The sequence below is a fragment of the Podarcis melisellensis genome (genome assembly GCF_964234715.1).
Source record: "Podarcis melisellensis genome assembly, chromosome: 2".
Classification (NCBI taxonomy): domain Eukaryota; kingdom Metazoa; phylum Chordata; class Lepidosauria; order Squamata; family Lacertidae; genus Podarcis; species Podarcis melisellensis.
Window position 1 is genome coordinate 14,178,964 of NC_138529.1, and position 274,807 is coordinate 14,453,770.

The window sequence follows — 274,807 nt, forward strand, 5'->3', positions numbered from 1 at the left end:
GTCCAGCTGTCCTTCGTCAACAACAAATTGTTGCCGTTTTTTGTGTTGAATATATGCTATATGGTAATTTATGGACCTAACAGGTATCTAAAGCCATCTGCACATGTTGCCATGCAACCAGTCCATACAGAATGTAGGCACCCTATATATACAAAGGAGCAAACCAGTGATATTTTAGGGAGCAGGCTAGCAGGCGGGGCCCATTACTTACATCATAGGAGCCTACGCAACACAAAACACGGCTCCTGTGTGCAGGTTTAATTGTTTTTTATCTTATACAGTGGTACCTCGGGTTAAGTGTTAAGTTGTGGGTGAACGTATCAGACAACACATCGATTCTTCATACAGATCTTGTTTATTCACAGGCCATAACAGAACTGAACTGAAGGGTTCAGCCAACCTGCTTACAGTGGTACCTCGGGTTAAGTACTTAATTCGTTCTAGAGGTCCGTTCTTAACCTGAAACTGTTCTTAAGCTGAAGACCACTTTAGCTAATGGGGCCTCCCGCTGCCGCTGCCGCTGCCGCACGATTTCTGTTCTCATCCTGAAGCAAAGTTCTTAACCCGAGGTACTATTTATGGGTTAGCAGAGTCTGTAACCTGAAGTGTCTGTAACCCGAGGTACCACTGTACTTTTGTAAACCAAGAATTTTTTTAAATAAAAATACATTTAAAAAGAGAGAGAGAGAGAGAGGAGAGAGAGAGAGAGAGAGAGAGAGAGAGAGAGAGAGAGAGAGAGAGAGAGAGAGAGAGAGGTTGAGATTCATGGTGGATAAGGTGGTACTTAAGGTTGTGCCTTACTCCCAGTATCAGAGGTGATATGCTTCTCAATCCCAGTTAGGAACATAGGAAGCTGCTGTCAGACAATTGGTTCATCTGAGTATAATAATAATAATAATAATAATAATAATAATAATAATAATAACAACAACAACAACAACAACAACAACAACAACAATTTATTATTTATACCCCACCCTCTGGCTGGGTTTCCCCAGTCGCTCTGGGCGGCTCCCAACAGAATGTTAGTAATAATAAAGTGACAAAACATCAAACATTAAAAACTTCCCTAAACAGGGCTATCTACACTGACTGGCAAGGTTTCAGGCAGGAGTCTCTCCCAGTTCTGGGTCTGAACGTCTTCCTTCCAGGCAAGATGCACTACCAATGAGCTACAGCCTTCCCCCAGTTGCCGCAGAGCACAAACAGAGAGGGTGCCTATTGTATTCAGGTCCTGATGGTGAGCTTCCTGTAGCCATCTGGTTGGCCACTGGTGAAACAGGATACAGACCTAGATGATGAACTTTTGGCCTGATCCGTGCAGGACTCTTCTCACGTTCTTCGGGGAGGGACATGTTATTTTTGCAGTTTGGCAGACCCTATGCAGCCTGCCCTGAGTATACGGCATACTGTATTTTTCGCTCTATAAGACGCACCAGACCACAAGATGCACCTAGTTTTTGGAGGAGGAAAAAAAGAAAAATAATATTCTGAATCTCGGAAGCCAGAACAGCAAGAGGGATCGCTGCGCAGTGAAAGAAGCGATCCCTCTTGCTGTTCTGGCTTCTGGGATAGCTGCGCAGCCTGCATTCGCTCCATAAGACACACATACTTTTTAGGAAGGAAAAAGTTAGTCTTATAGAGCAAAAAATACGATAATTGCCGTGGATTGCCAAATGGCTTTGCAAGCTAGCATACCCAAGAGCCTGCAGTTTAGAGCCTGCACTGTAGAAATCTGCCTGGCATTTTAACAATTGCCCCCACTGTCCTCTTCTGCTTCCTCTGGGACTTGCCATTCCTGCTGAAAAACCGGCAGTTTCAATCATTCTTAGCATATGATTTTACATGCTCACCAAGCGACTAATTGTCCTGCCCTGGAGAGCCATATATCACCCCAGGAGCAGCCTTTGGCACAGTGTCTGGATTCCCTTGGAAATAGGAGGGAAATGTAGGGAATGGGATGTTTTTAACTCCCAAGTACTTTAGACAGCCTGGTTTAGACTTAATGTAAACCTAACTCTAGTCCCTGTAAGGGACGCAGGTGGCGCTGTGGGTTAAACCACAGAGCCTAGGACTTGCCGATCAGAAGGTCGGCGGTTCAAATCCCCGCGACGGAGTAAGCTCCCGTTGCTCAGTCCCTGCTCCTGCCCATCTAGCAGTTCAAAAGCACCTCAAAGTGCAAGTAGATAAATAGGTACCACTCCGGCGGGAAGGTAAATGGCGTTTTTGTGCGCTGCTGGTTCACCAGAAGCGGCTTTGTCATGCTGGATACATGTCCCAGAAGCTGTCTGCGGACAAACACCGGCTCCCTCGGTCAATAAAGCGAGATGAGTGCCGCAACCCCAGAGTCGGTCACGACTGGACCTAATAGTCAGGGGTCCCTTTACCTTTACCTAACTCCCACAATTGCTTGCTGTGCCAGAGCTCAGCACCAGAATTTTTGAAATAATAATTCAGGGAAACGGTTCAGGTGTCACTGAACCTTTTCTTTCATCATGAGCCTTCGGAGCCTGCCTCTACACAGCAGGAACTGGGACGCGGGGCTTGATAGTACAGGCTTGAGGTTCAGCACCTCTCTTTAAAGGGATTAAATCACTGGCCTGAACTGACTCAGCCTTTCTAAGGAAGACAGACACCGTTGCTAACAGCAGTTGTCCAGTGTAAAATGCAGCCTCCTTTCCAGTGAGACGCAGGAGATGAAAGCGCACTATTAAGCACCGAAATTCAATTGCTTTTGATTTCGGTATAATTCAGAAGGAAAACACGAGCTTCCAATTTGTTTGAATCCATTTATTTAGAGAGTTATCCAAATTCTGCCTTTCAGCTGAAGCTGTGACGTAATGGTTGGGATGCGAGTTGTAGTTCACAACAGCTGGAGGGCACAAAATTACAGAAGGCCGCTTTAGTTTCTCCCCTGCATTAAAATGGTACGAGGGGACGGTGAGTGGCGGACCTCGGAGTCTCAAATTTCAGCATCGCCCCGTGCGATGCCAAAATTTGGTGCACACACACACACACACACACCAGCTCTCTCACTCCATTCTAAGTAACAGTTGTGGTATCACCTGCAGCGCCCTTAAGGCTCTGGGCCCAGTGCAACCAAACTGGTCACGCTCCCCTAAATCAGCCTCTAGGACTGTAAACACCAAGCCCACAATCCAGCGCTGAGTTCCGTCATGGTGTGCCAAATCCGTTGATTTAAATTCACTTAAATGCGAAAATGTGAAAATATTAGTTTTCTGGCATGTACCCAATTCATTTTGAATCGGTTTCATGTACATTACTTAGCAATACGATTGCCACCAAGAGTTGGAAGAGACCCTGAGAATCATCTAGTCTGACTCCCTGCAATGCAGAAATATGCAGCTGTCCCATCTTGAGGATTGAACCTGCAACCTTGGTGTCACCATGCTGCAACCAACTGAGCTATCCAGTGCTCTTTAGAGCCCCTTTAAGCTGCATACATCCTCCCTCAAAGAGAGTGTAACCCCTGTCTAGAGACAGTGCAAATACCCTTGTTCTCAAACCTGGGATCCACTTACCCATAGAGTCTCTGCCGGATTCAGCTTCAAGTCTATTGACCCTCATCCACTCCATGGCCACATCCAGGCACTGGTTCAATTCATGTACAGCCTCTCCTACTAAGCTGCAAGGAAAGCCACCCACTGATGGATATCAACTCTGCATAAGTTATGCTTTTGTTAGAAGTAGTGAGGCAGTATCAAAGAGCGGAGGTCTCCAACCAGGGTTTTCTTACATAAAGTTTTGCAACTCTCTAATGCCTGGAGAAGAGGAGGTTAAGGGGTGATATGATAGCCATGTTCAAATATATAAAAGGATGTCACATAGAGGAGGGAGAAAGGTTGTTTTCTGCTGCTCCAGAGAAGCGGACACGGAGCAATGGATCCAAACTACAAGAAAGAAGATTCCACCTAAACATTAGGAAGAACTTCCTGACAGTAAGAGCTGTTCGACAGTGGAATTTGCTGCCAAGGAGTGTGGTGGAGTCTCCTTCTTTGGAGGTCTTTAAGCAGAGGCTTGACAACCATATGTCAGGAGTGCTCTGATGGTGTTTCCTGCTTGGCAGGGGGTTGGACTCGATGGCCCTTGTGGTCTCTTCCAACTCTATGATTCTATGATTCTAATTCTGTAATTCTGAATTAGAGATCTCACTTTATACCACACAGTCAGAAACTGTTTTAACTGCTATAACAAGGGTGTCCTTGGATCTTAAATCGAGGCTCATACAACCAAAAGTAATATTTAGAATATAAGGGACCCTATTACGTTTGTTTAAAAAAGGGCTATCTATGGTATTTAACTGTTGGAGATGCAATAGGGATAATGCTTCTGTAAAACATATGTTTCTTCATTGTCCTATATTGAGAATTTTTTTGAAACCATCAACAGAATCAGGGCCATCTTAAGTATATCCGGCGCCACCCCCCTTTCCCAGAGTTGTCGACCTTTTTTTAGGGCTGGAGGAGGTGGACAGTAGCTCAGCTGGCCACTTCGTGCCACGGTGGCCATGGCAGGCAACACACTGAGTGAGCGAGCGTCGGCTCAGTTTTTTCCCTTTTAGCCTTCTGGCGCCCCGCAGAATTCGGCTTCTGCAGGCTAAAAGAGAAAAAACCAAGCCGACACTTGGCAGGAGTGGCGGATTCAGCACACTCGTTCGGTGTTCCCTGGACTCTCACCTGGCGCCCTCCAGAACATGGCGCCCCGGCACCCCGCACCACTAGCCTCTATGGGTAAGACGGGCCTGAACAGAACTGTACAGGACAACCTTACAGTTACAGAGCAAAATATCCTCTTGAATTATATACCCAGCACATGGAACCTTACGAAAGGACAATATAAATGGACTCTCCATTTATATCTACCACAGCAAAAAGACTGATACTTATGAACTGGAAAAATAAAAACACGGTTCCTTTCTATGATTGGATTGAAGATTTATATAAACTCACAACGTATGAACAACTTGCATATAAACGCAGACTTGCCATGGACAAATTCAATGATATTTGGAATCCATTCTTACAAATACTGTAATAGGTTAAAACCTGGTGAAGTACAATAACAACCTTGTAAAATGAGGAGTTTTGGGGTCCCGCCTTTATTTCCCCTTCTACACAGGTTCTGTTTCTGTTTCTCTTTTTTTATTTACGTCTCACCATGTTTAGTGCACATATAATTATGTACTTTTTGAACTTTAATTGTTGTTGTTGTTTAGTCGTTTAGTCGTTTAGTCGTGTCCGACTCTTCGTGACCCCATGGACCAGAGAACGCCAGGCACCTCTGTCCTCCACTGCCTCCCGCAGTTTGGTCAAACTCATGCTGGTAACCTCGAAAACACTATCCAACCATCTCGTCCTCTGTCGCCCCCTTCTCCTTGTGCCCTCCATCTTTCCCAACATCAGGGTTTAAAAAAATTGGGTTAAAAAAAAGAGAAAAAGATTTGCAATGCAAACTAAGGATAACCAGGATCTCCTATCATTCTGCGAGCAGCACACCTATCAACATCCTGCGACACGATTGGCCTACAGTATAACAATCCCAACCAGGACTGGCAGCTCAGGGCATAAGATGCCACTGACCTGGAATGGCTGTTCGACTGGATTATAAACCAGTTTGGACTGTCAACTGGCAGGAGCCCTATTTAATGTTTAATGGGTCGCTGCCAGGGAAGCGACTCCCTTAGGACAAGCAGGGGCGCTGCCCCACCAGTTTCTGCCCTCAAGCCAGTCTGCACCTGCCTGCCTTTTTCCTTGTAACCAATCACAGGGTGGTGTAACTCTGCCTGCCATTGGCTCTGGTTTCACCACCTGTGCGTCTGCCTGCCTCCTGCCCTACCAGTCTTGACGGGCACCAACCGGTGCCAGATTTACATATAATCTAAACAAGCTATAGCTTAGGGCCTCACTCTTGACTATATGGAACTGGCGGAAATGACTGGCAGAATCCAAGACCAGGGAGAAGAGTCGGTGGAAGAAGATTGGAAGAAATTTAAAGACTACTTACATAAATACAGCAAAATTAATGAATGTTAGAATGATGTTGGAATGAAGTTAAGTGGTTTTAGCAGCAATGTTATAAAGGAGTATGTAAAAATGGATTGTTATTAGGTGAGAATGCAAAGTTATAATACATCAAGGTAAAGGATTAAGATAAAAACAAGGAGGGAAAGGATTTGCTGAATTAACTAACTGAACTGGAATACAAAAAAAGGGAGGTGTGAGGAGGTCAGGGAAACAAGCAAATGAAAGACAAGACATGAAAAGATTGATTTGTTTTTAACTGTTTTTTATTTTTCTGTACTTTGTATTTTTTATTTTTCTTCTTCTTTTTCTTATTTTGTAACCTTTTTTGATACTTTAATAAATATCTTTTAGGGCCTCACTCTCTTGGGGGCCCCCAAAAAAATTAAAGGGAAGAAAAACAACTGGATGCACATTTTCAAAATACTGTATGTGCAATCTCTCTCTCTCTCTCTCTCTCTCTTTCCCCCCCTTCAAATCACATTTTTTACAAATCAGTTTCATTTGTTGAGACATTGGGAAGAAAAGTTGGGAAAGAGGTGGAGGGGGGAAAGGTGAGTGGGGTCAGGTGGCAATGTTTAGATTTGGGTTAAAGAGTAGGGGGTAGGTTGTAGAGAGTTGCCTATATGTGGTCATATAGGTGTTTGTTTGGGGTATTTTGGGCGATCTGGCATTTAGCCGGTTGGTCCTAGGTCTCAGCTGGCGTGGAGGGCCATGTTCAGGGACAGGCCATCCTGTCTGTCGTTTGTGAGACGGTGTAATGCATCTTTGTGACGCCAGTGTTGGGTATCGGGTTCATAAGCAATGTTGCCAATGTTATTAGCAACATCATTGGTGTGTTGGGGTGGGGATGTGGGTGTTGGTACGCTCTGGTGCCACCATCGTGCTGGTTGGGTGTCAAATTCTCTTGATCTCTGAACGCATAACCCAGAGGTTTTCAACCTTTTTGGGTCCATGGCTCCCTTGACCAACTACATTCTCTTTGCAGCACCCCTGTGGGGCTCAGGAGCCCAGTTGTGTCACCCCTTGCCTGCAGAGCTAACAGCCCCTCACCCCTTTTTCAAACCCTTGTGGAGGGTTCCTTCAGCCTCCTCTATTCTCCCCTCTTTTTGGGAGTCCTCTGGGCAGCTGCAGCTGGCGTCCCCTGGGCAGCTGCAGCTGGCGTCCCTGGTCTCTGAGCTGCCCCCCAAAGAGATGCCTCCTCCCACTGCCCCACAGGGGCCTAGGAAGCACCCCCTGGCCAGCCCCAGAGGCACCATTCGCCTGGGAAGATTGTAGCCAGGACTGCCGCAACACACAGCTGTGTGAGAGGCAGAGATGCGAGAGGGCATCAGAGGAGGGAGGGAAGGAAAGGGGGACAGAGGCCAGTGTTGCCCGCGGCACCTCTGACCATCATTCAGGGCACTCCAGGGTGCGACAGCACACTGGTTGAAAACCACTGGCGTAACCACTGGCTTCCGTTGCTTAATTTTCCAATAGGGCTGAAGTCTGCCCCTTCTTCTTCTGCCCTAGCCTGATCACCAAACAACAATCATAAAGAAGAGGAGGAGTTTGGATTTGATATCCCGCTTTATCACTACCCGAAGGAGTCTCTTTTTTTTTAAAGCATTTATTAATTTTCCAATAAAAACATCTAATTAACATCAAATCAAATCCAATTAAAAACCCAATTGTCTTCCAAATTGTGATAAATTTGGTTTTGGCTTCCCACAGTCTGAATTCCGAAGCGCTTTCAAACATCCTAGTCCTGCCTCTCATCATCATCAATGTTTTTCATAATTCCATGTCCGATTTTTCCCTCCACACTTTGACTCTGGTTCTGCGATCCTCAATCATGTCAGAAAACAGATATTTCCCACCCCCATGGAGTGCAGATTTGTCCGTGTATTGTACTCTTTCAGCTGTTTATGTTTTTTTCATCGCACCGCTTCTTTAATTGCATCCAAATCCAGAGTTCTGTCCAGCTCTTTGAAAGTTGTTATTTTGGCAGCTCCCAAATCGTTAATCCTTCCTGTTTAGATGTTATCAAAGAAACAGGGAGAAACTTCCTTCTGCAACTCCTTTCTGATTTATTCTTAAGCAGACTGTTTGCAATGTAGCCATATTTCAGACAGTTAGCAATTAGCCTTTGGAATCCGAAGGAGTCTCAAAGCGGCTAATATTCTCCTTTCCCTTCTTCCCCCACAACAAACACTCTGTGAGGTGAGTGGGGCTGAGAGACTTCAGAGAAGTGTGACTAGCCCAAGGTCACCCAGCAGCTGCATGTGGAGGAGCGGGGAAGCGAACCCGGCTCCCCAGATTACGAGACTACCGCTCTTAACCACTACACCACACTGGCTGTCCTCAGTTACACTTCTGAAAGTGTGCTTTGTGAAATGTTTTGGGGTGGAAGGAGTGTCTTTCTAGTATGGGGAAGATGGCAAAGATATTTAACTGGGGGGGGGGGGAGAAAAGACATGAAAAGATGGTCAAGCAAGGGTTAACAATTCATTTTTTAAAAAAAATAATTCTTGGGCATATACAGTGGTACCTCAGGTTACATACGCTTCAGGTTAGAGACTCTGCTAACCCAGAAATAGTACAGTGGTACCTTGGGTTAAGAACTTAATTCCTTCAGGAGGTCCGTTCTTAACCTGAAACTGTTTTTAACCTGAAGCACCACTTTAGCTAATGGGGCCTCCTGCTGCCGCTATGTGATTTCTGTTCTCATCCTGAAGCAAAGTTCTTAACCTGAGGTACTATTTCTGGGTTAGCGGAGTCTGTAACCTGAATCGTATGTAACCTGAAGTGTATGTAACCCAAGGTACCACTGTACCTCGGGTTAAGAACATTGCTTCAGGATGAGAACAGAAATCGTGCTTTGGCGGCAGCAGGAGGCCCCATTAGCTAAAGTGGTGCTTCAGGTTAAGAACAGTTTCAAGTTAAGAACAGACCTCCAGAATGAATTAAGTTCTTAACCTGAGGTACCACTATATGAGAGTGCAAATCAGCAGTGCTTTATTTTCAGAGGGCTTGTTGTGGAAGAGTACAGTATGTTTGGACACCTTTGGACTTTGTGTTGGAACATGAGATCCTGGTAGTTACGCAATGCATTTTCCTTTGTTATATTAATTAGTTTCGCCTTTTATTCTTCCACAGACCCACCCACTTTTATATCTTTCCCCCAGAGGCATATCTAGGGTTCCTTGTGCAAGGAGTTGCATTGGCGCCCGCTCCCCCTCCAGACAAAAAGCACTTTACTGCATACTTTTGGGAGGTTAAGTGAGGAGGACAGGAAGCTTCTACTGAGTTTGATCTCGCTGCAACAGTGGCTTCTATACAGTCATACACTCCATAGTGATTTTTTCACCAGCACCTTAGGCCTGCGCCCTTGGGAGGGGCTGGTTTCCCCAACCTCTGGGTTTTGTTGTTGTTGTTTAGTCGTTTAGTAGTGTCCGACTTCATGACCCCCTGGACCAGAGCATGCCAGGCACTCCTGTCTTCCACTGCCTCCTGCAGTTTGGTCAAACTCATGCTGGTAGCTTCAAGAACACTGTTCAACCATCTCGTCCTCTGTCGTCCCCTTCTCCTTGTGCCCTCCATCTTTCCCAACATCAGGGTCTTTTCCAGGGAGTCTTCTCTTCTCATGAGGTGGCCAAAGTACTGAAGTCTCAGCTCCAGGATCTGTCCTTCCAGGGAGCACTCAGGGCTGAATTCCTTCAGAATGGAGAGGTTTGATCTTCTTGCAGTCCATGGGACTCTCAAGAGTCTCCTCCAGCACCAGAATTCAAAATCATCAATTCTTCGGCGATCAGCCTTCTTTATGGTCCAGCTCTCACTTCCATACATCACTACTGGAAAACCATGGCTTTAACTATACGGACCTTTGTTGGTGAGGTGATGTCTCTGCTTTTTAAGATGCTGTCTAGGTTTGTCATTGCTTTTCTCCCAAGAAGCAGGCGTCTTTTAATTCTGTGGCTTCTGTCACCATCTGCAGTGATCTTGGAGCCCAAGAAAGTAAAATCTCTCACTGCCTCCACATCTTCCCCTTCTATTTGCCAGGAGGTGATGGGCCCGGTGGCCATGATCTTGGTTTTTTTGATGTTGAGCTTCAGACCACATTTTGCACTCTCCTCTTTCACCCTCATTAAAAGGTTCTTTAATTCCTCCTCACTTTCTGCCATCAAGGTTGTGTCATCTGCATGGGTACACCTCCGCTTTTCCCTCTCTCCATCCATCTGCCTCCCCCCACATTTTCCTCTCTTCCAGCTGCTGTAGATTTGGCTGTGGCCTTGAATACTGGCCTCCTTCACAAAAGACTTTGGGAGTGAAAAGGAAAACAGGAAAACACTCTGTGCGTCTGTGAGTACCTCTGCTGCTGTTCCACTGTCCTTTTGCATTGTTTTGACGGGGACTGGATCCCACACTTAGCATGGGGAGATTACTGCACAGGCAATCCAAAAGCAATTAAGAAGGAAGCCAGCTATCCCAGGTCCTAGAATCTAAATCAGTCTTCAGATTTTGAAGCTGCAATTTATAATAATAATAATAATAATAATTATTATTATTATTATTACAGTGGTAACTCGGGTTACATACGCTTCAGGTTACATACGCTTCAGGTTGCAGACTCTGATAACCCAGAAATAGTACCTCGGGTTAAGAACTTTGCTTCAGGATGAGAACAGAAATCGTGCTGCAGCGGCGTGGCGGCAGCGGGAGGCCCCATTAGCTAAAGTGGTGCTTCAGGTTAAGAACAGTTTCGGGTTAAGAACAGACCTCCGGAACAAATTAAGTACTTAACCCGAGGTACTACTGTATTATTATATGCAAAACTCTGGCCAGTTCGCAACTGATGAAAGCTGGCCATCTTTGGGGTGAAAGGAATTAGCGCTTTCTCCTCTTAAACTAAGGTGGTAAAAGCTTTTGCTTGCAATAGCAGCATGCAATGATCTCTGGCTTAATCAGGAAACCCCCCCAAAAGGAACATAGGAAGAGGCTTTATATAAAGTCGGACCGCAAACTTGGTATTGTTGACACTAACTTGCAGCAGAGGAACCTGCATTATTCTGAGTTAGACCAATGTCCCATTCAGCTCCGCACAGTACTGTCCACAACTACCAAGGCCTTCAGGCAGGGGTCTATAACCTACCCAGACCCTGAGATCATCTTCTGAGGCCCTTCTTTGTGTGCCTCCTCCTTGAGAGGTCCGGAGGGTGGCCACATGAGAACAGGGCCTTCTCTGCAGCTGCTCCCCATCTCCCCAGGGAAGTTCGCCTGGTGCCTTCATTATACACCTTTAGGCACCAAGCAAAAACATTCCCTTTTTACCAGGCCTTTGGTTGACCTGATTGACATTCTATACCCTTTTAAAATGTGGCTCTTTTTTGGGGGGGGGGTGTTATTGGGTTATTGTTCTTTCTTTGATTTTATATATTGTGATCTTTTCTGTCAACTACCCTGAGACCTTCAGGTATAGTTAAAGTCAGGGGTCAGCAAACTTTTTCAGCAGGGGGCTGGTCCACTCTCCCTCAGACCTTGTGGGGAGCCAGAATATTTTTTTTAGGGGGGGAGAACGAATTCCTATGCCCCACAAATAACCCAGAGGTGCATTTTAAATAAAAGCACACATTCTACTCATGTAAAAACACCAGGCAGGCCCCACAAATAACCCAGAGATGTACCGTATTTTTTGCTCCATAAGGCACACCTGACCATAAGGCGCACCTAGTTTTTAGAGGGGGAAATCAAGAAAAAAATTATTATTCTCCCCCCCCCCCCCGAGCGAAGCCAGCTCCTGCAGGCTTTTCTACGAGGAGGGAGAAGGGACTGAATGGCCACGTCAGTCCCTTCTCCCTCCTGGGGAAAAGCCCGCAAGAGCCACGCGGAGCTTGTGTGTGGCTCTTGGGGGCTTTTCCTGCCTGCCTCCCCCCTGCATTCGCTCCATAAGACGCATACACATTTCCCCTTACTTCTTAGGAGGGAAAAGGTGTGTCTTATCGAGCAAAAAATACGGTATTTTAAATGAAAGGTCACATTCTAATCATGTAAAAACCACGCCTTAGTTTGCCTACCCATGGTTAACGTCATCCATATTGGTGGCCAAATTCTGTCATTTAACTATGTGCTTGGTTTGTGAAGAAACACCTCCTTTTCCTGCCTGTCCTGAATCTCCCAACATTCACCTTCAGAACATGTCCCTGAGCCCTAGAATGATGAAAAAGTAAAATTTCTCCCTATCCACTGCTCTGTACACCCAGTGCATAGTTTTAGACCAGCCTTTCTCAGCCTTGGGTTCCTAGATTGTTGCTGGACTACAACTCCCATCGTCCATAGGCGGCAGGGACAATAGTCGTGGATGATGGGATTGGTAGTCCAGCAACAACTGGGACCCCAAGGGGAAAGAGTAAAGACCCTGCTGAACAAATGTCCCCTGTTCTCCCCACAAGGGTGTGCGCTGCGCATATATGTGTCAAGGGGTGGGGGGAAAGGACAACATCTCTTTCCACCTAGCGCAAACAATTAAATAGCTTGTGCCAGTCCCAGCAGCCAGAAACATGTTGCTCACAGCCAAATGCAATTTTCCATGCCATCTCCTGCATGACAAGAAAGGGAGTAATTAGCAGAGGGCAGCTTTCTGTTCCACCTCCCCCCATCTAGATGAGGACTTCGGAAGCTGGCGCTCAAAAGGAAAAGCCCAGACGTTGCTTTTCCTCTTTTCTGTTCAGCTGCACTGGAGACAGAGCACTCTGACCTCTTCCCATTGATCGGCCTCACACAGGCCTCATCATCTGGCTAATTAAAGGGGAGTGGAGGCAGGATAGCACCACGTGGCAAGGCTCTCCTGCAGTAATAGACCAGGCATTTCCCGGTGACAAAGCAGGCAAGGCTGGAGGTTGCTTTTCTTCCTTTTTTTTAGCTGCCTGCCCTGGTGGTTAGCAGCTTCCCAAGCGAGCGGCTTCCCACGCAGGAAGAGGTTGTGTTTTTTCATTTTTAAGATCTGCGCAAAGCATCCAATCCTTTTAGCAGAGAGAAGAAAAAAGACCTCTCTTTGAAGCAATGCAAGCGTATGCATCTCCGTGGCTGGCTCTTGGGCAGGGGGGGGTTGCATATACACCAATGACGCCAGAGGCAAAGAACAGCAGCAACAGGGCGTTTGGTTGCATGCAGGTTCTACGTAGGGAGAAGGGAAAAGCGAATTCAACATTCTGCACCAACACGAACCAAATCTGCATCAACCAGACAATAGCGGCAGTGGTACAGGGGGGAGCAACTAAATTAAAGGACGAGGCAGCTAGAACCGCTTCTGGCATGAGCCATGACTTTAGGAACTTGTGCCTGAGCTTGCTTTTCCCTCCCTCCTATTCCCCTTTTCCTCCTGCGTCATGGCTTTTTAGATTATAAAGCCAGAGGACAAGGTCGGTCTCAGGACTGATTTCCGTAAGCTTTTTTGGCTAAAGGGTGGTGTCAGTCCTGTAAATAACATGCTAGAAAGTCTGATTGCATGCATAAGAAGATGCCTCCTGTCATGGCAGACTACAGTGGTACCTCGGGTTAAGTACCATATTTTTCGCTCCATAAGGCGTACCTACTTTTTTTTGGGGGGGGGGATTAAAGAAAAAAATATATGCGGCTCTTGGGGGCTTTTGCAGGAGGTGGGGGAAGTGAGAGAGCCTTGCAAAAGCCAGGGATAGCCGCGTGAAGCCTCCCCAGGGCAGCAGGATGAAGGCGCCCCGCTGCCCTGCGGAGGCTTCCCGGGCTACCCCAGAGCTGCTCGACCCAAAGAGCCTTTCTGCTGCTCCCCGACCTTCTCTTTGGGGAAAGCCACCGCCAGCCCCAAAGAGCAGGTCGGGGAGCAGCTGCTCCCAGAGCTTGTCGGGGCTGGTTGGGGAAGCCTGGGTTTCCCTGCCCCCCCCCCAGCCCCAGGGACCACACATTTGCTCCATAAGATGCAGACATTTCCCTTAAGAGGGGGAAAGTGTGTCTTATGGAGCGAAAAATACGGTACTTAATTCGTTCCGGAGGTCTGTTTTTAACCTGAAACTGTTCTTAACCTGAAGCACCGCTTTAGCTAATGGGACCTCCCGCTGCTGCCGCGTCGCCAGAGCACAATTTCTGTTCTCATCCTGAAGCAAAGTTCTTAACCCGAGGTACTATTTCTGGGTTAGTGGAGTCTGTAACCTGAAGCATCTGTAACCTGAAGTGTAGGTAACCCGAGGTACCACTCTATTTGTTTTTCAGGCTGGTGTATCTCAGGCTTTTACACCACTCGCAACCCGATCATTTTTTTAACTGAGAATGCCAGGGGTTGAATGTTCCACCTTTGGCAATCCAAGCAAGTGCAGGTGTTTTATTTATAGTTTACAGAAAGGATAAAAGATCTATGTGTGTAAAGGAGGCCGACAAAACTGTGAACGGAGAGGTTCAAGAACTTTCTTGCACTCCCACTGATTATACAAGAGCCCAGGATTATGCCAGTCAAGTTGATTTGCAACAGGTTCAAGAACAGAGAAACAGAAATGCTTCTTCACAGGCCACATAATAAACTTGTGGAACTGGTTATTGTTGAGAAGTGGTGGTGACCATTAATGTAGGGATGGTTCCGAAAAAGCAGTAGGGAGATTCATGAAAGATTAGGCTATGCACACTAATGGGCCATGGTATTTGTTGTTTAGTCGTGTCCGATTCTTCGTGACGCCCTGGACCAGAGCACTGGTAGCTTCGAGAACACTGTCCAACCATCTCATCCTCTGTCGTCCCCTTCTCCTTGTGCCCTCCATCTTTCCCAACATCAGGATCTTTCCCAGGGAGTCTTCTCTTCTCATGAGGTGGCCAAAGTACTGGAGCCTCAGCTTCAGGATCTGTCCTTCCAGGGAGCACTCAGGGCTGAATTCCTTCAGAATGGATAGGTTTGATCTTCTTGCAGTCCATGGGACTCTCAAGAGTCTCCTCCAGCACCAGAATTCAAAAGCATCAATTCTTCGGCGATCAGCCTTCTTTATGGTCCAGCTCTGACTTCCATACTGGAACCAAATCCTGGGAACACTCCAATGGGAGAGGACTGTTGCCCCCAACCCCTGGTCTTCTGCTTTTCAGAGGCATCCTTAAGTTTGTTTGTTTGTGCTTCCTTCTTTTAGAGTGGTGCTTTTAGTGTTTGACTGGGTAGTTGCAACATTGCATTTACATATTCCTTGTTAGTAGCATTGAAGTTCAGAGGAAACATGAGATACAGATGTTCTAAATCAGGCTCCCCCAACCTGGTGCTTTCCATCTGTTTTAAACCATTACTCCTGTCTGCCCCAGCCAGTGCTGTGCAGCTTGGAAAACTTAGATATACAGAAACGAAACATCTGGAGGACACCACACTGGGGAAGGCCGCTTTAAATGAACAAAACCACTTTGTATAAATGGTCCCAACGTGCTTACGTTAGCTAGTTGTGCTTAATGTATTCTGCTTCTACTGCTCATGGGGAGGAATAAAGAGGAAAAGCATAGCCCTGAAAGCTCAGAGTACTGGAAATACTCTTAAACCTCTCCTTTGAGATTTCCACAAATATTAGCCACACGGGTTCAGGTCTGTCTTTTCAGGCTTAAGGGCTTTAGCGTCGCCGTGTAAAATATACTTAGAAGGCAGCTCCAATCCTACGCATATTTACTTTGAAGCAAGAGTACTTTTGTTTCAGTACTGATGCTTTAAAGCAGACTGTAAATTGCAAATGATAAAACCTGCCCAGGGGTGTTCATAATTCCATCTAGAAATAGCCCCGATAGAATCCAGCTATGCATGCCCCTATGCCGGCCTAAGCAAAGACCCAGTTATTGCAGTGATGTCTCATTGCAGCCACAAGGGGGCACTCTGAAACAGGCCCATTGCAAATGTACTGTAGGCCCTACCTGCTCAGGAGCATGTAAAAGAGTAAAGGGACCCCTGACCATTAGGTCCAGTCGTGACCGACTCTGGGGTTGTGGCGCTCATCTTGCTTTATTGGCTGAAGGAGCCGGTGTACAGCTTCTGGGTCATGTGGCCAGCATGACTAAGCCGCTTCTGGCGAACCAGAGCAGCGCACGGAAATGCCGTTTACCTTCCCGCCAGAGTGGTACCTATTTATCTACTTGCACTATGATGTGCTTTTGAACTGCTAGGTTGGCATGAGCAGGGACCGAGCTCACCTTCTGATCGGCAAGTCCTAGGTTCTGTGGTTTAACCCACAGCTCCACCCACGTCCCATGAGCAAGTTATGATAAAGACCTCAACCACACAAGCAATGGTTTTTTGTTTTTAAAATGGTGACCAGAGGCAATCTGCAACCTGCGCTCTCACTCCCGCCAGCAGATTGAAATGGAGCAGTAAGATGGTGAAATTGCCAATAGAGCGATTACATATCCCAAGGGCTTCATCTGAATTAATAACACATTACTTGCACACCACAGCAATCATGACTTCTATTCTTTCCAGTGCAACAAAGCTTATTAATAAATTTAAACATCTTTAAAGTGAGCTCCTGGCACTACCAAGATGCAGGGTTACCAGCCTTCAAGACAAGATGAATTGGCATCTGTCTTGTCTCAGTAGACAATAGAGTGCACCTTTGGGTGTGAAGCCAAGCTACAGGAAGGCTGATACAGGAGAGACATGTTTTGTTGCAGTTGGGGCAAGATGAAGGCATCAACGAGGTTAAAAAGCTGCAAGCAAGCACTAAACCCATAGTTTGATCTTTTAGAATAAAAAATAATAATTATTATCTTCTCTTTAGCATCCTTCCTTCTTTTCCTTCCTCTTTTAAAAAGCTGTATAAACCACTTATTGGCTGGATCATTGGTGTAAGTTAACTTGAGTGTTTTAGGTTTTTATTAAAAGAGGCAGCCAGGGAAAAGGGTGGAGCAAGGGCTGGAAGATACATGGAGATTGCTGGGCAATGTGGTTCTCCATTCTTGCTACTGAAGTGTTGCAAGAACCTTTTGATGCTTGAACATTTGATAGTATCCCACTTGATTTTTCTGGAACGCAGTAGCTGCTCTGCAAAGTACAGCTCCTTTCCGATACGGTATCATTAGCTGGGGTTTAAGAATAAAAAATGTTATGGTGGGGAGGGAGGGCAAGACCAGATGGAAAAGTCTCAGTGCACACATACTACTGTAGCATAGAAACTGCAGCAAGCTTATGTACAGGGCTGTAGCGCACCATGTATTTTTAGAGGAACAGCCTTCCATTAACATTAAGGATAACATGAGATCCTACTTAAATTACATCCAACATACTCTGTCTTAAGAATGTAGGAGGCTTGTTACCACTGATCTTAGGTCTGAAAGAAGTGTCTCAAAACCAACATGTGTCCTACAAGTTTGTAACGTGCGAGGGACGTTAGGGAGCACTTAAAGGCACACGCAACCTACTCTCAGCCCGTTGAGATTTCTTATATATACTTGGTAGACTTGATGCTGCTTGCAACAGGCAAAATATGCTAGCTCTTCTATTTGTAGTGAGGCCAGTAATTCTTTTTTGACTGACTAGGCTTACTATATATCTAATCAAGTTGTAAATTCAAGTATGTGAGGAGTTACACTTTCCCCTTCATCTGGCCAGATCATCTACCACCTACTAGATGCCAAGGCAAGCAGAAGCCTACTAAGGATATCTGGATTTTTCTGCAGCTACTGATCACAAGCTAAGTGCACATCCAATAAAGTTGTACCACTCAGGATAAATGGGATAGAATAAAGTCCGTCGCATATTCTGGTTTCATTTTGGAAGCTGCAATGAATTATCCATCATGTTTATCTAGTAATAAAGACATTCAGAAAACAGCTGAGATTGAAGAGGCAATTTAGGCCTGGTCTCCAGGGAATTTGAGCTTGCAGATGAGTAACTGGCTGCATGCCAGCACATTAATCTTAGGAATGAGGAGGTCTACTGTTGGGGAGATGGCAAGCAGCAGTTAAGGGGCAGAGAGAGTCAGCAAGCTACAGCAGAAGTGCTATTACCTCCCACGTCACCACTTGCAACGTGACATGCCACTTCTAAGATCTCACCAGAAGTTTTATTGAAAACTTTAAATACTTTGCAGACACGTTACACGACTTCCCAGTTGGGAACCTGGACAATATGAACCAATGGAGAGTTTGATGCAGAACAATTTCCCCCTCAGCCACAGACTCATTAGTGCTCTTCAGCCAGCTTCTCAGCCTTTGCCACAGCTTCCTCAATAGGCCCCACCAAGTAGAAAGCCTGCTCAGGGAGGTGGTCATACTCTCCTGCAAAGGAAAAGAGATGCAGCAAGTCAGACAATGAAATGTTCAGGAAAAGCAGCAGATTGGCAAATTTGTTTCTGGGCAGCATAAAGTGCTGACATGCAGATCTGCCCAGTTCCCTTTTTTGGGTTTCCTTCCATGCTACGGAGGATAGAAGTGGTAAATCAGTATGAACTCGCAGGAGCCACCTGCAAGCCCATTGTAGAGGGCAATTCATGATTACCCCAACTACCATAAATTGGGTGCAAGTGCAAACTGCTGACATTGTATAGCTGAAGTTGTGGAATGCTCTCCCCAGGGATTATACCTTCATTATACACCCTTAGAAACGAGGTAAAAATGTTCCCCTTCAAACAGGCTGATTGATCTCTTATACCCTTTAAATGTGTTTGTGGGAAAGGGAAGGATTGTTTCATTCTTGCTTTTATTATGTACTTTTGTGTTTATTCTGTGAACTGCCCCAAGATCTTCGGACGAAGAGCGGTATACAAATTTAATAAATAAAATACCAGGATAACCTCTTACCTGCCAGGATTGCTTGGAAGCCCTTGATGGTTTCCTTTAGGGGTACCAGCTTGCCTGCATGGCCAGTGAAAACTTCAGCAACCTGGAAGGGCTGGGACAGAAACCTCTGAATTTTACGGGCACGAGCCACGGTAAGCTTATCCTCTTCAGACAACTCATCCATACCCAAAATAGCAATGATGTCCTGGAGGGACTTGTAGTCCTAGAAAGAACACAGGCATGTGACCAAAAGGCACCCTGAAGGAGAACAGGCCATGCACAAAATCTACATTCTGCCTTTTGAACAGCCATTGGTACTACCAGTGAGGGTAAAGTTTATTGGCATAAACTTCTGCAGAGATTATTTTTTGCACATGAGATATTAAGTAATTGTGTGTCTAATCCACCCTCCTCACCTGCAAAATCTTTTGCACCCCACGGGCCACATCATAATGCTCCTGCCCCACGATATTGGGATCCATGATACGAGAGGTGGAATCGAGAGGGTCCACAGCTGGGTAAATGCCCAATTCAGCAATGGCGCGAGACAACACGGTGGTGGCATCCAAGTGGGCAAATGTAGTCGCAGGGGCTGGATCAGTTAAGTCATCAGCTGGTACGTAAATCGCCTGTGAAGAGAGAAGACTTACTATAGTGCCATATTGCATATGCAAGCACTGCTCTGTCTCCTTTCTTTTAGCAAATGTTTTGTGCCACTGGGGAAGTGGTAATTCTGTATTGATCTGTTTTGGATGTTGTATGTGATGCCAATAAAAGGTTTGATGATGATGACTTTAAATGTTAACCATCTGAAGGAAGAAAAACAGCTGTGTTGGATCAAGGGGGAGAGCATATGGATGAAGTTTGTTATTAAACAAAGCACACAGTGAACTTCGTGGGCAGTTCTGCCATCCTGAGAGAGGGACTTGTTTTAACAGTTGTTACCTGCACAGATGTGATAGATCCCTTGCGAGTTGTTGTGATTCTCTCTTGCATGGTACCCATATCAGTTGCTAGAGTAGGCTGGTACCCCACAGCTGAGGGAATTCTGCCCAGCAAGGCAGACACCTGGAAGAGAAGAAATGTGCAGTAATTGAACAGCAGTGTGGCTGACAAATATAAGATCTTCTGGTAAAGGTAAAGGGACCCCTGACCATTAGGTCCAGTTGTGACCGACTCTGGGGTTGCGGCGCTCATCTCGCTTTATTGGCCAAGGGAGCCGGCGTACAGCTTCTGGGTCATGTGGCCAGCATGACTAAGCCACTTCTGGCGAACCAGTGTAGCGCACGGAAATGCCGTTTACCTTCACGCTGGAGCGGTACCTATTTGTCTACTTGCACTTTGAGGTGCTTTTGAACTGCTAGGTTGGCAGGAGCAGGGACAAAGCAACAGGAGCTCACCCCGTCGCGGGTATTCGAACCGCTGACCTTCTGATCGGCAAGTACTAGGCTCTGTGGACTATTTACACACCTGATTTTTACACACGACTGGCAAGAGCTGTAATTGGTTTTTCAAGCAGGCAGGAAACGAGTATGGCAAAAAACAGAGGTCCTAACAGGAAGAAGGCACCGAGAACTAGAAATTTCTGCCTTCAAGGGATAGGGGATCCTAAATACACCTGGAGACATCCAACACTCAGGACAGAAACTCACATTTTTTAAAGACTGAGGCCTTCTCACTAGCAAGCTTAATTGAAGCTTCTGATGGAAGGTGACCTAGGACATCCAGCCTTACCTCAGATCCAGCTTGTGTGAAACGGAAAATGTTGTCAATGAAGAGCAGTACATCTTGACCTTCCTGGTCCCTGAAATATTCAGCCACGGTCAATCCAGTTAAAGCAACCCTGGCACGAGCACCAGGTGGCTCATTCATCTGTCCGTAAACAAGTGCGACCTGAAGGATAGGAGGAAATTCATTATGGGCTGTAAAGTTTCTATGCCCCTCATCAGCCCCTCCCAGGTCACACCAAGGTAACTTCAAATGACATATGAAAGTATTACCTCCAAAGGCAGGCCCTCACTACTACAAATGTCAACAAGAAAGCCTCTTTAGCGGTGTACTTCAGTAACTCTGTTAGCTTCCTATGAGCATTTGGCGCCAGGTCCAGACTAGATATTCAGAATTCTATAGTCTAGTCTCTAACACAGCAACCAATTTCTGGTGAAAGCTACAAAATCCCCTTTCCAGATGGCAGATAAAGTCAACCAATACTGAATTCTTCGGGCCTAGATTAGTCCCTTCCCAGCTGCATAGCCTGAATAGCTTGCTCACCTTGGATGTGGTATCCTTCAAGTTGATGACTCCAGATTCAATCATTTCATGGTACAAGTCATTGCCTTCACGAGTCCTTTCCCCAACACCAGCAAACACTGAGTAGCCACCATGGGCTTTGGCAACGTTGTTGATAAGCTCCATGATCAGTACTGTCTTGCCGACACCAGCACCACCGAACAGCCCTGGGAAAGAAAGTCAGTTTAGTATTCAGCCTTTGATTGTGCACCCTCTATCATTCTCCTCCTTTTCCTTCTCAGAAATAAAAGTGGCTTCAGCAATCTCAGAAGAACGAAAGTCATAAATTTACTCATCAGTGAAGGAAACAAAGCCGTTGTCAGGATTTTAGGTTCTAACTGCCTAATGGAAGAGGAACACAAATTGTTGGGGCAGGAAACCTGGGCATTCAAGGCACTGACCACCCTATCCCAGATAGAACCTATTCCACATGGGTCCTCTGGTAGCTTACCAATTTTACCACCTTTGGCATATGGTGCAAGGAGATCTACAACTTTAATGCCAGTCACAAGGATTTCTTGCTCAACACTCATCTCAACAAACTCTGGTGCTTCAGCATGAATAGCAGCAAGTCTGGGGAAAAAACAAAAAAACAGTTGGCCACACATTATGAAAAATTGTGCTCTTATATTGGGTATTCACAAAGTGTTCACCAATAATTCTTCAACCCAACCCCCAGTTTGGTATTCACACACTGTGCCTGCTTTAGGCCAAGAAGTCTGCAACACCATAATTTCATTTGTGTTTTAATCATAGAAAAACTGCACGTGTCTAGTTTTAGTTCAGTAAGAGTTGGAGCAGAAAAAGTAGGATTTGAAATCTATACACTAGGTTCCATAAGAAAAATGCAGTATCTAAAATATGTATTTTGAACAAAACTTTTTTTATTTTAGATTAAATTTATTTTCATTTTCTAGCATGGGGTGCTAAAACTAATGTGTCATCAATCGTAATATGCTATACAGGAACTGCTCCACAGCTGTATAGTTAGCATGCTGCTATTAATATGGTTTATAATTTAGCAGTGCATTGCTTAGCTTTAGGCTAGCTCTTAATGGCCAGAAAATGCTTGTCCAGAACTTCTAAGAACTGTGAGATTAAAGAATGATCATGAAAGAAATAACTGCTGGCATGGCTTCTGCCATAAAATTCTCCAGACCCTCATAAACTGTAGGGGTGCTCTGCTATCTAAGCTCAACAGTTGAACATGAAGACAGCAAGAGTTCTATTAAATTGAAAATACACTAATTAACATGTTTTTGCTACCAGCCTATGAATGGTTGCCTATCATTTAACCCTCAGATTCACACTTACTGTTTGGTTGTTATTGGACCTCTTTCATCAATTGGCTCTCCAATCACATTCATGATTCTGCCAAGGGTCTCAGGTCCTACAGGAATTCTGATGGGTGCACCAGAGTCCAAAACTTTTTGGCCTCTCACCAAGCCTTCAGTACCATCCATAGCAATGGTACGAACCGTATTCTCACCTACAATGGAGAACAAACTTTGTAAGTTGCATTTCTCTCTAAGCCCGATGAGTGCAAACACATTTCAATATTTAGAGGGGGAAAATACTCCGTGTCAATCCTCTGTGGTAAATTGCTAAAGGAAGCTTTACTTCTGTTTGAGAATGACATAAACATTGGGCATGGAAACAATGTACCTTCCATTTAACATACACAGAGAAGAGAGCTAAAATTCAGTACATTGCGTTAACAGTCTTATGACTGAAAAAACACTTCAGTAAAGATGTATTTCAAGATTAGAACATTAAAGCTCATTACAATCAGATATCAAGGTCAAGATGGAAAGGCAAGGGATCTCTTGTGTTTGAGAATTTTAAATAGGAAATCTGCTCCTTATTGTGTTGGGCCATAAAATGCCAGTGCTCTCAGAAACGCCTACATTCTCCTGGGTTGGCGACTGGTAAGTAAAATTGGGGACGCAGGTGGCGCTGTGGGTTAAAGCCTCAGCGCCTAGGACTTGCTGATCGAAAGGTCGGCGGTTGGAATCCCTGCGGCGGGGTGCGCTCCCGCTGCTCGGTCCCAGCGCCTGCCAACCTAGCAGTTCGAAAGCACCTCCGGGTGCAAGTAGATAAATAGGGACCGCTTACCAGCGGGAAGGTAAACGGCGTTTCCGTGTGCGGCTCTGGCTCGCCAGATGCAGCTTTGTCACGCTGGCCACGTGACCCGGAAGTGTCTCCGGACAGCGCTGGCCCCTTGGCCTCTTGAGTGAGATGGGCGCACAACCCCAGAGTCTGTCAAGACTGGCCCGTACGGGCAGGGGTACCTTTACCTTTTAAGTAAAATTGGGCCACAACACTGACCAATGCCACCAGTCAACACGACCCTGGGTCCAGTTACCTTCTGGTTAGCAGTGGATTTAAGATTCCTTCTCAGATCATAAATATGGCTTCAGCAAGCTCAGAAGAACGAAAGTCATTTTACTGATCATCAAGGAAGGAAGAGTTAAAACATGACTAGAGAAAAGCCAAGGAATACAAATGGTGCTTACCTAAGTGCTGTGCTACCTCCAACACCAGCCGTGTATCTCTGCCTTGCACCTCGAGTGCATTGAGGATCGGTGGCAGGGCATCATCGAACTGGACATCCACCACAGCACCAATGACTGCCACAATGCGCCCAGTGGCCACTCCAGCTTTAGCTGCAGGAGCTGCCTGTGCAGCATAGTTCCGGCCTAGAGGACAACCATGGCAGACATGAGGATTAAGTGGTTATCACAGAGTATTTCCCCACCCCCAAGGCTGCAAAGGAAGCAAATGTGACAGGAGTTAGCTCAAGACTCCCACCCTTTTGGCCTGGAGAACCCGCTGAATCAAGGAGAACTTCAGGCTGTGACCTTGTAACCCTCATTCCCAACTCCTTGAGGTTACCAATGTGAGACTAAGTTGAGAACAAACTGCTCCCAAGCACAAAACATGGATCCCTTTATACACCCATAAGCCAGTTTCCAGCTACAGAGATCCTCCACTCCAGCAATATATGCCTTTTCTACTTGTCTCCCTGTGCACTGCAGACACTCTGCAAGGAAGCTCTCTATGCTGGCCTAGTTGAGTCCAGCACTGGCAACCCAGACCCACCTCCCTCACTACTCCAGGAGCAAACCCCCACCCCCACTTTCTGGCATAACCTTCCCTTAAAGCAGCGGTTCTCAACCTGTGGGTCCCCATATGTTGTTGGACTACAACTCCCATCATCCCTGAGCTCTGGCCTTGCTAGCTAGGGGTGATGGGAGTTGTAGTTCAACATCATCGGGTTACCCACAGGTTGAGAAAGGCTGCCTTAAAGGCCAGGCCCCTTCATACCGGCCACCTTGTCGAAGGTGAAAACAGAGGCTAGTCTCGCGTGCTTTGGAAACTCTTGCACACCAAGGACCAGCCCTTTACCACCGCCACTGCGGAAGCCTTTTCCCATCGCCATCTTCTTCATCGGCTCCCCTGCAACAACCTCCGCTGTTAAAACAGGCCACCTTCGCTTTCCAGTTCCAAAAAAAACCCGATCCTCCCGTCGCGTGAAAGGGCAGCCTTGCGCTCTCACGTCCACGGGGCTTTCGCGTGCACGCTTCCCCAATCGAAGCGCTAGGATTCCTACGTTAGAAATGCCTCCGAACAATTGCTGGGAGCGGGGGACCCGTGTCCTGCATGGGGGGGGGGGCAGATGCGCGTCGTCCCTCCCGCCCCAGATGGGAAATGAACCCGTAATAAAGAAGTATAACATTTTAGGTAGCAGGTAAAAAAGGATTTGAACAGAAACACTGTGGGTGTTAAGACCGGGAAGTCAAAATGCTGAGGGAATATTGCGAATTGAATTTGTTAAATTGTATGAAAATCAATTAAAAATTACGACAAAAAAGGAACGCGACCGTGGGCTAAGTGGGGCTCTTATGTTTTCCCTCCCTAATAATAATAATAATAATAATAATAATAATAATAATTATTATTATTATTTTATATTTAGACCCCGACCATCTAGCTGGGTTTCCCCAGCCACTTTGGATGGCTTACAGCACACACATATATATTATACATTATATATATAGATAGATAGATAAGAACATAATAAAAAGCCTGACTGCAAAGATTTGACTTAAGCCAGCAGAAAAGGCCCTGCAGCCTGAAAGGCAGCTCCTCCCGCCGCAGAGGAGCAGATTCGGCATAAGGATTTGCTGGGCCCACGCCGTCCTGGCAGCGCTTCACACCCGCCACTAGGCCCCAAGGTGACCCCGCCCTCGGGCGCCTTCCCTCGCCCTCCGCTCACTCACGGGCCTCGGTGGCAGCTGAGGCGACCCCGCCGCGCAGCTTCAGCAGGTCCTGGAGCGGGCTCGGCGCGCTCCGCACGCCCCGACGCAGCAGGGAGGCGGCCGAAGAGGCGCAGCAGCGACCCGCGAAACCCAACATGGCGGCCACCGGCTGACTGAAAGAGCAACCGCCGCCGACAGCCACAGTCAGCTCCGGCTGAAGGGTGGGATGGCGCCGTCCGAGTCGGCTATTGGCCGGGGAGTGTTCGGCTCCCTGAAGCTTATTGGGTCAGCTGCCTTGTCACTCACCCGCTGGAGCAATCGCTGGGTGGGAAGGGCTAAGCGAGAGGGGAGGTGCTATGGGGGATGTGCCCAGTTAGTAAGTAGCCTATTGGGCCAGGGATCTGCTCTTTATCACTATAGCTCTCCGCTACAGGCTAGAGCCGACGCCTTTCAAGGAAACCCGGCTTGATCATTGTTCGGAATTGTAGAAGTTCCCGCCCTTACGGATATGATTAGTCAAAATAAGGGGAGGCGGGTTTAACTTTTAAGCGTATACCGAAGAGACTGGGTTGAGCACGTGTCTCAGATTTGTCCTTGCTTTAAACTGGAAGTTTTCAACATTTTATTAGGTCGAAGGGACGTCTGGAGGGCCACCAGTAATAGTGAACCAGTAATTTCAGATTCCAGTTAAGTTTGACATAAATGCACGTGTATCTGCAAAAAAGGCTGTGATTCTATTTGAACACACTGATTTGTAACTGGAACTGATTTGTAACTGGAACACTGATTTGAATGCGCGTAAGGGACGCGCGTGGCACTGTGGTCTAAACCACAGAGCCTAGGGCTTGCCAATCGGGAAGGTCGGCGGTTCAAATTCCCACAATGGGGTGAGCTCCCGTTCGGTCCCAGCTCCTGCAGTTCTAACAGTTCAAAAGCACATCGAAGTGCAAGTAGATAAATAGGTACCATTCCGGCGGGAAGGTAAACGGTGTTTCTGTGCACTGCTTTGGTTTCGCCAGAAGCGGCTTAGTAATGCTGGCCACATGACCCGGAAGCTGTCTGTGGACAAACGCCGGTTCCCTCGGCCAGTAGAGCGAGATGAATGCCGCAACCCCAGAGTCGTCCGCAACTGGACCTAACGGTCAGGGGTACCTTTACCTTTTTAAGGCTGCACATGTGTATTTCCAGGTTGATTTGCCTAAGATTGTCTGCTACATTTGTACTGCATCCTTCCTCCAAGCGTGTTAGGCTGCCACAGATCAATTTCCTTTCTTTCATTTTATTTGCACAGCAAGCCGCTAAAGGCAAACTAGGCTGAGATGATGATTGGTGAACTTACTAGCTGAATGTTGGACTTTGAATCTAGATTTCTCCTGCCCGAGTCCATACTGGTAGATACTTTCCCAACCTTTTCAGTGTATGGTATCTGAAAAGTATTGTGTAGCATATACTATGACAGAGGCAGAGATTTGGGTTTTCTAATTTTAATTCTCAGACTATTATACATTTGCGTTACACTGGAAAAACAAATACAAGTAATTGAAGATCCTTATTTTTAGAAATGCAAGTGCCTGACTTCCAAACTCTACTGAGAAATAGCAACTGTGGGGTTGATGAGGACTAGATTGGCAAGTTAAAGACAGCCCTTTGAACAGGTCTTTCGGACTTAGCTCTTCTTTGCAACCAGGACTCACAAGGAAAAAAATGAGTCTGCAGCCCTCTACTGCCCTAACCGACATGTACAAAACAGGGAGACTTATAATCTTATTCAATTATCCTAAAGTCAGAGGAGGGTCAAGGAGAAGGAGTGGTTTATCAGGATGAAAGGCACCCATTTTGCCAAGATAAGTAACCCCAGCTCTGGCAGATTTCCATTAACAAAAGACTCTACAGTTAATAAATAAAGGCATCTGGTCATGGAGAGAACCAAGCTGGGAGTTATCATCTGTCCTATAGTAGGGAAATGCTCACAAAAAAATACACACTATTTTCTCCCATGAAGAGGCACACCTTCTAAGCTTGTAGAGCTAAGTCTAACAGAAAAGGGGGCTGAAGGAAGAATCCTGGTTTCCTTTTCTGCTGTGAGAGGCTGGGTTCCACGTAAACTGGTGTACTGAACCCAGGAGTCAGGGCTGGTTCTGTCTTGGCCCTGGAGATACTTGGAAATTAATAAATTAGAACAGGGCACCTGGATATCAAGACTCCCAGATTTTCTGGGAGAAAATATGTATCTGGTGCTTTTGGACAGAAAGCCAGATGCTCATGTTGCCTCTCAATAATGTCAGGTCTACAGTCTCATGGAGATCAGAGTGCCAGGGTATCCTTGATGAGGCGCCGCATGGTTGTAGTGACAGAGGTTCCAAGTGAGTCAGTGATCTGGTAAGCAATCTTGTACAGGTAGGGCTGGACATCCCGCAGCCCCGTATCAAAGACATTGTCCACCTCGGACTGGGTGGGCATCTTGGGCAGGTACTCATGTCGGTTCATCACTTCTACAATGTTGATGATCTTCTCACAGAGCTTCTCACCAACCTTCTCACGACAGATCTGCCGCTCCTGCTCATTAGCCAGGCTCACCACGTTCACTTTGACCGTCCACACTTCCCATGGGATACACTCGTCAGAGAATGGCCACCGTGATTTCTTCTTTTGGTAGAACTCCAGCGAGATCTGGCCCATGCCATCATTGCCCGAGTTCCGCAGTGCATCCTGGGAATACAGAACCACCAATGGACATTTTACAATGCTGATTCCCGAAGACCTTCACAACAGATAGAAATCACTGCTCCCTGCACCAAGAATCATGCTGTGCCTCCACATTCAAGGTGGATAGACAGTTGTATGACCAAAATTTCATATGATCCGAAAGCTTTTCAGAACTCTGAAGATCAAGCACGTTTTCTTGACTCCCAAGACTGAGGATTGCTCAAGGCATTATTTGCTAAAAGGAGTTAATTCTGGTTCCAGTCATCAATTGGCTGGATGGTTTTACACTATACAAGACCCTGTATTTCTACATTCATTCCAGTTCTTTGCCTTCAGCCCTACATGGGAATTGTCATTCACTGTGCCTGGTATCCATTTTACTTTCTCATATATTACCAAATTTCAAATTTAAACATCCTACTGATAAGTTACAGAATGCAAATTTTAAAATATGTCTTCCAAATTGTGTACATTAATTGATAGTATGTGGGAGCTGTATGATAGAAATCTAACCCAATTCCACTGAACAGTTGAGCAAAACAATGTGCTTATAAAACTGGAGACTGAAGTCTTTGGTGTCCTAAATCCCCTTATTTAAAAAGGTCACAACTATCACCCAGCCATGCTGTACAAAACACTTGTTAAGATATGTGGAGAAGGATTCCATGCAGACCTGGGGACAACTGCAATAAAGACTTGCTGGACACAGAAAAGGAATGGAGCTATTGAGCAGGTTTATATGGGACGAGGTGATTCTGCAAACTATCCAGTAGCAGGCTATTTAGGGAAATGAGCCTGGAAAGAACCTGGTCACCAGTGAAGGTGGCAAAGGACTAGTGTCACATGTTCCATTCTCTTGGTCACTGCCCAAACCTTGGTGGCTCAATTGCATTTTGGAAAAATTGAAGTTTTTGAACTGTCTTCATGGGCAGTCTCATGTACTTAAAAATAAACAGTGAGTAATAGCAAGCATTACCTTGAATTCCCCAACAGCTTTTCTCAATGCCCGGTCAAGCTCATCGGAAGTAACTCTAACATAGGTAAAATCAATGAAGTCACAGTCAACATCTTGTGTGCCGACTGTCCCAATGGAGTAGGTCCCTTCCTTCTTGTAGTGGAACTTTCCTGTGCTGCGATGGAGCAATATGGTGTGCAAAACAGCAAGCATCGCTTCTTCAATCTGGCGTCCCTCCACTGATATCTCCAGTACCTCTGAACGGCAGTTCATCCTGGCTTTTGCAAAGGAAAATAGATAAGCTGCCCTCCCATTAACAAAGCAGTGCAACCAAAACAGAGAATGGCAATATTTATGGAGGGTCGGAATACCCAACAGCAAAGTGTCGAGCTATGAAAGTGAACTGAGCTGGTTTTAAATGAAAATAACAAGCCTGGGATAAAACAATTGTGCAAATGGGAGAAGAGGGGGATTTTTGTGGTGAAGGAGAATAAAAACACTTGATTCGTTTTCTTCCTTTGCAAGGAAATCAAATTATCAGTGTAACACAAAGAACAAAATGGCAACACAGATTTGTTTTGTCTTCTTTCTTCCACATCAACAATGGAATTCCAACTCCAAACTCTCTTTCCCTCAGAGAATTATGGACACTGTAGTTTACCCCTCACAATGTTACAGTCCCCAGAAATCTTTGACCAAATTACAATGCCCAGAATTCTTTTGAGGGGGGAAACGTGCTTCAAGTGTGACTTAAAGGTAGACCTTAATGTCAAATACTGTAGCAGCTGACTTCAAGCAAGTGTCCAGATTGCCCTCTAGTGGTTTCATGTGTGGCTTCAGTTTGGAAATGCCCCTGAATAAGCTGAAATTCATTGCAGAGATTCCTTGGTGATCATTTAGCAATACTTCTGCTAGTAAGCTTAGATTACTTTTGTTAACAATTCAGAGGTTTTATTATAATGAGAAACAGCATTGCAAAATAGCTTATTTAACTTCATCCCTTTAATCCATGCTTCATATATTTTAATCTGATTTTAAAAATATCAGAAAAGACACAGATATAGCCAGGCTGTAGGCTTGCTATCTGTTCCTGGTTTAATATTAAAATTGAGTGTTGCTAAATAAGAAACCATTGCTTGAGTCCCAGAAGGCGTGGGAGAAATACCCTGGACTTTTGCTCAACATTTCTAAATTCATACAAAAACCTAAGTAGAATTAAAAGAAGCACAGATTAATCCTGTGAAACTAGCTTGTGCACACCATCCTCCCTGAACTAGCCTGAACACTCATGTGAACAGTTGCCCAGGGAAGGCGTCTTGTAGGAAGGTGTTCCCTAGGATAAACAGATAACAGAACTTTTGTATTTTTTAGAGATGTGCAGAAGAGGGAATTTTGGAAAGTTCAGAAGTTCTTACCTTCACAGCACTGCCTGTGCAATGTTGCATGCAACCCTGTGTAACTAATTTATGTAACAATGCATTTTAAGGTAAAGGTAAAGGTACCCCTGCCCGTACGGGCCAGTCTTGACAGACTCTGGGGTTGTGCGCCCATCTCACTTAAGAGGCCAGGGGCCAGCGCTGTCCGGAGACACTTCCGGGTCACGTGGCCAGCGTGACATCGCTGCTCTGGCGAGCCAGAGCCGCACACGGAAACGCCGTTTACCTTCCCGCTGGTAAGCGGTCCCTATTTATCTACTTGCACCCAGAGGTGCTTTCGAACTGCTAGGTTGGCAGGCGCTGGGACCGAGCAGCGGGAGCGCACCCCGCCGCAGGGATTCGAACCGCCGACCTTTCGATCGGCAAGTCCTAGGCGCTGAGGCTTTAACCCACAGCGCCACCTGCATTTTAGGAATGACCATTTTTCTATAGGATATACAGGAGCAGCAAATGTTCCATTACGGAAAATGTTTCACGCTACGTCGCTGCCTGAGCCCTTTAAAAGCAGCCAATCAAGCAGAAGCTCTGCCTATCATTTCATCTGCATGCCAGGAAAAAAATAATGTGCTTATCTTTCGCAGGTCAGCAGATCAAGTAAAGTACACTCTCTAGGTTGTGATCTGAAAACTTGAGAAGCTATACTGAGCTACTTGGCAAGATTGTTATAAAAACAAATAACATAGTGCATGATTAAAGCAAGGTTGTCAGAGTAAGTGGGAAACCAGGATTCAAATCTCTGCTCAGTCATTAAGCTCACTGGGTGACTTTAGGGCAATCACTACCTCTCAGCCTAACTTACCTCACTAGTTGTATAGATAAAATGGCAGAGGAGAACCACGTACACCCTGAGAAACTCAGAGGAAAGGTAGGATATAAATGTAATTAATAGTAATTGTGAGTTCTTAACAGATGCCATTTAAGTACAGTGCCAGATTACTCAGTAGGCATGTGCTTAGGGCACAAGCAACACAGCCCTCCACCCAAAAAAACCCCACGTAGGCATTTTTGAAAGAATATGATTTTTTAAACCCTTAAATCTGCCATTATGGGGGAAATCAGAGTTTTGTTAGACTTCCTTACTTTCCCCCTATTTTTCTGTTCCCTTTTTATTACTGATCTAAACCAGGGGGCGTCCTAAACATATATTTAAATAAATACGAGGAAATTAGATCCTTTTATTGTTGCACATGCACGTTGCAGCAATTTACAAAGACACGTAATCTAGTCTCTTAGAAACTTGCTATAACATGAAAGAATAGTAGGTGTAAATAATTATAGTAATAATTATAAATAGCTGAATGTAGGCAGAATGTAGGTGATGGTCACTGGGCCCATCACCTCCTGGCAAATAGAAGGGGAAGAAATGGAGGCAGTGAGAGATTTTACTTTCTTGGGCTCCATGATCACTGCAGATGGTGACAGCAGTAACGAAATTAAAAGACACCTGCTTCTTGGAAGAAAAGCAATGACAAACCTAGACAGCACTTAAAAAGCAGAGACATCACCTTGCCAACAAAGGTCCGTATATTTAAAGCTATGGTTTTTCCAGTGGTGATGTATGGAAGTGAGAGCTGGACCATGAAGAAGGCTGATCGCCGAAGAATGGATGCTTTTGAATTACGGTGCTGGAGGAGACTCTTGAGAGTCCCATGGACTGCAAGAAGATCAAACCTCTCCATTCTTAAGGAAATCAGCCCTGAGTGCTCACTGGAAGGACAGATTGTGAAGCTGAGGCTCCAATACTTTGGCCACCTCATGAGAAGAGAAGACTCCCTGGAAAAGACCCTGATGTTGGGAAAGATGGAGGGCACAAGGAGAAGGGGTTGACAGAGGACGAGATGGCTGGACAGTGTTCTCGAAGCTACCAGCATGAGTTTGACCAAACTGCGAGAGGCAGTGGAAGACAGGAGTGCCTGGCGCGCACTGGTCCATGGGGTCACGAAGAGTCGGACACAACTAAACAACAACAGTACAGAGTGAGTCTTTTAAAAGATGTGTACTCTGTATCCACTCTTTTAAAGGACTCACCCTGTATATTAATAGTGAAATACAATTAAGAAGAAGTATATTAATAGTGAAATAATTATTAAGCTCTAACTTAAAATGAGTTTTTTATTCATAACAAACTTAATAATGCAAACACATTGGCATTTGGCAATAACAAAAGTTCCTTTAGAAAAGCAATTTACAAAGACACATAATCTAGTCTCTTAGACGCTTGCTATAACCTGAAATAATAAGAGGTGTAAATATATGATGCAAACTGCTAATAATTATAAATAGCAGAATGTAGGCACCCTATCCCCTTCATGGATCACTGCCTTGCCATGGTGAAGGGGATTGAATAACTCAGAGAAGCTATGAACTATGCTGTGCAGGGCACCCAAGATGGACAGGTCATAGTGGAGAGTTTTGACCAAACGTGATCCAACTGGAGCAGGAACCGGCAAGCCACTCCAGTATCCCTGCCAAGAAAACTGCATGGACAAAGACAACAGGCATATAAAAGTTACTACGCTGGAAGATGAGCCCCTCAGGTCAGAAGGCATCCAAAGCTCTGGTTTTCCCAGTAGTGATGTATGGAAGTGAGAGCTGGACCATAAAGGAGGCTGATCGCTGAAGAATTGATGCTTTTGAATTATGGTGCTGGAGGAGACTCTTGAGAGTCTCATGGACTGCAAGAAGATCAAACCTCTCCATTCTGAAGGAAATCAGCCCTGAGTGCTCACTGGAAGGACAGATCCTGAAGCTGAGGCTCCAAGACTTTGGCCACCTCAAGAGAAGAGTAGACTCCCTGGAAAAGACCCTGATGTTGGGAAAGATGGAGGGCACAAGGAGAAGGGGGCGATAGAGGATGAGATTGTTGGACAGTGTTCTCGAAGCAGACAGCATGAGTTTGACCAAACTGCGGGAGGCAGTGGAAGACAGAAGTGCCTGGCGTGCTCTGGTCCAGGGGGTCACGAAGAGTCGGACACGACTGAACAACAACACCTCGGGTTACATACGCTTCAGGTTACAGACTCCGCTAACCCAGAAATAGTGCTTCAGGTTAAGAACTTTGCTTCAGGATAAAAACAGAAATCGTGCTCCGGCGGCAGCAGGAGGTCCCATTAGCTAAACTGGTGCTTCAGGTTAAGAACAGTTTCAGGTTAAGAATGGACCGGAGCGAATTAAGTACTTAACCAGAGGTACCACTGTAATTATCAAACCAGTGATATTTTGGAAACGTACATCCAGTTTTTCCCCCCTCTTTAATTTTTTTCGGGCAAGAGAGTGAGTGAGGCAATCTATAGCTTGTTTAGCTTATACGTAAATCCGGCGCTGCTCTCCCCTTACCAGTTTTGTGGCTTATCAAGGCGCCATCAAAGGCCACGAATCCACTGGCGCGAGCGGGTGGCGACGGTTGGTTACCGAGGCAACCAGCAGGCCGAGGGGCCGCGCGCCGCTCAAGGCACGGAAAGAGGGAGGCGAGCTGTCCCCCAACCCCCCTTCGAGAACTGGAGACTCACCTGTCAACCGCTGATGCTTCCCAGGCCGAACAACTTAACCCTCGGACCAGCCCAACTAAAGGTGAATGGGAAGGGGGGGAGACCTATAGCCTCTTAAGGCAAGCCGATGCTATTCTTCCTGCCGCATCCTCTGAGATGTATGTAACGATAGAGGGGTTGTTACGTAACCGATGCAACTCGTTTTAGGCGTGGCTTCACTCCTTTCTCTCTTCTAAGGGTTTGGGAATGCAAGCTTCCCCCCCCCGCGCAGTCGTTCGTGGTACGTTCCAACAAAACAAAACGACGCGCATCGAGAATGGAACGTCATAAGGGCGCCACTTCCTGGTCCTGCAATATAAACCGAGCTCTGTGTTGCCACCTATAGTTCCGGCGATGGGATCGTGCTGTCATTTGAAAGCTTTGGGGTTTAAAAAAATATCCACTTATCCATACATTAAAAATACCTAAAGTTTTTTTTTTTCCAAAATCCGTATAAGGACCGAGCTCTGTATTGCCACCTATAGTTCCGGCGATGGGATCGTGCTGTCATTTGAAAGCTTTGGGGCTTAAAAAAATACCCACTTATGTATACATTAAAAATACCTAAAGTCCCCCCCCCCAAAAAAAAATCCGTATAAGGGCAATGCCTTTATTAGGCCAACTATTAAATAAAAATGCAAACAAAAGAGCGTGCAAGCTTTCAAGTTTTCCAGAATCCATCAAGCTAGATGGTAACAATCCAACGGAGGGCGGGCTTCTATACAAAGTTCAATACAAAGACATACCACCAACGTTGCCCGCAGGCTTACATTCCAGTAGATTTATGCTCTTGAGGATCAGGACATTGGGGGTGGGAGGTTTCCAGTGATGAACCACACTTTGGGGTGCAGCCCACACTGGAAACCGCTTTTGCTTATGAGGCATCACTGTGCTGGTACTTTTCTCAAACGCCATTGTCACGCGTGGGGCATGATGTATGATACCACGCTGTATCTCCCTTGTTTATAACGCCGGTCCGTTCCACGTGCAATTGTAAAGCGGAATAAAAAATGGGAAAGTCTTAGTTCACTGCACTGTCTTTATGACGCAGTGTGAGAAGTGAATCTTGCTTGCAAGGTCACTTAAAAAAAACCCCAAACCACTTGCGTGCCCATGTCCACACACAAGTCATTGGTCAGAATTCTCTCTCCACTAACATGCACAGGAGAGGGGGGAAAGAGGCTGAATCCGAAGAAATGGTTATGGGGAGGGAAGAGACTCTTACACACATCCTATCATCCTTGCTGGAGGGGGTGACACTCTGCCACAACACACACAACCTGCGTTGTTTCTAGCAATATAAACCCTTTCCTTTCTCCACCCCCAGTCGCCAGTTAGTGGCTACTAGACCTCTCATAATTCTAGACCTCTCTAGTACTTTGTTGTTGTTTAGTCGTTTAGTCGTGTCCGACTCTTCGTGACCCCATGGACCAGAGAACGCCAGGCACCTCTATCCTCCACTGCCTCCCGCAGTTTGGTCAAATCTCTAGTACTAGACCTCTCATGATTCTTTTAAATGGACTGTAAGAAGATCAAACCTCTCCATTCTTAAGGAAATCAGCCCTGAGTGCTCACTGGAAGGACAGATCGTGAAGCTGAGGCTCCAATACTTTGGCCACCTCATGAGAAGAGAAGACTCCCTGGAAAAGACCCTGATGTTGGGAAAGATGGAGGCCACAAGGAGAAGGGGACGACAGAGGACGAGATGGTTGGACAGTGTTCTCGAAGCTACCAGCATGAGTTTGACCAAACTGCGGGAGGCAGTGGAAGACAGAAGTGCCTGGCGTTCTCTGGTCCATGGGGTCACGAAGAGTCAGAAACGACTAAACAACAACAACAGACCTCTCTCTCCCAGTTCAAGTTTTCTGCAGGGTCCCCCAGAAACAGCTGGGAATCGGGCAGGGCGGAGGGAAGCCCACCACCCTGCGAAGAACCTGTGGGGAGGGGGCGTGAAAAAGGCAGGCCTGGCGCCACAAGAACAGTACAAGTCCGCCTTACGTACTCAAACTTAACGGGGTCTTTGCCGCGGCGGAACGTTGCCACCTGTCGCTCGCCTGCTCAGCCGGACACTTCCGGTCACTGGAACGGAGGCGGAAGCTGAAAGCGCACGCACGCGCTTCCGCCTCCGAAGAACGCGCAGGCTCAGCAAAGGGCGCGTAGCGTCACCGGAAGAGGCGGGGCAGAGAGAGGAAAAGAAGGAGGAGAGAGAGAGAGAGAGAGGCGTTTGAGCGGGAATTCTGAACTGCTTCCTCCGAGCTGTAGGTTCTGGGCGGGAGTGGAATATTATTTCTGACTTCGTTCTCTGACTTGGGAGGGTCTGAGGGCTTTCGAAGTGCAGCATGAAGTCTGGATCGGGGAAGGAATGGTCTTTAGGGTAAGGTTGCCAGATTTATTTCAATGAATCCCAGGACACAAGCAATCATTTTTTTTTTTAAAGAAAAACAGTTATTACAAAAATACAATTAAGAAGTATATTAATAGTGAAATAATTATTAAGCTCTAACTTAAAATGATTTTTATTCATAACAAACATAATAATGCAAACACTTTTTGCATTTGGCAATAATAAAAAATCCTTTAGAAACGCAATTTACAAAGACACATAATCTAGTCTCTTAGAAACTTGCCATAACATGAAATAATAATAGGTGTAAATATATGATGCAAATCTTCTGTAGTCTCCTCTGTAACAGAGGAGACCACAGAAGAGAAGATTTGCATCATATATTTGCACCTATTATAATTTCTGGGTGCCGGCCTTTCTTGGAGCGCTAGCCGTGCTTCCCCCCTCCCTCCCTATTTTCACTGCAACCCCTTACAGTCTTACTCGGGAGTAAGCATTAGCAGAACCCCTTCCTCCTGCTGCTGCCCTGCCCGTCTGTCTGGCCGTCTCCGCAGGCATCGTCCAGCGGCTGCCCATCCATGCCATGGCACATCCAGTCAGTGGGTCCAGGGCAGAGAGGGCAGCGAGCGAGCAGGAGGAGGCACGCTTGGGCCGGATCAGCTCGTCTGCTACTTGCCTCTTGTCCACAATGGCCAGCGATGAGCTGGCTAACAAGCTAAGTTGCCACTTGCAAGTTGAGGAACACAGTGGCAAAGCCGCAGTCGCCCAAGCACCACCCAAAGGCTGAGTCGGAGCCCAAGCCGATGGCCTTGGGCAGCGGTGCTGACAGTGAGCTGAGCGCCACATTGCAGTGGCACACCAAGCTCAATAACCTCATGTGGCTTTTGCCCGGTGGTGGCGCCCAACACCATGTCTTCAGCCGCTACTCCGAGTCCCCATATGATGTCTCTTGTGCGCAACACATCATATAGGGACTTCCAGCAAGGCAAAATGGCGGGCATCAAGGTAGCGGGCAGCTCCTGAAGCTAGCCAGAGCCAACTGCGCTACCAGGCGGGCTCCGGGCTGCTGAGACTGCTGCTGCTGCTGCCACATTTCCCGGGGACATTAGATGAAATCTAGGGACATTCCAGGGATGGAATTTGTCCTGGGACAAATTTGCAAATCCGGGGACTGTCCCCAGGAAACGGGGACGTCTAGTAACCCTACTTTAGGGTGGAGAGACGGTCACTGGTAAGGATATAAAAAAGCACCATTTTCTGTTCTGAGCTTTGTTAGTTGCATGCAGTCACTAGAACGCGCCACAACATCATCCAAGTGACCTCAGGGAGCATTTCAATTTCAAATATTCTGATAATTTCTACTTTCAGTTAAGTATTTTGATTTTTGTTAAATTTACTTGATGGGAGGCAGTCCACCCATGGTTGGAAGAGACCAGTTCTATTTTTTCAAGTAAACGAGGTACCAGAATTCACCCTGAACACACCTCCCTTGTTTTCTCATAATGGCAATGGTGCCCACATGAATGGTGGTGCCAGAACTGAGTTCTGGTGATTTTCCGCCAGAAAAAATAAGCCTCGGCCCAGTATACCTGAAGGAGCGTCCCCACCCCCATTGTTCAGCCTGGACACTACGCTCTAAACATTCCACTCCTCTGTGAGACGCAATGGTCCCAAAAGTACAAAAATATTGCAGTTTTCCAAGAGCATTTTGTGAGCATCATTGATGGGTTGGAGAGATCACTCAAAGGAAATGGCAACATAAGGAAACAGGCCTTCCAGCTACATTCTGCTGCCACCAAAGCTCAATTCATCATTGCTCTAATAGTCAAGTATTCTGCCTTGGAACCTGTGGCAAATGCTCTGTAGTTCTAAAATCCTGCACCTGCTCCATTGTTCAGAGCACGTCAAACTGATCCTTAGACCAATAACAACTCGCCGCAGTGATGCAGAGCAAGTTGCTACAGAGCTCATAGAGGATGTCTACAAGATTGCTGAGGAAGTTGGAGTGGAATTGGTGGTGTCAAGATTTGTTGGAAGACAGCAACATGGCTCCAGCATCCAGCGCTTTAGAGTACTGGAAGAGATTTCTAGTAATTCCTTACTTGAACTCTTTAGTGTCTTTGTTAGAGCAACGTTTCTCAGAAGAGCATTCACCTGCCTTTTATATTTTGGCTCTACACTGCCTTATTTTGGAGATGAGCGTTCAAGATGAAAGCCAAGCAGTTCTCAAGTTTTTATAAGTTGCAAGACTTTGACTCCAAAGCTGAACTATGGTACTCCGTGTGACAGGAGAAGAAACTCAGCAAAGAGCAATTAAAAGAGCTGAACATAGCAGACCTAGGAAAAGAGGCGGGAATCTTTTACTCTACAACAAAAAAAGGCGCTGCTCATCTCTTGCTCAGCCACGCACCGCCTGTACCGTAGAGCTGCCGTTCAGTACCTTGCAGAGAGTAAAGACCTGGCTAAGGTCAACGATGACAGGGGAGCATCTTAATGGGTTATGCTTTCTGAGTGTACACAAAAAAACTGAATTGGAAAAAAAGGAATTTGAGAGAAAAGGTTTTCAGGAAATCTGATAAAAATTCTTTCAGTTTACACTTGTTTTAAATAAGATGAAAAAAGGCATGCTCTTTGTAGTTTTGCAAAATATGCTCATTAACTACACGAAAGGTTCTCCCTGATGTTAATTTTTTATTTAACTTCCTGGTTTTCAAACGACTGAAAATTTTGACAGATTTTTCTGAGCACTTGGGGTCAAAGGCAAGTAATTTAGAACAACTGTTGTTGAGACATTTCATTCCGAATCTGCTAGACAGAGCCAGACAGAGGTTGATGACAAGAGGGTGTTCTCCACCCCCCACCCCCGCCAACATAAATCCTGGCTACGCCCATGCATCCTCTGACCTCTAGCTTCTGGGGAGGAGTAGAGTATTATCTCTAACTTCATTCTCTGATTTGGAGGGTCTGAGGACTTTTGAAGTGCGGCATTAAGATCAGAGAAGGAATGATTTTTAGTGTGAAAAGAAGTTCACTGGTAAGGATGTAAAAAGGCATCTGTTCTGACCTGTGTTAGTTGCATGCAGAGGCTGTTTACATTCTGCTTCAGTTCAGTTTCCAATCGAAAAACCCCAACGTTATTTGTTTAGCTGTCCACTTTATGTAATTAATTGTATAATGCCACACAGCATTCATTTAAAAGCAAAGGGAAACTCCAATGCAAGTGGCGGGGGGGGGGGAGAGAAATCAGTTGCATATCATTTGCAGACTATAAACAACAATGAATACAGATTCTGTTTGCTGGATTAATTTCTGTTCCAGACATGGGTTGAACTGGCAATTTCCTCTCCTGTTTCGTTTTGAATTCTCCTATGTCTCTAGTCACTGGCAGCCAAACTTGTGAACTGTTAACCATGACTGTAAAACAGTGGTGTCCAAACTTTTTTCAAAGGGCCAGATTTGATGAAGTGAGGGGCCGTGGTGTTGTTGTTGTTTAGTCATTTAGTCATGTCCGACTCTTCGTGACCCCATGGACCAGAGCACGCCAGGCACTTCTGTCTTCCACTGCCTCCCGCAGTTTGGTCAAACTCATGCTGGTAGCTTCGAGATCACTGTCCAACCATCTCGTCCTCTGTCGTCCCCTTCTCCTTGTGCCCTCCATCTTTCCCAACATCAGGGTCTTTTCCAGGGAGTCCTCTCTTCTCATGAGGTGGCCAAAGTATTGGAGCCTCAGCTTCACGATCTGTCCTTCCAGAGGGGCCGTGAGGGCCGACCAAAGAGCCAACCAAAGTTGTTGAGCTTTTAGGATTGAAGTTGTGGAGGTTTTTTTAGGATTTTACCCCAGGAAATAAACTGCCACAGGGGCTGGATTAAACCAACCAGCAGGCCAGATTAGGCCCCCAAAACGGACTTTGGACATGCCTTCTGTAAAGTATGGGGACATTTTACTTATGCAGTAGGGGGGGAAATAGCATGGCTTGCATTTTGAGTGCAGCTACTTCTATGCTGTGCTCAATACAGAGGCATTACAAGACAGGTGACCTCTTTTGCATACATACAAACTCCTCAAAACAGGGCTATAGACAGAAGAACAAAAATTAATGGCGAGGGCTAGTTAGCCTACTCACCTTGAATTTGTAAGCCCACCATCACCTGGGTCCATAAAAAAGCAATGTCAATTAGCCCAAAATACTGGGACACGGGTGGCGCTGTGGGTTAAACCACAGAGCCTAGGACTTGCCGATCAGAACGTCGGTGGTTCAAATCCCCGCGACGGGGTGAGCTCCCGTTGCTCGGTCCCTGCTCCTGCCAACCTAGCAGTTCGAAAGCACGTCAAAGAGCAAGTAGATAAATAGGTACCGCTCCGGCGGGAAGGTGAACAGCGTTTCCGTGCGCTGCTCTGGTTCACCAGATGCGACTTAGTCATGCTGGCCACATGACCCGGAAGCTGTACGCCGGCTCCCTCAGCCAATAAAGCGAGATGAATGCCGCAACCCCAGAGTCGGTCACGACTGGACCTAGTGGTCAGGGGTCCCTTTATCTTTAAGGAAAAGTGGAACTTTCTGGGATCAAGTCAGAAACTGGGATGGCATCTGTAAATGCTGTTCCTGGAAAGTAGGGACACTTGGAGGGTCTGCCCCATGTGGCAATGTGGGGCCGTAAATCTGCATGGGCAGTGTGCCCCCCAACCTCCAGAGGAGTAACGGGAAGAGCCCTCAAATACTTGTCATCAAAACCCCAGAGTCAGTCACGACTGAACCTAATGGTCAGGGGTCCCTTTACCTTTACCAGTAGGCTTTGATACTAATCAATGAATTTGATTTTAACTCTGGGGTCTCCGCTCTAGAGTGTATAGAACAAGAATGACTCTGAGCTTGTGCAGAGTAACAGCCTTTCGCTCATTATGGATCAGCTTCAGCCAGCCTTGTGTCTGGCTTCAGGAGAAGCTTTTCTAGGCCACATGGTGTTACTCTTACTGCTTCTTCCATAAAAAAAAAATGGGGGTATTGCCCCAACATTTGAAATAAATTCTGAGAATTTTAACTCATTTCTAGTCTGAATCTGTACTTGTTGACATCCCCGAGCGCAGGGTGAACCAAATACTATGTATTATTGTTGTTTGGGTCTAGCAAAGCATCCTAGGAAAATGGGAAAATTATTAGTAATCTTGGAGATTGGAGGGTTTTAAATTACTATTACATACATTAATTCAACAGTGCCACACAAGTTGCATTTCCCTTCACCTCAGCCTGACCCAACTTGATTTGTAATGGCCTCTGTGATAATAAGGCCATTTACAACTCAATGCTTTTATTCAGAGGCATGCATGTGCATAAAGTGAAGAACCAATTTAGTGAATCCGGCCTGACGGATGGGCCTTACTGTCTCCCAATTGCTTTCAGCAGCTGTCTGATTACCTTGCCGGATCAATGTTCCTGACATGGACCGTGCAAGCTTTTTGAAAATGTGCTTGTGACAGGAATCCTTTAAAACAGAACTTGCCCATTGCACCTGCCCAAAAGCCAGGCCCAGCGACTAGGCTCCATGCCAAGCTTAGAGAATAGTCCCTTGCGTAATGGAGTGCTACATTCTCTGGTTAATCTGCCTCTGGTCCAAGAGTGAACAGAAAGATCAGCAATGGCTAGAGAAAAACACAAGGTGCAAAATGTTCCCTCTTTATTAAACCACTGTGATCTGCTGTAATAAGCAGAGCAAAATAAGCTGGGATTTCCAATTTAGAACTAGTTATGACCATAAATTAGAGGTGGTGATGGTAAGGTAAAAAGCACACTTGGATAAAGGCACTTGTGTAGACAGGGGCACCCAGCAACTGAAGCCAGAAAAGTGTTTTCTGTTGTGAGTGGCCTAAACATGAAACACCCAGAGTGTTATGTACTGAAGTTCTCACCCTGGGCCAGCAGGGGGATACTGTAGATAGTTTTCACTCAGGTCCACATATGGAAATAAGGGATTGAAAGTGACGTTCAGTGATTGGATAGTTGCAGAAAGTGGTTACTGTTGCGTTGTAGTGGAGCTGTATATAAGCAGGTTGGCTGAACCCTTCAGTTCTGTTCTGGCCTGTGAATAAACAAGAGCTGTTTGAAGAATCGCTGTGTCGTCTGATATGTTCACCCACAACTTAACACAGAGGTTCGGATGCTCAGGCCTTTATGCATTCTTCAGCTGCATTATTACAAGCAGCAGAGCTGGTGCTGGTCTTTGAATTTAGCATTCCCAAGAACCCAAGGGACCCTTTTTATTATTTAGAAAGGAAACCCCAGCCCTTAAGTAGAGTTGCCTTGTTTTCGCATGAGAGTTGTGTAAGCTTGCATAAGAACAAAGCTCATTGAACTCGGGACTTGCTTCTGAGCAAATATACAAAGATTTTAATTGTTTGGCCATTTAGACATCTTGCAAGAGGTCCTCATGGATAGACGACTTACTTCTTTTAGAAAACAGAGCAAAGTCTGTGTTACTAATGACTTCACTTAACATGATCCTCCTCCTGGGAAATATGTTCCCGCATATTAAGAGATCATAAGGCATGCTTTCTGTCTGGTTTAATATTTGCCTCTCTTTATGTGTGGCGCTGTGGGTTAAACCACAGAGCCTAGGACTTGCTGATCAGAAGGTCGCCGGTTCGAATCCCTGCGACGGGGTGAGCTCCCGTTGCTCGGTCCTACTCCTGCCAACCTAGCAGTTCGAAAGCACGTCAAAGTGCAAGTAGATAAATAGGTACCACTCCGGCGGGAAGGTAAATGGCGTTTCTGTGTGCTGCTCTGGTTCGCCAGAAGCGGCTTAGTCATGCTGGCCACATGACCCGGAAGCTATACGCCGGCTCCCTTGGCCAGTAAAACGAGATGAGCGCCGCAACCCCAGAGTCTGTCACGACTGGACCTAATGGTCAGGGGTCCCTTTACCTTTATGTGCACAAAACTGAACACACACGTCTCTGCAAACTGTCTCTCTTGTACCCCCCCAGCAATCAGGGACAGTGGAGGCAGTAAACATTTTCTGACCCAAATCTGTCCCAAGTGTCTGTCCCAAGTGTTTCGCTCTTTATGAAAAATAACCTTGCCCAAAGAATCCTAGGATATGTGGTGAGAGTGCAGAAAATCCTACGTTCAGATATTCCCATCCCCAGTCCAAGAACTGCAATTTCTAGGGTTCCTAAGGCCGAGGGAGTCACCGTTAAAGGTCTGTAGTGCGACCTTTTTTTCTGTCCCTGCGGTTTTATTCTTCCAGCCCATCAAGCATCTTTTCTGCCCTTCCACCCTTTGTAAAGGTTTTTTTACGTTCTTGGCTGGCTTGTTTGGGAACAAAGAGCTTCCCCTCCCTGCTGCCCCTCTTAAAAATAACCTATGAGGCTCTCTGCTTTTGTCCCATTACATAATCTAGGCAAGAACACACTCCATCGGCCATGGAGATCTCCCCTACACACAGACAACGCATTTTCAGAGATAATTCATGGTGTCCCAGTGACATCAGCTGAGAAACTAGGAAGTGGAGAGGTGGAGGGGGGATTAATTAACTCACGATCCATTATGTCACCTTTGGAAGAAGAGTAGCTGCTTTTCAGCTGATGTCAAAGGTGGAATGATGGGTCACAAGTTAACAAGTGCCCTCCACCTCCTAGACACAGGTGTTTAGGCAAGCGCCCTGTTGATCACAGCCTGAACCTGACCAGGGTTCAGAGAGGGGTGCGTTTAAGTGTGAGCGAGCTAACTGCATCTCATGTGTCTTGTCTGTGGTCCAAAATGACTTTGTGTCTGGACATTTATGGTATGGGTTACTCGCCTGTTCTTTTTACAGTCAAGGGCACTGCTAAATGCGGATCTTGTGACTATTTCATTGGCCTGGCCTGCCTGCCAAGTCCTTCCCCAAGAAACCCACAGCGTGGAGAAGTGTCTTCTCACCCTGAATGCCTTTCCCATTACGCCCGGCTCTAGGGCTTTTCCATGGAGCTGTTTTCCCTCTCCTAAGCAGGTGACTTAGCACATGGGAGGCTTCTAAGGTTGGGGATTTAAAATAGAAAACCGATGCAGTTTTTGCACGGGAAAGGCAGGGATCCAAATGAGCACTTCACAGAACTACAATTCCCAGAGTGGTTTAACAATCAGTCCTTCCTGGGAATTGTAGTTCTGTGAGGGAATTCTCAGCCCTCTTAACAAACCACCGTTCCCAATATTATTTGAGGGAAGCCATGGCTATTTAAAGTTGCACGATACTGCCTTCAATGTATAGTGCATTTGGCTGCACACCCAACTTACATTTAAAGCACATTACTTCCCGCAAAGAATCTGGGAACCATTAGTTGTTGAGGGTGCTGGGAATTGTAGCTCTGTGAGGGGGTAAAGTACAGTTTCCAGATTCTTTGGTGGAAGTCACATGCTTTAAACAGTTGGCGGGTAGGCAGCTTAGGAAGGTGCAAACTTTAGAAAAGTAAAAGCGAGAGGTGCTGAGGGTTTCCTTATACAGTGGTACCTTGGGTTAAGAACTTAATTCGTTCTGGAGGTCCGTTCTTAAACTGAAACTGTTCTTTTTTTATATATATAAGATATTTATTGAAGTTTCAAAAATTATATAAAAACAAAACAATACAAACAAACACAAAACAAAAACAAGTATAATTTCAATCCCTTATTTTCTTATACCTTACCTTCCCTTTCTGTATTCCAATTTCTAGTTATTAATTCAGCAAATCCTCTCCCTTATTTTTCATTTAATTTTTAGCCTTTCTTTTCTTTTTACTTAATCATTACAGCTGAAAACCACTTAATTTCTAAACCAATGTCATTCTAACATTCATTAATTTTGCAGTGTTTCCTAAGATAATCCTTAAATTTCTTCCAATCTTCTTCCGCCGTCTCTCTTCCCTGGTCTCGGATTCTGCCAGTCATTTTTGCCAGTCCCATATAGTCTATCACCTTCATCTGCCATTCTAACCTGAAACTGTTCTTAACCTGAGGTACCACTTTAGCTAATAGGGCTTCCCGCTGCCACTGTGCCGCTGAAACACGATTTCTGTTCTCATCCTGAAGCAAAATTCTTAACCTGAAGCACTATTTCTGGATTAGCGGAGTCTGTAACCTGAAGCATCTGTAACCTGAAGCATCTGTAACCCAAGGTACCACTGTACTATATAACCCCAGATCTGTGTGACCATGACCTCAATCTTACACCTGCTTACTTGGGGCGTAAGCCCTAATGAAGACAGCGGGACAGAGTCCTGAAGAAACATACACCTGACGGCATTGTAACTTTGGGTTTATTCAGTAGTGGGGGAGAAACACAACATGTTCAGGACAAATTAAGGAAACCGAAACAAAAAAAACCCCAGTACTGAACTATGGCCTCTCTTGCAGTCTGCAGCAACCAAGCTGTGTGCTTTTGTATTCCAAAGGTTCCAGCAGGAGCCCGTGGTCTTTCTTTAAAGGAGCCAGCATTCTTGCATGCCTCACCTCTGTCCCTGCGACAGCAGCCTGCACATGTTCACATACATTTAGCAGGCAAGTTCTTTTTCTGGTCTGGAGACATGCAACAGGAAAAGCTGAACATCTTTAGTTTGTCAGACTTATCTTGAAGGAGCAGTAGCGAAGGGCAGTTAAAAAAAGGTGGCAACTCCCTTTTCAGAACCCCTTTGCTGCCCCGTCCTGATACCAGGATGCCGTGCCAGTGAGCTGTGACAGCAGAGACGTGTCTGTTCGGATGTTTCCATGCATCCGGGCTGTGTGCCAGAACAGTGCCGAGGGAACGTCCCCCTGTCTCACGTGCGCCAAAGTTGCCTCGGGCTCCCCAGCTCAGGTAACATGTAATTACGGATAAATATCGGTGCGTTGCCAAGGAATAGGGTGTGCGAATGTCTCTTGAGCAGGATGTGAATGCCAGGCCTACATGTGGCAGCCAGGATGGGCTCCTGCTTGAGCTCCTGAGATCGGCCTGTTTTGTGGGCAAATTGCAAAACAATCCCTTTCCCCTCAGGTCAGGCGGAGGTCAAGAGGGAAAGGCTGGTTGGGCAAGGATGAGCTGGGGGGGGCGGCACCCATGCGGTGGATTTTGGAGTGGCTCCCGATTCCCGATTACAGGGATGGAGGAGCATTGTTGGCGCATGGCAGAAAGAAGCCCTGAACGGAAAAGAATAAATGAACTAGCTGAAGCAGATGGCTGCTGAGCATGATTACAAGAACTCAGCAGGATCTGACCCTGGCAGATCATAAATAATGGGTGTTTGCTTACTCAGTGGTGCAAGTAGGGGGTTGCAGGTTGTGGTGATCTCACAGGGTCCCCAGAGAACGGACCTCCAGAACGAATTAAGTACTTAACCCGAGGTACCACTGTATTATAGAAGGGACCACCAGGGTCATCTAATGCAACCCCTGCAATTCAGGAATCATCTGCCCAATTTGGGGCTCGAACCCAGAACCCTGTGATTAAGATCCTCATGCTCTACCGACTGAGCCACCCCAGCTGTCTAGAAGTCCTTGACAGCTTGCACCTCCCTGAATTTGCCTAATTTCCTTTTGAAACAGCCCAAGTTGACAGCCATCACTATCTCTTGTGGGAGCGAATTTCTAGAACGAAAGTTCCACCTCCTGCCTGCATCTTCCAACATTCAGCTTCTTGGATGACCTCTGTTTCTAATAATATGGAGAGGTAGGAAAATGTCTGTCCACTTTCATCATCATTATCATCATTTATTATTTATACCCTGCCCATCTGGCTGGGTTTCCCTAGTCACTCTGGGCGGCTTCCAACAAAACACTAAAATACAATAACCTGTTAAACATTAAAAGCTTCCCTAAACAGATGTCTTCTAAAAGTCTGGTAGTTATTTTTCTCTTTGACATCTGGTGGGAGGGCGTTCCACAGGGCGGGTGCCACTACCGAGAAGGCCCTCTGCCTGGTTCCCTGTAACTTGGCTTCTCGCAGTGAGGGAACCGCCAGAAGGCCCTCGGCGCTGGACCTCAGTGTCTGGGCAGAACGATGGAAGTAGAGGTGGGGCTTTCTGTCACCCCAGAGCTGTGCAGTCGGAAAAGCCACATCAGCTAAGCGCCCTACCACCCAAGTGCTAGAGACACAGACGCATCCTTCAAGGCCAGGAACCCACAGCCATGTTCCTGCAAGGCTGCAGGCAGTCTAGAGACAGCTGTGAAATCCTCATTGGTGAAATACTCATCCCTACGAAAAGGGCTCTGCCACTGTTGTGACATAAATTAGCTCCATCACAGCCTCCTTTCTTTTCTCACCTAGGAGACGGCTGTGTTGCTTAGATACCTCCTGGGCTGCTTTGGGATGCATTCTGCTGTGCCCTAGAGGGCTTTTCTCCCCCCCTTTTTTTACTTAAGGGAGCTGGATTCCATGACTGTGTAATGTGCAGGGGAAAACTATTTGTTTAAACCTACTGTAGAAGTGGGTTTTAATTCCTGGGAGGCAGGTGCCTCCAAAACCAAGTCTGCTTACTGAATAGCTAAAGCTTTGTTATTATATTTAAGTGTACTGAAAGCCAAGCGAATTTTGACATCTAGATCAGGCACAGGCAAACTCGTCCCCCCCAGCTGTTTTAGCACTACAACTCCCATCATCCCTGGCTAACACGACCAGTGGTCAGGGATGATGGGAGTTGTAGTCCCAAAACAGCTGGATGGACGAGTTCTTCCTATGCCTGATCTAGATGCTGAGTGGCAAGAAGACACGGAGAGTAGCCAAATCGCCAAACTTTTGTATTTTTCCTTTTCTTGTTCTGATAAATAATTAGCCAAACTTTCAGGATGAAAGTCCATCACTCTTTAAAGAGCACTGTGCTCTCCCAGGATCAGACAATGGGCTCAGCAGTTAAATTTGGGTACCATAATAATCCTTATGGGAAATTATTATTCCGTTTTGACCTGGGAGAAATGGAGGACACCATTATTCTGCCCGCCCCGCCCCCCCTGTATAAGATATTGTGATAGGAATTTTGAGGTCTTAGATATATGTTAAATGTTCATAAGTGTACCAACCAAGCACATACAGTACATAGATCAGTACAGGAAGACCGATCTGGAACCATTTTGATTCCTAAACTGACCAAATGTTATCTCTGCAAGGTCAAGTGGGAAACCTCCTCATTGTCTCTTTCCTCAAATCCTGTCTTAAGGACACATTTAAGATATGAATAGGGTGTGAGCCTCTGACCTGGCCCAGGAACTAAGTATTTATCACTACAAAAGACTGGCCAGGCTACCCAGGAAATCCAATCAAGTAACCTGTCAGACAGGAGATAAACAACAACAGGAGAAAAACAATATTCAAATTTCTGTTTTAGACTGCCTTTTCTGTGATGTAGGTGTGATGTTTCTAGGGGTGGTCTTGATCTACAGGGTGGCAATTTCAAAAGTCTTTATAAGGTCTTGCATACCATTTTTCTGGGTCCTCCTCCTTTCCTGCATGTGAGGGGAGCACCCTGTTGCAACAGATCAATAAAGATCAAGCTTACTAGCTGCTTTGCTTCTCAACATTCTCTGGTTGGCCTCTGTTATCTTCTCCTACCAATAGGGAACCTATGTAAGGACTCTATATGGGCTCTTGGATACCCCATAAGGGAAAAGGGCAATTTTTGTTAACAACAGTACAAATAAGGAGATCCCTATTCACACACCCCTGCCCTATTCAGTTCTAATGTGCCTAAAATGACAACTTTGTCTACAGAGTTGAAATTTATCTGTGTATGTAACAATACTGTTGAGTACATACTGTACAGTATCTGGTATTCAAGTAGTCTTTGTAATGAATTGATATACTGCATGGGTGCTGGATATAATTGAAACGATAGTTGTGTATATGATATTGAGATAATCCTTATGGATTTGCTTGGGCACCTATAATAAATTGCAAGGTTCATCTCCCTGCTGATTTGGGAGTAAACCCCATTGAATTCAAGGGGGCTTATCTTCAAGTAAACATGTTCTATTCTAAGCATGTTTCCCAGAAAGGAAGTCTAACTGAGTTCAATGGGACTTAAGCAGACATGCTTAGGATCAGGCAGTTAAATTGCTCAGTTGGGTAGATCATGGTGCTGATAACACCAAGGTTGCAGGTTTGATGCTTGTAATGGACAGAGCTGTGTATTCATTCCTGCACTGCGGAAGTTGGAATAGATGATCCTCAGGATCCCTTCCAACGCTACAATTCTATGATCCCTATGTAAGGTAAAGGTAAAGGGACCCCTGACCATTAGGTCCAGTCGTGGCCGACTCTGGGGTTGCAGTGCTCATCTCGCTTTATTGGCCAAGGGAGCCGGCGTACAGCTTCCGGGTCATGTGGCCAGCATGACTAAGCCGCTTCTGGCAAACCAGAGCAGCGCACGGAAATGCCGTTTACCTTCCCGCCGGAGCGATACCTATTTATCTACTTGCACTTTGATGTGCTTTCGAACTGCTACATTGGCAGGAGCTGGGACCGAGCAACAGGAGCTCACCCCGTCGTGGGGATTCGAACCGCTGACCTTCTGATCGGCAAGCCCTAGGCTCTGTGGTTTAACCCACAGCGCCACCCGCGTCCCATATGATCCCTATGTAGATCTGTGAAATTCACTATTCAGCTGCAGACTGCTACAATACGCAGCTAAGCATTAAGCACCATGTTCAGGTGAAATGCAATCTAAGGGCTCATCCAGAATCACATTTTATGCAGCGTAAGTTGAAAGCAATGAGAGTGTTACAAAGGGGAGCATTTGTGTCCTCTAATGAGCATGCCAGCCCAATTCAGAGGGGAAGTTCCTTTGTTATCTTGACTGCTGTTGAACAATGTGGGGGTCAGCATCCTTGCAAATCATCCAAGAGACCTAGCGGCAAATCCAGACCGACCTCCTGCCACCCCATGCTCCTCTGCCTTGTCCTTCCTGTGCTTCCTTCCTGACAACGAAGAGGGAGGGAATGTTTGTGGCCAGCATTCGTCCATCAGGGGGAGCCAGCACTTTTGAAAGGCAGCCTCTTCTCCGCAGTTGGCAAGCAAGGGGAGAAAAACACATCTGAGTTGGCTGATGGCATCTGATTAGCTTCTCCAGGCTCTCCTGTTTTGTCATGCCAGTAGGGGGTGTTCTGCTTTGCCTGCCAGGCCTCCCACCCACATGGTCTTTGCCCAGTCAGATTCAGATCATTTGTTACGAGCCTGCGTTCGGTAACCACAACTCCAGCTGGAATCCGACAGCGATACTTTTTCTCCTGAGAAATCAGAAGTTTATTTTTATACGAACTTGAAAAAGACTTCGGGGCTGGATTCAACCATACGGTTGCACTTGCGGGGACCAGCACCACAAATCCTGCTAGTGAAACCCAGCATCACAAATCCCGCTAAACTTGGGCTTTTCATCTTCTCACCTACCGTGCCCCCCCAATTGTCTCTGGGAGAACCTCATAGAACAGCATTCAGCGAGAGGAGAGGGGAGATTGTTCCGCCTGGCAAGCAGAAATGCTTGTGCAGATAATAATAATAATTTATTATTTGTAATCCGCCCATCTGACTGGGTTGCCCAGCCACTCTAGGCGGCTGCCAATATATGTAAAAACATAATCAAACAGTAAAGTAAAGGTAAAGGAACCCCTGGCAGTTAAGTCCAGTCGCTGGCGACTCTGGGGTTGCGGCGCTCATCTCGCTTTACTGGCCAAGGGAGCCGGCTTTTGTCCGCAGACTAAGCTGCTTCTGGCGAACCAGAGCAGCGCACGGATATGCCGTTTACCTTCCCACCGGAGTGGTACCTATTTATCTACTTGCACTTTGATGTGTTTTCGAACTGCTAGGTTGGCAGGAGCAGGGACCGAGCAACAGGAGCTCACCCCGTCGCGGGGATTTGAACCTCCAACCTTCTGACCAGCAAGCCCAAGAGGCTCTGTGGTTTAGACCACAGCGCCACCCACGTTCCTAATCAAACAGTAAGCATTTGTATAATAATGCAGTGGTACCTTGGGTTACAAACACTTCGGGTTACAGACTCTGCTAACCCAGAAGTAGTACCTCGGGTTAAGAACTTTGCTCCAGGATGAGAACAGAAATCGTGCACCAGCGACACGGCAGCAGCAGGAGGCCCCATTAGCTAAAGTGGTGCTTCAGGTTAAGAAGGGTTTCAGGTTAAGAATGGACCTCCGGAATGAATTAAATTCGTAACCAGAGGTATCACTGTAGACAAATCCAGTCTTCACCACCAGATGCTCCTTTGTGTTTTTATGACCAGAGAATTATTCCTCTTTTGTCAACAGTGGAGGCACTTTCATTACAATGTTAGATTCACACCGTCTCCCCCTGGAAACCTGGAAAAATGCCTGCTTGTTTTTTGCAGTTCTGGCATATGTTCTCAGGTAGAAAATACAATGATTTCAGCGCAACACTGAATTCCACCCCGGTGTCGAAATGGACTTCCCCCAGTGTATGCGTTTTAATAATTGCATGTATTAAATAGTCCCATGGTTTTGATATAATTACTATTTACATATAGGATAGAGGTTTCTCACCTGTGCTCAATGGCAGGGGCTCCCAAACTGCTCCACAGACCCTTAGTGGTCCACAGTCTTCATTCAAGTGGTCCATGGTGTGTCTATGCAGCAGCATAGTGCATTAAATATTTGTATTGATGTTTAATTGCATTGCTTCTTTTATTTCTTATATTGTATGTTCTTTTTGTTGTCTTTTGCACTGTAGTCTATGGAATCCAAACTATCACACTAAAATGCAAATAAAAGAAGCAATTAAAAAAATCTAGCATGGCATATTACTGTTGCTACTACAGGCAGAAAAATCTTCCTGTGGTCCACAAGGATCTTCAGCAATTTTCAAAGGGTCAGTGAGCGGGTGGCAGGGCAGCACTGCTCTAGGGCCAATGTATTTCAGATTCATGTACAACTTAAGAAGGAAGGTGCAACCTCACTTGCCCAGTATCACTGCCCATTCCAAATACACGCCCTAAGCTGAAGCTGTTGTTTGTCTCAAAATTATATATGCCTTATTTGATATGTGGGCAGAAAGATCAGAAAGACAGCCAGGTTGAATGTGGAAGCGGCTGGTTTGATACACCCTGTGGGCATTCCGGATTATAAATAGCCATGGCGAGATTGGGAATCTAGATTTCAGACATGTGCCAGAGGATGGGTTTCACTTGCTCTCTGCCAGAGAATCAATGAGTGAGAAAAATGTGGCCAGGGCTGGCGCCTGGTCTCATCAGAGGGATGGGGCCAGCATTTTCAACCTCTTAAATGGAGGAATCACTAATAACATTTTAGCTTCATTCATTGGCCTCTCCATCCAACCCAGAGGCTTTCCTAATACTGCCCTAGTTCCCTGAGAACAAGGTGACAGCTCTGGTCACATAGTGGCTGACAAGAAAGAGGTGGCTGCTGGTTTTAGCGATACAGGAGATAGAGGTCTGAGGCCAAGCCTGGTGGCTCAGCGTAGGCAGGTCTTCCGCTTCACAACACATCCATGTCTTCTTGCTTCTCTCCAATAATTTAAATATTTTTAAATAATTTAAATAATTTTTAATAATTTTAAAAGCCGTTCTAGGAAATGCATTTCAAAATTTGCATCAAACTTGGACTCTTGTAATAATCCAGTGCTTCCAATAAGCATCATTGGGGGGGGGCATGTCCCAGAGCCACAGGGAAAGCACACTATTCCGACCAGCTGAGGGCAGACTTTCTCTCCCTTTGGCATGATATGGGCAGTGCCCCTTGCTGCATGTACAGTACAGTCAGTGGGCAGTGGAGCAGGGGAAGGCGGAGGAAAGAGGGAACATTGCCACTTCCAGAGTTCTATGGCACTTGCATAGGAATCGCCGTGTTCACGTGTGCATGCTAGATATTTTGCCATTTTCGCCACGGGGCACAAAAGTGCTCTCTTCACAGGGCGCCATCGACGGAATCCTGTTACGGCATCTTTCCAGGGATGCTTCCCCCCTGGCTTCTGCTGACTCAGGTGGGATTGGCTTTGCATCTGACAGTATAGTTTGCATGGGATTACAGCTGTTACCACCTCTGCGCATAGCTCGGCACCCTGCCTGGCAGGGAAAGCTACACCATGATTGATTAGCGTGTCGGGCCCAAAATAATAACCTGCTGATTGCATCACTTCTGAACATGAGGTGTTTGTCATGCCACCTTTAGTAGGTCACCTTCAATCCTGGGCGGGGAGCAAGTGTGGCTTGGGATCTATAGAGAGATTTCACCCCATATCTCAGAAGCAGGAATTGGAGGCAGCAATAACCCTCCTCCTTTTTCTGAAGGACCAACATCTATTGTTTTAAAAACATGGAGGGAAATGGTGGTTCTTTAATCTCTTCGGGAAGAATGGTTGAAAGGCCATAATTTGATGAGGATCGAAACAAACCAGTTGGAAAGGTGGTGGTTTTTCTACGTTTCAAATAGGGATGTTGCGTCAATCATTTCCCAGTACAGTGGTACCTCGGGTTACAGACGCTTCAGGTTACAGACTCCGCTAACCTAGAAATAGTACCTCGGGTTAAGTACTTTGCTTCAGGATGAGAACAGAAATCACATGGCGGCAGTGGGAGGCCCCATTAGCTAAAGTGGTACCTCAGGTTAGGAACAGTTTCAGGTTAAGAACGGACCTCCAGAATGAATTAAGTTCTTAACCCGAGGTACCACCTTGGTTTACAACCATCCATTCCGGAGGTCCGTTTGTAAACCAAAACAGGTTGTAACCCAAGGCACGCTTTCGCCAATGGGGCCTTCCAAAAAAAATTGTTTGTAATAAAAAATAGGGGGCTTATAATCCAAAAAAAGGTTGCAAACCAGAACACGCACTTCTGGGTTTGTCGTGTTTGTAATCCAAAACACATGCAAACCAAGATGTATGCAAACCAAGGTACCACTGTATCATGTTTTGAACTGCAGGAGTTTTTCTTTTCATATCTATTCCAGTTCTTGTGAGAACAAGTGGGAACCCCCACCTTCTGACAGGATTGGTCTTCTTCAGGGTATCATTCCTTCCCATCCTTTCCTTTTGATTTTTGTTTTCCAACTAGCACCCAACATCCTGCAGAATGGAGGCGAGCAATTGGTTTAAACCACAGAGCCTAGGGCTTGCCGATCAGAAGGTTGGTGGTTTGAATCCCCGCAATGGGGTGAGCTCGGTCCCAGCTCCTGCCAACCTAGCAATTTGAAAGCACGTCAAAGTGCAAGTAGATAAATAGGTACCACTCCGGCGGGAAGGTAAACGGTGTTTCCGTGTGCTGCTCTGGTTCACCAGAAGTGGCTTAGTCATGCTGGCCACATGACCCGGAAGCTGTACGCCGGCTCCCTCAGCCAGTAAAGTGAGATGAGCGCCGCAACCCCAGAGTCGTCTGCGACGGGACCTAATGGTCAGGGGTCCCTTTACATTAAAGGGGGGGGGGGAAATGAGGTCCCAGGCAATTGCCAAGTGCTCCACTTGACATCGATACCAAGAAAGGTGTGCTGGTCCGGGGGGGGAGGTTACCGTGGGGCGAGATCCGGGACCTGAGTTGAGGGTCGGCAGACAGTCCTCCACGGGCGAAGCGGGGTCCACAGCGGGAAGCCGGGCAAGGACAGGAACTCTGGGGGAAACAGGACTGGATGCTGGCCAAAACAGCTCATCAACGACGTTGCTCCTGCAACCTGGGACCGGGCTGACTGGCCTTTATCTTCTCTGAGGCCAGGAGACCCGCCTCTCCTGGCCTTAAGAGAGCACTCCTCCTGGGAGAAACCAGTTCCCTTCGCCTCTCTGCCCTGAGCCTCTGCAGTTCAGGAGAGGCTGAAGGGTTACTGGGCCCAGGGGGAGACTCACCTGTAGGCACTGAGTCCTCAACCACCTCTGGAGCCAGAGTGGATTCACCTGATGCCTGCTCCTGAGGATCCAGCACAGGTGCAGGCGCTTCAGAATCAAGGCCCTGCCCCAGTTCAGCCGGCCCTGGAGGCGGGGACTCCTGTGCAGGCTGGGATTCCTCTGGTTCAGCCTCTGATTCGGATTCCCAGGCCATCACAAAAGGTATTAAACAGTTGGTGTGCTGGTCCCGAGGGTTAACCGTGCAGCGAGGTCCAAGTCCAGTCCGAGATTGAGGGTGCGGTTTGGAGGCTGTCCATCAAAGCTGAAGCTGGGTCCAAGGCAGGGAGTCGGGTGAGGTCAGGAACTCTGGCAGAACAGGGTTCAGGCAGGAACAGGCTACCAACAATGTTGCTCCTGCAACCTGGGACTGGGGCTGGCTGGCTTTTATCTGCCCCGAGGCATAGGGCGGCCCCAGTCCGCAGGTGACTCGCCTCTTCTGGCCTCTCCTGCGAGAACATAGTTCCCTCTGCCTCTCTGCCCTGAGCCTCTGCAGCTCAGGAGAGGCTGGAGGGTTACTGGACCCAGAGGCAACCTCAGCTTCCCCTGATGGAGCTGAGAGTGGAGCACCTGCAGGTAATGGGTCCTCCATCCCCTCAGGAGCCAGAGCAGACTCAGCTGGTGCCTGCACCTGAGGATCCAGCACGGGTGAGGACCCTTCAGGCTGCAGCTCCAGCCCTGGCTCAGCTGGTTCTGGAGGTGGGGACTCCTGTGCAGGCTGGGATTCCTCAGGTTCAGCCTCCGAGTCCGAGTCCCAGGCCATCACAGTTGGTCAGTGAGCACTTAGAAAAGGATGCTGTGATTATGAAGAGACAGCATGGGTTTCTTAGAAACGTGCCATATATATTTTTTAATATAGAGTTACAAGTTTGGGGAATGTTCTGGATGTAATGTATCTTGATTTCAGTAAGGCTTTCAACAAAGTCCCCTGTGATATTCTTGCAGAGAAGTGGGTAAAATATGGGCTAGGCAATGTTGCTGTTAGGTGGATTAGTAGCAAAGAATGCTCACCAATGTTTCCTTGTCCTCCTGGGAAAAAGTGACAAGTTGGGTGCCACAAGGTTCTGCCCTGAGCCCAGTGTGTTGTTCAACATCTCTATAAAAATGTGGATGAAGGAATAGAGGGGCTGCTAATCAAATTGGCAGATGGCACCAAACTGGAAGGGGTAGCTAATACCTCAGAAGATAGCATCAGGCTTCAAGAATCGCTTAACAGATTGGAGAACTGGGCCAAAACTAATAAAATACATTTCAGTAGGGATGAATGTAAGGTTCTGCACTTTGGCAGGAATAACCAGATGTGCAAATATAGGATGGGGGACACTGACCTTGCCCGTAAGGTAAAGGTAAAGGGACCCCTGACCATTAGGTCCAGTCATGGCCGACTCTGGGGTTGCAGCGCTCATCTCGATTTATTGGCTGAGGGAGCCGGCGTACAGCTTCTGGGTCATGTGGCCAGCAGGACTAAGCCACTTCTGGCGAACCAGAGCAGCTCATGGAAACGCTGTTTACCTTCCTGCTGGAGTGGTACCTATTTATCTACTTGCACTTTGATGTGCTTTCGAACTGCTAGGTTGGCAGGAGCAGGGACCGAGCAACGGGAGCTCACTCTGTCGTGGGGATTCGAACCGCCGACCTTCTGATCGGCAAGTCCTGGGCTCTGTGGTTTAACCCACAGCGCCACCCGCAACCCTTGAGCTTGCCAGTAGTACATGTGAAAAGGATCCAGGGGTCTCCTTAGACTATAAGCTTAACAGTGTGACGCAGCAGCAAAAAAGCTAATGCAATTCTAGGCAGCATCAACAGAACTGCAGTACCACTCTGTTCTTCCTTCTAGTCTTCTCTATTCTTCCAGCTGGAGTACAGTGCCTGGTCCTGGGCACCGCAGTTTAAGAAAGGGTATTGATGAGCTAGAACATGTGCAAAGGTCTGGAAACCGAGCCTTATGAGGAACAGTTGAGGGAGTTAGGTATATTTATCCTGAAGAGGAGAAGACAGAAAGGTAATTTGATAGCCATCTTCAAATATCTGAAGGGCTGTCACATGGAAGATGGAGCAAGCTTGATTTCGGCTGCTCCAGAGCGTAGGACCTGAACCAATGGATTCAAATGTCAAGAGAAGAGATTCCAACTAAACATTAAGAACTTTCTGATGGTAAGAGCTGTTCGGCAGTGCAACAAGCTACCTCAGAAGGTGGCGGACTTTCCTTCATTGGAGGTTTTTAAACAGAACCTTCATTGGAGCTTTTTAAACACAAGGTGGGCATTTGTCTGGGATGCTTTAGCTGTGATTCCTGCATTACAGAGGGGTGGATTAGATGATCCTTGGGATCTCTTCCAACTCTACAATTCTAAGAGTCCGTAGCAATTTAGCATGCTCAGGCATCATTGGGCAGTTTCTGGAGGGGTTGTTCCACTCAATTTTTTTAATAACCTTGAGTTTACCCCCCCAAGCATGCTGATACATTCCTCTTAGTGACCCTATTTTGGTTCCATACCTCTTGAAAGTCATCACCCGACTGTTCGTCATTTACAGCTAATGGGAGTGACAAGTAAGACGATGTTGAAGTGTGTTCCACATCCCTCTTCAATGGAATGTTCCTGCTCAGGGAGCCCATCAGCCAGCCGTGCCCTATTCTCAAATACTCCATTTCTAACCCCCTTCAATTTCTACTTTTCAGCTGACATTTAATATTCAATGGCTAGAGGGTGTGCTCAGTCCAACTCTTCTTAAGAAAGATATGCGTTGCGCTTTTCACTTGTGACAAATAGCAAACTCAGGTTTCCTCCTTGCCAATATACGTTCCCAATTAACTAGGCAGCAGATTCCCCTCTGAAAATGTATTTCACTTAAGACAAACACAGAATTGCAGGCAACATCTTTAAGAAGACATCTCCTCTCTCTTAGAGGATGCAATGCCTCTTTTAAAAACGATGCCTGCTATGATATGCGTGCACCCTCCAATAAAAAAGGATGTGTATGTTTTATGGGTGGCGCTGTGGGTTAAACCACAGAGCTTAGGGCTTGCTGATCAGAAGGCCGGCGGTTCAAATACCCGCGAAGGGGTGAGCTCCCGTTGCTCGGTCTCTGCTCCTGCCAACCTAGCAGTTCGAAACCACATCAAAGTGCAAGTAGATAAATAGGTACCGCTGCGGCGGGAAGGTAAACGGCGTTTCCATGCGTTGCTCTGGTTCGCCAGAAGCGGCTTAGTCATGCTGGCCACATGACCCGGAAGCTGGACGCCGGCTCCCTCAGGCAATAAAGCGAGATGAGCGCTGCAACCCCAGAGTCGGCCACGACTGGACCTAATGGTCAGGGGTCCCTTTACCTTTACCTTATGTTTTGCTTCAGAACTATGGTTTTGCCCACATGCAAATATTGTGCAATTATAATCAATAGATTCTTATCAGCTAAAGCTCATACAATGAATTGACTAAGGTGTCCCCAACTGGGTGACTGCCATAGGAAATAGCCACCCACCCCCATCCTTCTTGCTTCTCATCGGCAAGGGTGTCCATCCTGAAATCAAGGTTACCTCTGACTTTGGAGATGTCTGACCCTGATATATGGCCCAACTGAGCCAAGCGTCTGGGGCTGTTGCAATTAAGGCATATTTTTAAACCTGAGTGCGATGTCAGACAGGTCCCCGGGTCATTTGAGTACTGCAGTAGCGGTGACTGCCGTAGTAAACTCCTGCGAGTGATTTATGCAGGAGGAGGAGCAGGGGCTGGGCTCATTTTTGTCACCCTTTGGCGAGCACGGAAAGATTGCTGGGAGGGTTAGTTTCCACCATAGAGCCTCTGTCCTCAGGTTCCTCCTGGCAGGCATGAGCAGGCTAGGCCAGGTTCCCCCTCTCCCTTTTCTTGATAAGTTGGCAATTCTAGTCACTGAACTACAGTTCCCAGGCTTCTCTGGGTAGAGGACTTGGCTGTGTTAAGCCATATCAAACAACAACAACAATTTATTATTTGTACCCTGCCCATCTGGCTGGGTTTCCCCAGCCACTCTGGGTGGCTTCCACAAAAACCAAAAATACACTAAGATGTCACACATTAAAAACTTCCCTGAACAGAGCTGCCTTCAGATGTCTTCTGAATGTCAGTTAGTTGTTTTTCTCTTTGACATCTGATGGGAGAGTGTTCCACAGGGCGGGTGCCGCTACCGAGAAGGCCCTCTGCTTGGTTCCCTGTAACTTGGCTTCTCGCAATGAGGGAACTGACAGAAGGCCCTCAGCGCTGGACCTCAGCATCTGGGCAGAACGATGGGGGTGGAGACGCTCCTTCAGGCTGAGGCCGTTTAGGGTTTTAAAGGTCAACACCAACACTTTGAATTGTGCTTGGAAACGTACTGGGAGCCAATGTAAGTCTTTCAATGTGGTCTCGGCGGCTGCCCCCAGTCACCAGTCTAGCTGCCGCATTCTGGATTAGTTGTAGTTTCCACGTCACCTGCAAAGGTAGCTCCACATAGAGTGCATTGCAGTAGTCCAAGCGGGAGATAACCAGAGCATGCACTACTCTGGCGAGACAGTCTGCGGGCAGATAGGGTCTCAGCCTGCGTACCAGATGGAGCTGGTAGACAGCTGCCCTGGAAACAGAACTGACCTGCACCTCCATGTGCAGCTGTGAGTCCAAAATGACTCCCAGGTTGTACACCTGGTCCTTCAGGGGCACAGTTACCCCATTCAGGACCAGGGAGTCCTCCACACGTGGCTGCCCCCGTCCCCCAAAAATAGTACTTGTCAGGATTCAACCTCAATCCATTAGCCATCCCTAAGTGAATAACTCAGACATTTTGAGCCTCCCCCTCTTTGTTGTGGTCCCACAAACGTTAAGCCCTTAACGCAACTTGAGCCTATGGATGTTTATGGAGAACTCAGTCATGCTGAGTTCAGTGGAGCTTATTTCCTAAGCAGGTTTGTGCCAGTAAATCCCATCCCTTTCAATGTGATAGTTAAGCATGTGCTTTCAATCTCCTCCACTGATGCCTGCATCCCTTGAAATTGCTTGACAGGCTGAGTTGCGTCCATATTTCACTGATGATTCTTAGTCTGTTCTGATTAACAGAGCGTCCTTCTGAGATTTCCTCCACAAGAACCTAAGAGCTCAACTAGAAGTGGAACGACAGACCCACAAATCAGAATCTCTTGCGGTTGTGGTTCCTTAAACTCCCACCGAGGCGTGTGAGTTTGTGGGTTTGACTAGCGTAGTAGTATGGGAGGAAGAAGTAGTTAATATTTCCCTCCTTTCTCATTTATTCAATCTCAGTTGCATCCCTTCCCCAGCTTCTGTTCAGTCCACCAAGGAAAAAGAATGGTTGTGTTCTGCCCTCTGCTCTCTTGAATGGGTAATTGTAGATTTGAGAATTTGGAGATTCACATTGAACAAGGGGAAAGGAGGAGACTATGAAATACTCTTCCTATTGCAACACTCCATTCTTAAGGAAATCAGCCCTGAGTGCCCACTGGAAGGACAGATCCTGGAGCTGAGGCTCCAATATTTTGGCCACCTCATGAGAAGACTCGACTCCCTGGAAAAGACCCTGATGTTGGGAAAGATGAAGGGCACAAGGAGAAGGGGACGACAGAGGACGAGATGGTTGGACAGTGTTCTCGAAGCTACCAGCATGAGTTTGACCAAACTGTGGGAGGCAGTGGAAGACAGGAGTGCCTGACGTGCTCTGGTCCATGGGGTCACGAAGAGTCGGACACGACTAAACAACAACATTGCAACACAGCCCCTGACCAAATTAGCAGCCCCATATGGCTACCCTGAAGTGAAATGAAAACGAAGTATCGTAGTCATAGATCTCCCACATTACGTCTTCTTTAACCTTGTTTTCAGGACATCATCATCAGAAGTACTGCAAAATGACAATATCTGCAAACCAAGATTTTTCAACAGTCTAGATGAGCTTCCTAGTGTTGTAAACAATATCTGCCTTATTTTCTCTTATGGGGTATCCAAAAGCTGTATAGAGTCCTTAAGTGAGTTCCCTATTGGTAGGAGAAAACAACAGAGGCCAACCACAGTATATTGAGAAGCAAAGCAGCTAGTAAGCCTGATCTTTATTAAAACTGTTGCAACAGGGTGCTCCCCACACACGCAGAAGACAGAGGGAAGACCCAGAACAAAGGTGTGCCAGCCCTTATACAGACTTTTGAAATTGCCCACCCTCAAACTCAAGACTACCGCCAGAAACATCATACATACATCACAGAAGGGGTGTAGCCCAGGACCCCCCCATTACATCATAAATACATCACAGAAAGAGGTGGTCTCCAGCAGAAATACATCACAGGGGGGCGGTCTAAAACAGAATCCTGAGTGTGTTATTTATCTCCCGTCTGCCAGGTTACCTAATTGCATTATCTGGGTTTTGGCCACTCTTTTGTTAAAATAACTACTTAATTCCTGAATCCAGGTCACAGGTTCACCCTATTCATATCTTAAATGTGCCCTTAAGGTAGGATTTGTGAGCACAGAGACAATGGGGAGTTTTTTTCATTTCCTCCCTCCTTGCAGAGAAACATTTGGTCAGTTTGGCAGAGTCAAAATGGTTTCAGGACTGTCTTCCTGTACTGTTTCAGACGTGTGGTTTATATATTTATGTACGTGTTTGCTTTGTACATTTAATTTATATATTTGAGAGCTTAAATTCTTATAACACTAGTTTCTCTGCCATTTAGAGAAACCAGAAAAAACAACAGAAAAATATACATACAACGTGCTTCCTAATAGTCTCTCATCCAGGGGATTCTTGTGTCAGAATCTGCTTAGTTTGGGTATTGAAGCTGGATCTGCTGTTTCCTAGCTTTTCACCAGCTTCTGCAGAGTTATGCTCTGCATCTAGTTGAGATCTAGTCCATCAAAAGTCATGTTTGGAAGCCCAATATACCTGAAGGAGCATCTCCACCCCCATCGTTCTGCCCAAACACTGAGGTCCAGCACCGAGGGCCTTCTGGCAGTTCCTTCATTGCGAGAAGCAAAGCTACAGGGAACCAGGCAGAGGGCCTTCTTGGTAGTGGCGCCCACCCTGTGGAATGCCCTCCCATCAGATGTCAAAGAGATAAACAACTACCTGACATTCAGAAGACATCTGAAGGCAGCTCTGTTCAGGGAAGTTTTTAATGTGTGGCATACTAGTGTATTTTTGGTCTTTGTTGGAAGCTGCCCAGAGTGGCTGGGGAAACCCAGCCAGATGGGCAGGGTATAAATAAAAAATTACAGCGGTACCTCGGGTTACATACGCTTCAGGTTACATATGCTTCAGGTTACATATTACAGATTCCACTAACCCAGAAATAGTACCTTGGGTTAAGAACTTTGCTTCAGGATGAGAACAGAAATCGTGCTCCTGTGGCGCAGTGGCAGCAGGAGGCCCCATTAGCTAAAGTGGTGCTTCAGGTTAAGAACAGTTTCAGGTTAAGAACGGACCTCCAGAACGAATCAAGTACTTAACCCGAGGTACCACTGTATTATTATTATTATTATTATTATTATTATTATTATTATTATTCAGTTTTTGGTCCTCGCTCCATCTGCTGTCAAAGGCTAAGGTCAGAACCAGGAGGCTGTGTGAATTTCAGTTGCAGCTACCCTGGAAGCAAAGAAGCCAACTGAGGCTCCTCTCCAAGGTTACTCATCAATGTCATCATCACTCCTGCCGATAAATTTAGCCTTGACTTGCTTATAAATTAATATAAGCTGCAGCTGTAGGAGGGGCAGAGACAGTCTCGGAGGCTTGTTTCTCCGGAGTGTAAGAAGAGGAAGACGTGCCCTTTCCCTGCACATGCTGTCCTAGTGAAAACTGCTACTCCCAGCTGCTTCTAGACCATCGCCAAAAAGGCTGGGATTACAAGGAGATTTGATCAACATCGTACAAACGAGGTTGATCCAATCACCTGCCTAAAAGAGCATCTTGCAGAAAGAGGTCTTTATGTGCCGTGGCTTCATTCAGGTGGACTGGTTGCGTAGGTACCAACTGTCTCTGTTTACCAGGAACAGTGCCTGTTTCCTGGCCTTTGTCCCTTGAGGTATGTCTCTAGTTGCTGTATTTCTGCCTTTTCGGACTGCCTTGCTGAAAGGATTTTTCCTCACTCGCTGGCATTCCCCATGACTGGGTACATGTTGTCACTAGTTCACGTGCATAAATGTGCCTGCCAGTTGTGTTGTGGCACATTCAGGAGTGTGGGGAACCTTCAGCAGAGTCTTCTACAGAGAGTCTTTATGCCGTGCAGCCCCATACCCTCTCAATAGATAGATAAATATTTATGCAGATGCCGTATTTTTCACTCTGTAAGACGCACTTTTCCCCTCCTAAAAAGTAAGGGGAAATGTGTGTGCGTCTTATGGAGCGAATGCAGGCGGGAAGCTCTGCTCAGCGCTCCCTTTAAAGAGCCGCGTGGAGCGTGTGTGCAGCTCTTGGGGGCTTTTCCCAGAGGAGGGAGAAGGGCTGCCCTTCTTCCTCGGGGAAAAGCCCCCAAGAGCCTCACACATGCTCTGTGCGCTCTTTAAAGGGAGCGCGGCTCTTGGGCGCAGCGATCTCGCTTGTTGTCCTGGCTTATGGGATAGCCGCGCACAGCCTCTTCCGGGCAGGGGGAGCCTTCATCCTGGCTTAGCCTGCCCAGAAGAGGCTTCACGCGGCTATCCCAGAAGCCAGAACAGCAAGAGGCTATCCCAGAAGCCAGATCCCTCTTGCTGTTCTAGCTTCTGCAATTCAAAATATTTTTTCTCTTGTTTTCCTCCTCCAAAAACTAGGTGCGTCTTATAGAGCGAAAAATACGGCATTCTAAATTGTTGTTTCCTTTGGAACACTGCTACTAAGGCACACTAAGCAAGAGTTGTTGGTGATGGAGCGGAGAACTAGCCAAGGGAGGTAGCCTCCAGAATGGGACTAAGGTGCAGGAAGCAGTGGAGAATCACTAAATACCTACTAGAAGGAGCCACCAGCATCCTGTTCTCACACTGACCAACCAGATGCCTGTGAAAAGCCCGCAAGCGGGATTTGAACACAAGAGCTTTCTCCCCTCTTGTGGTTTCTAGCAACTTGTCAAGAGTCCAGGTTCCCAGCTTGATAACGCAGTAAGTGTAGGTGATTAAAAAAGACTTATTGCAAAAACAAACTGATAGCTCTGGATGGCTCTAACAAAGCCTCTGGCATCATTACTCAAGATGACCCTTCTGAAGACTCCTTCTGTCGGTGACACAAGATATTGAACTTACGACCCTGGTGTCTCTTGTTTTGCTTCCAATCTAGCAGCCCTCCCATTCACCAACTCTTTGGACTTGGTGGAGTGGCTCAACCTCTTCCTGTGCTGAGAGACTCTCTCCCCCCCACCAATTTTTTTTATTGATTTTCCAAATTTATAACAAATATAACACACAAAGAAAAAGGCACTACAGTACTAAAATAAAGAAAAAGAAATACAGACAAACATATAACCACATATTTACTTCTAAGGTCGAATTTAGTTATCATTGTTACCTGACTTCTTCGAATCCCCCCTAACTGAATTTCATTGAATCCCCTTGTAACAGTTTTCCAATATCCTCTTTCTAATAAGTTTAACTCCTTCCAATTACTATCTTCCAATCTTTTCATAGATCTAAATCCATGATGTTTTACAAATTAATCTTACTCTAATCCAAAGCCGATTTAATACTTTCAAGTAGCTTCTACTTATCTAATATTACAATATTTTGCTAAATCTGGTCAACAACAAATTTGTTGTCTGCGTTTTTTCAGTTGATTTAGGATGAATCTGATGCGCTGAATCAAAAAATCACACATTGGTTTTGCTCAATCAGGTCAGGTTTTTGAGCTATGGCCACATATCATTTTTTTACGTTTTTGTTCACATGTACGCTTGTGTGGAGCATTTTAGAAGAAGTTGGTGGGGGTAAAATTCCATGTCGAATAATTGTTTTGATTGGAAATGATTATTTTAATGACAAGAAGTATTCAGGTCCGATAGTTCTGGGTGGTTATGTCGAAAAGGGATCAGTTTGAAGTCATAAAACCTCAAAATCTTCCATAAATTGGTGCGGCTGGGAACAACAGAAAGAACCGGAACAGCCTCAAGTATCCTGATCTTCAATCATCACGTCGTCCTGTAGCTCATTGTGATGAAATTCCAGTGCTTATCTTCAGAGAACTTCCTGACATTAGTGACGAAGATGCCTCCAATGTTGAAGGACATGAAGAAGAAGAAGTGGTTCTTGAAGATGATGCTCCACATCCATTTTCCCAGAAGGAGTTGAATGATCTAGTTCGCGACCTCAGCTTGTCAAAGGACTCTGCCGAACTGTTGTCATCCAGATTGAAGGGGAAAAACCTCCTCTCTGACAGTGCTCACATCAGCTTCTTCCGCAACAGGCATCAAGAGTACCTCCGTTTCTATTCATGGAAAAACACACTGATTCCTAGACAGTCCGTGGGCTGGATTTAGAAGGCAATTGGGCCGGATCCGGCCCCCGGGCCTTAGTTTGCCTACCCATGTCCTGCTCCCACAATCCTGACGATTGCTGGCAGCAGGTTTTCTTCCTTTCTTCCTGAGATCTTTTTCTTCTTCTTCTGGATCTGCACAAAGTACCCCTGCTCTCCAAACATCTGGTTCCCACGTACCCATCCTGGAAGTATCTTGAAAGCCACGCACCACTCTATAAATATAATGAGATTTTCCATGGAACATCTTGACCTGTCAGATCTGCTGATGGCAGGGTTGCAGGCGCTGTATTGCTTGCACCCGGAACCAGTTTTTAATCAACTGCAGATGTCATGGAGTGAATATGAAGTGCCCAGAAGCAGAATGCTTATGACTCGCAATAGAGAATGTAATAGAAGATCCTAAATAAAGGGAAAGAGGAATAACTTTTAGGCTGTTGTAGCAAAAAGGAAAGAAAGAAATCAAAGAGACTTACCTTGCACCATCCCAAAAGTGGCCCACCAGTATAGTTGGACTCCAACTCCCATCAGTTCCAGTCAGCATCACCAACGGTCAGGGATGATGGGAGTTGTAGTCCAACAACACCAGGAAGGAAGCAGGTTCTCCACCCTTGCTTTATTATGAATTGTGCATTTGTCACAGACATTGTTTCATTGCATTTCATGGTCATTTTGCCCTATTTTCTTTCTGTGTATGTACCTATATATCAGGATGCGGGTGGCGCTGTGGGTTAAACCACAGAGCCTAGGACTTGCCGATCAGAAGGTCGGCGGTTCGAATCCCCGCAAAGGGGTGAGCTCCCGTTGCTCGGTCCCTGCTCCTGCCAACCTAGCAGTTCGAAAGCACGTCAAAGTGCAAGTAGATAAATAGGTACCGCTCCGGCAGAAAGGTAAACAGTGTTTCCGTGCGCTGCTCTGGTTCGCCAGAAGCGGCTTAGTCATACTGGCCACATGACGCGGAAGCTGTACACCGGCTCCCTTGGCCTGTAAAGTGAGATGAGCGCCGCAACCCCAGAGTTGGTCACGACTGGACCTAATGGTCAGGGGTCCCTTTACCTTTTACCTATATATCAATATGCCTGCCAGCTGAGAATAGCCAGGTTAATGTTGTAAACTTCCCAGGACGCTCTTTGGAATCTTTTAAGTTAAATGAAATATAAATAAGCAAAACACTTAATGTAGCTGATGGAGTGCCCTCTAGCTCTCAAAAGCAGGTGCCACAATAAATCTGTTAGTCTTTAAGGAGCCGCAAGACTTCTCAAGCTCTTGTGTGTGTTTTTTTGCAAGGTTTTTTTTATTGCTAATGTAGAGTTGGTTGGACAGTGTCCTTGAAGCTACCAGCATGAGTCTGACCAAACTGCGGGAGGCAGTGGAAGACAGGAGTGCCTGGCGTGCTTTGGTCCAGGGGGTCACGAAGAGTCGAACACGACTAAACAGCTAAACAACAATGTAGAGTCAAAAGTACAAACACAATCGCAAAATGTGGGAGCTGTGCGAAAGTTGTAAATTCAAGATAATACATAGCAGATAATCTGTTTCAAAGAAAATTAAAACAGCAAAACACATCATGAGAGCCAAATTTTGCGATTTGGCATGGGAAGAGAGTTTTGCATATCTGAACTTGACACATAAGAAAGAAAATTACACCAAACAACACAGAAATGTTCCAGGCCTTCCCTTTTTGAGCAATTTTCTCTGCAATAGCCAGAGTCTGTATATGACTTTTAACTGTTTTTAATGGGTTAAACCACAGAGCCTAGGACTTGCCAATCAGAAGGTCGGTGGTTCGAATCCCTACGACAGGGTGAGCTCCCGTTGCTCAGTCCCAGCTCCTGCCAACCTAGCAGTTCGAAATCACGTCAAAGTGCAAGTAGATAAATAGGTACCACTCCGGCGGGAAGGTAAACAGCAGTTCCATGCACTGCTCTGGTTCGCTAGAAGCGGCTTAGTCATGCTGGCCACATGACCTGGAAGCTGTACATCGACTCCCTCGGCCAGTAAAGCGAGATGAGCGCCGCAACCTCAGAGTCGGTCACGACTGGACCTAATGGTCAGGGGTCCCTTTACCTTTAAGATGTCTGGTAGATTAGTTTCCATTGTTTGCAGTCTATGACAAAACTGCACACAATTGCATTTGGATGTTGCTTTTATATTTTGCAGTTGCCTGTTTTAGATGTATGACTCACCTGTGGTGTTGTTAAAACAAAAAAAATTCCTTCCAGTAGCACCTTAAAGACCAACTAAGTTACTTCTTGGTATGAGCTTTCGTGTGCATGCACACTTCTTCAGATACACAACTGTGGTGTTGTTGTTGTTGTTTTAATGGAGCTTTCATTCAGGATACCAAAAAGTTGCTAAGGAATACTTTTTGGACAAAGGCGGGTTGGACGTCGGGCTGAAGTTATTTCACACAGGGATACGGCAGAGCTTTGTGCTAAGTCATTTGTCGTGGGGGAGCCTGCGCCTTGAATTTTCACATGCATTTCCCCCGAGCACAGATATGATGTGGAGGGCATGGAATCTTACTTAACTGCCTTTTTCGCCGCAGTGCGCACGCGCGCGCGCACAGACGCACACTGCAACCCAACAAAGGGGCCCATGTTCTGGCCCAGCCAGCCGGGGGTGGATTGTATAACAAGGCAAAAGCACAAAAGGAGACTGATGCGCCGGGAACTCTGACAGCGCCCTTGCAAGGAGGCCCTTGTCTTCGGAGTGACCAAGGATTTCCTAAACCCACACGGCCAAAAACGTGTGGCATCTAGGCCTGGAAAAAAAGAACAGCCTGGGATTCCATCCCTGCCTTTACGTCAGATTCCCTTTTACTATTGTACGGCTCTGGAAATTAGCGATCAATACGGAACAGAAAGGCCGTTGTTCCAGAGAGGGCGGGGAGCCAGCTGTTTATCTCGGGCCATGTCAATGCCCCTCTTGTTAGCATAGCTGTTGCCAGTCCCCCCCCCCCGGGCCCCCGCCCTTACTCTCAAGAACCACATGCAAGGCAGAAGACAAAGAACGGCCAAGTTTCTGCTGGTGGCAGGGAATATTTCCTCTAGAGATTATGGAACTAGAACCGACAAAGCTGGCTGAAGCCGGGTCGACTGGTGGCAAGCGTAGCTGCAGCTAGAACAACAGATGGATAAGAGGGGCTCAGGAAATAGAGCGCTGGGTGGGCCAGGAGATGGGGTCTGACCCTTCCCCAGCAGTGGGTAAGGAGGAAGAGCAAGCATACAGTGGTACCTCGGTTTACCTAAAGCCCTAAACGGCCTCGGCCCAGTATACCTGAAGGAGCATCTCCACCCCCATCATTCTGCCCGGATGCTGAGGTCCAGTGCTGAGGGCCTTCTGGCGGTTCCCTCACTGCAAGAAGCCAAGTTACAGGGAACCAGGCAGAGGGCCTTCTCGGTAGTGGCGCCCACCCTGTGGAATGCCCTCCCATCAGATGTCAAAGAGATAAACAACTACCTGACATTCAGAAGACATCTGAAGGCAGCCGTGTTCAGGGAAGTTTTTAATGTGTGACATTTTGATGTATTTTTAATCTTGGTAGAAGCCGCCCAGAGTGGCTGGGGAAACCCAGCCAGATGGGCGGGGTACGAATATTTATTATTATTATTATTATTATTATTATTATTATTATTATTATTAACAAACAGTCAAACAGTCCTGTTAATGAACTATTCAGTTTATGAACTCCACAAAACCAGAAGCAGTGTTCCAGTTTGTGAACTTTACCTTGGTCTACAAACGGAATCCGAACCGTGGAAGGGCACTGGCGGCAGGAGGCCTCATTAGGGAAAGCGCTCCTCGGTTTAAGAATGGATTTTGTTTAAGAACGGACTTCTGGAATGAATTAAGTTCGTAAACCGAGGTACCACTGTATTGAGTTGGGCTCCAGATTACCTGATGCACAGAGAAAAGGGCCCGGTCTGCATCCTTCATTAAGGATCACCCTAGTGGTTGCAATAGTCAGAGGCTGAGGATGCCACAGGAGGCACCCAAATCTGAATGGATGTGAGCGAAAACCTATCAGCAAGATATGGTGTCACAGCAGGAGATGAAGCAATCATTATTGTTCAGAGTGGGGGAAAACAAGGACCAATTGGAACCCAAGAAGATCCATCACCCATAGAGAGAGACTGAGTGTTAGGGATCGTGTGTATAGATAAGGTTGCTGCTAAGAGCAGCTGCAGACACTCAGTGCAGTTTAGCATTCATTTATGCTTAGACCTCATTAAGCTCTGTATATAGTTGTATAGTAGTTGTAGATAGAATAAAGAAGATATTCTACAGAGCTGCTCTCCGAGTCATTTATATACTCTGCTAGACTCTGCTATACTCTGCTGTGCGACGACTGTCTTCTTGTGGGAGTGAATCCGGTGCTCACAACTCTAAGCTGTGAGTCAAGAGCACTTTGACCTGTTCCTGTCCAGAAGGTGGTCTCTGGAAGTGCTACCCAGCTCGCCTAGCCCAGTCGGGCTGAAGTGCATGAGTCCAGTTGGTGGTATTGGCTCAAGGGCGATGCTGACACAGGCCACCACCACCAGAGGTTTGGGCTGGATGACCCAATCTTATGGTAGTGTGGCTGGGCTACATGTTACACACTTTGATGTTAAAGTCATTCAATCCATTACCAGGCTATTGTTTGGGGGCAGGTACTGATCTCAGGCAAAGCAATGTCTGGTGTAGGTCCAGACAGGGCTCAGGCTGTGCTATAGGAGAGCAGAACTCTGAGACTGCTTCAGCAAGCATCACATTGAGACCGGATCTAATAGAGCAGAAGCAAGTACATCTTCACTCTCTGCTGAACATCACTTTTCAGTTCCAGCATCCTAGCCCAGTCCATTAGTCTTCTATTCTGGCAGAGCAGGGAAGACTCTGGTTTCAGCCTCTGTGATGGAGTCTGAGGATAGCAACACAGGATCCTCAGGCCAGAGGGGGCACTTGTATTACAAACTCCACCAGTGTGGTGTAGTGGTTAAGAGCAGTAGACTCATAATCTGGTGAACCGGGTTCGATTCCCCGCTCCTCCACATGCAGCTGCTGAGCTACCTTGGGCTAGTCACACTTCTCTGAAGTCTCTCAGCCTCACTCACCTCACAGAGTGTTTGTTGTGGGGGAGGAAGGGAAAGGAGAATGTTAGCTGCTTTGAGACTCCTTCGGGTAGTGATAAAGCGGGATATCAAATCCAAACTCCTCCTCTTCTTCTTCTTCTTCTTCTTCTTCTTCTTCTTCTTCTTCTTCTTCTGGGGTTGGTCCTGCATGTGTTCTTCCACTTCTGCTTCAGGGTCCTCATCCTCATCCCCTGAAGACGAGGAATCTGGCTCCAGGCATCATGCAGACACAATACTTAGCATAATTCATAATGCTTAATGTAATACATAACCATGATTTGTTTTCCTCGACCATGGTTAAGCCTCCATTCAACTTTGAATACCTAAACCATGATTTAGACCAGGGGTTCAGAAACCTGGGTCTCCAGTTGTTTTTGGACTACAGCTCCCATCATCCCTGACCACTACTCCTGGTAGCTAGAGATGATTGGAGTTGTAGTCCAAAAACAGCTGGAGACCCAAGTTTGGGAACCCCTGACCGTAAAACCAGGATATGAAACCATGAGCTGTGGTTGGTTTGCAAACCATTACATCTCTATGAGCAAACAAATCTACACTGAGCAAACAAGTTTCTCCACCTCTCTAACTTCTGAGAGCCAGTGTGGTGTAGTGGTTAAGAGCGGTAGCCTCGTAATCTGGGGAACCGGGTTCGCTTCCCCGCTCCTCCACATGCAGCTGCTGGATGACCTTGGGCCAGTCACACTTCTCTGAAGTCTCTCAGCCCCACTCCCCTCACAGAGTGTTGTGGGGGAGGAAGGGAAAGGAGAATGTTAGCCGCTTTGAGACTCCTTCGGGTAGTGATAAAGTGGGAGATCAAATCCAAACTCCTCCTCCCCGTAGGCAAGGACCCAAACCAATGGCTTCAAGTTACGAGAAAGGAGATTCCACCTAAACATCAGGAAGATCTTTCTGACAGCAAGAGCTGTTCAACAGTAGATCAGACTTCCATGAGAGGTGGTAGACTCTCCTTCCATAGAGGTTTTTAAGCAGAGATTGGATGGTCTAGTTGAGATTCCTGCATTGCAGGGATTTGAACTAGTTGTCCCTCGGGGTGGGGGGTGGGGTCCCTTCCAACTCTACATTTCCATGATTCTATGAAATTCTGGGACGCGGGTGGTGCTATGGGTTAAACCACAGAGCCTAGGACTTGCCGATCAGAAGGTTGGCGGTTCGAATCCCCGTGACGGGGTGAGCTCCCGTTACTCGGTCCCTGCTCCTGCCAACCTAGCAGTTTGAAAGCACATCAAAGTGCAAGTAGATAAATAGGTACCACTCTGGCGGGAAGGTAAATGGTGTTTCCATGCGCTGCTCTGGTTCGCCAGAAGCGGCTTAGTCATGCTGGCCACATGACCCGGAAGCTGTACGCCGGCTCCCTCAGCCAATAAAGCGAGATGAGCGCCGCAACCGCAGAGTCGGCCACGACTGGTCCTAATGGTCAGGGGTCCCTTTACCTTTATGAAATTCTGAGGGTGAATGGAGCTGCCATGGAGCTACCCTGACCTCCTCCTGCTGGAGGGGAGCCCCCTCTCAGAGGGTCAGGGGGAGGGAAGGGAAACAGTTGCCTGAGCATGCTCTGAGTGGGAATGGGATTTATTCTGCCACAGATGTTCTCATTAAGATCAGGTTTCCTCCAAGTACAGTATGTACAGTCTTTGCCGGTCACACCCTTCACGGAAAAGTGTTTTGGCACGACCAGGGCTCATATTTCATTATCTCCCCCTCCCGCCCCGCTTGGAGAGGGCGCACGGTCGGGAGAGGGGCAGCCCATCTCACTGCCAGGGCCTCAAATTCGCAGAAAAATGCAGGCATGCCCTCTCCGAGAATCTGGACTCCCCACTCTGCTTTAACTGGAAGGAAGACAATAAGATTGCCAAAAGCCTATAGAATTTGAATCCGCAGCACAGCACTGGTGAGAGTAGAGAAAGAGGCGGGTGGGTTGGGGGGGGGGAAATCCTATTTTGGGATGTGTTAACTTAACAGGAGCATTGTGCCCAAGTCATGAGATGCAGCAGCAGTTCCGCTTGGCTCCGGATTCCTCATACTTTGGCTACTGAGTGGCATGCAGTCGATACCCCTGTATTGGGGTGGAAATAAAGGGGAGTGGTCCCGAGTGGTCCTCCCTACCAATGTTTCAAGGCTTCATGCACACCATACATTCAAAGTACCATATTTCTCGCTCTATAAGACGCACCAGACCACAAACCGCACCTAATTTTTGGAGGAGGAAAACAAGAAAAAAAATATTCTGAATCTCAGAAGCCAGAAGAGCAAGAGGGGTCGCTGCGCAGTGAAAGCAGCAATCCCTCTTGCTGTTCTGGCTTCTGGGATAGCTGCGCAGCCTGCATTAGCTCCATAAGACGCACACATATTTCCCCTTTTTAGGAGGGAAAAAGTGAGTCTTATAGAGCAAAAAATACGGTACTTTTAAGTTACATCTCACTCCCAAAAAAATAATCATGAGAACTGCAGTTTACCACATACAGAGCTACAGTTCCTAGCACCTTTAAAAGATTTGCAGTGGTACCTCGGGTTACATACGCTTCAGGATACATACGCTTCAGGTTACAGACTCTGGTAACCCAGAAATAGCACTTCAGGTTAAGAACTTGCTTCAGGATGAGAACAGAAATTGGGCTCTGGTGGCAGCAGGAGTCGCCATTAGCTAAAGTGGTGCTTCAGTTTAAGAACAGTTTCAGGTTAAGAACGGACCTCCGGAACGAATTAAGTACTTAACCCGAGGTACCACTGTACAGTTCCCAGGATTCTTTTGCGTGGGGAATGTGCTTTAAATGTACAGTGGTACCTCGGGTTACATACGCTTCAGGTTACAGATTCCGCTAACCCAGAAATAGTGCTTCAGGTTAAGAACTTTGCTTCAGGATGAGAACAGAAATCGTGTGGCAGCGGCACAGCAGCAACGGGATGCACCATTAGCTAAAGTGGTGCTTCAGGTTAGGAACAGTTTCAGGTTAAGAACGGACCTCCGGAACGAATTAAGTACGTAACCAGAGGTACCACTGTACTTCAAACATTTGGTGTGTACACAGCCTCACCATTTGCAAAGGACACAGAAGTTTGCTTTCTAGGGGCTTCCCTCTGTAGCCAGGCCAGGGATTGACAGATCTGTCAGTGCTGGTTCTCTCAGTTTCTCATTTTTCCAATCTTAAATTCAGCTAATAAGCGCACTTTTGGTTTCGACTAACGCACACATTTTTGGAAACTGCTTCCCTCTACACAATGCATTTCTGGATGTTATTTGCACTAAATATATGTGTCCCTAAGCACATATGCATCCTTTGAGTGCCTTGTTTTGGTTGGAGAACGACATTCGCAGTGCGAATTTCGAAGGGTCAAAGGGTACTTTCTGATTCAAAGGTGAACAAAATCGATTTCCTCCCCCATCCCTGAGCCAGGAGCAGGTTTCTGCCTCCCAAGTCTGCCGTCAAAACAGAGGAGAGATGCCATTGTGTCTGGTTTTTGGCAAGAACTTGCCTTACCCATGTAGACCCAGCCTTTCTGGCTGCATGAGCTCTGTGCGTGCATCTCAATTTATGGCCCTTCCCGCCCACGCATTGTTCCACCAAGCCCTCAATGCTGCCACTGTGCAGGGAGCAGATACCCACGACCGGCCAGCATGCAAAATGCTCCCCCCCAAGTCCCCTTCCTGCCTCGCCCGCTGTGAATTGAGATGGAACGGAACATTCCACACCCACAAAGCTGAACACCCTATATTATTCAGGGTCCCGTCTCAGAACACACACACACGTCCTGAAAGGAACTGGTTCGATTCCTTGCCAGCAGAGGGACGCAGCCACTCCTGTCTTTTCCTGGTCCTAATCTGCCTCCATCGTAATGCTTCTCATGCTCTTGATGCAGTTGAGATCCTTGGAAACAACAACAACAACAATAATTTATTATTTGTACCCCGCCCATCTGGCTGGGTTTCCCCAGCCACTCTGGGTGGCTACCACAAATACACTAATAGGTCATACATTAAAAACTTCCCTGAACACGGCTGCCTTAAGATGTCTTCTGAATGTCAGGTAGTTGCTTATCAACTGATGGGAGGGCGTTCCACAGGGCGGGTGCCACTACCAAGAAGGCCCTCTGCCTAGTTCCTTGTAGCTTTGCTTCTCGCAATGAGGGACCCGCCGGAAGGCCCTCGGCGCTGGACCTCAGCGTCCAGGCAGAACGATGGGGGTGGAGACGCTCCTTCAGGTATACTAGGCTGAGGCCGTTTAGGGCTTTAAAGGTCAGCACCAACACTTTGAATTGTGCTCGGAAACGTACTGGGAGCCAATGTAGGTTTTTCAAGACCGGTGTTATGTGGTCTCGGTGGCCGCCCCCAGTCACCAGTCTAGCTGCTGCATTCTGGATTAGTTGTAGTTTCCGGGTCACCTTCAAAGGTAGCCCCACACAGAGCACATTGCAGTAGTCCAAGCGGGAGATAACTAGAGCATGCACCACTCTGGCGAGACAGTCCGCGGGCAGGTAGGGTCTCAGCCCGCGTACCAGGTGGAGCTGGTCCATATACCATTGTGATGTGCTCACCTCAGACCGCACCCCCTTGATTTACAGTAGGGCCTTTAGGGCAGTTCTGGTGCTGCTGTCATACAACCAGGGGAGCCATCTAGGGAGGGCTGTGGGGTCCGAGGGCCCCCAAAAATTTTCAAGGAGGGGGAGCTGCCCCTATACATTCCATTGCAGCCATGCGTGCATGCCGAACAATGGGTTTGCCGCACTTGCACGCTCTGTGAGTGACGTCAGCAAGGGGCACGGGAGTGCAGGTGATGTCGTGTGGCACCAACCCCCTCAATCACATGTGCAAGACAGTGCGCTTGCAAACAACTATGCGCACTGGTCTTTTAAGGATCTTTGTACATGCAGGCGGGAATGCTGATCAAGCCAGGTTCCCCAGATCTGTGTACAGTGGTACCTCGGGTTACATACGCTTCAGGTTACAGACTCCGCTAAGCCAGAAATAATACCTTGGGTTAAGAACTTTGTTTCAGGATGAGAACAGAAATCGCGTGGCGGCGGTGCGGCAGCAACGGGAGGCCCCATTAGCTAAAGTGGTACCTCAAGTTAAGAACAGTTTCAGGTTAAGAACGGACCTCCAGAACGAATTAAGTACTTAACCCGAGGTACCTTTGTACGTCTTCCCTTGTCTGGTGCTGCCTCCATTCCCACTCTTGTCTCCCAGATCAGTTATGGATCATAAACCCCACATCAGTAGAAAAAGGGCCCTGTTCTCTTGTACCATGCACATTGATGGTGGTATATAAACTCAAAGACAGTGGGGCATATCTGGTGCACTTGCTGCTGTTGTTGGCTCATAAGGTGTGCTGCAGCTAGTATTTAAATTCATTTAAATTCTTCTTCAGCAGAGACGACAGATCCTTAATGACCAGAAAACCAGGGCTGGCATCTGCCACAGAGTTCTCTTTCCACCTACGGATCGTAAAGACCTCGGCATTCCTCCCTGATCTTGCTTGCTGATCTTCTTTGTTAGATTCTGATTAGGTCCTTCTGTAACATTGGTTTAGGGAAGCAAGCTAGTTAGGGGTGCTGAAAGCAGATAGGAGACCCCTATCTGGCCCCCTGAGTGGTTGAACAATCACTCCCTCTTCCCAAGGAACTGTGGGAATGGTAGTTCTGTGAGGGGAACAGAGGTTGTTATGTACCATATATAAAAATAAATTCTGGCAATATGCAAAATAGCAGAGTAGCTTACAACTAGGAAGCTACTGGTAAATAACTCTTCTTGGTGGTTGATAGTTTCTTTGTAAAGATCTTTATTTTAGATGAATTAATCTCAGAATTGTCTCTGACTTAGCCCATTGCCAGCATGCAGCTCCCTTCAATAAACACACAAGACGTAACCGGCTGTACGTTTGAAAAAATAATATATACTATTCGTTGTATTGAATTGTAGATTTCAACAGAAGGAGCTCATAAAGTTCAACGAAAAAAGTAGAAGACCCAGTGGATCAGTTCATTCTCTAATCAGTTTATGCCTAAGGTCCATATACTGTATGTGAAAGTGTCTATTCCACCTGTCTGTTCATAGAGTCCAACAATCCACATGAAAGGTTGTTGCAGATCCACTGAATCCATAGCTACTGCTATGCTATAAGATCCACTGTCCTGTGATATCATATATGAGTTTGCACTACTGATGAAGCCCAGGACGGCGAAACAAGGCTAATATTCCGGAAATCCTTGTCTTAGTCTCTGTGAAAGGATTCTGTGGAACTGCAACAACCTTTTGTGTGGATTGTTGGACTCTATGTAAGAATGCAATAGTACCTCTGTCAAAGGTACTATTTCATGGAAACACGAACCAACCTCCGGAGCTGTAAACCTCTAGTCTCCACAATTCAAAGTGTTGGTGCTGACCTTTAAAGCCCAAAACATCCTTGGCCCTGTATACCTAAAGGAGCATCTCCACTCCCATCATTCAGCCCAGACACTGGTCTTCCAAAGGCCTTCTGGCGGTTCCCTCACTGCAAGAAGTGAGGTTACAGGGAACAAGGCAAAGGGCCTTCTTAGTAGTGGCGCCAACCCTGTGGAATGCCCTCCCATCAGATGTCAAGGAGATAAATAACTACAACCTTTAGAAGACATCTGAAGGCAGCCCTGTATCGGGAAGTTTTTGTGTTTAATGTTCTATTATGTTTTTGTATATGCTGGAAGCCTCCCAGAGTGGCTGGGGCAATCCAAGCAGATGGGCGGGGTAAAAATAATAACATTAGTATTACTATTAAAGATTGCCACTGGATTTTTACTTTTTGGGTTGGGTATCCCCAGCTGCACTCCACAATGGTGTAGTGTTTCATCATGGAGGCACCATGATTGGCAGTGCTACATCTGTTGAGCATCTGCCTGTCTCCTTGAGTTACTTTTGTAAAAAAAAGAAAGAAAACAACTAATAAGTTTAATAAATATATAAAAACTCTTGCTTTTTTAAACAGATGATCTAATGAGGCACAGTGACCACTGTATTACTAAGAATAATATCTGTGCTGGTTATGTGTAGGTGTGAGACAGGCACACACACATTCTTTCAGCATGGGCATCATGCCAACGGGTCACCACACTGTACAAGTAGTTCCATGCCATGGCTTCAAGGCAGGGGACCCGCTGAGAAGCTTAAGGTATATCACTGCAGCAGGGTGTTTTGCTGCGGGTTCCTCTCATTGGCTACATCCGACCGCCGGCCCATCACTCCTGATTTTCAAGATAACCGAGATGTTTCGCATAGGCAGCCCGCCTATTAACTGGCTCTGGCCAGAGGAGCTGCCGCCTCGTCTGGCATTGATCCTTGGAGGAAAGTTTTGTGTTGGCTCTTGGGTGACGGATTGAACTTCATGTTCTCCTGGCTCATCATAACTTTAAAGGGCAACTTGGGATTCGAAAGTAGCCTCAAAGATTTGGAGGCCCATGTTTTTCTCCAAGGGCAGTGCCAACAGAATTGAAAGAACATGGACGTGATTTGGGCCCTCCCCAGCTCAGACCAATAGCTATAATTGTTGGCCAGTGTGGCTCAGAGACCTGGGTTGAAATCCACATACTATGTCCCACTTTTCCTTAGGACATCCTATTTTCATTGGAGAAATGTTGGAGGGTATGTCAGCAGGTTCTTCTTATGTTCTTATCTACAACACAAAATTATATTGGTTTCATATTTATAATAATAATAATAATAATAATAATAATAATAATTTATACCTCCCATCTGGCTGGGCTCCCCCAGCCACTCTGCGTGGCTTCCCAAAAAATATTAAAATATAGTAATGCATCAGACATGAAAAGCTTCCCCAAACAGGGCTGCCTTCAGATGTCTTCTAAAAGTCTGGTAGTTGTTGTTCTCTGACATTTGGTGAGAGGGTGTTCCCACAGGGCGGGTGCCACTACCAATAAGGCCCTCTGCCTGGTTCCCTGTAACTTGGCTTCTCGCAGTGTGGGAGTGAATTGTTCTGACAGCAATGAAACCTGCTATTTATTCATTGGAGGTTTTGAAGCCAGTTGCCATAGATGCTTTAGTTGAAATTCTTGCATTGCAAGGGTTGGACTAGATCACCCTTGGGGTCCCTTCCAACTCTATGATTCTACAATTTGTAGTTTGGTGCAGTGGTGTAGCGGGGGTTGCCAGCGCCCAGGGCTGCGTGGAGGGAGGGAAACGGACAGAGTTCACATGTGCATTTAACTGCCTAACAATGTCCGCGTCACCCAGAAGATCACAGCGACAATGATAAGAAAAGAAGAGTCATTTCGTTGTCTGGAGAGGTCACTTCCTGGTTTGCATGGAGGAACCGTTTTCAACGGAGCCCAACGATGGAAGCGCACAGTTATATTGAGAGAGCACTGGGTGTTCAAATTTTGCGCCCCAACGGGGTGAGCTCCTGTTGCTCGGTCCCTGCTCCTGCCAACCTAGCAGTTCAAAAGCACATCAAAGTGCAAATAGATAAATAGGTACTGCTCCGGCGGGAAGGTATTTAAACGGTGTTTCCGTGCGCTGCTCTGGTTCGCCGGAAGTGGCTTAGTCATGCTGGCCACATGACCCGGAAGCTGTACACCGGCTCCCTTGGCCAATAAAGTGAGATGAGCACCGCAACCCCAGAGTCGGTCACCACTGGACCTAATGGTCAGGGGTCCTTTAACAACTTGGCACCCGGAGCAACTGCCCCTGTGGCCCCCTGCACGCTGCGCCATTGGGGTTACAGGTTCTGCCCCTCTGATCTCTGGACTGAAATATTCACATTGCTATTCTTCCAGCCCCCAGTGCTCTGCGCAAAGCAACCCTTCCCATAGCTGATTCAGTCTCTCCCTCGTGGATTGCATAGGATATAGCTGGTGAGTCACATATTCCTCAGGAGGAGACGGGACTCTCTTTGCTTCCTCTCTGTATTTAAACACCATTCTTTCAGCGACCTGATGAAACCCTTACGCAAAGGAGAGTGCTACTACAGGCAGGGACACTGGGCAGCCTTTGATTTGCTGCCAGGTAGAGAATTATTTCAGCCAGTGGGGGAGAGCAGGGAGATCATGATTCCCGGCCTATTTTGGGGAGAACAAATCAACAGCACAACAGGTGGTGAGCCTTACAGCTGCTGCCTGGAGGATATTACTTACTGTTCAAGGGCATCAGAGTTTCCACATGGGCTCACCGTCCTGTGATCCCACCCACCTCTTGGCACTGAGCTACTGTCCCATCGTAAAGCCACTCCCCGCACCCAGATCTCTGTGAGCCTCAATTCCCATGGAAGAGCATGCATGGCAAAAGATTCGGCTAGGTACCTGGTCAAGCTCTGCAAGAGATGCTTCTCTCTTTCATGTCCATCTTGAAGGAGGTACTCTGTGCTGAAATGTTATTAATGCCGCAGCAAGGATCCTTCTATTTGGAGAAAAGTATGTGTGTTACTGGGACGAGGGTGGCACTGTGGGTTAAACCACAGAGCCTAGGACTTGCCAATCAGAAGGTCAGTGGTTCGAATCCCGCGATGGAGTAAGCTCCCATTGCTCAGTCCCTGCTCCTGCCAACCTAGCAGTTCGAAAACACGTCAAAGTGCAAGTAGATAAACAGGTACCACTCCGGCGGGAAGGTAAACGTCACTCATTGGCTAAAAAAGCTGAAAGGTGGAAGGAGGCATCTTGCCATTTCTAGTGCTTTGGCTTCTCGCAGCGAGGAAACTGCCGGAAGGCCCTCAGCACTGGACCTCAAGGTTGCAGGTTCAGTCCCTGTATGGGACAGCTGCACTGCAGGGGGTTGGACCAGATGATTCACAGGGGGATTCCAACTCTACAATTCTATGATTCTAAGACATAAAACACACTGATTTCAGGATCATTTGATGCAATCCCTTTGACACTTTGTAAGGAATAATTTTGAAACAAGTCAAAACAACCCTTCCTTCCTTCCTTCCTTCCTTCCTTCCTTCCTTCCTTCCTTCCTTCCTTCCTTCCTTCCTTCCTTCCTTCTTGTTTAAGCAAAGGAATTTCTACCTTATGGTCAAACTGAACTAGGTATACATGCTGATTTTAAATTGTTTATATATATGCTCCACTTTTCCCTCAAGAGTTTTTGCCTAGTTCAAATCTTCCTGTCAGGGCAAATGGCTGGAACAGGTCAGCAGTAACTCACAGGGTGTTAGGTAAGGTTAACTCTTTATTCAAAGAAACAAAACGGCTCAGGCCTATTGAGCACAGCACCTCCTCCTAGATCTTGCCCCAATTAGGCCATTCTCCTCTTCTGGGTCTGCAGCAGACTGTTAATCGAAAACGCTTTCTTGCATAAATTTCTGGGCAGGTGGAAATTTGATAAGAAAAATAAGCTGGCACGTTAAAAAATATAAAGAGATCCTAGAATTCTCTGAGCATCTGCTTTTGTTCTTAAGTTGTCCTTAATATCTGAAGCTGCCAGATGGGCGTGGGTAGCAGGAAGCAGCAAGTTCTGATTATTGCTACTCTGTGCTGTGCTAATATTGTTTTCTGTTGTATAAGTCTTAATTTAAGATTCAGTCAATACCTTAGATACAGTGGTACCTCGGTTTACGAACAGCCCTGTTTGCAAACTATTCGGTTTATGAACTCTGCAAAACCGGAACTAGTGTCCCGGTTTGCGAACTTTACTTTGGTCTAATAACGGAATCCGAACGGTGGAAGGGCACCGGTGGTGAGAGGCCTCATTACGGAAAGCGCACCTCAGTTTAAGAACGGTTTCAGTTTAAGAACAGACTTCCGGAACGGATTAAGTTTGTAAACCGAGGTACCACTGTACTTGGAATCTATTGGGCTCCTTTACAGTTGTATAAAAAAGGACTAGCTAAGATAACTCTGTGTTGGAGATGTGGCAGGGACATGTGGCTTCCCTGAAACATATGTTTGTATAGTGTTCTACACTTAACCAAATTCTGGGAGATAATGCTGGGCTGTGCAACTATGACTGCAGAAAAAGTCAAATCTTTCAGAGGAGTGTATTCTTTTGAACTATATACCTATTGTGTGGAAATTCACAATGGGGCAACCAGAATTGATTCCACGTGCCCTAATGGTGGCCAAGAGAGACTGATGAACTGGAAGAATTAAACATATGATCCCCTTTAATCAATGGGCCGACAAGATGACAACTTATGAACCGAGTGCTTAGAGGTGTAGACTTTGTTTGGATAAAGATGACAATGTTTGGAATGAGTTTGTGCCGAATGTAGTAGGCTATTAACATCTACATACGCATTAGGAAACACTATATCAATTTACAGTGGTACCTCGGGTTAAGAACTTAATCCGGTCTGACGGTCCGTTCTTAACCTGAAACTGTTCTTAACCTGAAGCACCACTTTAGCTAATGGGGCCTCCCGCTGCTGCCGTGCCACGATTTCTGTTCTCATCCTGAAGCAAAGTTCTTAACCCGAGGTACTATTTCTGGGTTTCTGTAACCTGAACCGTCTGTAACCCGAGGTACCACTGTATTTAAGAATTTATGGGAGTATATTACATTGCATTTTTGCATATTGTTTCTCTCTCTCTTCCTTATATACATATTTGTTCACCTCCCATATTTTTTTCTCTGTATCACGTTATTTCTTGATAATTATTATTTTTTCCATTAAAATATTAATTATAAAAAAATTCTCTGTGTTATGCTAATGCTTTCCGAAGCCAGATCCCTCTTTGCAGGCTGGGTCCTGGGCATGGGTTCACCATTGGTGTGGTGCAGAACAGCTGTTTAGATGCATCTTGCAGGCTAAACATTCCAGTTGGTGGAACACAGGCCTTGCCTAAAGGGAAGGGGACCCTACGGTGTATGATCTGTTGCTATCAACGGGCTGATGGGAGGTGGGGTGTGGGAGCCCCCACTGAGCTGACAAATGCCAGGCTTATCTCTGCCACCCAAATAGCCCCTTCTTAATCCGCACCACAGGTGGTGCCGAGTGGGGCTTGGCAGGGAACACTGGGCAAGCCACATCAGTGCCAGGCCTTGAACCCCACCCGTGAAATAGGAGGGGCAGGCTTGGAGGAGACACTTGGAAGGGTGGTTCCTCAGAACTACTCTGAGAATGCAATGGCATCCCTACACAGAAATCATTCTGCCTTAGAAACAGCCTGCAGTCGAGATTGTATGGCCAAATAATAATAGAAATAATACAGTGGAAACCTGGTTCTCGAACACCTTGGTACTTGAACATTTCAGCTCCTGAACGCTGAAAACCTGGAACAAAATAAAAAAAATTCCTTAGAGCACCTTAGAGACCAACTAAGTTAGTTATTAAGGGACGCGGGTGGCGCTGTGGGTTAAACCACAGAGCCTAGAACTTGCCATCAGAAGGTCGGCGGTTTGAATCCCTACGACGGAATGAGCTCCCGTTGTTCTGTCCGTGCTCCTGCCAACCTAGCAGTTCGAAAGCCCGTCAAAGTGCAAGTAGATAAATAGGTACTGCTCCAGTGGGAAAGTAAACGGCGTTTCCGTGCTCTGGTTCGCCAAAAGCGGCTTAGTCATGCTGGCCACATGACCTGGAAGCTGTATGTCGGCTCCCTCGGCCAATAAAGCGAGATGAGTGCCGCAACTCCAGAGTCGGCCACAACTGGACCTAATGGTCAGGGGTCCCTTTACCTTAATTACAGTATTAGTATGAGCTTTCGTGTGCATGCACACTTCTTCAGAATGCACACAAAAGCTCATACCAATAACTAACTTAGTTGGTCTCTAAGGTGCTACTGGAAGGAATTTTATTATTTTGTTTCGGCTATGGCAGACCAACACAGCTACCTACCTGTAACGAAAACCTGGAAGTGTGTGTTCCGGTTTTCCAATGCTTTTTGGAAGCTGAACATTCAATGTGGTTGTCGGCTATTGTTTCCAGGGCACCTGCGACAATCAGAAGACGCACCTTGGTTTTCAAATGTTTTGGAAGTTGAACGGACTTCCGGAATGGATTACGTTCGAGAACCAAGGTACCACTGTAGTTTTATTATGTATACTCTGCATATCCACCACTCTTTGCGGCTTCCAGCACAAATAAAAACAGGATCAAAAACGTCAAACATTCATAACCTCCTGATACAGAGCTGCCCTCAGATAACTTCTAAAAGTGAAATAATTGTTTATCTGTTTGACATCTGACGGGAGGGCATTCGATAATAAAGGCACCACTGCCGAGAAGGCCCTCTGCCTGGTTTCCTGTAACCTCACTTCTCACAGTGAGGGAACCGCCAGAAGACCCTCGGAGCTGGACCTCTGTGTCCTGGCAGAACGATGGGGGTGGAGACACTCCTTTAGGTATACTGGGCTGAGGCCGTTTAGTGCTTTAAAGGTCAGCACCACTTTGAATTGTGCTCGGAAACATACTGGGAGCCAGTGAAGATCCTTTAGGGCTTGCTTACATGTGAGGTAATTTGAGGTGAATATCTACACATGGATTGCTTCCCAGCTGCACACAGTTGATGGCATTATTATTATTTATTAAAATTGTAGGGGTCATCTTGTGGTGTTTGAAACTGCCCTCTGGCCGGAATGAAAACTGGTGGATAAGGGGCCTGTCTTCTGTGGCAGCTTGTGGTTGCATCCTGCAATATTTAACCAGGGAATGCAGAAAACTGTCATATCCAAATAGGGCATGAATATCTCTCTCTCCCTTTCTCTCAAATGTTTCTTTCAAGAGAACTTATCCGTGAGGAGTGAATTTCCAGGTCACAGATCTCCTGGCCCCATTCTCTTCTTACAGTATACGCAATGTTGTCTCCCATTTTCAGCACTGTTTCTACTTCAGGACAGAAAGCTTGTCAAATACCAATGGCTCCCATTAGACAGTGGAACTTTGCGTTTCAATTCACAGGATAGATACATGAACAATATGGAATAAATTCCCTCTGTGCTTTTTGATTGCCTTTTCAAGCTGGAACGTGTGCAGAGGAGGGCAACTAAGATGATCAAAGGCCTGGAAACCAAGCCGTATGAGGGAGCTGGGTATCTTTATCCTGGAAAAGAGGAGACTGAGAGGAGACATGATAGCAATCTTCAAAATATCTCAAGGGCTGCCACGTGGAAGATGGCGGAAGCTTGTTTTCTCCTGCTCTGGAGGGTAGGAATCAAACCAATGGCTTCAAGTTACAAGAAAGGAGATACTGACTCAACATCAGGAAGAACTTTCTGACAGCAAGAGCTGTTTGACAGTGGAACGGATTCCCTTGTGGGGGCTTTTAAGCAGAGATTGGGAGGCCATCTGTCATGGATGTTTGGATGCCAGGGATTGGAGAAGATGACTTGTCCCTTCCAACTCTCCGATTCTATGATTTTCAAAACCTCTTAAGCAGAATGTGTACAGTGTTACTTCTCAGAGTGATCAAAGTTTGCTTGCTTAAGGGTGGAGATATCAACCACCTCAAAGTTGGCAAGTTCTATCATTTTATCAGATTTGTGCAAAAAGAGCGAATAACCCTTTTTAAAGTAATGCTATTTATATTTTCATTAAGAGCAGCTGCTTAGGCTGAAGACAGCGAGAGATTCCTGCTTAGGAGAGTGAACGCACCTGGCATTTTTACTGCTGGTACACTGACTTTGGGGTCATAGCTCAGGGATAGGGGCACATAGGTTTACATACCGTATTTTTCGCTCTATAGGATGCACCCGACCATAGGATGTACCTTGTTTTAGAGGGGGAGAACAAGAAAAAAAAAATCTCCCCCTCTCTGCTCAGCGCCCCGTCAGCGAAGCAGCAGGAGAAATGGAGCCCCTTCCATTTCTCCTCCCGCTTGGCTGAAGGGGCACTGCATAGCTCTCCCTCTCTGCTGAAGCCGGGAGAGTCTTGCTCTCCCGGCTTCAGCAAAAGGAACCCGAAGCCTCCGGAGGCTTCAGGCAACATCCCTGAAGCTTTCGGAGTGCAGCGTGAGTTCCCGCAGCACGAGAGTCTTGCTCTGCCAGCTTCAGCGAAAGGAACCTGAAGCCTGTGGAGCAAAGTGAGAACTTGCGCTGCGCTCTGCAGGCTTCAGACGGCTATCCCTGAAGCCTGGAGAGCGAGAGAGGTCAGTGCACATGACCCTTCTCGCCCTCCAGGCTTCAGCGAAAGCAACACGAAGCCTCCGGAGCGCGGAGGGAGCGCGCCCCCTGCGCTTCGGAGGCTTCGCATTGCTATCGCAAGGAGCCTGCATTCGCTCCATAGGACGCACACACATTTCCTCTTAATTTTTGGAGGGGAAAAAGTGCGTCCTATAGAGCGAAAAATATAGTACATTAAATCTCCAGGTTCGATCCCAGTCATCTTCTCCAAGAGAGAGCTGGGAGAGAAGCTGCAGAGCTGTTGGGCTAAGTGGACAATGGTCTAAACGCTTTGTGAAAAGCAGCAGCTTATGTTTCACAAAACCTGTTTGACCAGGAAAGATGGCGACACAAAAGTACCCACATGTCACAGGGAGGCAGTGCCTGACTCCCGCTTTAACCTTTCAAGTTAAGGTAAGCTAGGAAAGGAAACCCAGAAAGAGACTGTCACATTTTAAAAGGAAACTCCCGTATCAGACAGCTCGGTTTACACTGGCACGCACGTCTCACGATCAAGCAAAGAAACAAAGTCGGATTAGAAGTACATCTACTCAGGGTTTTTTTTTTAATTCAATATATTAAATATATATTAATAATTGGAAAAAAGTCACATACTGGAAATTGGAAAGGAGGGATAGACAAATATAAATGTCAAAAAAAAAAAAGTTTGGCAGACTTTACAATACAAAGTTATATACACAGAAAGGCAGAAGGTGTCCTGCAAGTTTAGGGCGAAGCATATTTCTCAGCGGCTCATACAGAAGAGCCCTCCCCCCACACACTTTCCCTCCTCTGCCATTCATTCAATCATCCATTCATCTGTATTTACAAAGCCAACGTGCCCATCCTCTTATATACAACTTTTACACACACAAAAAAGAACACAAAAACACCATCCGACAAAACTTGGCCGCCCCTGACGAAGCAGCAGGTGGGAAGAACAAGCTATCTGAGGGATATGTGCTTACTTACGGCAAAACTGCGCCGCCACTTCCCCCAAGTTGCACCGAGTTCAAGATTGCAAGCAGCTTTTACGGAAGGGAGTTGGAAAAACTAAAAAGAAAAAACCTCATCCAGTTCCCATACTTGAGAGGGAATTCTTCGCCAGGGCCAGGAACGTGGATAAAGTAAGAGAAGGCAATTCTTTTGTTTGAAAATCCCTAACCAGCCTTTGACTATTGAAAAACAAACGAAAAACACAAAACACCAACATATTCCACATGTATTACACAAAGCTGATCTGTGCAACTGTATGGAATTTAGGCGTCGCATTGCACGTGTGGAGCCGTTGGCAAGTTACATGGGAAAGGCAGCATTATTTAGGGATATTTTGCATGTAACCCTAGAAGGCACACCGGGATATTTCCCCCCCCCCACTCCCCACAAGGTAAAAAAAAGAAGAACACAAACTCCAAAAAAAGTTGTCCGAAGTTCAGAGAGAGGAAGAGGAAGAAGAGCGAAGGAGAGCAATGTCCCACTAAACTCCAAGATCAAAAAGGGTGGACGAAAGGAGAAAGGGGGGTGTGGGGACATGATAACGCTAGTGGCCTTCATCTTCCAACCACTAGGCTTAAAAATTTTAAACATCCTCTGTAATGTCTCTGGGGGAGAAAAATGTCCCTGGAAACTCCCCTCCAGGTGAGGGGGTGGCAAGGAACTCCCCTCTGCCAGTTTCTGTCCATCTGCCACCCCCACAAAATATATATATATAAAGCCACCCTCCCCCCAAACAGGAAGAACCACTGATTCACGGCAACTTCCTTCTTTTGGAGTCTTCAGAAAGGCAGCGTGTCCATGAATATTTTGTCCACAATGGGCGGCGGGGGGACCAGATCCTCAAGCTTCAGGTAGAAGATGCGCTGGAGCCCTTGAGTGCAAAGGGTGCGGAGTTCGGGGAGCTTGCCCAGCAGCTTGGAGAGGCAGTTCGGGTGAAGCTGCTCGTTGGTGGTGGAAGTCACGTGGTCTTTAAGGCAGCTGACAATGCGGTTCTGGAGGTCTTCAACCTTCTTTGGCTCTTTTAACCCATGGCGGTCTGGTTTGGAGACGGTGGAGAGGAGGAGGAGATGGCAGCAGCAAGAAAAGAACAGGGAAGGAGTTGTTAAACACGAGAGCGAACCAAGCACTTCTCCTGGTATGCCCCGCAGAGGACCTTAAAGAACCATAGTTTAGAGGTCCCAGGCCCTAAGGAAGTCAGACTATCCTCCACCAGGGCCAGGGCCTTCTCAGTGATGGCTCCGACCTGGTGGAATGCTCTGTCCCATGAGACCAGGGCCCTGCAGGATTCAACTTCCTTCCGCAGGGCCTGTAAGACAGAGCTATTCCGCCTGGCTTTCAATTTGAACTTAGCCTGGTCTTTCATTCCCCTTCCTTCCCTCCCTCTCCCCTTTTTATGAAGATGACCCGCTCTGGGATCCTACAGCTAGTTCTCCCCTGGTCTCCTTGCCGGCCCAAATAGGACTAATTTAGACAGCTAGCCCTGGTGATCACCTAACGTTTATTGGATGGATTTCCCCCCTAAATTGATTTTTGAATTCTGAATTTATTGCTATTCACATTTTATACTGCATTTTATGCTTTTTTGTTGCACCAATTAAGTGTTTTAAATTTGTTGTTAGCTGCCCTGAGCCCAGTTTTCTGAACCAGGAAGGGTGGGGTGTATATAAAAAAATATTATTATTTATTATTCTCCCTGATGCAGTCGGACATATTGGGCTCCCCAGGGTCCAATGTGTATCTCACGGTTTTCCATGCTACCCAGGTGCCAGGGACATGGCGTGGGGAGGACCGGGGGAGTCTGTCCCCGGGTGCCGATTTTTGAAAGGGCGCAAGGGGGCACAACCGGGCGCCCCCACGACAGGCTCCCTCCCTCGCCAAGCCACGCCTAGGCTGGGCCATCAGGACTGGAGCGGCAGTGCCTTCCAGATATTGCTGGATCCCCCCTCCCAGAGCAAGTAAAGGTAAAGGGACCCCTGACCATTAGGTCCAGTCGTGGCCGACTCTGGGGTTGCGGCACTCATCTCGCTTTATAGGTCAAGGGAGCCGGCGTACAGCTTCTGGGTCATGTGGCCAGCATGACTAAGCCACTTCTGGAGAACCAGAGCAGCGCACAGAAACGCCGTTTACCTTCCCGCCGGAGCGGTACCTATTTATCTACTTGCACTTTGACGTGCTTTCGAACTGCTAGATTGGCAGGAGCTGGAACCGAGCAACGGGAGCTCACCCCATCGCAGGGATTCAAACCGCCGACCTTCTGATCGGCAAGTCCTAGGCTCTGTGGTTTAATCCACAACGCCACCTGCGTCCCTCCCAGAGCAAGATCTGATCTATCCCTTTCTCTGAAGGCACCTAGAGATTTCACAAACTGATTGGGAGCCTTAAGCACCTCCCTTCCAGAGATCCGGTGCTTCCTCGATCCTGCGCTTTCCGCAGCCTTACCCGTGCACCCCGGAAAATCACCCCAGTGATGTGGGCGCCGGGCCTACCTGTGATGATGACAAGCGCCGCGAGGCAGGAGAAGGAGGGCACATCGATGTTCATGCGGTGGAGGTTCTGGGAGAACTCGATGATGGAGTCGATCCACTCTCCAAAGCCTCGGACACACTGCATCCGATGGAGCACCACCCCGTTGCAGAATATCAGCTTGCCTTCTTCTGGCTTGGACCTGCAAGAGAGAGAGCACGGTTTGAGTTGAAACTTGGACAGTGTGTTTTGGCCCCTAGAGAGAAGGGCACAGAGCCAGTGGGGCAAGCCATTGGGAGTTTGCTGGGCAATGTTGGCTTGGACTGGGCAGTTGGAGCTCATCCCAAACGCTGCTGCTTCACTGGAACTTGGAATCCCAGGGTCACAGAATTTGTTCCAGACAGAGGTATTGAGCCGAGGAGCCTCCTGAACTGGCTGTGAAAGCCATGTCCACTCCCACTGGGCTCTCCCACACACACACAAAAACAGCACCTGTGGTCTTCTCTCTCCCACCATTCCCTTGTCCCAGCAGGACACACGGAAGCCCTTTCCTTCCAGAGTAAGGAAGGAGAGACTGTAAACAAAGGCTTCCTTTGCTCACAGCGTCCCCTATCAAATGTCTTAAAAGGTAAAGGGACCCCTGACCATTAGGTCCAGTCGTGGCTGACTCTGGGGTTGCGGCGCTCATCTCGCTTTATTGGCTGAGGGAGCTGGCATAAAGCTTCCGGGTCATGTGCCCAGCATGTCTAAGCCGCTTCTGGCGAACCAGAGCAGCGCATGGAAACGCCATTTACCTTCCCGCCAGAGTGGTACCTATTTATCCACTTGCACTTTGTGCTTTCAAACTGCTAGGTTGGCAGGAGCAGGGACCGAGCAACGGGAGCTCACCCTGTCGCGGGGATTCGAACCGCCGACCTTCTGATCGGCAAGTCCTAGGCTCTGTGGTTTAACCCACAGCGCCACCCGCGTTCCTATCAGATGTATAAAGGGCCCATAATGCAATAATGTTCAATTCAAGGGCCCTGGGTCTATATATGGAGGATTCTCTTCTCCTCTTGCATCTGTTTGTTTTATTTTGCCATACTGCCACCGTCCCTGCAACCCAATACGAGGTGACCTACTGAGCTTGCCCCAAATTTAGAGGCTAAGCGGATCACTGTGGGTTTCGTACGGCAGCCCTGCTGCTGCACATTTACCTGTACGCTAGCCGGAGAATGAAGAGCTCCAAAAAAGCAGATTCCAGAAGCAGGTCTTGATCCTCTTTCGGAAGCTCTAGGAAGCCCTGGACCTTTTCCGCCCATTTCCGGATGACGTCCATCGAGCCTGTCAACAGGTCGTAGAACTGCTGCACATCAACACAGTCCTCCTTCTCAAACTGGTAGGAGACAGATTCCTGGAACTGGGGAGGGGAGGAAACAAGCAAAGAGGTTGGAAAACAGACACAAACCAGCTCATGGCCCCCGCCTCTGATAACACACTCATTTTATTTTGGGAGGGGGTGGAGAGACAGGCAGGAGTGTAGACACTACCACCAGCACAATGACATTCTCCTTGCTAGCGCTGATAGAAAGGAATCAAGACTGATGTACTCAAGACTCATGGCCAAATAATGTATCTCAAGCCAGAGATTACTAATAATGGCATAGGAGGGCTGAAAATAATGCAAATGTATTTCACATCTAGCAACCACTGCGGCCCTCGGGTTTCAGATACCACATGGGTAGGCGAGTCGAAAAAGCCCGGGACACAGATTTTCATGGACCTCCCATTGCTATGGTGGCTCATTTACTGGAAGCAATGCATTTAGTGTTAACTTTGAAAGTGTATACTCGTTTCTGACCAAACTAGGCCGTCCTAGAGCAAAATATACACCAGTAGGCTTAGTTTGGTCAGAACTGAGTATAGTGATACCTCTGGTTACGTACTTAATTTGTTCCGGAGGTCCGTTCTTAACCTGAAACTGTTCTTAACCTGAAGCACCACTTTAGCGAATGGGGCCTCCCGCTGCTGCCGCACCGTCGGAGCACGATTTTTGTTCTCATCCTGAAGCAAAGTTCTTAACCCGAGGTACTATTTCTGGGTTAGCGGAGTCTGTAACCTGAAGCGTATGTAACCTGAGGTACCACTGTATACACTTCCAGAGTTAACATGAAATACATTACTTCTGGTAAGGTAAAGGTAAAAGGCAAAGGACCCCAGGACGGTTAAGTCCAGTCAAAGGAGACTATGGGGTTGCGGCACTCATCTCACTTTCCGGCGTTTGTCCACAGACAGCTTTCCGGGTCATGTGCCAGCATGACTAAACCGTTTCTGGTGCAACAGAACACTGTGACAGAAGCCAGAGCGCACGGAAACACCATTTACCTCCCTGCCACAGCGGTACCTATTTATCTACTTGCACTGATGTGCTTTTGAACTTCTAGGTTGGCAGGAGCTGGGACACAGCAACGGGAGCTCACTCCGTTGCGGGGATTCGAACCCAAGAGGCTCAGTGGTTTAGACCACAGCGCCACCCCCCCCCATAACAGCTAGAGGGTTGTGAAAGCTTGTGTCCTGGGCTTTTTAGACTCCTCGACTCACATTCTAGGGACGCGGGTGGCGCTGTTTGTTAAACCACAGAGCCTAGGACTTGCTGATCAGAAGGTCGGCGGTTCGAATCCCCAGGACGGGGTGAGCTCCCGTTGCTCGATCCCAGCTCCTGCCAACCTAGCAGTTCGAAAGCACGTCAAAGTGCAAGTAGATAAATATGTACTGCTCTTGCGGGAAGATAAATGGCGTTTCCGTGCGCTGTTGTGGTTCGCCAGAAGCGGCTTAGTCATGCTGGCCACATGACCCAGAAGCTGTACACCGGCTCCCTCGGCCAATAAAGCGAGACGAGCACCGCAACCCCAGTTGGCCACAACTGGACCTAATGGTCGGGGTCCCTTTACCGTTTACCTTTACCCACATTCTATCTGAAACCAAAGGGGTGGATTGTTTGCTAGGTGTGATTTCCCCCCTCCCCCCAGCTGTCCTAGCCCACTATAGTGTATTCTCTGCTCAAGAGGCATTCAAGTGTCTAGGCAGCTGATTTGGGGCTGGAAGGTATATCCAAAACCAAAAAAAACCCCACCCCTTCAGCTCAGGCAAGTTCCACTAACAGGACCTGCGGCATCTGTTGGGAAGGGCTTTGCCCTGCTGAACTGCCTAGCCCTTTGCTCCAAGTCATTCCATGGCATGTTAGACTACCTAGGCACTTAAAATGGCACCATTATTTCAGGGCATTTCAGCCTGCCACGGGACCATTTGGGGCATCCCACAAGGAACAAAGTACAAATGTGTTTTGTTTATCTGCCTGGCACCTTCTCTCCCCACCCACCCCAAGTCAGCCACGAGTGCCACAGGCTGTAGGAACACAGATTAGTAAGTACCTTGGAATAATCAAGCTTTGTTGCGCTGGGTATGGAATCTATGTGCGCTCTCACAAGAGAGGAGATGAGGCTGACCGGAGAAGTATCTTGAGTTTGCTTGGGTTTGGAGGGCAAACGACCACGCCGGCCTTTCAAGCTGTCCGTCCGCACCACTGAGGGAAGGAGGAAGTGAAAAAAGACACACATTCAGAGAGGTTGGGAGCAGAGACGTGCGGGAACTATCAACAGGACTAACTGTGGGGCTTAGGAAGGTTTTAATCGCAGGATGGAATTTGGATCCCGGCCAAAGTGGAGCAGGCATTGGTCTAATTGCCGTATGCTAGGTACATTTCACAAGATGGCGTGTTGGGGTTTAGCCACACCGGTATTCTGTACAGTGGTACCTCTGGTTATGAACTTAATTCGTTCCGGAGGTCTGTTCATAACCTGAAACCGTTCTTAACCTGAGGGACCACTTTAGCTAATGGAGCCTCCCACTGCTGCATGATTTCTGTTCTCATCCTGAGGTAAAGTTCTTAACCCGAGGTACTACTTCTGGGTTAGCGGAGTCTGTAACCCGAAATGTTTGTAACCCGAGGTACCACTGTATTTCACAACTGCACAACAGAAGTGTGGAATGCGATACAGTAGTACCTCTGGCTAAGAACTTAATTCATTCCGGAGGTGTGTTCTTAACCTGAAACTGTTCTTAACCTGAAGCACCACTTTAGCTAATGGGGCCTCCCACTGCTGCCACCCAATTTCTGTTCTCATCCTGAAGCAAAGTTCTTAACCTGACGTACTATTTCTGGGTTAGCGGAGTCTGTAACCTGAAGTGTCTGTAACCCGAGGTACCACTGTAATTGTATTAAGTGGGTGATCTCTCTTGATGCTACTGAACTACAGCTCCCATCACCTCTGACCACTGGCCAAGCTGGCTGGGGGCTGATGGGAGTTGGAGTCCCACAGCATCTGGAGGGCTGCAGGTTCCACAAGCCTGTTTGACATCTCAAGTGCTGGTCTTGGCCAGTCAAAGGAAGCTTGCGACAAGAGTTGCTTCTCCTCCCCTCATGCTAAATCATTTACATGTCCTCTCTCATTGGCTCTTTGCTCTGAATAATTCTGCTCCTGACCCCACACTTAAAAAGCCCCAAACCCCTTTATGTAGATCTCGCTGGGCAGAGCGAGGCAATGACACCAGCAGACTGTTGTTATCTGGTACACCCAGCCAAAATATGGCACAGATCACATCAGCACAGAACCTAATCACCCCTTAATCCTTCTGACAATTCACTGCTAAAGAGCAGATTTTCCTGACTGCTTCAATGGACGTTGATGACTGTAAAATGAGATTTAAATCTGCGAGTGATTGCGAAGACCAAACGCATTAAGGTGCTTGCCTTGGGCAAATAACACAGGCCACAAGCCGATTAAACCCCTGATCTTATTAACACTTTAACCTGCGCATCAAACTCAACAAACAGGGACGTCTCTTACCTTCTTTGACCATTCCCACGGCAAGGCACTTCTGGAAACGACAAAACTGGCACCGGTTTCTCCTCCGCTTGTCCACAGGGCAGTCTTTATTGGCCAAGCAGATGTATTTGGCGTTCTTCTGTACAGTGCGCTACGGGAGACAGAAGAGCAGCGGGGACATTTAGGACTCATCACACGCATGCGCAAAAACACACGGGGCATCTCCAAGCTTGGTGTCGAGGAAGACAAAAGGCCCGTTTATTTATCGCAGTGTTCCTACAACCCTGCCGTTTCCAGTTTCACAAAAATACGACAGAAATCGTATGCCAGCTGAGGGCGGCCGCACCTTCCAGACACAGCTGTGCCTTCACATTTCCGCATCTTGAAAGACCTACATTGGCTCCCAGTACATTTCTGAGCACAATTCAAAGTGTTGCTGCTGACATTTAAAGCCCTAAACGGCCTCGGCCCAGTATATCTGAAGGAGCGTCTCCACCCCCATCGTTCTGCCCGGACACTGAGGTCCAGCACCGAGGGCCTTCTGGCGGTTCCCTCATTGCGAGAAGCAAAGCTACAGGGAACCAGGCAGAGGGCCTTCTCGGTAGTGGCGCCCGCCTGTGGAACGCCCTCCCACCAGATGTCAAAGAGATAAACAACTACCTGACATTCAGAAGTCATCTTAAGGCAGCCCTGTTCAGGGAAGTTTTTCATGTGTGATATTTTAGTGTATTTTTGGTTTCTGTGGAAGCTGCCCAGAGAGGCTGGGGAAACCCAGCCAGATGGGCGGGGTACAAATAATAAATAATAAAATTATTATTACTGTTACTGTTACCATAATGCCACAGAAATGGGGTGATGAAAGATGAAAATGGCACTGAGAAGGTCTGACGTCAGTGAAACCGAAGCGTCCCTCTCTCCAAGATCTGCAATTGGCTCACCTCAACCACTAAAAGTCTGAAAGGCCTTTGTGTGGTATACATAAGATCTGGGTCTTTATGCATTCATGCAACTGGAGAACAGTTTAATGCAATATGCATTAAAAAGGGGGCAGGTCTGAGCAGCCGTATCCCTTACCTTTCCTGCCCCGACCTGGCCACAGTGATCCATGCGACTGTCACCTCCAGGCTTGACTACTGTAATTCGCTCTACGCGGGGCTGCCCTTGAAGCTGTCCCAGAAACTCCAGAGGGTGCAGAATGCTGCAGCGAGGCTCCTCACGGGGTCTCTGCCATGGGAGCATATTCACCCAGTGCTTTTCAAGCTGCACTAGTTCCCAGTAGAGTACAGGGTCAGATTTAAGGTGCTGGTTTTGACCTTTAAAGCCCTTCACGGCCTAGTACCTACGGGACCGCCTCTCCCGGTATGCCCCACGGAGAGCCTCAAGGTCCATTAATAGCAACACCCTAGTGGTCCCAGGCCCTAAGGAAGTTAGATTAGCTTCAACCAGAGCCAGGGCCTTTTCAGCACTGGCTCCGGCCTGGTGGAACGCTCTGCCTCATGAGACCAGGGCCCTGCAGGATCTGATTTCTTTCCGCAGGGCCTGTAAGACAGAGTTGTTCCACCTGGCCTTTGGCTTGGAGCCAATTTGATTCCCTCCCCCTCTTTCTTTTTTCTTTCTCCTCCTGTGATGAGGCTGCATTTTAATATTTTAATGTTTCAGTATTTTAATGTTGTATTTTAATCTTGTTTTTAAGTTGTAATCATTCAACTTGTTTTTATTATTGCTTGTTAGCCGCCCTGAGGCCGCCCTTGGCTGGGGAGGGTGGGGTATAAATAAATAAATAAATAAATAAATAAATAAATAAATAAATAAATAAATAAATAAAATAATAATAATAATTGAAGCTCTCGGTCGTGGGACAAGTTAGAAAGTCACACATCCCAAATGGGGCCGTTCAAAATGCAAATCAAACAACTCTGGGTAGAAATCTGAGCATTTTGAAGCAGCTGAATGTTGGGTCTGCTGCACGCCCAGCCAAAAATTATATAAATCTTGTAAGTAAACAAGCATTTACTATGCCGCCGCCACCTCCTCCTCCCGGCTATTTTACAGGCATAAAGTACCTGAATTACAAGCAACGTGTCACATGGCTGCTTCAAAGCGACAGAGACAACATGGAGCCCTGCCATTCAGGTTTGGCCAAGAGAATTAGCTCAGAAAGTTTCAGGATTCAAAATGTCCCCAGCCAGCCACCCACAGCTTTGCAGATTCGGAGATCTGGCCGTTTGACAATTGGCATGAGGCCGTGTCTACCCACAAACAAGTTGGTATCACAGCTATTCCGTCGCTTTGGGTGCAATGGGGAGGCAAGTTAAGAATCTCATAGGGAATTTCTTCCTCCCCACTGCCCAGTAAGGACATTGTGATCAGCAAATGGAACTTGGTTAAGTTTTGCCACGGCCAGATGATGATCAGCTTGTGGTAACATGGAGACGGGCTTTATCCTTGTGGCACCAGTGTTGCGGAATACCCTCCTTGCCGAGATATGAGAGACCCCATCAGTATTGGCGTTCCGACGGATCCTGCAGACCCATTTGCTCAGGGACACATTTCCCTGAACTTGACCTTATTGTTTCAGCTGTGTTTTGATTATCATGCTTTTTAACTGCCTTGATTTATTGTACATTTTAATGACAGATGCTGCAATGCTCTGTGTAATTTAATTATGCATAGATTTTGTAACGGATTCCAGAGTTGTAAAACGACTCGGAAGCCATTTTGGCATATAAGGGTTAAACAAACAAACAAAATGACTTTGCAGCATTTTCGGGTCCCGTGGAAGGAGCCATGAGACTTGAAGTGGTGCTAAGCAAAACAGATTTGTAGTACAGATATATCCTTAGACACATCTGCTGCTTTTAAGTACCTAGACTTACAGGAGGGTGTTCAGACACTGCTTCTCTTGTAGAAAATGTCAGGATCAATAATAATAAATCATCATCATCATCACCATCATCATCAATATTATTTATACCCCACCCATCTGGCCGGGTTTCCCCAGCCACTCTGGGCAGCCTCCAACAAAATATTAAAATACAGTGGTCTGTTTAAAAAGCTTCCCTAAACAGGGCTGCCTTCGGATGTCTTCTAAAAGTCTGGTAGTTGTTGTTCTCTTTGACATCTGGTGGAAGGGTGTTCCACAGCGCGGGTGCCACTACCGAGAAGGCCCTCTGCCTAGTTCCCTGTAACTTGGCTTCTCGCAGTGAGGGAACCGCCAGAAGGCCCTCTGGGTTTGGTTTGCAAGATCTGCTTGTGTTCACTAACTCCCTCCCTACTCCTCTGTCATTGAAGTTTTGTGTCCTGAAGTTTATCACCTCCAAACTTATAAATGTTATAAAACTACAGCAGAAGTGGGAACTTTAGGAAATGGTTGTGCTGTTAGTAGACCAGCCTTCTCCTGGCCACAGGCACTTACTCTAGAGTTAATACAGTTAATCCAATTAAATTGTTTTCATTAATTTGTTGCTGCTTGGTCTACGCTACTGTGTTTGATTAATTTGTTCTTGTTGTTTAGCGATCGCAGTGTTTGTTGTTAGAGCATGGTGCTGATAACGCCAAGGCTGCAGGTTCGAACCCTGTATGGGACAGCTACGTAGCAGGGGGTCAGACTTGATGTTCCTCAGGGTCCCTTCCAACTCTATGGTTCTATTATAAGCAGAATACATATATTAAATCAATTTAACTCGACCCCAGAGAGAAGATTTGCAGGGAGGAGGAAGTTCTCAGAATTCCCCTGCTGAATTCTCAGAACTGGAATCAGGGTGGGTCTATCTTGGCCAGGAGATCAATACTGAGGGCTTCATACATAGAGGCTGCTTGGCTACTTAAGCATCTCCACAAACTTTCAGCTAAAAGCCAGGGCCTAGTCCAGGGACAAGTAGCATATGGCCTTCAAGATATTGTTGGACTACAACTCCCATCATTCCTTTGACCATTGAGCCAGGCTGGCTGGGGCCGATCAAAGTTGGAGTCCCACAACCTCTGGAGGGCCACAGGACCCCTCCCACCCATGCCTGCTCTGGTCTATTGACTTGTGGAGATGTGTGCAGGCTGTTGCTTGCAGCAGAAAGGAATTCTGCACTCCAGGAAACAACCCCATTCCTAGCTGTTGTGGGTTTAATTGTGGAAAGTTACTAGATGGAACAAATGCGAACTTTTCAGAGAGACGGAGGGCTTCCTAAAGGTCCCTTAGCCTGCAGAAAGCTCATCTCCAACCTTCCAAAAATGCTCTTGCCACCTACCCCTGTGAGGGGACAGAGAGCTCTCACAAAGACCTCCTTTATTTGGAGAGGCCAGGGAAAGGTCCGATGACTCATCCCTGTAGCAGTCAACAGAAGAGGCTTCCTCCCTCTCTCTCCTCCTCCTCCAAAAAGTCCCGGCATGCTTTGCATTGCCTCTAGAGACACATGGAGGACTGGAATGCCTTTCCTAGCGGCATCCAGCACATAGAAGCATGCCCCATACATTTAAAGCACATGACTCTCCCTTTTTTAAAAGAAAAAGCATCATGGGAACTATAGTTTACTCTTTCATAGAGCTATTCCCAGCACCCTTCGCAAGCTACAATTCCCAGAATCCTTTGGGGAGGGATAGTACAGTGCATTAAACATAGATATAGCTTGAAAAACACCACCACCAGCACATGAGAATGTTCTCAGTTTTGAGGGCGAGCCAGAAAGCTGTTCTTCTTACCTTGAAAAACCCCTTGCAGCCTTCGCAGGTCCGGACACCATAGTGTTGGCACGAGGCGTTGTCTCCGCACACGGCACAGCGCCCCTCGTTGGACCCCGGGCTGCGCGCCTTGCTTGGCGAGAGCGAACTGTCCATTAAGCCGGAGCCGTCCAGGACCGGCGAGGCCTGGCTGAGCGGCAAAGGGGAAAAGCTGACCGACGAGGAAGGTTGTGGGAGAGAGAAGACGTCTCCGTCCACCAAGTGCTGGTGGGTGGGCGGCTGCATCTTCAGGGGGCTCTGCGGAGGGACCCCGGGGCTGTGAGCCGAGGGGCCGAAGGAGAAGTAGGAGGGCTGGGCGGAACTACTTTTGGGAGGCTCCGTTGCCGCCGACGCCCAAGGCCTCATGCCCTCGTAGGCGTGCGTGGGGGAATAGGCCCCAAAGGAGTTCTCCCAAGATGGCCCCTGGGAAGTCTGGTAGCTTGGCGTGGAAGGCGAAGGGACAGAGCAGGGGCTGCCGTAATAGTCCGAGCCGCTGGAGGACATCGTCTCGTCCAGCTGGCTGCTGAAGGAGCCGGGGTAGCAGCCGTACACTTGGAAATCCTCCAGCTTGAAGGAGGCGGCTGTGGGGTTGGCGGCTGGGATCTGGTAGAGGAAAGCGTCGAATTCACCGGTGTAATTGTCCATGAAGGTGCTGAAGCTGGGCAGAGAGGTGGCGGCGGCAGTGATCTCTGTGTTAACCAGGTCCATGGTGGGTTTGCCAAGCTCGGGGGTCAAGAGGTCCGCTGGGTAGCGCTCACAGGGGCCTCCGCTCTGAAGCAAGGTCCCATATTGGGTTTGGATACAGGGCATCTCTAGAAGGAAAGGGAAGGGGAGAGGGAAAAGAGAAGAGAGTCGGCTGTCAGTTATGGGATAGTCGGTCGTACAATATCCTCTGAGAGGGAGCAGCTGGCCCATTAGGGAAACTGGGGCACTGCCCCACCAATCTCAGTGTAACCTCGGCCAGCCCGTTGCCTTATGCACAGCCCAGGTGAGTGGTATTGCCTGTTGTCGTCTTCCTCTTTAATTTCAGTGTTGCCCCCTTGTAGGATGGGGGCAAAATTGGTTAGCTCTGCCTCTCATTAGCCCTGTCTGCACCTGCTGTTCGACTCTCTAGCTCCACCTGCTGTTGGCCTCCCTACCTCCCACCCAACCAGTCTCAAAGGGCACCAGCCAACAGCTGGCAGGGTGGGTGTTCCTAGTCTAGAGACACATCCATTAGCTGGTTAACATGAGAGGTCAGTGGCTAAATGGCTGCTATGAAAGCGGAAGGGGAAAAGGGAGCCCCACCTAACAGAGGTTGCTGCTGGCGAGCGCCCTTACAAACAGAGCTGACCCAAGACGTTTTTGCTACCTGAAGCAAGGGACAAGATGCCACCCCCTGTCCCCAACACCAGGGGGCTGCTAACAGGACCAGCAGCTGAATCCTGCATCCTGACAATATAGGTGAAGCATCTGAGGGTAGCAGGAGGGTTGCTGGGGGTGTCACACGACACACAAGAGCCTTGTTCTCCAACACCTTGCTGCTGCCCCCAGTGATTGCTGACTTGTTATGCCCAATGGTAGGGCCTGCCCTGCCCTGCTCATCTCATCAAAATCTTGGCCCCCATTCATGCAAACAGTTTCTTCAGTTTCCCATACATGTAGGCATGCCAGCCTATTTCATTCATGCAAAGGAGTCCTCTGCTCAAAGGAGGCCTTTACAGATTTGTGGGGCACCTTTTGTTCATGGGAGGAAGGAAATTTGTAGGAAATTTTATCCTGTATTTTCATCTTGTGAACCATTCTGGGATCTTCGGATGAAGGGCGATATACAAATTTAATAAACAAATCAGCAGGAAACAGAGCCAAGCACAAACTCTGGGCATTCCTAGAGATACCCATCTCCTTGGGGCACTAACAGCACTTTGGGTTAAATGAAAACACCTCCATTTGCCTTTGTAAAATGCACGGCGCCAGCATTTTACCGGATGCCACTGTCGACTAGAGGCAGATGCAACATGCAGCCAACTATCCAACTTAAAAGAGAACTGCCAGGGATTGCTCTTTTGCAACATCTAGTCTCTGACACCCCTGGCTAACAGCAAGAACAAGGTCTGTAGATCTAGCTGGTTATGGGGCACTGTGCATGGCGATGGTCATTTTTGTTGAAAAGGCACCATTATTTTTAAAGGATTTATTTCCTAGCCGTCTGAGCCGATATCCAACAGGTGCATGATCACTGGGTGGAAAGACACAATAGGAAAGACCCTCCTGTTGTCTGCATCATGACTGTTGTGCGTGGGCGATGTTTATTGTTCCTTGCCTAATAGGAGGCATGCAGCTGGGTGAGCTCATTTCCACTCTTATTCTTCCACCTCGCACAAATTTGCTGGGAACCCGCTGTGGGCACAAGCCTTAGGCAACAGTTTCCTTGGTAATGCGGAGAATGCAACCGACAGCACAACTGGGCAACCAACCAACACAAGATCCTTTTAACTTTGAAGCTGAGACGATGATCCTGGCTTGTGCCAACAGAGGATGAGCTTCAAAGGCAAGGAGGAAAGCAAAAATCACATTGCCCCACCTCCAGCAAAACCACCCCCAAAGAGCCAGCTTATATAGGACCCACAAGGCATGTCTAGTAGCATGTAGGAACAAACACAGGCTCCTTCAGGGAATGGGTATGCTTGTTCACACTATTTACTTCCTTGAGGAGGGCCATGTGGACTGCCTGAAGCTGGCTCACCAGTGCAGGCATTTGGATGGGGATGATAAAATTGTAGAGTCAGAAGGGACCCTGGGGTCATCTAGTCCAACCCGCTGCAATGCAGGAACCTCAGTTTAAGTATCCATGACAGATGGCCATCCAACCTCTGCTTAAAAGCCTCCAAGGAAGGAGACCCCACAACCCCCTGAGGGAGAACGTTCCACAGATGGATGAGTGAGGGGAGAGAGGGGATGAAATATAAATAAATAGGAGGAGGCATGGGGAAATAGATGTCTTCCCATTTGGGCATCACTCCTGCTGGTTGAGGACAAAATGGAGATGCCAAAAGGCATTTGTGCAAGGAGCCATGTTCTGGAAGTGAAGGGACAGCAAAGGAGCATGGGGAGAACTTTTAAGAACTTTTTATTCCAAACACAAAAGGTAGTTATCCAAATGGGTTTGAACCAAGGCTGGGGAAACTGTGGCCCTACAGATCTTGCTGGAGCACAACTCCCATAATCCAGGAATTACTGGGCCAGGGCTGGTGGGAGAGTCTAACAACACTGGGAGGGACACAGAGCCCACAGCTTTGGTTTTAAACAGGCAAGACCACCAAGGTACTGAGGCTGGACTCAAGTCCTTGACTGATGCTGTTTAGAGATTCCGCAATGCTTGGGACTTCCCAAGTCCACCTCCAGACCTTCAGCTTTTCCTTTCGTCCTAATCTTCCCCGAATTTGGATATCTCAATATTCCCACAATCCAAAGTGTGGAACGTAACAACAGTGTGGACTTAAGTGCCCTCGGATATTAGGCCGTTTCTTTCCTATCAAGAAAAGAGCTGGGCTTGGAAACTATAATCCATAGTCAGACATCACTAACAGTAAGTAGTTCACGTGCATTTTTCTTTTCACTTCCTGCCCCCTTAAAGATGGACAGCACACCTACAAAACTGGGAGGGAAATGCTGTTGTTTTGCAAAACTTACTTATTTCGTAAGATTTACGTCTGGCTGATTCTAGGAGGGGGAAAAGCTTGAGAGACATTATTGCTCCATGCATCTCTCATGCACGTAATGAAGAGGTAGATTGTAAAAAAAGAAAGAAAAAAAGGATTATCTGTTGAGTCACACCTTTGCCTGATCACTGCTCACATTGACCTTAAAAAAGTGCTTCTTCTAAAGGGCTGTTCTTATCTCTTGAGGCTCAAGCTGGGCAGCAATTTAAGCGCTGGCACAGAGAAGATACAATAAATCAGGGTGCCTTTACCCCCAAGAGGCACCCTCATGCTGAAAGTACGCTCTGTGGGGGTTTGACAGCAAATGTCCCCCTGCCCTGTGGAAGAGGAGACGTAACAGGAGTTTTTGGCACAGGCAAAAACCAAGACAGTAAGCAAGTTGCGGCAAGTTGATAATGTCATTCATATCGCAGACCTTTAAAGGTTAGATTCTGTTTGGTGAAGGAGCTTCTGCTTTAATGGGCAGTAAAGGATCACGGAATGCAGATATACGCAGAGTTCCAAGGACAAGGTTAAGGAGCTCTCCTTGGTGGGAAACAAACTCCTCCTTGGTTGCAGTGGTACGGGGACAACTGCGGCTACGGACCGGTCAGAACCACAATCTCTCAGTTAAGCTGCTGTTCATTCAGCTGGCCTCTGGAAAAGAAGGTTCTCCCACCGAACTGAACCAGGATGCCCTCCCTCCTTGCCCAGTTTAGAAAGAGTGCCAGGTAGCACGCGCCACATCCCTGTGGCAGAGCAGAAACCACGTGGGCAGAGGAAGCTGATGGAATGGCAGGTGCTTCGGCTGTAGCGAGGACAGGATTCATTTCAGTTACCTGAATGGGCACCCAAATGTTGACCTTCGCAACACACTTCCTTCCAGGGCAGGAAGTGGCAGAAGCAGCCCCCAGGGTTTCTAACAGTTTGCCACTCCAGTGGCATCTGCAAGGGAGTTGCCATCACCCGTGTTAGAAATTCAGATCTATAAACTAGGCTCTCTTAATCCAAGATTACAGCCACCAAAGCAGAATGTCTAGTTGCCATTTTGGGGCAAGACAGCTCTAAAGTCTTATTTTTCAAACGATGGACTGACCATGATGGATTGTCAGCTAAACATCTGGCTAGATCAGAAGACAACCTTGAGATAGCTGAAGAACTTTTGAGAACATAAAGAAGGAAAGTCACTTGATCCAGGGACAGCCCATATATATATTGGCCTATTCTGACCTCTTTTTCTGAATGGTGACACAGACCATTCATAATATAAGAATATTCTCCGTAACTGTGAGCAAGGCAGTGGGGTGGGGTAACTGAAGACAAGCCACAGCGTTTAACTACAACTTTGTTCACTACTCCAGCTCAGGCTGCATAGAAAAAGCATTTCGGCTCCTGAAATTCATTCCGATTGCGCAGATAAAATATAACTGATAGAAATCTACAGGATGTGGTATTAGTGTGTAAAAACAGTCAAGATCCAGTGATCCCCAGGCACGAACCTCCAGATGGTGCAGAAGTCAGGTGCCATTATGGCATCCGGGCATCTTCAATTGGTTGCAAGTGGCCGTTAGCCAGGTGCAAAATGCGCCTGGCTAATTTCGAACACTGATCAGGGCCAAAGGTTCCATTTGCCCAACGAGTGGGTGGGCTAGCCCCAATCGATTGCTTTCTAAAAAAGAACCTTCTCTGCATGATACCAGTGTGCTGCCACACTCCCAGCTTCCTTGCTGCCACATAGGCTCGTTATTCTGCTGCCCTAAAAATAGAACCCTGGTACTTAATTGTTAAAGCTTGTTAGGATTTACAGTGCTCTAACACAGCAACAGATGCTACCCTGGGCTCTTCCTTGTGACATAGTATTTATTAGCTCTCTTCCCCCCCAGAGGAAGGCCTGACGTCTGCAAATGCAAGAGGGCCATCTCCCTTGGTAGTACAAATCGAGATAGTTCCATTACATTCGCTGGAGATCAAATCTCAGGGATTGCGGCTGGGATGGCAGAGCACAAGATGACAGCCAATACCATTGGGGCTTCTCAAACAAGGGGGCCTCTTAGGAAAAGGAGGAACAGGGAAAGAAGGCTGCAAGGTGAGAGCATCAGTCGAATGGTGTGACAGATAATGCTAACTTTCTATTGATATTTCTGTCTATAGACTGAAGGAGTCCCATGGAGGAGGGATAGGCAATGTGGTCCCCTCCTAATGTTGCTGGACTCCAATTCCCATCATGCCTGGCCCTTGCCTATGCTGGCTGCTGGCTGGGGCTGATGTTGCTGGTGTCTAACATCACCAAGAAATTAGTACACCTTGGCTACCCCAGGTCCAGAGGTTGATCTACTCAGGTGAGACAAGCAGCCGTCACAGGTCCAGGAAAAGGGAACGCATCATTGACAATGCTCTGAAAACACACTAAATTTGGACAATTCAGGAAATACTCCCTGCAACTCCTGCCCTGCCCCATAGACTCTAAAGGAATCTCACAGCTCTACACTTGCCTTCTGTAGAGATTCCATACATTTGCTTACCATCTTCTCTGTATGAAGAGCTTTCGAAAGGTAGCACAGGAGATTTTCTGGATGCAAACAGGGCTGCTAGCTTGTGCAATGAGTTCTGTCCCCTTTATTCGCTGTAGCAGCCCTTCCAACCAGCCACCATAGCCATACCTTCCAACAGTATTGGTGTATAAATACGGAGCAGCTGACATGCTCAATGTTAGTGTACGGTTTTTGCTCAAGGCAGAAAATCAGGTTAGCAAGGGCTTTCCTGGCCCTGTGGCATGCAAAACATGCCGGCAATACCACACCCACAGTTCATCCCCTTTATGATTGTTACCAGCAAGACACGGGTTTTAACAGCGACAACTATTCTCACAACCTTGTTTATGTCAGGGCAGATTGCTCTCCTGCTGCCAAGACGTAGGGCTAAATTCAGCTAAGTTGCACTCAGAGCAGACCTATTTAAATGAATGTGCATGGCTGCATTTGGCTCAATAATTTCAAGGGTTCTACTTTTATGTTTCTTAACCCAAGGTACTATTTCTGGGTTAGTGGAGTCTGTAACCTGAAGCGTCTGTAACCTGAAGCGTATGTAACCCGAGGTACCACTGTATGGGAAAACCGGCCATTTGTGTGTTGCACTAAGGGGCTCTCAGCATCCAATGTGGGCTCTGTAAGTTGCACATTTGCCTCCAACAGAGGCTCCAAATGCCAGGAGCTCGCTTTGCCTGTGTGCAACGGCACCCTGTGTACTGCTTCTCGCACACAGCCCTCCCCAGCCATCCAAGAACAGTTAATGGGTGCAGTCTTTCCATAACAACGCATTCACCTCTCCAGCTCAGCCAGCCCTTTCCACAGCGTTGATGTCTTCCCAAACACAAATGGCTTCCGTGGCACATCACAAACAAGCAACGGAGGCACGGCTACCTCTTGTACATTCGTGGGCTTGTTTGCTTTTTTTAAAATTTTTGCAGATGGACATAACTTGGTACAAGTTGGCCTCTTTTGCATTTCACAGCTTGGGCATTCAGGTGCCGTGCCTCCACATTCCTTGCTTCAGAGAAAGACAGACACCAGGAAGCATAAACTACCTTGAAGCACATCTGGATAAATCTCATTAGTCTCAGTGGAGTTATTCCAGAGTTAGCCTGAGGATTAATACCTTTTAAAAAAAACTACATTGGTGTAATTGTTCTGGGTTAGACAGGTCATTGCTCAAGCCCAGCAAACTTTCCCCAACAGTGGTCAGAAAATCTGAATGCTCACAGCATTGGCTATGCTGGCTAGTGTATGGAGGGGGCGAAAGATTTCATACCCCTAGTTTAGAGAAATCAACTGGGCACTAACAATATGACCTACTAGCTCCTTGCTTAAAATACTCCCTGCGTTTACAGACCAGACTGCTCAAGAGCACCCCCTGCCGGAAAGCCAAAACAGTAAGGCTAGATCGCTGTCTCTGCACACGATTGTTGTCGTTTAGTCGTCTTAGTCGTGTTCGACTCTCCGTGACCAGAGAGAGCATGCCTTGGAAACTCTCACTTTCTTCTAAAAGCTTCTCCTTTTTTATGTCCATGGAGTTTTCTTGGCAAAATACTGGAGTGGGTTGCCAGTTCCTTCTCCACTGCACATGATTATGTTGGTGCAAATTAACCATGGAAGGGTTCCTAACTTCAGAACCGAAAACAGTAGCTGCTGGTGCTCATGCACGTTTTAAAGCTAAGATGGCTTACAGATATCAAGGGGGCTTGGAACAACGAGTGCAATTTTTACTGTCGGTTTGGAACATATGGGTGAGGTTATCGTCCCACTCTAGGGAAGAAACCCCCACTGTTTATTGGCCAAGACGTTCCAGGGATAACTGCTGGAAATCATTGCTTGTGCTCAAGCCCACCTGAAGGTTGATTCCATCCCAGATGTACAACTATCGAGTGGTATTATAGATGGTGGCCACACCCTCCCCTCCCCATGCCTTTAACAGCTATGCAGAAGGCAGAAATCAAACAGGTGAAGCTTCATACAGTTACATGGATGGCATGATGAGGAAAGCTACGCCTGGAAGACTTCTGAACAAGTCGACATGGCAATCAACTCTGTACTCCATGCTGTCAACAAGACACACACACACAAGCTTCCAATAATTAGAAACCAGACACAAAGTTACTGAGCTGTCAACATCAGATTTCAAGAAGCCCAGATCAGCCACCTGGGATTTTTCCTAGTTCTGATTGTCCCTTGCTTTAGCCTGCCAACAGCAATTTCTCCTAATGGAGGGTATCTGGATGTGATGTAATGAAAGTAGCAGGTCCCTTTTGTAACTGGGGCTACACGCATCTTTACCACTGAATCCAAAGGGACTTCTTTTTTCTTTTTTTAGTAAACCACATTCTTTGTTATTTTAACTCCCGTAAAACAAAACAGACCAAGTAGACATCTTCGGGATGGCATCCTCGCTATTGAACACCACTTCCACAGGAACAGCTCATATTAAACTATGATGAAATCCCCCCCATTTTATAATCGCAGCTGATAGACTCAACTGATTCACGCACCTAGGTTTTTCACCTTACGTGCAGAAAGTTGATGTGGCCCGGAAAAGAAGGTGCCAGTGATGAATTTGGAACCGTGACAAAAAATGAAACCCGCAGTGATCAGCCTTTGAAGTCTAGCGCACCAACTTAGAAACAGGAGGAGACCCTGGTAGCTGTGAAAAAAACAGGCTGCCAGGTGCTTGAATTTGATGCTGCACCTGTTGCTCAAAACATGCCAGGAACTGCAAGCCCCTGAGAAGCCACATGAAAGAGGCCATGGCGGAGAAGCCCTCCCTGATTTACGCTCCACACCACCTGTGCCGACAGCAAGCTGCTTTGCAAATCAAAACTTACTATTATTATTATTGATAGAAGAGTATCTCTTTTTGAGAAGGAGGGGGAAGAAATTAGACGGATAAGAGGGTGCTTCAAAATCTTCCCTCTGCACACTTTGCATGCAAACAGGTCCCCCCCCCCTTTTCCATCTTGAAGAGGGATTTCTGTGTTCAGGAAACAAGGACAGGACCAGCAATTGGCTTTACAAAAAAATTCTCCAACCCGATTAGGATCAAATGTCCCCGGGGACACTCTGCAAAGGCTTTACCTCACGCAGACAAGAATCTGGCATAAAGAGCTCTTCCTTGGTGGCCTCAGAATAAGGAAATAAACTTGAAGTCATGGAGAAACCTGTATGGGGGGGGGGGCAGGGCACATTCAGCCTGATAAAGGAAACTTCTGCCTCACTGGAGAGCTGCAGGTGTCTAACAAATCAGTGGCAACCGCAACAAAGATGGAACTCCTTATTTATTTCCCCCTCTCCAAAATACGGAGTATTACAAAAACCAAACCATGTTACCAGCCTTGCAAGGGAGGTTTGCAAGGGAACAGTCTTCATTATTCAGAGCCCACTGAGGCTGGGTGCACATTGTATTTTTGGCTATCAAACGCCCACCAGGTTGCCTTCCAGTAATGCAAACTTGTTTTCCTTCCAAATCAGACGCCATTAAACTTTTGCCCCAGAAGATCCTTCTCCCCCCCCCCGTCAGATTACACGGCTGTCACAATCAAGGTTTAAATATACATATATAAAAGCAAAACCCACCGCTTAAAACTCACCAGCACACACCTGCCAAAACTCCCACAAGCTCAGGTTACTGCAACTTCATCCTTTAAAATGCAAATATGGGCTCCCTGAACGCTTGAAACAAGTGCATCATTATAGTTTCCTTAGCCCAAACCCAGTCCACCCCTCCAACCCTGCAAATCCAATCCCCTTGCACTTTTCCAGTACAAAAAATCCAACATCTCCTTCAATACATACTAGGGGGGGGGGGACATGCCCCAATACATCATTTCACACCTTCCTCATTGGATCATATATATTTTTGCAGTTTTATTGAAATTCAGAAACAATTCTCCTGCGTTTATTTCATTTCAATATTTGCTTGCATCACTTTTATCCCACTCAGTTAACAACGACCTCTGAGTCAATTATGCCTAGGAGACATATGCGGGACAGCTTTCAGAAGCTGCCAACGTAACGTCAGGTTTAATGTTTGCTCTATGAAAACGAGCAGCCCTGCAGATCCTGGTAACGCGCTGACTCCACCTTAGAGCAACTTTTCGAAGGCTGCAAGCCTAGACACACCTACTTAGGAGCCAATCATGAGAAACTCCGTGGGGTTTAAATCTAAGGACCGAGTTCTGTTCACCCCCTAAGATGCACCAAGATAAACGAATTAGATCTGCAAGGGTCCGCTGCACCTCAAATCCTGGATTTAGAATGCATGCATTAAGCAGTATCTAGCCTCCCTTTCCTTCCCATTTTGCAGGAAAAAAACTTTCCGGAGTAGAAGCTTCCCCAGCCCAAAAGATATAACCGCCCCCGCCCCGATCTCTTGCACAGCCAACTTTTCACCGTGCAAGAGCACCCCGGGCACAAAGCGACGCGCTGTAATCCGTGCACTACAAAGTTCTTTTTCCGCCTTCCAAAGCAAAACGCATCCCGCATCTCTCCCCATGCAACCCCCCCCTTACATCTGCCAAAAAGTCGACCCTCGGGCGCGCATCTTAAGCACTTTCTGGGAGAAAAAAGAAGGGGGGGAAAGCAAGAGTTTTAAGAAAATCCACGTACCCAAGTCAGCTCAGAGATCGTTTCGCTGCAGTTCCTTCCACTTTTTGGGTTCTCTTTTCGAAATGGGTTCTTTTTGGTGGTGGGGGAGCCTTCCCCCCCCTCCCAAAAAATAAAAATAAAAAAGTCAAGCTTGCAGCGATTGCCTTCCTCCTGGTCCGCGGCAGCCCAGAGATGCGCGCGAGAGAGAGATCTGCACGCCGTCTAGACGCCGAGTAAGCCACTGGGGCTCACCAGCCCGTGGCCAGGAGATTCTCTTAAGCTCTCTGTGACGCACAGGCGGAGGGGTGGGCAGGGAAGGAGGGGGGATCCTCTGACGCACGCGCCGGGCTGCAGGCTTCACCATACAAGGCAAAAAGGGGCGGAATGTTCCGGCGCCCGCGGAGCGAGGGGAGGGGTTGGAATGTCTGCGCGGGTGACGCACGCGGGGTTCCATTGACGCACGCCTTGGAATTGTTTGATCTAAAAATAGAACGAGCTGCCCCCGGCTAAAAATAGAGCCCTTTCCCTAAGCCGGGGAGACGAGAGAAAGTGTCATAGGAAAAACCAAAAGGGGGAACGGGAGGATCCAGGGAACGGAAATGAAGGGGCGACGGCAAAATAATAATAATAATAAAAGATGCAAGAGGCGAGCGCGGTCTTGCAAAGCGAGCTCCTAGCAGCGCTCGGAAGCGCGGCTTAGGCAGCTCTCGCAGCGCTGCAGACACGCCGGCAACCCCCCAGCCGGGCGGTGGTTGCAGCCCTCCCTCCTTCCGTCCCTCCCTGCCCGCCACGAGGTTCTCAGGACAACCCCAAACTCCGCTCGCGTCTGTGCTTCCAGGGCCCTCCCCTCCTATAGTCGCCCGAAGCAGGGCTCCTCCCCTTTCCTGGGAGCAGGGGCCGGCGGAACGCCCCGAGACTTGATTCAGAAGATGCCCACCGGAGAGGGAGCGGAACGGTGCCAAGCGGCACGCGGGGGGCGGGCAATGCTTTCTGCTCAGATCATTGCAAAAGCCACGACGCCACCACCATGAATACAAAGAGCTGCTGCCCCCCCCCTCTCATGAGTATTTGGGGATAATGCGAGCTTTACAAACATGCGGGATTTGGGTTGCAACATTTTGAGCGTTGTTTTGTTTGCAAGAGTCGTCCACTCCCTTCTTCAATAACAGCGCAGGGTGAATTCAGACGAGACCCCCCCCCCCCACACACACATTTTCTTGGCCTGGAGATGGGAAAACAGGATTTCTGCATCCCCCGCTGCTGTGAAAGGCACAGGGGCAAAAGCCACTACAGAGAAATAAACAAAAGTTGCAATCCTATGATGAGAGTCAATTTCAGTGAGGGCATGACTTTCGCTTTTCTAACCCCATTTAACCAAGGCTGGGATGTTTTCCAGGTTTTTGCCTTCTTGCAATGCAATTAATTGGCCCCTGCGGCATGGTTTTAAAAGGCACATGACGGAGCTGAAGCTAAGCAGGTCTGGCTACTGTATTGATGAGAGCTAGCCTGGGAACCTAAGGCCTTAAGTCCCTATGGGGGTTAGCTTGGTTATAAAATTAAACAATTACATAAGTAGAATTTTTAAAATATTTCCCCCCCCCCCATGCTTTGAAAATGCACTACCACTAAGCCTACAACCCGATTGAAGAAATGTTAAAAATCAAGAGTTTCAATTCATTTAACCGAGAATAATATTCATATCTGTCAATAAAACAACTTTTCTAAAAAATATTATGCACCCATATCAACTATATACTGTGTTTTTAGATGATGCACACATCCTTTGTCCTACGTGTCCTCACTTCTCTCCCATACAACCCAACTAGGGGCAGGATATTTGTTAATTATTCACGAATGTTCACTACTACCAGCAGCACTAAGAAGTTAGAAACAATTAAAAAAAAAACCAAGAAAACCATACTCTGCACATTTGTAACACTGGTGCTGGGGAAAAAAAGCTGCAGCGAATCTGAAGCTTGAAGCTCACTAGATCTCCAAAGTGGATAATAAATTAGGCTAGGGAAATGAGTGTAAAGATGAGGGCAGAGCCCTGCCAGTTTGCATCAAACATTTGCCCTTTATCACCATCTCTAGTTGGCTGGCTCTGTTTTGGGAAAGAGCCTGGTGGAAACCCCTCTCCCCCCCCCCCGCCCTGCGCATGTTTTGCTCAATCAAACAAGGGAAACTAGAGACAAGGGTGACTCAGGAGTCCAGAAAACTAGGTCAAGCTTTCTGCACGTGCCCCAGTGCACCTGTTGCTGGCTGGGTGGCTTTCCTTGCATGCCCCAACCATAAATAATTTTTTAAAGAAGTACAGTGGTACCTCGGGTTACATACGCTTCAGGTTACAGACTCCGCTGACCCAGAAATAGTACCTCGGGTTAAGAACTTCAGGATGAGAACAGAAATCGTGCTTTGGCGGCAGCGGGAGGCCCCATTAGCTAAAGTGGTGCTTCAGGTTAAGAACAGTTTCAGGTTAAGAACGGACCTCCGGAACGAATTAAGTACTTAACCCGAGGTACCACTGTATTTCTTAAAGCCTGGAACTTTGCCACAAACAAGGTGCTGGCAGTCATCTCTGCCTCCACAACCTCAGAGAAGCCTCTTTCTCTTTTCCTTCCCAGCCAGCTTTCTAAGCCCACTTCCAAATTCTGATTTTGCTCTCTGCAATTTTGTTTACAAGACCTTAACAGCCCGCCAGTCCGTCCCCCCCCCCCCAGCTTTTAAGGCAAGTTCTGGTAAAACTCTGGAAAAATGGTTCACATCTCCACAAGCTAAACTTAACACAATAAAACCTAAATATATTCTATATGAACATCAGTAATATCAGATAAAACGCAACAATGAAAAATTTTGCTCTGAGCGGGAGTGAGAAGAGGCGGTAACAGCTTTTGTTAAATAAAGATGTTGTCTGTTCCAGTCTAAAAAAAAATTTGGGTAAAAAAATCAATGTTTATTTTTTGCAAGAACCTTACGGAAACTGCTTTGGGAGGTCTGCCTGAAAAGCGCAAAACAAACAAATATTCAAAAACCTTAGCCTCCACCATCACATCCTCCTCAAATCAAAAGAGTCAAAGTACCCATTAGGTGCTACTGCCCGTCCTAAATTGTCCACAAAAATTTCCAGGCTATAGTTCAGGTAAGATAACCTGGGAGACAAGTCATTGGAGCAAGCATGCCTTTAATCTACACTTTCTCTTTTCTTTACTTTTCATAGTTTGCATAGTCTGTTCTATTGGGGTGTGATAACCAAGAGTCATAAGAGGAAGCCAACAAACATGTGTGAAGACTTTTCAGGGTTTGGCTCTAGTGGGATTAAGAGATTTCATTCAGGATCATTCACTGAGTCCTGGATTTTGGAATGAACAGGCAGCACAAGAAATCAGAGGGTACTACAATTAACTCTGACTAGCTGAAAAGCATATTATCATCAGTGCGGGATCTTGCAGTCCTTTGCCAGTAAGAGAAAAATATTTGGGCTGATTTGCCTCTATGGCTCCCCACTACTTAAGTCCCAAATGAGGGTTCTCAATCTGTACCCACTTTCTTTGACCTACCACAGCTGTGCTAAAGCTCCATAATGATGATGATGATGACAACAAAAATAATTTTATTATTTATACCCCACTCATCTGACTGGGTTGCTTCAGCCACTCTGGGCAGCTTCCAACATATATAAAAACATAACACATTATTACAGTGGTACCCCAGGTTACATACGCTTTAGGTTACATACGCTTCAGGTTACAGACTCCGCTAACCCAAAAATAGTGCTTCAGGTTAAGAACTTTGCTTCAGGATGAGAACAGAAATCGTGCTTTGGCGGCAGCAGGAGGCCCCATTAGCTAAAGTGGTGCTTCAGGTTAAGAACAGTTTCAGGTTAAGAACGGGCCTCCAGAACGAATTAAGTACTTAACCCGAGGTACCACTGTATTATTATTATTATTATTATTATTATTATTATTATTATTATTATTATTAAAAACTTCCCTAAACAGCTGCCTCCAGATGTCTTTTAAAGTTACTTATCTCCTTGGCTTGGGGGTTGGATAACTCCATAACCTCCAACATTTATCCGGTGAAAATAGGGGCACCCTAAGGAAAAGCGGGACATTCCAGGATGAAATCAGGAACCGGGGCAGCTTCTGTAAATCCGGGGCTGTCCCTTGAAAATAGGGACACTTGGAAGGTCTGCCACTTTAGCTAATAATCATGACCAACTTGCGTTCATTAACTTCAATGGGTCTGCTCTGAGTAGGCTTTCACGGAATACAACCTCTCTGCTTTGTCAGAATGCAGAAGCTGCTGTGGACTAGATTCCTGGGCTTAAATTTACTTGTTGTTTAGTCGTGTCCGACTCTTCATGACCCCCTGGACCAGAGCACGCCAGGCACTCCTGTCTTCCACTGCCTCCCGCAGTTTACTCAAACTCATGCTGGTAGCTTCGAGAACACTGTCCAACCATCTCGTCCTCTGTCGTCCCCTTCTCCTTGTGCCCTCCATCTTTCCCAACATCAGGGTCTTTTCCAGGGAGTCATCTCTCCTCATGAGGTGGCCAAAGTATTGGAGCCTCAGCTTCACGATCTGTCCTTCCAGTGAGCACTCAGGGCTGATTTCCTTCAGAATGGAGAGGTTTGATCTTCTTGCAGTCCATGGGACTCTCAAGAGTCTCCTCCAACCCCATAATTCAAAAGCATCTATTCTTCGGCGATCAGCCTTCTTTATGGTCCAGCTCTCACTTCCATATTTATTTCCAAATTTACTTGAGAATAGTACAAGTTCAGGAAGGGTTAAGTGAGTAGCCCAGGGCATGGCAGTATCTCTGCTGCAGGGCTCTTGCGAAGCTAAAATGTTATTCTGAGTTGCTTATTAACAAGGAAATGAAGACGGGTGGGGAGAAAGATCACTTCACAGTGTGCCAGGCATTACTTGGTAAAGCTGCAGTGGCTATACAGAACCTCCATGTTTAGAGCAAGTTAGGCTGCTGAACAACAGCTGCTGGGGAGCAGAAGCGGGAAAGGTCTATTGCCTACAGGCTTCGTTCGGTGAACTTCCCAAAAGGCATGCAACTACCGGCCACTGCACATGGGATGCGGGTGGCGCTGTGGGTTAAACCACAGAGCCTAGGACTTGCCGATCAGAAGGTCGGCGGTTTGAATCCCCACGACGGGGTGAGCTCCCATTGCTCGGTCCCTGCTCCTGCCAACCTAGCAGTTCGAAAGCACGTCAAAGTGCAAGTAGATAAATAGGTACCGCTCTGGCGGGAAGGTAAATGGTGTTTCCGTGCGCTGCTCTGGTTCGCCAGAAGCGGCTTAGTCATGCTGGCCACATGACCTGGAAGCTGTCTGCGGACAAATGCCGGCTCCCTCAGCCAGTAAAGCGAGATGAGTGTGCAACTCCAGAGTCATCCGCGACTGGACTTAACGGTCAGGGGTCCCTTTACCTTTACAGGTCCCTACTCATATGGCCAATGCAAAGGCTGTAGTGCTAACATCATCATCATTATTATTAAAATTTGTACATCACCCAATACCCGCAGGTCTCAGGGCAGCTCACAAGATAAAATCACAATATAAAAACATAAATAGCAAAAGTAAAAACAACCCAATAATCCCCTCCCCAGCACATTTTCAAAGGGCAAGAGATGTCCATCAGCCCAAGGCCTGGTTAAAGAGGAACATTTTTGCCTGGCACCTAAAGGTGTATAATGAAGGTGCCAGCCAAACCTCCCTGGGGAGAGCATTCCACAAACGGGGAGCCACTGCAGATAAGGCCCCGTTCTTGTGTTGCTACCCTCAGGACCCCTGCTGAACTCAGCGTGGAGTAAACATGCATGTAAGATCAGGCTGTGTGTATGTGTTTATAAAGCTTTGCCTTAAAGATCCTTGCCCCAGCGGTCAAACCCCAAAGGCCGCAGCCACTTTGCCGGGAGTTTAGTGTCACAAAAACAAAGTCAGCCCAGGGCGGAAGGAGTTTTTCCTCTGCCTGGTCTACTCCCCCCCCCCCCGCTCCCCATTTTCCAACTTGGCGATACATCAGGCTGCAACCTCCAAGTGGAATTTTGTAGGCCAAGCATAAAAGACGCCGATAACTCGGCAGCCGGAAAGATTGATGTATTTTCCTATTGTTAAAAATATTTTTAGCCTCGGCAGCCTCTGGGTTTGCTTAAAGGCCTCACGCCTGTTAAGACCGACTGCGTAACAAGATGCGTTTTTCTTGCATGTTTGAGCTGAAGACTTGGCCGGAAACCCAGAGCAGCTGCTGAGGAGAGGAATGTCATTGTCAATTGGTTGGTTACCCCAGCACTCTCGAATGCTGGGTTTTTTTGCGGGGTGGGGGGAACAAACCCTAAAATTTCAGGAATTAAAACCAACGGTGCCTTGTTGGTTTGTTTTTTAAAATGTTGGGTTGGTAAATAGATGATAGAGGGAGACTACTAAAATCCAAGTCACAGAATCCTGGCGCTACTGGAAATCTGAAGATGACTTAGCTTAGGGATGCGAACCTGACATCCCCCAGCTGTTGTTGGTACCAACTCTCATCAACCTCGGCCAGGGACGACCGAGTCCAGCAACATCTGGAGTACCATGCCTTCTCCACCTCTGATCTAGCCAATCCTCTGTCATAGAATCATAGAGTTGGAAGAGACCACAAGGGCCATCGAGTCCAACCCCCTGCCAAGCAGGAAACACCATCAGAGCACTCCTGACATATGGTTGTCAAGCCTCTGTTTAAAGACCTCCAAAGAAGGAGACTCCACCACACTCCTTGGCAGCAAATTCCACTGTCGAACAGCTCTTACTGTCAGGAAGCTCTTCCTAATGTTTAGGTGGAATCTTCTTTCTTGTAGTTTGGATCCATTGCTCCGTGTCTGCTTCTCTGGAGCAGCAGAAAACAACCTTTCTCCCTCCTCTATGTAACATCCTTTTATATATTTTATATATTTGAACATGGCTATCATATCACCCCTTAACCTCCTCTTCTCCAGGCTAAACATGCCCAGCTCCCTTAGCCGTTCTTCATTAGGCATTGTTTCCAGGCCTTTGACCATTTTGGTTGCCCTCCTCTGGACATGTTCCAGTTTGTCAGTGTCCTTCTTGAACTGTGGTGCCCAGAACTGGACACAGTAGGGGCTCAATTTCTCAATTTCCTCAGAGGGGCTCAATTTCTCTGTATCAGGTTCCCCACAGAACACTGTGTTTTCAATATTTTTTGGGGGGAAGAATCATGAATCCAGGACTGGACTCTGAGCATAAAAAGAGCTTAGCCCCCCCCCAAACCCTCTTCTTAGATCAGCCACTGATTTCCTTGGCCTAGCTCCCCTCACAAGTTTTTCGCAAGGATAAAAAATAGAATAACCTCCTCTATGGCATCTTGAGCTCTTTGGGAGAATGAGAGAATCCCAATGTGACCAATGAATTTGGAAATGATTGAGAAGGAATTTTAAAAAATAAAATAAAACATTCTACATATACACTCCAATAAATCATATTTTTATTTTTTTCGACTTCCCATCTTGTTTTCCATGAATCCCCCCCCCCCCCGTTTTCTATCTCTTATGTCCTAACAATATTACAATAAGTCCTAATTCTTTCTTTACTCGTTATTCAAATCCTTCCCGCAAATTCATCAAACTGTAACATTTCTTTAAATAGTCCGAAATCATTCTGTTGCTTTCAGCTGGCCAGTAAAAATGTACGGTAGTTGACGGCTACTCTAGAAGAAGAGGAGAAAATGAGAGGAGCACCCCCCAAAAAGGCAAAAACCAGACTGCTAGGCAGGGGACCTCAGAGTTTAAAAAGCTATTCGAAAGGCATGTATATGTAGACGACAACAGACGACAACCAGTCCTCACATTAATTCAATGGAAAGTTCCACTCTGAAACAATTTAAGGGCACTTCGAAGTGGTTTGAGGTCTGCAGCCGTACTGAAGTCTCAGAGCGAGGCAAGCCCTTCTCTTGAAAGCATGGAAATGTGGCTTGCCAGTGGGGGTGGAGACCAGGGGAAAACCTACTCAGATCTCTCTGTGCTTCTAGCAAAGCCTTTGTGCCTCTCCTACACTCAAAATAATCTCTAAAACCATCAAGCAAGGAACCTGCTATGTACACATGGAAAACGCTGCACACTGGGTTTCCACTCTTGAACAAACGCGTTAAAACAGTAAATATGTAATTCGAAATTCAGAAGGCAGATTGGTTTTTATCATCCGATCTGGTCTAGAAGTCAGAATCATCTAGGTAGAAAGCCTGAATTAATCAAGTACGTTTGGCATATATAAAGCAATGTTGCAGGGCGGAACAAACTGATTTTCAGGATTCCAGGCACCCCATTCCCGTTCTCTGCCACTACCCATCCAGTTTTCAGCTTTCCCCAGCAGTCAATCAGTATTCCATGTGACTGGCTCTCTTTGGTTGCTCTGAGCTTTTTAAAGATTCCCCCACCCTCCCAAATATTTCTTGTACTTTTGCAAATCTATTGGGTTTCCCCAAAGCTTGCTGGTACCTTACGCAGGTGTCGGTTACATAAGAATCAGCACTCTGAGAGTGGATATCACTATTGAAGAGGACAAAATTCTGTTTATATCATTATTAATATATATAAAGGGAGAAACACCATCCCTGGCTCAATAATTTAAAAAGACACTGGAGAGAAGGAGGAAGAAGTCTTTGTATTCACGACCGCCCCCCCACTACAAGATCAGTGCACAACTTGATCACTGCTGGATACTAAGTCAAAGATCAGGAACGCTTAGCCCTACAGATCTTGCTAGATTAAAGGTAAAGGTAAAGGTAAAGGGACCCCTGACTATTAGGTCCAGTCGTGACCAACTCTGGGGTTGCCTCTGGGGTTGCGGCGCTCATCTTGCTTTATTGGCCGAGGGAGCTTCCGGGTCATGTGGCCAGCATGACTAAGCCACTTCTGGCAAACCAGACCAACACGGAAACACCGTTTACCTTCCCGCCGGAGTGGTACCTATTTATCTACTTGCACTTTGACGTGCTTTCGAACTGCTAGGTGGGCAGGAGCAGAGACCAAGCAACGGGAGCTCACCCCGTCGCAGGGATTCGAACCGCCGACCTTCTGATCGGCAAGTCCTAGGCTCTGTGGTTTAACCCACAGCGCCACCCGCGTCTTGCTGGATTACAACGCCCATAATCTCTCGTACCAATTGATTTGAAAAATAGTTCAGTTCCAAACTCATGCTATTAACAGGGGAGGGGGGAAAACCAACCCAAACTCTTGTTGTTATGGTTCTAGTGCAACAAAACAAGACTTTTTATTTATTTTTTACCCATCAGACAAGCAGCCAGCCCTACATCCGCTGCCAAGTTGGACCCTGCTTTAACACCCAGCAACACCATGTACCGCCAGCTGCATCTAAGTCATCCCATAGAGAAGATAGATTAACTACACAAACTGTTCCGGCACAGTCTGGTTCTAAAGAAAAGATGGCTTGCGAGCCTGGTACTCGGGGTATGTTCCCAAGGCAACCCTTGCGTTTCAGAGTGTTCCCAACTTACGCGTCAGACTTCAGAGCTTGGAACTGGATGCCAGGAAGGGTAGCAAGCCGCTTGCTGAGTTATTAAAAGTGTTTCCGTACCAGATGTCTTTTCTCGGCGGCGTCTCAGTGTTCTTCCACCAATCTCTCACTTACACACACCCTTTAGAGACTTTGGAGTACCATTGTCCAAAAGGAGGCGGGGAGGGGAAAACAATGTGGCAGTCGCAGGGCCTTTTCGCAGTGGCCCCCAAATCCTTGTATGAACTCCCATACGAAGAATACAGAGAGGCATCAAACCGTGCGACAACATTATAGAAAACTTCATAAATGTTTCCCCTTGTGAGGCAGGATTTGGGTCGATTCATAAGTCTGCCAAATGGATCTTTTACAATATGGACTGGTTGTTTATGTCCTCATCTGGCAAATATTTTTTTTTGCAGAGGATCACTGTGAATGGGTAGTCAAAGGCTGGGTGAATTCTCATTACCACCACCACTGTCTCGCCTGTTTCCCTCTCTGCCATTGATGGGATGTGCTACTTGTTCCATCCCCCCCCCCCCGCCCCCGCCGCCGAGACACAGCAGATGAAGAAACAGTCAGAAGGAAGTCAGATCCAAGAACCTTTGGTGCTGCCACAAAGGACTCTGGGCATTGCCACCCTTTGTGCAACAAAGCCAGGCAGCATTCAAAATCTGCCAGCTGCCCACACTCTGAGATGGAGATGCGCTGTGCAGTTCCTGGATTCCAACACACAAAAAGCTACTCTGTCCCCAGGCAGAACAAGGTCCCTGGCATTCTGTTCTGCCCAGTGGCATCTCATTTTACAGAAAGCCTGACTAGGCGCGATCCGATATTGCGCATTGTGCTTCGGGACTGAAGAGAACAGCTGGAAAGTGGGAGATTGTGCCCCCTCCCCGCAGCCCAGGTGCAAACCGGATTAACGAAAGGTACAAAGTCCTCCTAGCCTGCTAACTGAGTGTTCTAGACAAGAATGTTGCAAGAGGCTCCGAGTTCCTGGCTGGTGTTGCAGGATATTCGAGAGGGTACAGAAACTTCTAAGGAGGGAAACATTCCCAGGATTGTAGGTGGTGCCTCTCTCTGATGAAGACCTCAAAGCTGGGTAACTAAACAAGCTGAGGCCCTAGACCAGCGGTTCTCAACCTGTGGGTCCCCAGATGTTGTTGGACTACAACTCCCATCATCCCTGAGCTTCGGCCTTGCTAGCTAGGGGTGATGGGAGTTGTAGTTCAACAACATCTGGGGACCCACAGGTTGAGAAAGGCTGACGTAGGCCTTTTACCTCCTCAAGACAGGAGTAGCAGGCAGATTTGAAGATACAAAAGTCCTGTGGGCAAGGTGTGTCACAGGAACACCACAAGGACTCGGGACAGCCTGGGTCGGAATCCCATTCAGCAACAAAGTGGATTTCACAATCTCGGGTCAATCATGGTCTTTCAGCTTGGTCTACTTTGCAAAGCTGGTTTTTAGGATGCAACAAGTACAGTGGTACCTCAGGTTACATACGCTTCAGGTTACATACGCTTCAGGTTACAGACTCTGCTAACCCAGAAATAGTGTTTTAGGTTAAGAACTTTGCTTCAGGATGAGAACATAAATTGTGCTCTGGTGGCGCGGCAGCAGCGGGAGGCCCCATTAGCTAAAGTGGTGCTTCAGGTTAAGAACAGTTTCAGGTTAAGTACGGACCTCCGGAACGAATTAAGTACTTAACCTGAGGTACCACTGTACATCCTTCATTTGCCACCCCAAGGCCCTTGGAAGAAAGTTGGGATACAAATGCGATAAATAAATGAATGCTGGCAAGTTAAGCAAAATAGCTGAATCTTAGATTTTAGGCTCATGTTATCTGAGTAGGAATTTACCTGTATCCTGGTTTTTTACAGATGTCACCCAGCGCTTCTCCTTTCTAGGTTAGTACACATTTGTGACGTGCTTAGTTTCAGCAATTGTGCTTTATCTAACGTTCTCTCTCTGATCAGTCGCTGGGCCTGTGTATCTGTTAGATTCAATCCAGGCCAGTGAATCTTGAATCGCCCAGCCCACCGCTTCCACTGATTCATGACTAAACTCTGGTAAAGTCTCTCCAGGAAGCAAAATTATTTTGACTTTGGCGGTTCTGTGCTCACAGGGAAACTTTGTGGCGGAGTCAGAACTGAAGTCAGTATGTAAAGCTCATCATTGAAGGAGAGGCGTCTCTTAAACCTGTCTGGGGAGAAGCAGGAGATCGCTCTCTCCGCTTCTACAGAAGGAAAAACTAAAGAAGAGAGGCCTTCTCCAAAGCGTCCTGACCCCAAATGACTTCTTTATTGTTCAGGAAGTTCCCTTCCCTTAGGCAATGTACACCTGCGGCACATGTATCCAGGGAGTCCTGCCGTAAGCATTTTGATTGGCAGAAAGTAAATGTATCTTTCCTGGCACAGGAACACAGGTAGAGGACAAAGTGTACGAACATGTCAAACTGGGTTTTGGAGAGAACTTCCAAGAAAAGCAACACCGTTAAGAGGAAGAGTCCGGATTTGCAATAAAGGCTGTCTTGTGTTTAGGAAACCATACATCCTTCGCCGTAATTGTACCCATCCCCTCTCACATAATCAGGGCGGCTAAACTGTTGATCTTTCCTATTTGCTCAGGTCTGCTTGAAGGGTGGGTGGGGGGAATAGTCTCATAGTCTAATGTTGATATCTAGATTGTTGGTGGACTCCAACTCCAATCAGCCCTGGCCAGATGGTCAGGGATAATGGGAATTGTAGTCCAACAACATTTGGAGAGCTGCAAGTTCTTCATCCCTCCTTTAAGCGGGTGGCGCTGTGGGTTAAACCACAGAGTTTAGGACTTGCCGATCAGAAGGTCGGCGGTTCGAATCCCCACGACGGGGTGAGTTCCCGTTGCTCGGTCCCTGCTCCTGCCAACCTAGCAGTTCAAAAGCACATCAAAGTGCAAGTAGATAAATAGGCACCACTCTGGTGGGAAGGTAAAGGGCATTTCCGTGCACTGCTCTGGTTCACCAGAGGCGGCTTAGTCATGCTGGCCACATGACCCGGAAGCTGTACGCCGGCTCCCTCGACCAGTAAAGCGAGATGAGAACCGCAACCCCAGAGTCGGTCACGACTGGACCTAATGGTCAGGGGTCCCTTTATCTCAGATCAGGGCAACCAGCACCAATGACCCAAACTAACATCCTTGCTCCTTGGGCATCCCTTGGCAGAGTGGAGAATGGGCCCTTTAATACCACTGTGCTGGATAAAAAAACCAGTTAGCATAATTATTTATTCCAGGGTAAATACCGTATTTTTTGCTCTATAAGACTCACTTTTTCCATCCTAAAAAGTAAGGGGAAATGTGTGTGCGTCTTATGGAGCGAATGCAGGCTGCGCAGCTATCCCAGAAGCCAAAAGCCAGATGCTTTCGCTGCACAGCAATCCCTCTTGCTGTTCTGGCTGCTGGGATTCAGAATATTTTTTTCCTTGTTTTCCTCCTCCAAAAACTAGGTGCGTCTTGTGGTCTGGTGCGTCTTATAGAACGAAAAATACGGTAGTTCTCCTGCACACTCCCCACAGCTCATTTTAATTGGCTGAACTGTTTAAGGCAGTTTCTATTTGCAAAAAACACCCGTGACTCACAACCAAACAAAAAAGTAAAAATGGAGCTCGATAAAATCGTGGATGGAACCATCAGCTCCTTTCCAGGCAAAAACTCAGCCCTTCTATCTAAAGAGCATCGGTCTTATTACACTCAGAAGGCTTGTAGCCACAATTAGTTCCTGGGTTCCCCCCCGGCAAAAGGAATCCTTGCTTCGAAGTGTGACTCACCCGTAACAGAAAGTTCCATAGGTTAGGTTATTTGCTGTCTGAAAGGAGTGTTGCCTTTGATCGCACGGGAGCCGGACTGGTGTTCCTTGCTGTCGTCCTACGCTCTCTCCCTCTTTCATCTGAAGCAAAGCTGCAGGTGTAGCGAACACCTTGGCCAAGAGGAGCCATCTGGCAGGCGGCCAGCGGTGGCGGTGGAGGGCAGCAGCCCGCAGCTGGTTTCAATCATCAGGGGCCGGGCCGGGAACTGCTTAGCAGGGTTTGGCAGTCAGAGCGCTGAATGCACGCATGTTTGTGTTTCAGAGGAAGCCAAGCCCACAGCGGCGTCAGAGAAAGCGTAAGGGGTGTCCCACCCACCGCTGGACGTCAGCAGCTGGACAGGCAGCGGCCCGCGTCAGCAGGTCTTGGAAGAACACGCCAAGAGCCATATATAGGTCATGTGGGGAATCCCTTCTAAACCAGGAATCTTTCCCTTCCCCTCCCTAGTTGACCTCCTAAAAACGTCACTTTCTAGCCAAAGCTGGGGGAAAGCATTTAGGAGTCCCAGAATGGCTGGCTGGTGCCGGAATAAAAAAAACACACACACACAAAAACCCTGATGCAATTGAGCAGGCTGGTGACTGTTTTAGCACAGTTATGAAAGAGCTTGTTTCGCCAGGACTGAAGGCCAAACGTTGCAGCGTTTTCAGCGTCCATCAAAAGTGCTGCTGGTCTCAAACTGACCAAACTCAAATCACATTAAAAGTCTGAATTCCAAGTATATACATGCACAATTAAGGCACACTCCCAGACCCCGATTTGATCCCAGAATATCCCACTTTTCCTTAGGACGTCCCTATTTTCATCAGAGGGCATGGAATTATGCAACCCCCAAGACAAGGAGATAAGGAACTGTACAACCTTTAGAAGAAATCTGAAGGCAGCCCTGCACAGGGAAGTTTGTTTAATGTTTTATTATGCTTTTATGTATGTTGGAAGATGCCCAGAGTGGCTGGGGCAACCCAGTCAGATAGGTTGGGTATAAATAATAAAATCACTATTATCATCATCGTTATTATTATTACTATGGAACAGGTCATCCCTATTTTCATGGGAGAAATGTTGAACATCATCAACAATGGGAGGTGATCTGAAACAATGCTACTTGAGTCAGTTACCCAGAGGTGCCAAATCAATCATGAGGCCCAAATTCCTATTTGGAGTTGTGCAAGCAGAATTGCCATGCGCACAATGTCTCCCTTTGTTGAACAGAGCAGGGAGGCTGCTCTGCCGTATGCCAACACCTTTCATTGCTATCTGCACCGAAACACCAAATGTAGGGCTGCCATACCTCTGGAATTTCCTGGACATATATGGGAAAAGCTCAACAACTTTGCCCAAAAAAGATCTCAACAACTTTTGCACCCGGATTTTCACTTTTTGAAATATGGCAACCCTAACCAAATGGAAAGACAGTGCTCCATCGCAACCCAGGAGGAGGTCAGGTACTACCAGACATTCAAGATGCAGGGCAGGGGACCTCCTAAGTACCGTATTTTTTGCTCTATAAGACTCACTTTTCCCCTTCTAAAAAGTAAGGGGAAATGTGTGTGCGTCTTATGGAGCGAATGCAGGCTGCACAGCTATCCCAGAAGCCAGAACAGCAAGAGGGCTCGCTGCTTTCATTGCGCAGTGATCCCTCTTGTTCTTCTGGCTTCTGAGATTCAGAATATTTTTTTTCTTGTTTTCCTCCTCCAAAAGCTAGGTGCAACTTATGGTCTGGTGTGTCTTATAGAGCGAAAAATACGGTAACTGAAGTTCCATTTTCATGACCTGCGGGCAAGGATCAAACACCAATTGGACTACAACCCCCATCATCCCCAACCATGGGCCATCCTGGCTGGAGCTGATGGGAACTGGAGTTTAGCAACATCGATAAGCCCACAGACCTGCTATCCCTGGCCTACCAAAAGGAAGCATGCAACAGGAACAGCCAGACACAGAGTGGGCAGTGGGGCAGCCAGATCAAGGTATTTTACACAAGTCCAATATTAAATTGTAAGCCTTTAAATCAGCAAAAGCTATTTTGAAATTCGCTGCTTGAAAGGTGGGAATCTGGTTAACCCAGCTCTATCGGTGTATAAAGCAAAAACAATGGCCCAGATTCTATATGGTGCAGAGGTTTGGGGTACCTCAAAGATCTCTGGTTCAGAACCCCCACAGAATTATTTTTTAAGAGTTCTTTTAGGTTTACCCAAAGACGTGCAATCTGCCATGGCCAGGTTGGAAACTCGCATGTTGAGCATAGAGAGCCAAACAGATAAAATAATCCTCTGCTATTGGTTTAGAATTCAACAGATGGACAACACTAGGCTACCAAAAAAAGCCTGATTGAGCTCTCGAATGGATTACCCCTTAAAAACTGGGTAAATCACGGTGCCCAACTGATGGGCAAATATGACTGAGATCACAAGTCACCCAAAGGGGTGTGTGCCCATCTGACATCCAGGAAAGTCTGCAGTGCAGTCACAAAGGAGAAGCACATCACTAACAACACTTGCTCTGAGCCAAGTCACTATCCTATCCAGACAAAAGGTGTGCTCTCTAGGCCTTTGTCAGTGCTTCAGCGAGTTTCAAAAGGTGAGAGGCGTGCGAGAGAGGAAAAGAAAGAGAAAGAGGAAGGGAGAAAAACACAGAGAGGAATCTCATAACTTTCTGAAGCCCATATCTAGGGCAGTGTGTACTTGCAACAAGTGGCAAGAGGCAGTATTTGGGTTACCGGTATTTATTTCTTAAACTTACGCCCCACCTTGGATAAAAATATCCAAGGCAGCTAGAAGTTAACCAGTTAACAAAGTGAGTTCAGACAGCATTTCCACAGGAAGGAGCTACACTAAACACTAAATGCCCATTGCCCAACACACACACACATACACACATATGACCGTGCTCATGCAATTTCTGGCTTAACTTCGCATCAGCAAGTACTAGGGGCTTGGTTTGTTTTTTAATAACTAAATTTATTCTATGAGAAAAACCACATTTCGTGCTTAGCCAGCGTGATTACAGATACGCAAACACATACAGTCCATCTTAATTCTCAAGGAAATCTATATGACGGAGGAAAAAAATATAGCACGAAATGGTTTATCCTGCTGGGGACAACCACATTTTTTAAAAAAATATTTTTTTTGAAGCATTGTCAAGGCTTTGTTAGGCTGTCCATGTAGCAACCAGCACTGAGGCTCTAGCAAGAGGAAGAAGCAACAGAAAAAAATATTTCATTTGCCAGCCAAGCAAATATTTCTCCCCCCCCCCCCCACTGCAACATATACAGTGATGTTCAAAGGCTTCAATCCTAAACATGAATGCTTTGGCATATATGCTACTGAACTCAGTGGGACCTACCTTCAAGTAAACATACTGAAGATTATAGTGTTAGGTTCGCTCCTATGCATAACGTATTTTTCGCTCTATAACACGCACCCGACCATAACACGCACATAGTTTTTAGAGGAGGAAAATCCGCAGGCATGCCACCCGTAGGCATTCCCTCCATAACACACACAGACATTTTCCCTTACTTTTTAGGAGGAAAAAAGTGAGTGTTATGGTGCAAAAAATACGGGTATGTATTTGAGAGTGACCACTCCTCTGTGAAGCAGCACGTTCACCAACACAAAATCTGTAGTAGCCCAGGAAATTTCCATTATGCAAACAAAATTAGCATCTTCATTTCACTCCAAACACAAGTCTAGACACCCACACTACTATCCAGTGGAATACAGGGTATGCAGGCCACTCCGACATATATGCCGAGCTCCAGAAGAGGGGCTGTGTTTTGTTATGCCAAGGTGGGATACAGAGTGCCAAAGTGCATGAAGGAGATCTACACTGACTGAAAGCATCTCAATTTGCAATTCAGCTCACTTACTGGAATGGGAGGGGATACATTCCCCCCCTTAATTGGAACAATCTTGTAGAAAGGCAAGACCAGAACTAGCCTGGCCTTTGACAACTCCAAAGAGAAAGAAAAATGATACAGAAGTGGTCAGGTGGTCAGAACCCTTCTAATATCCCATATATTGTTATTCAAGTGAGAATGGTTGGGCTCTTAGCTGCCAACTTTTCCCTTTTCTCGCGAGGAATTCTATTCGGAATAAGGGAATTTCCCTTAAAAAAAGGGAAACGTTGACAGCTATGGTTGGGTTGCCCTACAATAATACCTGCTGACTGTAGGAAAGAATGGCAGCTTTATGCAGGAGATCTCTCAGTAGAACCCAGATCAACTAAACCAGTCCTTATGTAGGTTTTCTAAAACGCCATTGCAGGTACCTAGGAGCAGTGGCATAGCGTGGGTTGTCAGCACCCGGGGCAAGGCAAGGAATTTGCGCCCCCTAACCTGTGGATTTGCGCCCCCTAACCCTAACCTCCAGATGTTGCGCCCGGTGCGGCCGCCCCCCCCTGCACCCCCCACGCTACGCCACTGCCTAGGAGTAAAACCCACAGAAAACAGTGGGATTTACTTCTATGTAGCCAGGCATCGCTTTGCCTTCCCAGCAGGGCTGCCACCCATAGGTGTAGCCAGGATTTATGTTGGGGGGCAGGATTTATGTTGGGGGAGCCGAACCAAGCTACCTGCGAGGCAATCGCTCAGTTAGTTAAGTATTTTATGTATCTACTTGATTTAGGGGAGGGGCAGCTGTCGTCCCCCCGCCTCTCTAGATACGCCCATGGTGCCAACTTGAACAAAATATTGAGTGGGGGGGGCAGGTGAGTCCTGCCCCACATAATCGATCACAAGGGACTACTTTAATGTCAATGCCCATCAACTTTTTGGGGAGGTGGCCCCCTCAAATATTTTATTGCGGGGAGGGCCGAAGGGATCTCCTCCCCTAGGAGTTGGTTCCTATGCTTCCGAGAGAGAAAGGAAAACCGATCTTCCCCACCACCGACGCGCCTCTTCCCCACATCTCACCTGGCTGTCGCTGGCGGTCCTCCATTGGCACCCCTGCTTCCCCCGCTCTCCGCGCTTTTCCCCAGGCGGGCAGTCCGGTGTTGGGATCTGGGCCGCGGCCTCCGGAGCCATGCCGAGCCCCCAGTCCGCCCCCCACCCACGCGATGGGTCCCTGACCCCCTTCTTCTCCGCCGCCGCCGCCGCCTCCCGCCCCCTGCGCGCTCGCCCCGGCTGCTCGCTCTCCATCCGTGCGCCGCTTGACTTTCTGCAAACCCCGCCTCCCCGCCCCGGCTTGGAAGGAGCCTCCGTGACGTCAAGGCCGGGCTCCGTTGACGTCGTCGGAATCCCAGCCATCAATGGGGCTAAAAATAGACGCCTCCGAACCCAAAATACTACACGCCCAAGGACGCGCGAGGCTCCCCCGCACTGCGCGGCGTTGCTACGGAGAGGGTGGGGCTGCCCGGGGCTGCCCGGGGAGGGGAGCAGCGCCGTGGCCTTTGTCCCCAGTGGGAAAAGAGGGGCAGGGAACGCAGCCTTGCGACGCCGCCGCCCCGCCTGTGTGATAGGAATTTTATGGCCTTAGATACAGTGGTACCTCGGGTTACATACGCTTCAGGTTACAGACTCCACTAACCCAGAAATAGTGCTTCAGGTTAAGAACTTTGCTTCAGGATGAGAACAGAAATGGTGCTCCGGCGGCGCGGCGGCAGCAGGAGGCTCCATTAGCTAAAGTGGTGCTTCAGGTTAAGCACAGTTTCAGGTTAAGAACGGACCTCCAGAACGAATTAAGTACTTAACCCGAGGTACCACTGTACAGTTCCCAGGATTCTTTTGCACATCGTACATACATCGGCACAGGAAGACCGACCTGGAACCATTTTGATTCCTAAACTGAGCAAATGTTTTCTCTGCAAGGTCAAAGTGGGAAACCTCTCCATTGTCTCTTTCATTCACAAATCCTGTCTTAAGGGTATGTCTGTTTGAATAGGGTGTGAGCCTGTGACATGGCAACCCAATCAAGTAACCTGCCAGACAGGAGATAAACAACGACAGGAGAAAAACAACATTCAACATTTCTGTTTTAGACCTCCTTTTTTGTGATATAGGTATGATGTATCTGAGGGGTGGTCTTAGGTTACACCCCTTCTGTGCTGTATGTATGATGTTTCTGCGGGTGGTCTTGATCTACAGGGTGGCAATTTCGAAAGTCCATATAAGGCCTTGCGCACCATTATTCTGGGTTCCTCCTCCCTCCTTTGTGTGGTGAGTGAGGACCCTGTTGCAACAGATCAATAAAGATCAAGCTTACTAGCTGCTTTGCTTCTCAATATTCTCTGGTTGGCCTCTGTTATCTTCTCCTACCAATAGGGAACCTATGTAAGGACTCTATATGGGCTCTTGGATACCCCATAAGGGAAAAGGGCAATTTTTGCTTACAACACCTGCAACGTCAGTGCACCGGTGCAAGTATGCCGTGAGGCCCCGGTAGGGTTGCCACCTTTGTTCATGCAAAATACAGGACAGGGACGATTTAAAAATAAATAAATCTGATGCCAAAGTGACTTCAGAGCAATCCATTGCAGGCATAGGCGAGCTGGGGGTGGGTGGGTGGGGGGTGCAGAGGGGGCAGCTGCCCCCTCCATCAAGTAAATAAAGAAATAAAAATACTAAACTAACTGACCAGCTGCGTCGCAGATAACTCAGTTCTGCCTCCTCCTAACATAAAGTCTGGAAAGCAATGACAAACCTAGACAGCATCTTAAAAAGCAGACATCACCTTGCCAACAAAGGTCCGTATAGTTGAATCTATGGTTTTCCCAGCAGTGATGTATGGAAGTGAGAGCTGGACCATAAAGAAGGCTGATCGCCGAAGAATTGATGCTTTTGAGTTATGGTGCTGGAGGAGACTCTTGAGAGTCCCATGGACTGCAAGCAGATCAAACCTATCCATTCTTAAGGAAATCAGCCCTGAGTGCTCACTGGAAGGACAGATCCTGAAGCTGAGGCTCCAATACTTTGGCCACCTCATGAGAAGAGAAGACTCCCTGGAAAAGACCCTGATGTTGGGAAAGATGGAGGGCACAAGGAGAAGGGGACGTCAGAGGACGAGATGGTTGGGCAGTGTTCTCGAAGCTACCAGCATGAGTTTGACCAAACTGCAGGAGGCAGTGGAAGACAGAAGTGCCTGGCGTGCTCTGGACCAGGGGGTCACGAAGAGTCGGACGCGACTAAACAACAACAACATGCCCATAATTGCAGCCTAACAAAATGGCCCCTCTGGAATTTGTCACACAAACATACACATGAATTTATAAAGCTGTCTGTCCTTGGCTACCCAGAGCTTAAATACATGACTTTTCAGACACGCATTTGGAGAGGGTCCCTAACTTGGCAGACAGACAGACAGACAGACAGACAGAAGGAAGACCTGGGATATGTAAAACAATACTATCAATACAGGAGGCAGCATTTTGCATTGAAATAGGAGACAATCACAGGTGGCCACGCTACGCGCGGGGGCAAAGCAAGCACTCCAGTTTATGGGAGGGGGGAAAAACCTCAACCCCAAAAAGAAAGCCCCCCCCTCCATTCAGCTACCGTCACGCCTCCTCCTTGTTGCACTTTTAAAAAACCAGGAGCCGTCATCAAATGCATGGGGGCGGAATGAGCTCTTGGCAATTTGGCACTGGACAAAAATCCCTTCCTGAATTTCTCAGGGCGGTTTTTAATAGAAAGCGGGGGCAGCCCCACTCGACGCTGGCTTGCCAATGAACGTGTGTAGGAGGAGGACGCGGATCGCACTGCGCGGCCGCAGCCCTCCTCCGCCGGAAGCAACGCGCGCTTGGGGGAGCGGAGCAGCGGAGAGCCGGGTGGGATTTGCTTCGGAGCGAATGCGCAATGGAAACCAGCAAGGAGGTTGCGCCCGGCTGCAGCCCGGTCCTGACTCTGTGTACCTGGAAGTCAGGTGTCCCCCCCCCCCAATTGAGTGCAACGGGGCTTCCTCGTGAGTAAGTACGCCTAAGGTTGGATTTAGCCCTGTAGAACTTTACTGGACCCGACGGTTTCATAGTAAATGTAGTAGGAGCTTGTTGCAAGGCGGTCGGCTTTTCCTTGGGAGTAGAGTTTATCAAACTGGGGGCAGAAGCTTTACTGTCGAGTAAAATATACAGAAGAGGAGCGGCTTGTTGGGTGGGACAATTCCCTAAAACTATCTGCATGCACACGAAAGCTCATACCAGTAACAAACTTAGCTGGTCTCTAAGGTGCTACTGGAAGGATTTTTTTTATTTTGTTCCTGAAATGAAAGCTATTCCCCTCCCTTATTTTTTTTTATCCCCCTCCCTCCCACTCCTTTTGGGCAGCTGCCAAACAGAAGAGAAAGGTCAGCAGCCACCTTTCCAATGCCCCACCTTTCCAATGTCGTGAGTTTCCGCCTTTGCAACGATTTCCCGAATCCTGGCTCGCCTCCAAATGTCTGACCGGTTCCGGTTTTGTAAAGATGCCATTGTCACGCATGGGGCTAAACGCGGTTCACGTGCCGCCCTTCGAAAGGCGGCTATCCAGGGCGCTCATTTCAATGATGTGTCTCTTCCCTTTTCAGTCCCTCATTAAAAACCACCCATTCACTTAAGAAAAGGGGGGGAAGCCCAAATGTCTCATTGAACAGGCGCAAGTGTAGCTAGCTACAGTGGTACCTCGGGATGCGAACGGGATCCGTTCCGGAGCCCCGTCGCGTTTTGCCGCTTCTGCGCATGCGTGTGACGCCATTTTGAGCGTCTGCGCATGCACGAGCGGCGAAACCCAGAAGTAATGCGCTCCGTTACTTCCGGGTTGCTGCAGAGCACAACTTGAATGCGCTCAACCCGGAGCACATTCAACCCGAGGTATGACTGTAGTGTCATTTTTCTAAAAAAAAAAAGGTGCTGGAACTCACCATGAACTTCTCCCTTGTTCTCTTAGAATGGCGATGGTGCCCACTTGAGAGGTGCTGTGGGATCTTCAGCTTCCAAAAATCATTTGGAAACTGGAACACTCGCTTCTGGGTTTCGATCGTTCGGGAGCCCATTTGTTTGGAAGCCAAGGTCCAATTGTATATAATATGTATGTGTATAATATTTGTGCTCTGGCAGTACATAGGCTAAAACACCATACAATCATACCTTGGGTTACAGATGCTTCAGGTTGCGATTTTTGGGTTATGGACCGCCGAAACCTGGAAGTACCAGAACGGGTTACTTCTGGGTTTCAGCAGCCACGCATGTGCAGAAGCGCTAAATTGCGCTTTGCGCAGACGCAGATGCGTCATTGTGGGTTGCGAATGCTGTGGGGTGCGAACATGCCTCCTGCACGGATCATGTTCACAAACCCATGCATCCACTGTATATCCACACACATATAATGAACTCCCCCAAAAATGGACAATAAGGGAGAATTAAGACAAGCTGTTCAAAGGATATTAAGCAGTTTGCCTCACTCAGCAGGAAGCAATAAAACAGGCTGAGATTGCAAGGAGGAAGGTTTTTCTTAACACTGGAAGAGGCCTTTGCTGAATAGGGCCGACCTTTGAGTAAACATTACAAAAGGGTCTTAGCTGATAGGAAGCGTTCTGAGGATCGCCGTTTTTCATCCTACTTTCAGCTAAGTGCCAAAGAGAAGCGGCTTAGCAGTGCTGAAGGACGCCAGCGTAGAAGCAGTCTTAACTTCAGGTAAGTGTGCAGGATTGCAGCCACATCAGAGCTTATTGAAACTCGCTTCTTGGGATGGCACTGTACAAAATTCGCACCTGTACAAATTTGCACCCAGATTGCCTCTTGGGACATGCCTGCCTGGTGCTTGTCTGGTTTGTTTTCACAAACAAACTAGAAGCAAAACTGGTTTTATTTTTGAGTAAGCAAGCTTCTCTATTGTGAGATTCTGGGCACTTTGCCTAGGGTCCATGTTTACTTTTGGAATGTGGCACAGCAGAGACTCTCATGTCTTTAGGATATATGGTTTATTTACACATATATACAAGCTGAGTCTACGATGGAAGGGTTCACAGCATCAACACCCTGAAAGGGTCTTGTTTCTCCTATAGCCGCAGCCTTGGATTCAAACAGAAATCAAGCATGGCTCTGCCTGTCTTCTTCCGGCTTGCGGCTTTACATCTGGCCCACACATAGGCGCCGAATCCATGGGGCTTGAGGGGGCCCGAGCCCCCTCAAAAATTCGTTTGGGGGGGCTCCGCCCCCCAATAATCTCCGGCGCCCCTCCAGCAGAGCTCCATCGCCGCCCCTCCCCCAGCCCAAAATGCACAGGGAGGGGCGGGCTGCATGCCTCCTGCCCTCCCTCCCGAGCAAAAGCTCCACCCAATTTCCTTTGGAGCTGATTAATAGGCGCAGCACGCTCTCCCCTATTCGCTCACGAGGAGGCGGCGCCACTTTATTTGCATATTCATGAGCTTATTTATTATTCATGAGCTTTCCCGGGCCCCCCCAATATTTTTTATAAGTCCGCGTCCCTGGGCCCACATCACTGCCAACTCGCCGCCTAGGCTTTATCCTTCTAACTCTGAGGTCTAGCACAGAGCCCCCTCTCCTTTGTTCTCTTAATGGCCCATCACCCAGGCGATCGCCTTGACACAGGAAGCTAAAAAGGTAAAGGTAAAGGGACCCCTGACCATTAGGTCCAGTTGCGGACGACTCTGGGGTTGCGGCGCTCATCTCGCTTTATTGGCTGAGGGAGCCAGCGTACAGCTTCCGGGTCATGTGGCCAGCATGACTAAGCCGCTTCTGGCGAACCAGAGCAGTGCACAGAAACGCCTTTTACTTTCCCGCCAGAGCGGTACCTATTTATCTACTTGACGTGCTTTTGAACTGCTAGGTTGGCAGGAGCAAGGACCGAGCAACGGGAGCTCACCCCGTCGTGGGCATTCAAACCGCCAACCTTCTGATTGGCAAGTCCTAGGCTCTGTGGTTGAAGATCTATGGATGGATCTATAGATCTATAACCATTTGTTAAATACAGTGGTACCTTGGGGTAAGTATTTAATTCGTTCCGGAGGTCCGTTCTTAACATGAAAGTGTTCTTAACCTGAAGCACCACTTTAGCTAATGGGACCTCCTGCTGCTGCTGCGCTGTCGGAGCACGATTTCTGTTCTCATCCTGAAGCAAAGTTCTTAACCCGAGGTACTATTTCTGGGTTGGCGGAGTCTGTAACCTGAAGCGTATGTAACCTGAGGTACCACTGTAGTTATAGAAAAGGCAGCCTGTGGCACCCCTGGGAATCCCCGGTGATTTTCCTTCTGAATTGTTGTTGCAGGACAATTAAGTTTTTCTGGGTCGGCTTTAACAAAACCGGCGCTTCAGATTTAAAACCATGAAAGGCACGCGTTTGCGGAGAGCTTTGTAATAACACTTCTTCACAAAATGCAGCGCTTTTGAGTTGTTCCGTGTGCTTGCTGGGGAGAAATGACTGGTGGGAAGGAGACACCTCCAAACCACATACTTGCTAAGTATGACGCAATATGTTACCTATAGTTGCGTGGTTCCATTTTTCTGCAGCCCCTGAGGTTGCAATCTGAAGTGGAAGATTGGCACAGGAAGAGGGAGAGGAGCTTCTAAACCCTTACCTCCCAGCCTGGGTTCCCACCACCACTGAAAATCGCACATGCCCACAGACGTCTTCTCCTCACTGTGGAAAAGACGTGTGTACCTATGTATGTTTCCTACCACAGCGGGGCTCAAAGCAGCTCGGAGGCTGGCGGTTTTAGGCAGGAAAGAACAGCTCCAGGGGAAAGGGTTAAGAAACCCCTCTCCCCTAAGGGAAGGGCCATGGCTGAGTCACAGGGGAAGGGGCAGCACAACTGCTTTCCCATACACAAGGTTCCAGATTTGGTATTTCCAGGTGGGGCTAGGAGAGACCGCTGCCCAAAAGCTTGGAGAGTCACCACTAGCTATTGCATAAAAAGGTAAAGGGACCCCTGACCATTAGGTCCAGTCGTGACCGACTCTGGGGTTACGGCACTCATCTCGCTTTATTGGCCGAGGGAGCTGGCGTACAGCTTCCGGGTCATGTGGCCAGCATGACTAAGCTGCTTCTGGTGAACCAGAGCAGCGCACGGAAACGCCATTTACCTTCCCGCTGGAGCTGTACCTATTTATCTACTTGCACTTTGACGTGCTTTCGAACTGCTAGGTTTCCAGGAGTAGGCACCAAGCAACCGGAGTTCACCCCATCGCGGGGATTCAAACCACCAAAGTTTCCGGCTGCAGAAGTTTCCATCTTAGTCCTTTGGATGTGTTAGGTATACAGCCGTCTGTACCTCGGAAGTTGGAACGCCTTCGGCTCAAACGTTTTTGGCTCCCGAACACCACAAACCCGGAAGCGACTGTTCTGGTTTGCAAACATTCTTTGGACCCGAACGTCCGGCGCAGCTTCCGATTGGCTGCAGGAGTTTCCTGCAGCCAATTGAAAGCTGCGCCTTGGTTTCTGAACACTTTGGAAGTCAAAATTTGGACTTCTGGAACAGATTCCGTTCGACTTCCAAGGTATGACTACTTTCCCACCCATTTTTTAAAAATTGCTTTTCAACATTTATCACAAGAGTAATACGCAACAAAGAAAAAAGAAACAAACCACACATTAATAAACTAAACATACAAAAAAGCAAAAAAAATTAAAAATTATCTCTTCAAATATCCAACTTCCCTTACATTGAAAACTGACTTTCTCGAATTCCCTCTAACTGAATTTCATTATATTGCCTTTATAACAGTTCTCCAAGTTCATATTTCTAATAATATTCTTTCATTTACTAACCTCTCTTCCTTTATTAATATTCTAATCCTTAATATTTACTACCACGTATCCTTATTCTACCCCTAAGCCTATTTGTTACTTCCAAGAATTTTCTATTTATCTTATATTACAATATTTAGCTAAATATTCTTTGAATTTCTTCCAATCCTCTTGTGTCTCCGCTTCTTTCTGGTTGTGGATTCTTCCATTCAGGTCAGCCAGCTGCAAGGTACGACTGTACTTTAGCATGGGCGTAGCCAGGATTTTTGTTGGGGACGGGACAGGACTGATGTGATTGGTCAGTTAAGTATTTCTATTGTTTTACTTGATCTAGGAGGGAGCAGCTCTCCCCCCCCCCCGCGCTACACCCATGTACTTGAGCCTATTGAAGTCATAGAATTATAGACTTGTAGGGTTGAAAGGGACAACGAGGGTCATCTTGTCCACCCCCCTGCAAAGCAGGACTTGAATATTTAAGAGTCTCGTGCTCTATCGACAGAGCTGGTAAATCATTGTACCTAAGTGTATTTCATGCTGCACATTACTTCTGAGCCTGACATATATCCTGCCCATTGAGGATATTTACAGGGCTCTTCTCCCCCCTCCCCCACGCCGGAACTCACTGGAACTCAGTTCCAGCACCTCTTATTTTCTAGAAAAAAATAGCACTGGGTTTTGCATATCCTTTTGTGTGCTGATTGCACATGATTTGTTTGATTTCTGTTAGGGAGAAGGAACCAAGAACAATGGAAGGAAACGATGACCTTTGCAGTTCTCTTTGCAGCCTTAATGGGGGGGGGGAGAGAGAAAGCTGTGATGTTCAGGATGCCAAATCTTAGCCCCCACTGCAGTCTGCACATGAGGAGATAATAATAATAATAATAATAATAATAATAATAATAATAATAATAATAATAATAATAATTTATATCCCGCCCTCCCCAGCCGAAGCCGGGCTCAGAGCGGCTAACAACAGTAAAAATAACACCGTTTACAAAAAATCACAATCAGTTAATTGAAATACATTCTAAAATCAATTCATTCTGATGCAAGCTCATCAGACCGCCAATACACAGGAAAGTCCCAAATACACGCACACACACACACACACACACACACACAACCTTTCACCTTGGGTTAGGGGCAGCATGGCAGGAGATGGGTTGCATTTATTTGTTTGTTAAATTTCTATGCCACCCTTCATCCGAGGATCACAGGGCGGTTTTCAATATAAAAAGACAAAGATCATAGAATTGGAACAGACCCCAAGGGCCATCGAGTGCCCCCCCCGCAAAGCAGGAATTGTTTGCCCACAATGATCCTGAGATTTAAGAGTCTCGTGCTTTGCCGACTGAGCTATCCATTTTTGCGCATAGAAACAAACAAAAACGATACTCTTCCTCCTCCCCCCGCAGTCCAGTTTAAAAGGCTGTAGATGGAACGTTTAGCCAAAGGCCAGGGAGAAGAGGAATGTTTTTGCCCGGCACCTAAATATATATAATTATGTAATAATAACAATTTATTATTTATACCCCACCCATCTAGCTGGGTTTCCCCAGCCACTCTGGGCAGCTTCCAACAAAATATTAACAATACAATAAAACACCAGACATTAAAAACTTCCCTAAACAGGACTGCCTTCAGATGTCTTTTAAAAGTCAGATAGTTGTTTATTTCCTTGACATCTGATGGGAGGGCGCTCCACAGGGCGGGCACCACCACCGAGAAGGCCCTCTGCCTGGTTCCCTGTAACCTTGCAGTGAGGGAACTGCCAGAAGGAGCTGGACCTCAGTGTCTGGGCTGAATGATGGGGGTGGAGACACTCCTCCAGGTATACTGGGCCGAGGCCGTTTAGGGCCTGTGCCAAGACTTGCTGTTCCTCTTGTGACACAGATTTCTCCTTTTCCTGCAGCAGAACCCCCTCAGTGCATCCTCAAAATCTGCTCCAGGGGATTGGGGTACCCTCCAGAGCAGATTGAGGGTTGGAAGGGCAGAGGAATGAGACCTGCGGGTATCAGGCGGTACAGGGGTCCCTCTGTTTACGTACTTAATTCGTTCCGGAGGTCCGTTCTTAACCTGGAACTGTTCTTAACCTGAAGCACCACTTTAGCTAATGGGGCCTCCCACTGCTGCCACGCGATTTCTGTTCTCATCCTGAAGCAAAGTACTTAACCCGAGGTACTATTTCTGGGTTAGCGGAGTTTGTAACCGGAAACGTATGGAACCTGAGGTACCACTGTATATGATTCCTGCATCCCAGTAAAACCTGATAGCAGATTGGCAGGTAATGAAGAAGAAGAAGAAGAAGAAGAAGAAGGAAGAAGAAGAGGAGGAGTAGTAGTTTGGATTTGATATCCCGCCTTTCACTCCCTTTAAGGAGTCTCAAAGCGGCTAACATTCTCCTTTCCCTTCCTTCCCCACAACAAACACTCTGTGAGGTGAGTGGGGCTGAGAGACTTCAGAGAAGTGTGACTGGCCCAGGGTCACCCAGCAGCTGCGTGTGGAGGAGCGGAGACGCGAACCTGGTTCCCCAGATTACGAGTACACCGCTCTTAACCACTACATCACACTGGCTCTCGCTGTTGTGGATTGGGCTGAAAAGAAAGCCTGCCTTGTCCTGCATTTTGTTCTAACAGAGGCTGCCCAGAAGCCCATGGGAAACCCGTACGGAGGACATGAGCACAGCCGCACTCTTGTGAATCTAGCAACTGGTCTTCAGAGGCATGTCTTCCATCTCCAGCACTGAAGGCAGAAAATAGCCACTGTAAGTATGCCGGGAGCGGAAGAGCTGCAGCAAACATTGCCTCCACCCGCTATCTAGAAGAAATCCCAGTGTGATTCAAGAATCAGCTTATCAAAATGTTCAGGTGGTAATGCCCATTTGGGGTGGTTCTCTGCTCCAGTGTGCTAACCCCAGACTCTCCACGTGTCCCTATTTTCCAGGGACAGTCCTGGGTTTGTAGAAGCCATCTCCTTTTCTGATTTGATTTTGGAATGTGCCACTTTTCCTTAGGGCATCCCTATTTTCACTGGGGAAATGTTGGAAGGTACAGTAAAAGGTGGTGCTGTGGGTTAAACCAGAGTGTAGGATTTGCCGATCAGAAGGTAGGCGGTTTGAATCCCCGCAACGGGGTGAGCTCCTGTTGCTTGGTCCCTGCTCCTGCCAACCTAGCAGTTCTAAAGCACGTCAAAGTGCAAGTAGATAAATAGGTACCGCTCTGGCGGGAAGGTAAACAGTGTTTCTGTGCGCTGCTCTGGTTCGCCAGAAGCGGCTTAGTCATGCTGGCCACATGACCTGGAAGCTGTATGCCGGCTCCATCGGCCAATAAAGTGAGATGAGTGCTGCAACCCCAGAGTTGGCCACGACTGGACCTAATGGTCAGGGGTCCCTTTACCCTTACCTTACAGTAAAAGGTAAAGGTACCCCTGACCATTAGGTCCAGCTAAACAAGCTATGGCTTAGGGCCCCACTCTCTTGGGACCCTCCCAATAATTGAAAAGAAAAATAATAACTGGATGTACATTTCCAAAATATAGGATAAAAAAACCCAAACAAAAAAAACCTACATACAGCAACAGTGTTTTGTGTTGTGTAGGCTTTTATGATGTAAGTAATGGCCCCCGCCTGCTAGCCCGCTCCCTAAAATATCACTGATTTGCTAATTTCTATATATAGGGTGCCTACATTCTGCATGTGCAAATGGCTTTAGATACCTATTAAAAAAGGTAAAGGTAAAGGACCCCTGGCAGCTGAGTCCAATCACGAACGACTCTGGGGTTGCAGCGCTCATCTTGCTTTAGAGGCTGAGGGAGCCGACGTTTGTCCACTCCGCAGACAGCTTTTCCGCTACTCTGAAAATTTATTATTCCAAAAACGAAACCTTCATCTGGTTGTAAATATTAAGATTATACCAGCAAGAATGAGTCTTTTTGTTTTAAAAAATAAATAAAAATGATCTAAATAAAGTCTTACTGACTAGTGATTTAAATCGTGATTTAAACCGATTTGATTTGAATCAAAAATCCACCTGGTCTGAAGTCATTTCTTTGCAGGATTTTTGGGGCCCAGGCTTTAGTTGGAATGCTGTGGAGTTGTAAAGGTGAAGAAGTAGGAAATAAGAACTGGAACACAAAGAAAATAAATGATCACTGTGTGTTTCAGGGATAGGTATTGCATATGCAATATTGAACCAGGGTTATCTTTCTCTAGCTTCAGCAAGGCTGTGCTGCACTGCCCTCGTGTGGTGAGAGCTTTAATTAAACCTGAGTAGGATTTCTAGATGCAGTTCTGTATTATCTGACAGCTACTGCAGAATGAGGAACTCTGTTAGGACCACAGTACTGTATCACAATTATTCCCCCTGCCAATTATATTTTATTATGTTTCAAAATTTTTAGCATATATAATCAAAACACAATTATGTATTTTTCTCTTGTTTTCATTGACTTCCATGGGAGCGGGCGTACAGCTTCCGGGTCACGTGGCCAGCATGACTAAGCCGCTTCTGGAGAACCAGAGCAGCACACGGAAACGCCGTTTACCTTCCCGCTGGAGTGGTACCTATTTATCTACTTGCAGTTTGACATGCTTTCGAACTGCTAAGTTGGCAGGAGCAGGGACTGAGCAATTGGAGCTCACCCCGACCTTCTGATCGGCAAGTCCTAGGCTCTGTGGTTTAACCCACAGCGCCACCTGCGTCAGTAGTACATGCAAAAAGGATCTAGGTGGGCTCAGCATAAAATATAGCTAATGCTATTCTAGGATGCAGCAACAGAAGTATAGTGTTCAGATCAAGGGAATTCAAAGTCCTGCTCTATTCTGCTTTGGTCAGATCACCCCTGGAGTACTGTGTCCAGTTCTGGGCAGCACAATTTAAAAAGGATATTGATAAGCTGGAACTGGGACGCAGGTGGCGCTGTGGTCTAAACCACTGAGGCCGCAACCCCAGAGTCAGCCACGACTGGACCTAATGGTCAGGGGTCCCTTTACCCTTTACCTACAACTAATATATAAACTGATCTTCCCAAACTCAGGGCAGTTTAGAGTTAGATATAACACTTTATCCGGGTGGCGCTGTGAGAATGTCAACAAAATAAACAACTATCTAACTTTTAGAAGACATCTGAAGGCAGCCCTGTTTAGGGAAGTTTTTAATATTTGATGTTTTATTGTGGTTTTAATATTCTGTCGAGAGCCACCCCGAGTGGCTGGGGAAACCCAGCCAGATGGGTGGGGTAGAAATAATCAATTATTATAATTATATTGTACATGCCAGCAGATCAGCATGAATCCAGGAAATGTACTTACGCATTGTCAGCAGAACTGAGATGGAGAGATAGGCACTTACAGGCACTTCTGGTGGCCTTGGTCAGTGGAAGCAAGTGGAGATTAGTTTTGGTACCAGGGAAAGAGTTATCACTGCATCTGCAATCTCTTTGATGGGTGCGGGGCAAAGACAGAATAATAGTAGTAGTAGTAGTAATAATAATAATAATAATAATAATAATAATAATAATAATTTATTTATACTCCGCCCATCTGGCTGAGTTTCCCCAGCCACTCTGGGCGGCTCCCAATCTAGTGTTAAAAACAATACAGCATTAAATATTAAAAAATTCCCTAAACAGGGCTGCCTTCAGATGTCTCTTAAAAATAAGATAGCTGCTTATTTCCTTCACATCTGAAGGGAGGGCGTTCCACAGGGCGGGTGCCACTACCGAGAAGGCCCTCTGCCTGGTTCCCTGTAACCTCACTTCTCGCAATGAGGGAACTGCCAGAAGGTCCTTGGAGCTGGACCTCAGTGTCCGGGCAGAACGATGGGGGTGGAGATGCTCCTTCAGGTATACTGGGCCTAGGCCGTTTAGGGCTTTAAAGGTCAACACCAACACTTTGAAGTTTGCTCGGAAACGTACTGGGAGCCAATGCAAATCTCTCAGGACCGGTGTTATGTGGTCCCAGCGGCCGCCCCCAGTCACCAGTCTAGCTGCCGCATTCTGGATTAATTGCAGTTTCCGGGTCACCTTCAAAGGTAGCCTCACGTAGAGCGCATTACAGTAGTCCAAGTGGGAGATAACTAGAAGACCTTACCTGGCAGACCTTGGTCAACTACACAATCTTTGCCACTCGGCTTGCCCAAGGCTTGGAGGAGGCGGCAGCTCTGGCACCAGGCAGATGGCACTCAGAAGCCTTGTTTATTGCCGCATTGGAGAATCTGACTCATCAGAGACCTTGGAAGCCCAGCTGGTCCCAGATGACGACGAGGCAAACTGGTGAGAATCCATGTTGCGGATGGACTAGCAAACTTTCCCAGCTCTTGATCCTTCTAACTGGGAGTTTGCCTTGCACCATTTTAAATAAATTCATTCAACCTGAGACCAAGTCCCTTTGAATGGCATAATCCTCTTGGCTGTGGCCCTTCTTGGCTCTGGCAGGTCGTTGGGTAATTATGTCCAGTTGTGGAAAAACGTGGTTTTGTTCTTTCTGTTGTTGAATATTTTCTGTAATCTTGCGTCAATAAAAAAGTTGTGGGGTTTTGCTTACAAACAGGATTACTCTTATCCATCTTCTCTCTGTTGTTGTTGTTATTGTTGTTGTTTTTTGTCTATGCAAAAAATCAGTACAATGGTACATCGGAAGTCGAACAGAATCTGTTCTGGAAGTTCCTTCGACTTCCAAAACGTTGGAAAGCCACGTCAGATGTTCGGGTTCCAAAGAACGTTTGCAAACCAGAACACTCACTTCTAGGTTTGCAGCGTTCAGGAGCCAAAACGTTGGACTCGCAAGGCGTTCTGCATCCAAGGTTCAACTGTAATTATCTTTCTAGCATCACTGCTGCATTTGTCACTTTGACCAGCAGATGGTGCCAGAGAAGAACTGTTTGTTATATTGTCTAAGGCAGGGGTCCTTTTTCAGCAGGGGGCCGGTCCACCGTCCCTCAGACCTTGTGGGGGGGCCGGACTATATTTTTTGGGGGGAAATGAACGAATTCCTATGCCCCACAAATATCCCAGAGATGCATTTTAAATAAAAGCACACGTTCTACTCATGTAAAAACACCAGGCAGGCCCCACAAATAACCCGGAGATGCATTTAAAGAAAAGGGCACATTCTACTCATGTAAAAACGCGCTGATTCCCAGACTGTCCGTGGGCTGGATTTAGTAGGCAATTGGGCCAGATCCGGCCCCTGAGCCTTAGGTTGCCTACCCCTGGTCTAAGGCACCTTTTACTGCTTTGTGTGTATTGGATAACTGTTGACTTGAGTATGGTTCCAAAGATTGCAATAGTTTGAATATTTGGCACGTTTTGTGTGTGTGTTTTGTACCACTTCATGCCAATGTTGCCAGTGAAAGAAGAGTGTCTTGTCTTTGGGCACGAGTAACATTTGAACGATGAAGCCGGCACAAAAACACACGAATATTGATGTTGAGAATGGGGCAACTATTTGTCTGCCCTTAGATGAAAAATGTGGGTTACCTCCACTGAGTCCTACTCAAAGCAGACCCCCCCAACCCGAAATGCATGAACCTAAGTTAATCATGCCCATTATCTTCAACTGGTCTACTCTGAGTAGGATCAGCATTGGCAACAGCCCTGCGCTATGCATCTTGCACATGGAATCATAGAATGGTAGATTTGGAAGAGACCCTGAGGTTCGTTCTAGTCCAACGCCCTGCAGTGCAGGAATATGCAGATGTCTCACTTGGGAATCAAACCTACAACATTGGCTTTATTAGCAGCAGGCTATTGCGAGTGACGATGTGGTCGAAACCACTGAGTCTCTTGGGCTTCCCGATCCGAAGGTCGGTGGTTTGAATCCTCCCAACGGAGTGAGCTTCCGTTACTCTGTCTCAGCTCCTGCCAATCTAGCAGTTCGAAAGCACACCAGTGCAAGTAGATAAATAGCTACCACTGCGACAGGAAGGTAAATGGCGTTTCCATGCGCTCTGGTTTCTGTCACGGTGTTCCACTGTGCCAGAAGCGGTTTAGTCATGCTGGCCACATGATCTGGGAAAGCTGTGGACAAACGCTGGCTCCCTCGGCCTGAAAGCGAGATGAGTGGCATAACCCACAGTCGCCTTTGACTGGACTTAACTGCTCGGTGGGCCTTTACCTTTACCTCCCCCCCCACCAATTGAGCTGTCTAGGCAGTGCCCCATCCACACTCAGCCATAGCATTAGGTATCCTGAGAACCAGAACTTTCACGAGACAAAAACAAAACAAGTGGCTATCTCTCATGGTTGCAGAGAAATAAGAAGGTAGTGTGAAGGGATACAGAGAGGGGTAACAGGATGTATCTTGTCTGGGGTTTCTGTGTTCACTCTTTACAGTTCCTGGTTGATTTCTCATTCACTAGTCCTGATGGCCCAATCCTTTTGCTTGTTTTCTTCCTTCCTTCCACTTCTGGTCCCAGCTCCTGCCAACCTAGCAGTTCGAAAGCACGTCAAAGTGCAAGTAGATAAATAGGTACCACTCCAGCGGGAAGGTAAATGGCGTTTCCGTGCGCTGCTCTGGTTCGCCAGAAGCGGCTTAGTCATGCTGGCCACATGACCCGGAAGCTGTATCCCGGCTCACTCGGCCAATAAAGTGAGATGAGCGCTGCAACCCCAGAGTCGTCTGTGACTGGACCTAATGGTCAGGGGTCCCTTTACCTTTATCGTCAAGGAAGACATCGGATCAGGTAGAACTACCCATCCTGACTAGTAGCCAATGGTAGCCTCTTCCTCCATGAAATTGTCTAATCCTGTTTTAAAGCTCCCAGGTGACCTGGGTTCTTCCAGATGACCTGTTGCTCAGTCACCCAACCTCATTTGTCTGCAGGGTGATTGAACTATGTTTGTTATTTAATGAACATTTGTTCTGTTTTGTGGTTGTTTTTTGTTTTGTTTTTGCCAATTAATTTTTATTAGTTTTCCAAATTTTTAACAAATGAACAACAAATTTAACACAGATTTAAAAACTGACTTTTCGTCCTCCTCCCCACTTTCAAGGTGCTTCTATCCCCTCCCTCCTTTGCTGCTTACAGTAAAATACTTTTTCTTAATTTCTAATACTTTCCCACCCACAATGAACATTTGGTATAATGTGTTCGGGGAGAGATGTGGCTTTGCTTCCAAGCCAGCACAACCCCACATTTCCCAGTATGTTTCTACGTCACTTTCCTTTATCGGAAAAAGTCTGATCTTTCGTGCGAAGCGAGCTTTGTTGCGCAAAACCTCCCAAATATTCTATAATAACGTCATGTCACAAATGTGCTGGTGTGGGATTGGATCCCACCTGAAAACTGTTACAGACTGTGAAATAAACTTGGAGTCGAGAGTGGATTTCAGGCTCTTTATTCAGCTCATAGTGGTGAAGAGGAATGGGAGTTCCCCCAGAATGTCTGCTTTATATACATTATTTACACAATGGGCCCCACGTGATTGGCTTATTCCGGGATTCACCTGTAGGCCAATCAGGTTGCAGATTCACTTCCACCTGGAGCTGGATTGGGTGGCTACTGCGGACCAATCAGACTACTGCATTCTGGATCCTATTGTTCTAGGACCAATCAGACTGCTGTATTCTGAATCCTATTGTTTTAGGACCAATCAGACTGCTGTATTCTGAATTCTATTGTTCTAGGACCAATCAGACTGCTGCATTTTGGATCCTATTCAACTCAGTACATAGCCGACTGGAAGCACTTTTTTTTTGCGATGGAAAAACGAGAGCATGTGTTCCCCAGACACAGAGGCAGGGAAGGGAAGAGAAATGGTTCACATTCAGCCCAAGATGTTCTTTAAACACAGCCTAGAATGGTCCCTCATTCTGCCACCGGAAAAGCTGGGGAGGGAGTTTCCAAGCAGGAATTCCACAAGATCCCACAGGAAAACAGGCAGGAAAAGAAGCTGGATGAACCTAGAGTGCACCAAAAAAAAAAAAAAAAGGCCCGGACATGTGTCCCTTTGCAGCATTCGGAATAATAGGCTCAAGATGAGGCTTTGTTCTCTCTCTCTCTCTCTCTCTCTCTCTCTCTCTCTCTCTCTCTCTCTCTCTCTCTCTCTCTTCCCCCCCCCCCCAAGTCTGCCTGTTGCATTTGTTTCATTGCTGAATTTCATGCCAAAGGCACTCCGCTAGCGTGGAAGGGACAGCAGTCTAGGAGGTTATTCAGAGTCCATGGCCAAAACTGAGTTAACGTAGCTCACTTGACTGTAGCTGCACTTTGAAGCGGGGGAAACTGACAATGCCTAATCTGCTGGCTTTCCCCACCCCACCCCCATTTTTATTTTATTTTTTAAAAATCAAGTTTCTAGGCGGCATCGTTAGAGGAAGAGCTTGTGGGAACACATTGGTGGAGTTCAATAATAATTGCTCATTGCTGTTCAGCATGGAGCTGTGTTATCAAGCCTGCTTTGTCTTATTAGTTTATTAAATTTCTACACAGCCCTTCAACCAAGGATCACAGGGCAGTTTACAATATAAAAGCACAAAACATAGTAACAAACAAAGAGCCAGTGTGGTGTAGTGGTTAGGAGCAGTGGATTTGTAATCTGGTGAACCGGGTTCGCTTTCCCACTTCTCCACATGCAGCTGCTGGCCAGCATGACTAAGCCACTTCTGGCGAACCAGAGCAGCGCATGGAAACGCTGTTTACCTTCCCGCTGAAGCGGTACCTATTTATCTACTTGCACTGGTGTGCTTTTGAACTGCTATGTTGGCAGGAGCAGGGACTGAGCAACGGGAGCTCACCCCGTCGTGGGGATTCGAACCGCAGACCTTCTGATCAGCAAGTCCTAGGCTCTGTGGCTTTAACCCACAGCACCACCTGCTGTTCCTTTGAGCTGTAAAAGCCAACCCCAATTTTGCAGGGCAGCTTCCTGTTTCCTCCTGTGTTTCCAGGACATGCAAAAATTCAGCATGCCTCATTGTCGTGTTTTTATGCTGGAAAAAGCTGGACGTTGCGTTTCTACTTATGCAGGTGTTAAAGCAGGGGTAGGTAACCTAAGGCCTGTGGGCTGGATGTGGTCCAATCACCTTCTCAATCTGGCCCACGGACAGTCCAGCAATCAGTGTGTTTTTACACAAGTAGAATATGTGCTTTTAATTAAAATGCATCTCTGGGTTATTTGTGGGGCATAGGAATTTGTTCATTTCCCCCCAAAAAACATAGTCCAGGCCACCACATGGTCTGAGGGACGGTGGACCGGCCCACGGCTGAAAAAGGTTGCTGACCTGTGTGTTAAAGGGACCTGTCAATCACAGGAGGTTGATCTCAGGTGTTAGGGAGCCTTGATTTCTAGATCAGCATTTTCGTCTCCTGAGTTTGAGTGGAAGGCCTAGAAGGAAAAGCTTCCTTGCAACTAACGATATACGATATCTTTATTGTCATTGTCGCATGCAGAACAATGAAATTGAAAAACTACATAAAACATTCAAAAACCCCTAAAAACTCTGAAACCCCATTTTAAAATACATATACTATAGAGACCCCTTATGCTGCGTTTAGAACCAGAATTGCATTTGTGTAGAAACTGTTTCTCAGGCGGCTAGTCCTGGCCTTTATAAACGTATACCTTCTTCCAGAAGGCAGAAGCTGAAAGAGATCATTTCCGCGGTGCGTACTCTCCTGCGCTATCTCTGCCGCTTTCTTATGGCACCTGGCAGCATAGATTTGATCCAAGGTGGGAAGAATGCATCCAATTATTCTCTCTGCAGTCTTTACAACCCTGGGCAGCATTGTTTTTTCCCTGGCTGTGCAGCTCCCAAACCACACACACAGACCATAAGTTAGTACGCTCTCCACAATGCAATGGTAAAATGCCATCAACATGTCCTTTGAGAGATTGTTTTTCTGGAGGATTCTCAGAAAATATAACCTCTGCTGTGCTCTCTTCATCAGGTCTTTGCTGTTTTCTCCCCAGGTTAGGTCATCTCTCAACTCCATTCCCAGAAATCGAAACACTGAGACCTGTTCCATGCACTTCCCCTCAAGAATAAGTGGCTGAATATTCAATTTACATTTCCTAAAGTCCACAATGATCTCTTTTGTTTACTTTAAGTTAAGGAATAAGTTGTTCTTCCTGCACCACTCCTCCAACTCTCCCAACCCCTCCTCTCCAGACTTTCTCAGCGCTTCATTGCTGCCCTCCAGTTAAATCTCCAGGCATGCCCAGGGCACTGGGCGTGGGATGCTCCCTGGTGCTAAATCCAGTTGCCTCCATGTCTCGCATGCCATTGCAAACCAAGCAGAAGGTGCTTGGCTGTCTGGGGCCCACTGGCCTGTCAAAATGGGTTTGCGTCTCAGGACCGCTGCGCCTGCGTTGGCAAAGCTGAGAGCCTCTGGAATGCAACTGTTGTTTCTGCCTTGGCTGGCTGTCGGAACGCCAGGTGGGAAATGCGCACCCAGAGACGCTGATGCGCACGGATCTCTGCACACGTCCACAGACATGCACAAAGGCCCTGCCAGTCAGAAGCAGGCAGAATTGCATTCAGAGGAGAAGCACTTATAACCACTGGAGTTGTCTTTGCATCGATGACTGCTTAGGTAAAGGTAAAGGGACTCCTGACCATTAGGTCCAGTCGTGGGCGACTCTGGGGTTGCAGCGCTCATCCCTCTTTATTGGCCGAGGAAGCCGGCGTACAGCTTCCAGGTCATGCGGCCAGCATGACTAAGCCACTTCTGGTGAACCAGAGCAGCGCATGGAAACGCCGTTTATCTATCCGCCGGAGTGGTACCTATTTATCTACTTGCACTTTGACGGGCTTTCGAACTGCTAGGTTGGCAGGAGCAGGGACCAAGCAACGGGAGCTCACCCCATCATAGGGATTTGAACCACTGACCTTCTGATCAGCAAGTCCTAGGCTCTGTGGTTTAACCCACAGCGCCACCCACGTCCGATGACTGCTTAGATGACTGCTAAACATAGGAATACAGTGCTACCTTGGTTCTCAAACGTAATCCGTTCTGGAAGTCCGTTCCAAAACCAAAGTGTTCCAAAACCAAGGTGTGTTTTCCCATGGAAAGTAATGCAAAATGGATTAATCCGTTCCAGACTTTTAAAAACCCCTAAAACAGCAATTTAACATGAATTTTACTATCAAGTGAGACCATTGATCCATAAAATGAAAACAATGTACTTCAGTCACACAATCAATCAATCAATCAATCAATCAATCAATCAGTAACTGAACTGGGTTCCACACTGCCACAAAAACAAAACAAAAAAGAGCCGCAAAAACGCAAAAGAAATAGCAAAAACAGACAGACCTCAGCATAACACTCAAAACAGAGCACGTTTGGCTTCCAAAAAAAGTTTGCAAACCGGAACACTTACTTCCAGGTTTGCAGTGTTTGGGTTCCAAGTTGTTTGAGTACCAAGGCGTTTGAAAACCAAGGTACCACTGTATAAGAAGAAGCTATTTACTAACCAACAAAGTGAAACTGGCATGGGCACAAATGGGCCCCATTATGGTTCCCCTTTATCACATACACAGCCCAACAAGACGACAACAAGAACCCGCCAACAGTATACAAATCCATCTGGATAACCTGATCTATAAACACATACATACCCCACTCACACACGAAAACAAATTTCACTACAGCCCATCGAAGACAACCAACCACACCCTAGGCATATATATTCTAACTTTGCAAAAGGGGAAGCTACAAAGCAGGGGTCAGCAAACTTTTTCAGCAGGGGGCCAGTCCACTGTCCCTCAGACCTTGTGGGGTGGCCAGACTATATTTTGGAAAAAAACAACCCAAAACAAATTCCTTTGCTCCACAAATAACCCAGAGATGCATTTAAAAGAAAAGGACACATTCTACTCATGTAAAAACACGCTGATTACCAGACCGTCTGCGGGCCGGATTGAGAAGGTGATTGGGCCGGATCCGGCCCCCGGGCCTTAGTTTGCCTACCCATGGTTTATACGAATGTCAGCTACTGTTTTCAGAACCTGCCTGGGCTTCCTCTCTGAACGAGATGTTGCCTGGCTGTGTCGGAAGGGGGCGCTCTTGCTACACAAGCCAAGGTCACAGGGGTTTTGCCCAGACAAGCAGGAATGTGCTGTGCATTCCGCATGCCCATTTTATATTTAAAATCATTGGAGTTGCATTAAAAGGTATGTCAACAAAGCATTAAGAGAGGGGCTCTTTGGAAGAGTGAAGAAGAGGGTGGGAGCATCTGAAGGAAATCCCTACCCAGATTTTGGAAAACCTCCAACCTGAGCAATCTTGAGTTCTGGTAAAGAATGGCAGACAGCCTTGGTGTGTGATCAATCACATAACCTAAAGGAAGCCAAGGAACAAAGCGCAACACACTAACTTTTTTGTGATTTGGGTCGGCTTTATTTCTTACACGAATGAAACAGGACACAACCAGCCCATCCCTCCAGTTGTACCAAGGTATTTGGCTGCAATAAACATGCAGTGATTGGCCATTTTGCTTTCTGCATTTTTTAAAAAAATTATGCTTTTCAGGTTTATACGTTCCATTAATTCTACAATCATTTTAACATTTCAAAGCTTGACTTCCTTCCCCCTCTTTCTGTGGTTCCTTAAATTTATTTCTAATATCTTCTGCATATCCAAATTAATTTAATTTGCTCATTTGTTCAGCTGCTTTAAATGTGTACTCTTATAAAACTGCAGGTTATTACAGCAATCCTGCCAATGTTCTTATCTGTTTGCAATTTATCTGTAAATATTTAGTAAGCCATTTCCACTCTGTTATAAAAGTTTGTCTGGATTCCTTATTCTTCCAGTAAGTTTCGCCATTTCTGCATATTCCATAAGTTTTTGTATCCTTTCTTCCTTTGCTGGGACATCTGCTTCTTTCCATTTTGGGGCGAGTAACATTCTTGCCGCTCTAGTAGCATACATGAATAAGTTTCTATGCTGTAGTTCTGTCCCTATAATTCTCAAAAAAAAAACAACTTTTGGTTTTTTGGTGTTTTTTTTTACTAAAGCTATTTTAAACATCCTTTTCAATTCATTATATATCATCTCCCAGTAAGTTTTAACCTTACTACAAGACCCCCACATATGGTGAAAAGAACTTCCTTCCTCTTTACATTTCTAACACTTACTTGATTTAGATTTATACATTTTTGATGGTGTTAGATACCATCGATAGAACATTTTCATACAATTTTCTCTTAGACCATAATATGCTGTGCTTTCTGCATTTCTTTCTTATCCTTGCATCTCCGCTCTTTGCTGTGTGAGGCTTATTCATTCTTATGTTGGTTTCTTAATGAAAATGCAATGAAAAATCTACATTTTCCCAAAAGGGAAGTGCCCACATCCCATGCCTTCTTTCTTTTTGCCTTCTCAGGTTGTTCTTTGTTCATCTCTACTGTTCGCTGATTTACTCAGGTGTAAGTCAGGTATAAGTCAATGTTGTGTCATCTGCATATCTGAGGAAATATCAACAACCTCAGATATGCAGATGACACAACCTTGATGGCAGAAAGTGAGGAGGAATTAAAGAATCTTTTAATGAGGGTGAAAGAGGAGAGTGCAAAATATGGTCTGAAGCTCAACATCAAAAAAACAAAGATCATGGCCACTGGTCCCATCACCTCCCGGCAAATAGAAGGGGAAGAAATGGAGGCAGTGAGAGATTTTACTTTCTTGGGCTCCATGATCACTGCAGATGGTGACAGCAGCCACAAAATTAAAAGACGCCTGCTTCTTGGGAGAAAAGCAATGACAAACCTAGACAGCATCTTCAAAAGCAGAGACATAACCTTGCCAACAAAGGTCCGTATAGTTAAAGCTATGGTTTTCCCAGTAGTGATGTATAGAAGTGAGAGCTGGACCATCAAGAAGGCTGATCGCCGAAGAATTGATGCTTTTGAATTATGGTGCTGGAGGAGACTCTTGAGAGTCTGGACTGCAAGAAGATCAAACCTACCCATTCTTAAGGAAATCAGCCATGAGTGCACACCGGAAGAACAGATCCTGAAGCTGAGACTCCAGTACTTTGGCCACCTCATGAGAAGAGAAGACTCCCTGGAAAAGACCCTGATGTTGGGAAAGATGGAGGGCACAGGGAGAAGGGGATGACAGAGGATGAGATGGTTGGACAGTGTTCTCAAAGCTACCAACAAGAGTTTGACCAAACTGCGGGAGGCAGTGGAAGACAGGAGTGCCTGGCGTGCTCTGGTCCATGGGGTCACGAAGAGTCGGACACGACTAAACGACTAAACAACAACAAAGTCAGGAAAGTGGGGCATTGTTTCTTTAACTTGGGGAGCTCCTTGGCAGGCCTTAAGCCACCTGTGCTCTCCTCCCTTTTACTTTTCCGTTATGCCAACGAAAAAACGACTCAGTCGTGATCAACGTGCCACGAGGTGTGGGGGAAATGAAGGCAGCGGAAAGATACTGGCGATGTCCCTCAGTTTGCTTCCCCCTCCGACGGCTTCTAGAGATCGCAGCCGAGGTCACGACAACTTCCCCTCCACGCCGACCGCCATTTTCTTTGGCGTCATCGTGGTTTCCCATCTCCGCCTCTACTTCCTCGACAGTCCATATATGTTGCTTTTCTCCTCAGCCCGGCCTCTTGTGGCTTGCGTTGAGGGAAGTCTCTTTCCTCACAGACGCGGTTTGCTAAAACGAGTAGGTGTTTGCCTCCTGGAAATGTGATGGTGCGGTTAACCATTGAAAGATTGTAATTTTTTTTGTGAGGGGAGGCTGGTGGGCTAGGTCAAGGGGGGGATTCCCTTTGGTGCAACCTGAGGAGGGGGTGTCATCTCCCAGTGGTGGGCAGGACCTGAGAGCACCCCCTCTGTCCTCTTCTATTCTAGGCGAGCGAAGACACATAATCAGGGTTCAAGGACATATTCCAGGTAGGCAAAGGCACTCAGGGTGGGTTGGGTATGGAGCTGGGCTGGTGAGGAGTACATACCCTCCAGCATTTCTCTGATGAAAATAGGGATGCCCTACTTAACGACAATAACACTATTATTATTTAACTCTGGGTTGCCCCAGCCACTCTGGGTGGCTTCCAACTTATATATAAAAACATAATAAAACATTAAAAACTTCCCTATACAGGACTGCCTTCAGATGTCTAAAGGTTGAAGAGTTACTCATCTCCTTGGCTTGGGGTTCACATAACCCCATACCCTCCAACGCTTCCCTAATAATAATAATTTATTATTTATACCCCACCCATCTGGCTGGGTTTCCCCAGCCACTCTGAGCGGCTATAACAACAACAACAACAACAACAACAACAATAATAATAATAATAATACCAAACATTAAAAACCAAAAAACGGCCCAACAGGGCTGCCAGATAGTTGTTTATTTACTTGACATCTGATGGGAGGGCATTCCACAGGGCGGGCGCCACCACCAAGAAGGCCCTCTTCCTGGTTCCCTGTAACTTCGCTTTTCGCAATGAGGGAACCACCAGGAGGCCCTCAGAGATGCTCCTTCAGGTATACTGGGCTGAGGTCATTTAGGACTTTAAAGGTCAGCACCAACACTTTGAATATAGGGACGGCCTAAGGAGAAGCAGGACATTCCGGGATTGGATTCTGTAAACCCGGGACTGTCCCTGGAAAATAAGGACACTTGAAAGGTGTGGCAGTGTGGTTGCCTAAGGAGAGGGGGTGCAGCCTGGAAAGTGTCCTGAGGGCCAGATAGACAGGCTTGGAGGGCTGTCTCTGGCCCCTAGATGCCTGAGGCCCCAAACTCTTGGAATACAGGATGTTGCAGCTACCTTCTTGCGGGAATTTGTGTGTCTGTCTGTCTGTCTGTCTGTCTGTCTGGTACAGTGTGCGCTGTTGCTGCAGCAACTACGCCAGGAAAGGCTGCCCCTGACAGAAAATCCCTTTTCCCCACCCAGCTTTTTAAAAGACAGCAAAGGTCTTTTGTCATTTGCCCTTTAGGACTTCTGTGGAGACGCTCTCTTCGCACCCTCATTTTTGCTCTGGATTTTATCGTTCAACCGATTTCCTTTGTCGGCTCCACATCCCAATTTTATGATAGGTATCTTGGCTGGCTAAAGCCAAGCCCCCACTATGTTTGTTTATTGGTTTGGCGAAGAGCTTTTTCCGACTGCTTAAGAAAAGAGGAGGGGAACGGGAGGGGCCTTGCCTGGATGCAGGGCTTGTAACCCAAATACGGAATGACAACACGCAGGCCAGAAGAACGGCAGAAGATCTGTCAGGAGCAGATGCGTCTTTTCCTCATTCCCTCGGTCAGGCAGCGTCTTGTCCTTGCACATTTTCTAACTATATCGCGTGGTTCGCATTAGTCATTTGGTGTTGCCCACCTACACTTGGCAACGCTCCCCAAAAAGCCAAATGACGGAGGTTTTAATATTTAGTCCGCCGGAACTGCCACAAATAAACCTGCACAGAGTAGCTCTGCTGGTAGGCGTGTTCTCGATGTTTCTGCACTTCCTAGGCAAAGCACTTAGACAGAGTGAAAGGAGATTTCTTCCCTCTTTTCCCCACCTTCCTTGCAAACAAGCAGCAGCAGCAGCAATGCTAGCAGGCTTGTGCATTCTGGGCATCATAAATGAAGGGGAAGGGTTCAGCTCAGTGGCAGAACATCTCTTTTGCATGCAGAAGGTGAGGGGTTCAACCCCCAGGATTTCCAGTTAGGGGAAGGGGAGACCCAGGTCTGAAATCCTGCAGCACCTCTGCCAGTCGGTTTTGACAATACTAAGGATTCAGAGCTGATGAAGCGGCTGGGCCAAAGCCGAAAGGTCGCTCAGTTGCGGATATGCCTGGAAGCGAAAGGAAAGTCCAATGCTGTAAAGAAAAATATTGCATAGGAACCTGGAATGTTAGAACCATGAACCTGGGTAAGTTGGATGTGGTCAAAAATGAGATGGCAAGAATAAATATTGACATCCTGGGCATCAGTGAACTAAAATGGATGGGAATGGGCGAATTCAGTTCGGATGACCATCATATCTACTACTGTGGGCAAGAATCCTGTAAAAGAAATGGAGTGGCCCTCATAGTCAACAAAAGAGTGGCGAAAGCTGTACTGGGATGCAATCTGAAAAATGATAGAATGATCTTGATACGAATCCAAGGCAGACCTTCTAACATCACAGTAATCCAAGTTTATGCACCAATTACTGGTGCTGAAGAAACTGAAATTGACCAATTCTATGAAGACCTACAACACCTTATAGAAGTGATACCAATGAAGGATGTTCTTCTCATTATAGGGGATTGAACACAGGAGGGCCTGGCGTGCTCTGGTCCATGGGGTCACGAAGAGTTGGACACGACTAAACGACTAAACAATAACAAAGGATGCGGGTGGTGCTGTGGTCTAAACCAGTGAGCCTCTTGGGCTTGCCGATTGGGAAGTCGGCGGTTTGAATTCGCGCAACGGGGTGAGCTCCCGTTGCTCTGCCCCAGCTTCAGTCAAAGGCGACTATAGGGTTGCGGCACTCGCCTCGCTTTTCAAGCTGAGGGAGCCAGCGTTTGTCCACTGACAGCTTTCCAGGTCATGTGGCCAGCAGGACTAAACCGCTTCTGGCGCAATGGTACACTGTGACGGAAGCCAGAACGCACGGAAACACTGTTTACCTTCCTGCCGCAGTGGTACCTATTTATCTACTTGCTCTGGCCTGCTTTTGAACGGCTAGGTTGGCAGGAGCTGGGACAGAGCAATGAGAGCTCACCCCATCACGGGGATTTGAACCGCCGACCTTCTGATCGGCAAGCCCACGATGCTCAGTGGTTTAGACCACAGCGCCACCCGCATCCCCTTCATAAAGTGAGAAGTGACCTGGCATAGGGACATCTAGTTCAACCCCCTGCAATGCAGAAATATTTTGCCCAATGTGGGGTTCAAACCCAGGACCCAGAGATTAATAATCTCCTGCTCTACCCAGGGAGCTACCTGTGCTGACACCATCTTGCAGTTTCCACCAACTGGTGGAGAAAGAGTCATTGAAATATTATTATTACAGTATTATTAATAACAAGAACAACAGCAATAATAATATTTATACCCGGCATTTGGGTAGCTTCCAACACATATTGTTGTTGTTGTTTAGTCGTTTAGTCGTGTCCGACTCTTCGTGACCCCATGGACCGGTGTGCGCCAGGCACTTCTGTCTTCCACTGCCTCCCGCAGTTTGGTCAAACTCATGCTGGCAGCTTCGAGAACACTATCCAACCATCTCGTCCTCTGTCGTCCCCTTCTCCTTGTGCCCTCCATCTTTTCCAACATCAGGGTCTTTTCCAGGGAGTCTTCTCTTCTCATGAGATGGCCAAAGTATTGGAGCCTCAGCTTCACGATCTGACCTTCCAGTGAGCACTCAGGGCTGATTTCCTTCAGAATGGATAGGTTTGATCTTCTTGCAGTCCATGGGACTCTCAAGAGTCTCCTCCAGCACCATCATTCAAAAGCATCAATTCTTTGGTGATCAGCCTTCTTTATGGTCCAGCTCTCACTTCCATACATCACTACTGGGAAAACCATAGCTTTTACTATACGGACCTTTGTTGGCAAGGTTTTCATTGCTTTTCTCCCAAGAAGCAGGCGTTTTTTTTAATTTCGTGACTGCTGCCACCATCTGCAGTGCTCATGGAGCCCAAGAAAGTAAAATCTCTCACTGCCTCCATTTCTTCCCCTTCTATTTGCTAGGAGGTGATGGGACCAGTAGCCATGATCTTGGTTTTTTTGATGTTGAGCTTCAGACCATATTTTGCGCTCTCCTCTTTCGCCCTCAATAAAAGGTTCTTTAATTCCTCCTCACTTTCTGCCATCAAGGTTGTGTCATCTGCATATCTGAGGTTGTTGATATTTCCTCCGGCAATCTTAATTCCGGCTAGGGATTCATCCAGCCCAGCCTTTCGCATGATGAATTCTGCATATAAGTTACAAATAAAAGCATAATAAAACATCAAACGTTGAAAACATCTTCAGATGTCTTCTAAAAGTTGTGTTGTTCTTTATCTCCTTGACATCTGAATGGTCTGGTCCTCCCAGTTTAGAGGCCTAAACCAGCCTACTCTTGCATCTGCTTTTGGAAACAGAGCAGTGGCGTAGCATGGGGGGTGCAGGGGGGCCCGGCCGCACCGGGCGCAACACCTGGGGGTTAGGGGGCGCAAATCCACAGGTTAGGGGGCGCAAATCCACGGGTTAGGGGGCACAAATTACTTGCCTTGCCCCGGGTGCTGACAACCCACACTACGCCACTGAAACAGAGACAAAGGTTAAGGGAAGCAGACCCCCTGTCTGCTACTTGGTTCCCAAAACGAAAGGTCAAGGATGATGTTTTCTCATACTCTCAGCAATTCTATATAATTCCTGTTGCGAAGCAAGAAGAAAAATGAGAAGTAAAGCAAAAGAGGTTTTTTGTGTGGTCAGCCTGACGCCTCTACCAAGCCCAGTTGTTATCTGTGGTGGGAACGTTTGTGAGGACGTCTGCAAAAAAGTCCAAAAAGTCACACCACACAGGCCCTTGAACCATTAGAGCAGGGCAGGGGGAACCTCTGGGTCTCTCTGGATCGTACCTTCTGCATGGCCAATGGGCAAGGTTGATGGGAGCCAGATTTCAACTACATTGGTACCTTGGTTCTCAAACTGAATCTGTTCTGGAAGTCTGTTCCAAAACCAAAGCGTTCCAAAACCAAGGTGCGCTTTCCCATATAAAGTACAGAGTACCTCGGGTTACATACGCTTCAGGTTACATACACTTTAGGTTACAGACTCCACTAACCCAGAAATAGTACCTCAGGTTAAGAACTTTGCTTCAGGGTGAGAACAGAAATTGTGCTCCGGCGGCATGGCAGCAGCAGGAGGCCCCATTAGCTAAAGTGGTGCTTCAGGTTAAGCACAGTTTCAGGTTAAGAACGGACCTCCGGAACAAATTAAGTACTTAACCTGAGGTACCACTGTAATGCAAAATGGATTCATCCGTTCCAGTCTTTTAAAAACAACTCCTAAAACAGCAATTTAACATTAATTTTACTATCTAACGAGACCACTGATCCATAAAATGAAATCAGTAAACAATGTACTGCAGTCGCACATCAGTCAATCAGTAGCTGAACTGGGTTCCACACAAAACAGAAAGAGCCACAAAAACAAAAAATAAATAGCAAAAACAGACAGACCTCGGGCGTAACACTCAAAACGGAAGTGTGGCACTCAAATCGTCAGCGTAACACTCCAAACAGAGCACATTCTGCTTCTGAAAAATGTTTGCAAACTGGGTTCCAAGGTGTTTGAGAACCAAGGTACCACCGTATTCCAAGAGAGCCACAGGTTCTCTCCACCTCTCCGTTAGAGAACATTGAAGGGGTCAACTGTAGCATGGCGAGAACCGTAAAGCAAATGCAATAACCTGTTGGGAAACTGTTCGTGCAGCTACTCACACAGAGTCAATTAAGGTTTGGCAGACAGCCAGAAGGCAATCTGAAGGAGTTAGTCTGCCTGGTGATATCAGAGGCATGGAGACAGCTCCCTGATTGGTCAAGCTCTTTCAAGGGAGTAATAATTAATGGCCTACTAACTGGAATATGTTAGTTCAGTGTTCAGAGGTTCAGAGTTCTGTGTGTCAGTGTAGGAGTTGTGAGTCGTGTCAGAGAGAGCTAGCAAAAGATCCGTGTTCTGTTCCTGTAAATAGTCCACTGTATATAATAAACACCTAACTACAAGTTCCTGGTTCCTGCTTCGTCTATCCTGTCTGCAGCCAAGTCGCCAATTGCTTCCGTGGATTCTGCGTATACTCTGCTAGGTCTGGCTAAGGTCCTGCAACTAGTCGGAAAGTTGCGAAACACCAATAGGTTTTACCAATATAACCTGCCTTGGAAAACGAAATAGGAGGAATGCAGAGAGCTGGTGCCCTCCTTGCGATGGTGATTTTCTGTAGGGCCGCAGCAAAGGATGAACGGGTTAGATCCCTCTCCCCACACGCTGCGGCCCCAGTCGGGAGATCAACGTGGCAGCTCTTTGAATTTTTAAAAATAAGCATGTTAATTGCTTTCGCACAATTAAAAGAACCTGTTAGATGAGCCTCAGCAAGGTGTGGAACAGATTTCAGGTTGCGCCAAGGACAGCTAGGATAACAAAACATTAAGAGCTTTTATGAGATTCTAAAATTTAACAATGCACTCCAATCCCTTTCCAGCACAGAACCCTCCACTTATGGGATAGTAGCAACTGTTCTCAGGCTGGGAATAGAACAACCTTGCAGGAACTTGCAGTGCAGGAAGTGCAGAAATGGCACACTTTCCTGGTGAAATAAACTACAGAGTCTCAGGATGTGGTCTAAATGTAGGTGCTGCAGCCACCAGGCAGACGACCAACAGGTGCAGGGAATCCCATGGATTGTCACTTTGAGTCCCGTGATGAAGGAAAGGCAGGATGTGAAAGTAGTAATGATTTTTACATAATGAATGAAAACTTAATAATGGCTGTCAATAGCAGATTGGCTGTTTGGGATGTGTGGTATAATTGATTAAACTAAAAATATTTATTAAAGGTTAAGGCAAAAGGCTAGCCAGACAGAAGGTTTATGTTTGAATTCTGAAGTGTAGGATGTTATACTTTACCGGGAGCAATTTAAGAAAATATTGATATATTTTATTTACATGATGTTTATTTTGCAATGGATCAGTTTTTATGATGTGTCCTACATTGTAAAGATGTATTGAATGTTATTTATATATCTTTGTCAATGCATTTTGCTTTCAAGTGCAATCAATAGATGTAAAGCCCCTTTAAAATGTGTTTTGTTTTGGGGGGGCTATTGAGTTGTTTTTGTTTTAATAATAATAATAATAATAATAATAATAATAATAATAATAATTTTTATTTATACCCTGCCCTCCCCAGCCAGAGCCGGGCTCAGGGTGGCTAACACCAGTAAAATTACAGTAAAATCATAACAGGAAAAGAACCAATTTAAAATACAGGTTAAAATGCAATTTAAAATGCAGCCTCATTTTAAAAGTAGCCCATAGATCAAAACCATAAGGGGAGGGAAAACATAAGGGTCAGACTGAGTCCAAATCAAAGGCCAGGCGGAACAGCTCTGTCTTGCAGGCCCTGTGGAAAGATGTCAAGTCCCATAGGGCCCTAGTCTCTTGTGACAGAGCGTTCCACCAAGTCGGGGCCAGGACTAAAAAGGCCCTGGCCCTAGTTGAGACCAACCTAACCACCTTGCGACCTGGGACCTCCAAAAATGTTGTCATTTGTGGACCTTAAGGTCCTCCGCGGCGCATACCAAAAGAGGCGGTCCTGTAGGTACATGTTTTGTGGTTTTATATCTTTGATTTTATTCTGCGAACCGCCCTGAGACCCCCCGGGTATAGGGCAGTATATGAATTCAATAAGTACTGTATTTTTCGCTCTATAGGACACACCAGAGAATAAGACACACCTAGTTTTGGTGGGAGGAAAACAAGAAAAAACAAAAAAACATTTTGAATCCCAGAAGCCAGAACTGCAAGAGGGATCTGGCTTCTGGGATACTGTGTGGCTGTTCTGGCTTCTGGGATAACAGTGCCAGGCCTCTTCAGGACAGCAGGATGAAGGCTCCCCCTGCCTGGAAGAGGCTAAGGCAGAAGTCAGGACAGGCGCCTCGCTGAAGGGGCGCTGCGCAGTTCTCCCTCTTTGCGCAGCACCTCTCCCTTGCAGGAGAGACGCTGTGCAGAGAGGGAGAACTGCGCAGCGCCCCTTCAAGCGAAGCTGGAGAAGGAACAGAAGGAGACCCTTCTGTTCCTCCTCCGGCTTCCAGGACAGGTGCCTCGCTGAAGCTTTCCGCTGCTCCCCGCAGCTTGTGGGGCTGGCGGTGGGGAAAGCTGAGCCTCCCTCACCGCCAGCCCTGGGGAGAAGTGGGAAGGATGCACGCAGCCTTTCCGCTGTTCCCCGCGCTTGTGGGGCTGGCGAGGGAAGCCCGGGTCTCCGCCCCCCCCCAGCCCCAGGGACCACACATTCGCTCCATAAGACGCACATTTCCCCTTAGATTTTAAGAGGGGGAAGTGCGTCTTATGGAGCGAAAAATACGGTAAATAAATAACACACATGCCTCAACTGCAGAATTCTAGCCGGTGAAAGCTCTGCTGGCATGGAGATGGCCCTGAGGTTTCACTCGCAGAATTCCAGCCTGTTGGGCTGCTGTTAGAAGAAGAGATGCTTTGCCAGAGGAGACAAAGTTGGCACTCCTTCTGCCTCAGTCCTTGCATGGTCACCCTGCTTGCTGCTCACGTTATTTCCTCTTTGCTTAGGTTACAGGAGTCGTGCTGCAGGAATATCATTGAACTGCCAGGGTCCAGGTACTATGACAACCAGGGCCAGGTGAGCATTGAGATAACAGCAACACCTGCTTGTTCCTAATGGCATGACTCTTATTTATAGAGCCAGCCCCTTGCCTCTCCAAACTCCGCCGGCTTCAGATTGTGTGATTACCCAGCAACAATTAAGGCCTGCATCCTGACCTGCTCTTCACCCTCGCAGCAACCCACCTGCTATGTAAGCTCATCAACCGAGAACCAGCCCTAGCCTCAGGCAATAACACCACCCGTGGCTGTGACAGGTGGCCAAAAGACTCGGGTGCTGCCTACGAAAGTCAGGCAGTTTCTTGTTGTGTTCCAGGTGCTCAGGAAGATGTCTTATATCACATCAGGCCCTAGCTCAGTAGTTGTCTGCAATGATTGACAGTAGCTCTCCAGGGGTTCAGGCAGAAGTCTTCTGAAGCCAGGGACGCAGGCAGCACTGTGGCCTAAACCACTGAGCCTCTTGGGCTTGCCGATCAGAAGGTCGGTGTTTCGAATCTCCGCGGCGGGGTGAGCGCCCGTTGCTCTGTCCCAGCTCCTGCCAACCTAGCAATTTGAAAACACGCCAGTGCAAGTAGATAAATAGGTACCACTCCTGCGGGAAGGTAAATAGCGTTTCCATGCGCTCTAGCTTCTGTCACGGTGCTCTGTTGCGCCGGAAGTGGTTTAGTCATGCTGGCCACATGACCCAGAAAGCTTTTCTGTGGACAAACGCCGGCTCCCTCGGCTTGAAGCGAGATGAGCACCACAACAAAGTTGCCTTTGACTAGACTTAACCGTCCAGGAGTCCTTTATCTTTTTTTCTTTTTTTTAACCTGTAGACACCAGGAATTGAACTTTGGCCTTTTTGCATGCAAAGCATGCACTATACCCATGTACGACAGCCCTTCCCTCTTGTTTTAAATGCTAAATGGAAAGTACCCATTCATTTGCATGCTAAATGGAAGGCAACCCATTCATTTGCATGGGAGGGAACGTTGGGGCAAATGTGTTGCTTCTCCTGCTCACAGGGCACTGTAATGAGAGAAACTTTGTCCAGGGATCTGAAGCCACAATCTCAGGGTTTTTTGCAGACTCATTTCTGTATTCAGGACCCAGGGTGGATCTACTATGTAAATCAGTTGGTTCAAGCAAGGTGCTGATAATACCAAGGTTGCAGGTTTGAACCCCATATGAGACAGCTGCATACTCCTGCATTCTTCTTCTTTGGCAATCACTTGTAGCCAAGTATGATTGTATTACATCAGGGGTCAGCAAACTTCTTCAGCAGGGTCCACTGTCCCTCAGACCTTGTGGGGGGCTGGACTATATTTTGGGGACAAAATTGAACAAATTCCTATGCGCCACAAATAACCCAGAGAGGCATTTAAAATAAAAGCACACATTCTACTCATGTAAAATCACCAGGCAAGCCCCACAAATAATCCAGAGATGCATTTTAAATAACAGGGCACATTCTACTCAATTAATAACACGTTGAATCCCAGACCGTCCGTGGGCCAGATTTAGAAGGTGATTGGGCCAGATCCGACCCCTGGGCCTTAGTTTGCCTACCCATGTCTTACATAAACACGGTTTTAAAGTGAGTCCGTAAGTGACTGTGGAGGCCAATTCTGGATCCACATGTCCTTCCACAGTGGGGACATAGGTTTCCAGGCAGGAGTTGATCACACTGAGGGTTTGCCAAACGTGCCTTCCTCTTAGCACGTTTCCCCCTTTCATCCTGAGTTCGAGCGTCTTCAAAACCCATGACACCTTTGGTAAAGGCTGTTCTCCAACTGGAGCGCTCGTAGGCCAGTGTTTCCCAGTTATCAGTGTTTATACTAATTTTTTTGTTGTTTGGTCGTTTAGTCGTGTCCGACTCTTCGTGACCCCATGAACCAGAGCACGCCAGGCACTCCTGGTAGCTTCGAGAACACTGTCCAACCACCTTGTCCTCTGTCGTCCCCTTCTCCTTGTGCCCTCCATCTTTCCCAACATCAGGGTCTTTTCCAGGGAGTCTTCTCTTCTCATGAGGTGGCCAAAGTATTGGAGCTTCAGCTTCAGGATCTGTCCTTCCAGTGAGCAATCAGAGCTGATTTCCTTCAGAATGGATCAGTTTGATCTTCTTGCAGTCCATGGGACTCTCAAGAGTCTCCTCCAACACCATACTTTTTAAAGTACATTTTTAAAGTATAAACTAAACTATTGGACAGGTGCATATTTCTACATTCTTCTTCTTTGGCGATCGCTCATAGCCGAGTAAGATTGTCTTCCATAAACACGGTTTTAACTGTGAGTTTGTAAGTGACTGTGGAGGCCAATTCTGGATGCACACATCCTTCCACAGTGGGGAACATTGGTTTCCGGAGTTGGACGAGATGATTCTCAAGGTCCCTTCCAACTATATAATTCTATAATGAAGCTTAAGCTTCCATACCCTCCAACATTTCTCCTATCAAAAAAGGATGTCCAGTCCTATTTTTCTAGAAAAGGAGGTGCCAGAACACAACCGTGAACCTCCCTTGTTCTCTTATAATGGCAATGGTGCCAGAATTGAGTCCCGGTGAGTTCCAGTTGAAAAAAAGCCCCATGGATGTCCTATTCCATACCTTCCGACATTTCTCTGATGAAAACAAGGACTTCCTAAGGAAAAGCAGGGCATTATGGGATCAAATCAGAAACCAGGACAGCTCCAGGACTGTCCCTGGAAAAAAGGGACATTTGAAAGCTTTGAGCCTCTGGGCCTCTAATCCTGGAAGGACCCCAGAAACAACTTTAGTTCCCATTGCTTAAAATTGAGGGGCTCTAGTAGACCCAATTTGAGTCACGTGACTCAAGTTGATGAATTCTTTGTTGTACAGTGGTACCTCAGGTTACATACGCTTCAGGTTACAGACTCCGCTAACCCAGAAATAGTACCTCGGGTTAAGAACTTTGCTTCAGGATGAGAACAGAAATTGCGCGGCGGCAGCAGCGGGAGGCCCCATTAGCTAAAGTGGTGCTTCAGGTTAAGAACAGTTTCAGGTTAAGAAAGCACCTCCGGAATGAATTAAGTTCTTAACCCGAGGTACCACTGTATATATTTCAACAATCCCAAAGTCTGAGAGCCAGTGGCACAGATGGTGTAAAGTTGCAGCGATCTGTCAGGGAACAACTCCGTGGAAGAAGATAACAGGAGTAACCCAGGCCTTGCTTGTTGCTGGTTGCAAAGGGGACCCCAATGCAGTTGAAGCTTCAGGAGCGCCCCCAAATGTAGGGCTGCCACTGTCTTGGATTTCATTCTAGCCAAGTGAATGGGATGTGTCCCCTGAAAAGGGTGAAATAGCAGGAGAAATTGTCAGGATTGATTTGAAAAACTTGTAGCACTCAAAGCTGGATCACGTACCCCAGATATTAATGCCATGGTTAAATGTTCTTTGACTTTAAGGTGGTTTCTTTCCAATGTAGCTCATTCTCCATTCAGCTGTGACCAATGACCAAGTAATCAGGGAATATCTATACAGCTGAATTTTGCAATTCAATGCTATTTAGAAATAGCCCTGGTCTTTTTATGCAGCATCCCAGAAGGGTTTTAGGATCCACAGCATTGGTGTAGAGTCCACTGGCGGTGACTGCTCTTCAATTCCCCACCCCGGGTTGGAAAGGGCTCTTTAAATTTCCCACAATGCCCCAGAGCAATGCTACGTCAGAGGCATTGTGGGAAATTAAAACAGTGGCTTCCAGGTAGAACTGCTTTCACTGGGCTTCTGTTGCTGCCTTTTAGCAACAGAGCTCATCCACAAAGGAGGAGGATTGGCTGTCCATAGGCAGAGAGAGGACATTGCATGCATCCAATTTCTAAAGGACAATCCTTGGTTCAAAGGACTGGCTGGTACAGGTTTCTGATTTAAAGATGAAGATGGCAGAGGAATGCAGAGCAGGATCCTTGATGTTCCCCACCAACACCCCATACCCTGGGTTGCAGTCTTCCCTAATATGGTGAGAAATATTGCATTTCTACTTACAGTACTTATTTCTAATGCTAATTATTTCTAGATGTGCAAGGTTTTTGGTTATGTGTAAAGGTTGCCCCTCCAGATGGTAGTTTGCAGAGGGGACCTCCTCAAAACTGAGGCTCTGGTTTTATTTATTTTTAGGGGGGCGGAGTATTTCTGTAGCTGTATTTTGAAGCTGGGGACTAATTGGAGTTAGGTTTCCCAGATGATCAGGAAAAAACAAAGGCTGCTCCGTGTACCTTTAATACAGCATGAAGTGCAGAAATCAGCCTTTTACTGCTTTTCCACAGCAGAAGCAGTAATGATTAGCACCTGCTAAGGTCTTTGACATAAAAAAAGAAGATTGATTCACCTGCTGATTTCTGCCTATGTTCAGCTGGTCACTAAAGGCAGAGCAACAAGGGCCTGAAGAAAAGTTGGCAGCCAATACAGTGGTACCCTGGTTCTCAAACGCCTTGGTACGCAAACAAATTGGAACCCAAACACTGCAAACCCGGAAGTCAGTGTTCCGGTTTGCGAACTTTTTTCGGAAGCCAAACGTGCTCCGTTTTGAGTGCCACCCTTCCGTTTTGAGTGTTACGCTGAGGTCTGTCTGTTTTTGCTATTTATTTTGCGTTTTCGTTTTTGCGGCTCTTTCTGTTTTGTTTTTGTGACTGTGTAGGGACGCAGGTGGCGCTGTGGGTTAAAGCCTCAGCGCCTAGGACTTGCTGATCGAAAGGTTGGCGGTTCGAATCCCTGCGGCGGGGTGCGCTCCCGCTGCTCGGTCCCAGCGCCTGCCAACCTAGCAGTTCGAAAGCACCTCCGGGTGCAAGTAGATAAATAGGGACCGCTTACCAGCGGGAAGGTAAACGGCGTTTCCGTGTGCGGCTCTGGCTTGCCAGATGCAGCTTTGTCACGCTGGCCACGTGACCCGGAAGTGTCTCCGGACAGCGCTGGCCCCTGGCCTCTTAAGTGAGATGGGTGCACAACCCCAGAGTCTGTCAAGACTGGCCCGTACGGGCAGGGGTACCTTTACCTTTACCTTTAGAGCCCAGTGATTGATTGTGTGACTGCAGTACATTGTTTACCGCTTTCATTTTATGGATCAATGGTCTCGTTAGGTAGCAAAAATCATGTTACATTGCTGTTTTAGGGGTTGTTTTTAAAAGTCTGGAACGGATTAATCCATTTTGCATTACTTTCTATGGGAAAGCACGCCTTGGTTTTGGAACGCTTTGGTTTTGGAACGGACTTCCGGAACAGATTAAGTTTGAGAACCAAGGTACCACTGTAATTGAGATAGAAGGGGTTAGTTTCAGATTCTCCCCCCTGCATTGAAAGGGATTTGCAGTAGTGGGCATAAAAACCTGGGATTCTGGGTGTTTATTCCCAGATGTACGGTGATTGTTAGTGCCAAGGGTTTTTGCCGAGAGCTCCCCACCCACCCAGCTAAATGTGTGTGTTTTTCTCTGAACAAGTGGAACAGTTGGTCTCAACCTGCCAGGTGACAGATGGTGAGTGTGTCTGTGTGCTTTCATTCAAGTAAGCCTGGCCCAGGATCAAGCATAAGCCTTAGCAGCCCCCACACCCCTCCGAAACACAGCCAATTAGTTAGTTCGCTGGGTGCCCTTGGCAGAAGGATGAATATGGGGGGGCACTGGGAGGGAAGAAAAGGTCCTGCCTATTTGCAGCTTCGAAGGGGGGCAAATCAGGATGTTAAGAGGTCAACAATATCATACCCTCCAACTTTTCTCCGATGAAAATAGGTACGTCCTATTCAGCGATGATGATGGTAATAATTTTGCTGTTTATACCCCGCCACTCTGACTGGGTTGTCCTAGCCACTCTGGGTGGTTTCCAACATACAGTGGCACCTCGGGTTACATACGCTTCAGGTTACATACACTTCAGGTTACAGACTCCGCTAACCCAGAAATATTACCTCAGGTTAAGAACTTTGCTTCAAGATGAGAACAGAAATCATGCAGGGGCAGCGCAGCGACAGCAGGAGGCCCCATTAGCTAAAGTGGTGCTTCAGGTTAAGACCAGTTTCAGGTTAAGTACAGACCTCCGGAACGAATTAAGTACTTAACCTGAGGTACCACTGTATATAAAAACACAATAAAAACTTTTCAAAAACTTCCCCATGCAGGGCTGTCTTCAGATGGCTCAGGAGCTGGACAACTCCATACCCTCCAGTGTTTTCCCAATGGAAATAGGGACATCCTAAAGAAAAGTGGGACATTCTGGGATCAAATCAGAATCCAAGGTGGCTTCTGTCAATCTGTCCCTGGAAAATAGGGACACTTGGAGGGTCTGCAATATCCCCAACCCCATGTTACTCACTCTTGCACAAGGAAGGCTGGAAGTTCTTCCCTTCCACCTAGACTCCAGAAACACCTCACAGGTGTAGTTTTAGCCACCCACCCACCATGGATCCCAAACTGGAATGAAGCATGGGATGGAGAATGACCTAGAAGACATTGCCAGGGGATTGGCAAGCCTGGGTGGGGTTAAGGCAGAGGGCCTTCTCGGTAGAAGAAGAGGAGTTTGGATTTGATATCCCGCTTTATCACTACCCAAAGGAATCTCAAAGCGGCTAACAATCTCATTTCCCTTCCTCCCCCACAACAAACACTCTGTGAGGTGAGTGAGGCTGAGAGACTTCAGAGAAGTGCGACTGGCCCAAGGTCACCCAGCAGCTGCATGTGGAGGAGCGGGGAATCGAACCCGGTTCACCAGATTACGAGTCCACAGCTCTTAACCACTACACCACGCTGGCGCCTGCCCTGTGGAACGCCCTCCCCACCAGTTGTCAAACAGAGAAACAACTCTTTGACTTTTAGGAGACAGCTGGTCAGTCTTGTTCAGGGAAGTTTTTAATGGTTGAGGTTTTATTGTGCTTTTAATGTTTAATATTTTCTTGGGAGCCGCCCAGAGTGGCAGCAACTCAGGTGGGCGGCTAACGACAGCAAGAAGTAGCCTTTGCATTTGGAATACTAGACAATGTCTTAATACAATCTAGGTTAGGGTTGTCAATTTTAGAAGTGCAGAACATGTTGGTTCTCCAGTTGTTGCTTATCTTGGAGCATGGCCCATGCTAGCTGACGACTGAACACTGGGAAGGCCACAGGTTCCCCATTCCTGGTCTGTGCTGCCTGGGTCTCAGGTGGACCTACAGGTTTTCAGACAGGAGTCTTTCAAAGCCTGATCAGGAGCTACCAAGCAGCTGAACTTGGGGTGATTGCTATGCAGAGCAGATGCTAGGCTGCTGGGCCACGTAAAGGTAAAGGGACCCCTGACCATTCGGTCCATTCGTGACCGACTCTGGGGTTGCGGTGCTCATCTCGCTTTACTGGCCGAGGGAGCCAGCGTACAGCTTCTGGGTCATGTGGCCAGCATGACTAAGCCGCTTCTGGTGAACCAGAGCAGTGCACGGAAACACCGTTTACCTTCCCGCCAGAGCGGTACCTATTTATCTACTTACCCTTTGACGTGCTTTCGAACTGCTAGGTTGGCAGGAGCAGGGACCGAGCAATGGGAGCTCACCCCGTCGCGGGGATTCGAACCGCCGACCTTCTGATCGGCAAGTCCTAGGCTCTGTGGTTTAACCCGCAGCGCTGAAAGCTCGGAGTCGCATTTGCCAAGATACTGTGCCGTTCTAGCCCAAGGCTAGATAGCACCAGTCCCCTCTCTACCTCTGGGAATGCCCCTCTCGAGAGAGATCATTTTTGCTCTGCTGAGGGACATTATTTGAAAATGGTTCTCTGCTATCGTTGGTGTCTGTAATCCTAACTGCACTAAACTCAGGAGTAGCCTTGTTGAACACAGTTGGGAATACTTTCCCATAGGCACACATAGGAGTTGCATTGTTAATTTGTTTAAAAGAGCCACTGTGGAACTTTGTACTAATTCTGCATGAAATTCTTTGGCTAAGGCAAATTCACCCTAAAATGAACTCTTAAGCATTTCTAAATAAAGTTTTATTGCTGTCATTTAGCAGAATTAGTGTAGCTGATGTGGAAAGTTTCCTTTCCCCCTTTGACTCTCTGCATTTTTTGTCACGAGCTCCCAAAGTCGTGTTTTATGTGGTTTTTGCCCTTTTCTGCGTGCTGTCTTGAACAGATGGGTGGACAGGGCCAAAAAAACTGGCAATAAGCACTTCTGAGGTTATATAAACACACTCAAATAATCATTTTGCCGTTGGTGCTCTGGAAGTATTGGAGAAGCAATCTTATAATCAGAGACTCTTCCCTTTTCATCTAGAGCCATTTTATCACATTTGTATCCTATGTGGCCCAAGCTGAGTTATATCACTTTCTTATAACCCTTAGGCAGGGTATTTAATTGACTACACTGAGACTCCATATTTGTTATGGAACTTGAGTAGACATTTGGCCAAGTGTCTAGGCAGTGATGGGACCCAATCCTGTTTAACGGTGGCCTCTTTCTCACCACACATTTAAAGCACTGCACCACTTTCGTCCTAGCTTTCCCCCAAAGAATCCTGGGAGCTATAGTTTAAGGGTGCTGTGAGTTCTGGGAGACCCATATTCCCCTCAGAGCTACAATTCTCATAGTGGTTTAATCACCAATTCCTCTTCACCAGGAACTCTTGAAATGGGATCTCTGTGAGGGCAATAGGAGCCTCCTAACAATTCTCAGCACCCTTAAACTACAATTCCCATAATTATTTGGGGGATGCCATAAGTGGCATCATAGTGCTTTAAATGTATCATGTGAATGGTTCCAGCCTCAGTTGGTTTCAGGTCTGGGTAGGCCAAGAAATTGTGGCTCCAGAGCAGCCTTCACCAGCCAGTGCCCTAGAATCATAGAGTTGGAAGAGACCACAAGGGCCATCGAGTCCAACCCCCTGCCAAGCAGGAAACACCATCGGAGCACTCCTGACATATGGTTGTCCATCCTCTGCTTAAAGACCTCCAAAGAAGGAGACTCCACCACACTCCTTGGCAGCAAATTCCACTGTCGAACAGCTCTTACTGTCAGGAAGTTCTTCCTAATGTTTAGGTGGAATCTTCTTTCTTGTAGTTTGGGTCCATTGCTCTGTGTCCGCTTCTCTGGAGCAGCAGAAAACAACCTTTCTCCCTCCTCTATGTGACATACTCTTATATATTTGAACATGGCTATCATATCACCCCTTAACCTCCTCTTCTCCAGGCTAAACATGCCCAGCTCCCTTAGCCGTTCCTCATAAGTACCCTACAGGTACCTGGGACTGTAACTCCCATCAGCTCCACTGTCTGGAGCTGATGGAGGTTGTGGTTGAAAACATCCAGCAGGAAACCATGTTGGTGAAGGCTCATACTGATCTACCCAGGCTTGCACCAGAGATGGAAAGCCTTTGGTCCTCCTGATGTCGCTAAACTGCAATTCCCATCATCCCTGACACTGACTAGGCTGCTGGGAGTTGTAATCCAACAGCATCTGGACACAAGTCCCCTCGTCCTGGGCTTGGAGCTTGGCCTTTTAATTGATAGTTACAAAAGTGTGAAAGAGCCTGCAAATAAATAATAATAATAATAATAATAATAATAATAATAATTAATAATAATAATGGTACCCTGTCCATCTGATTGACTTGCCCCAGCCACTCTGGGTGGCTCCCAAGATATATAAAAACATAATAAAACATTAAACAAACTTCCTAATACAGGGCTGCCTTCAGATGTCTTCTAAAAGTCAGATAGTTGTTTATTTCCTTGATATCTGACGGGAGGGTGTTCCACAGGGCGGGCGCCACTACCGAGAAGGCCCTCTGTCTGGTTCCCTGTAACCTCAGTTCTTGCAGTGACGCAACTGCCAGGAAGCCCCTGGAGCTGGACCTCAGTGTCCAGGCTGAATGATGGGGGTGGAGACACTCCTTCAGGTATACTGGGCCGAGGCCGTTTAGGGCTTTAAAGGTCAGCACCAACACTTTGGCTCCCAGTACATTTCCAAGCACAATTCAATGTAGGTGTTATATGGTCTCGGCAGCCACTCCCAGTCACCAGTCTAGCTGCCTCATTCTGGATTAATTGCAGTTTCCGAGTCACCTTCAAAGGTAGCCCCACATAGAGCGCATTGCAGTAGTCCAAGCGGGAGATAACCAGAGCATGCACCACTCTGGCGAGACAGTGTGTGGGCAGGTAGGGTCTCAGCCTGCGTACCAGATGGAGCTGGCAGACAGCCGCCCTGGACACAGATTTGACCTGCGCCTCCATGGACAGCTGTGAGTCCAAAATGACACAGGGGCACAGTTACCCCATTCAGGACCAGGGAGTACCCCCCCCCAACAGTACTTCTGTCTTGTCAGGATTTAACCCAAATCCATTAACCTGCATCCATCCTTCAACCGCCTCCAGACACTCACATAGAAACCCCTTTTTCTCTCTTCCCCACAGCTTCCAGGGACAAGGCAATCTTTTTCAAGTTGAGCACACTTCAGAGTAATTGTCTAAAGCTCTAAAACTGCTTAGGACATACTTTGGAGACCATTACCTTCCTATGTGTTGCGCGACCTGACAAGCATTTCAAAAGGTCACCTCCAGGCTTGACTACTGTAATTCGATCTATGCGGGGCTGCCCTTGAAGCTGTCCCAGAAACTCCAGCGGGTGCAGAATGCTGCAGCGAGGCTCCTCATGGGGTCTCTGCCATGGGAGCATATTCACCCAGTGCTTTACCAGTTGCACTGGCTCCCAGTGGAGTACAGGGTCAGATTTAAGGTGCTGGTTTTGACCTTTAAAGCCCTTCACGGCCTAGGACACTCATACCTACGGGACCGCCTCTCCTGGTATGCCCCACGGAGGACCTTACGGTCCATAAATAGCAACACCCTAGAGGTCCCTGGCCCTAAGGAAGTTAGATTGGCCTCAACCAGAGCCAGGGCCTTTTTAACACTGGCTCCGGCCTGGTGGAACGCTCTGTCTCATGAGACCAGGGCCCTGGAGGATCTGATTTCTTTCCGCAGGGCCTGTAAGACAGAGTTGTTCCGCCTGGCCTTTGGCTTGGAGCCAATTTGATTCCCTCCCCTTTTTTCTTTTCCTTTCTCCTCCTGTGATGAGGCTGCATTTTAACATTTTAATATTTTACTGTTTCAATGTTGTATTTTAATCTTTTTAAGTTGTATTCATTCAACTTGTTTTTATTATTGCTTGTTAGCCGCCCTGAGGCCGCCCTTGGTTGGGGAGGGCGGGGTATAAATAAAAATTATTATTATTAAAAGCCGGTCAAGAAACCGGCTGCAGCCTTATAACTCTGTAGAAGAAGCTAGCCGAAGGGGAAGGGTGATTAATGCTTCCATAGAGAGGCCACATAGCACCTGCTCTTTCCAAAGTTAAACAAGAGTTGCCTCTGATCTGGGTTTATTTTGGGCCAGGCAGGACAGTTCCCTATGCAATTAAGGGTGACCGCAAGGGACAGGAACGGAACAAGGCAGCTGGGGCACACCCTGCCTCAGAACACGGAACAAACCAAACCCCGCAGGGGAAGCAAAAGTTTGGACTCAGCAGTACTGAGGAAATGCTGAATTACTGGCTTGGGTGGGCCTCCAGCACCCAGCTGGGATGGCTCAAAAGCTCGGACAGCAGGAGAAAAGATCCATCTGCTTCTCCCACCCCTTGACGCCCAACTGCGCTTGGCTGTTGTCAAAAGTTTGACAAGCACTGCTCAGGTTTGGGGAGCAGCAACTGTTTGCTGTTTTGGCCATCCATGAAATTTGAAGATCTGTCTGGAAAACATACTGTATTTTTCGCTCCATAAGGCGCACCTATATTCGGGAGGAGGAAAGCAAGAAAAAATTATTCTGAATCCCAGAAGCCAGAACAGCAAGAGGGATCTGGCTTCTGGGATAACAGCGCACAGCCTCTCCTGGGCGCATCACTGAAGGGGCGCTGCACAGTTCTCCCTCTCTGTGCAGGGCCTCTCCTTCGCAGGAGCGGCGTGTGCAGAGAGGGAGAGCTGCACAGTGCCCCTTCAGTGAAGCGGGAGAAGGAACAGAAGGGGCTCCGTTCCTCCTCCCGCTTCGCTGAAGCGGGGCTGCGCAGCTCTACCTCTCTGCCAAGTGCCATTCGCTCCATAAGGCGCACTCACATTTCCCCTTACTTTTTTGGAGGAAAAAAGTGCATCTTATGGAGCAAAAAATACGGTTAAGTTTCTCAGGGAAGCTAGTTCAGACAGACCACGGAGAACTTGGTGCAAAATGAGACTCGCCACCACAACTTGATTGCAAAAAGTCTTTACTATGTTTTATCAAAAGAGAACAAGCAAAACACCTGAAACCATGGGTGCATGTTTGTAAAAAAGAGCCCACTCCCCTTTACTTGGGTCACTTTTTTTTTGCAAGTATTGGGTGTACTCAGTAACAGCAACCGCCTGTCGTAGCTTAAAGGTTTGGCATCTCTTTTTGAGATACAAATATGCAACTTTGCCTGTTCTTGACGCCGTGTCACCCGCTTCCCCCTTCCTGCAGCTACTTCCTCAGATAAGGTTGAGCTAGAGTTTCAAAAAAAAGAAGAAAGTTCCCTTTTTGATTGCTTTCATAACCAGAACATTGCTTTGAATGAGAAGTAAAGCTTTTACGGGAATAATGCCACCCTGTTAAGACATTCACTCAGCCTGGCTTTCATTTCTCAGGGACCCTGCAAGCTGTAGTTCAGGCCAAGCAACAGGAATCCTCTTAAAGGCTCTGAGGAGATGGAGCCTAAAACCGAAACAAACTCCAAACTGGGGTTCCTCAGCGGACGTTTCGCTCTTATTTCCTGGTAGCTAGAGAAAGCCTTTAACGTGGCTGACAGGGAGAACACAAAACAACGAATGTAGTAGCCCTTTGCCGTAGTAGCCCTTCGCCTCCTTTAAATAGCCACTGTAGAAAATATCGAGACAAAAAGTATAAAAGCATCAACTTTGTTTTTTTTAAAGTACTGGAGGAGGAATCCGGCCTCTGGAGGTGACGAGACAGGCAGGATGTGGCCGGTGGAAGAGGCCTCCTCTGAGATTAAAGAGAGAGATCAGCAGCTCAAAAGAAAAACCACAATTGCACAGAACCCCGGGGTGGGAAGAGGGATTCCCATACGCTGCTGCCAGATTTTTGATATTAGAAAAGTCACTGCAGTACGTGACAATATATTTGCTGCCACAGATGGTTGGGGGGGCTACTAGGGCCTACCTAATTTAATTTGGTAGTTCTCCAACACTGACAGATATCACAGGCATGTGGAGACTTAATGCTGAAAGACCCTGGGCCCAAGTTCTTCCCTTGTTCAAGGTCTGCCACCAAACACCACATACTGCAGCTTTTTTTAAAGCCCCTCCCCACCAAAAGCCGTTTTCCCCCCAGGTCTGGGCTCTCCTCTAACTCTTTTATATATACCTCAAATGCTACTTCATGCCCTAGGGTCAACATGCTGTTTCTGCTAATACATCTTCCAGGTCCTAAATCAAAGCCCACAGTCTGCAGGCCACCCTGAACTCTCAATAAGTTGTTGTGTCGTCTCCCCCCCACCTTTAATCCTTGGCTGGTTGGGAGCTGGAAGGAGCACTCCATTTCCCAGTTCTCCCCCCCCTTCCAGGAATCACGGGTTTTCTCAAATTTGTGCCTCCTGCTGTTCTTGGACTCCAGTTCCCATTATCCGTAGCTAGCAGGACGATGGGATTTGTAGTCCCCAAAAGAACTAGAGACCCAAGTTTGGGAAACCTGACCTAACCCTTTCAATATAGCAAGGAACAAACTGAGTAGCATTCACAGATTCGGTTGACCCTGCTCCGTGGAAGAATCTAACTCTGAAAAAAAAAATCCCACAATCCTTCCACGGAACAAAGAATACCAGATCACTCGTGCTTCTTTGGCTTGACAATTTGTCGCGTTTCCTTCCGAGCTAATTCCCCCCCATTGCTTCTTTCCTCGAGGTTCGTGACCAGATCTGTCCGACGATCTGGATCCCGAGAAGCACAGCCCTAACACCTGCTGGCGCTCGGGATCTTATCGGAAGCCTCGAATCCACCGAGAACCAACCCGGTGGGCTGCTTGAATCCACTCTGCTGGCCGAATAAATAAATAAATAAATTAGCCAGCTTTATAAAAGCTGAGACTGCCGGCCACCCCTCCCCACCCCACAAAAAAAAATGCCCTTGTGCGCTACTATCTCCTTTTACAACTGGCTTTCTTCTTCCTCCAGGGAACGGTTCAGCCCAGGGATGAATTTGAGCAGTCTCTTGCGGAAGCTCCCCGGTTTGCTCTTCCTGGGCCTTGGGGCGGCTGCGGAGTTCTTTTGGTCGCATGATCTGTCCCAGAACCGCGCAACTCCATTGCTGCTGTGACTGCTGCTTGTGCATTTGACGCTGGCGCTGCGGGTGAGCGTTGGGCGCGGGCGCGAGGGCTGGGCGGCTGCGGGGACAATGTCCAGGGAGTCGGCAGAGTCAAAGAAGCAGGTCTGGTACACAGAATCCTCGCTCTCGTCCGTGGCGGTGCTGACGCAGCCCACGCTGCTGTAGGTGCTCCCCGATCCTGGCAACAGCACCCCAAAAGGGGCAGCAGGGCCTCCGGCCAGCCTAGTTCCGTACAGGCAGGATCGCACAGATTCCAGGGTGTCATAGATGCTGGGGTCTTTAACCACGATCCCTAGCAGGGAAGAAGGGTTCCAGTTAATAATAATAATAATTTATTTATACCCCACCCATCTGGCTGGGCTTCCCCGGCCACTCAGGGCAGCTTCCAACAAAGTATTAAAATACAGTAGTGCATCAAACATTAAAAGCTTCCCTAAACAGGGCTGCCTTCAGATGTCTTCTAAAAGTCAGATAGTTGTTTATTTCCTTGACATCTGACGGGAGGGCATTCCACAGGGTGGGTGCCACTACCAAGAAGGCCCTCTGCCTGGTTCCCTGTAACTTGGCTTCTCGCAGCGAGGGAACCACCAGAAGGTCCTCGGTGCTGGACCTCAGTGTCAGGGCAGAACGATGGGGTTGGAGACGCTCCTTCAAGTATACTGGGCCGAGGCCGTTTAAGGCTTTAAAGTCAGCACCAACACTTTGAATTGTGCTTGGAAACATACTGGGAGCCAATGTAGGTCTTTCAGGACCGGTGTTATGTGGTCTTGGCGGCCGCTCCCAGTCACCAGTCTAGCTGCCGCAATCTGGATTAGTTGTAGTTTCTGGATCACCTTTAAAGGTAGCCCCACGTACAGCACCTTGCAGTAGTCCAAGCAAGAGATAACTAGAGCATGCACCACTCTGGCGAGAGAGTCTGTGGGCAGATAGGGTCTTGGTCGGCATACTAGATGGAGCTGGTAAACAGCTGCCCTGGACATAGAATTAACCTGTGCCTCCACGGACAGCTGTGAGTCCAAAATGACTCCCAGGCTGCGCACCTGGTCCTTCAGGGGCACAGTTACCCCATTCAGGACCAGAGAGTTCTCCACACCTGCCCACTTCCTGTCCCCCACAAAAGAGTACTTCTGCCTTGTCAGGATTCAAGCTCAATCTGTTAGCCACCATCCATCCTCCAACCGCCTCCAGACACAGTTAGGGCAGATCACAGAGTTGGAAGGGACTATGGCAATGCAGGAGTCTCAGCTGAAGCAGCCATGACAGATGTGCATCACAGTCAAAGAACTTTTTCAAAGCCCAGTCCATTCAAAAGCCACTAACGAGAGCATGGGAGAAAGTACCGTATTTTTCACTCTATAGGACGCACTTTCCCCCCTCCAAAAATTAAGGGGAAATGTGTGTGCGTCCTATGGAGCGAATGCAGGCTCCTTGGCTTCAGCGATAGCAACGCGAAGCCTCCGAAGCGCAAAGGCTGTGCTCCCTCCGCACTCCGGAGGCTTCACGTTGCTTTTGCCGGAGCCTGGAGGGCGAGAGGGGCCGGTGCGCACTTTTTGTGTGCACTCAAAACAGCCATTTCTCCTCCTTGCAGATGTGAAATGGTTTAGCTCAGGGTTTCCCAATCTTGGGTCTCCAGCTGCTTTTGGACTACTGTTCCCATCATCCCTGACCACTGGCCCTGCTAGCTAGGGATGATGGGAGTTGTAGTCCAAAAAACAGCTGGAGACCCAAGATTGGGAAACTCTGGTTTAGATCAGCCTTGACCTGGCACCTTTCAGGTGCTGTTGGGACTCACTGCAGCCAGCATCACCAACGGTCCAGGGTGATGGGAGTTGTAGCACAACATCTGGAGGGTACCAGAAAAGGGACGACTGGCCCAGGAGACCTGTAAATGTATCTCTGTCACTCACCACGGACCAAGCGCTGCTCCTGCACCATCAGCGACCGATACTCCCCCCATTTTTCATAGAGGGTTTGCTGCAATGGAGAGAGAGGCCAGCATTCATTTGTGCTTCAAAATCTGCTTGATTAATCTTGCCTAAAAGTGGTTCTTTGGGTCTGATTCTTGCTCATTTAATTTGCAGGTATACATAGGCTACAGAGCTTCACCCCCACTTTGAGGATGAGGAAGGCATGGCTGGATCCATCTATCCAGCCACAAAGGCCCAGCGACCCATTTTTTGAGAAGACACTGGAAAATACTAATTCGCAGCCGGGTACCACGCTGGCCCGGCATTGTATGTAAGAGGTCCAGCTGGCTGCTGTTAAAAGGAAAAGCCATCAAGGTGCCTCTCAGTACCAAACTACAGCTCCTTGCTATGTTAGGCCTGGGTGATATATCGCCCGGGACCGGTAATGAGGGACAGACCACGATGGTGGTTTCTCTAGGCAGTATATCGCTAATAAAACCACCAGCGTTGCCAGTTCCCTCCAGCATGCTGAGGGAGAAATAAGCTAGACGCATGGGTAGGCAAACTAAGGCCTGGGGGCTGGATCCGGCCCAAAATGCCTTCTAAATCTGGCCTGCAGACGGGCCAGCGTGTTTTTACGTGAGTAGAACGTGTGCTTTTATTTAAAATGCATCTCTGGGTTATTTGTGGGGCATAGGAATTGGTTCATGGCCCCCCACAAGGTCTGAGGGACCGGCCCCCTGCTGAAAAAGTTTGCTGACCCCTGAGCTAGAGGGACACAGGAGCTGCAGCGGTTTTGCCAGCGCTATACTGAGTGAAACCGCCATCGCAGTCTGCCCCTTATACCAGTGCAGAGGGAGAAACAAGACACAATACAGCTTGTTCCTCCCTCAACTGCTTGGCTGCCCTTGCCTCAGCTGAGCTGTTTTACGGAGCCTCTGTCCTGCCAGCGATGGGATGGGGGCTCCGTTAAACAGCTCCTGCTTGGCTGTGAGGTGAGTCGCGGCTGGTGGCTTTGTGCTTCCCAGCTGAAGAAGTCTAAGGGAGCCCCCACCTCGCCTCTGGCTTGCGCAAGACGGGCGGCTCCCTTAGACTTGTTCTGCTGGGGACAGCGGTAGCCAAAACACACAGAGCCTGGGTCACGCTCCATGCGTTTGACTGCCCTTGCCCGAGCGGGCACGCTGCCACTTTCCTCGTGGGGTGGTTGTTCATCCTGGAGGAAAGACGCAGCCCACCCTCAGTTGCTTTCACCCAGAGGGTGGGCTCTGTCTTTCCTCCTGCGGTGAACGACAGGAGGAAAGATGTAGCCCACCTTGCTAGGTGACAGCAGCCAGCCCCTTACTAGGAAACCAGAATGTGAGCCAACAAGGGAACAGTTTTCCTGTCGCCTTAAAAGAGACTAAGATGAGTACAGTGGTACCTCTGGTTACGAACTTAATTCGTTCCAGAGGTCCGTTCTTAACCTGAGGTACCACTTTAGCTAATGGGGCCTCCCGCTGCCGCCGCACAATTTCTGTTCTCATCCTGAGGTAAAGTTCTTAACCCGAGGTACTACTTCCGGGTTAGCGGAGTCTGTAACCTGAAGCGTTTGTAAACCAAGGTACCACTGTACTACATTTTTCTAAAAACTTGCAAACTTTATCCTAGTCAAACCATTCAGCTGCATGCACTCCCTGTATTTTCACTATTTTGTTTTGTATTGTGTTGTACAAGTCAGGTGTTTGCATTGATTGACTTATTTCAATAAAAACAAGCTCATCTCCAGTTCTGACACTTCTTCATTTGTTTTGCTGTGTGTTCTTCACGGAAATGTCATGCGATGGCCTGGGAATCTTGATTCAGTGGCTGAAGCTGAGGAATCCCAGCCTGCACAGGAGTCCCTGCCTCCAGAACCAGCTGAGCCGGGGCTGGGGCTTGAGCCTGAAGGGCCCTCACCTGTGCTGGATCCTCAGGTGCAGGCACCAGCTGAGTCTGCTCTGGCTCCTGAGGGGATGGAGGACCCACTGCCTGCAGGTTCTCCACTCTCGGCCCCATCAGGGGAAGCTGAGGTTGCCTCTGGGTCCGGTAACCCTCCAGCCTCTCCTGAGCTGCAGAGGCTCAGGGCAGAGAGGCAGAGGGAACTAAGTTCCCGCAGGAGGTGTGCTCGTCTCCAGGCCATGAGAGGCGAGTCACCTGTGGACCGGGGCTGCCCTATGCCTCGGGGCAGATAAAAGCCAGCCAGCCCCAGTCGCAGGTTGCGGGAGCAACATTGTTGGTAGCCTGTTCCTGCCTGCACCCTGTCCTGCTCTTCTGCCAGAATTCCTGACCTCACCCGGCTCCCTGCCTTGGACGCAGCTTCAGCTTTGACGGACTGCCTCCATACCGCACCCTTGACCTCAGATTGGACTCGGACCACGCCGCACGGTAACCCCCCGGGACCAGCACACGTCACTCACCTTGAGGTACTGCAAACGGGCTTCCAGCTCTGCCCTGCGGATGGAAGTGCCGTACAAGGTCTCTAACCTGGACAGGACAAGAATCTGATTAGTGGCGGCTGGTTAGGGACAGTTTTGCCACCCCTGTGGACAAGCAATGCCTTCTGGGTCGGCTGGCCCTTCCCCCCAAATAATCTCCCACACACTCACCTGAGCACGTTCCCAGACGCTTTGATGATCTCCACAATCTCACGGTGTCGGATCCCCTCCACATTGAGCCCGTTCACGCCTGTGATCGTATCCCCTGCGTTAACAAAAAGCCAGAGAGGCCGCTGTCATTTCCAAAGCCTGCAAAGGGAAGGACAAGAGACCCCTGGCTCCCTTTGGCATTAGAGGATCTGGGCTGGGCTGTACGTGCTAACTGCTAGCACTTTTTGCAAAGCTAAGCAGGGTCTGGTCTGGTTACAAACTGGATGGGGGACCACGTGTTGAGATTCCTGCATTGCAGGGGGATGGACGACCCACGGGAGTCTATTGGAACTCTGTGATTATAAATCCCATCAGCTGTAGCCTGCATGGCCAGCAAGCAAAGATGATGGGAGCTGTAGTCCAATAGCATCTAGCGATCACCCCGTTGGTTACTGCTGTGCTAGTGCACCAAGACAGGAAACTCAGTGATGTAAACAGAAGCTTGTGACCTGTAGAAGTTATGCAAATGGGCACCATTGCTTCTCTTGCTTAATTTGTTCTGCTCTACTAAGTCATGGGCCAAGGAGCCCTGTTAAAGAGAAGAGACGCCTAAGCCAAGACAATGGGGGAGATACTGCAATTTCTGCAGCTTCAGATTTCACCAGGTATTGCTCACATACCGTGTTTTTCTGTGTATAAGATGCCCCCTATTTTGGGGGAGTAAAAATTTAGAAAATGGGAAATGCCCAGAGTTGCTGAGATTTTTCTTTTAGGGGGGATTGCGGAAAACCGCTCACCCGCCTGACCTAGGCTGCCACTCGCACGCGTCTTCACAAAGGTCAGCAATCCACTGTCACCTCACGCGCCCAGATGCTGCACTGACAGCCAATCAAGCCCAGCCCTTGCTGTAGCCACCAATAACACACCCAATCACCGCAGAGTCCCAGAAGCAACATATAACATGTCCCCCAGATGCACTATCCGTGTATAAGACAAGCCCCAAATTTTAACATGATAGTTTAAAAAAACCTCGTCTTTAACACGGAAAAAATACGGTACTTTCACGCATCATGCTGCCGTCTTCAGGGCTACAGAAATGCCACCTTCTTAAAATAATAATCGGAGGACAGATTCTTAATTTGGTAGCTGCTCCCCTTGCTTGGTCCCTGCTCCTGCCAACCTAGCAGTCTGAAAACACACCAGTGCAAGTAGATAAATAGGTACCGCTCCAGCGGGAAGGTAAACGGCATTTTCGTGCACTGCTCTGGTTCGCCAGAAGCGGCTTAGTCATGCTGGCCACATGACCCGGAAGCTGTATGCCGGCTCCCTCGGTCAATAAGGCAAGATGAGCGCCACAACCCCAGAGTTGGTCACGACTGGACCTAATGGCCAGGGGTCCCCTTTACCTTTAATCTATCGCATTCAGCAGCACTTTTGTGGAAGGTCGTACACACACAGAACCCTGGATCTATGTATGTGCCCTTTGAAAATCATCTGCAGTGCAGAGAAGGGTAAAAGACACCCTCGGAGTTAACGGGAAGGAAGGAGAGGGAAGAATGCTAGCACAGCTCAGCCCTGCGAAGCACCTGAGCTTACCACTCCACCTGCTGCCAACGTGACCCTGCGAACACAACATCAGCTCTCTGGGGAGCAGAGTAGCTGGGCTCATTATAGAGAGGAAAGTCACATGTGTTGTCCTTGGCTGTGCCTCCCTCTTCAGCCTGCTGTCTTATGGGGCTGCCGACGGCTTTGAACCTGCCCCTGCAAGAAGCGAATCAGCGCGCCTTCGACAGAAATGCAGAGCGTGGGGAGAAAAGGCAAATCACAAGGGCCCTCCAGAACCTGAAACCAGGCACAGCCCTTGACCCACCAGCCAGCGTTCCCCAAACTTGGGTCTCCCAGCTGTTTTTGGACTACAACTCCCATCATCCCTAGCTAGCAGGAACAGTGCTCAGGGATGATGGGAGTTGTAGTCCAAAAACAGCTGGAGACCCAAGTTTGGGAAACCCTGCATTAGGACTTCTGCAGCGTATCTAGAACTGCCAAAACTTCTGAAATTTGGGGGAGGGGGGAAAACATGCTCCACAAAAAAAGTGAAATATCTGGGGGTGAATTTAACATCTAAGAATATGAATCTGTTTAAGGACAATTATGAGAAATGTTGGTTGGAAGTGAAGAAAGATCTTGACATTTGGTCTAGACTAAGACTCTCCTTGTTAGGCCGAATTGCTGTTATTAAGATGAACGTATTGCCGAGATTGTTGTTTTTGTTCCAGACACTACAAATTTTGGACAAGATGGACTGTTTCAAGAAGTGGCAGAAAGATATATCTAAATTTGTCTGGCAGGGCAAAAAACCCAGAATAAAATTTAAGATTTTAACTGATTCAAAGGATAGAGGGGGCTTTGCTCTGCCGGACTTAAGACTTTACTATGAGGCAGCAGCATTCTGCTGGCTGAAACAATGGCTACTTCTTGAGAATACAGATGTCTTGGATTTGGAGGGATATGATAACAACTTCGGCTGGCATGCATATTTGTGGTATGACAAGGTAAAGGTTCATAGAGGCTTTAAAAACCACATTGTCAGGAAGGCACTATATAACGTGTGGATTCGCTATAAGGATTTGTTGGAAAATAAAACCCCCAGGTGGTTGTCACCCATGGAAGCCAAGGCGGTAAAAAAACTTAATATGGAATCAGATTGGCCAAAATATTATGAAATTATAGAATACGATGGTGAAAAGCCTAAATTACAGAGCTTTGAGAAATTAAAATCTAAAGTTCGAGACTGGTTACATTATCATCAGATTAATGAGACATTTAAGCAAGACAGGAGACTAGGATTTCAGAAGGAGAGGTCAAAGTTAGAAACAGAGCTATTGGAATCCAATACTAAGAATTTGTCTAAAATGTATAATTTGTTGCTGAAATGGAACACTCAAGATGAAACAGTAAAGTCAGCAATGATTAAGTGGGCACAGGATATCGGACATGATATTATGTTTGCAGACTGGGAACAGTTATGGACCACAGGCATCAAATTTACGGCATGTAGTGCCTTAAAAGAGAACATAATGAAAATGATCTATAGGTGGTACATGACCCCAGTCAAGTTAGCAAAGATATATCATCTGCCCAATAACAAGTGCTGGAAGTGTAATGAATGTGAAGGAACTTTTTATCATCTTTGGTGGACCTGTCCAAGAATTAAGGCCTACTGGGAAATGATCTATAATGAAATTAAGAAGGTCCTAAAGTGGACATTTGTAAAGAAGCCGGAGGCCTTTCTCCTGGGCATGGTCGATCAAACGATTCCAAAGAAAGATAGAACTTTTTTCATGTATGCAACCACGGCAGCAAGAATTCTTCTAGCAAAGTATTGGAAGACTCAAGAGTTACCTACTCTGGAAGAATGGCAGATCAAGGTGATTGAATATATGGGACTAGCAGAGATGACTGGCAGAATCCGCGACCAGAGGAGAGAGACGGTGGAAGAGGACTGGAAAAAATTTAAAGTGTATCTTAAGAATTTTTGTAAAATTTTGGAATGAGAAGATGTCAAGGGCCATGAAATTAGAGAATTTATAGCTGTTAAAATCTAAACTTAAGAGAATTTAAAGAAAGTTGTGTTTTTTAAAATTGAAAGAAGGATTGCTTAAAGCTAATTTAAAAAATAAGGGTGCAGTGATGGGAAGGTTTGGGGAAGTCATGTATGTTTGTTTTGTATGTTTTTCTTTTTCTTTTTCTATTTTGTCGTCTATTCTGTTTTTTATACTGTTTAAAATGAATAAAAATTTTAAAAAAAAAGAGAATAGGAAAAAAAAAAAAAAAAAGGAAAACATGCTCCACCCCACATAAAGGAGCTATGGAATATGCATTGAGATTTCCAGTGGACGCCAGGTCTCTTGCCTTCTATTTATTTCTCAAGAAGCTACCTAGACCAGGGGTCAGCAACCTTTTTCAGCAGGGGGTCGGTCCACCGTCCCTCAGACCATGTGGGGGGGCCGGACTATATTTTGGAAAAAAAAATGAACAAATTCCTATGCCCCACAAATAACCCAGAGATGCATTTTAACCAAAATACTAATAAATAATAATAATAATAATAATAATAATAATAATAATAATAATAATAATAATAATTTATTTATACCCCGCCCATCTGGCTGAGTTTCCCCAGCCACTCTGGGCGGCTCCCAATCAAGTGTTAAAAACAGTACAGCATTAAATATTAAAAACTTCCTTGATTCATGTAAAAACACACTGATTCCTGGACCGTCCGCGGGCTGGATAGAGAAGGCGATTGGGCTGCATCCGGCCCCCGGGCCTTAGGTTGCCTACCCCTGACCTAGACACATTGACTTTTGATCAAACACCACACAGATAAGAGTTTTATTTGCTTAGTTCTCCAGCCCGCCACGCTTGAAAGCAAGTCAGTTTTTACAAGGGTGAAAACTCACAAGTAGTCCATTAGGTTCAAGACGCTAAAGCGTGACATCTCTTACCTGGTTTCAAGCCAGCTACCTGGGCCGGGCTATCATCATGCACACGGCATACGAAGGTGAACATCTCCACCCGTTTTGTGTTCTGGTGGTGGAGCCCGTAGGTCTGAAAGGAGCAGAGGAAACAAGAGTTGGTTGGTTTTTAAAATGAGGTCAGACCGCAGCCACCCAAATAATGTGCAAGTTCCACCGTAGCTTAACTGTTAGAGATGCAATAGGGATAATGCTTCTCTAAAACGTACCGTATTTTTCGCTCTATAGGACGCACTTTTCCCCCTCTAAAAATTAAGGGGAAATGTGTGTGCGTCTTATGGAGCGAATGCAGGCTTCTTGGCTTCAGCAATAGCAACGCAAAGCCTCCGAAGCGCAGAGGGAGCGCTCCCTCCTCGCTCTGGAGGCTTCAGGTTCTTTTTGCTGAAGCCGGGAGAGCAAGACTCTCCCGGCTTCAGCAGAGAGGGAGAGCTGCGCAGCGCCCCTTCAGCCAAGCGGGAGGAGAAATGGAAGGGGCTCCGTTTCTCTTGCCACTTTGCTGAAGGGGTGCAAACAATAAGACAAAACCTCCCCTTGCCAGCGTTAGAAAGTCAGATATATAAGCTAGGCACTAAATGTTTTCTTGAACCAACGTTGCAGTTACCAAAAAAGGAATTCCCAGTTGCCATTCTAGGGACATGGGTGGCGCTGTGGGTTAAACCACAGAGCCTAGGACTTGCCGATCAGAAAGTCAGTGGTTCGAATCCCCGCGACGGGGTGAGCTCCCGTTGCTCGGTCCCTGCTCCTGCCAACCTAGCAGTTCGAAAGGGCAAGTAGATAAATAGGTACCGCTCTGGCGGGAAGGTAAACGGCATTTCCGTGCGCTGCTCTGGTTTGCCAGAAGCGGCTTAGTCATGCTGGCCACATGACCTGGAAGCTGTACACCGGCTCCCTCGGCCAATAAAGCGAGATGAGCGCCGCAACCCCAGAGTCGGCCACGACTGGACCTAATGGTCAGGGGTCCCTTTACCTTTACCTTAGTTGCCATTTGGGTGTGTATTTCCCCACCCCCTCAAGAACCTTTATTGAACTAAGAGAACTGAAAGTTGTATTTTTCAATTAACCTTTTGGTTTCTTAAATCTGTTCTGATTATGCAAATAAAAAAATCAGAATTCTACAGGATGTGTTGTTAGTGTGTGTAAACGGTCCAGATCCAAGGATCCTCATCAGGCATGCACCTCCAGATGTTGGAGACATCAGGTACCATCCTGGCTCCCGGGCATCTTCACATGGTTGCAAGTGACCGATAGCCTAGCACCTGGTGAATTTCGAACGCTGCACCCACTCCTCCCCAAAATTGGCACTACTACCGTATTCCGGCTTCCCCCGCCCCAGCCCCACGGCTAAAAACAAAGCCGTGCGCAGCCTCTCCCGGCTGGAGAGGTTGCCCATGGCTAAAGAGGAAGCTAAGACAGTCAGCAGGATGGATCCCGCTCACTGTCTTGGCTTCTTTGCTCTTTGGGGCTGGGGGGGTATTTCCCCCCCTTTATTTCCCCCCCTTAAAACTAGGTGCGCCCTATGGTCCGGTGCGCCCTATGGAGCGAAAAATACGGTATTTCCCAAGTGGGAAGAGATGGATTTTGGAAACTGAGAGCGTGATGAAATGCCCGATTCAAAGACCCCCCCCCCAACCAAATAACTGAGTTTCAAGATGGAAATTGCCCTTTTGCTACTTGAGATTCAACAGCTTAAAAAACTTCAGATCCAGAAATGTCTTTTTTTAGGTGCTCAATGCTCATGGGTTGCAACCCACAACACACCTGAACCCTTGCTGAATTCTGGACTCACTGGGTTAAGAGCCAGAATGGAAGGGATTCCCTCTGAACTCACCTGAATCTCAAAGCCAAAGGCCTGAGCCTCTTCCTTCTCCAGTGTGATCACCTTTCTGGAATGAACAAGAGGAAAGGGGTCAGTTGCTGAGATTTCCCAGGGGACGCCAAGAGACCATCTTTTCCATAGCTGTGTGCGATTTGTCTTCATTTGCCTGGCTGCATGTGCTGAGCACACTTCCTCCCCAAACAACACCCCCCCCCCACCATGGCTAAGTTACAGAAGCTTCCTTTGCTTGCAGGCTCACCGATTGCTCTCCAAAGAGACTCTTTCGAAAGCCTTCAAAATAGGGGCCAGTGGGAGGGAGGGGGGAAAACAAAACAAAAAAGCCAATACACTACACAGCATGGTTTACCAAACTAGGGTCTCCAGCGGTTTCTAGACTACAAATCCCACCATCCTTGACCTCTGATTCTGCTGGCTAGGGATGATAGGAGTTGTAGTCCCACAACAGCTGGAGATCCAAGTTTGGGAAATCCTGATCTATGGTCAAGCAGCTGGTCCAAGTTTTTGCCTTGCACTAGGACATCTTCTGATGTCTTGCACTCCCTCCCTCCCCCCAGTTTTAAGCCGACAAAACAAACAGGAGGGGAGTGGGCTTCTGTATAATCCAGCTTTGACAAATCCAGGCAGCGGCTCAGAGTGGGCAGAGTTGACTGTGGGTGGGTGTAGACACAGGAATCAAAACAGAAACCTAAGTACAGAAGGGGCAGGTGAACTAAACTGTAATGGCAAATTGGGATACCTAATGAACAGGTAAACCAGGGGTGGAGAATGTGTGGCTGTCCAGAGTTTGAGGAACTGCTTACTGAATTTTAATTCCATGCAACTCATTGAAAAATGGTGCTGTATGAGTTTTTGCAGGAGCCACACTTCTGGGTCCCCATGAGTATTGTTAGTTCCCAAAGCAGCGGCCGTTCTCAATTTTTGTGCCCATCTAGGAGTTTCTCATTTAATATTTGGTTATGATTTAAAAAACAAAAAGTAACTTGACGTTTCAAATCATGGGTATTTTTGGCTTACAGAGGTTTAATACAAGAGTAGAGTAACAGGAGAATACAGTCGTACCTTGGTTGACAAACGCCTTGTGAGTTGAACGTTTTGCTCCCGAACGCCACAAACCCGGAAGTGAGTGTTCCGGTTTGCGAACGTTCTTTGGAACCCGAACATCCCACGTGGGTTCTGATTAGCTGCAGGAAGCTTCTGCAACCAATCAGAAGCCACACCTTGGTTTTCGTCCATTTTTGGAAGTCAAATGGACTTCTGGAACGGATTCAGTTTGTGAACCGTGGTACAACTGAACATCTATTAACAGAATACGTTCTGAGCGAGAGTCACTGGTGATATTTATTAAACTGCACGAATAAAGATTTTAAAAGATGTCAAAGTTGTGCAATCCTTTTCAAGGTCCAGCAGAAAAGTTGCCAAATACAATACAGTACAATCCTAATTAAATAATAACATTTGGGCTGACTTCCCATTGGTGAGCCAAACTGAGAAAATTATTCACACTTATGTTGTAAACTGCTCTGTTCGGATGAAGAGGCTAGGATGCTTTCAGAAGTGATACCAAGAAGCAGCGTTTTCCAATCTTGGGTCTTCAGTTGTTTTTGGACTACAATTCCCATCATCCCTAGCTTGCAAGACCAGTGGTCAGGGATGATGGGAACGGTAGTCCAAAAACAGCTGGAGACCCAAGTTTGGAAAACGCTGCCAAGAAGGGTATTTGACTTCCATGATCTGTGGATCAAGTGAAAGGGGTTGACAATTACCAGACGTCCTCAACTTGAAAACAATTTTAGCTGCAGCTTAAAGGGAAGGAAGATGGAACCTTTGGGCTGCTCTTGGATTCCTGAACCATGTACAGACGCAGAAAGGCAGCCTATTTGTTGCATGCACTCGTTTCACACAACGTGCCGCCTCGTCGACTTGCCCTGAAGCGTCTTCCTTGCTCAGGTGTGCAACAGACAAGAGTCTTCTTCCTCCTGACAAGATGGTTTAACGAGACGGATTCAGCCTATTCTAAGGCAGCTGGACCCAGTCCGCTTACACCTGATTACTCAAATTTTCTTTTCCCCTCATTAACAAATTAAATCAGCACCCAACCAGCTCCAGAAATAAACACACTGGAAGGTATTTCTTTACACTTCTGCATGTTACCTTCTGTGAACCAACATTCTCCCTCTTATGTGAAAGCTGCTGTTCCATGCAGAGGTGTAGCAAGCCCAGGTGATACCCGGTGCGGAAATTTTTTTGTCATCCCCCTCCACATTGACAGCTCGGGGTAGGCTTGGGAGTCGCGGGCAGGTGCCAAATGTCCCCTCCCCTCAGCGATGACACCTGGGGTGATCTGCCCCCCTTCTTACGCCTCTGCGCCCCCACGACTCCCAAGTACCCTGAGCCATTGAGGGAAGGGGGAGAAGCTATGCCGCTTCGCTGGGGTGCTGGCAAAGCTGTACATCTCGTCCTCTCGGGAGCCACGGCTCCCGTCCGTCCCCCTTCCATAGCTGTCAACCTTCCCTTTTTTTACAGGAAATTCCCTTATTCCAGCACCGTTTCCTGCTGCTATCCCGGATTGTTAGATATCCCGTAGACTGTCCCTGGGACAGATGAGGCTGCTGATCCCTTTTTTCCGAGGCTTTTGTTGTTGTTTAGTCGTTTAGCCATGTCCGACTCTTCGTGACCCCATGGACCAGAGCACACAAGGCACTCCTTTCTTCCACTGCCTCCCGCAGTGTGGTCAAACTCTTGCTGGTAGCTTTGAGAACACTGTCCAACCATCTCGTCCTCTGTCGTCCCCTTCTCCTTGTGCCCTTCATCTTTCCCAACATCAGGGTCTTTTCCAGGGAGTTTTCTCTTCTCATGAGGTGGCCAAAGTATTGGAGCCTCAGCTTCAGGATCTGTCCTTCCAGTGAGCACTCAGGGCTGATTTCCTTCAGAATGGATCGGTTTGATCTTCTTGCTGTCCATGGGACTCTCAAGAGTCTCCTCCAGCACCAGAATTCAAAAGCATCAATTCTTCGGTGATCAGCCTTCTTTATGGTCCAGCTCTCACTTCCATACATCACTACTGGGAAAACCATAGCTTTAACTATATAGACGTTTGTTGGCAAGGTGATGTCTCTGCTTTTTAAGATGCTGTCCAGGTTTGTCATTGCTTTTCTCCCAAGAAGCAGGTGTCTTTTGATTTTGTGGCTGCTGTCACCATCTGCTGATCCCTTAATTTCAAATCTGAAAGTTGACAGCTATGCCCCCTTCCTGGCTCGCCGTAAGCGGCTCCTGCCGGTAGCGGAGGGATCCCTCTGCCGTCCATACGGAGCTAGTGGCAAACCGCTATGCACAGTGCATACGCGTGACACAGTGCATGCGTTGTACATAGTGGTTTGCTGCCAATGCCGCCTGAGCGCCGTTTGGACAGTGGCAGGATCCTCCGCTCACAGCTGCAGCCGCAAATGGGAGGATCCTCCTTATGTGGCCGCGGCGGCGCGATGGCTGCTTGGGCTGCCGTGCCCGGGGTGGCGGGGCGAGCACCCCGCAGGATGTGTTCTTGTCACACACACCCCAGACATGGCACCCGGGGCGCACTGCCCCTCCCTCACGACGCCACTGGTTCCACGAGAACTTCAAGGTGACACAAAAGCATTTTGAAAATGGCAAGTGAATAAATTTTGTTAAAGAAGGGCAGGGGAAGCACTCTGTCAGTTTCATATCCTCACCTCTACACTTTAAAAGTAAAGGTAAAGGTACCCCTGACCATTAGGTCCAGTCGTGGATGACTCTGGGGTTGCGGCGCTCATCTCGCTTTATTGGCCAAGGGAGCCGGCGTATAGCTTCTGGGTCATGTGGCCAGCATGACTAAGCCACTTCTGGCGAACCAGAACTTTCAAAGTAGCCTTCCACAAACTTGTGTCCCCCCAAAAGGTGTCCGGCTAGAACCCCGTCAGCATCATCAGGCAAAATGACCAATGGTCACAGATGATGGGACTCGGGGAAGTCTGCTTTAAGGTATGATCGCAAAGGAGTTTAGGTAGCGATTACACTTGCCACACGCCCATACAGCCTCCACCAGCCCCCAAACTTGAACAGGAAGTGGTGCTTTTGTTGATGTGTAACATTCCTAATTAATGTCTGAACCTTCCGCCCTGAGGCAACAAAACTCAGCTAAATCGTTAACAGAAAAGGAGGCCTTCCAAACCACGCTCTCATCCCGAGAGGAGTCTAATGAACAGATTGCCAAACCGAGCTAGATCAGACTATGCACCCCAGACCACAAAGTACCAAACACAAAAGGATTCTTACACTGTAATTCTCATCGGGGAACCAAGCCAGCCAGAAGACAACTAAACCAGTGTTTCCCAAACTTGGGTTTCCAGTTGTTTTTCAACTACAACTCCCATGATCCTTTGCTAGCAAGACAAGTGGTCAGGGATGATGGGAACTGTAGTCCAAGAGCAGCTGGAGACCCAAATTTGGTAAACACTTAACTAAATCAAAGAAAGGGGATACTGAGTGGGGTTTTGTGGTGTGTGTGTCTCCCTCCAAGTGGTTACTTTTGGTGTGCCCAACCCTACATTTTTTGAACTGGGATCAAGCTAAAGCGCTCCAAGCTCTGTTTCGGAAAGAGGGTAATATTACCAACAAAGGTAAGCTTTCTGCTTAGATTTCACTATCCTGGTGCCCTCCAGATGTTCTGGACTCCAACTCCCATGAGTCCCAGCTGGCGTGGACCATAATCAGGAATAATGGAAGCTGTAGTTCACAACTTCTGGTCAGCCCCATCCAAAATCTGCTCCAGGACAGCTAAGAACAAACGATTTTGTGGGGTGCATGAATTGAAGACTGGCCTGGGTCATAGACTGTGTAGCAAAGACTGGGCACAAATCATCACTAAGAGCTGAAAATCCTTTTGAGAGGGGGGCTTCTTCCCAAGGACTAAACTGTCAAAGTGGGCCTGTCAATTAATGCAGCTCTCAAGCCTGCCTTCCAAATGGGAACCTGCAGCAGCAGTTAGTAAAACTGTATTTGTTTACATTTTAGAGAATTGGGGCAGGGGGAGCGGGAATGGAAGGACCTAAAGCAGGCACCCACAAATTTGCCCCTCCAGATGTTTTGGGACTACAACTCCCATGATCCCTAGCTAACAGGACCAGTGGCCAGGGATGGTGGGAATTGTAGTCCCAAAACATCTGGAGGGCTGAGTTTGGGGATGCCTGACCTAGAGGGACACACAAAACCTTTGGGCATCACATTAGGGGATGCACAGGAGCTGTTGTTGTTGTTTTTTAAAAAAAGAGTTATTTCATTTTTTAAAATCACAAATGGAGGGGGTGGATCTTGGGAGCCACAAAAACTTTTGACGGAAGGCGGGGCGGGGGGTGGGGGACACAGGTTGGCCACCCTGCACTACAGCCACTAGCAGTTTGGACTGCATTCAGGATCTTAGAACCACAGGATTTTAGAGCTGGAAGAGACCACAGTGGTCATCTAGTCCAACCCCTGCAGCGATCTTTTTACCCAAAACGAACCCACAACCCTGAGATCAAGAGTCTCCTGCTCTACCAACTGAGCTCTTGGGGAGTTTGCAGGGGTCAGCAAACTTTTTCAGCAGGGGGCTGGTCCACTGTCCCTCACACCTTGTGAGGGGCCGTATTATATTTGTTTTTTTGGGGGGGAAATGAATAAATTCCTATGTCCTACAAATAACCCAGAGATGTATTTTAAATAAACGCACACATTCTACTCATGTAAAAACACCAGGCAGGCCCCACAATAACCCAGAGATGCAAATAACCCAGAGAGACCTACATTGGTCCCCAGTACGTTTCCGAGCACAATTCAAGGTGTTGGTGCTGACCTTTAAAGCCCTCTGTCCAGTATATCTGAAGGAGCGTCTCCACCCCAATCGTTCTACCCGGACACTGAGGTCCAGCGCCAAGGGCCTTCTGGCAGTTCCCTCACTGTGAGAAGCCAAGTTACAGGGAACCAGGCAGAGGGCCTTCTCGGTACTGGCGCCCCCCCTGTGGAACGCCCTCCCACCAGATGTCAAAGAGAACAACAACTACCAGACTTTTAGAAGACATCTGAAGGCAGCCCCGTTTAGCGAAGCTTTTAATGTTTGATGCATTACTGTATTTAAATATTTTGTTGGAAGCTGCCCAGAGTGGCCGGGGAAGCCCAGCCAGATGGGTGGGGTATAAATTAATAATAATAATAATAATAATAATAGGACACATTCTACTCATGTAAAAACATGTTGATTCCCAGACTATCTGTGGTCCGGATTTAGAAGGTGATTGGGCTGGATCCGGCCCCCAGGCCTTAGTTTGCTTACCCATTGTTCAGATGAAGCAGGAGTCTGTTAAAAATGATGACACAGGAGTCTACTTATTATGAGTAGTTTATCTTGGGACTGAGAGGGACGGACAGAGAACGGAATTCCACCCAGAGCCCTAAGCTCAGAGCAACCCCAGGCGCCCGCAGAGGACCTCAGAGGACCAGGCGCTCGCAGATTAAAGCAGATGTCACTCTCAAGGCTACCCTGCAGGGAAAGCCAAACGCCTTGCCTATGTTTTGGGAATTAACCCCTGTTCCTGTCAAGCGCACCCCAGGGGTGGGGAGAATGTCAAACACTCCCCAGATGATCCGCCTCCTTTTAGAAATCAGTCAAGCCATTGTCGCTATTGTGAAAGAGCAGCTCATTCAGAGGCAGGGATGAAGGCCCTGTCATTAAAGCCCCTCCCCGAAGGCCATTCATACCCCCAGAGACCATCCGCTGAGCTGGGAATACCCTAGAGGGTGGCAGCACATGTGGCAGCAGCTGTGATCCGGGATTAAGGAGCCGCAGCGGAAAAAATGAACTAGAGAGCGCGGGGAGGCAGGGAAGGGAGAAGACGACCGTCTGGACGCACCATTGTGATCGAATGTGCTTTCTGTTGAGTCCACGGGGCAATCACAAATACCGCTAGGCTACATGCTTAGTCTGACTTAAGAGATACACACAGAGAGAGAGAGATAAGAGTAAGCAGAAAACCAGCAAACAAAATTTGCTGATTCCGCTTAAATTCTTCTAGAGGAAAGGAACAAAGGAACCTACCTGTGCTGCTCGGGTGACTGGCTGAGAGATCGCCATTTGAATCCGGAGCCCTGAGGAAGAGATGGCAAGAGGAATACAAAGACCGCAATTAGTCAAGGCATGCCTCAAAGTATGTCCCCCCCCCCCTCTCACACACACAAACACAAAAGCTACAACACCCAAGATTGGATAAGGTAGAGAGCTGGACCAGGAGAACTATTTCACGGTTTCAAAGCCAGGGAAAAGCCACAGAGGAACAGGTCCTGAATGACATCTGTTTGCACATGATCACGATTTTATTATTTTTACTCTGCCCGTCTGACTGGGTTGCTCCAGCCACTCTGGGCAGCTTCCAGCATATAAACAAGAAACATAATAAAACATCAAACACTAAAAACTCCCCTAGTTGCCAGATCTAGTCGCCACCCCTTTCTATGGCTTTGAAGCACACTACATAACCATGTACAGTGGTACCTCGGGTTAAGTACTTAATTCGTTCCGGAGGTCCGTTCTTAACCCGAAACTGTTCTTAACCTGAAGCACCACTTTAGCTAATGGGACCTCCTGCTGCGCCGCTGGAGCACGGTTTCTGAGTCTGTAACCTGAAGCGTATGTAACCTGAAGCGTATGTAACCCGAGGTGCCACTGTAAAAAGGAATCTGCCCACTCCAGGTGGTGTTGGACTACAACTCCCATCAGCCCCGATTATTAGCCACACTGGCTGGGACGGATGGGAGTTGGTGTCCATCAAAAGATGAGCCTATTGCTAGAGCTTTAGCATAAACCAGATTATTTAAGGGGGCTTTTCTTGGAACAGCCCTGGTTCAAATGTTTCAGATACTTGGCCCGGGACTTCAACTGCAAACAGAGGGTCTTAACACCCACCACCAATCCCGGTGTTCAAGCATGCAAGCTCCAAGTCACGTCCTGAACATTGCAGGCTTTTAAAGCCAAATGGCTCGATGCCATGGGGGGAAGCGAGAAGTCCTTGAGAGAGAAAGCCTGTTTTATGCAAAAAGCCCCATTATTTGGAAAAATGAAATCAATTGTCCGGCCCATCCCAAACAGACCCTCTCATTGTTGGGTGTTTGAGCAGAGCGGGCCCACCCAGTGCATGCTGGGAGCTGGGGAGAGGGCCAAAGAAGCACATCTATTTGCATAAATAGATCCCACTACCCACTCAGAGGTGGGCGGCAGATCCACATTCCGGTTCCCATTGAGCATTCGGAACGTAAGACTTCTTGGCAAAGCCGCCCGGCAGCAGTTGGACGGAGCGACAATGCGCCATCTCTTGTGAAGTTTTCCAAGTTGCGCGAGCATGCAAACATATGCGTCTTTGGGGCGTGTTTTTTTCCGGCTGAACTCCACATTGTTGCCGGGAGCAGCCAAGAGGCAGAGGCAGCAGGTTTCTATTAAAGAGCCACACATGCAATGGGGATCGTGTTTGAACGTAAACAGCTGCTCTCGCATGGGATGCAAACATTTCCGCACGCCAGCCAGAGCCTGCGTGTAAGCACAAAATGTGTCTCTCTCTAAGCCGCTGTTTTACACCAGCCTAAAATGACCTCCTGCCAACCTAGCAGTTCGAAAGCACATCAAAGTGCAAGTAGATAAAGAGGTACTGCTCTGGCGGGAAGGTAAACAGCATTTCCATGCGCTGCTCTGGTTTGCCAGAAGCAGCTTGGTCATGCTGGCCACATGACCCGGAAGCTGTACGCTGGCTCCCTCGGCCAATAAAGCGAGATGAGCGCCGCAACCCCAGAGTCGGCCATGACTGGACCTAATGGTCAGGGGTCCCTTTACCTTTAAAATGACCTCAAGGCTTAGATCACGGCCTGTTGGCTCAAAGATCCTCCCAATAGTTTTGCAAGCCTATCCAATGTGAGCTCGTTGGAGCTGCTTCAGGTTTTGGGAAGAGCGTGCCACTGTTTCGCAGCAGAGATGAGGATTTAGCTCTCTGTTCCGGAAAAGGTCTAGGCCCACTTATTGGGCCAGAAAAAGCTGCTTCGAGTTTGGATACAATACAAGTGACTCGCCCATTAATGAAGTGAAGGACTCAAATCAAAGGAGGCAGAGGGTGAGAACTGGACACTTATAGCCTAAGTCAGGGGTCTGTCAACTTTTTCAGCAGGGGGCCGGTCCACTGTCCCTCAGACCTTGTGGGGGGCCGGACTATATTTTGAAAGAAAGAAAGAAAAAGATCGAATTCCTATGTCCCACAAAGAACCCAGAGATGCATTTTGAATAAAAGGACACATTCTACTCATGTAAAAACACGCTGATTCCTGGACCGTCCGCGGGCTGGATTTAGAAGGCAATTGGGCCTTCCCATGGCCTAACCACCAAGTTACATACACTTAAACCCATTTATTCTGATGGGCATCAACACGCCTAACTGCGGTGCTGGATTGAGGCCTGTAGTTGCAGAAGATCAATTCCCAAGGTATTCTTGAATCCACTTGCAGAAGCAGATTGCCAGGGAAGGAGAAATCCCAGTTGCCTGGTGCCCTAAGAAACCTACACACCCAAAGCTCACACTCCTGGGATCGTTTTAGAGAAGGGGTCCTCCAACATTTCTCTGATGAAAATAGGGACTAAGGAAAAGCAGAACATTTTGGGATCAAATCAGAAACCAGGACGGCTTCTTTAAATCTGGGATCATCCCTGGAAAATAGGGGCACTTGGAGGGTCTGTTATAACTGCAATCACTTTTAAAGATTTCTGTGCGATTTTATGCGCGTTTCACTTACCAAGCAAAACCAAACGGTATTAATTTAACCAAAGTCTCTTTCAAATTCCCTGGTCGCGTTACAACTTTTAAGCGCCCCTCATTTCTGGAAGGTTGAAAAATTCAACACGCCTTATTGAGCAAGCACCAATACGGCTGCAGCGTTCTGTACAAAGGCTAAGAGTCATATTCATCGCTATATCCACTTTGGCCGCAGGCCTCACCCATCATTGGCATGCAACGCCCCCCATCTCAGAATTAATGTGGCCCCTCTGGGTGAAAAAGAGCCACTCCCTCTGTTTTTAGAGCTCTGCTCCAGACTGATCCAGAAAAGTCAACTGGATCCAGTTTTAGTCTTCTGAATGCTTCCTCTCTTCGCACAGCCGGTCGAGTTAACTGCTCGCACGCTTTGCGGGGGGAGTCCAGCTCAGTTGAGTCTGACTGAAAACCGCGTGGTTTGGTTTCTGGGTGTGGGCCGCCGCCACGTACCGCTAGCTGAGCAGAGAACAAGCCAATTTTGCTGCTTTGCAACTGCAGCCAACTGACCAGATACCGTATTTTTGGCTCTATAAGATGCACTTTCCCCCTCCTAAAAAGTAAGGGGAAATGTGTGTGCGTCTTATGGAGCGAATGCAGGTGGGAGGCTGCGCCTGGCTATCCCATAAGCTGCGCTGTGATCCTGCTGGCTGTCCTGGCTTCTGGGATTCAGAATATTTTTTTTCTTGTTTTCCTCTTCCAAAAACTAGGTGCGTCTTATGGTCTGGTGCGTCTTATAGAGCGAAAAATACGGTAGTTGTGGCAAAGGGGAGAAAGGAAAAACCTGGGAGATGCTCTTGGGAGAAAGACAACTGTCTGGTTCTCTGTAACCTCACTTTTCGCAATGAGGGAACCGCCAGAAGGCCCTCAGATCCGGGCAGAACGATGGGGGTGGAGACACTCCTTCAGGTATACTGGACCGAAGCCGTTTAGGGCTTTAAAAAGAATAAGCAAACAGAAGGAGGAGGAGGAGGAGGAGGAGGAGGAGGAGGCGGCAGCACTGATAGAAGCTGCTCCAAATGGCAACCAGCTGAGAGAAAGAGGATGCGGAAAAAGCCCAATTATTCCCTTTCAAGCCTGCCTCCAACGCGGCAAGCCATCCCTCTACTCTGGTCCCCGGGAGCCCAAAGATGCAAAAAAAAAAGAAATAAGCCGTCTTGGACCTGCAGAGACTGCTGTCTCCACCAGTAATTAAAGACAGACCCCGGTTCAAACATGTGCTTCCAATATCCAGCTGGAGGCGGAGGCGGCAAAAAAAGGAGATACATCTTTTGGGTTGAGGAGGGTGCAAGCTGGCAGAGTCAGAGCTGGGTGCAAGGAGGAATCACCCTTTAGATATGGGGAGGGGTGTGGGGAGGTTGAAGGCTCCCTCCCCCTGCCACCAGGCTCCCTCAGATTGGTGGCACAACGCGAGGCACAACAGTCAAAACGCATGCAAATAATTCCACGCAGCCGTTTTGAAAGTGAAATGAGCTTCTCCTGCACAATATCTTTGTGCTCTGGCTCCTCCCCATCAATGGGGCGGACGGCTCCATAAACAAACAGGCCTTTTCATCTCCTGACCGAGAGAGCGGCGGTTTCCTGCCGTGAGGCGCAGGGTGTTTTTAATTCGTATTTTTGCCTTTTCCAGGGTCACAGTTTTACAGAGATCAGAGGCGGCAGACAGATGAGAGGCTGCGCAAGAGCAGGGCAAACAAGGAGAAAAGAGATCGGGCAGTCTGAAGGGAGGACCCAGATGGCACCCCACCCCTGCTGGGACACCCCGGGGGAGGCACCTGAATCAGGGGACTTCACTCTGGGAAAGGGGTATAGGTCAGCAGTAGCAGAATTCGGGCTCTCAATTTTCAGCCCCAATTTGGCGCACATGCTCCCCAGTAGGGCTGGGCGATATATTGATACAGTAATACAGTGGTACCTGGGGTTACATACGCTTCAGGTTACAGACTCTGCTAACCCAGAAATAGTACCTCGGCTTAAGAACTTTGCTTCAGGATGAGAACAGAAATCGTGCGGCAGCGGGAGGCCCCATTAGCTAAAGTGGTGCTTCAGGTTAAGAACGGACCTCCGGAACAAATTAAGTACGTAACCAGAGGTACCACTGTGCCTTGGTTCTCAAACTTAATCCATCCCAGAAGTCAGTTCCAAAACCAAGGCATTCCAAAACCAAGGAGCGCTTTCCCACAGAAAGTACTGCAAAACGGATTAATCCGTTCCAGACTTTTAAAAACAACCCCTAAAACAGGAATTTAACATGCTTTTTACTATCTAACGAGACCACTGGTCCATAAAATGAAAACGCTAAACAGTGTACTTCAGTCACACAGTCAATCAACCAGTAGCTGAACTGGGTTCCACAAAGTCACAAGAACAAAACAAGAAAGAGCCACGAAAACAAAAACAGAGCGAACTCAGCGTAACACTCAAAACTGAAGTGTGGCACTCAAATTGGAAGCGTAACACTCAAAACAAAGCACGTTCGGCTTCCGATAAAAGTCCGCAAACCAGGACACTTACTTCCGGGTTTGCAGTGTTTGGGTTCCAAGTTGTTTGAGTACCAAGGTGTTTGAGGAACAAGGTATCACTGTATATTGGAGAATCACAGACTTGCCGAGTTGGAAGGGGCCACGGGGATCAACTAATCGAAACCTGGCAATGCAGGAATCTTTTGCCTAGGCTGGATCTAGACACACCAAGAAGCGTTCCAGTTAAACGCATTGCAAACTTTGAGAAATCAGGTTGGCAAGAATGAATCTCCACAGCGCCATCTGTTGTCACATTGTTAGAATGCATAAACAATGCATAAAGGTAAAGGGACCCTTGACCATTAGGTCCAGTCGTGGCCGACTCTGGGGTTGCGGAGCTCATCTCGCTTTATTGGCCGAGGGAGCCGGCGTACAGCTTCCAGGTCATGTGGCCAGCATGACTAAGCCACTTCTGGCGAACCAGAGCAGCGCACGGAAACGCCATTTACCTTCCGACCGGAGCGATACCTATTTATCTACTTGCACTTTGACGTGCTTTCAAATTGCTAGGTTGGCAGGATCAGGGTCCGAGCAACGGGAGCTCACCCTGTTGCGGGGATTCGAACCACCGACTTTCTGATTGGCAAGTCCTAGGCTCTGTGGTTTAACCCATGGCGCCACAAACAATGCATATAAAGTGCTTTCTTCTTTGCCAATGTAGCCGAGTCCCCAGTGTGAGATTCAAACTCACAACCCTGAGGTTAAGAGTCTCATGCTGTAGTGACTGAGCTATCGCTCAAAGCAGTTTGAAATCGTGATACAGGTTCCATAGTTTCTGTCCCAAAGACATATCGTGAATCGTGATGTACATGCGCGTGCTATGTAACGACAACGGACACCCCTGTTTCCATCAGAGAAACGTTGGAGAGTATGGCAAATTGTGTGTGAGGGAGAATGCCTGGGCTCACAACCCATGTGGAAGCGTTCTTGCCTCTCAGTCCCCAAATGTGTTACAGGCAAACAGCAGTGGTTGGGTGATGAGTAAACTGAGATTTGCGCTGAACCTTTACCAAAGCCATACCATCCAAGGCTCAGCACTGAGAAAGATGATGGGGGGAGTTTTGCCCTGTCACCGGTTGCACCCTGGTGTCTGCCATGAATTTTAAAAATTGGCATTTTCCAGCCTACCCAAAGGATCCGTGTTCAAGCAGCGATGTAGACAATTCCTGACGCACAGCAACTTGTTAAACAGGGCAGTTTTAAGCTGGAACTCCTATGAAACAGCTTCCCTTGCATCCGACTGTGACACTTTACATCCATTGCAAATTCAGTGAGAGAGAGAACAGGGAGCAAAAGCTGGGGAGAGGCACTGAAGGGTACACTGGTACCTCGGTTTTCAAACAGTTTAGTTCACGAACAACTTGGAACCCGAACACTGCAAAACTGGAAGAAGGTGTCCCCCTGTGTTTCCTGTTGCGCTGTTAATTTGCATCCCCCCATTGTAATTCAAGCCTTGCGTTTCCGATTGCAGTGTTCTGAGGTGATATCTGGAGCTTATATTTGGTGCTTTTGTTTTTGCTATTTATTTTGCGTTTTTTGTTTTGAGGCTTTTTCAGTTAATTTGTTTTTGTGACGGTGTGGATCCCAGTTCAGCTACTGATTGATTGATTGATTGTGTGACTGCAGAAATGGATAAAAGCCCCCCATCCCAACAACGACTATCATCAGTGCAGGTAAGAAAATTTTTTGATTCTAATTTTTATCATCTACAATACTGTTTTATTCATTTTATAGTACAGTAACATGGATTGTTGCTTTCCTTTTATGGATCAATGGTCTCGTTAGATAGAAAAATTCATGTTAAATTGCTGTTTTAGGGGCTGTTTTTAAAAGTCTGGAACGGATGAATCCATTTTGCATTACTTTCTAAGGGAAAGCACACCTTGGTTTTGGAACGCTTTGGTTTTAGAATGGACTTAAGTTTGAGAACCAAAGCACCACTGTACTGGCCCTCCAGATGTTTTGGGACTACAATTCCCATCATCCCTGACCACTGGTCCTTTTAGCTAGGGATGATGGGAGTTGTAGTCCCAAAACATATGGAGGGTTAAATTTGGCCATGCCTAGCCTAACCCGACCAACCTCACAGGGCTGTTGTGATGATAAATTAAGTGAAGATGTTGAAGAAATAATTATTTCTGTTGCCCTCAGTTCCTTGACAGAAAGGATAGTGGAATGGAATGATTGATTGAATCAGGGGCAGTCAACCTTTTTATACCTACCGCCCACTAATGCATCTTTCTTGATGGTAAAATTTCCTTACCTCCCACCAGTCTTGTGCCATAGAACCCCCTACCACCCACCTAGAACTCTGAAACTCCCACTAGTGGGCAATAGGGACCAGGTTGACAACCCCTGGATTGAATGAATGAAAGACATCTGAAGGCAGCCCTGTTTAGGGAAGTTTTTGATGTTTAATGCTGTATTGTGTTTTTAATATTCGGTTGGGAGCTGCCCAGAGTGGCTGTGGAAACCCAGCCAGATGGGTGGGGTATAAATACTGTCATTTGTTGTTGTTGTTTAGTCGTTTAGTCGTGTCCGACTCTTCGTGACTCCATGGACCAGAGCACGCCAGGCCCTCCTGTCTTCCACTGCCTCCCACAGTTTGGTCAAACTCATGCTGGTAGCTTCTCATGAGGTGGCCAAAGTATTGGAGCCTCAGCTTCAGGACCTGTCCTTCCAGTGAGCACTCAGGGCTGATTTCCTTCAGAATGGAGAGGTTTGATCTTCTTGCAGTCCATGGGACTCTCAAAAGTCTCCTCCAGCACCATAATTCAAAAGCATCCATTCTTCGGCGATCAGCCTTCTTCATGGTCCAGCTCTCACTTCCATACATCACTACTGGGAAAACCATAGCTTTAACTATACGGACCAGTGTATCTGAAGAAGTGTGCATGCACACGAAAGCTCATACCAAGAACTAACTTAGTTGGTCTTTAAGGTGTTACCGGAAGGAAAAAAATTTTTTGTTTTGACTAGGGCAGACCAACACGGCTACCTATCTGTATACGGACCTTTGTTGGCAAGGTGATATCTCTGCTTTTTAAGATGCTATCTAGGTTTGTCATTGCCTTTCTCGCATGAAGCAGGCGTCTTTTAATTTCGTGACTGCTGTCACCATCTGCAGTGATCATGGAGCCCAAGAAAGTAAAATCTCTCTCTGCCTCCATTTCTTCCCTTTCTATTTGCCAGGAGGTGATGGGCCCAGTGGCCATGATCTTCGTATTTTTGATGCTGAGCTTCAGACCATATTTTGCGCTCTCCTCTTTTACCGTCTTTAAAAGGTTCATTAAAATACAGTCATACTTCGGGTTAAAGTCGCTTCGGGTTAAATCTTTTCAGGTTGCGTCCCGCGGCGACCCAGAAGTAACGGAATGGGTTACTTTTGGGTTTCGCCGCTCGCGCAGACGCTCAGAATGACATCATGCGCATGCACAGCGAATCGTGACGCATGCACACACGGGTTGCGTTCTGCTCATGATGCGAACGGGGCTCCAGAACGAATCCCGTTCGCATCCAGAGGTACCACTGTAATATATTATTATTATTATTATTATTATTATTATTATTATTATTATTATTATTATATCTCCAGGAATGGCTGCTATGAAGTTTGCTCCTCCTAATCAGGAGGTGTGTTGAGAACTGTAAAAAGGCACACTTTGCACTCCTTGTGAGGAGAGATAATAAGAATTTAGCACCCTTGAATCTGGCTGTTTGGGGTGCAATAGTGAAGCCCGTCTCTCCCATTTTAACTCTGAAGGAAACAGAGTTCAGCTATCGGACGTATGAAGGACGCAGATGTACGTGGAATGCCGCAAAATACGAATAATTCTTTGCCTCCGGATTCACCCCAGAGGTAGAACCAGCAACAAACCAGGTGGGTTTTAACAGAGCATCCGTACAGCGTGATACAGAAATTGCACAAAATGGGGGGGGAAAAAAGTACACAAATTTCTGCTTTGGGGATACATTACTGTTGGTTTTTTTAAAAGCTTTTTTTCAGGAGCAATTGAAAAAACTTCCACAGTTCTGCTCCCAACCTCAGAACAGTTTCTGAAGCTTGCAAGGAAGGCTTGTTTTGAAACAACTTCGCAAATTAGCCGCCACCACACAAGTCCCTGACACAATTGTTCTGATTCTTTACACTTATGTCATTCCTGTTCTGAAAAACGGTGATGTCAAGGTGTTTGGAGGGGGCCTCTTTTTTTTTTTTGCACTGACGTCATTCCCCTCGCAGCAGTTGCACCCCCGCTCCGTCTCCCGCCCCCCCCCTATTAAAAGCAACAAATTGTATAACTTGGTTAACGGAACTTATTTCTAGACAGGCTCAAGCCCATTTGTACAATAGCTCGCAGCTTTCAAAGTTCCTTTCAGCAGCTGTTATCTCTGCGTGCAGTAACAGGCTGCCATAGCCACAGGATACTATTATGGGATGTGCAGAGCTGCACAGGAAATGAGTCCTTATTTCCCCCAACTGTTGCCGCAACCAACACAAACTTCGGCTCAGAGACGTAGCGCTTGGCGGCCAAATTGCCTCTGCAGGGCTATATTTACGCTACAGCTTAGAGCAGCGGTAGGCAAGGCGTACTGGGCAGGGGCCGGATCACTCCTGCGGAGATCCTCCGAGGGCCGGACAGACGCAGTGCGACGCCGGAAATCGTGTCTGTACATGTCCACGGCGCCAGAAATTGCTTCTGCGCACGCCCAGACGCCGAAAATCGTGCCTGCACAGAAGCGTTATCGGGCCTCTGTGCATGCACAGAAGCGACTTCCAACACCGTGAACATGCGCAGAAGTGATTTCTGGCAGCTGGGCATGTGCAGAAGCTATTTCCAGCGCCATGGACATGCACAGAAGCAATTTCTGGTGTCTGGGCATGCGCAGAAGCGTTTTCCGGCACCTGGACATGTGCAGAAGCGATTTCTGGCGCTGCGGACATGCACAGAAGCGATTTCCGGCACCACGGACATGCCCGGAAGCGATTTCCGGCATCTGAGCATGCGCAGAAGCGATTTCCGGTGTCTGGGCATGCGCAGAAGCAATTTCTGGTGCCGCGGACATGCGCAGAAGTGATTTCCGGCATCTGGGCACATGCAGAAGCGATTTCCAGCCTCTGGGCATGCGCAGAAGCGATTTCCGGCACCGCAGACATGCGCAGAAGCAATTTCCGGCGCCATGGACATACACAAATGCAATTTCTGGAGTCTCTGCGCCGTATTGCGCCGGTTTAGTGCAGCGTGTGGGGACTCACCGAGCGGGCGGCTCAGTTAAATGGCTTCTGTGAGCCGCTTGCGGCCCATGGGCCACAGGTTGGGGACCCCTGGCTTAGAGGCCACCCCCGCACCATGCATTGAAAGCACATTTAAATGACTTTAACAGTCATGGCTCCCTGCTTGCAAAAAAATATCCTGGTTCATCACAGAGCTACAATTCCCAGTACCCTTAAACTACAGTTCTCTGGATTCTTTGGACAGTTAAAGTAGTCCAATTATTCATCGCAGTGGGCCTTCTCAGTAGTGGCACCCAACAACCTCCCATCAGATGTCAAGGAGATAAATAACTACACGGCAGTTTTTACTGTCTGACGCCTTATTGTGTTTTTATATGTGCTGGAAACCCAGCCAGATTGGCAGGATATATTATAAATATAATTATTACAATGGACGCTTGGGTTGTGAACGTGATCCATGCGGGATGCAACCTGCAGCACCCGCAACCTGCAGTGGCGCATCTGCGCACATTGTGATTCGGTGCTTCTGCGCATGCGCAAAGCGAGATTTAGCACTTATGCACATGCGCGACCGCCTGAAACCCAGAAGTAACCCGTTTCGGCAGTCCACAACCTGAAAAAACACAACCTGAAGTGCCTGTAACCCAAAGTATGACTGTATTATTATTATGTTTTATCGCTTTGTTATTATTAATATTCCGCTGGGAGCCGACCAGAGTGGCTAGGGAAACTCTGCCAGATGGGCAGGGTAATAATAATAATAATAATAATAATAATAATAATAATAATAATAATAATAAACAAGTGGAAACTAAGTCTTATGAGGAGCGCTCTATAAGACGCACCAGACCACAAGACGCACCTAGTTTTTGGAGGAGGAAAACAAGAAAAAAAATATTCTGAATCTCAGAAACCAGAACAGCTGCGCAGCGAAAGCAGCAATCCCTCTTGCTGTTCTGGCTTCTGGGATAGCTGTGCAGCCTGCTTTCGCTCCATAAGGCGCACACACATTTCCCCTTACTTTTTAGGAGGGAAAAAGTGAGTCTTATAGAGCAAAAAAATACGGTACTTGTTTTCTCCTGCTCTGGAGGGTAGGACTCGAACCAATGGCTTCAAGTTTCTGGAAAGGAGATTCCGACTAAACATTCAGAAAAACTTTCTGACAATAAGAGCTGTTCAGCAGTGGAACAGACTCCCACGAGAGGCTGTTGACTCTCCTTTCTCAAAGGATTTTAAGCAGAGGTTCGATGGCCATTTGTCATGGATGCTTTAGCTGAGATTCCTGCATTTGTGGGGGTTTGGAGTAGGCCCTTGAGTCTCTTCCAACTCTATGATGTTAATGATGATGTTTGGTGAGGACCTGTGGGTTCTTAAACAGCAAGTCCAGGTGAACATCAGCTAGCCTTTCCTTTTTAAAGAATTTCCAGTAAAAGACACATCACAATAACTTTCCTTAGAGGGGTTGTTGGCAAAGGGGGTTTCCAGATGGTCTATAAGATGTTTTTCATGTTGAACCTGAGCATGGATATCCATGCAGGCGCACATGCGCCAGAATATCAATGGAAACATCCCCCGGAGATCACACAAAGTGAGAAATTAGTAATAGTTGGAATTTATGCACGGAATTTTATAAAACATTAGAAGAATGTTTGAATTCATGGACCAGAAGATAATTCTACTTGGATATACTAATGGAGGTAATCTCCCTAGAAATGGATAGGACAATAAGGAAAACTGAAAATAAGGAAGGGAGACTACCGGTAACCTTTTTTAAATTGGTGGAAAACTTTAATTTGATTGACATATGGAGATTTAAACACCCACTGGACAGAGAATTCACCTTTTTCTCAGAGCCACAATCAGTCTGCCGGAAAAATCGACTTTATATGGACATCCAGTGATTTATCATTGTGGATGAAGAAAACAGATCACTTTCTGACCACAATACGATACGAAACGGTAATCTTTATTGTCATTGTCCCATACAGAACAACGAAATTGAACAAAATCTACACCAGACATTCAAAAACCAACAAGCCTGCCATCCCAGCCTGTGTTAGTGGAACTGAGAGAAGAAGGGAAAACTCCATAGAGGTGGAGATTAAATGAAGGAATTTTGTACAACAAACACCTCAGAAAAAGCGGGAAAAACCTTAAGGAACTTTTAAAATTTAATTTAAATCAGGGAACGGACCTGAATGTGGTATGGGACACAAGTTAAAGCACCAATGCGAGGTTTTTTCATACAACAGAATGCTCTTCAGGCAACTTTTAACCTTTTAAAAAAGACACAGGAGCACTGAGCAAAGTATGAGAAGGGCCTTGTGCATGTGAACTTTAAAGAGGAAAAGGAAACAGGCAGGCGTCCCTTTTTGCAACTGATGTGGTACACGCATACTTTGTGCTTTAGTAATTCAACCCTGAAGGAGCCACGCCAAAGCCGGGTCTGGGATCCGGTAATGAGGGCATCAAAGGTTTTACAGGGGGAGGGGAGAAGGCTTGGAGAAAACTTTGCAAAAAGGAAGCTTTGCCACCATAAGACCCAAAACTCTTATACTTTATTTAAAAATGGCACCTGTTGAACTAATATGTTGAAACTTGCCACCGCTGATCAACCCGATGGGGTCTGCGAATGCAGGAAAGTTTCAAACCGATCCAGTAAGAATTGGCAGAGGTTCAGCAATATAAAGAAGGTCTGAAACTGAGGCTTTTAAAAATAGCTGGATCATTTATTTACTTCCCATTTTGGTGAAAACTAGTGTGACTCTTATTCAGGCCTCTCAAGGAAAGTAACTGGGTGAAATTTCAAGCAGTGGTTCAAAAGTTAAGGTTTTCCTGCTCCGTTAAAGTCTAAGGCAGTAAGTACAGTGGTACCTCGGTTTACGAACTTAATCCGTTCTGGAAGTCCGTTCTTAAACCAAAACCGTTCTTGAACCGAGGTGCGCTTTCCCTAATGAGGCCTCCCGCCACCAGTGCCCTTCCACCTTCTGGATTCCGTTCTTAGACCAGAGTAAAGTTCTCAAACCAAGACACTATCTCCAGTTTTGCAGAGTTTGTAAACCAAATCGTTCTTAAACTGGATTGTTATTAAACCGAGGTACCACTGTACTGGAAAAATAAGTACATAGCTCTGGGTTTGAAGTGAAGATTTTGCCAGGACCACCATGTTTGCGGAGAGAGCGCGTGCAGCACCTATTCCTTCGGTTATGAAATATGCCAGTGTGGCTTAGTGATCAAATGAGGGCTTGCTAATCTTTTTGGGCCTGAGATCACCTTTGGAAACCTACTCCAGTCTCACTACCAGTGTTATAAACTCAGATATATAAGCTTGGCGCCAAATGGCTCCTTCAACCAGGGTTAAAGTTGCCAAAATGGAATGTCTAGTTGACATTTTGGGGCAAGACAGCTCTAAGATCTTATTTTTCAAATGATGGACTGAATGTGATGGATTCTCAGTTAAAGATCTGGCTGGTTCAGGCGAGAACCTTGAGCTAGGTTAAAGAACTTTGAGAACTTAAAGAAGCAACGTCACTTGATCCAGGGACGGTCGACATAGATATTGGCCTATTCCGACCTCTTTTTCTGAACAGTGAAACAGACCATTCATAAAGTAAGAATATTCTTCATAACTGTGAGCAGGGCCGTGGGGTGGGGTAAGAGAACCTACAACATTTAATAATAATAATAATAATAATAATAATAATTTATTATTTATACCCCGCCCATCTGGCTGAGTTTCCCCAGCCACTCTGGGTGGCTCCCAATCTAATGTTAAAAACAGTACAGCATTAAATATTAAAAACTTCCCTAAACAGGGCTGCCTTCAGATGTCTTTTAAAGATAGGATAGCGGCTTATTTCCTTCACATCTGAAGGGAGGGTGTTCCACAGGGTGGGTGCCACTACCAAGAAGGCCCTCTGTCTGGTTCCCTGTAACCTCATTTCTCTCAATGAGGGAACCGCCAGAAGGACCTCGGCACTGGATCTCAGTGTCCGGGCTGAACGATGGGGGTGGAGATTTAACTATAAATGTTGTTCACTGCTCCTACTCAGGCTGCACAGAAAAAGCATTTCGGTTCCTGAAATTCCTTCTGATTGTACAGATAAAATAGAACTGATGGAATTCCGCAGGATATGGTATTAGCATGGGGAAACAGTCAGGATCCACTGATCCCCAGATGGTGGAGATATCAGGCACCATCCTGGTGCCCAGATATCTTTACTTGCTCTCAAGTGGCCGACAGATAAAGGCAAAGGGACCCCTGACTATTAGGTCCAGTTGTGGCCGACTCTGGGGTTGTGGCACTCATCTCGCTTTATTGGCTGAGGGAGCCGGCATACAGCTTCCGGGTCATGTGGCCAGCATGACTAAGCCGCTTCTGGCGAACCAGAGCAGCACACAGAAACGCTGTTTACCTTCCCGCCGGAGCGGTATCTATTTATCTACTTGCACTTTGACGTGCTTTAGAACTGCTAGGTGGGCAGGAGCAGGGACCGAGCAACGGGAGCTCACCCCATCATAGGGATTTGAACCGCCGACCTTCTGATCGGCAAGCCCTAGGCTCTGTGGTTTAACCCACAGCGCCACCCGCATCCCTGGCCGATAGCCAGGTGCAAAATGTGCCTGCTCCTGGTTAATTTCGAACACTGCCTCCGGTATACCCTATTCTCCTTCTGAACCCTATCTGCTTCACACTCGATACCTGAAAATAAACCTCGCCACACGGTGCAATCCCCATTTCATACACACCATCACAAACGCCCCACTCAGCACAGCCTGCAAATCCCCACCTCAACCCTAAATGCCTAGCCCACCTGGCAATCTCACACACATAGACCCTTAATAGAACCTGCTATTTTAATAACTCTCCTTCTCAAAAACCAGAAGAATTCATTAAATAAATAAAAACACCCTGCCTTTTAAGACTGGCTACGGTTCTCTCCTGCTGGCACAAGCTCAACAAAAGCAAGAAATGAAAAGCTAAGTTGGGTGCTTTAACAGACCTGCCCTGTGATCAGTCATGACGCTGCTCCATGATCACAAATTGCACTCACTTCTAACATTGCTTTTCCTTGGCCTTTCAGATGGGGAAGGCAGAGCTCCTGGGACACACAGAGACAAAATACCCTACTTTTCCTGATCCCGTATTGCCCTATTAGAGCCTTATTGTACTGCTAGGGTTCTTTTGATCAGTGAATCATTGTAGTGATGCATCTCAAAAATGTCAAGTACTCATATTTGATCGGGAGATCTTGACCAAACTAAGGTCCCAGGAATTTAGCCTACTAATTTTGTTGGCAATTGTTCCCTTTCTTCCATAAGCATGTGATCCAAGTGGTTATCTAGCTTAACTGGAATAACTTTTGTGTTTTTCAGAAAAAAATGATTATTATTATTTGTGTGTACGATGAGGGTAGGAGGGTAAGTCAAATATGCTGGACACAAGCAGCATTTGAAGTTCTCTGCTTTTTCCTTCACTCGGACTATCAATCCCTCCGAAAAGGTCGTAGGAGACCTGGACATACCCCTACATCAGTTTTGGCAAACCTCTGGCCTGGGCATTCGCCAGCTGCCAACTTTTCTCGCACTGAAAAAGCACCAAATCTGCAAATTGCCCTGGTCAACAAGCTAAGCTGCTCAGCAGCTTCAGGGGGGTGGGGGGGAAGAGTCTGGTGTTAAGCCACTTTTAACTGCAATCCCGCCAGACAGAGTTTACCACAGGAGCCCGACGACTTGCCTGAAGCAACATATGTGGTTGAAAACCATATTGCATGCGACTGCGGAGCTCGTGGCGCTAGTACCAGATGTACAGGCTTTGTATTTTGCCAAAGGGACCGGCTTCAGTTCAGATTTAGTTGCTGCTGCAAAGTTCAGGAGCTGCTTCGAGAACGCAGCAGAAAAGCTATGAGAAAAGGCGCTAGTGACTTTGCAGTTTGCTGGTTGGTTTAATTGCTTTCTGGAAGATCAAGAAAGAGCAACGAATATTCCAGGTGTGTGTGTGTGTGAAATGAAGAGTTTTAAAATAACAGCATTTAAAGCACTTTTACACCACCGTTAGAACCATGAATCTAAGAAATCCTGGGAACTGTAGTTTGAGACAGGTGCTGGGAATTGTGGCTCTGCAAGGGGTAAGCTACTGTAGACAGGATTCTTCGGGGGAGCCATGACTGTAAAAAGTGGTATACAGTGGTACCTCAGGTTACAGGTACAGCAATCGTGCTCCAGTGGCGCAGAAGCGGGAGGCCCCATAAGCTAAAGTGGTGCTTCAGGTTAAGAACAGCTTCAGGTTAAGTACGGACCTCCGGAACGATTTAAGTACTTAACCTGAGGTACCACTGTAAATGTTTTGTGAACGTATGTGACCTCTGCAGCTTTTTCTAACCAGTTTTATTTTCACAACAACCTTGTGAGTTAGGTTGGACAGACAGATGTTGACTGACTCAAGATCACCGATTGAGTTTTGTGGCAGAATGGGGATGCGAAATTGGGTCTCTTCCAAACCTCTAACCCAACTTCCAGATGTTGTTGGATTGCAACTGCCATAATCCTTGCCCCTAGGCTATGCTGCCCGGGGCTGGTGAGAGTTGTAGTCCAGGGGTCAGCAAAATTTTTCAACAGGAGGCCGGTCCACTGTCCCTCAGACCCTGTGGGGGGCTAAGACTATATTTTTTTGGGGGGGAGCACAAATTCCTATGCCCCACAAATAACCCAGAGATACATTTTAAATAAAAGAACACATTCTACTCATGTAAAAACACACTGATTCCCAGACCGTCCGCGGGCCGGATTTAGAGGGCGATTGGGCCGGATCCAGCCCCTGGGCCTTAGTTTGCCTACCCATGTTGTAGTCTAAACACACCTGGAGAGCAGCACATTGGGGAAGACTGATCTAAGGCGTATCACATGGGACAGAAATGGAGTACAAAAGAAAGTTATAGCAGATGCAACCACACAGACTGCGAAAGCAGATGACAGTCATTGAAACGCAGGAAAACAAGGGATAAGTCCATATACAGATGAGAGAAAAGCAAGTCCTTGCTATAGGAGGAGAATCGGGGTGTCTTTACTCTGTGGTTGGAAAAACAGCGTAACCATATATTATTTTTATTTATTTATTAAATTTGCCACTCTTCATCCATGGATCTCAGAGCACCTCACAAATCATCACACTTCTCATTAGCTAATGGATAACCCTCTAATGAAATACTGTTCAAGTAATCACCCCAAGATGCTGGGATCAAGTAATCGGTGATCAGCAGGGTTCAATCTGCCTGCGAATAGATAGTGGGCATCTCAAGCTTATATGGCTCCTTGGCCAGAGATTTCTGATCACATTTAATTTCCCAAAACTGCTAAGCCTTGCACACTCTACACAGACCACAGTTCACCTGCAACTTAGAAGTCATAGTTGCATCAATTCTCCCTCTCTCAAGTTGCTGTAGCTTTCCAAGGAACCCAATCATGTACCTCTAGAAGCAGGAAACGGAACGAGGACCACAAAGTTTGAAAGGGAGAAATTGCCGAATGAATACTGCATCATTTCCTCACCCTATTGCCACTTCTCAATAGGTTCCCTTCAGATAAGGAAACATCCCATGCAAGCTTTGGAAGTGCCCAAACACCACAACTGTCTAACCCAGATGTCCATGTTCCATGTTAAACACACAAATAAAAATACCAGTGAGCTCAATAATATTGTTTTCTAGGTATGCATGTGCAGTTTTGAGGTGCATTTTTGCATGGAGTCTCTTGGGAACATTCGTGGGACAGAAAGTAGGTGCCATTTTTAAAGGCGAATGGAGATCCCAGCCAGGGGTGGCTCTAAGTTGCATCCCCACAAGCCCCATGCAAAGAAGCGTTGTCTGGAACAACAAAAAAAGCACACCCAGGGATAGTGAATGTGGTGGTCTCCAAATGCAGCTGCACTCCCAAGTCCCATCAGCCCCAACCAGCCAAGAATGATGGGAGGTGGAGTCCAATAAATATCTGAAGAACCCAGCGGGTCATAAGGGACCCCTGACCATTAAGTCCAGTCGTGACCAACTCTGGGGTTGTGGCGCTCATCTCGCTTTATTGGCCGAGGGAGCCGGTGTACAGCTTCCGGGTCATGTGGCCAGCATGACTAAGCCGCTTCTGGCGAACCAGAGCAGCGCACGGAAACGCTGTTTACCTTCCAGCCGGAGTGGTACCTATTTATCTACTTGCACTTTGACGTGCTTCCGAACTGCTAGGTTGGCAGGAGCAGGGACCGAGCAACGGGAGCTCACCCCGTGGCGGGGATTCGAACCGCTGACCTTCTGATCGGCAAGTCCTAGGCTCTGTGGTTTAACCCACAGCGCCACCCGCATTCCATCAAAAGTACCCCTGTAAAAGGAGAGTCTCTTCTTTCTCTCTCTCCTGGTAAAAAGATTTTGGGAGGTCCAACAGCTGCATCACCAGCTTCAGATAGCACCAAAAGCCACAAGTTGTGTTTGCATTTTACTTGCACAGTGGTACCTCGGGTTACATATGCTTCAGGTTACAGACTCCGCTAACCCAGAAATAGTGCTTCAGGTTAAGAACTTTGCTTCAGGATAAGAACAGAAATCGTGCTCCGGCGGCGCAGCAGCAGCGGGAGGCCCCATTAGCTAAAGTGGTGCTTCAGGTTAAGAACAGTTTCAGGTTAAGAACGGACCTCCGGAACGAATTAAGTACTCCACCCAAGGTACCACTGTATTACTAATTTCTCACTTTGTGGGATACCCGGGGGATGTTTCCATTGATATTCTGGCGCATGTGCGCTTGCATGGATATCCATGCTCAAGTTCAACATGAAAAACATCTTATAGACCACCTGAGAACAGAAATCGTGCTCCAGTGGCGCAGCAGCAGCAGGAGGCCCCATTAGCTAAAGTGGTGCTTCAGGAACGGACCTCCGGAACGAATTAAGTACTCAACCCGAGGTACCACTGTACTCACAACCACCTTGCTGGGCAAGAAACGCCGTCCATTTATATAGAACAGGCATTAAAAACCACCTGAAGTAAATAAGTACAGCAGTCCACAAGAGTGAGAAAAACAAACAAACATTGTTTGGGCAACAATGCGCAGAGCCCGGAAGGGAGTTCAACTGTCCCCACAAATGGCAACTTGGGAGAAGATGATTCCTGCAATTGCAGGGGGGCTGGGATAGATGGCCCTCGGGGGTCCCTTTCCAATTCCCAGGTGAGCCACGTGGGGCAAGCAAGGCAGCGCCAGCAGCATTCCTTTTGTCCCTCGCGTCGCCCAAGCAGAAGGAGGCGACAAGGGGAAAATCCGTGTCAAGAGACCTCGTCTCTCCTTCCGCACCAGGGAGTCCCGACCCAGGAGCACCCCGATTCCCACTTCGCCCCCCATCGCGGACTGGAAGCGCGCCTCGCAGGTGCTCCGTGGGTGCAGGGGAGGACTTAAGCAGGACTTTGATCTCGGGGACGCGCATCCGAGATGGGGGGGGGGGCGAGAGGAAAGTATGGCTGGGAGGCGGTGGAAGGAAGGAAACGTCTCCAAGAAAGGCAGCCTGGGAGAGGCGCGGGAGGGGGGCGACGTCCCCGTGTGTTTTTCCATCTCCCGTGGAGTTGAAGAGGGAAATCCCGGGCGGGTGTCATTCATTCCTGCCCCGATCCTCGTCGGGGGGAAAGTGATGGGAGGCGGCAGAGGCGTATTATTAGGGTCCGGATGGGACCCGCCCTAGGACTGGGGTCTGTTGGCTTAGGGCAGCGGGGAGCGCGTCTCGTGGGAACGCGGCGCGTGTTGGCGCGACACGGGTCTCGGGTCCAGCCCCGTCCGTGCAGAGAGGGCGGCAGCAGCAGCAGCCCAGGCTCTCACTCACCCTCCGGGCTCGGGGCAAGGTGCCCCCCGAGGCCGCCAGCGCCCTTTCCAGCTCCAGCTCCGACGCTCGGCCGCCGAGAACACCGGCGCCCGCCACACTCGACGCCGCCGCCGCTGCCTCTTGGTCGGGCTGCCCCGGCCGGAGCCTCCGGAGCCTCCGCAGGGTCATAGCCGGGGGGGCGGAAAGGAAAAGGGGGCGGCGGCGCTGCACGGAGCTATATGGGCTCTTGGAGGAGCGCCGGGGGCGGGGCGTCGCGGAGACCACGCCCTCCTCCCGGCCAGGCCACGCCCTCCCCTCGGCTTCTCTCGCAAGCGGTGTCTCTCCCCGCCTCTTTAGGGCCGGCGGAGCCACGCCCTTTCCAGTTAGGCCCCGCCCCCTCGAGCCCATAGCCAGGAACGTCCCCGCCTTCTTTCCGGAGTAGAATGGGAAGGGATCCCAAGTGGTCATCTACAACCCCCTGCACTGCAAGAATCCTGCCGGGCTGGGCTCGAACCACCAACCTTCTGGTGAACAGCCATTGCGCCAGGGACCCATTGCGCGGCCACAGAGGTTCGAGGAGAAGGAGAATAGCCCCGTTGGTTAGAGCGGGGTGTTGATAGTGCCGAGGTTGCAGGTGCGATCGCCGTTTGGACCAGCTGCGGTTCTCAACCTGTGCGTCCCTAGATGTTGTTGGACTACAACTCCCATCATCCCCGAGCTCCGGCCTTGCTAGCTAGGGGTGATGGGAGTTGTAGTTCAACAACTTCTGGGACCCATAGGCTGAGAAAGGCTGCAAGGAACCCTTTTGACGCTTTCCAGAGGTTCCCCCCCTTCCCAACCTTCTCCTGTGAGTCACGACCACCTCAGAAGAAACTCCGCCCCGCTTCCAGGAAAATAAAAATTCCCCTTATCCTTCGTAAAGGAGCCTGGATTGGGGACGCAGAGGGCGCCCCGCCCCCGTCTGCCTCTTCAACTTCCAAGGCGCTAGACCTCAGTGTTCTTGCAGAGGGCGCCCCCCCGTCTGCCTCTTCCACTTCCAAGGCGCTAGACCTCAGTGTTCTTGCAGAGGGCGCCCCCCCCCAGTCTGCCTCTTCCACTTCCAAGGCGCTAGACCTCAGTGTTCTTGCAGAGGGCGCCCCCCAGTCTGCCTCTTCAACTTCCAAGGCGCTAGACCTCAGTGTTCTTGCAGAGGGCGCCTCCCCCCGTCTGCCTCTTCAGTTTCCAAGGCGCTAGACCTCAGTGTTCTTGCAGAGGTTGCCCTCCCTTCTCTGCCTATTCCACTTCCAAGGCGCTAGACCTCAGTGTTCTTGCAGAGGGCGCCCCCTTCTGCCTCTTCAACTTCCAAGGCGCTAGACCTCAGTGTTCTTGCACAGCTCGCCAGGGGTGGGGCCGGAGGGTCTTGGATTGCGCCCTTTCCCGAGAGATCCGGATTGTTTCAATTGTCTCCGGTGTGACGACGAGACAATGCCCTTTTTTTTGCGGTCCAGGTAGCGGGGCTTCCGCTGCGGGTTTTGCCTTAGCCTTAGGCTGGGAAACCGGATCTTGGCCCCAGTTTCTGAAGCCATGAAAGCGATCCTTGTGACAACAAACAAAAAGCTCTCTCTCTCTTTTGCTTTTGCATACAAATCCGAAATGTCTGCAAAGGAATTGTTTTCCGAAGAAACGAGGAATGTGCTTTTGCTCTCTCGCAACGAATATTGCCCACTCTTGCCCCAATCATTCATTGGTGGCAAGGCGACAAGACGATCCTCATTAGAATTTATTGATTTGCAAATTATAAGACAGCTCGCTTCCCCCTTCATCGCCTGCATATTTTGTTCCTGGGGACCCGAGGGCGGCGTGTGTGCATATGGGAAGGGTTGGACGTTGCTTGCAAGAAAGAAAGCAAAAAGGAAGAGAAAAAGGACTTGGTTTATTTATTGCACGCCAATAAATAAATATTGCACGCAGGCCAACTCTCTCCTGTAGACAGATGCGGTTGAAATATGCCCCGGGACTGTATACCGGTAAATATAAACCTGTATTTCTGTATTTAAATTCTCGCTCGTGATGCTTTCGCGTGCGATTATATGGTGACGTAGTGCCCTCTGCTGACCAAACGTCTCAGTTTTATGGGAAGTGTTCATAAATAGTTAGGAAAGCCCATAAGTGCGTAATTATTCTTTAACGGAAATTGAGATGGCCTGGTTGTATTAGTTACAAATCACACATTAGAAATGCGGATCATGTACCAGGTGTATCTGATTTTCCCAAACACACCAGACAAGGGATGTGCCATGGAAAACACTCGGTATACAATTTCACAGAAATCGCATTTAAGGATACAACCATGTGATGCTGTACCACCTATGTGGGAATAAGTTCCTGAGCAGTCGTGCACAGGAAACAAAAAAATCCACTTATGTTCACAGCCATCACTTTATCCCTTTGCAATGAGTTCCATTGGCTAATTGTGTTACACAGGAAGGAAAACTTCCTTTTGTTTGCTATGAACCTACTGCTAATCATTCTTAAAGTAAAGGTAAAGGGACCCCTGACCATTAGGTCCAGTCGTGGCCTACTCTGGGGTTTTGGCGCTCATCTCGCTTTATTGGCCAAGGGAGCTGGCATACAGCTTCTGGGTCATGTGGCCAGCATGACTAAGCCGCTTCTGGTGAACCAGAGCAGCGCACAGAAACGCCGTTTACCTTCCCACCGGAGCAGTATCTATTTATCTACTTGCACTTTGACATGCTTTCGAACTGCTAGGTTGGCAGGAGCAGGGACCGAGCAACAGGAGCTCACCCTGTTGCGGGGATTCGAACCGCTGACCTTCTGATTGGTAAGTCCTAGGCTGTGTGGTTTAACCCACAGCGCCACCCACATCCGCTAATTGTGTTACACATGAAGGAAAACTTCCTTTTGTTTGCTATGAACCTACTGCTAATCACTCTTGGGTGCCCTCTAATTCTAGTATCCTGGGAGCGGATATTTTCTCACTGTCCACTGTTAATGCTTTTATAGACTTCTATCATAGAATCTTTCAGGTTATTTCCCCCCTCCCCCACGTCGATTGCCCCAAAATTTGCTGAGGTTCTGCTACTGTAATTCAGGTGATATCTGCTGTCTGTAGCCTGAGTTTTCTGTCCTCTGTGGTTTGCAGCACGGCTAGGAAAGTATTCATTTTTCCACGATCGGCCACTGTAGTGCTTGTCATTCGAAATAAGCTAAATATGCTGTTCATCCTCTTCGGGGTGAGTTCCAAATGTCCCGCATGATCAGGTGTACACTGGTACCTCGGGTTAAGTACTTAATTCATCCCGGAGGTCCATTCTTAACCTGAAACTGTTCTTAACCTGAAGCACCACTTTAGCTATAGGGGCCTCCTGCTGCTGCCGTGCCGCTGGAGCACGATTTCTGTTCTCATCCTGAAGCAAAGTTCTTAACCTGAGGTACTATTACTGGGTTAGCGGAGTCTGTAACCTGAAGTGTATGTAACCTGAAGAGTCTGTAACCCGAGGTACCACTGTACTGTTTTTGAGAAGCTGTCGTAATCTTGCTGCACAGACTGCTAGGGAAGCAGCATAGACCGCTTTCCTAGTGGTTATACTGTTTGCCTGTTCGAATACTCACTTGAAAACGGAAACTCAAAACCAGGCTTCCTCAACTTTTGGCCCTCCAGATGTTTTGAGACTACAATTCCCATCATCCCACTGGTCCTGCTAGCTAGGGATCATGGGAGTTGTAGGCCAAACACATATGGAGGGCCCAGGTTGAGGACGCCTGCGCAAAACCAACTCTCTCTTTTGTTACTGTCTCACCACAAAGCTGGTTTCCCCCTTATTTGGATCCCATCAAGCTGTTGCTGAACATGATTGCAAGGAGCTGTGGTCCAGGCTGGGGATGCTAAGTGCTCAGAAGTCAGCCCCCAATAAGATGTGGTGAGATTTTAATTCTTTTTCAGACCAGCGCAACTGTTCTGGAAAGTTTTGTTCGTAAATTGGCCGTTCAGCAAGAACCCAGCACCCAAGTCCCTTTGTCACTCCTGCTTCTCAACTCTTTCCCTCTGACTGGCAAAGCAGTGAAAGCAGGGAAGATCACAAGCGATCAGCGAGAAATTGGGTTGCAGGGCAGAGGAGACTGGAGGTTCCCTAACCCTGCTAAAACCTTTTATTTCTTGCGGTTGCATTTTTGGGGGTGGGCTTGGCAGAGAGGAAGCAGCTGGAAGACACAGCTAAAACCAGCTTGTGCCTATCAATGCCTCTGCGGCGGCTGTGTTTGGCCTGTACTGCACAAGACCTGGCGATCCCTTTTGACAACGCCACAAGGCCTGTCCTCCTCCTGCTTCGCCTGGGCGCACAGCAGCTGGTCTTAATTTTTAGCAAGGAATGAACTCGTCGCCAGCAGCCAAACATTTCTTCGTTAAGAACAAACACAAGAGCCGGGTGTCTGGGGACAGCTGGCCAGCAGCTGTAGGGAGGTTGCGCAAGAGTCGGGTATTTGGCGTTTCGGAAGCATGTCCCAGAATGACGTGAGTCTCGCGTGCTTTTCTCTTTTGGGGTTGTTCTTTGGAATGTCCTTTGGACGGTCCCAGGGATCCCCTTGCTATCGCATCCAGGGCTAGAAAAAAACAGCAAGGATTCCTTGCGCAGGGTTATTTACGTTAATATGATGCATGATGCGTTTGAGCCAGAAAACTCTCTTCTCTGAGCCCAGAATGTTTTGTTGAGCCTTGGAAACAATTCTCATGTCTTTTTGGGGGGTGGGGGTGGGAAGGAACTAGAATCTCCAAATTCTTACTTAGACAAGTTTTATTTTATTTTTTTTAATGCTTTTTATTGAGTTTTTCACAAACAAAAATAAAGCAATCTTTTACACTCATCATTTTATGTCGTCTTATTGACACTGCGTATATTCACGCCCAGACTTCCTCCTTCCCTGCTTTGGTTTTCTTAATATATGTCTTCTCTTGTAGATTCTTACTCGCCTTCTATACACATCACAGGTTTTATGTTAACCCTGCTATAGTTTTTAAACCTCTACAGTTAGTTCTTATATATGCCACAAATTTACCCCACTCTTCTTCAAACTTTGTCCCTTTTTGGTCTCGAATTCTATACGTCATTTTAGCTAATTCTGTATACTCAAAAAAATTGGCCTGCCATTCCATTATCGTTGGGGTCTCCTGTAATTTCCATTTTTGGGCCACAAGTATTCTAGCTGCTGTAGTAGCGTGTTGGAATAATTTATGGTCCTCCTTTTTTACTTCCTCCCCTATTATCCCTAATAAAAAAGCCTCCGGTTCTTTTTGGGAATGTATACTTGAGAAGTTTCTTCAGTTCATTATATATTAAATCCCAAAACTTTTTCATCTTTTCACACTCCCACATGTGGTAGAGATCCCATCTTTTGATTTGCATTTCCAACAGGCTTTATTACTCAATTTATACATTTTTGCCAATTTAACCGGGGTAATATACCACCGGTACATCATTTTTCCTAAATTTTCTCTTAACTCTTAACTCAGACAAGTTTTAAAAGTTGATTCCTCCTTGAATTCATCTGGCTACTCCTGATACAGGGACACGGGTGGCGCTGTGGGTTAAACCACAGAGCCTAGGACTTGCCGATCAGAAGGTCAGCGGTTGGAATCCCCGCAACGGGGTGAGCTTCCGTTGCTCAGTCCCTGCTCCTGCCAACCTAGCAGTTCAAAAGCACATCAAAGTGCAAGTAGATAAATAGGTACCACTCTGGCAGGAAGGTAAACGGCGTTTCCGTGCGCTGCTCTGGTTTGCCAGAAGCGGCTTAGTCATGCTGGCCACATGACCCGGAAGCTGTACGCCGGCTCCCTCAGCCAATAAAGCGAGATGAGCACCGCAACCCGAGAGTTGGCCACAACTGGACCTAATGGTCAGGGTCCCTTTACCTTTACCTTACCCCTGATACAGTCGGTCCAGGTTTACATCTTATCTCAGGGTTGGGATAATCAACAGGAACTTGCTGGCACAACTCTGAACGCCGGGCATAGTTGTGTAGAATAGCGACAACAGCCTGAAAAAGCGGAAGCTACTGCTGGTCATGCACTGTAGCATGTGCGCATGCAGAAAGGGGAACCCTGTGAAGCCCAACATTTTGATGAATGCCGCAGTCAGTATGCTCCTTGCAGTTGTGGCATATGGCTTCCACTTACCATATTGGTCCGAATATAAGCCGCACCCATAAATAAGCTGCACCTTTAAAATTGAAGGGGGGGAGGGAAAAGGACAATACCCAGGCTGCTTCCTGGGGGGGGGGGGAGGAGAGCTGTGCCACTTTGCCAGCGGCCTCCTCTCCCCTTCCCCCGATGGCTCGGGGGAGGCTTGGGGGCTGTGGGCAGGTGGTGCGCCATTGACCCACACTGCGTCCTGGGGGGAGGGGGAGAGCCGTAATGTTGCAAATGTAAGCAGCGCTATAACTTTTCAGAGTCAGAATTTGGGGGGGAAATGTGAGGCTTATATTTGGGCAATACGGTACAGTGGTACCTCTGGTTACGTACTTAATTCGTTCCGGAGGTCCGTTCTTAACCTGAAACTGTTCTTAACCTGAGGTACCACTTTAGCTAATGGGGCCTCCCGCTGCCGCCGTATGATTTCTGTTTTCATCCTGAGGTAAAGTTCTTAACCCGAGGTAATATTTCTGGGTTAGTGGAGTCTGTAACCTGAAACGTATGTAACCTGAAGCGTATGTAACCCGAGGTACCACTGTAGTTGCTCTGGCCTCTGCTTTGCTTAGTACAGTGGTACCTTGGGTTACAGATGCTTCAGGTTACAGGCGCTTCAGGTTACAGACTCCGCTAACCCTGAAATAGTACCTTGGGTTAAGAACTTTGCTTCAGGATGAGAACAGAAATTGCACAGCGGTGGCAGCGGGAGGCCCCATTAGCTAAAGTGGTACCTCAGGTTAAGAACAGTTTCAGGTTAAGAACGGACCTCCAGAACGAATTAAGTACTTGAACCGAGGTACCACTGTACTATTGAATCTGTGTTGATGTTCCCCAGTGCCCACACCTGTCAGATATCATGCAGAGCCAGGGAATCCCTGGGGTAGCCTTGCTGTTTCCCTGGGAATATTGCTGTCCATATAAGAGCAGAAAGGAACAGGATTGATTTGCAAGCAGCCCCCTCCCTCCACGAGGGACAGATGTGGCAGGTGCCTTCAACCGAGTCGCCTGCTTTTTCAAGGGAAACTTCAGCCCCTCTTCGGGCATGCGGTTATGTGCTTCAGTACACATAAGAGCCAGTGTGGTGTAGTGGTTAAGAGCGGTAGTCTCATAATCTGGTGATCTGCTTTGAGACTCCTTAAAGGGAGTGAAAGGCGGGATATCAAATCCAAAACTCTTCTCTTCTTCTACACAGGGGAACCCTGATCTAAATGAATGAAAATGACTTCTGCAGTTGTTCAAACAGCTGGCACATGTGCTCAAAAGGGTTCTAGGGTAGAAATCCATCAGCCTCCTGAGCTACAATCACGGAACCCCAAGCAACGTTTTTTCAGCTTTAAAGGAATAAGATGCACCAGTTGGATTGCAACACAAATCAACAAAGCCCTAAACGGCCTCGGCCCAGTATACCTGAAGGAGCGTCTCCACTCCCATCGATCAGCCCAGACACTGAGGTCCAGCTCTGAGGGCCTTCTGGTGGTTCCCTCACTGCAAGAAGGTTACAGGGAACCAGGTGGAGGGCCTTCTTGGTGGTGGCGCCCGCCCTGTGGAATGCCCTCCCATCAGATGTCAAGGAGATAAACAACTATCTGATTTTTAGAAGACATCTGAAAGCAGCCCTGTTTAGGGAAGTTTTTAATGTCTGATGTTTTATCGTATTTTTAATATTTTTTGTTGGAAGCTGCCCAGAGTGGCTGGGGAAACCCAGCTAGATGGGCGGGGTATAAATAATAAATTGTTATGATTATATAATTATATATATTTAGGTGCCGGGCAAAAACATTACTTTTCTCCCTGGCCTTTGGCTAAATGTTCAATCTACGGCCTTTTAAACTAGACTGCGGGGGGAGGAGGAAGAGTATCGTTTTTGTTTGTTTCTATGCACAAAATTGGATAGCTCAGTCGGGAAAGCATGAGACTCTTAAATCTCAGGATCGTGGTGGGCAAACAATTCCTGCTTTGCCGGGGGGGGGGGGGGACTCGACGACCCTTGGGATCCGTTCCAATTCTATGATTTTTGTCTTCTTCTATTGAAAACCGCCCTGTGATCCTCGGATGAAGGGTGGCAAAGAAATTTAACAAACAAATAAAGGCAACCCATCTCCTGCCATGCTGCCCCTAGCCCAAGGTGAAAGGTTGTGTGGGTGAGATAGAAATAATCTACACCGGATGGGTGGGGTAGAAATAATCAATTATTATGATTATATTGTACATGCCAGCAGATTAGCCTGAATCCAGGAAATGTACTTACGAAGGTAACATCCGATGTCTGTGGAACTGAGATGGAGAGATAGGCACTTACAGGCACAGCTGGTGGCCTTGCTCAGGGGATGCAACGGTTGGTGATTGGTCTTGTTACCAGGGAAAGAGTTATCACTGCATCTGCAATCGCTTTGATGGGTGCGTGGGAGAACCAGCAATACCTGGAAGACCTTGGCCAACTACGCAATCTTTGCCGGTCGGCTTGTCCAAGCCTTGGAGGCGGCAGCTTTGACACCAGGCAGATGGCACTCAGAAGCCTTGTTTATTGCTGCATCGGAGAATCTGACTCATCAGAGACCTTGAAGCCCAGCTGGCCCCAGATGACGTCGAGGTAAACTGGTGAGAATCCATGTTGTGGATGGACTAGCAAATTTCCCCAACTCTTGATCCTTCTAAGGGGGAGTTTACCTTGCAGCACTTGAAATAATTTCGTTGAATCTGAGACCGAGTCCCTTTGAATGGCATAATTCCTGGCTCTGGTAGGTCATTGGGCTGCCAAGACCATATAACACCAGTCCTGAAAGACCTACATTGGTTCACAGTACGTTTCCGAGCACAATTCAAAGTGTTAGTGCTGACATTTAAAGCCCTAAATGGCCTCCGCCCAGTATACCTGAAGGAGTATCTCCACCCCCATCGTTCAGCCTGGACACTGAGGTCCTCATCCGAGGACCTTCTGGTGGTTCCCTCACTGTGAGAAGTGAGGTTACAGGGAACCAGGCAGAGGGCCTTCTCGGTAGTGGCGCCCTCCCTGGGGAACGCCCTCCCATCAGATGTCAAGGAAATAAACAACTATCTGACTTTTAGAAGACATCTGAAGGCAGCCCTGTTTAGGGAAGTTTTTAATGGTTGATGTTTTATCGTGTTTTTAATATTCTTTTGGGAGCTGCACAGTGTGGCCAGGGAAACTCAGGCAGATGAGCTGGGTATGAATGTATGTATGTATGTGAAGGTAAGGTAAAGGTACCCCTGCCGTACGGGCCAGTCTTGACAGACTCTAGGATTGTGCTCTCATCTCACTCTAGAGGCCGGGAGCCAGCGCTGTCCGCAGACACTTCCGGGTCACGTGGCCAGCGTGATGAAGCTGCTCTGGCAAGCCAGAGCAGCACACGGAAACACTGTTTACCTTCCCGCTAGTAAGCGGTCCCGATTTATCTACTTGCACCCGGGGGTGCTTTCGAACTGCTGGGTTGGCAGGCGCTGGGACCAAGCAACGGGAGCGCACCCCGCCGTGGGGATTCGAACTGCCGACCATGCGACTGGCAAGTCCTAGGTGCTGAGGTTTTACCCACAGCGCCACCCGCGTCCATGTATGTATGTATGTATGTATGTATAAATATGTTGTTGTTGTTCCCACCCAAATGATGCCAGAATAAAGGTAAAGGGGTAAAGGGACCCCTGACCATTAGGTCCAGTCGTGACCGACTCTGGGGTTGTGGCACTCATCTCGCTTTATTGGCAGAAGGAGCCGGTGTACAGCTTCCGGGTCATGTGGCCAGCATGACTAAGCCGCTTCTGGCGAACCAGAGCAGCGCACGAAAACGCCGTTTACCTTCCCGCCAGAGCGGTACCTATTTATCTACTTGCACTTTGACGTGCTTTCAAACTGCTAGGTTGGCAGGAGCAGGGACCGAGCAACGGGAGCTCACCCTGTCGCGGGGATTCGAACCGACGGCCTTCGGATCGGCAAGTTCTAGGCTCTGTGGTTTAACCCACAGCACCAGAATACAGCCTTGTAAATAAGAGTAACGGGGGCTGTCAGGAGAGGGATGAGGAACCTGTTGATTTTTATGCTGGGTGGGTCTAGAGGAGAAAGCTTGCCCCCCCTCCCACCAGCCACCAGCCATCTTGGTTGGAGCTGGAGACAATCAACAGCTGGAGAGTCACTGCTTCCCCATCCTGGGGTACCAGGTGAACGGTACAATACAAGGCTGCCATAATATATGTAAGTCTTTAAAGGGCCACATTTTTCGCTATATAAGACGCACCAGACCACAAGACGCACCTAGTTTTTGGAGGAGGAAAACAAGAAAAAAAAAATTCTGAATCTCAGAAGCCAGAACAGCAAGAGGGATCGCTGCACAGAGAAAGCAGCAATCCCTCTTGCTGTTCTGGCTTCTGGGATAGCTGCGCAGTCAGCATTCGCTCCATAAGACGCACACACATTTCCCCTTACTTTTTAGGAGGGAAAAAGTGAGTCTTATAGAGCAAAAAATACGGTACCTTATTTTTGCTTGTGGAAATGAACATTGCTACCTGCCTTATTAGGTGGGGATGGAGAACCCTCCAAAAGTCGCCAGAGGGCAACTGCCATCTTCCCTGACCATCGGCCAGGCTGGTTGGGGCTGATGGGAACTAGAGTCAAACAGCATCTCACAAGGCCAAAGGTTTCATGTAAAAAAAGGTAAAATATTTTGGTACACTTCCGTGGGGTTTGTTGGGTACACAGTGCCAGATAAACACCTTCAACCCAGGTTTTTACCTAAATAACCACTATTGCTATACCTGCCCTTCTTCAGGGCATAATTAATTTCTGCTTGGGAGTTCAGGATTTGGCAGACTCTGGAAACTTTTTAAAAGTGTGAAGTATAAAAAGGCGAGCAGTATATAGGCATTAGAAGGGTGGGACAGAGCACCCTCTAGAATTAACAAATACTGGAAGTAATTTGCAACGTCATGATTGCATGGCATCTGTGGACAACATTCAGGCTTTGCACCTAGAAAAATATATACCAGAGGTTCCTCGGCTGAACTCTTCTTTGTGACTACAGTTCCATTGTGGAACTGAAGTGGCATAAGAGTGCCTGAAATATATGGTGTGGACGTGACCTCTATCTACAAATCTAAGGTTGGGCTTACTTGATTAATGTGCAAATACAGCTTGGGGGGGAGGGATACTTAGCTGTATGTGCAAATAAAGCAAATATGGAACCAATATGTAGCGATTACAGGATCAGACTAGGAACAGCCCCTCAACCTGCAAAGGCCCAATCCTCAGCAATAAAGAGCACACCGGGTAACCAATTTAACCTACTTCACAGGGTTATCGTGGTGATAAGGCATGGACGGACACATGTATATTGTCCCACATTCCCTGATGGAGGGGCAGGAAAGAAATAGTATCTTATTTAAATCCTCATCTTGTCTTTTCTTTCACTGCGTCAATCAGCCTAGATCAGCCGTTCTTTCACTGCGTCAATCAGCCTAGATCAAATGGGAGTACAGTGGTACCTCAGGTTACATACGCTTCAGGTTACAGACTCCGCTAACCCAGAAATAGTACCTTGGGTTAAGAACTTTGCTTCAGGATGAGAACAGAAATTGTGCTCCAGCGGTAGCGGGAGGCCCCATTAGCTAAAGTAGTGCTTCAGGTTAAGAACAGTTTCAGGTCAAGAACAGACCTTCGGAACTAATTAAGTACTTAACCTGAGATACCACTGTATTTACTCGAGTCTAACACACCACTGAGGGATGCGGGTGGCGCTGTGGGTTAAACCACAGAGCCTAGGGCTTGCTGATCAGAAGGTCAGCAGTTCGAATCCCCGTGACTGGTGGAGCTCCCGTTCCTCGGTCCCAGCTCCTGCCAACCTAGCAGTTCAAAAGCACGTCAAAGTGCAAGTAGATAAATAAGTACCGCTCCGGAGGGAAGGTAAGCGGTGTTTCCGTGCGCTGCTCTTGTTTGCCAGAAGCGGCTTAGTCATGCTGGCCACATGACCCGGAAGCTGTACCCCGGCTCCCTCGGCCAATAAAGCAAGATGAGCGCTGCAACCCCAGAGTCGGCCACGACTGGACCTAATGGTCAGGGGTCCCTTTACCTTTACCACACCATTGAATCTGATGCGCATCTCAATTTTCAGAACCTTGAAACCCCCCAAAAAGTATTTGCTGGCGAATGTAAATATGCCATCAAATCTAATGCGCCTCTTATTTTCCGTAAGGGTAATTAGACCAAAAAAAGAGGTGAGCATTAGATTCGAGCAAATACGGTAATTTGTTCTACTTCTCAATGGAAGAGACACTGAGGATCATCTAGTCCAACCCCCCTGCAACGCCGGAATGTGCAGTTGTCCCTTATGGGGATCAAACCTGCAACATTGGCATTGTCAACACAACACTCCAACCAATGAGCTATCCTCCTCTAGTCATTCTGAGGCTCAAGGAGGAGATTCACAGGGCACTGCATGCTCTCTTAGAAATCCTGCTCACATCGCTGTCTAGCAAGGTGTGCTTCCGTAGCGTCCTAACCTCACAGCAGTAAAATTAGAAACAGAAATCATGTAGAATGTGTAGCGCGCATCCATGCCCAAGTATCTCCTGGCCTTTTATTATTATTATTATTATTTTAAAAGATATTTATTAAAGTTTCACAAAAAGAAGAAATTTACAGAATAAAAAAGTACAAAGGTACAGAGAAAAAATAAATACAGAATACAAAACATAAAATAAAAAAATAAAAAACAGTTAAAAACAAATCAATCTTTTCATGCCTTATATTTCATTTACTTATTTCCCTGACCTCCTCACACCTCCCTTTTTTGTATTCCAGTTCACATGTTTAATTCAGCAAATCCTTTCCCTCTTTGTTTTTATCTTAATCCTATTATCTTAATATATTATAACTTTATATTTTCATCTATTATCAATCCATTTTTACAAATTCTTTTTAACCTTATTGCTAAAACCACTTCATTTCAATCCAACATCATTTTAACATTCATTAATTTTACAATGTTTCTGCAAATAGTCTTTAAATTTCTTCCAGTCTTCTTCCACCAACTCTTCTCCCTGGTCCCGGATTCTGCCAGTCATTTCCGCCAGTTCCATATAGTCTATTACTTTCATCTGCCATTCTTCCAGGGTGGGTAGATCCTGTGTCTTCCAGTACTTTGCAATGAGTATTCTTGCTGCTGTTGTAGCGTACATAAAGAAAGTTCTATCCTTCTTTGGCACCAATTGGCCGACCATGCCCAGGAGAAAGGCCTCTGGTTTCTTCAGGAAGGTATATTTAAATACCTTTTTCATTTCATTATAGATCATCTCCCAGAAAGCCTTAATCCTTGGGCACATCCACCAAAGGTGAAAGAATGTACCTTCATTTTCTTTACATTTCCAACACTTATTATCGGGCAAATGATATATTTTTGCAAGCTTGACTGGTGTCATGTACCACCTGTATATCATTTTCATAATATTCTCTCTTAAGGCATTACATGCCGTGAATTTCATACCTGTGGTCCACAACTGTTCCCAGTCAGCCATCATAATATTATGTCCAACGTCTTGTGCCCATTTAATCATAGCAGATTTAAACGTTTCATATCTCCTGGCCTTTTAAAAGTAATGCCTTGTTGTTGAGCCTAATCAGCATCTTGCAGTCTCCAACTGCATGTTAAAAGTATAGGAAAACAGAATTATAGGGCATTTGGGGAAAGCCGATTAGAATGCAAAAACTGAGGCCCAGATGGCAATCTCCCATTGAAACCGAGACCCTAATTTCATTGGGTTGATTCTTAAGGGTGGACGAGGCACCATAATATTGTTAAGGGATAAAGGGGGGCAATCCTCTCTCATAACATGCTCCGTTCATGGGGGCTAGCAATGTGGCGAGGTTCCTAATCGCAGAAAATTGGATGAGCAGGTAACCCACGCTTCTGCCATAAAAGAAGCTTAAAAGAAGCAAAATGTATGCTACCAGACTAATGGAAGGGTGGGGAGGGGAATTCTTAATTTCTGTTAAACACACTCCACAGGCTTAAGGCTGGATAAGCTTGTTACTGCCACTGGAAACCCTCAAGCAGAAATCCAAGATGACACTTTAACATGGGTAAAAGATTTAGCTTTTTATTCCTCCTTCTTATGCTTCACATCTGTCTACTGCCAACAGTTATTAGTCAAATACCATAAATGGAGTGGAAATATGGGCCAAACATATTTGTTTGGCAGTAAGGGATAAGGAATGACAAGCTGACTTCCTGGTTTAGGAGTAACTGCTCCCCCAAGTCTCAGGTGAAGGCGCTCTGGCTTCCCCCCGGCTCCCCCTTGCATAAAGCAATTTACCGTATTTTTCGCTCCATAAGAAGCACCTGACCATAAGACACACCTAGTTATTAGAGGGGAAAAAGAAAAAATAATATTCTGAACAAAACAGTGGATGTATGATTTTTGTGGTTCATGCTGTGGTCACAGACATGATATGTGATCCAATGGTGAATTTGGGGTGACCCAATGCAAAAATTCTGAGGATCCATGCTTTATAACCACGTTTTTGTGCCACTGCGGCCCCATGAAACAGTGGATGTGTGTGTTTTTTGGTGTAGGCTGTAGCCATGGACATGCTATGTGATCTGATGGTGAATTTGGGGCAACCCAATGCAAAAATCCTGAGGATCCATGTGCTTTTACCCCCCCCTCCCAGGCAGCCTCCTTTATTGCTAGCGTCCCTTATCTCCCTCCTGATCGCTTGCCGATCTGCCGCTCAGTGGCTTCGTTTCAACACCCCCTTCCCTCTTTCTAAAAAAAAAAAGCACAATCTGCTTTTTGCCCCTGGGCAATTCGGCTCCAGGGACCACACATTCGCTCCATAAGATGCACAGACTTTCCTCTTATTTTTTAGGAGGAAAAAAGTACGTCTTATGGAGCGAAAAATATGGTATGCATAATGTGCAGTGTGATCCAATACATGGTTACTCAGAATTAAGTCTGACTGTTTTCACAGGATCATACAACTGTTAAGAGTTGGAAGGGGCCGTAAGGGTCATCTAGCCCAACCTTCTGCAATGCAGGAATCACTGCTAAAGAATTCCCCGACAGATGGTGATCCAACCTCAGTTTAATAACCTCCAACGAAGGAGAGTCCACCATCTTCCGAAGGACAATTTCCCAAAGAGTGACGGGTAGCTTGGTCCATTTGCAGTCTGCGTCAATGTCACCTGCGGCCACTCCTAAGTCTATGGTTATTAAGAGTACTGTTAGCTAGAATTAACCAGAAAAGAAAAGATTGCAGAGCTGAAGTGAATAAAAACAAACTTTTAATAATGTACAACAGAAAATTGGACAGCCTCATTCTTATATTAAAACAAAAGATTTCTTTACTATATTACATGTATTTACATTTGCATACTGAGGAGGTAAAGTGTCTAAGTGGCTATTTTACAGTCTTTTTCTAATAAAACATACAAAACCTGAACAAAATATAAAGATCAAGTAGGAATCAGGGGTAGGTGGACGAGAAAGTGGGAAAAGGGGGTGGGGCAGGGAAGAGACAGACAACAGTACCAGAATGATCTATTCTGAAGCCAGTGTGCCACCTGACAAAATCTTAATAGTACCAGCCAGGAACCCACACCTTCCATCTTCTAGATTTGAAAAAAAAAAGCAGTGAATGAACTCTTTTCCATTTGGAGGTCGGACGTCACCAGATTCTTTCATGTCTGCCTTGATGCCAAGATGAAGCTAGTCGCTCGTTCCCAAATGGAATTAAGAACTCAAATTCCATCCTGTGACTTACCTGAACTTCAGACCAGTGGACTAAAAACGTCATGGTTGTCTGGCTACAGTTATTGGTTTTCTTCACTCTCCTAGGTGCCCTTAGTTTATGCCGTCTAGAAAAAGATCTCAGCAGTTATTGTAGCTGCACTGTTGGGTATGTCTTTTATTTGAACTTTTCACATTATTAAGAAGAAAACATGCACAACGGAGTGCAACTGTGTTTGAATTTTAAGAAGAAACTAGTGGCCCTCCGACTTGCCCACTTCTTTCTGATCTGTGGGGAGTGGGACAGGAACAACAGTCCTTTGAACGTGACATTAGGATTTCTATCCCTATTTATCTTTGCAGCAGGTGAAGTGGGAGCAGGAAAACCTCTCCTCCTTCAGACTGCTGCAATTTGCAGTGCTGTAAATTGCAACCCCAGCCAACGTCTACCTGTCACTGGTCAGATATATGTTAGAAGAGAGAAATGTGCTAAATGAGCATCTAGCCTTGTAATGGCACAGTGCTTTTTAATGCTCTTTAGCTAGCTGCCTTGCTCCTCTTCTGATAGCTCTCCGGAGCAGCACTGAGCAAAAATGTGTTTCTGCTGCAGCCTCTTTGATAAATGCATACAGTGGTACCTCGCAAGACGAAAACCGCGCAAGACGAAAGAGTTTTCCGTTTTTTGAGTCGTTCCGCAATACGAATTTCCCTATGGGCTTGCTTTGCAAGACGAAACGTCTTGCGAGTTATTGCGAGTTTGCTTCCTTTTTCTTAAAGCCACTAAGCCGTTAATAGCCACTAAGCCGCTAATAGCTGTGCTTCGCAAGATGCTTAGAGACTCGGGGAACGGATTAATTTCGTCTTGCGAGGCACCACTGTATTATGATGACTCTAGAAGCCAATTGTGTGATACAGCCTATCCCTTTTACCTTTCAAGGTGCAGCGCTACACAGTTGGCTTATTCATAAGGACACAACAGAGGTGTGTCTGTGTAGCGGTGGTAAGTTATTGTAAGATATTAATTAGGTGAGTTGTACTCCAATTCAAGCTGCTTTTACATCAGGGACATCATGTGTAGGCTACAACTCCCATCATTCCTTGGCTATTGGCCATGCTTGCTGGGGATGAAAGGAGGGCATCATTCTGCCTGCCTCTGCTTTACATAGAAGTAGGTTCTCATCACACTTCCAAGTGGTGTGCTTAACACTGCAATGCCATAAAGTTAGAGTGTACAACTTGCTTCTTGGGGGAACACTCAGAATGTGCTTAGGCCACCATGTTACACTACAGCTTCCTCAACTCTTTCAGCCACCAAGGCCAAGCAGTTTCAAAGGACAATGGCTCCCTTGTTACTTAAAAAAACAAACCCCAACCAACTAAGGAGAACTTAGCAATGGAATTATGTTACCGCTGCGAGTTGGACATGTGCATCTTCCAAATTTAAGTCTCCATGATGTACTATCTTCAGCTTCCAATGTCAGCAACCGAGTAGTCAATTTTTCATTGATGGGAATACATGATCTAGAAAATGTCGAGGTGCTTTTCATCTTAGAACCAAGTTGTAGAGGTGATTTGGTAAGCTGTGTCCATTTGCTGGAGAGGTGCGGTAGCCTCTGGCTCAAAAGCAATCAGAAACAGAATCACAGAAGGCAGCAGGTTTTACGAAAAGGGCAAACTCCACTTGTCCCTCCGTGAATAAGAGCGCCTGAGATTTTCAAAACACAGCCCTGGAGGAAGCTACAGTTTGCTTCAAACCAAAAGGAGCGTGTAAAACTGACTCCAATACACAACACGATACTGCTTCAACTTTACACACTGACATAGTTGAGAACAAGAGAAGGGGCTGAAGGAGGAAGAGACAGAGACGAACACCTACACCCACAGACAGCAAAACACACAATGTTTTATATACGGTACTTAAAAAATGCCCTGTCTCAGAGTGGACATAATGTCTTCTCTCAGAAGTCAGGGCCCACAACTTGAGTAGAAACAGTTCCAGTGTAAAATTGAGCTGTGTGCATTTTTTTTCAGTATTTTTTTTTGTAGTGATTTCTTTAAAAAGAGAATGAGAGGTAATTATCAATTTTACTTCTCTTATAAAGAATAGTAAAAAAAGTTAAAATCCAGACCCTCCCAATTAAATAAGAATTAACAAACAATAGTCAAACCATTCCAGTTAAAAGTTATGGCTTTAGGAGTTATCTACCACAAACACCCAACCCACATACTATGGAGTTTTCAACGCATTATTTGCATCATAATACAGTCTTGGGCTGTTCCCAAAGCAAACACGACAGCCAAATCAGTCTTATTACACCCTGATCATTTAACTGAAACAAAATGCATGCAAGTTAATCCATTCCAAACTCTCCCCCCCACCCCATTCCAAGTGACACATAATCACTTCCAGAATACGGGAGACCATATACATATATATACACACACACACAAACATATATATACACACACACACACATACATACACACACACACGTACACTTTTAATAATAAAAAGTTTAGTTTTGCAGTCATCATTCCTTAAGGGTTAAATCTTCACAGGAAGCCTCTGAACACATTATTTTGCCACAGATGCTTCATTAGAGAAATGTTTAAAATGCTAGAGTTGTTTCTTGAGAAATAGAACGGCAATGATCCTGAAAGGTCAACTGCTTCCCACAGCCCTACTTTTGCCTTGCTTCCTTTAACCAGGAGGACCAGCACTGATTTCACCTGACACCTCTTCCTTCTGCAGATTGCACTGCCTGCTAAGCAACTGTTGCCACCCAGCCCTGACAACACAGGAGGACCATGAAACTAAAAAACACACACACGCAATAAAACCTATTCCCTGCTTTGAAAAGAAGGGAAGGATGGCAGTGAGATAGTTTTGTGTAGTGCCCCGATGGGTCTAACAATTGGCAGGGAGGATACCCTCGCATCCTTCCCTAGCGAGAGGAAAAAGAGATAACGATGCTCAACGCGTGGGACCAAGAGAGCACGAGCACCTGCACTTTCACACGAGGACGCTCTACATTTGCACATGCACAGGGGCACAAGTGGACACGATAATACCAAAGGGGCACAGGGACACGTACCTTTGCACATGCTCACGCTGCTCAACACTAGTGGCTGTGGTGGCTTAGGATCTGTCAAACTAGGAAAGGACTAAGAGCTTCACATGGCCAGACAAGGGAGCACCCAAATCTTGTGTGCGCATGTGTGTGCATATGTTGGTCCTCAAGCACTTCCCTAAGCCAGAGGGCTGTCTCCGACAAGCACGTCGCAAGGATTTACAGGGATTTCCATCAGAGAAACAACAAGATACGGTTGCGGCCAACTTCTCTCTCTATACAACAAGCCCCTCCTTACGCTCTCTGGAGGGCATTAGAAAAAAAAGATGACTTTCACTCGTGAATCAGGAAGGGAGCCAAGTCTGTAGGTGTCCACTTTCCTCACCTAACCTGCACACCAAGTTGTCCAGCTGATAGGAGCAGGCTGTGTAGAAATACGAGGTAGGCCTTCTCCACCATTCATCAATTCTAGCATGGCAGCTTTTGCGCAGTTTCCTCGGGAAAGGGGCTTGCGGACTAAACTTTCACATCCTCGTTGAGACTGAGATGAGAAAGAGTTTTCTTGATGCGCAACGCTGTTAGTCGTGCTGCTCCATTGGCATACCAGCACTCGCGCATCATTTTCCCCATAACTCGCAAAGACTAAAAACGAGGGGAGAGGGGGAGAAAGAGAGAGAGAGAGAGAGAGAGAAAGAAGACATCAGGGATCTCTCAATGGCATATTCAATGCAATGTCTCTTTCAGTCTACATAGGACTCGTTGCATATGCTGTATGGGTATGTTTTATTTCGCTACAGACAGCATAGCATACAAAGATCGACCCATGCACAGACATGGTCTTGCTAATTCCCTTCAAGTGGAGCATTTCTCTTCTCAAGTGGAGCATTTCTTCCAGTCACCATGTGGCCATCACACAGGTAGTACCACCTGCATAAACTGGCTTCTGTTTACCGACACTATCCACTAGATTAAGGAGAAGAGCTACCGTATTTTTCGCTCCATAGGGCGCACTGGACCATAGGGCGCACCTAGTTTTAAGGGGGGGAAATAAAGAAAAATTTTCCCCCCAGCCCCAAAGAGCAAAGAAGCCAAGACAGCGAGCAGGATCCATTCCGCTAGCTATCTTGGCTTCTTCTTTAGCCGCGCGCAGCCTCTCCAGCCGGTAGAGGCTGCGTGTGGCTTCGTTTTTAGCTGGGAGGCTGGGGCAGGGGAAGCCCGAGCTTCCCCTGACCCCATCCCCCAGAACAGGTCCGGGAGCGGCAGCAAGGTTGCGCGTAGCCTTGCCGCCGCTCCCGGAGCTGGGGGCGTGCTCCCAGCGGGAGTTGGCGCTGCGCTCCCCGGGCTTCAGGCTGCTATCCGCAAGCCTTTGGAGCGCGCTCCAAAGGCTTGCGGATAGCTGCCTGAAGCCTCTTGCTCTCCAGGATTCAGTGAAAGCAACGCGAAGCCTCCGGAGCGCAGAGCGAGTGCTCCCTTTGCGCTTCGGAGGCTTCCCATTGCTATCGATGAAGCCAAGGAGCCTGCATTCACTCCATAGGACGCACACACATTTCCCCTTCATTTTTGGAGGGGAAAAAGTGCGTCCTATAGAATGAAAAAATACGGTAGATCTTGCAAAGGGGTTCTCAAGACCAGACAACCATCCAATTGCAAAGTGCACAGCAAGACCAGACAAAGCACTGCACAAGTGTCTTCAAAACTCTTTTTCTTTTTTTCTTTTTTGGCTTGGTCAGATTTTTACCTGCCCCGCATCTGATCTCAGGTGTAGGGCAGGAGGGCATGGCTTGGCTGAAATGGCTAAGAATAAGAATAAGCCTAATGGTTTACTCCCAGACACATTAAATGCTCAGCAATAAACCAAATTCCTATTAGATTTAATTCCAATAATTATTATCAATATCAATAAAAACAACACACACGGCCAATGTGGAGAACAATTTTCTAAATGTGTTTTCAAACTGCGTCAATCAGCCTAGATCAAATGGGAGTACAGTGGTACCTCAGGTTACATACGCTTCAGGTTACAGACTCCGCTAACCCAGAAATAGTACCTCGGGTTAAGAACTTTGCTTCAGGATGAGAACAGAAATCGTGCTCCAGCGGCACGGTAGCAGCAGGAGCCCCATTAGCTAAAGTGGTGCTTCAGGTTAAGAACAGTTTCAGGTTAAGAACGGACCTCCGGAACGAATTAAGTACTTAACCCGAGGTACCACTGTATGGTCATTCAAGTGTTCTAACACACACCATATCTCAGCTTAGTGTGGTGCTGGACCATTTCAAAAGAACCAATTGAAATTGCATGCTAAAAACAGTGTGCTTGGTGGAACATTAAGAGAACTGTTATACAGTGGTACCTCGGGTTAAGTACTTAATTCGTTCCGGAGGTCTGGTCTTAACCCGAAACTGTTCTTAACCTGAAGACCACGTTAGCTAATGGAGCCTCCTGCTGGCACCGCTGGAGCCCGATTTCTGTTCTCATCCTGAAGCAAAGTTCTTAACCTGAAGCACTATTTCAGGTTAGCGGAGTCTGTAACCTGAAGCATATTTAACTCGAGGTACCACTGTACTGTGTTCATTCCACCATCTGGACCATAAATCACTGACCCGTTTCACACGTTGTTTTTAATCATAGTGAAAATAAATTATGGTATAATGTGAAATAGCAGGCACTTCCACAAGGCGTGGTCTGACTTGTCGCATTGTCCGCTTGTGGTTTCTAATGGTTTAATGCGACGTGCGAACCAGGCCACTGACTGCAAATCAACTCCTTTGTCTCTCAGAGGAAGCAGAAGTTGCACTTTCAGAAGCCCAAAAGATGATACTGGTCTCACATAGTTAGCCACCTCCTTTTAGCACACTGAAATCCTGCCTAGGTAGTTTTGGTTCTCCATTACAAGAGCATTCAGGCTGCCATAAAAAGCTTGCGCAGGCCTTGCTCACAAGAGTTATGCGAACAGAGGGCTAGTGTTTCCCTTTCTGCCCTAGCTAATGCGGCAAATATTATTAGTATTAATATTGTCGGTACCTCTTGTTCAAGAAGCGTCAAGTTGTTATAGTCTTTGTCACAGTCTAACTGTACCTCGTAACTCTGCCACCAGTTGGGAACATTAGGCCGTAGCTTCTGGTCACATACAACTTTCCGCATTTCTTCTATGGAGGGGTCAGACGGTACAAGGTCATAGTATGGCAGCTGATATTCTTCATGAGTACCTAAAAGATTGAGGATGGGGAGGGAGAGAAAAGCTAGTCACACGCCCCAAACAAGAAACTATGCAAAACAGAACTATATTAATACACTGTTGCATCTAAGAGTGTCTGTGTGTGTGTGTGTGTGTGTGTGTGTGTGTGTGTGTGAGAGAGAGAGAGAGAGAGAGAGAGAGAGAGAGAGAGAGAGAGAGAAATCTTCAACAAACTCAAACAGAAATTAGAGAAAAGTTTAATTACATACATTAAAATTCCTACACAATTACTGTATTTTTTGCTCTATAAGACTCACTTTTTCCCTCCTAAAAAGTAAGGCGAAATGTGTGTGCGCCTTGTGGAGCGAATCCAGGCTGCGCAGCTATCCCAGATGCCAGAACAGCAAGAGGGATTGCTGCTTTCACTGCGCAGCAATCCCTCTTGCTGTTCTGGCTTCTGAGATTCAGAATATATTTTTTCTTGTTTTCCTCCTCCAAAAACTAGGTGCGTCTTGTAGTCTGGTGCGTTTTATAGAGCGAAAAATACGGTAATTGAAAAAGCACCGCTGTACCCACAACTGTATCCTATCTTACATTCCATTCGACCAGAGTTTTCCTCCATTCACGTTCAATCTGTCTCCCAGCTTCTTTCCTTGCCGAAAGGCTCTGGAGTATACCAAGAAGCCAAGCGGGAAAGGGTGCTCAGGGGCAACTGTGTCAATGGCCCGAGCCGTGTGGATGTCCCACAAGTTGGCCAGGGTTTTGACAGCAGCGGCAGCCGTACCTCCCGCACCATTTCTCTATTTCCAGCACAAATCTGAAATATTTTTAGGACACAATCCAAACACTTTGCAGAGCTGCGAGGCAACCACCACATCTGCAGTCCTGCTCATGGCAGGTGTGGAGCAGCAAGTTTCCTGCAATCAGGACAGAGTTGAGGACAATGCTACCAATGACAGTGAGATTAGCTTGATTCCCCCAGTCCCTGGAATGCCCTGTTTTAGGAGCCTTCCACAGGCAATGCTGCTGATGGCACTCGGTGTTAGGATATAGTTCCATTCCACCTTAAAAGGGTACAGGCATGATGTTTGTGTATCACATGCCTGTTTACTCCCAGCACAGTCTGCTGGGAACTTCCGTTGTATGTTGCTGTTGCTATGCGCCTGTTTTCCTGGACACGGAGGCAAGCACTCATGTTTTCCTTTGTTCCTGAACTACCGTATTTTTTGCTCTACAAGAATCACTTTTTCCCTCCTAAAAAGTAAGGGGAAATGTGTGTGTGTCTTATGGAGCGAATGCAGGGTGCGCAGCTATCCCAGAAGCCAGAACAGCAAGAGGGTTTGCTGCTTTCACCGTGCAGTGATCCCTCTGGCTGTTCTGGCTTCTGAGATTCAGAATATTTTTTTTCTTGTTTTCCTCCTCCAAAAACCAGGTGCGTCTTGTGGTCTGGTACGTCTTATAGAGCGAAAAATACGGTATGTTGAAGAAAGCTGTAAATATGCTCTCTCTGTCTCCATCTTCCGTTGTGGATGATTTATACACCCTGCTGACAAGAGTGTGCACGGGTCTCAGAACATACCTGAGACTGAGTGTCGCTAATTGACTGATGCCGTTCCACGGGAGACCGGTGATCGTCCGGAGCCAGGTGGGGGCCTGCCTGATGCCCCCGTCTCCCTGGCAGTATCCCAACAACAGGCATTCGGAAAGGGAAGTGCTGTACCAGGAGAGTGACATGTGTCACTCTGTTGGTGGCTGTTGGCGGGGGAGCTAAGCAGAGGGATACCTCTGCCACATCCAGCATACCCACCCTGCAGCCCAGAGTGGGGTGTTAAATTACTCTGCCCCTCACTCACATGGGCTGCTTTTGCATAGCTTCCACTCAGCTTAAGTCCAAGGCTTTCCTTGTTCTTTCTCATCTCCTACTAAAAGTAAAGGGACCCCTGACCATTAGGTCCAGTCGTGACCGACTCTGGAGTTGTGGCGCTCATCTCGCTTTATTGGCCGAGGGAGCCGGCGTACAGCTTCCGGGTCATGTGGCCAGCATGACTAAGCCGCTTCTGGCGAACCAGGGCAGCGCATGGAAACGCCATTTACCTTCCCGCCTGAGCGGTACCTATTTATCTACTTGCACTTTGACGTGCTTTCAAACTGCTAGGTTGGCAGGAGCAGGGACCGAACAATGGGAGCTCACCCCGTCGCAGGGATTTGAACCGCTGACCTTCTGATCGGCAAGTCCTAGGCTCTGTGGTTTAACCCACAGCGCCACCCACATCCCTTCATCACCTATTAAGACACCCAATAATTGGAGAAGCAATCAGCTTTCCTCAGTCCATGACAAAGAATACAACGGGGGGGAATCTGAATTATAATGCCCACTACTTGACCATCAAAATAACACACAGAGTGACCAGCATATTCTTGAAACTTTTCTGAAACAAAATATGCCAATATATGAATTACCAAACATGCACATGTGAACTCAGATTAGGTCAGGTGATGTTGATTAATACTTCATGTTAATGACTCAGTGCATCCAAGAAAACAGGAACAATCATTTTAAAAGTCATCTAGAACAGAGACTCCACCCACCAAAGACATGTCAATAATCCCCACCAAACCCATTAGCGAGAGTCTGATTAAAATGCTGAGTCAATGGGAACAACGTGATCTTCTGAATCAGCAAGACTACTTCCTTCTCCAAACAAGACAGGCAGAGCTCCCATGCTCCTCCTAATTACATCTCTAGTCTACACCCTTTTAAAAATTTCTATGCATTTGGATGGCACTGTTTTATTGCAACATTCAGAGCAGGCAGAAACCCTCTTAATTTCTATGCAAAAAAAAAGAAAAAGAAAGCCATTACCTCCTGAGTTGCATCTCCGAGCAATTTCCCAATAAACTAGTCCCAGGGCATAGATATCAGCACATTTAAATGAATCAAAATGCTTCATGTTAATTGTTTCATCAAGAACCTCGGGAGCCATGTAGCTGAATCAAAATAAGAACAAATCACATTAATTACTATGACATCTATTGTGGCTAAAATCTAATACTATTATGGTATCTGAGAGTAATACAGAAGTATCATTTGCTGTAACTATGGCTCAAGAATCACAATTTTCAGGGCAGGCCCCTTGTTTGAAAGCCCATTCAACTGAACTGCACATTCTGACAGAAATTATTATTTTTTAAAAATAAGTAATTATTGCCTTTACGTTAAAAAAAAAAACCCTCAAAATGACATGAGCAGCAGGGGGTGGAACTTAATGTTCAGTTCATATTTTGTTGTAAATCTATACACACACAATGTCCTCTTGAGGGTGGGTGTGTGTGTGTGTGTGTGTATGTATGAATGAAATGATGTGAGAAGCCATGTCCAGCACTTTCCAACAATTTCAAAATGATGCCCATTGTTTCTGCCACCTCCCAAAAATGCTCGAGAGACTACTCACGTCTAAAAAAATAAAAAAGTTGTTGAAACAACTGAGAATAATAGTTGAAGTAAAATGCATGAAACACTACTGTAAGTCATCCCCAATTGCTTGAGAGTATTTGTGTGTGTGTGTGTGTGTGTGTGTGTGTGTGTGCAGGGTGATCACAGATAAAAGCGCAGTGCAAATTCTGCTCTTCTGAGTATGGGATTCACGCAAACAGTACAGAGAAGCAGTTGTTGAATTCTTGCGCTAGGTGTCCAGCTATTGTTAAAGTCAGATTACTGCAATCAAACAAGCAGTTAACTAATTTGTTTTTATCATTAACATTAATAACAAATTTGCTGGTGACTAAAAAAAGGGGGGGGGGTTCTAATGAAGTTAATGCATTAAAAAATGTTTTCAACTAGTCAAATGTCTAAGCCTAATGTTGCATGTAGGCAAAACAAATCAGTTAGCACTTGGCAAGCGTCTGATCTAGGAGAAAAGCACAGAGAATATAAACCAGGGTTTGTCAACAGCTAGCCTAGGCTAGGGCTGGGTGATACATCAAAAAATCGTCCAAAACTGGATTAAAACCCATATCTGTTTCATAATTTTTGACCTGGCAATATATAATGAATCATGATTATTTGTGTGTGTGCGTGCACGCTATGCAAAAATCACAATGCGGGGAAAACCGTGAAGCCAGCCAATGCCTCTAATTTCACACATTGTGACATATCAGTATATTGCAATGCTTAGCTGGTGATATCACGAAGCTGAAAACCAGAGCTGAAAACCCTAGCCTGAGCCAATCCTCTCTCCCCAACCACAAGTAAAATTTTCTGGCCAAAGACACACCAATTTGGGCAGCCGTCAGGGACGGGACTCAAGTAAAACAGAACTGGGATGGGCAGAGAAGTTTAAATTTCTCCCTGGTCTCCACCATTCAATGAGCAGGGAGTGAAAGCCTCACTTCACAGCTCATCTACGTTGATCAGCTGAGGGCTATGTGTCCCTCACCTCCGTATCTCTGTGTGTCTCATGTGTGTGAATTCTGTAAGCCCGATTTGTGTGTGACAGAGAGCATGGGGTGACCACATTCGCCACTGGTATGCTGCCCCTTGGCGGTTGGACAAGGGGCGATGTAGCCATTTGGCCAAAAATGGTCAGGCAGCCCTGCTATAGATGAAGCAACTGCAACAACTTTGGGTTGTATTTTTGGCTCTTCACCCAAAGCCGTCAACACTAAACCCCTGATCAGCTGAGCCACCATTTTCTTACCGCTTTGTTCCAACCCTCTGATTGGGGGCTATGTCAATTGTATCAGTAACAGCGTCATGGCGGACAGCCAGACCCAAGTCAGCAATGGCACAAGTTCCAGTCTTCTTCACCAGTATATTCTTGGATTTCAAGTCCCGGTGAGCAATCCCAGGTTTTCCTAGTAAAACGCAATGAAAGAGAATCCTACAATTGTCCTTCGGTGTAATGATAAAATTATTTGCCAATAATAAAGTCCAAAAAGGAGCAGACAGCACCACAAAAGCCACAAAGCTCAGTCAGTGTTAAAACTACAAACTACAAAGTGTTGACTATGAAGGAAATAAACAAGATCTCTTATCAGTGCAAGAGCCAGTAGATAGAATAGTGGCCTTGTGCAGATATACATTGTTAAAAGGATAGTTTAGCAGATATGAACAAGCACTGGAACGGTAACTCCTTGGGAAACCAATCCTGATCACCTCAAACTACAGTTCCTCATGATTTCTAATGTAGGGAATTGTGGTTTATACAGGTTGCTTACTTGTTTTACCCTAAATTCTACTAGTCTCATTACCAGCCGATTTAAACTTTCTTCCTGCTTTCATCTAAAGAATGAGCTACTTCGTCTTCCTTGGTTTATGCTGGTCTTAAGAGAAGCCCTGTCGCTTCCTAAACGACCTCTGTAAAATGTGCATCTGTCAAACCTGTTTCTTACCTTGGGTTCCCACAATTTCCATGTGCAGGTGTGCTAGTCCACTGGCAGCAGACAGAGCCAATTTAATCATCCCCTCGATGGTTACTGTGTATCGGTTGAGGTAATCAAACAGAGAGCCATACTCATGGTAATCGGAGACCAACCACAACTGAGTCCAAGTGCCATTATCTGTTGGCAAGGCAAACGGGAGAAGGGCCCATCAAAAGGGTGAAGAAAACGGCAGCCATACTTTTGCGCTAGAATTCATTGAAGAGCAGCAGGTAGCATATACAACAAAAGGCGGAACAGTTGAGAAAAATCTGTTTACTGAATAGAATAACAGAATTGTGGAGTTGTAAAGGATCATCTAGTTCAATCCCCTGCAATACAGGAATATGCAGTAGAAACCTGCAACCTTGGCGTTACCAGCACCACGCTCTAACGGAGCTACCCGGCGTGAATATGTTTGCAGACATTTACTATGGGATCTACTAGGTCAAGTTCAAGGCTGCTGTGCTAGTAGTATACAAAGCCCTGAATCACTCAGTCCCACGATGCCTTACTTTGTACACTCTAAGTTGATCACCAATATCAGTTTCAACAATTTTTTATTGGTTTTTACACTATTTTCCAGCATAACATCCTTTTAAACATCATTTCGAAATTTTTGGCTATCATAGCCTAAGACTGCCTTCAACCTCGACTGATGGTTTTCTAAAGTCTTTCTAATTATGCATTTTGTTACTATAATTATTGCTATAAACTCCAATTTCCAATACATCTATTCTTAATTCTTTCACAATAATTTATAAATTACTCCTTACAAAACTTCTTTTAAACCTACAAGCGATGTCAATTGATTACAACTGCTTTCCAAATATATCGAAAACTTCTTCCATTCCTTTAGGAAAGTCTGGTCCTGCTGGTTCCGAATTTTCCCTCTTAGTCTCGCCATCTCAGCATAGTTGATCAGTTTCTCTTGACACTCTTCTTTAGTAGTTGATCACTGATATCGCTGGGAGGAGCACCATTGGTGGCTATTTACAGGCCCCAAGCATCACTCATGTCAACAAGGAGTCATGCCTACAGTGTCATAGGTCCAACTCTATGGAATTCCCTCCCACAAGAAATTGTACAGGAACCATCTCTACTGAATTTCAGACATCTGGCCAAAACCGCTTTATTCCAGGCCTTTAAATTCTTGAGGTTTTATATTTCGGAGGTTTAAATTTTGGTGCCAGTATGGCATAGCGGTTAGCATATCAAACTAGGGCCTGGGAGACCAGGGTTCAAATCCCAACTGGGCCATGAAGCTCACTGGGTGACCTGGGGCCAGCCACTGCCTCTCAGCCTAACCTACCTCACAGGGTTGTTGTGGGGGTTAAATGAGTAGGGAAACTCATTGGAGAAAAAGGTGGGATAGAAATCATTTATGGCTGTACAGTGGTACCTCGGGTTACATACGTTTCAGGTTACATACGCTTCAGGTTAGAGACTCCGCTAACCCAGAAATAGTACCTCGGGTTAAGAACTTTGCTTCAGGATGAGAACAGAAATTGTGCGGCAGCAGCAGGAGGCCCTAGTAGCTAAAGTGGTGCTTCAGGTTAACAACAGTTTCAGGTTAAAAACAGACTTCTAGAATGAATTAAGTACGTAACCAGAGGTACCACTGTATGGATACTTGGAGACTAACATGGTGAAAAGCTGGAATAATAAAATAAACATTGTCTAATACCCTAACCCTACTTCACGATCATCACCTTGCCCCTATTTAGGACATGTAGCAGTTTCAAACAGTCGTATGAACTTTATGGTGTCTGGATCTCGATATGGGCCACACTGCCTCCCAGGAAGTAGCAAACTGCCAGACTAGATCTGTCGCCAATAAGCCCTACAGACACAAGACAAACTGGAACTGCTGCGAGCGGCACACCCCAACAGGACTGGTCCTTGCACACTTTGCCCCAACAAAAAGGGAGGAAAAACAGAAATTCCCCCTGTCACCACTCCCTGTCATGATCTCTAGCAAAGGCAACGATCCCTGGGAGACTAAGGAGAGGGTAGGGCTGGGCAATATATTGAAATATCATCCAAAACCTGTTTGAAGTCCATATCATGATATTGGTTTCATACTTTTTGACCTGGAATATATTGCGAATTATGATGTGTGTTAGGGTTGGGCGATGTATCATCCAAAATGGGTTCAAGGTCCATATCGTGATATTGGTTTCCTAATTTCTGACCTGGCAATATATCACAAATCATTTTGTGTGTGTGTGTGTTCTATGCAAAAATCACAATGTGGGGAAAACATGAAGCCAGCCAATGCCTCTACATAGCTCCATTCATATTCCAGACATTGTGATATATAGGTATATCGCGATGTTTATAACAATGCTGAAAACCAGATATCACCCAGCCCTAGGAAAGGGACAGATCCCTGAAGCTGCCTGACTTGGCTGTCAAGAAAAGGCAGTGTGTGATAAATCACATACAACGTTCTTTTGCTCCTGCTGTATGAACAGCTCCAAAGTGAAGCACATTGTTGTGGCATTACAGGAGCAAACGACTGGTGTCCCCAAAGGCCAAGCACACACAACACTGCATACACTTGAAAGCAACTCATTTTATACCAGCCCTCTTTGGCATCATCAGACAATGAATACTCTTTAATAGCTACTAATAAGAGCAACTGTTAACCTTCGTTTCCTGTTAAGATTATCAATTTTGCATGAGAGGCGCAAGATCAGGTCTATAATGCAAGAGCTGTTTCTCAAAACTGGCAATATCCAAGCTGGTACAGAGACATGAATTTTAAAAAGCGTACTAAGCTTAAGTGATTTCTATAGCAGCAGAAGCATCTGTGATGGGCTGGGTATGTTTCCCAGGTTGAGAAACTGAACAGCTTGGACAGAAACGGAGGAAGTCAGATGACTTTGCTGTGAATGAAGTCCTAGGACTTACTTAGCCTCAAGCCACCCCAAGGGAGGTTTTGCTTGAACACTCTCACAGAAAAACTAATAAATGAGCCAGTCACTAAACTAGAAGCTGGTGAAAGTCAAAAGGCAGGAGTCCTCACAGTGTGTGGGGTTAATTGTTTCTGAAGGCCCGGGAAAAGTTACTTGTACACTGGTCTGCAATAAAATTAGTTTTGAGAAGGGAGTTATTTGAACTAGCTGAATTTGAATAATGTGACATGCTGCTTGGGAAATATGCCAGTGTAATACATCTGAATTCTGCACATATTCAAATCACGCCAATGTGACCAAGTCCGCTTTGTTATGACAGTTAGCAATCAGAAGCCAAAAGCTGTGACTGTTGCCCATCTGCAAGAGGGAGAGGGATGGTTCTGGTTGCTCTATGCTTCAACCACCACCAGCCAAATGCAAAGCTGCCCCTGTCATGGACAGACATAGGCAAAGTGATACTCAGAGCTGCTCTGATAGCCACTGCTGCAGTTTCCTATGCTCAACTTAGAGCAGGGGTAAGAAAACTGTGGCCCTCCAGTTGCTGTCAGACTCAAACTCCCACCAGCCTCAGCTGGCACGGCCATTGGTCAGGGTCGAGGCAAGTTGTAGTCCAGAAACATCTGGAGGGCCAGAGGTTCCCCACACCTGGGTCTAGAGTTAACTCACCCAAGGTTGAGCTCTCTCTCCTCCCATCTGGTCAGCCCTAATTGATTTTTCACATTCAACTCTTTGAGTGCTTCATGATGACTCCCTTGAATTTTCCAGGTGAAGACCCTGAGAGTGGCCCTGTACCTCCTATCATTGATCAGAAAGGAAGATTGAACCAGGTGGTGTGTCTATTATTGTATCATTGTGATATGGGGGGCAGGAAGAGGAGGGGAGAACTGCCCCAGCTGAATTTTGTCTTATGGAAGCCTTAAGATACAGAAAGACAACAGTATGCCTCCCTTGCCCATAATCCTTTAGCTTTCTAGTTTCTTTGCCTTTCTTCCTCCGCCAGAGTCAGTGTGAGGTTTTAGCCCTATCGAAACTGGCCTCTCACCAAAAACAGTAAAAAAATAATTGTGCTGTGTTGCTGCTTTGTCTCTCAGCACTTAAGGCATTCACGAACATTTCAGGATGACACATCAGCGCAGTCAACAGACACAGAGGCTTCAACATCGCCATGAAACTATAATGTAGACTGCAGATAGCACAAAGCAATATTTTAAAATACAATCTGTAACTCTGGTTCGTTTACTGGAATGCAGAAGCAGCAAGATACCTTTGTTGTCTGCAGCGATAAACCCCAAAATATTCTCATGGCGCAGCATGACCGTTTGGTAGATCTCGGCTTCTCTGAACCAGGATCTCTCTTCCCGCGAAGAAAAGATTTTCACAGCTACATCGCCGCCACGCCACCGGCCACGCCACACTTCCCCAAAACGACCTTTGCCGATTATTTCCTGCAGGACAATTGTCCGAGCCACAGTGCGCTGGACAAAGAGCGGCAAACCTGCCGGCAAAAAGTTAAATTAGAGCTAGGGAAGACAAGGCCAGTATAAAGAAGAAAGTAGGCCAAGTTTGGTTATGACATACAGTGGTACCTCGAGTTACGGGCGCTTCAGGTTACAGACTCCACTAACCCAGAAATAGTACCTCGGGTTAAGAGCTTTGCTTCAGGATGAGAACAGAAATTGCGTGGCAGCGGCACCAGGAGGCCCCATTAGCTAAAGTGGTACCTCAGGTTAAGAACGGACCTCCAGATCGAATTAAGTTCTTAACCTGAGGTACCACTGTATTCAAGAGTCCAAATAAAGGATTTCCTGCTCTTATTAGGGCCTGATGCAGCAATTATCTTCTAAAGATCCAAAGTGTGGATATCCTCAAAAGAAGCATAGCAGCCACGTCACTGAAACAGGAGCTTGAGTCTGCAGTCCTATGTGCACAACTGGCCTTTGCTATTGTGACTGGCTGACAATGCTCAATATGCAGAAAGAAAGGGTTGAATTCAACATTGTGCTATGCTGAATGTTCTGTCTAATGCCAGGCAGAACAACCCCCCTACTCTCCATCTGTATGCCATTCTGGGGTTCTCCTGACCCCCGAGCCAATTTGGGGGGTCACACATATGGGAAAAACCTGTTGCACAAGTGGAAGCCCTTCCACAGGGCTTCCACTTACAGGGTTTGTTAGTGGAATACTCATACAGTAAGAAAGGGAAGTGTTGAAAAGGATCCCATAGGGCAGGAAGCCAAGGTGGCTTGGCTTTAAGTACTCAAGAGCCTCTTAAGGCGTCATGTGCAAAAAAGAGCAGGTTCCTTCAGCTTTATAACAGATGTGAAGAGGGAATTTCAGCAACTGCCACTTGTCATGCAGGAACCCTGTCTCTTTTGCATCTGACCATGCTATTGGGACGCGGGTGGCGCTGTGGGTAAAACCTCAGTGCCTAGGGCTTGCCGATCGTATGGTCGGCGGTTCGAATCCCCGCGGCGGGGTGAGCTCCCGTCTTTCGGTCCCAGCTCCTGCCCACCTAGCAGTTCGAAAGCACCCCTAAAGTGCAAGTAGATAAATAGGTACCGCTTTATAGCGGGAAGGTAAACGGCGTTTCCGTGTGCTGCGCTGGTGCTGGCTCGCCAGAGCAGCTTCGTCACGCTAACCACGTGACCCGGAAGTGTCTCCGGACAGCGCTGGCCCCCGGCCTCTTAAGTGGGATGGGCGCACAACCCTAGAGTCAGACACGACTGGCCCGTACGGGCAGGGGTACCTTTACCTTTACCTTATGCTATAGGCAATCCATTTATAACTTCAGTGTCCCGTGTGGTGCCTATGAGTAGAAAACTGGCACATTCTCAATTCAGATTCCATTTTAGCAATGGGTACAACTAGACCATATTTGCGGCTTGCCCATTGCTCAACCTCAGTCAGTCCTGTGTGCAAAATGGGGACACTGACAATCTATCCTATATGTCGTTGGAAGTTACTGAGATATTGAGAAGCATTTTGAATGCTCTAAATGATACGCTAACTTGTGCCAAAGATATGCAGCAGATGTGAATGCAGCTATGCCAGGCCTGATTTGAACTATAATCTACACTGGGAAGGTGGCTAAGTCACATGGGCACCTATTGCAGCACATAAGGAAGTGGAGCAAAGGCACATCCTTTCCTGCCCATTTTTACCCCTGCTGTGCAACAGAAGGGAAAGGAAAATAACTGCTGAGAACTTGACTTTGAGGAAGAAAGCGCTCTCTTCTTTAACATCATAAGAAATGCCTACTCCAGGCGAGAACAGCAGCCAATTTAGGGCCACTTGCTACTTGCTTTCAGCACCTATTGTTTAAACTGCAACATTAAGAGGGAGAATGGTTTCAGAATTCCATCATATTAAAGAAAATGATTTAATAATAATAGTAATTTTATTATTTATACCTCGCCCCTGTGGCTGGGTTTCCCCAGTCACTTTGGGTGGCTTACAGCATATATAAAAACATAATAAGGTGAATATACTGCATTTTTACTAAAATTAGAACCATATAACATAGCTTAGCAACATTTTTAAAAAACAAAATGTTGCACAAAAAGGAAGGCATTTGTACCTGAGCCAGAGCCAGAGGTAGACAGATCATACACTAGATCTTGAAGGGTTTTGTCTTTGGATAGACACATCTCGCAAGATGGATCTTCCATGTCCAGCCGTTGACGATTGTGATATACTCGCTGGTGGTGGTGAAAGACAAAAACCACTATGATCAAAATGACGAACACAAGGAAGACCGGGCCTGCAATCACAGCCACAAGCTCCACAGGTCCCCAGCCAGAAGGGGTTTCGTCATCTTTCCGATGCCCTTGAGGAGAGACAAAGAACAAACGTTTCACCTTCAAGTTCAAAACCAGCATGCATGCAATAATTTTAGGTTGTGTTTGAAAAGTGCGCAGAAAGGTCTGTGATGATGAAAACCAAAGGTATGGAGCAAAGAGAGATGAAAGCTATTGGCAGGAATTTACACTGGTTACACTGAGGATGTGCACCCTTCCTCCATCGCAGAGATCAGGAGCATCCCCCTTCTTGTCTTCAACCAACTGCAGTTTGACATTTCATCTGAATTAAAACGAACTGCGGTTAGGAGAAAATGGAAGGTAGGAGGCGGCTTTTGCTCATAACACTAAATCAGGGTTCAGCATTATATCTGAATCAGGCCACTATAATACTGAAAGAAAGTCTAAATGAATGGGATTTTTGTTTTCATTCTCTAGGTTTTCAGAAGTCTCTTCTCACACTGATATAGACAACTAATGGAATGTTGATGCAAAATAAGAAGACAAGCATTGCTTCAAAGTAACATAAGCTACTTCCATGGACTTATCCAGCATCTCCTTTATCCCCTCTCAAGAGATTACTGCTTATTACTCAAATTGACTCCCTTTTTAAAATCCCAGAATCATGCAAATTTGCTCACTTCTATTGAAAGAAAGCTCTCTTAGGCCTTAAGTAACTATATGGCAGGAAGGCGCTTCTCAGGTGTGGCTTTTGCTGTTATGATGTTTTATGAAAGTCAGAAACTACTTGCATAAGCAGAAACTTCACTCCAACATGCAGCAATTGTCTACTTAACAGAACATAAAGCTGTTGAGTCCATAGTAGATATGCAGGCTAAGCGTATTAAGCATAACTTCCATAGCTGAGAAAATAGTCCCTCTTTACCTTTCCTAATTATGTAACCCAAATGTTTTGCTTTAAGTTAATTCACACGTAAGTCTTAGACTGCATACACACCATATATTTAAAGCACATGACTTTCCTCAGCAATCCTGGGAAATGAGTTTACCCCTCACAGCGTTACAATTTCCAGGATTCTCCAGGGCAAATAATGTGCTTTAAATGTATGGTGTGCAGACAATCTAAGCCGAACCACAGCTTAGAGGAAACACACAAGTGAGTGGTTTCCTGGAGAAAAGATGGCAGCCTGTGTGTGTGTGTGTGTGTGTGTGTGTGTGTGTGTTCCTTCCTGTTGCTGTACTACTCAGATCTAAGCCATGGTTTGGCCAAATGTGTTGTCCAAATCTGGGCTTGTGTTTGGTCTCCTCCATAAGCTACAAAACTCAAGAACAAACCTTGTGGCTTGTGTGTAAATTTACATATGTTTTCTAATTACAAAATAATCTTCGGGGGGGGGGGGAGGGAGAGACGCACAATTCATGGTTTGTCTGGAGTGAGACAAGCCATGAGTCTAGGTTCAGCAGATACACTAAGTCAAACCATGCTTTAGCTCATAGAGGAACCCTCACGCTCATGCATTTGTGCTCAGCCATGGTGTGGTTTAGCATTAGAATTTAAGGCACAGTAAATATGCATTAACCTTAATCCCCAAGTTTTACAAACACATTGCTTTCTGTCAAGTCTGCCATGCAGACAGACTCTCTATGATCTGACAGGAACAATGAGTTGCAATGGAACTTGATGTCACGAGGGGGAGCCAAAGGGATTCTCACGTGTACTTTTCAGCCTCTGCAAATAAGAACAGAAGAGCAGCCGGGCAGCCTATCATCCTGTTTCCCAAAGTAGCAAACCAGACACCTATGGTCTGAACTGGTCCTTGCAGGCAAGCTACCTTGGAAACAGTACAGAGCCTTCATGACTACTGAACACCGACAGATAAATTCATGGATGACAAGGCGAATTCCTTTTTAAAGCCATCCAAGTTGGTGGCCACCACAACATTTTATGGTAGTGAATTCCATAAATTAACTATGTGCTGTGTGCACTTTTTGTTTGTCCCAAATTTCCTACAATTAAGCATCATTGGATGATTCTGCAGTCTAGAAAACCCTTTTTCATCTACTTACTCTACACCAGGGTTTCCCAACCTTGGGCCTCCAGCTGTTTTTGTACTACATTTCCCATCATCCCTGACCGCTGATCTTGCTAGCTAGGGATGATGGGAGTTGTAGTCCAAAAACAGCTGGAGACCCAAGTTGGGGAAACACTGCTCTACACCATGCACAATTTTATAAACCTCTTATCCTGTAACTCCTTACCTTTAGTCTAAGCTAAAAAGCCCCAAACAATGTAAGCTTTCGTCATATGAGAGTTGTCTAGACCCTTGATCAAAAGCCTGTGAGGCAGCATTCAAGTGAGAGGGTCTAATATACAATCAAGGAATTTCATGCATAATTTAACTCCTGTCTAGGCCCTAAACAGGGTGCTAAAACCTGCATAGCTGTGAATATGCCAAAGGGCGGATAAGGTATTTAAATGAAAATCTAGCAGGATATGTCTGCTCAAACCTGTTTGGCTGTTCCACATAATATCTGCGTTTATAATGCTAACTGTTCTTATCCATTCCTCTCCCCCCCCCCCAATTTATATTTTATTATCTTCCGTCAAAAGAACAACACAATAAAAACACAGTCAGGATATAATCACAGACGCATATCAAAAGAGCAAAATAAAATTCCAATCAAACTCTGGTATCAAGGGGGGGAAATCTAAACATATTAAACACAATGTCACTAATATGAAACCAAATAAAGAATTCAAAAACATCCCAGTTAAGAAACTGTATCAGGCTCAGGTGCCTTCACAGAGTATATAGCTGTAAGAATAAAATAGCTACTGTAAGTGTGCACATAAACCTAATTTTTTATTTAAATTACTAATTTAAAAAGAAAATCCCCACCTTTGGTTAACCACTCCCTGCTGCAACTGAAAAGCAAAATAAATAAATAAGTCAGAAGTTTTTATCTGACTTTCACCAGAAACACTCAGGAAATGAAGTCTTCATTCCCTATGTATTTCTGGTGAAAATCAGATAAAAACTAGGTAGGTGAACCATCAGGGCTTGATTTCTGTCAAAGTTTGAATTAACTTTTTCAAGCCATTATCATACAGTTTAATAACAGTGTTCCAAGAACGTTTATCAGAATCCTGATATTAAAGTTCCAGATGAAAAACAGGTTCAGCTCTGGTTTTGGAACTGCCCAATCTCAAGAGGGTGGTAATTTTGACATTTAAACCCTTATACAGCTCAGAATCTGTTTACCAAAAGGACTGTCTTCCCAATATCAACATCAGAGGCCTTTGTGTGTGTGTCACCTCTGAGGGAGGTCCAGAGGGTGGCGACAAGAGAATGACCCTTTGTGTAGCAGCTGCCTATCTATGGAATGCTCTCCCCAAGGAGACCAGCCGGGCATCAACTTTTTCAATGTTTTGGTGCCAGGCAAAGACGCTTATATTTTCCTAGACATTTGGGCAGAACAAATGACTGGATATCTGTATTATAATTATGTTTTAAATACGCTTATGTATTTTTATTATTGCATTTTCATTCCGGTAGTAAATCATTTCAGGACATTTTGGAACAGGAAGTGGCATATAAATTTAATAAATCTAACTGATCAGCTTCTTAATATGGCTGTTGCCCCTCTGATACACAGCTTAAATCAGGGGTCAGCAACCTTTTCCAGCCGTGGGCTGGTCCACCATCCCTCAGACCATGTGGTGGCCTGGACTATATTTTGAAGGGGGGGAATGAACAAATTCTTATGCCCCACAAATAACCCAGAGATGCATTTTAAATAAAAGGACACATTCTACTCATGTCAATACACCAGGAAGGGCCCACAAATAACCCTGAGATGCATTTTAAATAAAAGGACACATTCTACTCATGTAAAAACATGCTGATTCCCGAACCGTCCACGGCCGGATTGAGAAGGCGATTGGGCCACATCCGCCCCCCCCCCGGGCCTTAGGTTGCCTACCCCTTGCATAAATAATTTCCCTTGAGACTGGATTCTGTTGTGGGGCTAATTTCCCCTCTACTCAAGCTCCAAAATTGTGTCACTAAGAATGTGGTGCTGGCTTTCAAAATAGTGCATCTGTTGCTTTTGGCTTTTCTAAAAATGGAATGTGGTTGTACAAGAGTCATGGGCATGTATTTGCAATGCCATTAGTGACAGCAAAACCACTAGCCCACTCCATTTTGTGAACTTTTACTGCATATTTTTCAAAAAATGTATTCCATGGTTGTGTGCTCTCCTACCAAACTCATAAAAAGAGGAAGGATACTAAATCTGCCTGTACCCTACTATTTCAGAATGGAGTATTGCTCATCTATCCAGCCCAACTTCCAAAGGGGGGGTGAAAGTGAGAGTTGTGAAAAAAAGAATGGTTTTCTCATCCTCTTATATGGGAAATGGATGTTGTGCTCTGACAGCCATGTCTGAAGAGTGGTCAATAAATATTAGCAATTAAAAAATACACACCCAAATAAGTAAAAAATAAAATACTCCCATGATCCTTTTGGTATTATAAAACAAAAAAGAGAAATACTGGTGCTGGATTTAGCAAGCACAGCACCAAGAATAAAATCAGATGTTTCAAAAATTGTATTTTAAGAGACCCACACACTGCACTCTTCCCTTCAGCTTACTTACCACTGGGTACCAGAGGATCAATTTTGTTACAGTAGTCTTCATAGCAGCAGTGTGTATTGCGCACATCTTCTGAACTCAGGCAGAAGAAGGGTTTTCCAGCAGGTATCAGCTTGGCTTTAGGGATACAGGTTCGGACATGATGCATCAGTCCATTCACATTTGTTATTGAGACCATGCAGGCTCCATCTGTTTCACATGTAGTGTTACCTTGGTTGCATTCGTTGCACTCACACAATAAAGCTGAAGAGACACAGAAAAAGAACGCTCTTGTTAGCAAACTCCCAGCCGAAGCACAACTTGTGGTCCCACTACCCTGAGATGGGACTCCAGATTGCTCCAAAGTTTCACCAAGATGAACCTGGCTTTAAAGCAGGACCAGTAACATTACAGAACGTTTTGAACACAAATAGGCCAAGACTACATGTCCAACATTTACTGTTATGTTCTCAGATTTCCCATCTGCTAAAATCCATAAAAGAATGACTCATTCAGTTCCTAGTTCCTATAATTCTATATTGCCACCAGGAATAAGACAAGCCTCTCACTCATAGCTACTCTTTATAGAAAACACTCCCATACTTAAGGACTCTTCAGTAAATTCAGTTTGCAGAATCTCTCAAACTGACGCACTTTCCCAATACATGTATGAACTACTGAAAATGTATGTGGGCTTAGCTACCTCAATCAGCCAACTGCAAAATAAAGCATTTAGAAAGATATTTTTAAATAAATATCAGTGCTTCATAATATCCAATGCTGGACACTGACTATCAAGGCATTCTTTTCAGCTAATTTGTTTCTGCTCCGCCAGAGGATCTTTAAGTGCAAGAGAAGCAAATCTGCTGAGATACGGGCCCTTTGTTGAGAATTTCAACTAGACACTCTCTCTCTCTCTCTCTCTCTCTCTCTCTCTCTATATATATATATATATGATCAATGTATTACCATGCAAAACACCTCTCATTAAACAAAACACCACCCCCACCCCCCACTATCCACCCCTGAAAAGGACAGGTTCATTTCCTGTAAGATACTGAACAGCTGGGTTGAATATCAATGACAAAGGCACGATTCAAACTGCTATCTGCAGTGAAAGACCCAGCATCCTGCCTGTTATTGGGAAACTTTAAAGCCATCAATAAGCTTTAGTACAGTACCAAGAAGTTATCTGAAGCCGCAATTCATTCTCTAGAACAATTTTTTAAAATAACTCCAATATACTGTTAGCATGGCAAAGCAGTTGAGGTGGGGAAGTCCAGAGAAACCAAAAACATCAACTGAGGACACACAGTGGCAGGTCAGCCTGCACCACTTTGGTTAAGTCAACTCAAAAAGGATTGTGGCAGTAACTGCAAACAGTTAAGTGTGAGATCCCAATAAGTATATCACAGTTGTTACATTAATATACAGACATAACTCGGAAGTCGAACGGAATCTGTTCCAGAAGTCCATTCGACTTCTGAAAAGTTCGGAAACCAAGGCGCGGCTTCCGATTGGTTCCCGATTGTGCAGGCGTGCTGGAAACAATGGCGGAAGCTGTGCCGAACATTTAGCTTCCCGAAAAAGTTCAAAAACCAGAACACTCACTTCCAGTTTTCGACCATTTGGGAGCTGGAACGTTTGACTCCCAAGGCATTTGGGAGCCGAGGTGCAACTGTATTCAAGGTCATGTCCAGAGAAAAGCACTGGGTGAGTGTTCCTCAGCCCCATGGCATTTATGCTATGGGGTTCTGCAGGGTACAATTCTTCCCCAGTGGTATTTAATATCTATATGAAGCCATGGGGTGTGGTCATTAGGAGTTCTGGAGCGAGGTATTGCCAGTATGCTGATGACATGCAGTTCTGCTTCTCCATAACATCTGACTCGGGAGAGGCTGTGAAAGCTTTGGAACACTGTCTTGGTGGACAGGATGAGGGCCAATAAACTGTGTTTAAATCCTGGAAAGGTAGCGGCTCTTTAGGAAGGTGGTTTCCATGTTTGGAAAATTGGCGAGCTACCCATTCTGGATGGGGTTGCACTCCCTCTGAAGGAGCAAGTGCACGGCTTGGATACACTTTTGTCATTTGAGGCCCAAATTTATTCTGTGGCTTTGACCAGTTTCATCCAGTTTGCCAACTACGGCCATTCCTGGACAGGGATAGACTGACCACTGTAGCCTTGTGGCTAGATTACTGTAATGCGCTCTATGTGGGGCTGCCCTTGGTTCAGAAGCTTCAGCTGCTGCAGAATGCTGCAGCCAGACTGCTGATGTGAGTTTCTGGTCAAGAACGTGTGACACCATTGTTAAAACAGCTGCACTGACTGCCCATCTGCTACCGAGCCAGGTTCAAGGTTCTTGTACTGATTTACAAAACCCTGAACAAGATGGTTCCAGGATACCTCAGGGATCTCCAGAACCCTTATATTCCATCTTGATCACCGAGATCATCTGCAGGAGTGTCTTTGGTCACTCCTGAGCTGGTGAGGCTTGTTTGACAACAGTGAGAAATCAAGCCTTTCGTGTCATCAGCCCCATACCCTACCATTAGAGATTCAGAGAGCGCCTTCTGTGCCAACTTTTCAATTCCTGCTGAAAACTTTTCTGTTCTGCTGGGAAATTAAGATTGCATCCCCCACAATGGTCTACTGATGTTTGTTTTTAATTTCTTTTTGCTTTAACCTTTTATGGTGTTCTCATTTGGTTTTATGTGTTTTTATATTGCTGTAGACTGCTGCGATTTTTTTGATACAGCTGTACATGAATACATTTTATAAATAAATTAATAAGTTGCTTCTGACATCTGGATATAGACTTTCAACATAAACTGTACCACAAACTCCCCCGGCAGCCTAGGGCAAGCCACACTCTCTCAGCTTTCTTCAGCAAAGTACAGTAGGGACCCACATTGCAGAGTTGTATTAAGGATTGCTGAGATCACAGATGAATTTAGATAATCCTCCAAACAATGGTTTTGAAGGATGGCGATGTGGCACAGGCTTCCACTCTCTTCCTTCCTCCTCACATCCCAATCCCTCTCTCCATTCACAGCTTTTCTCCAGCTGTGACATAGGAATTAGACAAACTACAGCTGCTAACTTCCAAACTACTTCAAATACACTTACTTCAAACCATGATTTTAGAAATTAGTGCTACCCTGCTTACCTGATTCAATGTCACAGCAAACTGTGGCTGGAAGAAAATCAAACTGAAGATGGAACTGGCATGCAAGAAAAGGGACTGCATGTCCTCATGCTACCTCCTTACTACTCCAAACTATGGCTTGGACGATTCGGTTATGGTTTCTCAACTGTGACAATGAGAAAAATGCTCTGAACAATTTTACAGGGCAGTCCTACTCAAAGTACTGCATTTTTTGCTCTATAAGACTCACTTTTTCTCTCCTAAAAAGTAAGGGGAAATGTGTGTGCGTCTTATGGAGCAAATGCAGGTTGCGCAGCTATCCCAGAAGCCAGGAACAGCAAAAGGGATCGCTGCTTTCACTGCGCAGTGATCCCTCTTGCTGTTCTGGCTTCTGGAATTCAGATTTTTTTTTTCTTATTTTCCTTCCCCAAAAACTAGGTGTGTCTTATGGTCTGGTGCGTCTTATAGAGCGAAAAATACGGTAAGTCCCATTATGTTCAGTGGGTCTTCCGCCATATAAGTGTATATAATAAATGCTATTGTTAAACCTCATGTGAGAGCAGACTCATGCTGCAAGGGAAAGATAGAAAAGGGAATGGGAATTTCCAGATGGGAATTGGAAGCCCCCCTTCCCCCCATCCTGTTCTCTTGTGCAAATGCACTCCAGGATTTCTTGATCAGTTATTCCCTTAAAACAGGAAACAACCCTGACTTACGGATTTCAGGGGGTAGAGGATTTACAAAGAACAGGGACACACAGAATGAATTACAGCCTCCCGCCCAACATTTCTCCCTTATAAATGTTCTCACCTTGCATTCATATATCAGAAAAAGCAAGTTTGAGAACACACATTTGCCAAGAATGCACATAATTCCATCCTGAATCTCGCAGGTACATGATGCCACTTGTTTTCTATGAAGCAACAGCCACTTGCTACACTATGGGATAAAGACTGCATTCTACCCTTTATTCAAATGCAAGGCAGCTGCCAATTTTTGCATCTCAAGCCTCCAAGCAAAAGCTGTTCTTCTCTCAAGGTGGCTGGAAAAGAAAATGCAGCCAAATCCCGAAACAGCAAGGATGAATATAATAATGTCAAGGAGAAGGGTGGGTGCACGTAATGAGCACGCCATACTTTCTACAGCTGTCATCAGATCCTGTTTCCCCAGAGGGGATAAAGAGCATGTACGTACCTGCAGTGTGGAGTTCAAGGCAAAAAGTTGGTTGCAACTTTTAAAAGGGAGAAAGGAAAAGCTCTGTGATTAACTATTGCCCGCTCTTAACAACAAACTCCTCCAATCCTTGGGAAGATGTTATCACACTGTCAAGTCAGTTCAGAATACCCTTCAGAGGCAATGAATACATCTGACAACCTAAGCAGGGTCAGGCCCAGGTCAAGCCCTGGAACGGTGGTTCTAAGGAAATATCCAAGATGTTGCAGAAAGTGATGATGTGTACGCAGAAAGTCTTCTGTATCAGCACCACAGTGAAAGCTCTAGCCTAGCACACTGGCCTGACAGGCAGAGAATGACATCTATAGTCTTGGTGAACTTTGTGACTCCCGGGGGGGGGGGGGGACTGGCTAAATACCAACCTTCTAATTACTGTATTTTTCGCTCTATAGAACGCACCAGACCATAGGAGGGGGAGAACAGGAAAAAATAAATTTTTCTTGTTCTCCCCCTCTAAAACAAGGTGCGTTCAAGACGCATTCACCCAAAGCCTCCAGAGGCTTCAGGCAGCTACCTTGGAAGCCTGGAGAGCAAGAGGGGTCGGTGTGCACTGACCCCTCTTGCTCTCCAGGCTTCAGTGAAGGCAACCCGAAGCCTCTGGAGCGCGGTGGGAGTTCCCTCTGGGCTCCAGAGGCTTCAGGTTCCTTTTGACCTGCTCTTTGGGGCTGGCGGGGGGAAGCGCTGCTTTCTCCCACCACCAGCCTCAAAGACCAGGTCGGGGAGCAGCGCAAAGGCGGCAAGCCGCCTTCCCGCTGCCCCCCAAGCTTGTGGGGCTGGCGGTGGGGGGAAGCACTGCTTTTCCCCACCACCAGCCTCAAAGATCCTTGAAGCCTTTGGAACGCAGCGCAAGTTCCTGCTGTGCTCCAAAGGCTTCAGGGACAGCCTTTGGAGCCTCCGCAGGGCCCCTGCGGAGGCTTTGCGCAGCCATCCCCAAGCTAGGACAGCGAGATGGAGCACTCCACAGCGCTCCGTCTTGCTGTTCTGGCTTCGGGGACAGCCTTTCTAGCCTCTGCAGGGCAGTGGGGTGAAGGCACCCCGCTGCCCTGCAGAGGCTTTGCGCAGGTAACCCCAAGCTAGAAGAGCGAGACGGAGCGCTCCGCAGCGCTCCGTCTCCCTGTTCTGGCTTTGGGCTTAGCCGCGCAGCGTGCATTTGCTCTATAGGGCGCACACACATTTCCCCTTAATTTTTGGAGGGCAAAAATGTGTCCTATAGAGCGAAAAATACGGTACATTAAGGTCTCGCATCTTCACCTTGCAGTTTCAACTGGATGCGGCTTTCTGAGTTTCCCTCTCAAACAGGACCAGTAAGCTGCAAGACAGGGGCTGCATTACAAGGTAATGAAGATCCCACCTGAGTAGGTTTTTGACTGGGCTAAAGTAAGAGTTATGGAAGGTAAGCTATTAAGAAGAATCAGTTACAAACTAACAGAAGAAGTTAAAAATAAAGTTTTCAATAGTAGTTCACAAGAGATAAACATAGATTAGTACTTCAGCCCTGCTGTCTGGCACAGGCAAATATCCTTTCTATTTTGGGATTGGAAAAAGGAAATTGAAGACAAAAAGACTCTGCTGTTCCAAGATGGAGAGAGATACCATGCATTTGAATTATTTTGAAGGGGAGACCTCATTTTAATATGAAAATTCAAACAACTCAATTAAGGTTGAGACTGTTGATGGTCTTTAGGTTAATCAGTTTTTGGCAGCAGCTGTGCTGCCTTCTCAAAAACTCTGAGAATGCAGCTATGCAAGGCAACAGTAGAAACTTTCACTCCTAATTTTAGTTAAGAGAAACAACGGGTTTTTGAGTACACTTCCTTTACTACAGAGCCATTAAGTGACTTTGATTCTGATAACAAATGAAAGTCTAACAAATTATTGTTGGTACGGTGCAAGTTGGAGACAAGATTAAATTGAAGAGATAAGAAATAAAGGGGCAATTTTCTAGTTCTCTCTTCCTGAGCATCCAGCAAGTGCAAACACAATTTTAAATTCCAAGCAGTGGGGTGTAGAAAGAAAGCAGAGGTCTTTTTTATTTTTTGTAATGGCAAAACGACCACCATTAAGAGCAATTCCATTTGGTTTATTTCTGCTCTTGAAGAATACATGCAGTTCAGCCCATGTTGTTACTTATACACCTTAAAGTGACTAACATAGGCTTTAAAAGACCATCAGATGCATGAAAACAAGCAATCCAGAGTCTATGTTTCTGGATTGTCAATATCAGGGCTTTCTATTTTAAGAATACAACCTTTGGGAGCCTGCTTGTATTCTCCCCTTGAAAGGAGTGCAAGATGACAAAAATGTTATCATCTCATTTTGTAGATCCAATAACTCTGTGAAGTAGCTTTAAGCTACGACAGTGACTTGTCCAACACTTCTGCCATGTAATCAGTGCACTACTAGACTTGTAGCAAGTCTTCTTAATGGGTTAATGCCTGTTAAAGTCCTGGCTCTGCTTGGCATACTAAATAGATGATACAAACATGTCCTGTTCTCTGACACAAAACGTCTAGACCATCCATGCTAAGCATGTACAGCACCCTGAATGCCCATTGGCTGGATTCCGCTGAATGTTTGGTTTTAACTGTGTCTATTCTGTTATATGCATGAATGTACAGAAACATCTGTCAATGTTGGGTACCATCTGAATGTAATCTGTAGTAACTGGTTTACTGAAACCAGTTTACATGAAAAAAGGCTTCGAATTAGTATTTGTGTGTATCTTGTGTTGTCTACAACAGCACCTGTGTGGGCACAGCACTCCCATATTAGAAACTGCACTAGTTTGGAGAGGAAACGCTAGCTTTTCATACTGCTGTACAAAATAGCCATACAAACAGAAATACCACAAATTAAAAACTGCAATTGTTATCTTTGAAAGCCAGTGATGTGCTATAGGTAGCTAATTTTCTTATATATTACTGAGTCATCTGATAATTAGTAATATTGAAGGAGGTTTTACAAATTATCTGGGAGAATGATATATAAACAAACCCGAGACACATACTTCCTTTTCCCAGAGCTACTATAAGGATGATAGACTTAGGAAAGCAAGAATAAAAATGAGGAACAGATACACCAGGTAGAGAAGAGAATATATTCTTATATTAAGGTGGGAAAACACTTTTGTTTTTTTATATATAATTTTTATTGGTATTTTCAACACAGATTTAAAAACAAAACAAGACACCATACATAAACAAACAAAACATATAAACATGTATAATTTCAAACCTCATTTTCATAAACCTTACATCCCTGACTTCCCCTTACCTCCCCTTTTCTGCACCCCTATTTTGAGATTTTTTCAACAACTCCTCACACCAATTGTCTAATTACTTATTTTCTTTTTTAGCTTCTTCTCATACTTAATCAATTGTAGCTATAATTCAATATTTTCTTTTCCCTTGACATTTTAGCACTCTTCAATTTTACAACAGTTCTTAAGATATACTTTAAATTTCTTCCAATCTTCTTCCAAAGGTGGGAAAACACTTTTGTCCTCCCACTTGCCAATCTGATTCTACTGGAAATCAACAGGACTTGCATTTGGTGCTGAATTTTAACAGCACTGAATTCACGCCTTGTTGCAAATAAATAATTGGGAGTGCACTCTAAGCTGTGACATCCCAATTGTTCCTTGGCAGTCGTGGGTTTACCTGTCCTGCAAATCAAAACTACAAAATGCAAATACAAATTTTCAAGGCTGTAGCCACTATTTACAAAACAAAGAAGTTACCCAAACAATACAGATGATAAACTTATGAGATCTCATTTCATACTACAGTGCCTTGGTTTTCTCTCTCTTGCTTTCAAGAATGTGTTATTCCTATTTATCTTAAAAACATGATGCAAACTGTTATCATTCGTTTGATAATGTTGGAATGAATACACACATACACAGAGTCACAAAAAACCCTTCGACTTGTTTGATTTTTTTCTAAGTTCTTAATCATTTTTGTTCAAACCTGAATCATATGATAACCGGAGAGTGATGGGTTGATATAATTGGCCAAAAATGGTCTTGTGCGTCAAATTAGGTGGTCTGGAGGACCTCATTTGTCATATAAGCTAGACGTTCCCCACCCTTGTCTTAAATACACCAAAGGCCAGGACTTAGATGTTTTAGTACAAAATGCAAAAATGTGAAGCTTTTCCCCAGTCTTCACTTGGGACTGGGCAGGATATCCTCTAAATCAAATACTGTACGTCAAATTTTTCTTACATAAGTGGTTGAGCTTATTTTCCAGCCCAATTGTTCACTGCAATAAAGTTTCCTTGTTGGAAAAGGGCTCCCAAGTCCCTTATATTTCTAACCAACAAAAATATACACCAACTTGCTTGCCTGTGTTAAATCACTTGTCCATCAACCGCACTGAACCGACTCTCCTCCAATTTACAAAAGCTTCTTTGCCAGAGGTAGTGTTTTACTTGCCAATGTTTACTGCAGGTGGATAGGAACGGCTTAAAGGCCTTCTGCAATTCCTCTTCAATATGCTCTAAGGTTGTGTTTGGCAACTAACCTTATAAGTGATTTAATATTTTAGAAGGGGGGGGGGAGAATGGGGAGTGAATATACCTCAAGTAAGAGGTACCAACTAGCAGAAGGGTTTGCATAGCTGTCCATATTTTGGATAAGTCTACTCTGGGGTTTAAAGGTACCTTAATCGGCCTTCGGTACTGTTTTATTTTAAATTGTGATACACTTTGTCATTCTCTTTATAAACCGTATTTTTTATGAAATAAAAAAAAATACTATGAAATCCTTGCTTGTCTGCAACACCTTGATAATGCAGCCCTGTTTGCCAAGGTTGGTGATTTCACATGAAACAGGTACATCAGCCTTAACACCCCAAAGCAGAAGGAAACATGGGGGGGGGGGGGGAGAGAGAGAGAGAGAGAGAGAGAGACAGAGAGAGAGAGAGAGACAGAGAGAGAGAGAGAGACAGAGAGAGAGAGAGAGACAGAGAGAGAGGGATTAGAAAGCAACTTGTGCAGTTCTGGCACTTCAAGTTTTGACTAGCGACAGGGAAAAAATTCTCCCCGTGTCAATAAAAGCAAAAGAAAAGTTGGTATTATTACAATTATTTCACCTTGGAGAATGTTGCATGCTCAGAATCCAACAGGTACTTAAGAGGCCAGTGGCAGGTTCTTTTAACAGAATGATGGAAAGTGCAGCTGGGAATGTTTGGGCAAGCTCAATAAAAGAAATAATTGAACAAAAGCAAAATTCAGACCAGACTTTTTCTAGCAGTTAACTTGGAAGCAGGGTAGAGACACCATTTATAAAGTGGAACATATAATCCACTTAATTAAAACAAAATTCCTGGGTTGGACACAATAAGGTTCATGTGATCTTTATCTACATCTGTGATAAAATGTCTAAAGATGCACTGAAAGAAAGGTGTAACACAAGCTTGGTGGGAATTGTATTTCTGTCTGTTTGGCATGTCTGTGTCTGACATTCTGCTCCAAGACAGACACAGCCCCAAAAGACGCTGTTTAAACAAGCCTAGCTAAGCTTCAGAGCCTCCGAATAAAAGCTTTGTTCTTGCTCAAGAGATCTATAGAGTATGCATTTCTGCTGAAGTGAAGTAGCTGACACTGATTTCATCAGACCTAACATACATCTTGCAAAGACACAAGTTCAGTGAGGGACAGAAGACCCAGCTCAACTTTGCTTCTGCCACAAAGCAAGCTGTAGATCAAATAAAAGGTGGGATTCAACTAAGTTGTTGCGTGTGTGGAACCAAGTCCACTAGTGCAACAGTACACATATCCCACATAGCACTGCACTGAATTCCACCTTGGGGCATCTTCAAACTCAATCAATCTGCACTGAAGGGAGCTTTTCAAAATGAAGACATACTTGGTGAATATATAAACTACCCTTTGGTAGAAAACTATCAGGGATTCATATAGTTTTAAAATAGTAAATAGTAGTAAAATAGCAAAAGAGCAACACAGAACTGCAATAAAATATCAGAAACAACGTTCATAGCATATTAATAGCATTTAAACAGAATGGCTAAGACTGGCCTCAAAACCATGATTGAATACCTGGGCAAATTATTATTACCGGTATTTATTTGGAGTATTTAGACCTCTGCATCAAGGTTGCAAGGTTCGCGGTTGGCGCTGTGGCTTAAACCACAGAGCCTAGGACTTGCCAATCAGAAGGTTGGCAGTTCGAATCCCTGCGATGGGGTGAGCTCCCGTTGCTAGGTCCCTGCTCCTGCCAACCTAGCAGTTCGAAAGCACGTCAAAGTGCAAGTAGATAAATAGGTACCACTCTGGCGGGAAGGCAAATGGTGTTTCCGTGCGCTGCTCTGGTTTGCCAGAAGCAGCTTAGTCATACTGGACACATGACCCGGAAGCTGTACGCCAGCTCCCTCGGCCAATAAAGCGAGATGAGCGCCGCAACCCCAGAGTTGGCCACGACTGGACCTAATGGTCAGGGGTCCCTTTACCTTTTTATCAAGGTTGGTGTCAAGTGAGCTTCTCTGGGGAAGACATTCCAAATATGAGCCACCATAATTGGAAAAATAATACACATAGCCTATTCCTGGTAACTACCAATCTATTTTCAGAGGGTAGGAGGAAGTGGACTTTAGGTACTTGAATCCAAAGCTCTCTTAACACTGTTATAATCAATACAAACTGAGGCAAGGGCTCCGATTTTGGAAACTGCTCTTAGAAATCCCCTTCTGACTTTCACACTAAATGTGCAGAGGTCCTATGGGCTCAAATCACTGGGGTGGGGCTTGCAGTTCTGCCCTTGTCCTCATCTGCAGTTTGAGCCTTCATGTGTTTAGTTGAATATCTGCACCAGCATTCAAAATTCACCATACGCCAAGTACATTTTGCACCTGGCTACTGGTAACTTGGGACGCAGGTGGTGCTGTGGGTTAAACCACAGAGCCTAGGACCTGCCGATCAGAAGGTCGGCGGTTTGAATCCCCGTGACGGGGTGAGCTCCCATTGCTCGGTCCCTGCTCCTGCCAACCTAGCAGTTTGAAAGCACGTCAACGTGCAAGTAGATAAATAGGTACCGCTCCAGTGGGAAGGTAAACAGCGTTTTCGTGCGCTGTTCTGGTTCATCAGAAGCGGCTTAGTCATGCTGGCCACATGACCCGGAAGCTGTACGCCGGCTCCCTTGGCCTGTAAAGTGAGATGAGCACACCAACCCCAGAGTCGGTCACGACTGGACCTAATGGTCAGGGGTCCCTTTACCTTTGTTGGTAACTTGCAACCAAGTGAAGATGCCTGGGTGCCAGGATGGAGTCTGACATCTCCACCATCTGGAGGTGCATACCTAGGGATTCTTGGGTCTTGACTATTTTTACACTAGCAACACACCCTGTAGAATTTTATCTATTATATTTTATTTGCACAATCAGAATGAATTTCAGGAACCAAAAAGTTGTATTGAAAAATAAAACTTTTGAGCCGTCTGCCCCCAAAATGGCAACTAGGCATTCAGTTTTGGCAACTGTACCCCTGGTTTAAGGAGCCATTTGGCACCTAGATTATGAGAGTTTCTAACACTGATCTGCACAAGCTTTCCATGTCCAAAAAATATGCTACAGTTCTGTTTCTCTTCAAATTTAGGAAGCAGTGGCTCCTTTCTTTTTGTTGGCAGGACTGCTAAGAGTGAAGAGGTAAGAAAACTTTTCCTCACAATGCAGAAACATACATATATAAACATAAAAACAGAATTTAAAACTTTAATACAACCAATAATAATAAAGCGGCCAGCACAATGAAACAGAAACAGTCCAGTAAGACCATAAATACAGTATCATCAGAATAAATCAGCGCCACAAATTTCTGCATGTTTTCAAAGTCTGCTTTAAAACTGCTAGGAATGGGGCTTATCTGATCTTCAGGTTGGAACAGAGTTCCACAAATGCAGGCCACCAAGAAAGCCTTCTCCCGCATGCTTGCCAACTTGATTACTCTCAAGAGGTGGGCCTACAAGCAGGGCCTCAAAAGCAGGTCTCAATGGAGAGCAGTCTGGTAGGCAAACAACACTCCAAACTGGGTCCGTGAACTCACTGGCAACTAACACACCTGATCTAATGCAATATTTCCTGATTGCTTGGCAGCAATCACAAAAATAGGAATTTAGGATAGAAACTGCAAGAATTTACAATAACTGCAATGTTTAGTGTGTCCCGTCCCCCCGGCCGAATAGATCCTATAAGATTGGTATGTCACATCAATCATCTAAGGTCAAATATTCCAAGAAGCTAAGAAACCACTCCTCGTTCAGCATCCCAGACCAAGAATGCTTGTTTATGTGTGGCCTATTTTTTATTGCACCAGAGTGCCAACTGATAGCCAAAGAATTAGGACTCTTTGCTCTGAGCCTTGTAGGAGTCAAACGACACAGAGAAACAGACACATATTTTTAAGATTAGTTGGGAGAAGGAAGTAGCAAGTGGAGAACAGTCTTTTAAGAGTGGAAAGGCTTAAACCTTTCTTTCCCACCCATCTTTCTGTTGCTTACAGTTGCAGAGGAAAATTATGCAACATGTAGGTTGGCCCCAATGTTTTATCTCAACTAACAACAAATCTGCAGCATCTCTTGCTGTTGCTTCCTAAGTCCTGCTAAATGACACAATTTTAAAATGTGTACACACAAGATAATGTTAAGCTGCCCCAAACAGATTTGTTTTTTAGAAGTGGTTATTATTGGAATCATTAAGTGAGATATTTCCTAGACAAACATATTCAACACCAAATATCTGTATGGAGTAAAAGATCAAAGGGATTGGGAAGAAAATTCTATCCAATGAATGCAGCAGAAATTGGCATTGGGTAAGACAGTAGCTTATGAACAGGCAAGTTATTTCACTTTACAGTGTTTAAAATAACACTATAGGAATGCACTAACACACACAGAGTGATTTATGAACTATTCTTTCCTCAAGAATTATGCACCTTTTAAAAACCTCATTTTAATTTGAATATTGAGCAAGTCCACATTGGCTCCATAGTACTCTGGGTTTATTCATAAATGGTCAATTCGGTAAGAACACGTATAGCAACTAAGATTGGTTTTGAGGCTTTGATTCAAATACTTAAATTATATATACAATATTGCTTTAAAGGCTTAGCAGAGGGGCCTTGAGCTGCTAACTCTCCACTTTAATTTGTTTATGTTATGCCCTTACTATTAAGTGAAAGCTCGCCTTAAGAGAAATTATCTCCTTATGGTCTGCACTTCTGGAATGCAACTGCAGAGAAGCACTCTGGATAATAGTGTAAAAGGAAATAATCTTACTCGTGGACACCCTTTAAACTGCTTATTTGACCATAGGGCTAAAGTTTTACTTGAGGCCATTTACAAGTGCAGTTTCCACAGCAGCATGCAGATTGGGGTATCAAACCAGATAGCCAAAAGTGGGAGGAAAATCTCAGGGTTCTGGCCAAGATGTGTGAAAAGAAGTTCAAGGACGGTTTTTTTGGACAGTGCACCCAATTTCCAATTAAGTGGTATCTTTCTTGGAAAGTAATAAAATATAAATTATGTTCTCTTCTGAACTAAATAAATCCTTGCTCTGAGAAATATCAGCAAAGGAATCCACAACTTTTTACTTTCAAGTAACAACTAAGCTTCTAAACATGTAGGTTTATTAATCGTACAGGACACTGCATGCTCAGAAGCTACGGAAACAGCAAGCTGAATTATGTTTCCATACAAAGTAATTAGGAGGCTATTTTATTCTTATGTAAAAATACATATACAGCACAAGTGAAAGCTACTGAAAATGAACCTTATTAGCAAAGCACAGAAAGCATGTTATGGTTGCTTAAAGAGACACCAATTACCACAGTTAAGCTTCAAGCAGTTCATGCTATTTACTATTATCCTTTTAAAATTGGCTTTCACCCACCCTTTCTCTTGCCACTTGGCAAAACTGGTTCCTTGCACACACCTTTTCACAAACATCCGTTTTTATTTGCACATTTTTCCTTGCCCATAAAACCATGCTGCATACACACCTCACTGAGGAATACTATTAGTGAAAACATACATTGCAGCATTTGCTGAAAACAATTGCTGTCAACCAAAACAAAGCATCAAAGACTATGGAAGTCAATTTCCCCATTCCTATTTATTTTTTCAACAGACATGAATCTGAAGGAAACCAATAAGAACTTTTCAGAGCAGAGTGAAGTGTGACGTGAATGGAGAGGCTCAGGCTTCACCATACAAAGTTAATCTGCTCCCTAATAATTTCACATTTAACAGTTAGATAAGCACCCACTACCTCTTCTGAAATCTAGTTTCACCTTATGCTGGCAATCTGGATATTTTAAAAAATTGGTTTGAACAACCCAAAGCTGGAACAAATGAACTGAGAACTAAACTAAGAGATGAAGGATTAAAAAGACCAAAATATCACAACAATCCTATGAAGCAATATTATTACTGTCAATTTCATTGGATTCTCATTTGTTAGCTCCTGCATCATGTACAGTAGTCAGAACATCCAAGCACCCATACTTTATATGTTCTCATAATTTTTAAGTTTTTCTCAACACACAAAACTTATCTATATAAAATTATTGGAAAGAAGCAAATGAGATTTGTAGCCCAATCCTAGGCATGTTTACTTAGGACTGGCATACTGGTGTGAAGAGTTCAGTGGAGCTACTATGTGCTTAGCTGTGCATAGGACTGCAGCATTAGGGTGAAATTAAGCATGCTATTGACTGACTGACTGACTGACTGACTGACTGACTGATTTTTATCTCCTGTTATTTTTGATGCTGCCATTTTCTACTGTTCTTACTGTCTGGTTCAGACATTTTTTGGATTTTCTTTTTTTATTGTTAGCAGCTTATTTGTTAGCAAAAAATTGCTCATTTGTTAAGTTCTAATAATGGAATTGTTTTAGAATTGCGGCTCTCCTCTACACTGGGCTGTAATGTGAACCTTGTAGCATATCCTTTTAAAAAAACTTTAATTTAAGGGAAAGCGAGTTCACAGAGTTGAATGCTTAAAAGCAAATGTTAATTAATCAGAAAAGGGAGAAGGGCTTTAGATAAAACTGATGGGAACACCTGATAGCAGAATCCCTTTAAAGCTGTGTTCTTTCCAATGGCAAACCACAACCTTCAGAAACCATGGCAATACACCCCTTTAAAAAAAGAAATTAAGCCACACAGCCTTGGACATTATCATTCAGGAAAGTGGTAAGATTGTATTTATCCCTCTGCAAACTCATACTTTAGAGGTAACATGCTGCCATCCATCCCTATATGTTGATCTTTTTTACATCCTCCTTTGAAAAACCCATTTTATATCTTTGTACCAGAATAAACCCAGCTCTGCAAATGGCCTGGGGAATATCTTGCTACCAGTGTTCTCCAAATTCAAAATTTCCAATTAGCTGAATGAGGCATTGCCAGACTCTGTCCTACCTCTTCCAAGAAACTGAGATATCTTGCCACATGAACTATCTGGCAGAAGAAACCATCTGGATACATGTGTTCCTTATTCACAACAAATTCTTGTACCCAGAAGACTTTCTGGAAGTGCCCAAAGGGAAGGGCAATGATATCTAAGCTGACTTTGCCATATAGTAAACTGACTGAGTAGCTTGATGATTTATTTAGTACATTTATATCCTGTTTTTCCCCATCACAGAATCCAAGACAGCAGCACACACACGGCTCCCAGAAACTCTCCCATCCAGGCACTGACCCAGACCTGGTTGGTTTCAGCTAGGTGGCTGCCTCAGGTACCCTCAGTTCATGACCTGGGATATCCAGGTCAGCAAAGAGATTCATAACAAGAAATGATTGAGAACTGGCCATCTTATCACAAGCTGATTGGTTCTACATGTGGCAAAAATCACTCACACCGCATTCCAACATTTCAAAGAGGAATTGGCTTTTCAGGGTCAAGTGCTGACCAACCATTATTCTTGAACAAAACTCTGGGTTGTCCTGAGATGCATCAATATATAAACAGACTAGTGGCATATAACGCTTAGCCCTACCTGATCAAAAGCTTTGTTAAGAAACAAGACCTTCTCAAGGATGATGCCCCACACCTCCCTTTGCAATACATTAACAAACAGGTCTGCAAATAAGGAACTGGTTTTTGACTGGCTCCTTATTTGATGATGTCTTTGTTAAGACAGCAAAGGGGACTCTCCGAGTCATCAGGCCTGAGGACACTTCATGGTGAAACCAAAACATTCTCAGAGGCGGGCTATTTGGGGTGAACTGGAACTCCACTGTGGGCTTTAAGTCTCATACCGTGTCTCCTCCTTTTTAAAAAAAAGTTAAAATTCTGGAGTTTTACATACTTGTTGACACAATTAACAACCATCACGCCAGCCTATTGATTAAAAACATGCTTTTAAAAATCATTCCTCGCCAAGTCTGATCTGCAGAGGGGTTGGCAGAAGCAAGGAGCCTGAACAGGGATTGGGTTCATGTGACCTCCATTACACGCCCCCCCCCCAACACACGAGAAAGGCATCACAGATCTGCAAGGCCCCTAAAAAGAAACACAACCCTCCCTCCACCCCTCGAGGAAATCAGGTGTTCCTCCAGTTGGCCATTGTCTCTCTTGACGAATCGGGCTCCAGATTTCGATGCAAGCCACCCGTCCCCCTAGATCAGGGCTGGGTAGATCCCTGCCAGTGTTTTTATGGTGCTTGTAGATCGCAGCCTCTTGGAAGTCGCACAGCCCTGCCCTAGATGCATCACAATTATTTTTATTTTATAATTATTTTTATTTTTTCAGACCTCCCACCCCATATCCCACCCCTAATCCTCTGCCTGCACCTCGCAACCCAAACCCAACCCCCAACCCTGCTAAGGCACGGCAGCTCCTCAGCAAGCAGCCCCCCAACCCTCGCGCCCCACGGCTGCTGGGAGCGAAGGATCAAAGGCTTTTGATCCTCTATGGAGGGTCCGCAGAGCCCCCTCCCTATAATCTGACAGCTTGAGTGGATTTCTCGGTGGATTTCTCTCTCACACACAGACAGATCCCCACCCCTCAGGGATGGGGACCCCGCCTCTCCACCCAAGAGACCCTTCCTCCCCAACTCCGCGACGCCTCCGCTCTCCCCTCTTTCGCCCCAATATTTACACGCCCCACCCCGAGCTGAAGCCGCCGCCGCCATGTTGGATGAGGTCCCTTACTTCTTCTTCTTCCTCTTCCTCCTCCTCCCTTCTTACCTTGGGCCCCGCGGTGGCCCCCGAAAACCAGTAGGACGAGCAGCACCCGCAGCGTCTTGGGCCCCACGGGCCGCGGGCGGCGAGCCGGACCGCCCGCCATGGCGACGGCCTCGCGACAGGAGCTGAGGCGCAACCGGCGACAGCTCGCGCGGGGCGAGAGAGGCGCGAGAGCAGGCGGCGGCGCGAGACAAGGCAGACACCAGAGCGGCAGCAGCAGCAGCAGCGGCGGCGGCGCCTCAGCAGCCAGGGGAGGGCGGGGTGTGCGCATGCGCGCGCGAGAGTGCGCGGAGATAGGGCGAGAGAGGCGGCGAGGGGCTTAAAGGGGAAGCGGCCCTTTGTTAAAGGAGAGGGGAGTGGGAGAGGGAAAGGGTCCGCCGACGGGAAAGGCGGAGGGAGACAAAGGGGAGCGAGTCTGTTTGTGGGCTGCAGCTTGAATAAAATATTGGGGGGGGGGCAGAACAGGTAAGCCCCACCTCGCATAATCGATCGCATGGTTTTGCGGCGCGCGCACACTATTTGTTTTTTTTTTTATTTTGACATCATATAAATTATAATACATACCACAAAACTTCATGACTTATATAATCATTTTTTTGGACTTCCATCAGCACCTCTGATGATCCACCGTTTTGACCCCTTCTTATGCATTTCTTAAATTCATATGGCCTTTAACTATTTTAACTAACCGTCCTCCCCCTTAGACATTTTGGCAATAATTCCAATAATACTCCTCACAAAACCTCTTGCGAACCTACAAACATAGTCTGATCATCACAAATACTTTTCAAATAGTCTGTAAATTTACTCCAGTCTTCTGTGAATTTCTGGTCCCGCAGGTTTCGAATCCTTCCTGTTAGTTTATCCAATTCTGCATAGTCCATTAGTTTCGTCCTCCATTCTTCTTTCATCAGTAGTTCTTCTTGCTTCCATTTTTGGGCCAATAACACTCTTGCTGCGCGCACACACTATTTGAATGGCAATGCCCATCAGCTTTGACCTGGGTTGAGAGAAAGCCTAGTATATATAAAAAAACACATTTCTCTAGCTACATTTTTCTGGTACACGGAAACACTTCTTCAAGAGTGTAACATAAAAGCATACACTTAAGTACATTTGAATCAAGTAATTGTTACATTTGAAGCTCAACATCAAAAAACCTAAGATCATGGCCACTGGGCCAGTCACCTCCTGGCAAAGAGAAGGGGAAGAAATGGAGGCAGTGAGAGATTTTACTTTCTTGGGCTCCAAGATCACTGCAGATGGTGACAGCAGCCACGAAATTAAAAGACGCCTGCTTCTTGGAAGAAAAGCAATGACAAACCTAGACAGCATCTTCAAAAGCAGAGACATCACCTTGCCAACAAAAGTCTGTATAGTTAAAGCCATGGCTTTCCCAGTAGTGATGTATGGAAGTGAGAGCTGGACCATAAAGAAGGCTGAGCGCCAAAGAACTGATGCTTTTGAATTATGGTGCTGGAGGAGACTCTTGAGAGTCCCATGGACTGCAAGAAGATCAAACCTTTCCATTCTGAAGGAAATCAGCCCTGAGTGCTCACTGGAAGGACAGATCCTGAAGCTGAGGCTCCAATACTTTGGCCACCTCATGAGAAGAGAAGACTCCCTGGAAAAGTCCCTGATGTTGGGAAAGATGGAGGGCCCAAGGAGAAGGGGACGACAGAGAACAAGATGTTTGGATAGTGTTCTCGAAGCTACCAGCATGAGTTTGACCAAACTGCGGGAGGCAGTGGAAGACAGGAGTGCCTGGCGTGCTCTGGTCCAGGAGGTCACGAAGAGTCGGACACTACCATGCTGGTAGTATAAAGGTAAAGGGTAAAGGGACCCCTGACCATTAGGTCCAGTCGTGGCCGACTCTGGGCTTGCGGCGATCATCTCGCTTTACTGACCAAGGTAGCCAGTGTACAGCTTCCGGGTCATGTGGCCAGCATGACTAAGCCGCTTCTGGCGAACCAGAGCAGCGCACGGAAACACTGTTTGCCTTCCTGCCGGAACGGTACCTATTTATCTACTTGCATTTCGACATGCTTTCAAACTGCTACGTTGGCAGGAGTAGGGACCGAGCAACAGGAGCTCACCCTATCGTGGGGATTCGAACCGCAGACCTTCTGACTGGCAAGTCCTAGGCTCAGTGGTTTAACCCACAGCACCACCCGCATCTCTGCTGGTAGTATAGGATTCAAATTAAAATGTGTCTGGTTGCAAGAGAAAGTCAAAGCGCCATTCCTCCCTTCTCCAGCTACGGTACACGCACACCCTGTGCTAGCGGTCTCTTGGGGACCGTGTGTACTATTGGAGCAGTTGCATTCCAGACTTAAAAGAAAATCCCCATCTTAAATTCTCTCTGAAGGCTCAGCTCATGATTCACTTGTGGAATTCCTCGTCTGCCTGTGTTCCTGCACAGAGTTACACCAGGCCTCTCCGGAGCTTAAGGAGCAGATATCGTGTCCAGCTACAGCAGCCTTGCCAAGAGATGCAGAAAGAGTGCAAATAAGGGATCGCTGGAAAATGAGAAATCTCCCTGGAATGAACGGCGGAGGAAGCGTTTCAGAGAGAAGTTGGCAATACTTCATCGAAATGAATTTGTTCCCTGTCCCTCCGCTGTTGTCACAGAAAAACATTTGTCCGTAGCCACAGTGCTTTGCTGGCTCAGCATATGGTCAAAGAGGAGAAAAGCTAGATGAGTAGTCCACAAGGGGGGAGGTAAGGTAAAGGGGGGGACACCCCTGACCATTAGGTCCAGTCGTGGCCGACTCTGCAGTTGCGGCGCTCATCTCGCTTTATTGGCCGAGGGAGCCGGCGTACAGCTTCTGGGTGATGTGGCATTATTGGCATTATTGCCCCTGCACAGGACCCTGGTATCAACAGGGTTTAGGGAAACATAATGTGCACCTACTTTGCTTTATGTTCCATTCATGCAGGTCCTTCTCCTTGCAAGCCTATGGAACTACAGGCACCTCTTTGCTTACTTGGCAGTTACGTTCCCAAGTACCACACATATACCTATACTGGGAAACACCAAAAACTCCACAAAAATCCACCACAGTCGCTCCCTCCAAACATCCTTTTCCAAACTCCGATTCTCCACAGGCATCAACATTCGGTGCAAAGGCTGATGGGATTGCAGTTGCAAAAGCTCCTCACATATTACTGCTCTTTCTACGCCATTTTTGCACTATTCCTGCTCTTTTCGGGCTGGTTTATTTGCCATTTTGCGCCTTTTGGCCATTTAAATAGATTGATTTAATCCTTTCTCGGCACTGTGCTGTTGCCGAGTCAAGCGTGCGTTAAGTGGGGAGACTCCTGTACATCCATCCGGCTGCTTTACAGTCGTGGTGGGGAACCTCAGCCCAGTGGGCTGAATGTGGCCCTCCAGGACTCTGGCCCTTGGAAGTTCCCCCAGGCCACACCCCCTCACTGGCTCTATTTTGCACCCTGAGTGTCCTTGAAGTCTGATGATGCTACGCTCTCACTTGCCTGCATGGAGCAGAGAGACAGATGTGCAATTGTGTGTAGAAACCAACAGAGATAAAAATAAAAATTACAGTGGTTATCCCATTCGCTTTTGCCTCTGGGTCCTTTCCATCATGGGCATGTGGTCCTTAGACACTTTCAGTTCCCCCAAACACGCTAATAAGACTTCACAGTCCTCTATCCTAGCCTAGCAGCTCTCTTTCAGTTCCGGTCCTCATTTTCTGTGTGAAACAGCTGCCTTCTCTCAAAGTCACAAGCTGTCTTGCGAGAAGATATGTCAGCCCCTCCCAAATATTTAATACACATCGAACCCCTTTGCATGCTTTCATTGGATCATATATATTGGATTTTCCAAGGTAGGAGACCTCTGTTGAGGTTGAGAGGGGAGATACATGTCTATTCCAGAAGGAACTGCAGGTTTAGTTGTGTTTTAATCCTCCCCTCCAAAATATTTTTTATAAAGGGGAAAAAATATGTTTTCCAAATCTGTTTTTAAAGTTTGGCTTATGGAAAGGGTTTGAATATCTAATAGGTCACTTCCATTTTGTGTACTTCTTCATGTTTTGCAACATTACTGGAATCAGTGACAGGGGGAGGGGGGAAATCACATATTCCAGGAAATGTCATTGCACCATCTGGACTTTTATCAGAAAATCAAACCAAGGAGTCATTTCAACAAAAAAAAATTGGCCTAAGTTATTATTTCGACTCCATCTGCTTTCCCACCCTTCTTCTTCTGGCTATGTTTGCTTCTGTTATCAGCAGGAAACTCCTAGATTTTAGAAGAAGTGAATTGGCTGATAAGCGCCCAGGCGATGCAGGGCATGCGAGTTCATGGGCTGTTCTGCTTCAAACAATGGCCTTGGCATTTCCAGTGGCTGCAAATGTGATGTGTGTACATTTGAAGCTCTAAATTGTGGCGCTGTGGTATAAACCACAGAGCCTAGGGCTGGCCGATCAGAAGGTCAGTGGTTCGAATCCCCATGACAGGGTGAGCTCCTGTTGCTTGATCCCAGCTCCTGCCCACCTAGCAGTTTGAAAGCACGTCAAAGTGCAAGTAAATAAATTGGTACCGCTCTGGCGGGAAGGTAAACGGCGTTTCCGTGCACTGCTCTGGTTCGCCAGAAGCGGCTTAGTCATGCTGGCCACATGACCTGGAAGCTGTACACCGGCTCCCTCGGCCAATAAAGCGAGATGAGCGCCGCAACCCCAGAGTCGGTCACGACTGGACCTAATGGTCAGGGGTCCCTTTAACTTTACTATGGGGAAAGGGACCTTTGTAGGCCAACTTTTTGCCACAGCTGCAGGTTCCCCACCCTTGCCCTTCACAAAAAGATGTGCCCTCCCCCCACCCATTGAAACAAATCCAGTTTCTGCATCTGGAAAGCAATATTTTGCATTATGCCCATTAC

At 46.7% G+C, this 274,807-nt stretch overlaps 5 protein-coding genes and 1 long non-coding RNA gene across 10 annotated transcripts; 1 reads left to right on the forward strand and 5 right to left on the reverse strand.

The window, feature by feature from the left end:
• Window positions 1-18,036: 18,036 nt before the first annotated feature.
• Window positions 18,037-25,512, reverse strand: ATP5F1B (ATP synthase F1 subunit beta). Its single transcript, XM_081898728.1, has 10 exons — window positions 25,346-25,512; window positions 23,579-23,761; window positions 22,377-22,551; window positions 21,514-21,635; window positions 21,045-21,229; window positions 20,508-20,666; window positions 19,719-19,841; window positions 19,190-19,402; window positions 18,795-18,996; window positions 18,037-18,272 (listed from the first exon to the last, which is right to left on the reverse strand). Exons 1-10 carry the CDS (start codon window positions 25,479-25,481, stop codon window positions 18,178-18,180), a joined length of 1,593 nt encoding a protein of 530 aa, XP_081754854.1. The 5' UTR covers window positions 25,482-25,512; the 3' UTR covers window positions 18,037-18,177.
• A 1,280-nt stretch (window positions 25,513-26,792) lies between these two features.
• Window positions 26,793-29,263, reverse strand: ATG101 (autophagy related 101). Its single transcript, XM_081899011.1, has 2 exons — window positions 29,007-29,263; window positions 26,793-28,033 (listed from the first exon to the last, which is right to left on the reverse strand). The coding sequence occupies exons 1-2, from the start codon at window positions 29,256-29,258 to the stop codon at window positions 27,629-27,631; spliced, it is 657 nt and encodes a 218-aa protein (XP_081755137.1). The 5' UTR covers window positions 29,259-29,263; the 3' UTR covers window positions 26,793-27,628.
• A 56,974-nt stretch (window positions 29,264-86,237) lies between these two features.
• NR4A1 (nuclear receptor subfamily 4 group A member 1) lies at window positions 86,238-127,985 on the reverse strand. 3 transcript variants are annotated; one of them, XM_081898701.1, is made up of 7 exons: window positions 127,834-127,985; window positions 98,719-99,548; window positions 94,048-94,177; window positions 92,572-92,723; window positions 90,358-90,560; window positions 89,185-89,363; window positions 86,238-87,734 (listed from the first exon to the last, which is right to left on the reverse strand). In XM_081898701.1, the coding sequence occupies exons 1-7, from the start codon at window positions 127,856-127,858 to the stop codon at window positions 87,478-87,480; spliced, it is 1,776 nt and encodes a 591-aa protein (XP_081754827.1). In that variant the 5' UTR covers window positions 127,859-127,985; the 3' UTR covers window positions 86,238-87,477. The 3 variants fall into 3 exon arrangements, with proteins under 3 accessions (XP_081754827.1, XP_081754828.1, XP_081754829.1); XM_081898702.1 differs by lacking the exon at window positions 127,834-127,985 and adding an exon at window positions 122,880-123,077; XM_081898703.1 differs by lacking the exon at window positions 127,834-127,985 and adding an exon at window positions 109,571-109,709.
• Window positions 127,986-130,562: 2,577 nt separating this feature from the next.
• LOC309363033 lies at window positions 130,563-202,240 on the forward strand. Of its 2 annotated transcripts, XR_014165176.1 has the most exons (4): window positions 130,563-130,820; window positions 132,451-132,518; window positions 160,806-160,875; window positions 202,131-202,240. It is a non-coding gene; the product is annotated as an uncharacterized lncRNA (long non-coding RNA). The 2 variants fall into 2 exon arrangements; XR_014165177.1 differs by lacking the exon at window positions 202,131-202,240 and having other exon boundaries at window positions 130,565-130,820; window positions 160,806-161,282.
• On the reverse strand, window positions 173,028-213,635 carry TAMALIN (trafficking regulator and scaffold protein tamalin). Its single transcript, XM_081899076.1, has 8 exons — window positions 213,448-213,635; window positions 193,103-193,152; window positions 186,010-186,064; window positions 184,152-184,254; window positions 179,665-179,758; window positions 179,476-179,542; window positions 177,041-177,107; window positions 173,028-175,425 (listed from the first exon to the last, which is right to left on the reverse strand). Exons 1-8 carry the CDS (start codon window positions 213,613-213,615, stop codon window positions 174,956-174,958), a joined length of 1,074 nt encoding a protein of 357 aa, XP_081755202.1. The 5' UTR covers window positions 213,616-213,635; the 3' UTR covers window positions 173,028-174,955.
• A 17,775-nt stretch (window positions 213,636-231,410) lies between these two features.
• Window positions 231,411-270,044, reverse strand: ACVR1B (activin A receptor type 1B). 2 transcript variants are annotated; one of them, XM_081898739.1, is made up of 9 exons: window positions 269,907-270,044; window positions 252,343-252,582; window positions 247,503-247,751; window positions 245,190-245,420; window positions 240,978-241,145; window positions 240,284-240,440; window positions 238,450-238,574; window positions 235,487-235,617; window positions 231,411-233,052 (listed from the first exon to the last, which is right to left on the reverse strand). In XM_081898739.1, the coding sequence occupies exons 1-9, from the start codon at window positions 270,004-270,006 to the stop codon at window positions 232,927-232,929; spliced, it is 1,527 nt and encodes a 508-aa protein (XP_081754865.1). In that variant the 5' UTR covers window positions 270,007-270,044; the 3' UTR covers window positions 231,411-232,926. The 2 variants fall into 2 exon arrangements, with proteins under 2 accessions (XP_081754865.1, XP_081754864.1); XM_081898738.1 differs by having other exon boundaries at window positions 235,433-235,617.
• Between the last annotated feature and the right edge of the window lie 4,763 nt (window positions 270,045-274,807).

Bases quoted from the DNA above. Each gene is read 5' to 3' on its own strand.
- ATP5F1B (XM_081898728.1), bottom strand. From the start codon at position 25,481: ATGTTGGGTTTCGCGGGTCGCTGCTGCGCCTCTTCGGCCGCCTCCCTG. The intron at 20,667-21,044 runs GTGAGCAAGCTA...CCTATCCTTCAG, and splicing joins TGAAGGATACCACATCCAAG to GTCGCACTTGTTTACGGACA. The intron at 18,273-18,794 runs GTAAGAGGTTAT...TTTCCTTTGCAG, and splicing joins CTTCCAAGCAATCCTGGCAG to GAGAGTATGACCACCTCCCT.
- ATG101 (XM_081899011.1), bottom strand. From the start codon at position 29,258: ATGAACTGCCGTTCAGAGGTACTGGAGATATCAGTGGAGGGACGCCAG. The intron at 28,034-29,006 runs GTAATGCTTGCT...CTGTATTCCCAG, and splicing joins AAGCTGTTGGGGAATTCAAG to GATGCACTGCGGAACTCGGG.
- NR4A1 (XM_081898701.1), bottom strand. From the start codon at position 127,858: ATGGAGGACCGCCAGCGACAGCCAG. The intron at 99,549-127,833 runs GTGAGATGTGGG...CTTTCCTTCTAG, and splicing joins GGACCGCCAGCGACAGCCAG to AGATGCCCTGTATCCAAACC. The intron at 94,178-98,718 runs GTAAGAAGAACA...TGTCTCCCGTAG, and splicing joins GCTGCAAGGGGTTTTTCAAG to CGCACTGTACAGAAGAACGC.
- TAMALIN (XM_081899076.1), bottom strand. From the start codon at position 213,615: ATGACCCTGCGGAGGCTCCGGAGGCTCCGGCCGGGGCAGCCCGACCAA. The intron at 184,255-186,009 runs GTGAGTTCAGAG...TGCTCCTTTCAG, and splicing joins CCTTTGGCTTTGAGATTCAG to ACCTACGGGCTCCACCACCA. The intron at 175,426-177,040 runs GTGAGTGACAGA...CTTCCCTGCTAG, and splicing joins GGAGCAGCGCTTGGTCCGTG to GGATCGTGGTTAAAGACCCC.
- ACVR1B (XM_081898738.1), bottom strand. From the start codon at position 270,006: ATGGCGGGCGGTCCGGCTCGCCGCCCGCGGCCCGTGGGGCCCAAGACG. The intron at 252,583-269,906 runs GTAAGAAGGGAG...GTGTCTCTTCAG, and splicing joins GGGCCACCGCGGGGCCCAAG to CTTTATTGTGTGAGTGCAAC. The intron at 235,618-238,449 runs GTAATGGCTTTC...TCAATCTTTTAG, and splicing joins TCGGAGATGCAACTCAGGAG to GTACTCATGAAGAATATCAG.